General features: G+C 41.6%; 4 protein-coding genes across 12 annotated transcripts; 3 read left to right on the top strand and 1 right to left on the bottom strand.

The window, feature by feature from the left end:
* Positions 1-1298: 1298 nt before the first annotated feature.
* Positions 1299-80964, bottom strand: OSBPL1A (oxysterol binding protein like 1A). 6 transcript variants are annotated; one of them, XM_075706042.1, is made up of 29 exons: positions 80938-80964; positions 80025-80114; positions 75230-75352; positions 70410-70495; positions 66874-66948; positions 65630-65741; positions 64378-64463; positions 60613-60757; positions 59807-59874; positions 59675-59719; positions 58540-58613; positions 58394-58457; positions 57377-57478; positions 55765-55890; positions 54533-54614; positions 51672-51778; positions 30256-30418; positions 22831-22987; positions 17721-17796; positions 16052-16186; positions 15618-15715; positions 14718-14900; positions 14084-14191; positions 13903-13992; positions 13529-13655; positions 10136-10252; positions 9284-9407; positions 6274-6364; positions 1299-2492 (listed from the first exon to the last, which is right to left on the bottom strand). In XM_075706042.1, the coding sequence occupies exons 3-29, from the start codon at positions 75348-75350 to the stop codon at positions 2390-2392; spliced, it is 2865 nt and encodes a 954-aa protein (XP_075562157.1). In that variant the 5' UTR covers positions 75351-75352; positions 80025-80114; positions 80938-80964; the 3' UTR covers positions 1299-2389. The 6 variants fall into 6 exon arrangements, with proteins under 6 accessions (XP_075562157.1, XP_075562158.1, XP_075562159.1 ...); XM_075706043.1 differs by lacking the exon at positions 80938-80964 and having other exon boundaries at positions 80025-80164; XM_075706044.1 differs by lacking the exons at positions 80025-80114; positions 80938-80964 and adding an exon at positions 73046-73196 and having other exon boundaries at positions 75230-75256.
* A 10197-nt stretch (positions 80965-91161) lies between these two features.
* IMPACT (impact RWD domain protein) lies at positions 91162-111514 on the top strand. 4 transcript variants are annotated; one of them, XM_075704827.1, is made up of 11 exons: positions 91162-91212; positions 91921-92049; positions 92825-92877; positions 93875-93937; positions 97029-97114; positions 98798-98926; positions 99214-99311; positions 104535-104608; positions 106126-106216; positions 109417-109551; positions 111338-111514. In XM_075704827.1, the coding sequence occupies exons 1-11, from the start codon at positions 91177-91179 to the stop codon at positions 111407-111409; spliced, it is 966 nt and encodes a 321-aa protein (XP_075560942.1). In that variant the 5' UTR covers positions 91162-91176; the 3' UTR covers positions 111410-111514. The 4 variants fall into 4 exon arrangements, with proteins under 4 accessions (XP_075560942.1, XP_075560939.1, XP_075560940.1 ...); XM_075704824.1 differs by having other exon boundaries at positions 91163-91212; positions 99217-99311; XM_075704825.1 differs by lacking the exon at positions 111338-111514 and having other exon boundaries at positions 91163-91212; positions 106126-106190; positions 109417-109535.
* A 9274-nt stretch (positions 111515-120788) lies between these two features.
* LOC104025067 (histamine H3 receptor) lies at positions 120789-127718 on the top strand. Its single transcript, XM_075705533.1, has 3 exons — positions 120789-121077; positions 124404-124570; positions 126924-127718. Exons 1-3 carry the CDS (start codon positions 120789-120791, stop codon positions 127716-127718), a joined length of 1251 nt encoding a protein of 416 aa, XP_075561648.1.
* A 5724-nt stretch (positions 127719-133442) lies between these two features.
* On the top strand, positions 133443-141169 carry LOC104025817 (histamine H3 receptor). The gene is made up of 3 exons (XM_009481618.2): positions 133443-133722; positions 136372-136538; positions 140384-141169. The coding sequence occupies exons 1-3, from the start codon at positions 133476-133478 to the stop codon at positions 141167-141169; spliced, it is 1200 nt and encodes a 399-aa protein (XP_009479893.2). The 5' UTR covers positions 133443-133475.
* The last annotated feature ends 147189 nt before the right edge of the window (positions 141170-288358 follow it).

A 288358-nucleotide genomic window follows, 5' to 3' on the forward strand; every position in this document is an offset into this window, starting at 1 on the left:
ATACTTTCTACTGAGTTCATGTTGTTTTTTAAACAGGTTGAGAAGAGACTGTTTGAACTTCAGGAAGAGTTCAGAAGGAATGGAGTTTACAGTGTAATAAATCAAGTACTGCTAATGCTCCAAAAAAGCCAGCAATTCAAACTGCATTCCTGTGCATTTTATGATTTCCTAGCACAGCACAACATCCTGAGTGTTAACTGTGTGAATTATGACCACTGAAACACATCTGCTGCAGCTGTTTCACTACAGAGTGGCCCAGCTTCTTCACTGTGCTAACAAGGTGTATCCATAAGCCCCAGCAATACTGACAGATGACACAGAGAGCTAAAGTTAATTGTGTAACCAGGTGCAGTCTATACTGCTGGGCTTATACTCTAGGAAGGAACTGTACACAAGTGTCAGGAGCAAGAGGACAGTCTCAATACAACTAGAGGAAGGAATTATTCTCACACATGGTCAAGTTATTCAGACTACAGGTTTAGCAAGGAGGATAGCTGAGGTTATGCTTCAAGGAAAGGGTTAAGAAAAAGTACCTTTGTTTTGCTTTAGAGGTTTCACAAGTGTAGCTGTGGTCACTTAAATATGCTAGACTCTTCAAGTATGAATAGGTCTAGAGAGAAAAAAAAAAAAAAAAAAGAAATCTGTTCTTACGAAACAGAAGTTGCCCAAAACAAAAGAAGGAAAGTTGATGTGGAGAGGTTTCTCCCCCTTGAACCTGGGTGGGCTGGCAGGAACAAAATGCTTTGTTTTTCCTAGCACTAAGTGTTCAGTGCTGTGTGACCTGCTGAAGCACCACCCCAACAGCTAGACTGGTTCTACATATCTCAGACTCCCACTTGAAGTTGCACAGGAAGGAAATGCTGGCCAGAGTAGAGGCTTGAGTGCAGAGCTGAGGCTTCCAAGAGACAGTGCAGGTGTTCTGCATCTACAGGTCACTGTGAGAACTGGGCCCTCACATGAGACTGCCAAAGAAAAGGCTTTCCCTTATCTATGCAAATATGTCTCAGCATCACTACCTGGGTAATTCTAGTAGTGCACAGAACAAAAATAGAAAGCATCTCATTGCCTTATTCCCAGTTTCAGTAGTCCACCCTCAAGGCTAGAGCTGCACTCTCACTGCATATTCAAGGAGAAAGCTCTCAGCTCCCCAGCCATCCCCACCCCCATAAGCAAAGTGTTCCTGCTTAGGGGAAAAGCTGCACATGGAAGCACACTACACAACTTCATTGCAGCAGCTTTTGGAGTAGGCTTCCTCAGAAAGGGTCAGCGCTGTTAAACACCACTCTCTTCAGACTAGATGCAAGAAGTTTTGAAGCCTTTATTTAGTAGCAATTAAATTATTCAATTAACACTAACCTCCAGACAGCAGTTAAAATATTGTACAAAGAGCAGCTTGCTCTCTAGAAGCTCTGTACACAGTTCAATATAAACTTACAGTCTAAGATTGAATGCACCCCACGGAAAAGGGGTAAAGCAGCTATGCACAGGATGCCTCACTGAGGTGCTGTACTACCCTTGAAATGCACAAGACTTCCTCTCAGGGAGTCTGCACAGTACAGACCACAGGTCCTGTCCCCCACCACCGTGTTCCACTGGGTCCTGGACTGATTCTGTTCTTGCCTTTTTGCAGTGGTGCTGGGCGCCAGAACTTCTAGTGCATGAAACAGATTCTTTTAAAACCTGTTATTAGTGTGCAGTTCAAATCAAATCCATAGATATATAAATGGCTCTTAATTCCTTAAACCATAAGGTCAGTAGCAAAAAACAGGAGAGCAAAATTCAAAACACACTGCACAAAACATTGACTAAATACCTCTGAGTAATGTTACCAGCTTAAACAACTGCATTAATGCTCCAGAGACAGGAATGCTTCTGGAATCTCTCACCAGAGCTCAGGCTTTAAGGGAGTTACTTCAGTAAAAGAAAAGTCACTTTCTGAAAAATTACATCTTTACAAAAGTGACACACCCTTCTTCATTTAAGAACAGAATATTGCAATTACTGTGTGTGCTTTTAAACATTTCTGTGTCACAATAAATAAAACCAGTTTTACTTGTGCCAACATTATCTACAAAGGAAAGTATTCACAGAACAGCCAAAGGTGTTCTATTCCTCATACACCACAACCTAATATAGGTGTATTCAGCAAACAGGGCAGCTCAAAACCATAGTGACTTACTTTGTCCACACAGGACCCACCATCAGCCAGAAAAATTATTCCCCTCCCTATGGGACTGCAGATCATGTACCACCAGATTTCCTGTGGAGATGCTTAATATTCTGTCTGATAGCACGTCAGTTTTCTCAGGAGATAAGTAAAACAATGGAAAACATTAAAACAGATTAAGACTTCCTTTTATCAGTCTTGTATCAGGCTCCTTATTGCATTTTAATAAATATCAGGCAAGTTAAAGTAGTTTCTGTCCCAGTAGTTGCCAGAATAAAGCCAGTCCTGTGTACCAGTATAGGGATTGGGGCCTTGATGGAACCATCTGCAAGGAAACATACAGCATGTTAGTGAAGCTATTAACACACACTTTTATGGAAGTTCAGAACTGCTTTGCTGCGTCTTCAGCAGTTTACTGTTCAAAGTCGTTATCGTGATTGCAGGAGCCCTCTTGGTTTTAAATTCCTAAGTGAATTTAAAGTCATCTTCAGTGGCTGGATCTCCCCATTTGCTACACCGCTTAAATGTCTGCTAGGTGAAATTACTGACGCCAGTACTTTGTCATGTGAAGCAGTCAAAACTGTCACAAAAAAAGGACAGGTACAGTTTTATTTCAAAGCAGTTGTGAACAATCGTTTTGGCATGCATAAGCAGTAACAGTTTTTGCAAGGCATGTAAACACCACAAGCACTGCAGTCCTGAAAACAGAAAAACATCATTTCCCCAGGATCTAGATTTCCCCTTGGTTTTTAAAAGCCTTGTTTTGCAATGCACTTAACTCAGAACAAGTGTGCCAGCCACCCTCAGTGTAGATGAAGTATCACCCACAGGCTGCAGGAAAAGTCCTGGCTTATTACAACTGAACTGTGTTGCATCATACTGTTAGCACTGGGGGGGCTAATCTGAATGGCCAGAAAGTTGATTCCATCTGCATGATGTTACTTGCAAGCTTTTGCTAAGCTGGTTGTTGCTAGGATCACTGAAGTTTAGCACCTCCTTTCTTTCCTTCCTTCTCCTCCCCTCTGACCTAATCTGGGGACACCGTGTATAGACACACACACATTACCTATGCATGTGTACATAACCTTGGGGGGGGGTGTGGCTATCTTTCTGTAAAATAACATGCACTTACAAGGCCATGCTACTGGCAAGTATCTGCCAGTGGCAAGTACAACCCTGTCAAGCCACCATGGCACAGAAATTTGTCCTTCCTCCTCTCCCACAGCCGTTTCTGCCAAACCGCACAGCCCGTTACTGAACACTGCTTTCTGTTTGGGCCTCATTACTCAATATTCTGTCTCAAAAGCCACACACTGCACAGTACCAGACCTCCAGCATTTTAACTTCTTGCTGTATTTTGCCAAGCCATGTTTGCAGCACAAGTCAGCTTGCTAGAAGCTGTTTCTGTGGTTAATATGCTCCACAGCTTCCTTTCACCTCCCCACTGGCCACAAAAGCCAGTTCTTCCTTTATATGCCTCACTGCAGCACACACACACTTAAATAAATCATGTGTGTGCAAGGCAGCCTATTTTAACTCTGCTCTTCCCTTCTAGGGTACCACAAAGGTTTCAGAAGAGAAATTAAAGCACATTCAGACCAAATGTGACTTGATCTCTTTAAAAGCAAAAGCATAAAGGACACCAGTATTGCAGTGTCGTGTTATAAAAGCAGGGCAGCTAATAGGTAAGTCTTGCTTGGCTCAAAAGATTTGAGATGTGTATTAGAAGAAATGCCTTGTACCATCTTCACAGTGGTAAACTGAAGAGTTGAGCACTTCAGTGGCTCTCCTGCCATCCTGGTTAAGTGAACTGAAGTCAACAGAAGATAAAAGTCATTCAACCCTTGTACAGCACATGGTTCACTAACTGCATCGCCTCCGCACAGGATGCGCCAGCTATTCCAAAGTAACTGGTGCGTGCGTGTGCACATGCGTCTAGTTGACCTCCTAGTTCACAGGTAATAGCAGCTCACTCCAGAGCACAAAGAGTTTGCTGAGAGGCAGGGCTATAAGCACAGTCACCTCATCTCTCACGTTAAGGAATTCTACCACCCAATACCTCACTACGGTGTCTTCAACGCTTGTACAGGTCAGGAGAATGTGCCCCTCCTCCAGTGACCACCTGCTTCAATAGGAAGGGGAAAGGCAATGGAAAGAACTAAGTTTGAGGGACACAGGAAACCCAAAGCAATCAGATAATCTAGCCAGGCAAGTGATGGGGGAAGGAAGGGACTGATTTTCATCAAAAGCAACAGACTACTGCTGTGTTTCAGAACTGAACTAGTCTTTTACTCAAGACTTAAGACTACTGGTCAGTCTCCAAAACATTGAGTGTTCAAACATGAATCACTTCTTCAGAAACACCAAGACCCCACTTCTAAAGTGGATTCAAAATAATTAAAAAAAATACTTAAAAAAAGAGACTAGGCACTTTGGAGAATTGTCTTACAAGGGAGAAACACTACTAGAAAAAGGAAGAAGCCTGCTTTTCTGTGGAAAGGAAATTGCAGTAGTTTACATCAGAGTTTATATTACACTGCAGATGAAGACCTACAGTTGACCTTCTGGGAACAGGTAGGAGAGTTTCCCTTCACAGTATGCATTTTTTTTTTTCCCCCAAAGCACCACTCTCCCTCCACACTTTACATTCATCCTTTGGAGACAGTCACACTTGGCATTCCTACTAAAGAGATCAGACACAAGGAGCTTTCTGCCAAAGCTTTAGAGACATCCTGGAAAACAAAGAGTTCTTAAAGGATATCCCAGGCAAGTGCTGAGCAGGTCCACAGTACCTGCACAACAGCAACCGAAGAACCTTGTGAATGGTGCCTGCACTAATTATACACCCCAAAAAGCATTGCTCCGAGTTGCCCCCTTGGAATTTCCCAATTTCCAATACCAACTTCAGGTGCTTTGAGCTGTACCTTAAGCTACTTCAGGCACCTGGAAGAACACAGTATAACTATCCCTTGCTTTGAAAACACTTGGTGAGAGCTAGAACCACTCTGAATTCAGGAAAGAGGGAGGTGCAAGGCTGTCTGGCACTTAACACATTTACTTGGAAGCATTACAAAGATGTTATTTTCCACCAGTCTCAGGGCAAACAAACCCAAACACTTCAGGAGAAGCAGGCACAGGAAAAAGACAAGACAGACATGTCCAAACCTGGGACTCTGGGATGATGGGTGACTTCATTTGAAAAAAAGAAAAGTGATTTATAGTTACAAACAGACATTGTAAAGATATTTAATCCACAGTGTCTGGGTGTTAGTTAATAGCTAGTTAATAGGGAAGAGATGAAGCTTGCTTACTTTTAGAAAGTTTAGCCCTACCATTTTTTTTTTTTCTGTGAAGAGAATGCCAATTTGTTACTATACTTTTAAATAGACCTTCTCTGGTCAAACTAGATTCATTTGGTCATGTTTTCATGCTTTCTACTTAGCTTGTGTGTAAGAGCTCCCATCTGACCCCTCTCATAGTTTAAAAAAAACCAAAAAAGCATCCTGGCAGATCCCTTGTAAGCTTCTTTTTCCCTTAGCTCTTCTAACTTTTGTAGTTCGTAACCCTCTCAGAAAGGAGACAATGACTTGGATTTCTGGGTGATAAAGTCATTTCACCAACTTTGAGAATAACTGTATGCAGTGGGAATACAGTATTGCCAGCAACTGATCTGAGAAGTCATGGGCAATAAGCTATCAAGTTCACCAGAGGAAGCATTTTCTCCTCTCTTTGGCCAGCCATGCAAATTTGAGGCAATTATAAATTAATCAGCAACAACAGTCCTTACAAGCAGCTATCAGTGGCAACATCTTTTTCGTGCCAGAACGAAGAGGTGCTCAGAAAAGACAACACCATTTGTATTTGAATAAGGGTGTGCAAGCAGCGAGAGGGAAGGAACCAAGACCAAGCCTGATGCTTCTCTCCGGAAGCACTACAGCCTGCAGGGACCAAGTCTGCAAATACAACAGTGGCACTACCAAACCTGAGGATGTCAGCTCTTCATGCTGACACAACACTGCACATCACCGGTGCGGACTGGCCGTTAACCAGAATGTTCAAAACCTTTATGTAACCACAGACACACAGAGAGGGGCAAGCACACTAACCTCGTCTTCCAGTCTTCCTCTGACTTTGAACGATTTTTGCGGGCAGTCCTTTGTTTTTCTTCTAGCCTCTTCTTTTCTTCACTAGCTAGATCTTGAAGGAATAAAAATACACCGATAAAAATACAGAAGACATTGAAGTGTAATATAAGACAGGGACATCACTCCATCTGACCCAGTGAATAAATCATAGAATGCTTTGGGTTGGAAGGGACCTTCAGAGGTCATCTAGCCCAACCCCCCTGCAGTGAGCAGGGACAGCTTTAACCAGATCAGGTTGCTCAGAGCCCCATCCAACCTGACCTTGAATGTTGCCAGGGATGGGGCCTCTACCACCTCTCTGGGCAACCTGTTCCAGTACTTCACCACCCTCATTGTAAAAAACTTCTTTATAATGTCTAGTCTAAATCTATTCTTCTTTAGTTTAAATCTGTTATTCCTTGTCCTGTCACAACAGGCCTTATTAAAAAAAGATTGCCCCCATCTTTCCTGTAGGCCCCCTTTAAGTATTGGAAGGTCGCAATAGGGTCTCCTCGCAGCCTTCTCTTCTCCAGGCTGAACAACCCCAACTCCCTCAGCCTGGCCTCGTAGGAGAGGTGTTCCAGCCCTCAGATCATTTTGGTGGCCTGCTTCTGGACCCGCTCCAACAGGTCCATGTCCTTTTTGTGCTGAGGGCCCCCAAATAAGGGAAGTAGTAGAAGTTGTCCATTTAAAAAGCCTCCTACATAACACAGAAGAGCTTCTGGTTTAATCTAAGAGCAAAGCCAGGCCAGCTGTGGCACAAGATCAGCCAGTGGAATTCCAGTCTTTAAGACTGCTATATACATGTTTATCCATGGCCTGAGGACCCTGAAAACGTGTTTACATGACAGCAAATGTGAGCTAGGGGAGGTGGCATATCTGGAATTTATTTCAGTAGGAAAACTGACTAAGATATGCCAGATTGATTTCAGAAGTCGGGCCATCTGCTTCTTGTTAAGGTTTGGGGTAAGTTGTTACTAGTGCCTAGTTCCTGATCAACAGTGGTTTGGAATATTCATTTCCAAACCACAAAGAATTGTCTCTCTGCAGTGTCTCTTCATTTTTCTGTTAACATGCTAGGGGAGCACGGGTCATGGTCGTGAACAAGCAGAACAGTTGCTTCTGTTTGGCAGAAAGGATGGTCTGAATGTCTGAGGAGGACATCAGACTAAGAAGCAAATTAGCTGAAGGGCGACCTCCTTCATACCCGAATCCTCAAAAACAATTTCATAAACATCTTAGAAGGACATAGTTGAGAGAATCATTTTTGGAAGACTATCAGCCATTCCCAGTTACCCTGCCAGCTACTAACACACTGCGTATTATCTGCTAGACAAACTTTATGCTGTCAGTACAGTTAAGGAATACGGTCCATTGCTTACAGCATAGTTATTTGCACTTCAAGTTTAGACAGATTACTGGGGATGCTCTGAACCAAGTATGTCCATCCTACTGGCCACAAAAGAATCATACAGGCAGGAGAGACTGGTTGTGGAAATTCACTGGTGTACTTTTTTAAAAGCCTCAAAGAAGTGGTTGTCAGCTTCTGAGAAAAAAACACACAAGTACAACTGCACTGCATTATGCCCGTGTCACTGTTTTTCAAACTCACATCTCACTATTTATCAGAAGTAATCAGTCATTGCCCTACTACATAGGTGAAACTGAATCAGGGGTTTCATGACTTCGCAATCCAGAGAAAGCAAGAGCCCACATGCTTTTAGTCTACAAAGCTGGCCATCCTGCTTTAATATGCAAAATGCCAAAGAAAAAGGAGCATAAGAGGGCCAGGGGAAGGCTGTTCCACACCATATCGAATCATTTAACACCAAGTCACACGTCAGAAGACTAAAAGACACTTTTCACTCTATGACATCTAAAGTAACAATCTATGTGGTTTCTAAAAAACACACTATTTCTACTCATTGAAAGTCTCATAATGTATTTCTAATTCACTATTCTAGGACAACAGAAGTGTTCAACTCTCAGTGAAGAATAATTTTGCATCAAGTGTATTTTCTGGCATTGCAGTTTCACTTAAATAGTTTAGACTGCATTTCTCAGAACTGGCACATCAAAATACTCCTTTTGCATCGGGCTGATGGAAACAGAAAACTGAGAACTTCACAAGTACTTCCTTTCAATGCTCAGATATTGTCTCAGACTAGTTTCCAGTTATAGGGCTTGACTATGGAGCACAGCAGAGGGCCTAAAGTTAAATAAAAAGCATAGCATCATGAGGTTTAAGATTCTTTAAGGAATCTAAGGAAAAACATAAGCAAGTAGGTGGTGTGGTGGGTTCCTGGCCAGCAACTAAGTGCCCACAAGCCAGTTGTTCACTCCCATCAACCCCAGCGGGTTAAGGGAGAGAATCGAAGAGCAAAAGTAAAAAACCCTCATGGGTCAAGGTAAAGACAGTTTAATAAGTGAAGGGAAAGAAAAAAAAGGAGGAAAAAAGTGATGCAAAGGCAATCACTACTTTCCACCAGCAGACATGTATCCAGCCAGTCTCCAAGCAACAGCTACCTCCCCCCGATACACAAAATTTGTTGCTGAGCACGATGTTATATGGTATGGAATATTGCTTTGGTCAGTTTGGGTCAGCTGTCCCAGCTGTGTCCCCTCCCAGCTTCTTGCCAACCCCAGAAACAGAGAAGGCCTTAACACTGTGCAGATGTTGTTCAGCAACAGCTAAAACATTGATGTGTTTTCAACACTGCTTTGGTCACCAATCTAAACCACGGCACCATATATGGGCTGCTATGAAGAAAATTAACTCCGTCCCAACCAGCCTCAGTACAGGTGGGCGACATACCTTTCACTAAAAGCATACCGCAACCTGCAGAAGGCTATGAAGAGTTACTGTCTTGCAGCATGGGGGAATATATCTTTATGGGCAGCTACTTACTCTAACAGTTCATCTAACAACTTGAATGTGGAATTTACTTTTTTCCCAGTCCCTCAGTTTTAAGAAAAAAATAACCAAAGTTACCTATTTCTCCATTTTCCATGGCTCTGATATCTGGTCGTAGCCGGCAGTCAGTTTTGGGAATGACACTCTCCATTTCTTTGTCCAACTCATTCAAAGCCATAGCAAAGCTAGTAAAATTATACATCTGAAATTCAAAGATAAAAGGTGACTTAATGATGTCTCTAGCTGTCTAGTCCTAATATACAAGAAAGCTGCTGTCTAAAAAAACAAACAGCCAAGTGCTTTTTTCTTTATTTAATCACTCAAGATAGGAATACTCAAGATACCAGCAAAACTGCACTGTCAGGCAAAGTGTAGGTGATCCGTGGTGTTTCTGTTTAAGCAGGCCAGCATCTAATTACTTAGTGCACTATTTCTCTCTTATCTTCTTTTTCCAGTCCTACTGGCATTTTCCCTATCTCTGCAGAGAGATTTCCCCCTTGATTAACCCACTGAGGGCACCTTTTCTTGTTCCCATTGTCTTTCCAGTTGCACACACACCAACTTGTGCTACGCAGGCTTTGCAAGCGACTCCTAGGAAGTGTCTTCCCTCTAATAAAGCCCTTCAGATGAGATTTTTCACAAGGTAGGTGCCTCGGGGAGCAGGGTGGAGAGAAAAAGTGGTGAAAGCCCCCATATTGGTAGCTACACGAAGCATCTCATTTTCCAGTTAAATTCTGGTACTTCTAGAGTCATGCCTGTGGCAGTTATCCCCGCAACCCCGCACTGTAGAGCTACAATTGTAGTAGGAAAGTTTGTTGCAATAAACAGGCAAATCAAGACTTGTTTATAAAAAAAACAAATGGATTTGCTTTGTGTTAAACATACATAACAGGATAGCACACACTTTCTAGAAGCAGAAGCATAGCTGACCTGCGCTGAATTTGGAGGTCTTGGAGTTATCTTCCATAGCAAAATACTTCCAGGAATAACATACACACTCTCAGAATCTGGCAGTGGCATCTCATCTGGTTCCTCAGTATTGCCCACCTAAAGGCAGCACACAAAGAAAAGAGGAGTTCTTTGGAGTCATAAACTATTTACACCCATTCATTCCAACACTGGAACTTAGATAAAATTATTTCCTTGAACCAAAAGTAAACAGTTTCAGTAACAAAGAAACTTTTATAGATGCTTGTCAGAAGGATAACAGCATTAACATAGCATACATACTCCTCATTCCCTCCCAATGGAAGACTACCAACAGTTTCCCGCATCAACACCTTCATAGATACAATCTGGATGTTTAAGCATTAAGAAATGTCAATTTTTCCACCACAAAGACATCCCATTTCCTCAAACCCAAGCATTTCCATGCCTGATATTTAACTCCGTTACAGCTTCATTAAAGTTGAAGAATAGAAGTCACATTCCTCATCCTTCCACACCAAAGAAACACCAGCACATACTGCAAATGCCGTCTTCAGTTTATGCACAACAAAGCCCTATGCTACTGCTTTTTGCTCAGAGGAACCTTCCTTTCCATTGAGCACTATACTACTGAAACAGCAAACTGCAAATGTTAGATGAATATCCTAGATTAGCTACTTCTTCTGGGAAGGGTATCCTATGAAGGCTGACATACATAGCCAGGAGGCAGCTGCAGCCACAGTACTGTGAAATGGTTTTCCCAGAAAGGGAAAAACTCCACCCAGGGCAGTAGGGAAAAACTGGTGGTCACAGTGTAGATGTGACCTGAACTAGTTCTAAACCATCACCCTTTTTATGCACAGCAGCTGGGCTCCAATGCTGCTGATGTTAATTCCGCCACACAAACATATGTTACAATACTGAACTGAAGCCAGCTAGACAATGAATACACTCTCCCAAGAAAACTTGGTGTCACTATCACAGGTAAAAACAGCAGCACATTTCAGAGACCACTGGAGAACAAAGCTGAACTTAAAGACAACTAATGCTTTAAATACTTTAGCTACATGCCAACAGCTTTAATCCTGCTGCTAAAAAGCTTTGCTCTCCGATGGTTGCATCAGATAATACAGACTGATGTTTTAGTGCAAAAAAAATCCAGTATCCAAACCGGACTCAGTTGTCCTCTTGAGATGATTCATGTGTTAAGCCTCCAAGAAAATTAGGAAGTATTAAGGATTCTGTTTCACTGTAGAGCACTTGGGTACACTGCTTTTAATAATGAACAGGTCACAAAGTAACCAGAACAACATGCAGACCACATTCAGTCCCTCAGCTACTAGGAAGATAAACAGGGCTTTTAGTTGACTACATCTGAACTGTGCTGGCAACCTGCCATTCTGTCCTTTAAATGACACTGATCAATCTTTCAGAAATCGGGAATCTGAAGCAGAATGGATCAGAAAGATATCCTTATATCAAAACAAAGACTCTTCAATACCAGACTGTCAAACTCCAAACCAACTTTTATAGAAAGGCTACAATACACACTGCAATTTCTGCCTTGTTGGATACATAATCTTAAAATTGTCGTAAGAATTACAGAGAACTAGGTAAAAAGTGGATCTTCATGTGCTCTTGCCACAACAATCCATATTTTACACTCAGTGCTACTCAACCTCTCAGTATATTGGCTAGGAGGGTAGTAACAGACTTTGCCAAAGCAAGACCTCTGGTCTCTGTAAATGAGGCACATGTGAGGGCAGTTGTTGTTGCCTTACATTACGTTCTTCCACATATTTGCACTGAAAATTCTGCATGAAATGCTTCACGTTGATTAAAAAAAGGCTCTAGTTCACTCAGGGCAGAATCATCCTGGTCTAACCCCAGGTCTACTATAATTCTTCTTATGTTGGTAAAATATCACCTTTGCATACATGAAGGGTTGTCTAGCTCCCTGCAAAATTATTTTTCCTTAAGTTTTATCCCTATAAAAATCAAAGAGATTCAGGGGAAAATCTAGGGCAATTTGCAAAAGGACTCACATCCAAGCAGGTCCCCTGAAGGGAAACAGAAGTGATTCTTGATTAGTAGCAATGCAGCACGAAGGGAACAGCTGGAAAACAACTAAATAAATATGAAAATTCTAATTAGGAGAAGCTTGAAAGGCCATGTACTTTCATGCCTGAATGAATCCTTCACTACCATGAAGGGACAAACCACATCCAGACATTATGCATGAGACTTGGCTCACCTAGATGTTCAAAAACTATAAACAGTATCAACTCCTCAAACACAAGGGGGCAGTGGGAATACATAGTTAAAGACTACCCAATTCATAGTGTGCATTACAAAGCTTTCAGTTTTCTACACAGAAATAGTTCTGTCAAATGAGTAGAAAAAGCATGCTTTTCTGAGTCAGAGCAACATTGCAGCTTGAGCTTTATGCAATAGGATGCTTCAGTTTGAAGTGAAAAGCAAGGATCATCTTAAGCATTGTTGGAAAATGCAAAGTGGTAGCTGAACAAAGACACAGGGTATGTTTTGCTTTGCTCCTTCTCCCTAGAGCTCACAGGGCCAGATTCAAAGACAAACAGTAATCCCCAGTGCTCTGGCACTCCCTTGATGACAAGCACTGGAGCAATCTCAGATACAGCAACAATCTGAACCTGCACAGGATCTTCCATAGTTCTCTGTCTCTTTTTTCTTAAGGATAAAAAACTACCAACAGCCAAACCAACAAAAAAAATCTGGCTTCAGTCACCAAAGGGGAACAATCCCTGTTTTAAGCTACTATGTGAGTGGTTGTTGTTCATCAAGCTGTATGTTGTCACCATTAACCTTAAACCAAAAGCATAGTGCTGACCAGAAATCTGGAAGAATTAAGAATGTTTTTTTCCAGAAGGAAAAAAAAAAAATTGTAACTGAGGGGGGACGGATGACAAGAATTTCTATAGTTGTGAAAAATTAATAGAAAGCAATACAAAAATTCTTTGTAAAAGCTGGAAAATATGATCTTTTATCAAAATCAGAAACTAGTCTCCTGCCTCTAGGAGTGCAAATCCTCCTATCAGAATATAAATGTTATCATATATGATCAGAATCATGATCCAACTAATGGATATGCTATTTCTTCCATGTGACTTGGGAGGAAGACTCAGATAATGAACCAGCCAGTATTTAGATCACTCCAAGTTTTGGGAAGTTCAAATACAAATCCTTGGGAGAGAAAGCATTTTATCCCTTAATGCTGGTACTCACCCAATCTGTTCTGTGTCCTACTAGGAAAGACAGAATAAGCAAAAAGAAATTTTAATGCTCTTAAATGCTACTAAAATATTTAGCTGAGCTGTCTTATCATGCTTTTGAGATACCACCTCTTTACATGATTAATACCTGTTTACTGCTTTTCTTCTCTTCTGTATTTTTCTTGTCATTTTTTTTGTAAGCTTCAAACGTAGCTGGGTCAACACTGTACAAACACTCAGTCCACTTCCCATATAGCGCACAAAGTTTCTTTTTGCTGTCAAAAAAAGACTAAGTTTACAGAGGAGCTTAAAGAGATTTATTTCATCATTTCAGACAAAAATATTTGAAAGAAGAACTTTTGAGAGCAACTCTTAAACCTCCATTATTGGCGCTGCACAATTCATAATCTTGCTGTTGCAGGTTCATGCCCTTGACAGGCTATGTTAAAGGCATTCAGTTCTACAGCTCTGATCAGAAACAGGGGGCAGCCATTTGTTTCCTGTTAGGAATGAAGCTGTTACCTTTTGTCCTGAATGTAGCCTTCAACTTTGTGCAACTCCTTCCCAAAGAGGCCACAGGGCTTGAAGCTTAGTACACATTTCTCACCAGTTCTAAAGGGAGAACAAGACGGCACTAATTACTTCCAAATGCTTTTCCTCCTCAAACTTGCAACAAGTGAAAGCACTCACACTCTTAACTTACTTATGGTTAGTTATTTCCACATTTCCATACTGCTCAATCCAAAGTTTGCCCACAATAATGTTATGCACACAGCAGGTAGGATTTGTCCATGTATAGGCTTCATTGTGTCTAAGGAAGGGGAATAAAAATTAAAATACTGTATCTTAGTACTGGATGTCACTCCTGCAACAAGCCATCATCTATAAATCGCACCAAGTATTGAAATGGACATGGCAATAAGTCAGGAAACCCAAGAAGTTTATTAACCTATTGCTACTGATTTTATCAATTTCTTAAAACAGCGACTTCAGTGCAGTCACTGGTAGCACTGAATGACATGAGGAAAGCCAACACCACTCAAGTGTGCTAGTCTTAGTAGGACTGACATCCTACTAAGGATGTCATTCCAGGCACCTACAGAACATACAGACACAAGCCCCAGCTACTGCTACTATTAGTATGCAGTATATTACAAGAAATGATGACAGTTCCTTTCATCCTCTCATCCCCTCCTCCCCACAAAGTGATCTGCCAAACATTAGGATGCGTGTTAGACACATTAGACATATCCATTCCTAAGCCATGAGACTCTAATGCACACTAGTCATCATGGACGTGGCTGCTGTGCCTATGCAGTTCTTACTTATCAACTTACTCAAGAAGCTCCAAAGTCATAGTGCCTTTTGGTTCTGCTTCCACACTCTTGCCCCAGAATTTGAGTTTAGGATAAATTGATCCGTGAAACACAAAATCATTATTTAAACCTTCAGCATAGAAAGCACTGATTGGTGGATGATGGCTAACTTGCTCTGAGAGAAGTCTAAATCCAAGATCATCTCTGAAAAAAAAAAAAACCCAAAAAACCAAAAGCATGTATCTACATATCAAGTGTAGTGAAGTTGCAGTTCTTTTCCCCAAGGTGAAACAGATAGTTGGACCCATGCATAGTTGCTGTACTCAGTGCAAGAGTTAGTTAAAATCCTAGGATAAAACAAAAAGACAGATCAACTAATACACAGAACATCCTCATTCTAAATAACTGAGGACATAATGTAAAAAGGTAACAAGAACTACCAAAACTGATCAGCCAATATATTTACTTTTGATAGTGATGTCTGTCTTAAACTTTCATATAAACATAGGCCAAAACTTCACCTGAGAGAAAAATGTGCCCTAAGTGCAGCTGCACACCAGTAGACTATCACTGCCTATTTATTCTGGACACTCATATAATGAATATTCCAATTCTAACACCTCTTTTTTACCATCTTTTCATTCAGAAGGTTTCAGAGAAAAAAGCAATTTTAAGTAAGTGCTTTTAAACCTGGCAAATTTCATTTGCCTGCTGCGAGTTGAAAAGTTAAGTCGTTTCCCTTCACTGGAAGGTGTATTGCTGAGCACCAACATGCATTACAAGCACCTCCAGCAGCTGCTAAGAGAATGGGTAGAATCCTACAAGCCAAAGAGCGGTCTGCAAGCCACCTGACAAGTCTAATGAAACATCAGTTACACAGAGTACCATTCTCTGCTCTTCAGTGCGTCTTCTGTTCATTACCTGATCAATTCGTATGTCTCTCCAAGCAATGGGTTGAATGGCTTCCCTGTACGTTCCCACTGTGATGCTACAGCAGACACAGCAAATGCAGCAACACACTATTCAAAAGAATAGGAGTACACAGTTAATTTCCTGGATTTTAGCCTTTATCAAGTATCAGCAGCAGTCATAGTATTACAGAATGATTCTTTTGAAATAGCTTAGCAAAGTTTTGTTTGCAAAGCAGGGAAATAAGCAGTTTTCATCAAAAGGCTAAAAAAGCAAGCCTTAGGAAAAGCAAACCAGTTTCCTAGATAAGCAAAACTGGTTAATGTATAAGAGAATCCAACATGCAGCAAATTACAGGAGTTCCTCCTACAATGAGATTATCTATGAAGAAAAAAAATCCCAATGCATTCATCAAGAGCTAGCACAAATTACCACACCCAAAGTACCTGCATTCGCTCAGTTGTGCTGGAAAGCGAGCTGGCTTTGTGGATGAGGTATGTATGCTCCATATACTCTGTAAGTCGCTGTAGAAAGCTCAGTGGCTCATTGAATATAACTGGCATTGTGATCTTCGACAACTCCTGATGCACAAATGAAATTTGTATTAAAATCCAAATGATTAGATACACTGACCTGCAGTAACCCAAGTGTAATTGGCTTATTACAAAAATAAATTATGCTCTTAGTGCTAATGCAATGTGCTTGACCTGTTTCCACTAATGCTGAAAGGAAAAATCCCCTGTACATCCCTTATGAGCTTGATAAGCCTATCTATGTTGATGTTAAGGCTACTTTTAAAACAAAAAGAATACCAAACATCAAACAAACAAAGTTCCTATCAACAAATGCATTAAGAAGGTGAGATGAAACAATGGAATGAAGTATTAAGGACCCTTTTAAGGACTAAGTTATCTATTACTCTTAAAATAGATATAGGCCATCTAATTACTTAAACATCTTTTCTGGAGGCAGATGGACAGGCAGGGGGGAAGAGGAAGATGAGAAAGGACAGGGAAACAGTGGCACAGGAGTAAAACCAGGGATTCTGTATTCTGAAGAAAAAAGGAATTTTTGTAACCAGAATAAAAATGTAAGAGAACTCTACAGTTTTGATGCTGTTTATTCTCTTTCCCATTTTTTAAAAAGCATGCCCTCTGAATGCATAACATAGCAATGTTTTAAACTGCCTGCAGTAGCAAATTAAAAGCATATAGTATGACCACTGGCAATGTGCACAGTAAACAGCACTGTTCTTAACCGTAATTGCAGCATCTGGCACTAACAGCTTTGGCAAACACCTTGGTACAATCCACTCCAAGTTCCACCTCACCCTCCCCCCAAATGCAACTTCTGTGCTGCAATTTCTGCAAAGCAGAATTAAGCCCTTTATGGAATTTTTTTTTCCTGCACACACCTTATGCAAGCCAGGCTTTCAATCTGCTCTTTGTATTTTAAGGTTATAACACTTTTCCACTGAAGCCATTGTAAGAAGCCTCAGATGCTTCACAACAACTCAGGAGACTTGGGAGCTGCTGATACAGGCATTCTCCTGCATTTCCACATGTCACTGCTTGGTGCTCTTTCTAATGACAGCAAGGGGAGGAGGAGAAAACAACAGCGACCAAACACACACGTTCCCTTCTGTAGGCTACTGTTACAGGCTGACAGAGGTTTATCAACAGTTAAGTACTTTCAGCCTATTGCAGGATCTAAGGAAGAGAAGAGCTCTCCTAGATTCACCCTTAGAAGCAGATTATGTGCCAACCAGCTACCCTCTGACGTGGGCACCGTCTGCCCAGTAACACCACCGGGGGGAAGACTGAGATACTAAGGGGAAAGGCAAAGACCAAAATTAAAGTAGTTGGGTTTTTTGTTTTTTCACAAAGTAACAATTTTTTGCTACCACAAAGTAGGGGTTTGTTAGGGGTTAAAATCAAAAGAAATGCTTTTACTGAACAAATATTGCTCTGACCAAGTCTTACCTTCTCGAGCTGCGAAAGCAAATAAAGCATAAGCAGCAAAATAAAAAAAATCCCTCTCCCCAACAAATTTTCATTTGGGCCTCAAATGAAACAATCACTTCACATCTTTTATGATAGCTTTCTGTTTACCTACCATTCCAATGCATTTTCTTAAGATACTCCAGATACTGAAGTCATTTCTGGAAAACATTGGAGATGGCAAGCTTGTTCTATGGAAAGGAAGAGGGAAGAAAGCAGAAGTAAGAAAAGGTTTCCATTACTAATGATGACTAAGAAACCCAAGTACTCTTTCTTGAAAGTAACAGTTTTCCAACTTTTAAATTAAACCCTAAAGGGGAACAACAGTGCTACTTTGAAGCACTTAAACTGTTCTACCTGCACAGAAACCAGAATTTCTCCAAAACCAGAACCATTGCCTTCATTTTACGTAAGAGCAGTGGAAGACAATTTCTACATCAGTTATCAGAACAGTGTTTTCACAATGGTACCGTTAAGATATTTAGTTGTGTCCTTGTAAGGAAAATTAAGTTCTTTCTAAGTAGGTACATAGGCATGTTCACTATGTCTGAACAGATTCAAGGCTTAAACAGTGGGTGGTTTGGTTTTTTTTTCCCACTAGTCATCTGTATACTGACAAGGAAGGACCATGACATTTATTACCTATATTAAAATCAGTCCTCAGGAACAGAAAAAGCAGCATTGTTGAAGAACAGAAAACACAGCAGCCTGTTCTATAGGGGGCTGACATATCCTGAAGCAAGTCTTAAACATATTCTCAAGACCAACATTTAGGCTGTGTAATACATCCTGTATTTCTCAGCTTTACAAGAAATCAGGCACAGATTTTGTTCAATTTTCTTACTGCTACTGACCGGCTCAACTATTAATTCCATTTACACATAGAAAGGCATAAATATAGGTCAAAGCCCTTTGTCCACAACAACACTAAAATTTGTGTTTGGATCATGAAGCTATTACCAATGAGAAAAATTCTCAACACATAAGAATTACCTACAGCTCACTCAAACTGCATGAACTATCCGAGTTTCAAAGTTTAGTTAACTCTGTCTAAATGACTGCATTGCCCTCCTAACCAAGGTCTTGTCTCCCCTCAAAGTAGCTAAAGCAATATCTTTTTTAGAGAGTGTGAACAGGCTGTAGCTGCCTCCTCCATCCCACTCTTCTGATAAATAGAAACATTGCCAAGAGAAAAAAAAAAAAATCTGTATTTAAAAAAAAAACCCAACTCTTCAGGCTAAGTTGTTAGTTTCAGTAGCCCTACTTGCGGTGTTACCTCCCATACTGATCTGCTACTGAAACACCTTTACCAGGGCTGATGATTCAGTTTTCAGAAAGAACAGAACCAAAAAATGCTCCTTAAAATACAAGCCCCATCCAATCAAAAACCTAGTCATGTGCCTGAACTCCTCACAGTACCAAACTATGTTTTCTTATCAAGCAGCTAACAGCCTAACACTGACTTGCTTTACTCAGCTCCCATGCAGGGGATGAGTGGGTAGGAGGATTTATTTTAATTGACCAACATGATACCACTCACTCCCTATTCTGATTTTCCACCGATACAAAAATATTTCATGAAAAACAAGATCATCTTGAATAATACAAAGTATAAAATACTTCTGTGGGTGCTTCGATACAAGTGTGCTTTTGATACAAGGTGCTTTGATACAAGTGTCCAGGAGAGGACAGTGTCCACCAAGTATTCAGTCTTATCTTCATTTGTAGGGTTTACTTATTTTCTCTGGGTATTCTTTAATGAAGGCAGTTAGCAGAGCAGGTATTTGTGTTTAAGTAAGCCCTTCTGCATATAAAATACACTCATGTGCCTCTAGTTTGCTTAAGTATACACAGGGATTGCTTTCCTTACATATTAAAACTTACAGTTTCATTAAAGTTAACCTCCATTCAATTTGTTTAATTACTTGAAAGCTGGCATTCAGTTTCAGCCGTTCATCCATATTTCTCACATATATCGGCCAAACCTGATACAGGAGTCAGTTCTTTTCTCCATATAACACACACATACTGAAGAAACAAAGCAGTTTTAACCCACCAAGAAAGATCCCACATACAAGTAAGGACATGTGGAAAAATGACAGGCAGCCAAGATGTGAGGCCTACTAACCTTGACACACTCCCTGTGATTAAGGGAAAGGTTTATGAATGCAAAAATTTCCTTCCAGATGTCAGTTTTAGAAACAACTCAGGAAGCTGATTTTAGCTTTAAGTGAACAAAAACATCTGCTAGAATTTTCATGTAGAACAGATAAGATGCATCTTAAGATCATTCACTTAAACAAAAACACTTGTCTGAAGCATTATCTATAGCAGATCAGCTACTACAGGAATCTTGTAGGGAAGAATATATATGCTGTGAAAAGGCATGTGTAGCTTGTTTTTCATGTAAACCTGATCAAATAACCTCCTGGCTCCCAAAAAGCCAAAACCACAAATACATTTGCATTCTGAAAGGCCCCCAAAGGTAAAGCTGACTACAAAACCTCAGCAATAAGAGAGAAACAGCAGTGATAAATGGATGTCAAATGTTGGCAGATAGTACAGAACATTTTTATGCAAGGGTTGGGAGGGTGGGGTTGGTTATTGGTTTGGTGGGTTTGTTTTTGGTTGGTTTTATTTTATTTTTTTTTTAAAGTTTGGCTCAGATTAAATATTTCCCTCTTAAAAGGAAGTGATTTGAATGCTTCCAGATATAATGTACTGTTTTCTTATCTCTCAATTTTTGAAAACTTTTTGGGAGAGGATTTAAGTCCACTCTCAAATCAACCTGAACTACAAGAAGTCATGTCACCCACAGTCTTTCAAACACTCTATGAACAATCGGTAGGATGCAAACTACATTTAAAAAAAAAATCAGAACAAGACAGCAGATTATACGTGGCACTGGCTTCACCTATCTATATATGTACATCCCAACTCTTAATTCCTTGGAACCAACAGATTTATTCCTACATCTCCAAAACCAAAACACACACACTCCCCATCAAAAACCAACCTCCATGTCTCTGTGCAAAACCCTCACCACTCAAGAGGCAGATTAGAACTCAGGTTTTCTAGATGAAGGTAGAAAATGGTCTTATTTATACTCACTGCTAAACAGTGTTAGGCACCCTCAACCCAAATGCAGCTGCAGATCCTCTATTCACCTGAGGAACTACAGGAAGGTATCAAGATTTTATATAAAAGAAATTAATCTGGTCTAAGTGACTTGTTTCCACGTGGTTAACACAAACAGAAGTTAAAACAAAAAAGTTATAGCAAACCAAAAGCTGTAAGGATGCAATTAAGTACTGTCAAAATGTTCTGACCCCCTCACTTTGCACAGCATCAAGAAGTTAAGGTTTCTGCTCCAGAAAGTACACAGGTGGCATCACAGATGATGCATATTTGACCACATGTCCTCTAACGAGCCCCAAAACCAGAAGAGGCACAAACTGAAGCCAGTAGCTCCAGGTAGGTAACACAGTTCTGAAGTCAACTGCAATCAGACACAGCAAACAGATCCTGTACCAGGCCAAACATCGCTGCCGCCAAGAGCCTCAGAAACAAGGCTAGAAACATCACCCAACTCCCATCCCCTGGGAAGGTTCTCCTGGAGGTAAGATTTAAATTGGCTGAGCTCTGTGGAGAAACAGTTTGCCTCAATGTATTCGTGGACAAATCCCAACATGTCACCAAGGTGCCATGTGAAAAAGCTTGACATTGCAGCTCAACCTAGAATGTGCTCTATAGCCATTTAGTCTCATAAAATAGGACCATACATTCTTAGCCATATACAAAACAGATGTTTCCACTTTTCTTTAGCAGTAAATTATTAGCCAGTTAATTCATGCACTCATTTTTACTCCAACATCCTATACTCTTTACTACTAAAAGACACGCAACTCGTAGAAACAACTTACACAGAGGTACTTGTTTATTACTCTTCATTTCTCCTTATAAAACCAGCAGATCTTAAATGCTCCCCACAGTTCTGACAACATCGTGCAGCATTATGGAAACTTGTCAAGTTATTTCTTTCTTACAGTAAACAGAAGATCAATTCCTGTTCAAAATCTTCAAGACAATGCATGTCAACATGCATCATCATTTTCACATTGCTCATGAATTGCCTCCTTTCTCCTCACTGTTTCCAAGGCAATGAATGCAATTCAGATGTCCACCTTCACCTAGTGCTTCCCCTCACCCCTGAACTTCCTGCTCTAATTAGGCAAGGCACTTAGCCAAGGCCATAAATACCACCCTTGCTAACAGCACAAGAGCACAGAGCAACACACTTAGTCAGCTGCTTTATGTTACCTTCCCAAACCACCCCGTTAATCCACCCAAGTCCTCATTTGCCTTAGTCTTTGTCTAGTATGGGAGGGATATACATGCAGAGGTTGAACCTTGAAACATCAGGTGTCTGACATCCACATACTTCAACAGTCACTGCAATTCAACTATTTAAGATACCAATTAAAGCATATCTTGCTCCTGTAAAATGAAATACGAATTTCCTGTTTTTACAGAAATCTGGTGTCCCCATCATCATTCTGCACATTCAAAACACTTCCAAATTAGTCTTTTTGAAACACACCAAAGTCTGACTTGATCTGTAGCACAAACATTATATTGCCCCTTCACTGAAACTGGAGAATAGTGGTGTCTATTACATCTCATTAACTCCAGACCTATTGTCCTCCTTTATCAGCAAGGAAACAAACAAAAATGGATCATTTGACAACACAAAATAAGCACATAAAACATAGATGAGACTTTCAGAATAAGACTCCCTTTGTTCACATTTGAGTTTCTGATGCCAGGCTAGCAATATTTTTCATTCATTCCTGATACCAATAGAAGGATCAAATGACTGGAAATTAAAGAGGCAATAGGAGGCATAGGTCATTAAAGATACATGAAGGAATTAAAATCCACATAGATTTCAATAAGATCTGTTAAAAAACAAGTGTGTCCATTTTTACATAGCACATTATATTTTATTTTTACTTATTCAGATTTGATCACCAAAAAGCAAGATGCAAAGGAGCACACTAGCCTTGGAAAAACAGTCTTTATAAAATCATATCACAACCAACTACTTGTCAATCATCCCTAACAAAGCTTTAAAAGTTTTCATAGTTAACTTCTCAGAGATTCCTGTGGTCTTTTACTCACCAGTAATGCATATTCTAATACCTTAAGAACAGGAAACATCCTACCTGTGTTTTTTGATTCCGTTGGACAGCAAGTCCCCACTGCCACAAACCTTTTCTTCAGACATGCTTGAAGTTATTGTATCTTTTGAATCCATGCTGTCCTCTAATGAGTAGGCTGCTGTTGTTTCAAACCCACTTAATGATTTTTCAGATTCTGAATCTGCAAAAGAGCAGGTGCATGTTAATGAATCTACAGCCTGTGCTAGACTTCAGTCACGAACAGATCTCCCCTCTTTGCACAAAATTGAAACCTAAGTAGGCTACTGTGTCCTGATGACAGCACCCACTTGGTAAGTAACTAGTGCTGCCACAGACCGCTGCAGCTCTGTACCTAGATATTCACTAAAGAGATTGCAAGATAAGCATGAACACAGTAGATTAAAAACCCTCTATCAAACAAAGCCGAAATCTGACATTTTTATTAAACTGAAGCTACTATAACTTGCTTAGGACAAGTGCCAGTGTCATGTAGATGCCAGTACCTTACCTAACTAAATACTACGTCACCTCAACATTTAAGTATTGACTCCTCCTATGTAAGATTTCAGTTTGGTCTAAGTTCTTGGACGCTTGGTGCTGTTCAGCAACCTCCACTTCCCAACTTACTGAACAAGCATCAAAGAACAGAAGCAGGTGTCATACACAGTGGATTACATTAGCCACGTTAAGTCCCAGTAAAGTCTAAATGATAAGCTCACCAATCAATAAGATAAACTTTGTACTCTGGAAGGTAGGTTAATAGTACAGTCCACATCACACCTAAAACTAAAAACATCATCAACACCACCACCTTATTTCCAGCTGGTGTGTTGGTCAGCTAGTGCTTAACCAGCTCTGGAGAAAGGACAGTCTTGCCCCAAATCACAAAGTAAAAGTTTCCCAGCAAAAGGTTGTATTTTTGTTTCATGTTTTTCTTTCAAACTTGATAAGATTGTCAAAAGATTATCCAATTGCAAGTTCCAAGAAGCAAGGAGACAGGTCAAGACAAGTAAAGATGCACCAATTTCTGTCCCATTTGGGAAATCCTTTAGCAGAAACAACACTGAATGGTAAACAGCTTAATGCAAGCCTCACCACTTCTGAAAAAAGCAAAACTGTAGCAGACATCATTCCTGCTATGTACTTCTTTCAGCACATACTACTGCTCTTGCCTGCAAATACCCAGAGAAATACTTGCAAGATTAGTTATTCCCTCACACACTGATTCTAATTCAAAACTAGTAACCAAAACCTGCTGAAGTAGTAGTCCACCCAAAAGAAATATCTCAGTCATAGCTGTCCATTGCCAGGTGCTTTCCTGTTTTCTCTTAAAAAATAATGCCAGTAGCCTCTCCAGAACATGTAAGTTATATGTTGCTTTGGTGGAAGGAGACAGTGACAAGAGGACTTTTACTACATGCAGATTACAGAAGGGTCAAGAACAGGATGAAATCCTGATGAATGGATGGGCTATGCCACAATGTCACCATCCTCTCTAGAGTGAGATCTAGAAGCATAAAGGAGATCTTTTCTTTCATTAAAAACATCTATCCCTACCCTTGTCAAGACAGTACTGAAATTATGCCAGTTGCTAGGGAATGAAAAGAACTGCCAGCTGGTGCTAAGGATATGTTAAAAAAAGTGGACTGGCACTCCAGAGAATCTTCTCACAAGTTTCCCCAAATTTGTCAGTCTAGTTCTGTGCCAAATTATGATATAACACATCAAAGCATTAGCTTGGTGGGTACTGTATATAACAAGTAGGATAAGGAGAAGCATTTCTACTTGTGGACAAGTATGTTACATAAAATACAGATTTCTCCAGAGACCATAAGCCCAGGTAGTCAGGAAAACACTGTTGTGTATCCAAGTACCACATAGGAAGGGCACTCTAGCAGTGTAACACAACTTGGGCCTCAGCATCCTGACCACATGACAAGCTGTAACTCCCTTCAAGGTAAGTATTCCACCTCTCTATTGAAGGAGCTGCTCAACTGTGCCAACAGTTATTGTGACAAGAAAAGCATGAAGCAAACCCTGTAACATAAAGCAAAGAGTCTGCCTCCTGTAAGGCTACTCTCTTCCTCTGTACCATCCAGAACAGTCTTGTTTTCAGAGAAAAGCCATGACACACAAGTCCCTCAATTTGAGTTTCCTGCAACAGACCTAGGACTCCAGAGGCAGAAAAGGAAGAATAGGTAAGCTTCACCAGAACTGCTGACCACTCTCTGATACACTTCTCAGTATAACAAGGATTTTTAAACACTACACATGATCACAATTCTCCTAATGCTAGCCTTACAGTGCTGAAAGACAATTATGCTGGACTGACGTCAGCACCTGCAAACCTCTCTAGAGCTGTAGACACTGACCAGCCAGCCTTCTCCAGGGCATGTGCCTTACTTAATACAACAAGAGTATGCTATACAGTAAAGAACAGTACAAGAATAAAACCAGACACTGTTATAAGAAATTGCTCTCTAGAGACATCTCTCCCATTTTCCTGAAAAATGGCTCTCATTGAGAAAGTATGTCCACAACAGCTCCTGCCATCAAAGATATCAATCTTCAGTCCCTAAACCTCAGCTACCTCCTTTGGCCCAAGGAGCTTAACAAGCCTTGAGGGTTTGTTTAGGTGTCATAGAGTGAACAAGCCAAGTATTGTATTGTGAGCACAAATCAACAGGCAACTCAAACTGAGCTTTTCCCTGTGTACTTGCAGCTAACTCTTTTCTGAATTAAGATTTGCATACTCCCCCGTCACTGCAAAAAAAGATTTATATTCACAAGTTCCTACAGAGCAGCTGTCAAGCAGATGACTAGGAGAAAATCATATTTTTTTTTTTTCTATTGAACTTAAGGGGGTGTGGGCTGAGAAGGGGGGGAGAAGGAATAAGAGTCAGAAGTTCAAAAGCCAAAATGTTCAGAAAAAATGTTCAGAAAAAGTGTTCAAAATGTTCAGAAGCCAAAATTTTTTAAGTGATCTTTGAGACAAGACCAGGCTGACTAGGAAGCACTCCAGCTCATGAAACCTGAAGTGTCAAGAGCAACAGTAAAAGCCAGCTACATTTTGCAAGAGTGGGAGAGTAATAGGAAACAGCAGAAGCAATGACAGAAACTTAACTCAAGGGAAGTTCATCTCCTACTGCAACAATTGGTAAGTCTTCAGTTTCAGATAGAAAAGTTTGGCCATTGTATTTGCTTAATAAATACACCTGAGAAAGGTAGTGTTTAACCACTGGCAAGGTTGGGTTTGAATTCTGACCAGGTGTTTCCCATCCCTCTCAGATACTTGAATTCATTCTTTAACTATATTCAAGGCAAGAAGTCCACAGGCAGCAGTGTTCTCACAGAGGTTTTGGAGTATTTTTGGTACATGTTCAAGAATAGCCACTTGACAAACTAGCCTAAACATGGAAGGAAGGGCAGTTAAGTTTCTATGCTTTCATACAATTTTTACATTGAGCTGATAATTGGAGATGAACTAGGAAGTGAGCAAAAGCAACAGAACTACTCTACTACTACTTCTACCATTCAGGAGCATTATTTATAAACACAGCACCCATTAGTGGTACGTAATAGTTGAAGCTGTACTATGACAGATTAGCTTTAGTATAATCTAAATATTCCTGTAGCTAACTAACTGTTTTTATAGTAAGATTGCATCTATGTAAAACCATCAATACCCCCTTCGACACACACAAAAGCTGCGTTTGCAGAAAAACCCACCTCTCATAAAACCCTAAAAGAGAAAAATCAGGACAGTTCTAAGCTTTTCCCAAACTGGGTGTGCAATTTGCATACAACCAGGGAATCTTTTCTGCAAGGCAAAAATCAAGTACCTTCACCCTTTAATTCTTGACCCGCTTAGCCATTTTTCAGCATTGTGGGTGGACTCTGCATTTGTATTCCATTTCCATATGCTTCCTGAGGTCTGCATACTTAATCAAAGCTAATAGCTTTTCCGGCTCTCTAGGAAATGCCATTGGTCTTACCAAATTTTGCTACTTGTTTAGTGCTTCTTCCCTTCCCCAGTTCAGCCCTCCTCCACCTCACCCTGCTTTAAACATAGAAGAGTTTGACACATGTTAAGCACTCAATCCTGAAACCAAGAGCTCTAGCGCTCCATGTGCTACTGAGTTTAATTACACATTTCCACCACTCCCATGATCAGAGGATCAGCACACCAGGAAGTGCTGTTAACTGACCTGTTGCTATCAGAGTACAGAATAACAACACCCTTAACTTCATTTTTCTTAACACTGGATACCATGCTTTGGTAACAAATAACTGCCATTTCCTGCAGGTTCTTCCTTTCATGTTCAGCGTCTACTGCTCTCCCATTGCAGGGATTCCAGGGTTACCACACCAGTCAGAAAGCGTATCACTTAAAAAGAGGAGATACCTCAGCAAATAAACTGCTACTTCAGTAAGCAATCTTACCACATCTTACCTCACCCCAGTTTTGGAAAAGAAAGAGGGTATTTCTGTAATTGTGCCCATGATTTCTACAAACAGGACTACACCACACAGATTTATCAGTGACCAGTTTAGTCTATGCCAACATCAGCAGGTAGCATGGCTCAGCTGGAGCAGATTTACAAGCCAGATAGATGGTGCTGAGGACTTGACACTTGAACTAGATACATTTCTAGTGGTGTCCCCCTCAGATTAGCTCTACTCTCCTACCATGGACTGAGTGTCCAATAGCAACCGGACTGTATCTTCTGATTCAGCTTCATTCAGGAGCCTGGTTCCTGCAATCAGATTGCTCTACAGTATGAATCAGAGCATGGTAAATGAGGACAAGCAGCTGCTGCTGTGAATATATTCTGATACACTTGTTCAAAAACCTGTTTGAAAAGTATTGCATTGCTCTGAATTGTCACAGCTGGTGATAATTCTGTTGAGAGTAAGCAAGCAGAAGTGTCTAATATGCAGACAACATTCTTTCAAAAAAAAAAACAAAACCCTGAACAAAAAGCAGCCGTGGCTGCTTCTTTCAACCTGTCAAGTCAAAGCTAACAATTCTTCAGCTCAAAGTGCAAGCCTAGTTATGCAATACTCTCACTTCTAAACTCAGTCCTACAGTGGAGATTTAAAAATTCAGAGAACTGTAACTAGAAAGAGATGGTATCCTAATAGAAAAGATACCCTCGAAGTAGTGGCATTTTTCCACTGACAGAAATTATAACTTGTCACATCACCATGTTAAAAAACATGGGTGTTTGCTCAATCTCCTATACAGCCTAGTAAGATAATTCATGAATATGTCTATTTATCCAAAATCAATATCATTTAACTTAATAAAATACTATCAGATTGCAAATCAGTTTTATCAAAAGCTTGGAAGACAAAATCCTAGTAGTTTAGGTTTCTGGAGATATAAATTTTTAGCTTTGACAATTAGGCCTAGTCACTACTCTCTGTTATAAAAATATTTACGACCATATTCCCTGTCCCATTAGCCCAAGAAAGAAGACCAACATTCCCAAACTCTGAGCCAGTGTCATACATGCCAGACTCCTCTGCTCTCACTATGTTCTTGTCATACAGACACAAGAAGCTTTCTAGTTGAGATTCCACAGACATGGCAGAAAAGCAAGTGGGTTAGAAAGTATTACCATGATCCCAGTGATTAGTGAAAAAACTCCACCCTAAACCACACCCACAAAAAACTAATGCCTTTTGTGCTTACAGTGGAAGTCATCACATGCATCCAGCAGCCAGGAAAATGTCACATTTCCCTTTCTCTAGCCCCCAAAAAGTCAGAGTGCCCTTCCCCAAACACGTGCCTTCAGAGACAGCAAGGACCCTAATCACTGCAAAGCACTGAATGTGAACAACCTGGAGAAGAGACTCTAACACAAGTCTGATAAAGTTGACAGACAGTCAAGAAAGCAAGTCTGTCCTGGAAAATTACTTAAATTGCAATCGAGATGAATTATGTCAAGTAACTTCTCCTGAAGGAGAGAGAATTGACATACATGTTTTTATGTGGGGGTGTGTATATATATATATACACACACGTGGGTGTGTATATATATCTATCTATATATATGCTCAACAAGTTTCACAGTTACACAAATCCACTCAATGTGATTTGTTTGCAAGCGACAAAAACACTACCTCTCCCAGCTAGAGAGGAGGCTTTGGCCACTTTCATTCAAGAAGATTTAGAGACTGGGTCAGCTAGGAGATGTATAGACTAACAGCTCTTTAAAGCTGAGTATTCTCTCACATACACAAAGCAAGCCTGGCTGGAGAGACTACATTCCAACAGCACCAGATAAACAACTATTCTCTGCTTTGTTACGACAAGCAGAAGAGCCTGAGGCCTTTCAGCAGAATTGTTCTTTAGCTTCTGGTTGAAGAACCTGCTTCTAGTGTTCCTCAATCTCTTCTCCTCCTTGAAGGCTTGATAAATTTGTTACTGTGCCAAGCAGCGAAGTCTGCTGTTGATTTGCTGCGCTCCTGTGCTGGTGCTATACTTGAGCACAGACTCCGCTCTGCCTGTTTTTATTCTCTGCTTAAATTGTGCACTGCAGAACAGCTATCAATGAGTCTGCGAACACTGCTCTTCTCATCTGTCAGAAGCATCAGATACTTTTTCAGCGAGCTGAACTAACCCCATACTTGCTTGTGAAGTATGCCATCACAACCTAATTATCTGCTACAGTTGGACTATATTCACCCTCAAGCTTTTCCAGATCCTTCATAGTTGTAGACAGCTGTGTGCCAGCAGGATCTCTCAGAGCTATTATTGAGCTGCACTATGTACAGCCTCTCTATACAAATCCATGTTGTAATCATCTTGCGCAGCTCAGTTTTCCAAAAATCACTATTTGCATTTTCTGCACATGAAAATATGAAAGATACTAAATTGAAGAGCAGACAGGGAAAGAAAAGATATTTCAGAAACGGACACAGGATTTTGATTCATCCTTTTGTTCCACCTGTGACACTTAAGGTATATAAAAGTGAAATAGAACAAGCCTTTCTTAACCTTATTATCCCTCAAAACTAGGGATTTTTATGGACAGATCTTAACAACAAAATAAAAGAAAAAACATACACCACCATGAAGAAAGCAAGTCAGACGGCTACAAGATACAGTTACATGTCCTAAAATAGGCACCTTAAGTTTTGCTATTTAAAAAAAGGGCGTAGACACCCAAGCAATCAGACCTTTCACGATTGCCCTCTGTTTTTTTAACTTTTTGTCATGCTAGGGTAAACCAACACAATTCTACAGGTGAATTCAGGCAAATTTTTAGAGGCCCACTCATAAAGCACGTGAAGCATTCTCCTAAAATTAGTTCCATGTTAGAAAGGCAGAGATTTCACTTATAGTGAGACTGTTCCCACCCCTTCATTCCCCTCCTGCCCCCAACGCATTCACCACATACGTGCTGGCTACACACTCACATTCTGGACATCATTACTTACCTGAAACAGCATCATAGAACTGCTCTTCGCTGATGATGCTGAGAGGCGGAGACCCCTTAACCAGAGACTGCTCTAGTTCATGGTGTTCGGTAGCTAGCGTCTCTAATGCTTCTGACAAGATCTTGTTTTTCTCCTGCTCATGCTCCAGTTTCAAATTCCTCACCTATAAGTAGATACATGTATGAATAAAATCTCATGTCTCTGAAGAATGTGTAGCTGGAAGCTATTCAGAAAATAGACTCTAATAAATAACTAACTGGCAAACAGCTGGAACCAAAACCACATGGATTAATGAGAATATTACAGTATTTTTGCGATGACAACATTGTTACTCAGCATTTTCAGGAGTTGAGAAATCTGACAAATAAGATCTGACAGTATAAATCACAATTCCACAAGTGAATTCAAGCCACTGAGGGGAAATATTTACAACTCTACTTGGATGACCTTAACTATGGAGTTAGTGATCGGTTTCTACACGCAACAGGCTCCTTGTACAAGTCTGCTCTAATATGGGCCAATCAGCATCATCTAAATTAAATTACAGAGCAAATGTGAATGCCAGCTACAAATAACTGCAACTGAACTACGAGCTGAAAACATTTAACACTGAGGATTACAGAAGGAAGTTAAAGATTCCTCTACCAACTGTTTTAACATCAATATAAACAGCCCTCCCTCCCCATTCCCAAAACAGCTTACAGAGGAGCCAGAATCTGACAAAAAAAAAAAAAGAAAAAAAAAGAAGCAGCCCAGCCACCAGATGGTAGACTTTTTTTTAAGCCCACACATGCAATTGGCTCCAGAGAGGATGATGTTATCTGCATTTTGAGTCCAGGACTAGTAACGGGAGAGCAACATGTCCTTCCTACTTCCTCCTCATTTTTTTTGCTGGTGCTTTCCCACCTCTTCTTTCTGCCAGGGGAGGGGAGAGGGCTGTAACTGAAGGCTCAGGAAAGGGCCTCTACTCCCAGCCCAGCAAGGCTCCAATGTGCTGCTGCTTCTTCAGTCCCTAAACCATGGACTCTTTTCCTTTCTCCCTTCCAGTCCCTTTTTAAAAAGCATCCCCAGCCTCTGCCTTGTCCTCTAGTTTACTCTCAAGGGTCAGTTTACAATGCTAACTCCCCCTACACTAAGAACATGCAAGGACATGACAATTAATCTCTTGGAACAGTTACAGGGACAACTTCCACACTTTCCTAAGCAACTTACACATATACCAACACTACCTCTTTGAGTCTAATTTAAGAACTGTTCATATGTCCTATCTGGTTACATTTTACATTAAAGCTTTACTTTGGAGGCTTCAGCCCCCTCAGTTATAACAACCACTGAAATAGTGGATTCAGGGTCAGGCACAAATGAGGGGGTGCAAATTTAGAGGCCAGAAAGGAGATATTAAAGCAGATTTGCCACTTTCAGAGAAGAGTTTCTATGCTGGCAGGAACATATCCTCTGGAGAAACGTTTATGGAAGAAATTTTCACCCCCTCAGTTGTGCCAAATACTAAATCAGCTGGTTTGACTGCCAGGCTCTGAGTGTAAAGGGGCAATCCAATTAAATGATAATTAAAAGAGTATAAAATTGGGTTGCTAATTGAAAGCAATAAAACCAGCAAGTCACTTACTGTCTAATAGTTTTACCCCGAACAAAATGAAAAAAGTCTGGACTAGTTACTGTCACTTTCATTTAAAGTTCGCTCTGACAGTACCAACGAAGCCAATTACGGCAATGTTTCATACAAATCAGACATGCCACTGCAAAAGATCTGTTACTAAGCAGTTTCTGTGGGGGTTACATTTTGTATGCTATCAAATAGTTAAGGAACTGCCCATTTAGAGAAACGGCATCAGTATTTCACTCTCCTGAGAGAGAGAGGGTGGAGGGCTGAAAATAAAATGGTACTTTTCTTTCTTATTAAACAGCAAAGGGAAACCAGCTATCAAAATGGTATTTTCAATTTTTTTGCAGTATTGAACTAAATGCCTTTATGCTCTAACATTTTGTTTTGATAAATTGAGTGATTTAAATCTTTACCCAAAACCTAACTTTCAGTGTTATTTAACAGCAAATTGAAAGAAAAATCAAAATATATCTAACAAAACCCAGATGAACCTTTTTTTGCATCCTCTAAAAGCACAGTAGTGTGACTAAACAAGCAACAACAGATATAGGCTTAAGACACCATGCCTTGTCCAAATAAGTCTTTTATTGACTTTAAGGTTCCTCTGCCCTATCATAATGTAGAGCTATTCAGAACTACAGAAGGTGTACTAGAAATAAATTCTGGTCTTGGAAAATAAATAGCCAGCTTTACAGTAAGGTTCACTTTTCTGTGTGCTTCCAGGCTTCCTAGCTGCCAAACACTTACTAGGATAACAATTACACACTACTAGTAGGCAATAAAAAAAAAAGCTTTTCATATGTTATATAAGCAGCACACCACTAGCCAGAAGCTAAGGAAAAAATGAAACATGTTTAAGTTTGTTGCTTGTAACCTTTAGAATGTTCATTCACATCTGAATGAACTGGTTTTAAAGCAACCTTAATTCAGTACTTGGGGGCTGGAGATGAAAATCCAATATAAAACTTTTGTCAACAGTACGGAGCTTGTGGGATGGACACACACATTCAGAGCGCCAAGAGGGGGCTCTACAAACCTCTACAGCCTAGTATTTAGTGAAGGGTAAGAGTTTACACTAGCAGCTCTTTGAAGGTAGTGGTCTGGAAATGCTGTCTGTAACTATACTACGTCCTTAAGCACCAAAACATTTCTACAGTGTCAATGTGAGAACTAAAAAGATGGTTCTACTACCATTAGTTGACTGGTTTCACCTGTAGAAAAGCAATGCTTGCAGAGACAAAGCTAATATAACCTTCATGTACTCTACTTAAAAATACAGGTATCACTGGAGAAATAACCTTGTTTGAAATAAGCATACTGTTTATTTAAACACAAAGCAGCAATACCACCATTTTGTCACCCTGTCTTTTATTACTGACAAGATAAATCTCCTAAAACCTTCTTACAGTAATTCGGCTGTAAAGGCAGGATGCTTCAGGTTTCTTTCCCAGAACCACACACTCCATTCTTCCAAGCTTAACAAGAAATATGCGGGCAGATTGGCACTATTTTCAAAGCAGAAGTTTATTGACCAACATAATTGACCATCTGAGTGATAGGTTTTCCCAAAATGTAAGAAGTAGATTGCTGTTGTGCATGATTTTGCCACACATTATTTTTCATTCACGAGACTTGACCAATGATTAAGTTCTGAGGTGAATTATTCCATCTTCCTGGCTATACCACCATCATTTTTGGATATGACACTCCAGCTTTATCCCTTTTCCCAAACTTTTTTCTTCCCCATCCTGTCTTTCTTTAGTATCCCAACACAAAAACAACTGCAAGATTACAGAAGGGAAGGAACCTCCAGACTAGTTTTAAAAATGCTTATTAACACAAAATCTTTAGGATTTATGTATAAAGCAGAAAGATGAGCATAAAGTGGCAAAGAAAACACCCGCTTTCAGAAGCATATGCATTTCAGTCTATTAAACCGGATGCAGACAGACCAACATTTTTCAGTGAAATATCATCTGATTTCATGAAGATGCATTAGCCAAGTACCAGACCATTTTACACAGGGATGCAAATATTTATATAAGGTAGTAAATACCACACCAAAATGATGCAGGTATCGGTGTATACACAGCTCTGGAAATCCAGTCTGAGCATACCCAGGAAAATATCAGAAGGGACATTTTATTGACAGCCTGCATAAGGCACAGCCATGATTTCTGTACCTTTAGTAGTGGTGCCTGAGCTGAGAAAGAGACAGATGGCAGTTCACATCATACTGGGTTCAGCTCCTCATCCTCCAGCTATGGAACGGCTGTCATCTTTTTGATCCCTGTCGCTGGTCCCCGCAATCCAGTGCCACCATCAGCGTTATAAGCTTTCCACTAAGCTTCACAGGGACAGCATCACAGAACACTCTAGCAAGCCTGGAATGAGGCCGGCTGAGCTCCCGATGTTCAACTGGTCAGGCCTCCTACTTTACCCTTCTCAGGAGCTATTCTGCCCAAGAGCAATTACAGTTATCAATAAAGATGGGCTTGTGCTTGCACTGTTAGACAGTTGACAGTTAAGATCAGTCTTGTTTTCATCTCTAAAGAAGAGTATTATTATAGTGAAACTTCAGATTTGTAATTGCTGATGGAAACCAAGCTACTCAATCCTTACAGCTAAAGACACAGCTATGACCTAATACACTGACACAAAACCATCAAGACTTCAGTATCTAGGCCAGCGCAACAATTTTTTTAAAAAAATACTTCTCCAGCTGAAGAGGTTTGCTATCCAAGTTCTGGTAGCTGGTTTCACTTCTGGTTTAACTGAATGAGAATCTGCTTCCAACAGCTTCCCATAAATATTTGAGTCCTTCAGGCTGTAAGCACTGAATCGTGAGTTTAAACAGTAGAATTGAGTTATTTTAGCAGTCAGACCTCTATTTTTTTTTTTTTTTAAAGGAAAGCAACAGGCTATTTGCAGACACTTCTATTGTCTTCCCATGTTATTAGAAATCCTGCTAAGCACAAGAGAATGGTTTAAAAGTTAACTCATTCACTGCATATTACTAGCAGAAATTTCACGTGCCTATTCCAAAATATCAAAAAGCTTATCCGTGTCTAACAAACACTAATCCCATTCCTTTCTATACCCTCAGCATCCATGAGGTAGGTGGGAGACTAGTAACATGCACCAAACCACTAGTTTTCTTTTCCCCCTTCTTTAAAGCCTGAAGCCTCGACTATATTGGCACAGCCTGTAACCAAGGCTTCTCCATCATCCTGAACACATCTCAGTACAATACACAAAATACTTGCTTTGTTTGGTGCTGGATTCTTTTAATTTGAATTAAAGCCCAACAACAGTGGCACTTTTGTGGGGTAGGAAAGGGTCACACCACTGTATGCCCAGCTAATAAATGATCATCTCAGCAATATGCTATTGCAGCTGCAAGTAAATCCTAAAACCAACACACAGCAAGCAAGGCACAGAACAAACACAGACACCTCAACAATATATAGGGCTACCTACCTTTAACATTACAATAGTGAACTGAAAGACATATACCTTAGCTTTAGGTTCTCCTGGACTGAGGGAGAGAAAAAAGACAGACTTCAAAACACTGCAGTGTGATTTAGTTGAATTCTACTTTCACAAGCACTCAACTTCAGTGTTAGGAATAAGAATGTCCAAAATATGCAGACTTTCGAGTGGTGTAGGAAGGAAGAACTACCTCTTTCACATAGCAACCATCAGGGGATCTGAAGCCAGACTCTGCAGGAACGTCAGTACGCTGTGTACGAATTCCACTCTGCAGTAAGCCGAGTGCAGGAAAGCAGCCTATGCCACTGCCTCACCAATGCCTCTGACTACTCAGTCACATTTTGGTTTTCAAAACGAATGGCTTTGTCCAACTGCCACAGAAATTCCACCCTCTCAAAAACTTAACTGCTTATGGGACATTTGCCATGAAGCACAGACACAAGGTACAAGTTTTCAGTAGCAAGCTAAGGGCTAGTCTAATACTTGGCTGGAAATCATAGAATCATTTAGGCTGGAAAAGACCTTGATGATCTTAAAGCCCAACCACTAACCTAACACTACCAAGTCCACCACTAAACCAATTAAGGGTAGAGTAATGATTAATTTCATGTTTCCTGGCTTGGTGGCTGGATTATTTTTAAATGAAAGTAAAAACTAGGAATCATTAAGGTTGGAAAGGACCTCTAAGATCATCAGTCCAACCATCAACCCAACACCACCATGCCCCAAAGTGCCACATCTACCTGGTTTTTGAATGCCTCCAGGGATGGTGATTCCACCATCTCTCTGGGCAGCCTGTTCCAATGCTTGACCACTCTTTCCATGAAGAAATTTTTCCTAAATTAACATATAACCAAGGAATTAGAAAAATGCTGCTATAGTAGAACTGACAGTTTTCTGTGGACATCTCCTGACATTTAGAAATGTAATCCTGCTTTCTGTAACAAAGTAATTGCCAATCAAACCTGCCATTTATTTCACACTACATCTGTTTATATGAAACTGTTAGTTTCCAGGATCAGCTAATCCAACAGGACATACTATCCTGAAAGACAGAACCTACAAAGTTCTATGTTGTAACACATTACACCATGGAAAACTACTCACAGGAAGCACTGGGAATCCAAAGCGAGGATTCTTTCCCTTTTTCTGTGATCTTCACACCAAACAAAAACCCCTACCAAAAAATTGAGGCTGACAGTGCAAATCACAACCTCAGTGCAGACAGTTTGATATGTACACTGTTTGTCTATTCTAACAGACAAGCTCACATAGTTGCAATTTTGCTGTTAGTACAATACAGTCCCTATTGCTAGCACCTCCTTGTATAAGCCAGTTCTTTGTGATGACCAGTTTAAACTAGTGCTGAGTAAATCTGCTATTCTTTTACATTTAATGTAGAATGAGAACTACTTAGTTTTGAGAAGAGACAGGTCTGCCTCCATGTCTTGAACAAAACCAGCCTTTTCATTTCATCATGGAAGAAGTGTCAAGACTTTGAGTATCTTCCCTGAAGCGTATCTGTTTAGTAACGGAACAGTTCTATATATTTTGTTAGCTAACTTTGAACCATGCTACTGCAGCACCAGTTCTACAAATATAGAATCATAGAATTGTTTAGGTTGGAAAAGACCTTTAAGATCACCCAGTCTGCTACCTAGAATAGGATTAAACTGTTGCTTAAACTGCTACTGAAATGAAAACTGAAACCAGTTGCTCTCATGTGGAGTTCTCACAGTTTTGACCACGTTTGAGCTTCAACAGAGGAAGTTTTCCGGAAAGAAAAGAAATGAAAAAAGGCTTGATTTTTACCTCTACTCATGGGACTTAACTCCCACTAAGCACACATTAGTATATGATATGAATATGTATAATCCTGCTTTTCTCCTAACCCTCCCTGCCTCCACCCCGCAAAAAACGGGAATAGTTTTATTTTATGTTTCTTTGCAAGCACACCTCAGGTATTTGAAGTACTAGAGAAAGGGACGAGTGCCTTATGAATACTCCTATGATACATCATAAAACTGCAAGTGTGACAGCTCACATTAAAGCAAAACCAAAGTGTTCCCAAACAGATGCAATCGGTTTCATGAACATATCACTAGATTCCTAAAGGCCTAAAGCATGTAAATATTTTATACAAAACTTTCAGAGTTCTTACCTGTTTACACATAGGCCTTTCCACACAGAGTCCCCCTGCTGACTCACCACTCCCCATCACCATCAACCACAAGGAACTTGTGACAAACATCTGCTATCTTAACATATGTTAAGGCCTTGTATCATAACTCTTCTTTGCTGGAGCAAACTAGCTCTTGTAAACTTCATCATAGTCTTGGTTCACCCCAGGGTACAGAGGACTAATCCAAAAGAGTCATACTTTACTTCAACCACTGTTTCTTGCTTAGGTTTTCTCTCTCTCTGTGCTATAAGCTTAGTATTTACTCGACTTCAAAGATCTATCAGCTCTCTAGTCAAAAATAGAATAGTTACATAGCATTTGCCAGTGACTTGAACTACTGCTAGCGCAACTACTGAAATGCAAAACAAGATGTGATCAGTTAATCAAGGAGGTAAGCTGAGCTCACCGATGATAAGTAAAGTGTTACTTACTGTATCACAAGACAGCATCAGTCTTCATCTCAGAGGTCTGGCCAGCTGACTCTACAGCTACAGCATCAGAGTACTATATCTTACAGAGATCATCAAATTCAAAAGATTAAAAAAAAACCTCAGCAGGCTAACATAACACTTTGCTTTCTGTCAGACCCATATACAGGAAACATCACTAATAAAGTTCCTTTTTGTACAAAGGCTGAAAGACCCCCATACACACAAGCAAATCCCATACATACCAATTTGAAGTCCTAGTAATCTATTCACTTACATCCTAACTCAATGCCTATAAAAGAAACCAAAGACTTTGTAAATCAAGTCATAAGACTCTGCCTCAATCATTCCCCAGATGAACACAAGGATTCATTGTTAGTCAACTACAAACGTTCACCTCAAAAGTTCAAGAGGAGGAGTTTAACAGGGCTGATTTGGAAAGGCTACATTTCATTCTTCTGAGTACAGAGTTATACTATTTCCCTATATTTGATAATAAAGTTCTGCTAATGAAGGAAAGGACCCGATGGGATCATTAAACTTAGAAAGAGATGATGGAACCACCACTAGAAGTAAGAGCCAAGCTATTGTCCACACAGAAGAAACTCAGACTTTGGCAGAATCATGTCAACACAGACAGACATCAAGGCAGTAAGAGAACTGTTATTCAAGAGAAGAGACGGAGATAGTGAGAGCAGTCGGCACTCTTCTTCCAACATACAAGTCTATTATAAAAATTTGCAATCCAAGACTGTCTGGATTAACAGTTTAGGAACTATCTACATGCTAGGGACAAAGACTGTTTGCCTCCCACCTTTCCTCCTAAGACACTAACATTTCCTCCTCATCATGGAGCTCACTGCCTTCCTTCCCCTCTCCTGTTTCCACATTTGGCTATGTCAAAGTTTGTTTATTCAGAGGCTGATGAAGCACTGCAGTTTTAACCAGCAGAGAATGTCGCAGTTCTGAGCCAAGAACCCATCTAGGGGTGCAAGAACAAACTGCAAAGACTTCATTTCTGATTGCAGATTAGAAGGATAGTTTTGGCTTAAAAGCTTGGGTTTAAGCTTTTCTATCAGGGAAACTGCTTTCTTCAGAGTGATTCTGCACTGGTCAAGACTTAACAGAGCTTTTTCTGGTTTGTTTCTAAAGTGAGACTTAATGGCAATTCCAAGTCTTCCTCTCAGAAGTGTTTGGTTTTTATATTTTACTTAGACAACTTAACTGTGAACTGATAAATCTCATGAAGTTTACTTAGATTTGAGAGCTGCAGAAGTAGCCAGTTTCCAGAGTGCATTCTGTCCCTACTCATGTTCCACTATTGTAATAATGATTAGTCAAGTATCAGGAGTTCAAACAAAAGGCTTTCTGATTTTGTCATTTTCTGTTAAGCATTGTTTCTATTCTGAGAAAAGCTGAAATTAAATACGGCTGCTATTCACATTTGCCAATAGCTTATGCCAAAATAAGCTGGGACTGAATGACATCAGCAGCAACGTACATGTTTGGGAAGCTCATTTCAAGCTGCAGAGCTACAAGATTACCAGAAAAAAACCACACCCCAAAAATATTTTGCTGCCCTAGGGAGACTAAGCATCTCTTTCCTCAGAGGCATATGCCACAAGCAGCCTTACCCAAACTAGGGTCTCATTCAAGCAGATATATTATAGGGATGCCAACAGGACTAGAACAGTATATTGCTACATGTTTTCAGATCTGGCAGGGACTTTTTTGGCGTCTTTTCCCTTTGAGAGACTCTGGGCATCTTTGAAGTTTGCTAGTCTCACAAACAGAGAGACCAGACTTTAAGATGCAAGGGTTCTTAAGAACTCACACAGGAAACATTTCCTTTTTATTCTTAAGGACTACTTTGAAAATAGATCTTAAGGCAGTTTTGATCTAGCTACTTCCCTTAAGTATTTCTCTGTATACACCACTGATTACTTTGATCAATCCCTTTGTATCCCCTCCCCCACACTTCTTCCCAGTTGGATCACAGCAATAATGCATGTATTAATGTTTTCTCTTTTGAAGCAACTATCATGTTTTTGCCATGTTTTTGTTGGCTCTTACTGGCTTACTAGTGCTGCTATACAACTGGACATGTTGTTGACTCAGAGTGAAACCAGCTTCCTATTAAGAAATTAACATTTCTGAAGCCGGTTGTCTGTTCTACAAGGTCTGCACTGGGAATCGTGTTAATTATTTATGAAGAATAACTGACAGGTTTTTTTTATGAAAGCAACTCAAAACCAAACATGCATGCTGTACAGTTGTTCTGCATTTATGAAAAACTGAGATGTCTTATTTGTGTGTTTTTATTTTGGATGCTAACTGAACTAGTTAAAAATGAAAAAAGTTGAACTTCTACATAGGCCAGAATTTGGCAGTGAGTTTCACAATACAATGCTGGAGTTCTGATCTCCAAACCAAATCCACCTTGGAAAGCATTCTCATTTACTATAACCCAGAACAGGCTCTTCCCAACTTTCCAATATTAAAGAATCAGACTTCACAGACAGACACAAATGCAGAAATCCCACTTCTACTTCAGATTTTAGAAGGACTTGCAGCATTAAGAAGTTTGGCTCTTAGGGATGATTTTCCCCTGAGACAGTTTTGACCTTACCCGTAAGCAGGCAACAGCCGGCAGACATCAGCTAGGTCCTGGGTAGGCTAATAAGACATTTCCTGAAATTAGAGTGCAATGTACCGAAGTTCATCCTGCAGTTAGGGCAGACAGATAACTATGCTGTGGGCTATGGAAATCCAAATTGAAAGTTCACAACCTTAGATCAAATTAGCAAAAAGATATCTGCATATTGAGAATGAAATCTGAAATACTGCCTACGGTTTTTATTTTTGTCAGAAATAATTGCTAGAGTCTAAAACCACTACAATTATCCCAAAATATGATACCTACTGATATATTACAAGGAGACATTACAGAACACCATCACTGCCATGCAGAACAGCTAAATAATCCAAATATTCTCACTCAGTGGAACAGATCTTCTCTCCTTACGAATGATCTCAAACATTTTTACCTTTATCTGGCGGGTGGGGTTTTTTTTTGTTGTCTTTTTTTTTACTTTGTTGCAAGAATTCAGCTGTTACCCATTGCTACTCAGATCCTTCTTGTGCAAAAACTAACTAAAGATGAAATTAGTAGATAAAACAAGCCTGCTTCTCCCTGAGATACGTACTTAATACTGTAACAAAGCTACTTACTGATAAATCTTCTCTTATATTACTTCCCAAGATGCAATCCAGTAGCATCTACAATTCAGAGGAAGAAGTGGTCCCAGTTTAAACTTCTAGTAAGCTCTTTTATGAACTTCTCCAATAAAAACCACTGGCTGCTAGAATAAGACTAGAAGGTAGATTTGACAAAAGTCTAAGTCTAAAGGAACACCCAGAGTTCTCCCCACCTCAACCTGAAGAAGGATCTGACAGCCTGGAGTGACATGTCATTTTTTAGATTCAATAAATTATGTGGGAACAAAGACAATAGTAAACACTGACTATATGCTATCAGCTGATCTGTGACACATGGTTCCCTGAAATTGTCTAAGGCTCCTATACTGGACTGCCTCTTAAGTACTGTGTGGATGTCTGAGGGCTGTTCAGGCTAGAAGAGATGTCTCGGGGCCGGATCTCATCAATCTACATAAATACCTGAAAGGAAGGTGCAAAGGCAACAGAACCAGGCTCTTCTCAGTGGTGCCCACTGACAGGACAAGAGGTAATGGGCACAAGCTGAAACACAGGAGATCCCCTCTGAACATCAAGAAAAACTTGTTTACTGTGAGGGTGACTGAGCACTGGCACAAGTAGCCCAGAGATGTTGAGGAGTGTCCATCCTTCGAGGTACTCAAAAGTGGTCTGGACACAGTCCTGGGCAACCAGCTCTAGGTGGCTCTGCATGAGCAAGGGGGTTGGACCAGAGGACCTCCAGAGGTCCCTTCCAAACTCAATCATTTTGTTGTTCTGTGAGATTAGAGTTTAACCCTTAGCCTGAAATGCTGCTTCAGAGCTGGAGGAGGTACAGGTCAGACAAAACTAGATTTCTGCTATCCATAGGCACACATGCAACCATCTAAGGTTTCAAGCTGTCTTAAAGGCTCAGCCAGCTCATCTTCACCTCAATTTGATTTGTCTGACCTTGCAGCAAGGTGTTTCACTGGAACAACAGACAATCCAATCTGCATGCAGAGCACAGAATATTTCCATAATTGATAGTCTTGTTGGCATTTCTAGAAAGGCATAAACTACTGACATATATGGATTACCACATTACCTAGAGGAGCTGTACCATTATCTTGACAACTTAAGATTATTCCCCACAACAATAAAATCCTCATGTATGACTCTGCTCCATTAGTTCATGTCTTTCAGTTCAAACCCTCCAAGTTCCTGCAGATGCTCTTCTGCTACGGTAGACCTGCGCAAGGCCTAGAGGTTGATGCTCTGGCCAATTAAGCAACATTTCCAGACAGGGCAAGAGTTGTTTTGTTCTCCCTACCCTTTCTCCCACCATAGCTCTCGACTCAAAAAAAGAGACCTGCAATAGCGACACTATTAAATTTCAAGATTAATAGGAAGCTGTAATTCTATTCAAGGGTCAAACAACACATCTAAACGAGCTTATGTCATGGAAGCAGTGTAGCTTTGGCAGCACAAAACTCTCCGAAGCAAATGAAAAAGTTTATAGTCTGCTTCTGTGACTAAACCGTTCTACTCCTATGCTAAGTACCCCTACATTATGATGCACACTGCAGACTTCCTTCAAACAGGCACGCTTTAAAGCCATTCTCAAAGTCTCCTAGTGTACCTATGGATCCAAGAGTTATTGTATTGATGTCTAAGTTTTAACACTAATAATATAGCAGTGACAAGTACGAGAGGAGGGAAAACATTCCTATTCAAAACCACTGAGTCCACCTTACAAGCAGCTTAACACAAAGCTATGCAAGCAAAGTTAAGCACATTGCAGGTGTCACTCCCAAATGCATTCTATAAAGAAGAGATATTCAGATGAGGACTATCCTTACATCAAAACTGGCCATCCTTCACGATATTCACAACAAATGGATACACTTTATTTGTAAGAGGCCCTCTATCTTACCACTCTTTTGCAGCAACATTCAGCTCAGCTATTTACTATAAATGGAGCATCATTTGCTTTGTGTGTGCTTATCAGCTATCTTTATAGGATAGCATAGGCCTGCACTTCCCATTTGTACATAACACTGAACACATTTATTGTTAAAGTATGTTACTGACGTGTTTAAAAAGGGGTGATGTCAAGAACAATACAAGCACTCTGGAGAAAGAGGTTACTAACATTCCTTGATGACCAGGCCTGGCATGTACCTTCAAGGAAAACTAATACCAGTGATTTATTTTCAGTACATAAACACTTTCTAAACACAGCCCATTTACCAGTTCTAGTGATAACCTCAGTGACTCAGCATTATATAAACGCATTTCTTCACCCGACAGCACAGCAAGCAGAGATAACACACTTCTGTATATTAATATTAAAACCAAAAAAGCTTTTAAAGTCACTGGCAGTCTGGGGGAGAGAGAGGCCAACAAGTACATGTTTGGTTCATGAGATTAAAAATCAGACAAGAGGTCAAATTCCACAATGGCTTACCTCTATTATAAAAATGGTATCAGCTGTGAGGAGTCATTGAATAAAAAAAGTGAAAAAAGCCATTTTGGTTGAAAAGCCATGATTGTGGCCATGTGAAGTAAAAAAAAAAAAAGACAACACACTCTCCCCCATACACTAGTACTGCCTAAATGGGAGATCATCCATTTTACTCTTCATAGCTAGAAGACCCCTCTATTTCATGGAACCAGAAGTGACTAAAATACACCAACTAAAAACACAAAGAACAGCAGAAAAGTTTAGACTCAGTGAACCTCCTTTATTCAAGGAACAGCTAAACAATTGCACATGGACAGCCTACTAGGTCATAAGGCAAGAGATCTGACATCACTGACATTGAAGGAGGTCAAATAAAACATACCAAAAATCCCATCACATGGTAAACTTAAGATGATTTGACAACAGTTAAGTGACACAAAGTCTTAAGTTACTTATGCTACTCAGAGACAGTGTCTTTAAAACAACTTCACACAAACCATATGAGTAATAGAAAGTTAAATATCATAACTCCCTCAAAAGCACGTATTAATAACCAGTACTGGACAGGCTACATGAAATTTGTTTTTCCTATATGTAGAAATAATTTTTTTATTATTATTCTAACAAACTAGCTTTTATCAGCTTTACAAGGAAAAGGCACTATAAAAAAAACCCCTGAGTTTCAAGAAAGAAAGGCCAAGAAGGAGAATACATCTCCAGAGAATTAGTAAATGCACGTGACTGCAGTTACCCAGTTCAGCATTCTGATATTTTATGCATCTGAGAGACAAAACCATACCACTCAGCCAGACTGTCACTGCAGTCAAGTATCTCACACACCCGCATCCAAAATCCCAGCAAAGCTGACAAGTATGGTGCTATGCACAGAGGTTCAGCCTTAAATCCTGGTTTTTGCTGCTTCATTTTTTTCCTGATATGCTACCAGTGCTTAGCTGACAATACATTGGCTGTCTGGGAGCTAGCAAGTTTTAGAACTCTGTTCATTCATTCTTCCAAAACACAGATACACATTAAGCCAGAACAGTGGAAACAAGCTGATCAGCTTTACATACCATTATGAAATCACAATGACACTAGAAGGATAAAAGTGTGCACACTTCTTACTCCAGTTTGTTTTCCAAGCATGACAGAGAGGAAAACAAACAATATCCTTATAGTAGTAAGTAGCAAGAACACAAAAAGAAAATTTCATTGTTATGTATTTCTTTTTTGTTCCTCTCTATCAGCTTACACAGACAAGAGCACCATTTTTCAAATACATTCACAGAAAACAGAATTGCTAATTCCTATTTTAGAAGCTTACTATATGAAATGCTATTTCATTAAACTTGATTGCTGCTTGATCCTTCCTCCCTGCAGCCTCAGCTAAGCCCCTTTTCTCCATGTTTTTACAGTAAAAAAATAAAATCCATAAACAAGTCAAAGACAAGACCTCAGAAGTAAACCTCAGAGCAAGAGCTGCAGAAGCCCAGTAAGAAGGGGTCTCATTTCACACCAGTACGTTTTTACACTGTGTTTCCCCAGAGGCCCACAGACGATTCCAAGTTAGTTTACACAAGGCTGCTTAACAACTGCCAAGAAAAAACAAACAAAAAAACCCAACCCCCCCAAAAAAACCCCTGAAACAGAACTATAAGCCAAGCTTTGAAAAAGCACTAATCCACTCTGGAAAGTGCAAGAACAGGTTAGTAGTGTGCTTTGAGCTGGGCAATGCAGTACCCAGTGGAGAACACCTTCAGACAAGTTGTGTGACCGGCTTTCACACAGGCTCGTAGAGCTACAAGTCAGCAATAGTTTCCCTGTCACTAGAAATTAGCATCTGACTTTGCCAACAGATTATATTTGAACTTATCACCAGCTACAAGGAAAAAGGTTAACTTTTGAAGTGCACACTCTTAAGGGAAGAAAAAAAAGTTGGGACCCTGCTATACTGCAAATACCAGTAGCCCTATAGCAACACCCAGGTGTCCTCCTGTCAGCCAGGACTGTCTGCTACCCAGAAGCTTTATGTATATACAGCACTCAACCAAGGATCTTATCAACTGCTTCAAAATGTAAGCACTCTGTCAACAGATAATACCCTTTTATAAAAGAAAAGCAGTAACATTTACTTATCTTTTCCCTGAATGGAGTCCCAGTATTTGTTATTTTAACAAGCTTCCCTCTGGACTGCTGCTTAGCTTCTCTGCCTACTTTGGTGACCTATTCAGTCTTGGCTGCTCTCGGAAAGTCTCTTTACCTCCCACACCTCCTAGATACTTTGGACTCACTAAACTGGTTTACACAATACTGGTAAGATCATTGTCTTCATAGACCTGTAGTTAGCTTTCTATCTGCAAGGCTACAGTACAGTCACAGAAAAGGAAATGTTTCCAGATGAAGAACACTACTATCCGCAAACATTTCACTATCAAGTTTCTCTGATTTGAGTACCTCATCTTTAGAGCTTTAGCACAGGTGAAAGACATATGCACGTACAGCACCCAGAAATTAGTACAGCAAGAATCATCAAGGCATGACTAGAACTGCTGATGTTCTGGCAGGAGAAACAACCTGCCAAATGACTTCCCTGTCAGTAGCTTTGTTCTTTTATATGCTATGCCTATATATCATTCCACAACATGTTATATCCCATGCTCTTCTACGTAAGGGAAAAATCTCAGTCTTTACCTGGGCACCTGTTTGAGCAGAGAGAACCTTCCAATTAGTTTGTTACTTTCAAACAAGATTTAAGCTGCACTAGGTATTTCTACTCATTTGCAGGAAAGGGGAAGAAATAGGGTCCAGTCAGTTAGAGACTCATACAGCCAGTAAAGGTTCTCTTGATGCAGACACACCTCGAGTCTCTCAACACCAAACACCTCTTGCTGTGCCCAGTGCATTTATCAACTGCCTGAAAACCGCTCTCCTCCTTTCCCCAAGTTTACCAGCTGAACAGCATTTCATTTGTTTGGGACATTGCCTACAGGCCTTGACACACTGAGCTCCTGCCTTGATTTCCACTACTTTCAGCAAGAGCCACAGAATAGAACAGACAACAGAATTGCTCTGTTGTGCTCCAGTGATTGAAAGAATGCAAAAAAACCAAAACAAAACAGGGCTGTCACCTGTTTCTAAGCACAAGGGGAAAAGAGCAGAGAACACAGGCACTGGTTTCATGACTTGAGGGGCTAAGGACTTCATGATTTTACATCTAATATAGCAGCCAGTCAAGACAGGATCTCCTCCCTAGCCCTAACTCAGAAATCATGGAATTAACCTCTTCCTTAGCTTCCCCAATTTTAGTGGACTCCCTCACCCCCACTTCATCTCTCCCTCCCCCACACCAAAGGCTCCCAACACCTGACAGATTAATGTAGCTGTCTATATTGCAAGGTGGCAGAAAAGGACTGCTGATGGACTCAGACGACTCCTCTAGACAGATTTGCTCAGGATGCCCATATCAATAGTTCTCCCTTGACTGCAGAGTGTCATCACTGCTCCCCTCACCTCCACCCCCAGAAGAAAATGGAAAATAAACAGTCTCATTAAGGAGTCACCTGGACATAGCTCACAGGCAGCTTTCTTCATTCATAGTCCAGTAAAGTAGTAGGTCTAAGTGGTAAGTCATGCTCATACATGTCTCCCAGACCACAAAACACACATGTTAAAGACAACTATTCGTATCCCAAAGAGCACGCATGCATTCATTTGCAAGAATGCACACAGACACATCTAACCCTTGGACATTCAATTACATTTCCAAGAAATATGAAAAACTAAGGCAGTAAACTGAACTGCTAGAGATTAATATTTGCTAGTTGAACTGCGTGCACATTTTTTATTTACAGTACATCAGTTATACATACAAGAGATATCATGTTACACCATGGTAAAGATAACTAAATCCAAGGACTATGTCCCACAGTATTTTGACCTTAAAGTTTCTGTAAAAGTAACAAGCTTAATTTGTTATGACAAATTCTACCTAGCTGAGTATACAACTCATGTAAACAAAGAAGTGAGGAAACCTTTTCTGAATCCCTTATCTCATCAGCTAGTTCTTCCATCAGCTTGTAAACAAATCTCCTTTTCAAAAAAAAAAAACCACCTAAGAAACTATAAAGAATGACACACCTACAAACAAAGGAAGATCAAAGCCACAAACAGACTATAAATGAAGTCAGTTTACAACTATTTGTTCTAAACTCATAGAATATAAGCTCTTAATTTACTGTTAACTATAACCTTTTATGGTAAAAGTGAAACTTAGGAGAGTCAAGATACTCATCAGCATGCTTTATCCAGTACTGGTTAATGAAGAAGCAAGCCAAAAAAAGAAAAAGGTGATTTTTTTAAAGAATACCTTTCCTATCAGTTTCATACAGCTCCAGTGCATGCAGCTCAAGTATTGGAGATAAATTTTAAACTCACCCAGAAGATCTAGCAGAGCTAATAGCGTGCAAAGAACCTGAAGTGAAACCTCTCTTACAACTACATAAAACCACATTAGAATCTAAAAATACAGAATCGAACTGCTTTTGGAATACAGGTTCCAATATCTGTTGGAAGCAGTACAAGGGAAGTCCTGCTTTGAAACAATACTTACTAACCTTGTGCCAAAGTCACTGCAGAAAACGGTTCAAGTCACGCTAGCTCCGACACTGACGCCTCAAGAAATACTCAGATTAAAGCAACCAGATTACCCTCGGGTTTCCCCTCACAGGTTTTAATTGTTCGGCAAAAAGCGTCTGTGCTCATCTCTACCTTCTCCGCTTGACACTGAAGGGCTCATCCCAATGTCAAGAAGGAGAGAAGAAAAAAAAAAAAACCCAGCCCACCAAAACCCAACGCATCACGCAACACTACATACCGCGGAACCGATTTCGGGAAGGCGGCCGCTCCGAGACCTCGCCCCGCGCGGCTGGGAAAGCCGCCCCGGGTTGCGGCGGCGGGAGCAGCCCGGGCCGGGCCGTGCCGTGCCGGGCTGTGCCGTGCCGTGCCGGGCTGTGCCGTGCCGTGCCGTGCAGCGCAGCGGGCGGCCCCTTCACCCCGCTGCACGCCGCCGAGGCGGGCGGACGCCCCGGCGCAGCGCGCCGCGGTGCAGGGCAGGGCGGGGGAGCGGAGCCCCCCCCGCCCCGGTGGCGCGCACCGCCAGGGCCAGCGGGTCCCGCCGAGCGCGGGTGGGGGGGCGGAGGGGGGGTGCGGGTAGTGGGATGGAGAGGGGGGAGCGGAGGAACCAACCCGAAATAGCGGGGCGGCAGCCGCAGCCCGGGCCAGCTAAAAATGGCCTGCCGGGCCGAGCGCTCCCGCCCCTGCCCCGCCCCGCCGCCGGGCCGGGGCGCCTGCCCGCCGCTCACGGGCAGCGGGCGGAGCGGGGCAGCGGCTCCCGGGGCGGGGCGGCCCCGCCGGAGCCGCAGGGTCCCCGGGTCCGCCGCGCACGCAGCCCCGCCGCAGTGGGTTATTTTTGGAAGCTCCGCCGCTCCCCTCTATGGCGTCACGGCGGCTCCCGCCGTGCGGGGCGGTGAGATGACGCCTCCGCCGGGCCGGGTGGCGGGCGGCAGGGTGCTGCGGGGCTCCCTCCTCCCGGAGCCGGCCCCGCAGCGGCCGCACCGCCCCGGGACCCGCCGCGCTCCCCCCGCAGCCCCTCGGAAGCGGCACCGGCAGCGGGGGAGACGCTGCACTCGCGGCAAGGGGAAGCTGCGGACAGATGGAGCGTTTGGGTGTCACACTCATGCACCATTTCTAACGCAAGTGGAAAAAAAAAAAAAAAAAAAAAAGAGTTGAACCTTTCTTTTTTTTTTTGGTGTTGTATTAGCAGTTGCATGTGGATATTGCACTTATGCTACAATTCACACAGCACAGCAATGGGCAATACCAAGCTAAAAGTCTTCTATAAAAGGCAAAAAGTGTGTTCGCTGTGGTTATCCTTAAGTTAGCAGCCTCTCCTCATTAGTCAAGCAGTGGCTTCTGGTATGCTGACAATTTAAGTTGGAGGGGAAAAGAATTCTCCTTAAAGAGACAAGATAAAAAGGTACCGAGCTCAAGAACTCGGTTCGTTCTCGAGAGAACCGGATTTCATGTCACACGCACAGTACGGCTGAAAGGTACTGCGGGGCAAGTAATTCCTCTCTACTCAGAGGAAGTTCTACCAGGGAGTCCCTGTAAGACAAGCTGCAGCCAGTCCCACTGACAATGAAAAGAGGCCTGGAGACAACAGGACAGGTAGGAAAGCTTTTAAACAACAGGACAGGTAGGAAAGCTTTTAAACAACAGCTGTAGAGTTCTCCTTCCCGAAGGTAGCTTGGCAGTTTTAACAGTAGCCAATCACTGCCAGAGCAGAACATTTACAACACCTAAGCCTTAACTTCATTACTGAGATCATGATCAGAAGAGAAACAAACACTGAAGATGATCTTTAAGAGTATTTTAGACAAGTGTTTTTACATTAGAGTTTGATACTTTAGAGTTATGCCCTACTATTCAATATACTTGGAAAGCATAGTAAAGCATTTAATTGGGGTCCTATCACCTGCTAATGCAGAACACAATATATTGCTTTTGCAATGCCATCAGAACTACCATCTAGAAATCAACACTAAATGGCAAAAAACAGGGCCCTGTCTTATAAAAGACAACAAAACCAAATGCTGTGGGTTTAAGAACAGTAATGCTCATGGAACATAACTTTTTGGAAAGGTTCAAGTCTTAGGAAGAGATTGCTGCTATAATTTCCCTTATGAGCTTATGGCATCTTGAAAAGCTTGCATTATATTCTGGAATTGCAATAGCTTGAAGTTTAAAAATACTGAGACACAAAACTCTCCAGGATCACATCTTCTCCCTGTCATGACCAACTGATTTCACTAGCTATGGTGGAAATTCAAGTTCACACCTCAGCCCATCCTCTGTGCCCAAATCTATGTGCTTCCAGATTAAAATAGGGCCTCTGTAACACCTACTGAGACTGTTCAAGTTCAAGTAAGGTAAAATTACAATTTCACCATATGTTTTGCCATACTCCACTCTGGAAAGCTATTTTAATCTGGCTTGAAGCAAGATGCTAACACAATTAAGGAATACCAACTAACACTATACACCCACTGTTGTAACAATTCCCCCCTCATCCACAAATGGAACTGGCAACTTTAATATTAGATTTTCTTAAAGAAAAAACTCAATGTAAAAAAGCAATGCTTGTTCCACTCTGCTAGAGCTTGACTCAAGTTTAAGTCTAGAAGACTTGTGACTGCAAACAAAAAGGCTTGGAAAGCAATGGGGAAAAAAAATCTTAAACCAAACCTAGACAATGGAGCCAGTGTTTGCAGCTCACTGTTAAATAACTGGAAGACTAACAGCACCAACACAAACCTCATTTTGAAACACAGCTTACTGATGACAAGAGCCTAACTGAGGGATTACTGTTACCACAGTACAGGAAAACAAATGTATTCCATGGTACTAGGGTATCTTCTATAGGGGAGAAAAATACCAGATCTTCTACCCCAGGAATTAGTAAGTTCAGCATATATTCCCAAATTGAAGCATTTGCATTATGTTTAACACCATACAAGATATTTGTCACTGGGAAGGCCAGAAGTTCAATAGATAGCATTCACACACCCACTAAGCACATGGTCTGAAAAACAAATACAGAAACAATACTGTTCAACACTTCATTTAGCCAACAGAAAAAACACAAATGAATTTTCTCAATGTTTTAACCTTCAAATCAGCAAAGCAACTGCTTTATTGAATTTAAGCATTCAGTTTGAACATTACAAGCAGTAGTCTGTAAGCAAAATCTGTGTCTCTTCGAACACTCAAATACTAAGATACACTTCTGTAGAGGAACGTAGCTACTCTTTCTCTAGAGGATGAGTTTTCATCAGCCATTCAGCATGCAAAAGGACAGCTTACCAACAACATGAAGTTCTAGGGGGTGTGTGTGTCTTAAGAGGTAAGCAGGGAACTAGCAAAATACACTAAGCTATTCAGACCCTTTATAGACCCACACAGCACAATACATACCCCTTCTTGCTTTGCGAATAAGTTGAGGCAGTCAGCCAGGGTCTCGCATGTTTCCTGGGATACTTCAGAGACCACATCAACTTTTTGCAGGAGGGGAGAAGATATTCCTGAAAGTACAAAAGATTAGTAGCATTAGGGGGACATTGTAAACTACAGGACTCTTTCATTTTTTCCTCCAATTAATACAGACATAACATTCATATTCTACAGGAAGGCTGGTGCACTGTAAGATCTGTGTGAGGAAAGGGCAAGCAAAAGTAGCACTGAGGAAACCCAAGTTTGTTCTTTTGTATCCTTTCCCTAGTACTGGTATATATGGCACATGAATGGATCGAGTTTCTCTTTCAGCATGGCTTAGAAAGCAGAGGTTGTAAGCTATTGCAGCAAGACACTGGAAGAGTGACTAGCAAGTCTCCTTTTTACCACTTTCTAGACTGAAAAGCTTCAGAGTTGCCAGGTGACAGAATTCAAATACAAAGGATACTGCACTGGTTTAATATAAGTTAAGGTGAGAAATGTAGCTTTTTTTGCCTTCTGCCATGGTATTATATAGAAGAGAAAAAGCTTACCACAGTGCAGCTGGAGATTTAGGTTTGAAAAATAGATGGGGAGTTCCAAGGACACTGATCAATAAAAGGGGAAGGAGATCTTATTTTTATGGACTCATCTTCTGGATTAGTACAGCTTGCAGAGCAATGCCACCCCACATCCTGACTTCTATGACCATTTATAGAAGGGGCTACATAGCTAGAACCAGCAGGAAACCATGACAACCCAATCAACTGGTAGAAATTGTTTAAGTTCATCTGTGAAGTTTTGTGATATGCAGCAATTCCTCAGAAGTCAGGCAAGCCATTCTCTCAGAAAGCATTCTTGTTGCAATTAAAATAAGTGTTCATTTAGTTGCCACAGACTCCAGGATCAGTTGACACCATTTAGTAACACAGGTGCTTCAAGTTGATGTCACACCAATAAGATTAAGAGGTCCAGCAGTGACAGTTCTTGAATTTATTTTGCAATGTATACTGCTTGTACAGGACAAGATACAGTACATATCCACCCACTAATTGTTGTCTTTGACACCAAAACTCACTACTGAATGGAATTAGAAGTCTCTACTTACAGCAGCTATCAAGGACAGCTAGAAGGAAGGGCAGCACACTAAGTGCAGGAGCCATCTTTATTTATAACACATAATATGCATAAATCTCAAAGATACCTGGATTTGGAATAGCATGTTGAGACAGTTAGGGACAGAATTTTAAATATCGGGTCCCAAGGTAGCCATTTTTATATTACTCAAAAGCTTTTAGGAGAAGTTCCACATGGAAGGACTTTTAACTCAGAAATTTGCATTCTTCTGAAGCCAGAGAACTTGAATATGTTAAAGATACCACATCAACCCAAAGTGAGAACTGCAGCAGTTTTCTCTCTTGAGACCTACAGAGGTTACACATGAACCTGGAAACAGTTCACCAACCCATCAAGTTACAAACATCCACTGGCAGGAAAACAGGAACTTAGTACTGCTATTGGCCAAGACTAGCAGTTTCTAGGAAAAAGATAGTATCTGGTTTTGCTTTACTATGGGTTTTGGTTACTCAAGTTGTGTATTTTAAAAAAAAAAAAGTGCATGTCCTCACTCGTTCTTCAGGTCAGCAATATGGGGTCAGAGAAACTGCCCCTACATCTACCAAAGGGAATTTATCCACCTCATACTAATTTTCAAACTGCTTTTTGTTAAGAATTCAGTTTTATTGTATTGTTAATTACAAAGGCTTCCCAATAAAACACTCATATGTATTATGAAACCTTACCTTTCTTTGTGAAATTAAAAAAAAAAATCAGTAAAAATTCATTTAGTGCAAGATAGGTTAACATCACACAGTAACTTACCCCAGTAGCATATGGAGAAAAAGCTCTCTTTTAGAGTCTTTTTGGGAAGGCACAGGGATGGAAGAGGAAGAACTTTTTTCCTGCCAAAACTGCTGTTCTATTACAGACTACAGATTTGTACAGATAAACAACTTGCTCTCTAGTTTGAGCTTCATAAATTTTAGTCACGATATGTAAATAGGACTCCAGTTCAAAGGAGTAAGTTACATGTTTTTACAAAACTCCTTTGTGCATTTAATACTCAAGCAACTTCTGTACATGTTTAAGGCATTAAATGAAACAAGTTCTAATCTCCAGCAGCTTGATGCCTGTGCTAGTTTTTGGCAGTCATGCTGCAAAAAAATCCAGGTACATGCTAATTTGAGAGTTATTATTTAAAATGAAGCCCGAGAAGTTCAAATCTGGCATAAAACTCATGGCAGAAGTCTGTGGAATATATCCCATCACACCATGCCTCCAGTTCCCTGTATAGTTTTGTGATTTCACTTCACATCCTGTTTATCATGCCACAGCTTTCACTGTGTTTCTACTCACTGCAAGACAAGTTTTTTTTGAGAGGAAAGCTAGAGTAAGACAGCTAGCTCTTTGTACCTGTCAGGGGACACTTATGCTCTGCAATAAGCTACCAACTACAGATTTTTTTAAAACCTTGAAAGTGAACCCCTATGTTACAGTCCGATGATACTGCTCAGTAAGCACTATATCTAAAGACAGTTTCACTACATTTACACCTACTAATAAAATTTCTTTCAGTCAATGTACTTAGTTGTTTCTCCAAATCTGAAATCTTAGTTCTCAGCAATTATAATAATGTTAATTTATTTGAAACTTTTTCAATGAGAAAAAGTAGTCTTATATTTTCAAGCTCCTGAAAATTTAATTTCAGTGAAATTAAAGCATGTGCTGCTTAAAAGAAAAAATTAGTTGCCTGGTATCAAACTGCATTTTAGAAGGATAAGTTTTACCTTTTGTAGCATCCAAAGATTTAACCATTGCAAGAAAGTCTGAAATCTCTTTACTGAGTCTTTGTTGGCATGCTTGTGCTTTCTGAAAAAGACAGCAAGGATAGCTAGTTCAGAAGTGCTTTGTTGTAAGGAAAGTGTATGCTTATTCTCTTAACTATACTGAAATTTTTAAATTTGGAGAACATTAAATCTTAACAAAGACTCCCAGTGACAGAGACTGGTATGTTAAAACTGAAAGAAATTACTTGAAGTCCCTTCAAAGACACACAAGCAAAATTTATGCACATTATATTGCTGACTGGCTTTTGTTTAAATTAGCATAGCAAACCAAACCCCAAAGCTATGTTGTATGTACCACTTTTGCATTTTTCCCCCTTTTTTATTAAAAAGTTTGAAAACCCAGGAAGAGCCACTGCTTGTTCTTTGACAAACCTAAGGACAAAATAAGCAAATGCATAGGTTAACTGATGTATGGCAAGTACAGCGACATGCAGGAACCCACCCCAAGATCATATTCCAAGCCTGCATTTGAACTTGGAGACAGCTATCTATTAGATACCATCTTCTGCTGTAGGCTGCTAGGAACTGCCAGCAACAGTTATCCTCCCATCCCTGTTCTGCCATGAGCTACTTGTACCAAAAGGTACAAGCCACCTGGAGTTCAGTCACATGAAGATTTTTGCATTGCAGTGTCAAATTTCCCTTAAAGTAAAAGGTTTTAGAAGTACATGTATGGCAAAAAGCAAGAATCACAGGCTAAATGCTAGAATTATCAAGGAAGACTCATTTCCATTGCAGGTCTGAACAATCACTGTACAATGCATCTAACGTGACCTTAGGTGTTAAAGGATCATTTCTAAGCCATTTCATTGCCCATTTTATAGAGGTAGAGCTCGCTGAAGGTTAGCTTTGTTATCCTCCAGTCTTGGTGTCACCAAGTACAGTACACAAGGCTCCCTCTCCTGGCTGAAAGTCTCAAGCAACTTTCTATCTTGCAGTAGTGCTGGTAAAACTGAAAAACATAACCCTGTAGCTATGATAAACATGCCATTTTACGTATGCAGTCCAAACAGGAATACATGACAGTAAGCACTGCAAATACAAGTAGCATTTATGCATCCATGGAAAGAATCATTACTTTTAGCTAAAAGTACACTAAAGTATTTCCATACAAAATAGTACTAATCTGCAACTGCCTAGATGCATGAGCCAAGTACATACTTAGTACATACTTTCAGAGTATCCTGTAGGTCTGTAACAGATACCGTATCATCTTCCTCATCATCACTACTCAACTGTTCCTGTGTGCAGTAATGAGTGCTATAGGCAGAGTGGTCTTCTATTGCTTCCAGCCAACTCTGAATGGAAAAACAACCCCAGAGTTAATACACATTTCAAAGGTCATCCCCAGAAGGCAACAGCATACATGCAAAAGAACAAATTAAAATTTTCTACCGATGTGAATAAGATACTCATTAGTAAAATGAGACACCTTAATGAGAAGAAAATAGAGTGTTTTGTAATGTTTACTCAAGATGAGATACTCTGTAGTCAGAGTGCTATCTAGGACTTAAATGATCAAACTTTAAGCACAAATGCCACCCACCTCTCAGTCTATCCAAGGCTACATAAAAACATTGCATCGATTAAAAGACTCTGGGGAATGTATTTTGCATCTTTAGGTTTCTGTTCAGACAGCAAGGTCTCTGTGACAAAGTCTGCCTTCTTATGCATGACAAACTCTGTGTACAAAACCTCAAGCACTATCATAATTAAGAGGTAGATTCTTTTCCTGTTCATAGAATCACAGAGTGGCTGAGGTTGGAAGGGATCTCTGGAAGTCCTCTGGTTCAACCCCCTCTGCTCAAGCAGGGCCACGTAGCACTAGCTGCCCAGGGACCATATCTCGATGGCTTTTGATTATCTCCAAGGATGGAGACTTCACAACGCCTCTGGGCAACCTGAGCCAGTGCTTGGTCACCCTCACATTTTTTTTTTTTTCTCCTTATATTCAGAGGGAACCTCCTGTGTTTCAGTTTGTACCCATTGCCTCTGAACCTGTCACCAGGCACCACAGAAAAGAGCCTGGCTCCATCCTCTTTGCACCCTCCTTTCAGGTATTTTCCATATATTGACAAGATCCCCCTAAGCCTTCTCTTCTCCAGGCTGAGCAGTCCCAGCTCTCTCAGCCTTTCCTAACATTAGAGATGCTGTGGTCCCTTTAATCATCTTAGTGGCCCTTTGTTGGGCTCTCTTCAGCATGTCTGTGTCCTCTCTTGTCCTGGGGAGCCCAGAACTGGACACAGTACACCAATTGCCTCCACCCCTGCTTCACCTCTAGTTAGTACACCTATAGAAGTACAATAGTAGCTACACTACAAATAGCCCTAAAAAAAAGCTATTCTTTCATTTCAGATCCACCTTTTAAGAAAATAGAGTTTATTAGGTCATCTCTGAGAATGGCTAAGAGTAGAACGTACCATTAAATGTTCTTTTGTTCAGGATAATGAACTATGAAAGAAAGTGCAACAGAAGGAAGTTCCAATATAAATTTACCACATGGAGAAGTTAAAATAAAAAGAGGAAGTTAGACCGCAGGGCGTAATACAGGCACAGAGCTGGAAAACAAGGTGGCACTAATTTTAAAGAAGAGAATGGCAATCTGTCCATTTTTGCTATTTAGTCTATAGTTGTGCTAAAAGATTCAATATATCATTTATGTTACCAAGTCCTGATAATCAAGATACTGAACTCACTACTAATGTATCCATAGCAAGCGGAATGTAAATTATTAATTACAGAAGTTACTAGATTTTGCAGCCTTTGATAAAGAATCATTATTACCTCTCTAGTTTGAGAAGGAAGGCTATTTTTAGGAATCTTGAAACGGTGAACAGTGTCATCAAAACATCTGACAGAAAAGAAGCAACTGTCTGTAGATTTTACCTAAAGCAACATGGAGAAAAGACAAAATTAGTACACTGAATCAGTAAGAAAAGACAAAACTGTTAAGAGTAAGCAAGGTAGAAAATTACTCAACTCAGAAGTTTTTGCCTCAGTTTTGATGCGCAACAACTATAGTTTACAAAAAGCTTGGTCAGAACAGTTTTGCAAAGTGTGCTCTCTGGCACTTTACATCATGAATGATAACATAGAGGTTCTTTATATTTGCATATATTTGCACCACTTGATTCAGACAAAAACTCAGCAATAGTGCAAGACGACCAATATTAAGGAATTTGTAGACTCAGAAAAGCAAGAGTCACTTTTCATATAGTACTGCAGTTTAACAGAATTTGTGCCTCCAATCTATAGAACTAGGACAGGTTAGTTACAGAAGAAAAAGTACTGATGTGATCCTAAATGCATTCTCCTTAAACACTTCATCTTCCTGTGTATTATACATGACACCTGGCTTGCCTTTCCTCTGTCCTCTGCTCATCCCTTCCAATTAAGGAAGTTTTCTAAAAGTCACCTTCAGAATTGATAAGTTGATCTCAGTTGGAGAACTGAAGTTACACAATCAGTCACACATAGCCAGTGACAGCTACAGGAAGAACTACAGCTTTGCTATTCTGTACTACATGTTCCAAACAGTTGTTTTGCACAACATGAGGCATGTTTTTAGGAAGCCTTATGTCTAAGTCTTCATGAGTTTGGAAAGAAGCGAAGGAACTTTATGGCCACTTTACATATAAGAATGCTTGACAAAAACAAGTGTTTCTTGCAGAGTAACAACACAAGCTTTTTCCCATTTTTATAACAAAGGCACACTTACCAACCTAGCTGAAATTTTCATTGTCTAGGTATGGAACACCATCACATAAAAACCCAGTAGTTACAATTCATTTCACTTCCTACCGTGCAGACAGCTTGTGTTAGATGCTTGCATCCCTGACGATGATCATTATTTGCTGCATCAGCTCTTTGAAAGAAAGAGAGATTTAATACATTCAAGATAAGAATTATTTAAAATTGCTTATCAGAAATTCAAACACTGAACTTACTGTCTCCGATACCAGGAAAGGACTCCATGTTCTAGAACTATCCAGTAGAGTTTCCAACCAAAAAATCGTGAGCTCTAAAAAAATTAAAACAAAAGCAAAACAAAAAAGGCCCAGTAAGGTTAACAGCTGAAGAGTTACTATTTCCAGTAAGTTTGATAGCTTGAAGGCTATTACATAAAACTGGCAGTTATTAGGAAAACATTTTAGGTTTTAGATATCTTGGTGACCACAGCAACCTGAGAATACTTTACAATTACAGTGCTATTTTCCTTTTTGGAAACACCTGGAGACAAAAGATTTGTTGAGCCTGCTATTCAGTAAGAAGTGAAATATTAAAATGCTGCATTTTTTAACATTACAGGAGTCATTGATCACCACATAATTCTATTTTATAAAATCAAATGAGAAACAAAACACATTGAGTTATCTCAAACTACAACATTTTACCTTTCACAAGCTTTAGTACATAGTTCTGGTCTAAAAAAAGTTCCTTATATTACAATTGTGAGTGAATACATACAAAAATTTACACTGAAGAAAACTTCAAAGATTCTTTGAAGATTTCATTAAGGACCACAAAAATTAAGCATTTATGTAGAAGACAGAAAACTTGTTTAAACAAGGAGAAAAAAAGAAGATTCCCTTGACTTGAGCAAAACAAGCATTAGACAAGCATTTGACTGACATCTTCCCTTTAAGTTTTAAAGTTTCCAGAAGATTGTGAACTTGTGGCAAAATAATAGTTATAGATTATTAGAGTAAGACATCTATTCAGGAAATAAAATAAAAAAAACCCAAACAAACCACAAACACCCCCCCCCCCAAAAAAACCCCACAACATTTTGCCCACCACACAGACAAGGCACAAAACCTTACTACAGTGAAGCTTTGCCACAGAAATTACCAAGAAATTAAGAGAGATTTTGGGGACCAACGTTAAGATCAGAGTTCCATAAATCTAGTAACTGCTCCATTCAGCCAGCCCCTCTATAATCCATCCAATATACTACATTAAAGTCAAGTCATTTAACAAATGTATTATTGAAAAGCTCCCTCATTCATCAACTCACTAAGTACAGAAAGTGACATACTTTGAGATCTTGTAAGCTATTTTAGAACAGGAAATAAGACATACCTTCCATAGGAGACCTTCGTATCGTCTCAGGGGTTTGTTGATAACCTGCATAGAAATTAAAGCTTATGCAGGAATAGCTTCAACCAGACAGCCTTGGCAAGTGGCATTTTAAATGGGTACAAAAGTTCCTACCTTTCCAGTTTTACCTCCCAGTATCAGTTTCATTTCTGCACCTTGGGCTAGATCAAGGGGTGTCTGATCTGTTTAGTAATCAAGACGAGGCATAAGAATTTGATGCATATAAACCTAGACGACATACTTAAAAATAATCACTCTGACACTGTGTTTACCCATTCGAGTATGGTCCCACAAGCATCTAAGTTTACTTGGAACTGGGGAACATAAGCTCCTCAGGGCCAGAAGACCAAAAAAAGGCTCTGAACTTTAGTGCACTGAACTGCCCTTCAGAGTTCTACTGGCCACAGAGGAGGCCTTTGCTCTTACTTAAGTTTGGTTTTGCACTTCAGCTGTATAGAACAGTTCATAACATTCACAAATATCAAGACAGAGGCATCTTTAAACAGATGACAAGTACACAGTCTGCATAACATCTGCATAAAATTTTCCTGGATTTGCTCCCATTAGAAGCCTTCTTCTGAACAGTCACTTTGTCTGGGCCACAACTTCAATCTTATCACTTTCTTTGTTACCTGTGTTCAGTGTTTAGCATGAAGAAAACAAAATCCAGGCACATTTCATGGTTAAGACAGACAACAGTTCCATTCTTCTAGAAATGGGTAAGTTTGGAAATAAAAGCATGTATGGTAAGTATTTTGCTACAGTTCTTAAGTCTCTTGCAACTTAGTGTTGGGCTTCCTTTATTAGTGATACAAAGCTTGTAAAGCACAGCAAGACTTTGTTGATTGGTAACAAGCTCATAGAAGCTGTTAAATTTCTGTCTCTTCTTAACACTTTATGTACTTTCAATTGGTACTCACCATTTTTGTTTCTTATTTTAGGATCTGCTCCGTTTTTTAGAAGTTTCAATGCACAGTGCTTATGGGCACGGTACGCTGCACAATGCAATGGTGTGTTCCCCATCTGATCTGTACAGTTGATATCAGGTGGTTTGGGCTTGTTCAACTGGAAAAAACAAAGTTTTTCTTACTTATCAGTTTTCCTCCGCCTTCAGATGCCACATTCATTCTTTTGAAAGTTAGCTGTTCCTAACTGTGATGCTTCAGTGTAGATCTGGCAACAAAGAGGGCATGTAGCAAGTGTTATGAGAAGGGCAAGGACTACAACAATCAAGGAAGATGTTCAGCTAGAGTAAGGGACTTCTCAGTTTTTTGCTTGCTATACCCTTTCCACATCTACTGCACAACAGGGAAACATTTATCCTGCTCAATTCCACGGTGCCAGAGAGAGTTCCCTAGCATTGCAGTTCAGTCATTTATACTGCTGGAATGGGCCTGTCTGATTCTACTGCCAAAATGTACTGTTCTCTGTATAAGACTCCCAGGCACAGTCTGAAAATTCACACAGGCCAGTGCTAAATCCAGAACAAGTTTGTGTGACCACCCTGTTTCAGAGAGTAAGAACTTTGTACAGAAGGGTGGCAGGCCTGCCAGTCTCAGTGACAGAGCTATCCTAGGCCATCTAGAAACTCCCAGTAGAGGCAGTCTGTTATACAAACAGTTTTGCTGTATTCTGAGGTCTAACTATTGGAGGAACTTAAAATTAGAGCAGCTACGTAACTGAGAAGAAAACCCCTGAGTTTTCCTTGGACATAATATAAATGTTTTGAGAAGCTGACCCCAAAGAGAACAGTCATGAAGCATAACACTAATAACTGCCCTAAAACACCACTCCACTTCTACTCAAATATGTGGCTGTTGGATATGTATATGGGGGTTGGACTAGATGATCTTTAAAGGTCCCTTCCAACCCAAACCATTCTATGCAATATCAGCCATTATAGTTAAGCTTCCAAGCCAAATGGAACTGCCTTAATAGAAAGGGTAAGTTACTGTTAAGCTGTCTTAGGAGACTAGAGTCACAAGTGCATGACAATTTTAGAGAAACTCAGTTAATGCCTTCTGCATTAGCTATATGTATCTTAGAGAAATTACTCCATAATAACAGAATTCCCATGGCAGCAATTTAAGCTAGTGTCAACCATAACCACCTTAAATGTGCTTCAGAAATAGACCTATAAAGGATAAACTGCTACTGCTATAAAACTGTTACTTACAGTTCAACTGAAAAGAGAACACAAGTCAAAAAAGACAGCTTGTGGAAGTATAACCTCATTAATAACTGCGGTCTTAAATACCCAAGTTCCTGAGGATTCCCAGGTTTTAGCTCCTTCCGACCAGCTGTTTTACATCTGCCTTATCTCCGCCTCTCCTGACTCCTTGCCTCCACACCTCTTAAGCTGCATGCCTGTGCTTTCAGCAGCTCACACCTTGTTACAAGGCAGTATTTTGAAGAAAGTTTCATGCATAGACTCGAGATAAAAAGCTCTCCGGTTATTTCAGTAAGGCTACAGTACATTTTTGAGAACTCACAGGAAGAATGCACCAGTTTTGCCTTAAGTAGACTAAAAAGCTCAGGTTAAGACTCAGCTACTGAAGGTCTAGGTTTTAGTAGCAAAACATGCTGTCATCTAGCGAGAATCCTGACAGAAGAGAAGCACACAAAAGCCACCATTACCATTTGACTTCAAGAAACTTCAACAGAAGGAGCAGTTATAAAGTTAAAGTGCATGCAGGAAAAGGAGAAAGAATGGTCTAAAGTCAAATCAGAAGGTTTAGACAAACTTCACCATCAAATTATCTCTTCCAGACAATTGTGTTGGAACACGCAATACAGTCTTTTTCAGTAAAAATAATCTAGATAAAGGGGAATTACCAATAAAAGGGTATCTTTCAAGTAAGTGGCACTCTGTTCCAAAAGGAGGGCAGTAGAGAACAAATTCTGGTGTGTTAGTTCTCACAATAAAAGTAGATTTAAGCAACTAAAGAAGTTTCATAAGCATAATAGTCTGCTAATTAAAAAAGATACAGTAGGAGCAGAAAGGTCTGAACATCAATAGGCAATGTGTAAGGAATTCTTAAGATAAAGGGCAGTTCAGAAGAGCTACACAAATTCTCCACAGAGGTATTAACCTAAGAGTAGGAAAGTCAAGGAAGTTTACAGCACAGAACTGTAAGTGGAGAAAGTTCTTTGGACTTCCCTAGAGTCAGCAGGACTTTTAAAATTGTAATTCAACAGCCAGAGGTCCAAGTACTCACCAAAGGACTCCAGGAAAAACCTGTATGACTTGACTTAAAAACTGCCTCAGGGTCAAAAAAGTGATAAGTACTTTGAAAAGTTTTAGATGTCAACATATAGCTGTCCTCACATATACAGAGCTCAATTATACTAAATATAAAAAACCCACTTAGAAATGGAAAATGTTACATGTGCATGCATGGTTACATGCCACATGAGAGAAAACACAAAGTTCTTTAATGACAGATTTCTATGATGAGTCACATTTTTCTGATTTTTTCTGCATCAATTTAAGGCTTAGTCAGCAGGCACGCAACATCAAATGCAACAAGTGTTAGGAATTACCAGAATCAAGAACAGATCACTTATGACAGTGTATTAATTATAATTAATACAATCATGCCGATGTATTAATGCACTATACTTCCACATCTTAAGTACTGTGTACAGCTCTGGTTTTCTCTCCATTTCGAAGAGGACAGTGCAAAGAGTACAAATAAAAATCACAAGGATGACCAAAGATTTAAAAGCAGTTTCCATGCAAGAGGGAGTTAGAAAGACAAGGGTTCTTCAGACTAGAAAAGATAAATTTAGAGAAGGGAAAGATAACAATTTTGAACAGGTGTTCACTCTGGCTTCTAGGCAGAAAAGGAAAGAATGTCAGATTTCAACATACAAATCTCATTTATGAATTTTCCATTAGAAGTGAGCAGAAGCATTCAGACTGCTTTGATGCCTTAAAAGGTATTACCTAAAGGTGCTAGCCAGTTCCACACTGCACATCTTGCTTCCAAGGAAACTCTTCAGGACTCTCAAAAGCTTGAGTTCAAGCACTGAGACCCTGCTTCAGAATCCAACTGGATATGGTCCTGGGCAACCTGGTCTAGTTGACTCTGCACTGCAGCAGGAGTTGGACTAGATCATCTCCAGAGGCACCCTTCAGTCTCAATTATTCTGTGATTTTCTTCTCCTATAACCTTACCAAGGTATTGTTCAGCTTGAATTACTACTACAAGAGCACGTGTGCGCATACAGTTTTCAAGTCCCGCTCAGTGTGAAATTGTGTTCTGCAGATGACAGTCCATTTAAAAACTACACAGACTTCAGCTGCAATGCTGATGACAAAAGCTTACTTTCAAGATTTAAAATAGGCCATACTGTGGTGAAAACCTAAGCACCCATAACATTAAGGTATCCACAAAAACCTAACAAGCTTATATCAGTAGACCAAGAACCATTACACTGCTATTTACAACTAACCAAAGAGTATTTAGAAAGAAGCTGAAAACCATTGTTTTGCAGCCTCCAACAAGGAGTCTGGAAAATCCTTGAGGGTTCAGCACCTTACCAACATAACATGGTGCACAACACTAATATTCTGAAGTCACAGCACTTTGAAATGCAAGGCCTAACGTCACATGCTGTTACATTACCATTATGCCTTGAACCACTTGACACAAAAGTATCACAAGCACTTGAATTCTTACCAAGGCAGTCAGTTTCCCTGTTTCACCCTCTCTTGCTGCTCCTAAGAGTTCTTCTTCCAGTTTCCTTTCTTGTGTCCTTTCCACTGCTATTTAAAAACACACACATATTTAAGGTCAGTCTCAGTGAAGTAGCAAGCACATATAAAGTACAGCATTCAAAAAACTGTATCAAAACAAGCCTAGGGAAACAAGAGTTTCGAGTATTATTTATTTGGGACAGGTATAAATGGAGTATTTATTCAGAAGAGTGTGTCAGAGCAAAAAAAATATTCAACACCATGTAATATTTGACAAGATGCGTAAGTGCGTATACACATGCACAAACATATATATCTTTGGCTTTTTTTTTCTTTCAAACACTTAAACAACCCCACTCCCTAGTAAAAAGGAAAACAGGGGAACTACGTGACACCCCCATCAGATCTTCCCTGTGTTCTTTTCAATTTCTCTTCTACTCTTCCTATCACCCTACCGAAATCTTATTCTTCTCTAATGATCCAGCAGGTGAGCAGCAGAAAGGACTATTAGCTGTGCACTTGGATGTAGAATCAGAAGATAGATCACTTTTCACACACACAGTCTGTGGTATTGGACATGGAGCTTCAGCAGTATTTAGGGGTATCACATAATAATACCATGAAGCAACACAGTTCTTGAAGCCTCCAAAACTATAAGCAGTGAGCCTGTGTAAGTATTTGGACACTATCTCCCTCACTTTCAATGCCTGTGAGGCAATGGAGGAAATGAAGGGAATTGTTTTTACTTTTTTGTCCTTTTGACATAACCTCCGAGATTGCAATAGCAAGTCCTAAAGTTGATCCAGAACTGGGTCACCTTTGCAAACTCTTCAGAATTTTGCCCTTTCATTATTTTTGTTAACACAAAGTCACTTACTACTCTTGACTTGAAGAGTCTTTCCTCTTCCAGTGAGCTAAGGCTTTGACTGCCATGTACCATTCAGAGCTGTAGCAAGGATTACCCCAACAGGATTGAAATAGTTGCTTAAATAATGCTATTGGCATTCATGATACTTAACTCTGCAAGTCACTTGCAGACATATTGTGAAAAAATACCCCACAACTGTCCGTAGCACAGACAGGAACCAAAAACTGTAACTTTTTTCCTTCTAATGACCAAGCTTAAAGAGAAAATTCCATTAAGCTTCTGTAACTTTCAAGAAAAAAAAGTCAGCTTTTAGAACGTACAAGTGTTGAAAAAAAAAACCCCACAGGCTATGACCTCTTAAAGTTACCTTCCAACATATTCCTTATGTCTTTATCATGAGTAACTTCTTTTGCAGTTTCTCCACTCCCATTAACAATAGAAGTATCAGCATTACGCTGCAAGAGTAACATCACCACCTCCTGGAAAACAATTTGAAAAATACTGCTTATCTATCTCTGTTATGGCAAGGCCACAATCAGGCTTTCCAGCTACTGACATCCTGCAAGATGAGCTACATATCGCCTTCTCACCACTACTGACTTACGAAAACAGGAAGGGATGTTTCAGAGAGATTGAAGAGTGGGACTAACTGCAACCTCCTCACGTCAGCCAGGCTGAAGGAACTAACAGGAGATTAGTTACGGCTGAACAGACCCGCTCCTATTTAAAAGCTGGTGTACCTGGTGCAAATGCTGAATTTGACAGATAAAAATAGTACGATTGGCTCTTTTGATAAGAGACTAAGTAGTCACTCCTTCAGAAGGGCCAAGAGGTTATCCATAGAGGTAGTACTAGTTTGGGAATGATGGTGGCATGTGGGGAACAAACTAGTCTCACATTACAGGCCTATAAAAAGCTCTTTAGTTCTCATTTTCTATGCGGAAACAACACTTCAAGACACCAAATGGACCAGTATGTCCTAATTTATAGTTTTTTCCCCTGCAGAAGCCACTAAGATTAAAACATGGTTTCTCTCTATGTAAATAGACAGTTAGTTAGGAGGAACAATCCCTATTCTTTTTACCATGTCAAACACACCAGGCACAAACACAAATTAATCTGTTGTACTTTAGCAGTAGATGGGAGATCTTTACACTGGTTTCCACATGGTAATTAGCACCTGCAGCTAGAGGTAGTGCTATGCTTCAGCATTTTCTCTGACAGACAGCAGAAGCAACATCACTTACACAACTGATGCAGTGCTACGGTGGAAAACAACTACTATTTTTTTCTGTCTGCCAGAAAAATCTTCCCCAATAAACAGCTAAGAAGAGATATGACAGAGTATACCAAGGACTTCATCTGGTATAGACCAGAAGACTAGTCCATGTCTGGACCATGGACCAGTCTTCTCTGTCTTCAAGAAGAGGTATTTGTAACATGTTTTTGTTTTGGCAATAGGCCTGCTTCTTGCAAACGCACTATACCAAAACAGACAGTAAGTCATTTTTAGACATGGTAAAAATATCTTTTTGAAATTATCTTGCCACTAGCATTTCCTTAATAATTCTGTGACTGAGGCTTTAAAAAAAAAAAGTGAACATACTTTACCTTACGTCCTGTGAAAGCTGCACGATGGAGTGGAGTGTCCCCCATATCATTCAGCACATTCACATCTGCGCCAGCCTGAACAGCAAGACCAAAAGACATCTGAATGTCCTTCCAACAAGAACTACATAGCTATTCCCTTTGACTGGGGGAAGGGGAAGGACAGGACACTCATGTAGGACCCATGGCAAATCGGATCAGAACTGTAAGACAGCTATCCTGGAAATGAAGTACCTACGTGAGATTCATAACCAGCATTCTGTAAACCACTTAAAAAAAGGAAAAGCCTCCTGCATTTTTTTCCAGCCATCTCTCTCACTTTTGAGAAGAGGGTATATAGAAAGTAAGTTTCACAGAGGGGGTGCAGGTGTTGTTGGTTTTGTGTTTGGGTTTTTTTCAGGGGTGGGACAGTAGGTGTTGGAAAAAAAACAACACAAAAAACCAAACAACTTACTGAAAGAACTGCAATGATACTGGATAACACACACATACATATTACTGCAGATGTACACACAGTAGCACCAGCCTCCAGGTGCTCCTGACTTGACATGTGGCACTCTCTCTGGGCACCTATTGCTGCTCTTTTACTTGAAGTGAAAACTTCTATGTCAGCATTAAGATGGCACCATCTGAAGCTTAACCCTTCTCCTCCCTTTTCTCTTCTACAATCTTTGTTTTGAATCTCCCTTCCTCTTGTCACACGCTTTCTCCATCCCATACCTTTCAGAGAAAAGGAAGGCTGCTTGCACAGGCATTGTTCCAGGATACCAAGAAATCCAACCCTTCTTTTCTTTAAGCATTTCTTCTACACCACTTTATCTAACCTCTCAAAAAGTCAGAAAGAGGGCAGGACATATATAACTATGGCACATGTTTAAATCATATAATTTAGCCAGATCACTGCTGCCTGCCTAAACTTAATTGATGAACCTGACTCTAGTTTCAGAGCTCTCTGATAATACCTCACTCACTCTTTGAGCACAAAATCTAGGCACAAGTACGCAGACACCCCTACATATGCCTAGCTTTCAGAGGTGCACAGCCCCCTTTATTATTCCACTCATTCTTGAAATAATACTCTTTCAAGAGCCCTATCAGCAAAGGAGAAATCACAAAGTTACACATACTCTTCCAACTCTGGAAGTGTTGATAAATGCACTAAGTGACAAAACTTTTACCTTTTGCTTTAAGCAGCCCTCTTGGATTGAGAACGGCATTATCTACTGAGCAGGTGTATAGGCTAGAGAAGAACTTCTCAAGGAAATCACAACTTGGTGTCCTGCTTTAGTCACGATTATGGCTGGTAGCCTTTATTCTGAATGAAATTCAAGTTTAGGTTAGCTACCTTTATATTTGAGGCTGTTTAGCATGTTCCTGCCATCTACAGCAAAACCTTTCAAATGGGAATAGGGTATAATACAGTTAAGGTTGGGCTGAAGCTACCCTGAGAGCTGAGGGTAAAAAAAATAAACTCAGCCAGGAACAACTACAAATGCAGTGCAGATGTGGCTATGAAGATACAAATAGGTCAGCTTTGACCGCAGAGGTTCATCATTTCAAAGTTCATCATACAGTTCATTATCTCAAAGATGTTAGAAAGAAATAATGAGTCAAACTATGTTAGCCTGTGCCTGGAAACATATACCAGTTACTTGGCACAGAATTCTGGACATATTTCTATGCACAATGTCCAATTAGATCATAGAATCGTTTAAGTTGGAAAAGACCTTTAAGATCATCCAGTCCAACCATTAACCTAACACTACCAAGTCCACCACTAAACCAATTAAGGGTAGAGCAGCGATTTCATGTTTCCTGGCTTGGTGGGTGGATTATTTTTAAATGAAAGTAAAAACTAGGAATCATTAAGGTTGGAAAGGACCTCTAAGATCATCAGTCCAACCATCAACCCAACACCACCATGCCTACCAAACCATGTCCCAAAGTGCCACATCTACCCATTTTTTGAACGCCTCCAGGGATGGTGACTCCACCACCTCTCTGGGCAGCCTGTTCCAATGCTTGACCACTCCTTCTGTGAAGAAATTTTTCCTAATATCCAATCTAAACCTCCCCTGGCGCAGCTTGAGCCCATTTGCTCTCGTCCTATCACTAACTACATGGGAGAAGAGACCAACACCCACCTCACTACAATCTCCTTTCAGGGAGTTGTAGAGAGCAATAAGGTCTCCCCTCAGCCTCCTCCAGACTAAACAACCCCAGTTCCCTCAGCCACTCCTCATAAGGCCTGTGCTCCAGACCCTTCACCAGCTTCACTGCCCTTCTCTGGACACACTCCAGCACCTCAATGTCTGTCTTGTAGTGAGGGGCCCAAAACTGGACACAGTATTCCAGGTGTGGCTTCACCAGCGCCGAGTACAGGGGGACAATCACCTCCCTGCTCCTGCTGGCCACACTATTCCTGATACAAGCCAGGATGCTGCTGGCCTTCTTGGTCACCTGGGCACACTGCTGGCTCATGTTCAGCTGGCTGTCAACCAGCACCACCAGGTCCTTTTTGGCCAGGCAGCTTTCCAGCCACTCTTCCCCAAGCCTGTAGCGTTGCATGGGGTTGTTGTGACCGAAGTGCAGGACCTGGCACTTGGTCTTCTTAAACTTCATACAGTTGGCCTCGGCCCATCGATCCAGCCTGTCCAGGTCCCTCTGGAGGGCCTTCCTACCCTCCAGCAGATCAACACTCCCACACAGTTTGGTGTCATCTGCAAACTTACTGAGGGCACACTCAATCCCCTCATCCAGATTGTTGATAAAGATATGAAACAAGACTGGCCCCAAAACTGAGCCCTGAGGAATGCCGCTTGTGACTGGCTGCCAACTGGATTGAACTCCGTTCACCACTACCCTCTGGGCTTGACCACCCAGCCAGTTGTTTACCCAGCAAAGAGTACAGCTGCCTAGGCCATGAGCTGCCAGCTTCCTTAGCAAAATGCTGTGGGAGTGGATAACTCAGACTTTTTGCATCTGAAATGCTATAGCCTTTCCTGCAACTCAGTAAGTGAGATTACCTAAATTACACACTTTATGTATCACAGCAAGCTAGATCAGGCCCTTGAAACATTTGCATTACTAGTATCAGATGCTGGCTTACTATATGCAGATATCCACTGAGCCTGAAAATAGCTGAAGCTTTCACAAGTGCATACCTATATACTATACATCTTTACTTCCTATATTCAGATGATTACACAGACAAACACACATACTTCATGAGAAAGTTACCAAAGTACTGATACCTGTAAACATTTCTCAGTAACAGCTGTATGCTATGGTATAGACTTCCAGTGTCACTATTTGGGTCCTTGTAAACTGTGCTGATCTCAATACCACAACTATTTCATTCCTTAGTTTTAATAACCAGCTTAGTTATCTCTACATTACATGCAGATAAACTGTAGGAGTGGCTCTGCCTCTCTACAAAGCCACCCTTCTTCTATCACAAAAACCTGAATAAATCCTAACTGCTTCTAGCAATAAGAAAGAATTTTCTGCCTTACACACAGAGGCAAATAGAAATATACCTTCAGCAGATCCTCCACTACAACAGCATGTCCGAAATAGCATGCAAGGTGAAGAGGTGTCCAACCCATATTAGATTTACTTCTGCCTAGAAGACAAAACAGGTAAATTAAGTTTTGGTCACACAGTACAAAAAAAAGATCTTGGCATGTGCTTGGAGGTTGGCATGGATGATCTTTCTTCACAGTAAGAGGAGCAAGGAGGCTGGAAGCATCAATGCTATTCACATCATCTGAATTACTAAATTGGGATGCAGTCTAAGAACGTTAGATTCCAACCTACAAAATCCTTCTGAAAGGAGAAAGTCATGTAGTCTGATGGAGAACAAAACGTTTGTTTTAAGGTAATACCTTGTTCTTCAACAGTAGCAAGAAACTTCAATTACTTTCATTCACTATGAACATAGCACATGCAAGTACACATTTCTCTTGTTTATAAAAAAAAACCAGTTTGGTTTATCTGATTTTATATCCTGCACACAAATGAAAGGTAGGACAACCCATCTTTCTAAACAGATGACAAACCCAAACAGGTGGGATGGCCTCTAATATTAGGGTTTTTTATTGTCTTGTGCTTGCAATCCATTTTAATAAAGACAGCCTTACTAAGTACCATGATTTGAAATCTTTGTGCACTGCAGAACTCATGTACCATCTACAGCTGCAAGCCTGTGCAGGAACAAGCAGCATAAGTAGGAAGCAGGCACAGAACCCATCGTGCAAAGGAAACTATCATTTATGCTTTAAAGAGCATCTAAAGCATGTCCTGGAAGACTGGCTGTATGGATTAAATTCAAGAACTGTCCTACAATCACTTCTTTAAAAGCAAGATATTAAAAGCATTAGAGATTACTAATTTAACAACTCATGTTAGTTTCCAATTGCAACACTCAACTGTACTAAGCAAAGCTGATTTGTGCTTTGTCTTTACTAAGCAACAGACCCACAGCATTCCAAGTGCCACTTAAAAGCTATCATTTTGTATTTGGAAGCAAAATGAAAATGAGGCATTAGAAACAGTTTTGAAGTTATTGCCACCGTTAAGTTTTCTCTTTTCATGTATCCTCAAGCAGTGAAGTCTGGAACATGCACAACATTAAGCTTGCCCTGAGGGGACAAGCCACTAGCACAAAAAAAAAAAAAATAAAAGGACTGCTGGTCTTGCAAGTTCATCATTCTTTCTGCCCTTGTATTACAAGTTAACATTAGAATGTGGTTCACAGCCAAAGTATTTTCCCATTTCTTATAATTCTTTCCAGCTAACATTTCTGCCCTCTGTTGGCTATTTCTTTTGTTATTTGGTCCTCTTTCTTATCAACTCCTGCTGTTCTTCCAATACCAGATTTAGTATCTTCCCCTCATCCCTGCCTGCCCTACAACAGAACTCCTGCCCTATGTGACTGATGGGCTGAAGTAGCACAGAAAATAAATACAGTGTGGTTGACTAATTCTGGGGCTAGGTATGCTGGACAACCTACTGAACAGACATAATTCATCCCTCAGTCTAATAGGGAAGAAGGGTCTTTCAAAGAACACAAAAAGAGGTCCGAGTTGTACTGAATTCATGCAATTAGCCCAAGACAGTCATTAGTTACAGCACTGACAAGACAGTCCTGCTGCTAAGGAATTCAGTCTTTAAAAAGAAAAAAACAAAACAACCCCCCCCAAACACAAAAAAAACCCAGTAACCTGGCCAGATTTGTAGTTCTTACTGAATAAAGTCCCAGAGGCCCTTGTTCTGCATCCACTCTGAATGTCTGCATTTCTGATATTAGCTGACCAGTCACTTCTCAAGCTCTTGAGGTGTTTGTTACTTCTCATCAAGTGACCACAAGTGTTTGCATTTTTTTTATTATTATTATTATTTTAAACCAGGACATCATTACACCAAGGAGGATGCAAGGATAGGAAAGTAGGATAAACACAACAAAAAAAGTGATTCCCCTAGCCCTCCCACCCAGTTATTTGCTTTGATGCCAGTTAGCTATAAGTCTCAAGTGCTACCATTTGTTTCAAGAACAGAGACAACCTAGGCGGTAATCTCCTGGTTGGGGTCTGCCAGGCTACTGTGCAGTCATTCAAATGTATACTTTGGCATAACACACTGTTGACCATTGACCTTATTTTACAGTTTTCTTACTTTGCAAAGTCCTAGATATTCTATTTCCTTGTATTTGAGGAGAATAAGCTAACATAGCCTTAGCAAAACATGATCATTTTGGCTGAAAACCAGGTTTAGTGCTGTTTTAAAGTGGATACCTTCTTTTGAAGCCAGTGAACTGAGAAAACTGGAAATGGAAGTTCTCACTATTTGGCTGGATTCTCATCAAGCAAGTCTTGCTTATCTGCAAGTGTTGACTGGCATCCAGTCACAATAGAAAAAGTAGGAGAAGCCTGGATTTATTTTCTCTTCCTTCATTTTGGCTGAAATCAGGATGTTTGGGCTCACTCTTGTCAGACTCCACACTTGTGGATCTAGAGCACAGCCTCAGATATAAGCTCACCCTTTGAAAGACAAGACAGGTTTTACAAGATGTTGAAGGTAGGCTTTGACACCAAGGCACATTAATGTGTCGGACGTATGTCTGCCAAGGCATGCTCTGGGGGAAGCTTACACTACCTCCAGTACAGTCTCCCACCTGCTCCCAAAGTACTTTATTCCAAGCCAAGTGTCATTGCCACATCAGATGCAAGTCATGAAGGAACTGCTGCAGCATTGAAGACTTTCCCATACCCTGACTTTCTAGGGATATCTGATTATCCAGAAGGTAATGGCAGAAGGACAAGAGGCTGTAGGGAAGAAAAGGAAGATTGAGGGTTGTAAAAAGTCAGTTACTGTCTACAGCCTATATTTTAGTTAATCATCATGTGGTTGAGCAACTACTATCTGGTAGTACCTAACAGATCACTATTTGTAGCAAGACATAGTGATTTTGCTAGTGAGGAGGCAGAATGGCAGGAGTAGTTATACTGATGGGCTGAATTTGTCTTAGGCTATTTCCAGTGGGGTACTCCACAGGTGCAAAATGATTGAAACAATCAGTCTCTGAAGAGTGACTGTAGAAGAACAGAGATTTAACTCTGAAGTTTCACACAACCAGAATGCTGTAGTTACATTTCTGTGTCCTCTAAAATTTATAAGAACCAGAACTTAGAGAACAGAGGTTTCACTGTGTATAGATCCCATATTAAGAATTATTTTGTTTAACCTGAACTATCACCAGCATGTTCCCTTCTAGTTTCCTAGACCTCCTATTAGCAAGCATGCATTAGCTGGCTGGCCATGTATTGCTGAATTGGAAGATTAACAGCTAAGCACCATCCCTCTTTCCCTTCATTAGCTGTGTCTCTTCTACCTAGCCGCAAGCTTTCATAACACTAACACTTAACTTTGAGCAGGAATGCTGACTGGAGACCAGTTTGCTTGATATAATACAGGACTGCGGATTATACCATTTCATTATGCTTTCTTGACTTCAGATTATGTTTAAGAACACATCTGAGAAGCTCTGGAATCTCTTTGAAGCACAGGAGACTTCAGCAACTCATTTATTGGTACTGTTGCATGAATCTTAAGGTATTTTTATTCCAGCTGTTTAGGCACTACACACAATGTCATGAATATTTGCAAAGGACATAGTTGTGAGGTGAAAGACTCTAGCTCCATCAAGCTCTGCCTAGTTCCCCTTTAAATTATGAACTAGCTCCCTGAAGATGAAGTATCAAGGGTTTGGGTTTTACAACTTGTTTTTCCAGAGGTGAGCACATTCTGGGAACACACAGACATGGCTGAGTAGTCAAACAAAAGGGATGAATAAACTGATGATTAAGAACTAGAGTTAGGAAAGGGATAGAGCTTGTTCAGATAACAGGCTTCCCTGCTCTTTAGGGCAAGGTGTTCCCTCTGTCACAGCTGAGAGGAAGCTAGTTGCTCCCTCCCAGCACTATCTTCTCAGGGCCACTTAACAGTTAAATGCTGAACAAAGAAATACCAGCCCATGTAGAAAGAGTGGGATACACATCCACTTTTTTGAAGCAACCAGAAACACATTCATGTAAATAAAAAGAAATAGAAAGCTACTAAATGAATAAAGAAATAGGGCAGTCTGTGACTGCTAACAAGGTTGCAAATCCAGCCCCAGTTTGAAGTTTTAATGCTCAGCAAGTTGCTCAGCCGTAACTATGTTAGCTATGCATGTGCAAAACTTTAACGTTGGCCAAAGACCCAGACACAGATGACTGCCAATTTTACTTTCTTTTCCTGAGTAACCTAGTACACTGCTAATAGTAAAAAGTATACATTTGTTCCAACCATTCCTGCAAGTGGCAAGAGATGTAGCTGCTCCTACTACATGATAACGAAACATGGACCTAAAAAAAAAACAACCCAAAAAACAAAAGCCCATCACACCTAGCAGAGCATAAACAAACTACTGAATCTTCTCTGCTGCCTTGTTGGAGACTCTTTACCACCTTGAACCATCCCCTAGCACCATGGTCTGTTTTATTTAATATTATGAAGCTCCAAAGTTGACATAAGAAGGAACACAGGCAGAAAGAAGTACTGATTCTTTGCCTTGTTGACATTTCTAGCTTCTATAAATTACTTGGAGATTTTCTGTACATTACAATTATCTGTAGTCTGCCTTTATGATCTCTCCCCTATGTAAATATGGCCTTAGGAGTCACAGTGTAAAAGCAGTTGTGTGGTTTTTATTACTCCATTGAGCACTCCAAAGAGAGCAAGGTTATACTATCAGCAACAGTTTCACTACCTGTGGCTTCAACAGTGAAATTACAAACATTTGAGGAAGGCTACTAACCTTTACAGTTGATATCAAAGCTTATTTCTCCTTTGTTCATGGTATCGAGCAGCTGTTTAACTTCTTCAGCATTTCCATTTCTAGCATCATGGAGAAGCTGCTGTTCTGCTTCAGTACTCATCTCTAATAAAGATATGAAAGAACCAGTTTTGCAATATCTTATAAGAAAGTTGTGGCTTAATATTATGTCACTTCTCTCCCTTATTTAACATTAACACTGGTACGAGAAAGATAATTATTTCCTATGTGGAACACATTTAATGTGCAAGTTGTTTTCAACTGTCCAGCACCCAGACATGCCACTAAGAGTCATTAAAATTCCTCATACAAACAAAGCCGTTAAATAACAAAATACCCATGTTCTCTTGCTTCTCTGTTTTCTAGGTTCTAAGTGTGGCTTGACAGTTGGAACTGTATGCCACAAATAAGGCAAGCTTAGCTACAAGCATAACCAGTAAACATTTACTTTTTCCTCGTAAGGTTTTCATCTTTACCCCTTCAGGTTTCCAGAGGCAATACGAAAAAAAAAAAGAAAGAAAAAAGATATATGCCTTTTAGCCCAAGTATTTCTTCAGAATTAACTGAAATTATTTTGACTGCCAACCCTGGGGAACAGAATCCATCTTCACATGGAGGTCCCCAGATACCCAGTGACTGGTATGATCAGCTCTTGAACTCAGATACCTGACCTCCTCCAACCTTGACTTGAAGAGGAATCAGATATTTTAACAACTTTGTAGATTTGACCTTATCTTTAAGCACAACAGTACAATATAAAGAAGTTCACATGCGACTGTAAAATATAACTAGCTAGTTCTCATCTTACCATTGCTTTTGAACTACAAAAAAAAGATGTATTTACATCTTTCCAAGAATGGAGAAAACAAAACCTGTTATCATAGCTATTTTTAGGGCTCTCTACTATGCAGAGAGCCCGAGACCTCTGGGCAAGTGATACTGCTACTTATCAGGTCTCTCACTGAATACAGTTATTAAGTGATGTCTTGACCAATCTTTTCACACTGGTGGAATCATAATCTGAAGTTGTTTTGCCTTTTTTTTTCTTTTAAATGCTATTACAACAACTAGACCCAGATGCAGCACAGGCAAAATCCAACTTTAATATCCCATTTAAATATTCTGCTTTTAAGAGGTGTCAAGAAGTGATTTTAAAAGCAGACTCAAAAGACTGTAATGTAATACACAATTTACTGCTGCTAAAAACAACAGTAAAAGAGGCTGCCCAAGATCAGCATCTCCAGTTTAGCATCTTCACCTGACATACCACGTTTACCAGATCCTGCAGAATCTAGATTTCTACAGTCAGTTAATGATTGCAAAGAACATTACTGGCCTCACATAGTTAGCTTTCCTATACTAGCAGAGGTTTTGATTGGTCTGACAAACCGTTTGCACTCTGCTGCCTTGGACAGGCAGCTTGATTGCACCGCACGCACTCATAGCTAGAATAGATGCAGGGAGCTCTTTGACTACTGTAAGAAGAGAAGCCACTCGGGGAAAAAAGAGACAGCAAGAACACTGGGTAAGCAACAAAGCCTGTAATGGTGACAGATCTTGTAGTATTCAAGACTGAGACAGAAGCCTAGAACAGGACAGACTGCCAAAGCATTAACAATACAGAGAATAGAGTTTTCCCCTACCTTTTGATCAATCAGCAAAGGGAAAGAGGGAATCCATTTCCAAAGAATTTGAGAGAGAGACTAAGCAAGCCCTTTCTAGCACTGGATCAGGCACCTGTCATCTACCACAGACACAGGATATAAATACCTTCCCCAGCAGCAGCTGGACAATATTCTCATTTGTGCCTGCTTTTCATTTCTACTAGAAAAAAACCAAAACAAACAAAACAGTACTAGTCCTTCTAGTAATCCTTCAAGCCCTGAAGCTACCTTCTCCTTTAAACAGGAGTCTATCCACTTGCCTGAGGCAACATACCTGCTCCAGTTTGTTGTTACTGGAGCAGGTATAATTTTTCTCAGTGAATCAGTTCTAACAGTGTCTAGAGAAAGATCAAAATCAAATATGTCAATGTATTATCAGTCTGTAATATTTTCTCTGAAGCTGAGTGATACTGTTTCAGGGGGACACAGAATGCAGCACTGAGAATTGTACAGACAAAAGCTAACAGGATAGTTAGAGCGCATTTTGCTGGCCTACCCATCACGGATAGGAAAAAAACAAAACAAAACAGCAAAGCCCATCCTTCATTTTCACCCCCTCCCACACAATATTTCTTTAGCTATCTCTCAAATATCTCAGATGAGAGAAACACACTCCTATCATTACCCCATATCATTTGTCAACATCCCATCTACACAGCAGGTATGAATAGCAATGCACTTCCAATACATGAAGAACCTGCAGCTTCCATTTGCTATTGAGGAGAAGGAAGAAAAGACTGCTTGGGAAGGGAACCAAGAAGCTGATCCAAATGCACAACTCTTGTATACAGCAAGGCCAGTTATGCACATGACCAGAATCTTAAACAGCTTAAGATACACAGAAAGCTGAATCACTGTGTAAAATTACTTGCATTATTTCTCTTCCCCCCAAATAGTCATTAGGTTAAAATCAACGATTTTTTTATACTCTTACAGCAAATATTAGCAGTAGAGTGACATGCATAGTAACACGGCTAAGAAAGGTCTGTCTGCTTCACTGGTTTAGCTCCCAAAGACTTTGCTGTTCAGGCCAAGCCTCCAATTTCAAATACACTTTATAAGCTTGAAGCATGCAATGATGCAGAAAAGTGACCGTCTGGCTATTAGTCACAGTTAGAAGGATCATTCGCATGAAAATGTTCCTACAATTGGGGCTGGAAAGTGAATCTGTGTGCAGTTACTCATCAGACAAGTGATACGGAACCTAAAGTTTCATCTAACAAGCTAAATGAAGCATCTAAATGAAGTTGGCAGCAAAAGAGGCTCTTAACAGAACTTAGCATAATCTTGGAAATACCATTTTAAGCAACAGGATTTGGTGTATAATGAAGATGAGCAACCACCCACAGAAGTTTGAGTGGCAAGTTTAGAGTATGGAAAGAAATCAATACACATGCACTCAAACGCTATGTGCTTACAACTGTACTTCATACGCCTGCACTCCCCTGCAGACAGGGGTTTATTTGGTCACATGACCCACCACCAAGAGATCTCCAGAATCCCCACCCACCAGTTTTGGGGTACCAACCCAGACCATCAGCACTGAGGGAGAAACTTAACAGTTTAGTCTGGATTTATTAGCCATAAGATACTACTAACAGATTAGTTTATATGAATTGTGCTGCCTATATGCAAAGCTACTAGCCACTGAAGAGAGCAGACATCTCTTCAGTCAATGGTGTTGCCACCATTACCTTATTCCGTTAATCAGCTGATACAGGTTAAACTGCCTTTCACAGCTCATCTTTATACCTTGTGCTGTTGAAGGGCTTGTATGGGAGTCTCTACAAGTCACTGGTATACCATGAGAGAATAGCACAAGAACAATATTTAGTACCTCTGATACAGCTGAGACATGACTGCAAGACACTTCTGTTGAACTCATTAGGACTACCAGAGCAGTACTTGACTGCTAATTGAATCTTATCTTTTAAGAAGGTATGAAGAAGAACATTGAGATGCTCCACTTCTATCTTCTTCTATGAGACCTATGCCAGAGTGATCTTCTCATGCTATCACTGCATCTGTCTTCACACAGGGTTTGTTTCCAACACAAAGTAGAGAGCCTAGGTTACCATCCTGCCTGCACACCTGCTTAAGGGAGTTTTGCAGAATACTTAACCATGAAAGGCCACCTAACTACCAATATACAGACTACCAACTTTACCCAACTGCTAGGAAGAGTGTCCACGGAAAAAAATCTGCTTTTCTCAAAGCCATCTATGAAGACCTAAAGCGCCATCTCTGACCACAGGGCAGCACTACTGATAAGACCACTTGCTTTTGCCTTGATTTCTTCTCCTGCTGAAGCCTCCTGCCATGCAGGCAGCCCAGAACAGTGACAATACACGCTAACCAGAACATAGCTGTTTTTCACTCTGCTGCAGCTTGACAAGCAGCTGAAGCAGTAGTTGCACTGCCCAATTTAATGTTAAAGCTCTGAGTCAGCAGCTACTGGTGGCATAGAAAGCTTCCTATTCATGACAAACAGTAAGGTTGGTAATAAGCACAGCACTGACTAGTATTTCAAGAGATCTCCCTCTAGCAATGAAAACCTATATTCCTGTAGGAACGGACAACACTTGCTTAGGAATATTTCCTACATGTCCCAGCAAGCACACATTATGAAGCAATGCTCGTAAAGAAGGAGGACAAAATACACCAAACCGCACAAACAGACAGAACCTGTCTACAAACCCACACAACACACTGCACAGACAGGAGCTGCTCCAAGAAGAAAGAGTTGCAGTACTAGAAGCACCAGTGATGCTATCTAAAAGTAGTTATTTTAATCTTCAGTTAAAGGGTTCTAGAAGTTAGAAGTCAAATGTGCTTCTATGACACAGCCTCATTGTGCTTCATGTGAAAGCACCACCTATCTAAAAGTTACAGTTAATTGAAAGCACCACCTATCTAAAATAAAGTTACAGTTAATTGCTCAGTAGCAATTAATACGGATGCAATAACACAGTATCTGTTCAATACTATTACCAAGGCGACAGCTATTTAAACTAATCCTCGTTCTTAAACATCTCCTGGCTGGCTTTTGCACGTGGTTTAGTTCTGTTACATCAAAGACTTTCTTTCATCCCAGGAGCTCTGAATAAGCTTACCACAGCCGGTGCGAGACCTCGCCGGATCAGCAGGCAAACACAGCTCCAAGCAAGAACTTCAGCAGAACCAGCGGAGTTCTCTACGTGCGCCTGAAATCGAGCAGGTCGTTTCAGTACCGGTAATTAAATATTTTTTTTTTTTTTTTTTTAAAGGCGACAGGCTCACGCGTCACAGCAACGGCACCGCTTCCCTCTGGGAAAGGCGCGTTCGGACCCACCACGTCTGGGGGCACCGGCCACCCCCCCCTCCCCGCTTCGCCGTGGCTACGGGGCAGATGCAGAGAGGAGGAGGAGGAGGAGGAGGAGGAAGGGCCACCGCAGACCACAGCCGCCTCCCCAAGGCCAGAGCCCCCCGCCCGGCTACCAAGGCTGCCGCTCCTTCGGCTCCTCAGCACCGAGCCGCGCCTTGCTGCGGGCCGCCCCCACCGCCTCGCCGGGTCACGCCGTGAGAGGCTCTGGGGGGGGGTGGGAAGCAGCGACACCCCCATCCCACCCCCCAAACACGCTCCCGGCGGCCGCGGGAGAGAGGCGGCGCCGGAGGCGGCCAGCGAAGCGGGGTCCTCCGGGGCGGGCGGCCCGCAGCCCCTCAGGCAGCGCCAGCCCCGCAGGCCTCCCCGGCCCGCCCCGGCAACGCCGCCGCGCCCCTCGCAGCCGGCCCCGGCTGAACTTGGCACCCCCTCCCCTCCCCTCCCCTCCCCTCCCTCCCGGCGGGCAGCGCCGGCTGAGGAGCAGCCCGGCCAGAAGGAACGGCGAGAGATGCAGCGACAAAGCAAACGCCGCGGCGGGAGAAGGGCGCGTCTCCTCCCGTTCACCCCGTCCCCCCTGCGCGCCGCGAAAAAGAAGAAGAAAGAAGAAAACACGCCCGGGGCGGGCGGACCCGCCGCCAGCCTAGCCTAGCCTTGCCTCGCCTCGCCTCGCCTCGCCGCTCCGCGCAGCTCCCGCCGCCGCTGTCCTCCCCCCCCCGCCCCCCCGCCGCGTTATACGCACCGGGGCCGCACGTGACCGGCGGCGGCGCCTCGGCAGCGCGCACCGCTCCGGCGCGAGCTCCCGGCGGGGCGCAGCTCCGCCCCCTCCCCCCCGCCCCGCCCTTCCCGGGGAGGGACGGGGATGGCGGCGGGGTCCTGCGGGCCCGGAGCTGTCCGGGGGCCGCTGCCCTCCTCTCTTCTCCCTCTCCTCTCGTTCGGGTTCGCCTGGCGGCGCAGCCCGAGCTGCCGGGTGCGCGGTTTTGGCTCCCCTCTGCCCCGGGGGCACCCCCCGCCCCTGCCCCCCGCTGAGGGGAGCTGCGACAGGGCGGCGGCACAGGCGGCGGGACCGCGAGGGCGCGGGCAGAGGTGCGGGGGGCTCCCAAGCCCGTCAGCGGCCTCCAAAGAGGGCTGTAAGGGTAGCGGCATGCTGCATCACCGCGGGGGGAACAGGGGCGTCCTTGGCAATGGCTTCGGTCTCGGGTACAAATGCGGTGGAGTAAGAGGAAGTTGCAAATACAGGCACCGCTCCTAAGAACGGCATGCCGAAAGCAACCTAAGAGGGCGAGAGTTTCGGTACTATGGCCAAAAAGCAAAACACTCCCTTGTTTCGAGGCCCTTTGGTCCACCACTCCTTCCCATCTGTTCCTCCTGCCCTTATTTATTCTCCACTATGCCTTTCACCTGAAGCTGGCACCTTGCTTTTCTGCCTTTAGCACCCGAGAGGGGTTTTGCATTTTGAGAGCTCCCACAGCGCCTTTGAAATCTTGCAGGAATTTATTGAGGAAGTAGGGAAGCTTTGTGGCGTTGAGGTATGGCTGAGTCTGTGCCATATGCAAGAGGAGCGCTGAAAAGTCAGGGCAGGAGCCACAGGTACCATGAGAAACTATCTCAAAAAAAAAAACCTAGGATGAAACTTCTGTTCTGAAAGTGGGCAAGTTTAAACCTGAGCAATTCTTGTGAAACTCTAGAGACATAAACAATGAGGCACGCTTGTCGTGGTTTAGCCCCAACCAGCAACTCAGCACCACGCAGCCGCTCGCTCACTCCCCCTGCCCCGATGGGATGGGGGAGAGAATCGGAGGAGTAAGAGTGAGAAACACTCCTGGGTTGAGATAAGAACAGTTTCATAATTGAAATAAACTAAAATAGTAATGATAATAATATAATAATGATTATAATAATAATAATAATATACAAAGCAAATGATGCACAGTGCAATTGCTCACCACCCGACGACCGATACCCAGACAGTTCCTGAGCAGCGATCACTGCTCCCCGGCCAACCCCCCCCCCCCCAGTTTATATACTGAGCACAATGTCGTATGGTATGGAATAGCCCTTTGGTCAGTTTGGATCAACTGTTCTGGCTGTGCCCCCTCCCAGTTTCTTGTGCACCTGGCAGAGCATGGGAAGCTGAAAAGTCCTTGACTAGCGTAAGGAGTACTCAGCAACAACTAAAAACATCAGCGTGTTATCAGTATTCTTCTCCTACTAAATCCAAAACACAGCACTATGCCTGCTACTAGGAAGAAAATTAACTCTATCCCAGCTGAAACCAGGACAACGCTTCATTTTGCTATATTGTCTATAGCTACATATATTTTTAATGTTTTAAGAATGAAGTACCGAAAGAAGAAAAGGAATAGTTCCACACCTGCAGAGATAACACAGATTTCCTGTGTTTGGACTTCTCCTGCTTTTCATTACTTTAAATTAGTTTATCTTAGTTAAGAGGCCTGCTTCCAGGGATGCTTCAGCCAGTAAGTATATGACATCTAAGAGGCTTCAGTGCAGGATCACATTGACTTTCTTTCCTTAGGAGCAGGTCTTCAAGTTGCTGTCCTCACTTCAAGAGCACTAGCTGTTTCATGCCCACATTCCTGTCTTTTCTTATGCTCTTGGCTGCTGCTGTCAGTCTGTCTGAGCTTCTTTCCCTTTATGTCTTTCTCTTGCTTCCAGCTTTGAGGCATCTTTCACAACGCCATAACTGCTCCAAGCAACCTCACAATAAAATCAAGCATCCCTCCCTTTTCCTGTTTCGTATTATATTTTACATACACAAATACTATACATAAATGTTTATATTATTTCCTCATTTTTATTATAATTGTTGTAATACAATGAAAGTATCAGCATCCCCCTACTCTGTAACCCATTACAATGCAGCACAGAGCTTTCCCTTCAGCCAGCTAGTTGTATCATAGCTCCCTGTTCTGCGCCAGGGAGCAGGGGCAATGAATTGAGAGCGACGGTGCAGGGTTATTCTCTGAATCTCAGTAAGAAAGGCCTGACAACAAATGGCTTAAGAAAATTACTGTTTTAAAAAGACAGAGTAGAGAAGAGTAATACAGACAGCGAGTAAATCTTACGTCCCTTTAGGTGCTGTGAACCTCACGTTCCTGCAGCATTGGACTGACATTTCTAGTGACACAGCATTGGATTTAGTGGTGAACTTGGTTGTGTTAGGTTAATGGTTGGACATGATGATCTTAAAGGTCTTTCCAACCTAAACGATTCTATGATTCTATGACCCAGGATGGACTTCTCCCATGGCACGCTGCACAGATCCCATCTGTGGAGGGAAGCTCCTCCTTGGTCATTCAAGCTATTTTAGTTTTCTTAGAAGAAAACAGCTATTCGTAAAGGACGTTGGCATGAGAACTTCTTGCTGCACTTTTAGATAAAGGCAAGGCCACGCACGTGGTGTAATTGCCTGCACCAAGCAGGAGCTGCCCACAGGCTCCTCTGTGACAAGGCGCTGGTGGAGTTTATCCTGCAGCCAAGCGATTTGGGCACCGCGTCACAGGCCTGAAGGCAGCACAGCACAGACCTGCGCCGGCTCAGGTTGACTGTACTGTGGATCACTGGCTCCTGGATGTACAGTGGTCTCCTGGTCAGGATCACTATGCTCCCCCTGCTTCCAGCATCTTCAAGGACTGTCTATTTTTCATCAATGTTTTGCTTCCTTGCACATCCCAGAGTGCTTTTTGAAGTGTGGAAATAAGAAAAACAGTGCTGCTGATATCAAGGGTTCTTTCTGTTTTGAGCATGTCTTTTATCTTTTTTTCCATGTCTTTCCTTTTTCAGATAACCTGTTAAAATTAGTGATGCAGAAAGCATGAAATGCTTCCCCTCTTAGGGCCGAATGCACTGGCAAACAGCCTTGCACAGAACTTGCTGAACTGTTTTATCACTGATTTTCACAATATACTGTATTTTACATCGTCTCGTATTCTGGGATGGGGCGATGGGGCAACGGGGCAACCTGACTGCAGAATTCGAAGCTGTTAAGGCCATAGTGCTTCCTGAGGAGAAACTTAACTTAGGGAGGGAGCTTCTGCTGGGTGTAGCGCATAATCAACTAGTTGAATGCATTGCTGCAGGCAACCAAACCCTATCACTAGAAGTATTTCAGCTAGAAGTTTTGAAATAATACCACTCTTCATTGCCATTACATGAAAAAAAAAACCCATGCTGTTGTGTTTGGTATCATCGATAGCAACCATACAAGCCAAGATGCTGATCATTTCTCATTTTGCAAGGTACAATTAGCAGCTGAGAGAAGACAGGCAGCACCTCCCTACACCCCCTTCTGACTCAGCACAGTTGAGCTAGGTTGCTAGTGGTTTATCCAGGGCTGAACTAAAGAAGAACTTTTGAAAAACATTTCAGACTTGGAAAGGGACAAGAATTCTGGGCGTTTTTATTACTACCCACCATAAAACATCACAATTTTATTTATGATACAACAATTTTTTACGGCACTGACACTTTTTGTTTTCTTCCTCTTCAGACTAGAGCATACAGGCCAAATTTGAGATACACCACTTAGCAAGGGGGTGTACACATGGAAATGCTTAGTGAAGTAATAAATGATACATGACAGGTTGCATGTTTATTTTCACGCAATAAAATGTTTAATGACTGAATGTTCCTTAATTTGCCAACAGTCCTTGGATGGAAGTTAAAAGTTTGTTTCCTAATAGTTTGCACATAGCCCTGGTGCACTTCTTGAGAAAGTTACTCCTCAACTCTGTCTGGAAAGTAGTACAGCAAGCACAGGGCCTTGCCATATTTCCATACTGATTTTACTTACTAGGCTGGCAGAATACAGGCACAGGAGAATTAATGTGCTGACACTCTCAGACGTGATTCCTGTGGATCTTCTCCCTGGATTACCAAGAGCAATTTCCAGTGACTGACGAAAGCAAATTTTCATGTTGTTCTGAACTGCCCGCAATAGGAATTTTTACAGATGCCAGTCTGTTGCTGATCCTTATTTCATACTTTGCAGGAAATAACAGTGTAATGTGTTTAATTTGTAGATGGTGTGAGCCGGATTAACTGCTGAGATTAGGCATGCTTTTTGCAGCTTAAAGCAGTGTTGAAGCAAGCTCAGGCAGTTTCTGGAGGTACCTTCCAGCAGAAAAAAAAAAAAAAAAAAATCATGTAATACAGAAGAGTTCATTTTAACATGCCCTTTTTATCTGAATGCAGGTATGGCAGGAGATAATGTAAGAATTCACATCCTCTTTTGCCAGGAGGCTCCTAAAACCTGCTAGCAGTTATTTGTAGAAAAGCTTTCAGGTTTCTCTAGCTCTGCAGAAGACAACTGTACACTGCTATAGCCAGCACACAACCAGGCTGTGGCTAAAAGAGAAGAAACATTCTTAACCAAGGTGTAAGTCACCTGTACATATTATTCTCCTTAGTCTTACCAGACATGTAGTCCTAGACCAAGATTTAGGCTTGTTTAATGCACTTTTTTTTGTTCTTGTGATTGTATCAGTTTGGTTTGGTTTGGTTTGGTTTTAGTTCCAAAATGATAAATTAGCTGCATGTGGAGAGATAATAACTATGAACCTGATAGCTAATTTGTGTCAGTTTAGATTGCAATCTAGCAAAACACATCATTGTGAAACTGAAATCTGAATTACTGAATTACTGAATTACTTTGTGCTTAAATGTATATATGCTCCTTATTGGATGGCCCAGATTGAGATTTATATTGGATATAGAGTGGGATTGGAACATTAGAGAAAATGTTGTGTTTTGTTGGTAAGTTACTATAGCAAAATGCTCTCATCGAGCTATTTTTAAAAGAAAGCGACAGTACTGGCAGAGCCTTAGTAGAAGAAAGTCCTGCTCAAAAAACAGAATACAGAACTGAGGGCATGAATTGGTAGGACATGACATGACATGACATTATCCTTATTTGTCCTTAATCTTCCTCTTTTTTTATAAAAGAGAAGTTGCAAATACACCATGCTGCTTGAACTGTTGTATGCAAAATCAAGCAGGGTTACTGATATTTTATTGCAGTGGTTTAGTTCTTATATATTTCTTAGTTCTATATTTTTCACTTACTTGTGATTCAATCCCGATTTATCCTTCTATGTTAACATACTGTGGCCCCATCAGCTCTAGTGAAGTTAGGATTTCATGATGTATGCTTTACATGTGATTCTTACTCACAGATCAGAATTCTTCACTCATATCAATTGTGGCATTTTATTCCTGATCAGCATCTACTTTGTGCTGTCAAACTTGATACTGTCTTCCTGACGTCTTTTATGGAACACCTTGGTGTATTATGCAAATTTAAAGTTTATAAGGTTTGGATCGTGCAGTTAAAAACTGACCAGTGAACATAAAAGACTTTGCAACAAATATAGCTCACGTGAGCTGAAGTTATACACACAGGGAGAACGACTACTTTTCGGCTAGTTCCCTTTTCTTTATAGCAACATAAAAATATGGATATTTACCTCCCCGCTCTGGACAGACTTGGTAGTACAATGTAAGCAGTATGATGAGATAAAAAAGGATTTCTGAATCTTTTATAATATTTTTCTTTCAAAACTGTTGATAGCTTTTGCATGCAATTTAAATAACATTCTTCTTATTTATGCTTTCTGTGTAAATATTACTTCCTTAACTATGTGACTATTATTTGTATCTGGTTTAAGCCTTTTGTGCTCTAGGATTAGATTCTGGTTCCAGAAAGGCATCAGCAATTACCCAGTCTATTATCTTGCCCTGACAAGACAGAACAAAGAATGTGAATTCCCTGTAGTAATTTGGGCCACTTCCTGACCTTCAGGGTCTTCTTTTGCTTAATTGATTTGATTTGAGCTTTAAATGTTTTCATTTGCTATCTATAGTTCACAAAGACAGAACTGATGGACCAAAGGTTAGATTTAGTAACCACTTTAAATATCAAAGTTCATGCATTGCTGTGAAGAGTGTCAGTTTGGGAGACGCCTCACTGTAAAGAACAGTGAGGTTCAGTTATGTACTAAAAGATGACCCCAAATATTTCAGTAAATTCTACTGTGCTATTATCCCTAGTTTGAAAGCTGTGGCTATGTATTTCATAACCTGCTTTAACAGAATGTTTCTTTCAGACAGACAAAGAAAGTACTAACTGTTAAATGCTCCTGTGCACCGTATCAATTCAGCTACTCTATTATTAATTTAATATACATAAATATGTTGGAGATTCATTAACCACACTTGTCTCCATTTCAGTATAATAAGATTTATCACAAATATAACTGACAATGAAAGGAAATGACAGAGTCATGTAGAGGTGTCTACAGTCCATACAGGTTTTGTCATTTATTCTTTGTGTCTTTTTATCTGGTACAGTTTCTTCCTGGTCCAATGGTAGGTTGCTAAACTCCTTCATATCAATGCTTTTATATGGACTATAGACAACAACAGTAATAAAAAATTTCAGTAACAACTTTAAGTTATTTAATAACAAATAATGTGTATAGTCATGTAAATGCATTTGTTCAGCTAAGTCTAAACTGGCAACTTATAAAGCACAAGCACTATACAGAGATTGCTATCAGAAAGTTAAAAAATTTCTTGTAGTGTCATAGTCCTCTCTTTAAATTTATAGGGCAATTAGTGTTAGGACAAACAGATGCAGTACCGCCTTTTCTAGGTCCTTGTAGATTAAAGCTTTCTGTTATGTTTTGGTCAGAAGACAATTGTTTAAAAAAGCCCTTTCTCTCTCTCTCTCTTTTAAAATTAAGTGGAATATGTGACTTCGCCTGATAAAATGTGCGTTTTGTCATATTCTGAGACTGGGTATATTCTTTTTATTACTGTTTCAAAAATAGTTAAACCAGCTCTGTCCATGATACTGAAGACAAAGAAGCCTCACTGATCTTGGAAAAAGTTACCTTTCCATTTATCAAATATGGAACAATCTTTAGTATTTATAATGTCACAACTGAAGAGTTATATTTAGCTATATTGGTACTCAAACAACATCAGGATAGAGCTCCATTTTTTTTTTTTTTCAATTACTATAGATTGGCTAAACTAGGAAAAAAGTTTTTTCCAAACTTCTGAATGTGGGATTTAAGATTTTGGGCTCAGATAGCATCAATAGCATTGTTCATTAAGTTCTGATATGCATATAAAAATATGCATGTTCTTAGATACTGCCAAATTACCATTAAAATTTAGGAGCCAAACCAGAAGTATGAAAACTAAGTATTTTCTTGAACCTAGGTCTAAATGTAGAAGCAAATTTTGCCACCTTTATCATCTCTGTCATCTTTTTTCCCTCAAGTTAGGACTGTAGTTAATAGTCACAGTCTAATTTCCAGTAGAACTACAAGCCCAAGAATACGTTCCCATAAGCATCCTAGGAATTACTGCTTTCACAGCAATCTAGCCCATTTTCCTGCCCCAAGACAAGATTAATTTTGTCCAGGCCTAACGTCTCTTAGAGCTTCCAGTGATGATGGCTCAATCAACTCCTCAGTGCTTAGCTTTTCCTCATAATTATCTGGATCTTCCTTCCTGCAATACAAGGTAACATGCTGCTTCATCAGCACGTAGTACTATGCCCATCTTTGCAACAGCCAGTGTATAAATAAGGACGATTATCACACCACCGTGCCTCTTCCCTGAGGATGACTTAATTCACTGCTGACAAATTCTCTGTAGCATCTGATTTGAATCTCTCAAACATCAAAATGAAATCTTTCTACTTCACATCTTTCCTTCATCTGAGAGGGAGAAAAACATAATCTCTTCTCTGCAGCAATCCATAGCATATTAACGATGCCTACCTCTCTCAGACTTCTTAATCTAACAAACTCCTTCTCTCCAGTCTTTTCAGATGTCAGGGTTTCTAGATTTGTGATTGATTTCATTGATTTCATCCAGACTTAAGTTAGTGTACATCCTTCTTGAAGTGTCTAAAATTGGACACTGGGGCTTTCGTGGTTCTGTACAAAGCAGGATTACCTCATGTGTCTTACATTACCTCACACGTGTTTGGACATCCCAGCATGATGGTTCTCCTTTAAGCAAAAGCACGGCACTGTTGGTGAATGCTTAGCTTGGGATTTGCTGTAACTCCCAAATAATTTCTGTGGAACTGCTGGGTAACCAGTAGTTCTGCACCCTGAGTGTATGCAGTTGATAATACAGTGCTGGGTTTGTCTCTACTCAGTTGCATCCTGTTTTTTCTGGTTCTGTTTTTTGTTTTTAGAATGTGTCCCCTGTTTGTCAAAATCATTCTGAACTCTAATCCTGTTCTCCAGGGCAGATGCAGATTCTCCCAGCTTTTGAGAAAGGGGAAAACAAAGCTTGCCTTGAATTCTTCACAAAGAAGTAATTATAAAAACACATTGGAAGAAAGCATACGAACTGTAAACTGCAAAAAAGGTGACACCCATACTTTGCACTCAAGCAAAAAGAGATCTTTATTGATCAGTGCTGCCTTTAAAAGAAATACACAGAACTTGTCAATGTTAAACAAATGAACTGCATTTCTATAACTGTAATGAAAACTGCATGGAACACTTCATGATTTTTCTTCAATCCTTTTAGAGGAAATGATGTAATTATAAGGATGCCAAATGCTCATTTTGAGTGACAATAAATGCAAGGTAAAAATTACTGTATCTGTAAAATCCTCACTGAAATATAACTGCTTATACACTTTTAAAATTGGACATCATGAACAAGGCAAAAATACCACCCGACAAGCGTAACCTTGATTCTGTGGCAACGCATGATGGAAGTAGATTTCGTACCGATTTATTAATGCTACATCTTGACCTAGTTGTTTCTGGTACTTACTGTATGACTACGTTGTTTCCTTTACTTGGGGCAGCAATTAATCCTAACCTGGAAACAACGAGATCACTCAAGATCATTCTTTCAGACAGATGCAGGAATGGGTCAGGGGAACAGTGCTGCAGCGCACCGGATAAAAAGAGCAGAAAGAGGGAACTGCTCAAATAGTTAACTGGGAGCGAAGCTCGGATGTAGCAATGTTTTGGTGCCTGAAGGTCTGTCCGGGCCCTGGGATAGCCCTGCTCGGAGGTACACTGCTGCTACGTAAGAGGTACACTGCTGCTACGTAAGACACAGGGGCCACAGAATCATAGAATCATAGAATTGTTTAGGTTGGAAAAGACCTTCAAGATCATCCAGTCCAACCATTAACCCACACTACCAAGTCTACTCTAAGCCAATCAAGGGTAGACTAGACTAAACCATGTCCCGAAGTGCCACATCTACCCGTTTTTTAAACACTTCCAGGGATGGGGACTCCACCACCTCTCTGGGCAGCCTGTTCTCTGGGCAGAAGGGAAGGCAGCGGGTGCTGCGGCGAGCAGGGTAAGCACAGCCCGCCCTGAGAGAACCGGAGCCAAGCGGCAGGGCAGCGAGACCTAGGGCCGCGCCTCCCAGAGCAGAAATAGCTGATACACGGACGCTTCGCCAATTCGCCTTGGGCCGGCCGTTACCGGGCCGGGCCCGCCCCGCAGGAGGGGTCCCGGCCCTGCCCTGAAGGCGGGCGAGCAGAGCCCGGCCCTCCCGTTAGGAGTCTGTGAGCCCCCCGCTGCAGCCGCCTCTTCGATTCTCTCGCCAGCTGGGATCCGGGCTCCAGGACGCAACAGCAACCGCAGGGGCAGGGCGGCCGGGGAGGGCCGGGACGCGGCGACCCCCACAGACACCGGCCCGCGGCCCGCTCAGAGGCGCTGCGCATGCGCCCGCCCACCCGCTGGGGGTGTGTGTGCTGGCAGGAGGAAGGGCAGGCGGCTTCACTGTCACCCCTGCGCAAGCTCCGCCGTCGGCGCATGCGCACAGGGCCCGGCGCCCTGCAGCCGCCTGCGCTTTCCCTCCTCCCCGCCTCCCCTCAGGTACCGATGGCGGCGAGCGACGCGGAAACGGCCCAGCAACAAGTGAGCGGCGGCGGCGGGGAGCAGGGCGCAGGGCTGCGGGGAGCTGCGCGGCTGCGCTCGGGGTGTCACGGCCCCGCTGGGCCGGGACCTCGGGCGTCGCGTCCTCGGGCAGGCAGTACGGGCGCCCCGTGGGAAGCGGTGGCTTCTGGTGGCTTCTGGTGAATCCCGGCCTCGTGAGGAGCGCCGTGCCCGCGGCGCTGTCCAAGTGGCAGCGCGATTGCCTTTGTTCAGGCACCGACGGGGGACTGCACGTTTGCAGTGAAGAGCCATTTCGGGTGTCTGCTTTCTAGGTGGCAGGTGGCTGTCCGTTTTTTACGGGAATTTACTGGATAAATTTATCCGGTCTTAGTAAGCACTAGTGCTAAGGCCTTGGGGTTTTTCTCCTGCTGAGGGATGACCGGCGCTGGTTGGGAGCTGCGGGGATGTGTTGTAGCTGCTCTATGTCACTTTACTCACCTTGTCACTGCTGAGAATTACAGGATTATCCATAGAAATACCAAAGCTGGTGTGTGTTTACAGAAGAACAGAGCAAAGCTTACTTAGGCTGTGAATCGGGACTGGATCCCCAATATTTATGGCCTTCCAGTGTACTGAGTCTCGTCATGGTTGTAAATCAGCTGTAGAAGAGCAAGACTTAAAACTGTGATTGGCACTCCAGGTTGTGGGCTTTTGGGGGCGTTATTTATTTTTGCATAATGCTTCTTCTAGATTGATGAAATTGAAGCCCTTTCATCCATATATGGTGAAGATTGGTGTGTTGTTGATGAAGATGAAAAAATCTATTGCATTAAGATTAATGATTGTCTGGATCAACCAAAATGGACCCTCTGTCTGCAGGTATAGTGGTGTTAAGGAGTTTGGCATAGAACTTGCAGTTGGACTGATGCAGGCAAAATCTTGTGCCTGCACAAAACCCTTTTAAATAGGATTTGTTCTCTACTCAGATGGATTAAGGAGCTTTTGGATTGGAATCTGTAATAGACTTTTCAGTGATTGTTCCTGTAACACATCAATGTGCTTGCGACATTTTCAGTAGTTACATGTCCTAATTCCATACCTGACAAAAACTAATTTCATGTTGTTATCCAAAGACTGATTTTTAAAATATTTTTTACATTGTCTTTGTGTAGGACACCTCAGTGAATCTGCTGCAATTGCTTTTAGATTTACTTTCTGGAAAGTGTGGAGACAAAATGAATTTTGGATCAACTTAACTGAGTAACATGCTGCTTTAAGTTTACAAAACTCAAAACAGTAAGTTTACTTAGTGGAAGAAACACTGAAGTGTCTACTTACAGAAGGGCAGTGCCACTTAAATTAAGTCCAGTAACCATGTATGCAGCTCCTTTTGAATTTCTTCTGCACTTTATTTTGCATAACACTTCATCCACAAAAATTGCACCATGTAATATAATGTTTGTATGCATTACCATTATTGGAATCCTAAATACAGATATTCAGGTTTTCTTGTAATTCTGTGACAACATAGCCAACTATTTTCTTTATTTGTAACACTGCTTGTAGTCCTAGTGCTTGACATCAGAGTCCATCAGTAAAGCTCAGCTAGCTGAGAGGAGTAGTCCAGTGAATACTTACTGTGAATTTCTTTCAGGTGATTTTGCCACCAGGATATCCAACTACAGAGCCACCTATTTATCAACTAAAGTAAGTGAAATTTTCTTTCAAACATTTGTATTTCTTTTCTGAATTACCGCTGTTAATTGTTTACAGTGTAAGTTGAAGTTTAGTTAAGATGACTCCTTGAATTAAACTACATAAACTATATACTGGGGGGTATGTTTCCAGCAAGAATATTCTATTCTTTCTCCCGAGTTAGCCTCATGGAGCTCCCTATGACAGTTTGCTCTCTTCCCTTGACTCTAATTCTTGCAGCATTATTTTGTGGCAAGGCAGCAGTTAAGACTGTGGAGCTGTGGTAGCTGCTTGTCTGTTGTGTTGGACAGTGATGTCTCATTGCTTCCTTGGCTGTACCCTTCTTGTCTGGATCCTTGTTTCAGATTGAAAGGCATGCTTTGCATCTGAGCACTGACTCTTGTTGGGATGGAGCCATGGCATGTGCCATCTTCCTGTTTTCCTTCGCTGCTCTCCCCTTGTCTCCTGACATGTAAATGAGATGGGAATAGAGCTGCGTAAGCCAGGTCCCTGATTTGGATGATAAAGGGACCTGCAGGGCATGACACACAACATATCTGCTGAGTTTTGGTCAGCAGTATTGACAAGGCAATACAAAATAGTCCTGCTAACTTGAGGCAAAGTTTATAGTTGTAACATGAGACCAGGAAGATACAGGTACAGAACTGAAGGGTTATTCTATGTATAATAGGTACTATGGTGCTGAAGGAGTTGGAAAGGTAAACTAATAATATGTAAGGTGACTCTGGAGTGGCAATGACCTACCATGAAGAAGAATCCAGCTTTCTTACCTGGTGTAAGAAAAGGCAGCCCAGGTAAGGAGTCTTGAAGGAGAATTGGGTGATCATGTTTTTACCAAGATGTTTACAACTGGAATCTTGTTAAGTGGGAATGATTGACAATATTTTATTTTCAAGGTGTTTATCACATTTATTTTCAAATTAATGTTTGTTGAGATGTTGGAATCACCGTATGGGCACAATTTCCATTGTATTTCTTTTCATTCTAGTGCCCCTTGGCTTCGAGGACAAGATTATATGGAACTAGCAAATAGCTTGGAAGAAATATACGTGTAAGTTAGAGGCTGTGGAATATAGTAAAAGGAGACAATGTATTTTCAGTTTCATGCCCTGCTCAATGTATGCTTTTGAAGTACCTGCATGAACTAGTACTTGTGAAGTGATTACTGCAATAGCCATAAAAGTGCAAGTTTCTTTTATAAATCTAACAGTTAAAGGTGCCATATATTTACTAAGCATTTTGCAAGAACAAATTGTATTAAACTCTAACAAATTTCTTCTATAGAAGACCTGGTGTTCTATAAGGATAGAAGTCTTCATTTTGACTCCCTTTAGCATCTATGAGATTGCTTATGAATTGGTACTATGAAGTATGAGATTTCTGCATCTGTTCTGCAATTGAATGTTAAACCGCAGGATGTGAAAACATTTGTTTGTGTCTTAGAGCGTAAGTGGCAAAACAGTTTTTCTTAAAGGATAGCTAAGGGACAAGTAGGTTTTAAAACAAATTAAACATGGGTAGAATCTATTAACTAGAATCTGTAACATAGCAGACCGTTTATTATCACAGTGTGCAGCTAACAACGCATAATGAATAAACAGAACATTTAGAAATACTCAAATTACATGTTTTTGAATTGCTGTGAAATTGCGGTAGTAAATGTAGTCATTTTATATGGTTTATTTAATTCTTTCAGATCCCAAAGATAATATAAACTACATGAAATGAAAATATGTCATAAGGAAGCACAGTCATGCCCAAAATACTAAAATCTGAACATCTTGCATAAGAAATGTTTTTTAATGCTGTAAAATAAGGAAGAGAGCGCTTAGCTTGCATGAGGGTTTTTTATCTAATTACTCAGTTACTTTGATTAACTGGGTTTCTTATCTAATTAAGCAACAGATAATTTAAGCAAGTAATATTGAATTTGAAGTGTTAAAAATGCACAAGGATTTTAAGCAAGGAGTTCTATGGGATCATATTAACCACAGTTGTTCAGTGGAGCAAAAGGACAGAGATTGTCCTTAACTCTGTCCAGATGCATAGGATTTGCTGGAATCTCTACCAGAAGTAGAGCTGCTGTAGGTAGTTCTTCAAATGTCCTGAGCATCTGGTGCAAATTGCCATGTGAGGACTGTGAGGAGAAATAGCATAGTTGTGAAGCAATTTTTTTTTTTTTTCCCCTTTTTCTCTTTTCTTTCCCCATGCAGTCTTGTAGGCTGTTAAATTGCGCTAGTTAGATCAGTCCCCTGCAGCTCTGTTCTGTCCATATCAGGTGCTGTTCAGAGCCCTTTCTGGTCTGCTCTCATTTTTGTTTGTTCAGCAGGAAATGAATGCATTTGTACTTTAGGCCATATACATCATTTTAGACTGTTTAAAAACCTTCTGGAGTAGTCACTAATGTGCATCGTGTTTGTGAAAGCCTTTTATCTATCCAATGTCTAAATAGTTGTCAGGTAAACAGAGGTACTCTGCATTGTTTATAACGTGTTTTACCAGGTTTCAAGTCCCTAGTGATCTAAATTGCTTAGTTCTGCAATCTAAAACAATATGAACTATACCGTCCATCACTGTCTTCTCAAGGAGGTGGAAAAAGCAGATAATTAGAGATCACAAGTCTGTTTTGGGAGACCCAAAGTTCTTAGAAGTTAAAAATGTAGCAAATATGTGGATTTTTCTTTTTCTCCAGATATTCTTCCAGTAAGACTTATTCAATATAAAGCTTTGTTTCATGACTTAGACACAAGTGACCAGAAAAATAGCAACATATAAAGGTAGCCTTTGAGACTAAGTGTAATTTGTGAATAGGCAGAAACTGAAATTGGGTTATAGCTGAAGAGATTGTTATTTACTTGCACGCAACAGAGTGATCTTATTCATTGTCTAATCTCTCATTCCATCATTAAAACACATAATAGTTCTTCATGTATTAGAGTAGTGCTTCTGTATGATAAGAAGGAGCATGAAATCAGGGCGTTGAATTGTTCTGGAGTCTGTCCAGATTTTGAAGACAGAGCTACAAGGTTATAAATTCTGTATTGTTCCTTGAATATTTTTCTTAAAATATGTATATTTGTTTGAATTTCTGATTGCATTCAGGAATAGTGCTGTATACGTTAAGAAAAGTAAGAGTTTAAAAATGTAATTCTGTCACTGATAATGTACTTACGTGGTGCCCCAGATGGTGGCAGTAAGAATAAAATTAATGAGAAACCATGAGTTACCTACAGCTGTAAATGTTTAGTTTTGTTTTTGAGACAAACATGCATAGTTCATAAACATATTCAAATATAATTACAAAAGCAACTTTTCAGGACACCATTTTAAATATATTTTGGGTTGTTTGGATCCTGGTGCACATTAAGGCAGCGTTTCTTAACTCTGAATATGCACATAAAAAACACGTTCATCCCATCCTCCCCCAGTACCTTAATATACACCTGTGCCCCCTGACTAAGGACTCCTAGACCTAAATCCTTACCTCCCTGTCCTATAGGACTGCTTGTTACCCAAACTCTAGCATATAAGTCCAATGCTCCACTGTGTCTACTGCCATTGACCTACTATCACAGTCTGCCAAGATCAACCTCTGCTGTGTGTGCACTGACTGCTTGAGGGGGAAGAGAAGTGGCATTGTTCCAAGGAAGAGCCCCCCTCCCAAACATGAAGGGCAAAAGTCCCCTACAGCCACAGAGCGGCTGAAGGAGCTCGCTGCTGGCAATATGGTACGTCTTGTAGGCAAAACTGATCCAGAGCAAGCTCTCTAAGGCTAGACATCCTGGCTTAGTATTCTTTGGAAAATACTGAGGACTGTCCAACTTACTCTTCTCACAGTTGCTTTCCCTTTCTTTAGTGGCCAGAAAGTTTCCATCAGTTGCCTGTTTTCCTCCAGCATTAGTGCTTTTAATGTTAAAAAAAAAAGAAAAAGCAAACCACAAAGAGAGTATATAATGATGCAGATATCACATGTTTCACCCAGTGAACTACCGAGACAGAGCTTTCCACAAGCCTGTCTAAGCTCTTTATCTCGCTAGATTATAATGTTCTATTTCTGCATGTCTGAAATCTGTTATTTGGTCTACTTTCCAAGGGAAATTGGCAAAAATGATTCTTCATTCACTGTGAGTTTTAACTTCCAGACAGAACCTTGGTGAAAGTATACTTTATTTATGGGTGGAGAAGATACGAGAAGTTCTGATAGAAAAGGCACAGTCATCAGAGCCAGGTACTTCAGAAAATACACGGGTTTTTCAGTTTACTTCTTGTTCAGCTGCAAAGTGAGATTTCATTACAAGTTAAAGCTTTATGCCCAGTTTTGTATTGGATCTAAAAAACAGAAAATAACAGTCTCCAGTGTCATGGCTTATTGTTTTACAGTGATAGCTTCCCTTTTTAAAAAGCAGTAGGGAAAAAAAGGAAGGAGCTGGCCTCTGTGAAATAGAACAAGGTTCTCAGTTCTCTCGGGAATTAAATTACTTGCATGAAAGCAGAGCACTGCACACAGGTACATTATGCATTGTCCTCTGTTCTGCGAAGGAGTCATTCATAGCAGTAATTAATTTCTGGTGTTGAGTGCACTCTTGAAGGATTGGAATTAGCCTCAAGAGAAGATAAACTTCAGCAGAATATGCAGACAAATGACCAAGTATTCCATCTTAATTGCATTTTACTATATTGGGATGAGAAGTACATCATCACTAGAGTTGCAGTGATTCTTCTGCTGTTACTTTTATAGTGACAGAGTTTGTGTAAATTCACAGTTGTTCTTTCAAAAAGTGGTGAGGTTTTTTTGTGGGTTTTTATGTGCATCAAAATGCTAAACTGCTATGAAATGCATGAGTGACATGCATGCATGCACTTGTGCCAAAAGGAAATAGAACTATTTTTCTATGTCATGGATGTTAGCTTAGTCCTGTGAGGAACAAAAGACTGAAGAGGAAAAAGAAATGTATATTTTCAGTGCTTCTTCATGATAAGGTCTAGTTTTAATTTTTCAATAAACTGTGCATTTTGTTGCTACATCACAGATATTTAAAAAGTCATTTTTCGTTGACATGACTAAAGGAGTGGATACTGAGAAGTGAAATTTTACTGATGATATTGGAAGTTTGTTGGGTATTTTGACAGCAACCTTGTGGCTTCTACTTAATACATCTAATGATTTTTCTAGGCCTTTTGAACATGCTCTATCACCCCTCCTCTTTTTTAATTGAAAATACCTGTTATAAAAACTGTATCATCACCACATTGTAAGCCCTCTAAATAGGAAATTAGATTGTGATATATTAACTTGCCTTTATGGTAGATTCCCTCTAAATCCAGTTGCCAGAGCACTGTGTGTGATATTTATTCTTTTGCTAGTGACTATTATTTCTTTGTGTGTCCTATGTGTGAAGGAAAATAGGATTTTTGGAATCCCAGAGTGCTTGAAACATGTCCAGAGAGGTGTTTTAAATATAATGATTTTATAACCTCATGAAGTAGCATTGAACAACAGCTCTATGTTTTTCCCCAAATGACCAATAAATGACCCGAGTTCTTGTAAAACATCAGATTATTTTGGGCTCTAAATTCAGATTAAATTAACGGTAGCATTGTAAATGTGTAATGGAAATGGTAAACATTGTTCTTTTCTTCTTAGAAATACTGTTAATTAGTATTGAAACAGAAGATACTATGCGAGGATCCCATAGCATAAGTATTGTGTTCCTAAGTCTAAGCAAGATTTTAGTTGATAGTGGACTAATTACAACAAAACCCAGAAATTCTTAATGTTACTATTCTGCATTTCATAATTCTTAATGGTGAACTGAAAAGCCAGAGATTTTTGAGAAAAAGAATTTGAAATTTTGTCTTAGTTGTCTCCCCAAAAAATCTATAATAAATTCTACTACTTGTATCTTAATAGAACCAGATATTAAGAAAACCAGTGAAGAAGTTGATGAAGATGACAGAGATGATTTTCTCCTAGACTATCAGCCCATTCAGGAAGATCCAATTAAAATGTTAAATTACATTACATCTGAAAGTCAAGAAGGTAAAAAAAATATGCCCTTGTTAATTCTGATGAAATAATTTAGAAGAGAGAGACCTTAAGACTCTTGTTTTCTACTCAGCTTTTGAGTAAAATTAGTAACATTAAAATTATAATAAAGATTAATAACAATTGTAAAAAACCCCAACATATTTTTGGTAGTTCTGTATGTCATCTTGTGTACTTTAACAAATCCCTTTTTTAAAGTTGAGACATTCTTTACTTAAGTAGCCATATACATTGTTTCAGTACCCTTAAAAGAAAACAAACACTTCCTTGTTTGTGATCAGTAGATGAAGAACTGCCATCCATACATCATGGAAGCCCAATCACAGATCGAAGGAGTACTTTCCAGGCACATTTGGCTCCTGTGGTGACACCCGGACAAGTTAGTAAAGATCAATTCTACTCTTTTTGTCTGCACTTTGAGCTTGACAAAATACTGCTGAAATAACTGGGATTAGCCGAATATGTCTGTCTGTCTTTGCATCTTTGTGTGCTAATATTGCCTTGAGTAGTCATCAGTTTCTCGCTTTCACTATCAGCTAAATAGCTCTAACTATCAGCTCTGCAGTGCTTCCTGCTATTCTTTACCATTAAGTGCATTAGATGTAAGAGAATAGGAACATTGAAATTTCACTTTTGGATGTTGGCAGGTTTACCGTATGATATTGGGAAGCTACTGAGTCTGCCATGTGTTACTTGGAAGATGAACCAAAATGAGTTTATAAAATGTCTTCCCTCCTTCAGAAAGGAATTCTATTGAAAAATACACTTGGATAATGCATGAGTGAATCTTTATCTAGACCTAAGTAAGAGGAGTAAGCATGCTTCTAAAGTTGTATTTGCCTACAACTAGAAAAAAATGTCTGCACTAGGTCCTGTCTCTTACTGGAATCAGTGGTGAATGTAGACCTCGACAGAGTGCTAGAAAAGGGCAGCTACATTTTGCTTCCTACCTTGCTTCCCCTCTTTCAGCATTTTAACACAAGGTAAAGAAAGTATGCTTGTGTGTAATATTACTGTTTGGGTTTGGTTTTTTTTTTAGCCTCTCTGGCATTTGTCCAGTTGCTTCTTGCACCAGAATTAACTTTCAGAATCAACAACATTGTATGAAAATAAGCCTTCCTGTGTTCGCTGTGAATCAGTCATTCGTAACTTTGTTTGTTGCACCTCAATGGTTTCTCTATGCAGTTTGGATCTTTATAGACATCTGTCATATTTTGTAGCCCTTAGTTTTACGTTTTCCAGGCTGAAAACCCCCAGACTGTTTTGGTGCTTTGTAGATGTGGGCTGTTCTGTACATGTAATGTATGGTCTAACCTCTTTGTTGTGGTTTAACCTGGCAGGCAGCTAAACACCACACAGCTGTTTGCTCACTCTCCCCCACCCCAGTGGGATGGGGGAGAGAATTCGGGGGGAAAAACAAAAAAAGTAAAATTTAGTTGGTTGAGATAAAGACAGTTTAATAGGACAGAAAAGGAAGGGAAAATAATAATATACAAAATAAGTGATGCACAATGCAATTACTCACCACCTGCTGATCGATGCCCAGCCAGTTCCCAAGCAGTGATTGAAGTCTCCTGGCCAACTCCCCCCCATTTTATATACTGAGCATGATGTCATATGGTATGGAATATCCCTTTGGTCAGTTTGGATCAGCTGTCTTGGCTGTGCCCCCTCCCAGTTCCTTGTGCACCTGGTAGAGTATGGGAAGCTGAAAAAGTCCTTGACTAGTGTCAGTGCTACTTAGCAACTAAAACATCAGTGTCTTATCAACATTATTCTCATACTAAATCCAAAACAGCACTATGCCAACTACTAGGAAGAAAATTAACTCTATCCCAGCCGAAACCAGGTCACTTTCAGATGCAGACTAGAACTATACACAACATTGAAGATGCAGTCACTCCAAGGATTTGTAGAGTGGTGTAAAGAGTTTTTCTGTCTTCCATGTTCTTTTCCTAGTAATACCTTTCAGTTTACTTTTCTGACCTCTACTGAGGTCATAGAAATGTCTGTTACAACCCCAAGATCTCTTTTTGCAAATACTAATAACTAGTTTGGAGTCACTTTGTACATCACTTTGCATCTATTAACATCAATCTCCATTGAAGATCCCTGTTTAGTGTGGAAACTACTGATCTACTTGTCTTTTCTTGTCATCCACTGAGAGTTAAACCTTGAGAAGATTTTCCTCTTTCCTTTTATCCAATTCTAGCTTATATTTTAAGAATTTTTGGTGAGGGATCTTGTAAAATTCTTCTTGAAATTCCAGGTAAGCTAGATCAACTAGCTCAGTGATTCTGAAAGAATGTTGACAGATTGGCAGAGTTTTGAGGCGTATTTCTCTGTACAAAAGATGTAACATTTTAAGCTTGTCTGTTTTTTTGGTTTTATTTCACCTCATTAGTTTGCCTAGTATGGACATAAGTCTTCTTGGTCTTTAGTTCCCTACATCCTTCCTGGAGTACTTTTGAGATGTTGGTATTGCATCAGTCACCACCTACTGCAGAAACAGTTTTAACTGGTAGGTTAGATATCTTAGCTACAGTTCAACAGCTTCATACTCCAATCCCTTTAAACTTTTAAATAAACATGATCTGGTTTTGCTGATTTGTTTCTGTTGATTTTATCAGCTTGCTCAACCTTATTCTGTGGTTAGGCTCCACTATATCATCCTTGCCTGACCTTTTAAGTTCATAAATACTGTACATTCATTTAGGTTTTTGTGCTACAGCTGTATCTTCTTTAAGTGATTCTTTTATATATATATTATGTTTATCTGTTGGCAGTGCAGATCTCTGGTAAGCCTCAGCTTCTTATGTGTTTGAGAAAAAAATTAATTTTATTTTTAGACCTTCAAAAATGTGGTGTGCTTTTCACATCTGTCTTGTCGTCTATCTTATTTCTCTCTATCTGGATACAACTTGAGCTTTTTTGAACACACTTTCAGCTTTTTTGAGCTGTTCTTTTACTGCTTGCAAAGTGAAAGTAATTTTATTCATTAGGTTAATGTGGAATAAGTCAGTGTTTTAAAATACTCAGTACATTACCATTTTCATTGAAGTAGCACTGCACTTCAGGGGCTTTTTTAACTGTGCTCAGTCCGTATGAACTGTGTTACTTTAGAAAGGGAAGAAATTGGAATCATTGGCTTAATGTCCTTTTCTCATTTTAAAAAAATCTTGCTTTTTGATCATGATTTATGAGCAACATTGTTCCTACTTCTGAGGAAGTCTGTACCCACAGACATGGGTTTTCGAAAGGGCAGGTCTGTGTCAAGAAATAGTACTCACTTAAAGCAGGTTAGTAATTTCCCTTTTGCATGCAAAGACATTCTTAGTTTCTTCTTTTGTGACTTTTTTTTAAAGACAACATATGCTCAATGAATGAGTATAATATAAAATATGTAATATATTGTATAATAAAAAATGAATGTAGGAATCTCCAGTCAAGACTTACTCATATGTGGTTACTATAAAGATAGAACAATTCCCCAAGTGTCCAGTCCATCTTGTTTCACAGAGTCTTGCTGTACAGTGTGAGGTGATTGGTCTTCAGACTGCAGGGAAGCTTTACAGTGATTGGACTAATTTTTCTTGAAGAAGGCCAAAGGAGGTGAGGAATGGGGTAAACATTGCACCTGTAGTGAAAGCTAGCTTCTTTACCAGCTGAAGAGATTAGTGTGTACCCATACTACTTTATCTGCATAATATGTTTGTGTTCAAAAAACGGGTAGATGTGGCACTTCGGGACATGGTTTAGTCTAGTCTACCCTTGATTGGCTTAGAGTAGACTTGGTAGTGTAGGTTAATGGTTGGACTGGATGATCTTAAAGGTCTTTTCCAACCTAAACGATTCTATGATTCTATGATTCTATATATGCTGCAATGATATTCATCAGTATTTTAGGAGAGTACACATATTGCTGTGTAAATTCCTTTATTGAGTGTTTTTAATAGTGGAACTTAACTTCTAATGTAGTTTTCAATGATGATAGCCAGAGTAATACTGTAGTTACTTACATAACAGAACATGTTACCATAAACCTTATGAGGCAAAGAAAGTGATAGGCATATTTCAGGTAGCAGGCTATATTTAGTACCATTGCTTTTCCTTGTCTCAATGTGGCTTATTCTGACATTTAAAATATATGGGGTTCTTGGACTTGACATTGATTTAGTAAGGTGGGACTAAGAACTGATCTGTTGTTTAAGCATCTTGTGTCTTTTATGAGCAGATGCCTCCTTGACATGTAGAGAATTACATCCCTTAATTCCCTAAAGCAGGAATAATAGAGAGGGGAACAAGAGAAAAAAAAGGCTCAAGGAGCTACAACAGGAAAAAGGATAAAGTATTCTCAGCTGTAAGATGTCTGTCTTGGAGGTTTATTGCTAATACAGACACATAATGAATCTTTAAGGTATGTTTTAGGAGCCTGGTAGCTGACAAATAACTAATGTCAAAGGTGATGATCATTTCATATGCTTTGTATCCTAAGTCTGTGTATTGAAATGTATTTATGAAAGTGTATTAAGTAACAGAAGTTGTCTTTCTTCAATATTCCCCTTTAGGGAGGAAAAAAAGGGAGAAAAAGGTGTCTGAAGCATTAATAATAGGAGCTTTTTCATTGAGGTATCTTATTTTTGAGGTGACTTTTGTAAGCTGAATTTCTTCCAGAAGAATTGGAAATAGCACGCTATAGCTAAGACAGATATTAAATATTGATTACTCCTCAGACACACTTTTCTTTGGCGTGGAAGGCAATTTACTTGCTAAGCATGTTTTCCCAAGCTTTTTCAACTTCAGTAATGTTTTGCTCAAAGTAATACTAATTTTGTATTATGTACTAAAGCAGTGTCTTGATCAAAGCTCTCCTTTTTGCTAGACCAAACTGGAAAGTGTTGAACAGCTACTAGCTTGTTTAATTAGAAACAGAAAATGAACTGATATTGATAAACATTTTGAACTCGGTGCTTCTTAAGAGCAGATGGAAATGGTGGGAGTATGTGTTTTCTGGGAAATGCTGACACTTTCAGACCCACAATAGGACATTTTTTTAATTATTATTCTTTCTGTGAAATGGAAACTCTGAAAAAAAGTATGTTTGAGGAAAAAGGAAAAACTGAAAATGAAGTGTAGTAGAGCTTTCTAAACATCACATGTTTTTGTGAAACAGGTAAAAGCAGTGTGTAATGGGAAAACATGTCAAGTTGTGTTATATGCTTAATGTTATAGTTTAAAAAAGTAAGCAGGTGTAATTAATACTTCACACTGATTAAAAATGTTTTCTAGATCTTACTGTCTCTCTTGTTTAGTAAAGCAATTTGACACTTCTACATCTTCAGCAATAATGTGAATATACATAATGTACAAATTCAAGGAACAGCTGTTTTCAGTATCCCAGAAAAAATTATTTGAAACTAGCATGAGGGTACTGAAAAGCTGCTTCTTGAGTTATCGCACTGCATGTTTAATTCATTTTATGTCAAAGTGTAAAACTGTTTCATTATAGTATTAAGAAGGAGATGTTTGTTTAGCAGCAATATTGAGATGGTGTGTATGAAATCCCCATTATAAAAGGAAGCTTATTTCTGTTTTTTTAAAGGTAAAGAGAGTTCTTGAAAAATTGTATGAGAATAAGAAAATTGCAAGTGCTACCCACAACATATATGCATACAGGTGAGAGATGAGTAGTGACTTCCCCCCCCCAGTGTTGTTTGACAAATGAGTGCAGGACATGAGAAAAGTAAAATCGATCAAAGAAATTCCTTGCTATTAAGTCTTTATGGGAGTAGGTTTCTTGTTTGTATGGTAAAGGATTTAGGCTTCATTTTCAACTTGAGGTCAAGGAAGTAGAACGTATAGTAGGAAATATATTAAGACAGTAAAGCAAAATTAGAAATAAAAAAAAGACTAAAAGTGGATTTGAACATGTGTTGTTATACTCTGTGTAGTATGTGTTTGAGCATGGACATGCTACATCATCCTGAACTAAATGTGTTTTTACTTGGGCAAAGTAACTTTTTTTTTCCCCCCAACTTTATATTTAGAAATAGCTGAAAATTTTTAGTTTAAATAAGAGCTGAAACAGAAAGCCTGATGCAGACATCTGGCATATGAAATTACAGCTGAAATATGAGAAACTTCAGGGAAAATGAGAAACGGGTAAAAAGGAGTTTATTAATGGTCTGTTTCTGGCAACTTTTGTGAACATAGCTTATGTGAAATGAATTGGGCTCGGTCCAGATAGCGATGTAGATTTTCTGAGCAATATAAGTGATAGTAAAAGGAGCTCCTTTCATTACTGGAAGGAACTGGTTACCTGAAAAAGCATGTATGGACACTGATCCGTTCATGTACATCCTGGTGTGATCCTAATGAAACATAAAATGAGAGCAAATGAAAGCTTACTTTACCAAAAAGTCTACCTAAGTAAAAGGTTTCGGTAAAGAGGGGATTTCTGTTGTTGCTGATGATGATCTGGCTTCTTTCATTCATATGATCTAAATACACTTCAAAAAAGCAACAGAAACGTACCTATTGCTTCATATTTGTCTTCTAGTACCACGAGGCTCTTTGTCATTATGTCACGTGTGTATTAACTAAGTTCAGAAGTTATGAAATCAATTGGTAACAAACAGTAGACCTCTGAGCATTACTTCTGGAAAATTAGACCTTTGTAAGAAACAATACACCCCAAAGTTTCCTGGAGTGCCCCCTGAGGAAGGAGATGGCATGGAGAATCTGAAGGTGGATTTCAGTTAATAGTTTCACACTGCTGCTGAAATATAGACCTAACTAATTATTCATAATATTTTTGTCTGACTTCTTCCAACTTGTGGGTGTGTATCATAATTTGAACTGATAGACTTGGTTTCAGCTAGGCATAATTATTAGGCTAAAAGCTATGGATTTTTCTTATTAAGGACTTTATACTGGTAATGAGTCTGGAGTTAACCTGAAGTAGCTAAAGTCTACATAAAAGCTTCTCAAAACTTGTTCTACTGTACAGATAAATATTTGTGGTTTACCCTAAGCCTCATCCTGTTTTCATGTAAATGTCTTTAGTAGAAAGGTAGAATTGATACACGTGTATGAAAGATCCCTGAGACTTCGTTAATCATGTCAAAAAGTTAGTTGATTGACATTTTTTTAATCTAGTTTATGTTAATTTTTTTCATTTTTTTCTTTTTAAGAATATACTGTGAAGATAAACAGACATTCTTACAGGATTGTGAAGATGATGGGGAGACAGCAGCAGGTGGACGTCTTCTTCATCTTATGCAGGTTATAGAAATTAATCTTTGACTTCTGGAAGTCTTGAACAGATTTTAAAAATCACTGCAATGTAAATCAACTTGTAGAAGATGATTCTAATTCTTGCTCTGCTCTTAGCCAAATAGATGATTACTTTCTTAAAGGTAAAAGAAAAAACACAAACTGTTGCATGCATGTACTAAATTGGGATTTCCAAGTCTTGGATCATAGAAACAAGTAGTGTTTCATAGATGGTAGTAGTAGTTTGAACGGTTTAAAAGAGAAATAAGTTTTGATTCCTCTGCTTACTGTGTGGTGTAAGGTATACAGAAAATGAAGACTGGAAGAAGCTGATTGACAGAATGTAACAGCTGACCTATGCTCAGCCTTTCATTCAGTTTCCTCAAATATTCATAATAAAAAGACACTTATATTTGAACTTGCAGAGTAGAGCTTCAAATGCGAAAGGTAGTGGGAGCAAAGGAGTTAAATTGTTTTGATCATTTAATCTGTTTCTTTGTGCTGTTTCCAGTTCCGGGTCCTTAGCCCTCATACTTAAATATATTTTAGTTTTCAAGTGTTGAAATAATATTCCCTCGGCAAAGTTGCCACTAAATGTGAATTGAGATTGATAAATTTTGATTCACTGGCGTGATGCAAGCCCTCGTAAAACCATAAATAAAATATCATAACTACAGGGAACAGCTGGGTACATCTTCTGCCGTGCTTCAAGTCACTTAGCTGTATCAGCACACTAATTACTGTTTTTAATTGTGACTTTTAGATTGATAGCCCGTTCACAACAAGGGTTTTCTTTTCCTGTCCTTTGCTCACTTGCATACTCTGTTGCTTAATGTGTTATACTCTCATTCCTGGAGACTGTTTTGAAGCCTTTTTTTTTTTTTTTTTTAAATTTCAAAGCTTTCTTTTTTTTCTGAAAAAATATAAAATTTTAGAATATTTTGACATTTTTCATTTAGAACTTTCTGAAACTTCCTAAGTAACTCAAACCTGACTTGGGAAGGAAAACTTACTTTATGTAATGTATGCAAGTATATGTGGTAAGTGTGAAAACATTACTGTAATAAAAATAGTGTAAAGAAACAACTTTGCAATTAGTGTACCTCAGTTTGTTCTGAGCTTATCTGCTTTTTCTCAGCACGTTAATGTATACTTTTGAAAGTTGTCAGACTTACAGTGTCTAGCCGCTTAACATTCCTTAAGAATCCAGTTTAGAAAGTGATATGAAGTTTCCCCTTCCAAATGTGAGTGTGTCTAAATTATGTGGAACATCTCTCTCCATCTGTCGTCCTAGTTACTGGAAATATTTTTGTTTTGGAAGAGCACTGCTGTAGGGATCAGAAAAAAGTGCATTTTTCACCCATAGGAAAAGATTAAAAGTTTATGGGCTGCTTTCTAGATGTTCATAGGTCTTGTAGTTTTTCTGTTATAAGCACTTATGTCGTATTATATGACCATGGAAATTAGGTGGTTTAAAACACTTATTGTTGTTGTACTTATAGTTCTTTTGCAATAGGAATCTTATCTCAATTCAGATAAACCTAGCACTTCAGCCAAGATAGCACTTTCCGGTTACAAGAAACTGTATTTTAGATTAACTCTTTTGAACTTAGAGTTAAAAAATTTCCCAACTGTGTTTGGCATCCTGTTTACTGTGAACAGTTGCTATACATAGACTTTATGGCCGATATGTAAATGTAGACATGTAGAGTAGAAAATGCCTGTCACAAAACCTGCCCCAGTCCTTATTTCTTTTTTTTTTTTTTACATTATCCTTTTCATCTTAAAATTCTAAGAATATTTCTGTTTTCACAAACAATGATAGAATCTTCTAATAGTATTATTCAAATTAGTCAAAGATACATGCTTTTCCTCCTTAATGGAGATGATGAGTGGTTGTTAACGTGTTTTATTGATAGCCAGCTCTTAAGGGATTTTTCTCGCCTCCACCAAACCACCCCGGTACCTTGTAGGCCACAGTGTTTTCACTCAGTCTTGTGCAAATAAAGCTGTGTTTGCTCTGTCTGGCTCCAAGCCATCGGTATGCATTAGGGTAGTACTGCACAGGACTTGAGAGAAAGCTGTTTATAAGTTAAGACCTTCCACAGAGATTTCAGATGCCTTAGTTTGAGGGACAAATTCAGGATCATGGTCACTAATCATGCAAGAGTAACTTGAACAAAAATGCTAACTGGTGATTGTCACCACACGTTTCCATGCAGTAATGTCTATCTTACATTTTGAGAAGATGTGTGTTTCTTTCTGATACTTAGTCAATTGGCATTGCCTGTGTTACTAGTGTTTTCTGATGATGGGGAGATCTTGAGCACAGAATTGCTGTAAGGCAGAATAAATGCTAGTTTTCAAGTCTAGTCAAGTCACATTTAGATTTTGTGAAAAGTAAAGCTGTTGAAGGCCTTCCATGTTTCTTGCCTTTAATTGCAGTAAAAGAAACCGTCACTTCTGTTTAACTCTCTACTTGATTTTGTTACTTACAGTCTTAAAAAAGCTATATAAAGGTTGTTTAGTTCCTTTCAATCCTAATTGCTAATACAATTATTTCATATTGTGTGAACTTTATATATGCCTTTTTGAATTTAGAAAGCAACTGCTTGGTTGTAAGGGACTAAGACTGAAGCCTGGAAGATGCAGAGGTTTTTATGTATTATCCAGGTGCTGTTGCTAAGTCCTGCCCATGGCAACAGTGCTAGCTTATGGCATTTTAGGTATTCATATGTATGCCTGTCCCCTGTCTGTTATTAGCCTCATCCACCAACACTTCCAAAAATGTAGATAGACAATCTGCTTAATGACAGATGTTCTCTGGAAATAATAATTCATCATATCAAAGAATAATAAATGTAACTCAGTAATTTTCCCTTTAAGTAATGCTTAAAGCCTTTGACACATGAATGAGCAACTGTAGTGCACATGAGATAGCTTTGTGCCCTTTCTGAGGGATATATTGACTCATTTTACTTTGAATTTACCTTTGGGTAGGAGCTTGCAGAGGGAAACTTACCACAACTGCTGACTTCTTATTATTTGTTACCCTCTGATAACAACGTATGTGTGACACAGACCTGACTGTAAGTTCTTAAAAATGCAAGATAGTAGGCTTTTTCTGTGTTTAAAATAGGTGTCAACAGTAAAACTAGTTCAAGTAAAACATAACTTTCTTTCTTTCTTTTTTCTTTTTTTTTAAACAGATTTTGAATGTCCACAATGTGTTAGTCGTGGTATCCCGCTGGTATGGAGGTATTCTCTTAGGACCAGATCGTTTTAAACATATAAACAATTGTGCAAGAAATGTACTTGTGGAATACAACTATGTACATTCAGTGGTAAGTTTCTGCCACTTAGAATGAAGGCATTTGTATGTGAACTTGTGTAAATTGTCACTGTTAGATGATGCCAGAAGAAAAGTTATATTAGCTGTGTCATCCTCTGATTGCTTTGATGCACTGATAGTATGCATAGGATCAGCGCAAAGACTCCTGAAGAACTTACAAACCAGGTCACTAACTTCTTTGGAAGTGTGAGGTATGCAATAGAAGGGTGGCAGCTGTTGATCCAGAACACAAATTTGAGGGCTGGGGGAGGATGGGAAGGGGAAATGCCTCTTTCTGTGTGTTCAGAAAACTAGAAGCTGCTGCTTCTCATGCTTACCTGTGCTACCAGTTCCAGTGTGTGGCAGACTGAGCTTGGAAATCACCGTATCTAGTAGGCATTTTAAAAATTGAAAGCTTTATTAGACCCAAAGAAATTTTCAGAATTCTAGATGATAGACACCATTTAAAAAAAATCTGGACTAGAAGAATTCAAAGTAACATTAACTGTTACAGAAAAGATTAAGGGAAAATGTTTCAAGGGAGCTTAAATAACTCAGGAGACAAAGTTCCAGATGTCTTTAAATGGCATTTTACTTCTGAAGGGTCTTCGGTCATTGAATCATCTCATATTCTTGGTTTTCAACATTTCTTTTCTTCGTCCTTAGAACAGCGTATTAGATATGTCTATGTACATTATAGTATGTAATTGCTAACAATAGAAAGTTTAAGACAGTAGGAAATAATTACTAATGGACACTTGAAAAAATATGCAACTGTCAGTTTGCCTTTATGTACAAAAGTATCTAAGATTGCTGTGGCTGAAAGCTGAGCATTCTTCCCCCTGCACTTTTCAGTTATTTGCTTTTTGCATTTTAGAGGTGCTTTTATATACTTACTGATTTACCTTCTTGGCAGTTTATCAGTGTTCTCTTATTTGAAAGCATTGCTTGTAAAATAAAAGGAAACTAACAAGGCTTTAAAGCATTAACCCTCAAGAGAAGGTTTAGTACCAGAAATGACTTCTTTTTTTTTTTTTTCTATTTTTAACAACTTACATCAGACTGTATTTCTTTATTGTGTATTAACAAACATATTTTGTTACCAGTGTCCATCAGAAAAATAACAGATGGAATTTATGGTAATTATTATTCTAGTACCATAGATGTAACTCTTGGAAAAAAGTATTCTTTTAGCTAACTCTCTTCAGAATAGCAGAATTCAAACATCCTCTTAGGGTCTGTTTCTGTCCCATGTGCAAGAGGTAGAAGGGAGAAGATTAAAGTGTCCCAGGTTCCATCAGATATAGTGGCAGATTCCTTCATTGTTTGGGGAGTGCTTGCGATGAATGCCTACTGAAGAAAAATCTTGTGTTTCAGAATTGGCAGAGTAAGCTGTACATTACAATGTTGATCCAGCAAGACTGGCAAAATTTTGTTTTTCCCAGTGTAGGTTTCTTTCACTTAGGGAAGTGGTTTTAATGTACTGGTGTACAGTATATCTCTTGATAAGGCCACATCCACACTAGAAGCAGTTTTGCAGTATAGTGTAGATGTATTCCTATGCTGGGAACCTCTTCCCTGAGTGGAAATGGCTTAGATTATTTTCACTTTATATACTTCTGTTGGCATGAGCAGACAAATTAATGAATCTGAGTGGTTAAATGTTATATAACTCAAAAATTCCAGTGAACTATGAACACTGTTCATATTAAAAATAATTCTCATGGGTGACCTTGGGAGAATGCTCACAGTACATAAGAATGTTGAATAAATTTTGAAATGCTTGTTTTTCATTTCAGGAAGAATCATCTAAACAAGCAGGGAAGAGCAAAAAGATAAGGAAGGACAACAAGAAAAGAACAGAACACTAATTTATTTTTTAAACTATAAAAGATTATTTTGCACTTATTTATACAAAGAAAACATGGACACTGTTGCCTTATCCAGTACAACAGACATTTTGTATTCAAAAGAGAATTCAGTAAAGCTATAGATATATTTTCATCTTGTTCTGTGATTTCTTCTGCTGTTGTGAAGTAGAGCTTAAACACAAATTTTCGGTATTCTTACACATTTCAGCTCCTTGCGTTGAGGACATTGTAACATCTGGAACCATTTCCCCATCCCACCCCCTCCCACCCAACGATGACTGACTAATTTAAAACGTGGATTACTTATCTTCTCCATTCCTGGGTTTGAACTCGAACACCTGTCTTGTATTTGTAATTGAATTCCCTAGTTTGTTGTATTGAGGGTAAGACTGGAGTCATTTGTAGACAGGGTCACTTACAAAGTTTTAGATTCTTTTTTATACCTAAAAAAAAGCGTGTGGCCCAGTGATACATGGCCTTGGAGAGCCTGGTCCTGCCTATGCAGTTGTTGGTCATGCTAGATAGGGCCTGCCTGGTGACATAAGAAAGACTGAACGTGGGCGATGAACTAAAAAATGTAAAGAAATTACTTCAAAATTTCTTTGAGGATTGTACGGTGAGTGTCGGGACTCTAGGAGCCTGTTGAAAAGCTGAGGGTTAAGTGTTGTGTTGTATAATTAAAGGAAACAATTATTTCAACAAAGAATATGGGGGTTTTGAAATCGGACTGTTACAACTAGTATTGAATATTAGTAAACATTCTGAAGTGACTTCTCTTGGTGTAGAGTGGGAAAAAACAAGTGTTAAAGATATGATTACAAACAATTTTCTACTCTTTTATTAATACCTTCCAGATATTTCTCTAATGCATTACAAAAAAATTAACAGAACATTTTGTCAGTTAATTGTCATATTGCTATTTAGATGAGATTTAAGTAATTTTTACATTCCCTTGGTATCTTCCACTTGGGGAGGATGATGATGTTGGGTTTTTTCTTTTTTTTTTCCTCAAGTTAATTTCTAAACTTTGTGATTCATTCATTACTAGCTGAGTCACAGGTGCTTTCTTAGGTCAGGTAGACCTTATATAGTTTGCTCATACAGTAATGTCAGGGCTGTGAGTATGTTTAATGACATTTCTCTAGTGTCACTTACATAGTTTAAAGGTGATTTATAAGATGAGCTTATTTGACCAGCAGTTCAGTATACATCTTTTTGCTGATATATTCTTACGCTGAACTGTTTATTATAGCTGTCCAGTAGAGGTACCCCAGAAAACCTTTCCTAAGGCAAACTTCACCTAATCAAAGTAACTACTGCAGAGTTTGATATGGCAACAGAGATATTCCTTAGGAATTTCAGTAACGAAAAGCACCACTAAAATACGTGATTTTAAAAAAAAAAAAATTGCCACTAATTCTCTGGCAGATAGAACCTGCATTGATTTATTGAAACAATTTTATGCAGTTACATTCCCTTGTCTGCAGAGTAAAGCTCTTTTGGGTTCAGTCTTAGCATCTGTACTTCTAATAATAAAATGGCATTCATCACAGGGAAGGAGATCCATATATTACAGTATGTGTTAGTCTTGCAATTTTTGGATCATACAAGTATTTCTTGTTCATAGTTTGTCTATCTCATTGATGAATTCTTTTATTTTGCTTGAATGCTCAGAATCAACAAGTGATTCTGAAAGTCTTAACTTCCGGGTGTTCAGTCTGAGGTATGTGAAAGCCAGGTGTCCTTCCCCCCCCGCCCTTACTGGTTTTTTTCAGAAAGTATTGATCCTTGTCCCCAAGAATCTCATGTTTCAGTGTTGCGTTAGCAAAAACTAAAACCCCAAAATGGAAGAAACAAGTTGTTGATTACCACTTTCTGCATAAATGAAATAGACCATATAGGTCATCCAATCAGTGAGAAAAATGAATCCCCTATCACTTAGAACAGCTGGAAACAGACCATCACAGTGGAAATAAGTTTGTATTTTCACCCTATTTCTTTCAGAGAGAATGTGAAGCGCTGGCTAGCTGTCTTATGGACACTTTTGGTTAGAGAAGTTGCATTGTCTTCCTGTTTTTGTTATAAGCGTTTCCTAAGTTTAAACTTCCCTTATTCTAAGAACAAGTTTTCATGTGGCTTTCCTGAAGAGTTTTGCAATGTGGGAGTTTGTCCTTTCCTTCGAGAGCGGTGCGTCAGCATACCTCATGGCCTAAAGAACCTTGCTCTTTGATTGTTAGCTGTGCTTCAAGGAAGCTGATTCCCATCACTTCATTGAATACAATTGTTTCTGCTTTGTAATTCAGAGAACATTAGAGCAGCAGTGATCGTTACGTGTCAGGAGCAAAAATTTAGCACTGATGCAGCAATTGAAGTCCTTGAGGTGTTGAGAGTGTTTTCACACTGGGACTGGTAACCAAAGGACACAAATAACCTATCCCACATGTAGAGCAGAGTAGCAGCAGACACATGGAATATATTTTGATCCTCACATTTTTGTCATTGCCTATAATGCATTTGGCTTGTTAACAAAGAAATCGAGAACCTAAATTCTTTAGAAACTGGGCTATAAAACATTTTGTTTCTCTTAGTGGAGAGCAGAGGTCCCCCAGAATCTGAGAAAGAAAACAAGTCCGCCTACTCTTACAAGCAGCTGGTGTGCTTCGTAAGTCACTTGAGCTCTGAGGCCATAAGCCATTGCTCAGAAAAAAAAAAAAAGCAGATATATTAAAAAAAAAAAGGGGGGGGGGAAGTAAAATTATACTTCATGATATTTGTGGAAGTTGCAGGTTCCTGTACTCTAACCTTGGATAGACTGGTATGTCTGATGAAGTTTGAGAGTGCTGAAGTACGTGCCTTTGAAGTATGTTATTCTGAAGCCAGTGTATTGCTCTTGGATGGACTGGAAGTGCTGACATCTTTTGTCTCTGAGCTATGGTAATTTTAGATTGGTATTCCTTTATTAATTAAAAAATGTGAAGAGAACAAAATAGACAACTCCTTGTGATCATTACAACTCTGTCATTCTGATAACTAACAACCATTTAGTTTTTATGTTGCTGACATGAGTTGTCATTCCTTATTTTGGGGTAAGGTTTTACCATGGTTTACAAATACCGGGAAGTTACAGCCTCCAGTATGTGCCTATGCAGAAAAGAGAAAGGTTTGCCTTTTCTGTTAGGTATGTGTCACCATTTTTGCAGGTTTCAGTGGTGAAATGAAGTTAAGCAGAATCAACAAAAGTACCCCTGATGGCAGGAAAGAGGAGAGTGCATTTTTGCACCCTGTTGTCTGAAGTGTGCTGATGGAAGATCTGCTTTATATTTGGCACAGCTTCCTCCCCTGCCAGCTAACGAGGGTGGGATCAACCTTTGTTTTTGTGTTAAGTTGGGGATGCAATCTCCACACTTCTGTTATTATTATACATTATTATAAATACCGATATTCTAAACTCCTACTGCTAAACAATGTAATAATCTTGTTTATCAATGTAAACTATGATGGTTTAATATTTTCCTGCAAGTTAAAGGTTTATAAATAAGGATCTAGAGGAATGTATTGAAAATCAGCTAAATCAGAACGGAGCACCAATGTTCTTCAGTCAGAACTTGACAGTGCAACCTGATGAGAAATCAGATTGTGTTAAATAATGTGTGTGTGAACTAGCAAGGGATCCAGTGAGGGAAAAAGATTACAAAAACCGCTTGCAACAACTTTAACTTTTAAAATAATGTCCTGATAGAATGTATAATATTAAACTGAAGCAGCAGTTTTAACAGTGAGGTTTTGTGGTCAAATATTGTAAATTTGTTTAAGACAATATAAGCTGTATACGTATTCCCTACTTGTGGAAGAATTACAAACTTAGTTATCTGGAAAAAAAAAAAAAAAGAAGAAAAAGATTATAGCATTAATCCATATGTAAAGTACAGTTGCCTGTCATAAAAATATGTCTGTGAAGAATCAAACACTAGCAGAAAAAGGTGGATTGCAACTCCTGTTTAATCTGTTTTGCCACTCTGTTGTCTTTTCTCTTTCTTTGACTGTTTTTGCTTTGCTTTTCTGGAAATAAATCAGGAGTATGGCTGAAACCAGATTAACCATTATGGGACCTCAGTCTCCTACAAGGTAGTATCAGAATGATTTATTTTAATTTGTTGCTCAAACTTAGGTGACTGGACCAAGAGCTGGAGTTTATATCTCATCTCTAATCAGGGTATTTTGTTAGCAAAGTACCTTCTGAAGAACTGCCAGGTGGTTTCTCTGTAAAACAGAGACTTCAAATAATAAATTCAAGACGGTTGAGCAATGGAAAAGAACTGCCATTCTTACAAGCTGCTCTTCAAGAAATGGTGATGAGACAAAACATTTCATCTAAATGTCCTAGCATATATCTGGAAATCTTCCATGCCGAAATATGGAAAGGTCAGTTGTTTTTAAAATCTACTGCCCTTACCTTTTAAAAGTGAAGATAAATTAATTGCACAGTAGCAATTCTGGACTGTTTGTAATTTCTTGATATTGTGAAGTCTGAACACTTTAATAAGCAGGTAATTCAGGGTGGTTCTTTTACTGTTTAGTATGTGTTCTTGTTTAATGCCTGGGGAAGAAGGAAGGGAAGAGAAAGCTGGAACATTTACTTGTGGATCCTTTTGATGTATTAATCTGTGCTATGCATTTATTGTCTAGCATGTCTATTTGAATAAAAAAATCCATAAACCCTTTTTATAGGTTTATCACTGAACAGTTCATATGCTGCCCTGACAACCAGTAGAAAATCAGCAGTTTATTATCTACTTCAGATATTTTTCTAGCTAGACATGTTCTAGACTGGTTTAATCATAGCCACACGCAAAAAAAAATCTGCTAAAAGCTTATGTAATAGATCTTCTATTAAACTTCACTTAAACTGCTGATGCTTCAAAAAAACTTGCCGACTGGTGTAGATTATCTTCTGAATGCGAACAGATTAGTTACATGGCATCATGACTCGTGCAAAATAGGTCTGTGATGTCAGAGGTACGTTCACAAGGTGCATGAGTGCAGCACCCGTAATTTCAGATGCCCTGCTGCACACAGACTTTCCAAGCATGGTGTGGAAGAGTTAGATATCTAAGATTTTGAGAAACCAAGTTAGATCTAAGTTAGCTTCAAGAAGAAACGTTGAAGGAGGGAGATGGAAAGGAATTAGGTAGCTATATACTCCTAGAAAGCACCCTACGATTTAAGCCATTTAGCAAGGTCAGCTATTTCTCATGAAAAACACTGAAGCTCTTGAGTCTCCTCTTGAGACTGAAGAGTATATGGGTAGAGTGCTCAGCTAGGATGAATCCTGTCTTCAGCTTGATTTTTGGAGGCTGTGAAATCTGGCTTCCTTGCTTCCCAAATAAGTTATCTTAACTAATAGACTAAAGGTACTTTGGAGAGTGTATCTTTCACTCTCTTCCACTGACATACTTAATTAATGCAGAATTTCCCTCAGATTTTGAGAAGCTTGCTAAGCATTACCTTCCTCTTAGAGTTGAGGAAACTGAAGCAAAGAGATCAAGTAACAGACTGAAAAGTTACAAGGGAGGGTCCACTTGGACCAGAGGTGGAACCCAGAATTTCCAGGTTCTCAGGGGACTATATGACTGCTAAACTTTATTACACTTAAGCTGATGTCTTAATTCTTGCAGCAATAAATAAAAATGTCAAAAGAAAGCAGGGAATTCAAAGTGATACCATATTTCTTAGCATAATTTTTTTAGATTCTTCTCTGTATCTTAGCTTAAGGTATAGTGTAGCTGTTTATATATATGTGTACTAAAACTATGATAATTTGTTGCGTGCTACAAAAGCAAGGATGTGGTCATCATATCTTGGAAGCCGTTATGTGGGCAACCTCCTTGTTTAATATTCATACTACTCTTCTAATTCAGTTCCTCAGCACTGAAGATTTTGGGTTAAGATACGATGAGAACCTTTCTGTTTATACGTTGTAAAGCAGTTTGAGAGAGAAGAAAAGGGTCCAAAACATTGTACTTGCTTTTGCAAAGAGCTGTTAATTGCACCATTCTAAGGCACGGTAGTTGCAAATTACATCAGTAACGTAACTACCACTGTAGCTTTAATTATTTTAGCATAGATTCTCACTGAAGAAAAAAAATGCGTAAAACTTGAGTAAGGGCCTTGCTATTAAGAGGATCCACTTTTAACTGCAATTGCTACAAACAGTAGCTTTCAGTCTCATGGCTTGTCTATTTGTGTGTTTTTTACAAAATGATATTCTTTCGGAACACAGTTTGGCTCTTTGATTTTTCTGCTTATATAAGATTTTTGCAGCCTTTTGGTCCTCGTGGGGCTTTCAGGAGATTGTAACAAATTCTCTTCTTCTGAGACTGGTGGCTGTGCATTGATTCATCATAGTCTGTAGAGAGCCTGCCAGCTCAAGCTGGCATTTCTAGCCATTCGGGGACAAGTTAGGAATCAAAAGTACATCTGAAAGTTCCCAGTAGAAAAGAATACCTAAGAGCTTGGGTCTTCTCCCCTCTTCTGCAGCTGAAGAGGGGGAGTGTTACTGGGATGGGGAAACCTGTTCCAGGACCCATCCTGACTGAGAGCAAGCAGCCCCATGTCTAAAAGAAGAAAAGCTTTTACGTACTTTCCTCTAGGATGCGTGACTCACTGCAGTTTCTGAGCACCCACTAAGGAAGGTTTGCAGCAGGTATATTGTGTGCATATGAGCTGCCCTAGCTTCAGTGATTCTTACGATGGGATTGCCACTTCGAATGTGCAGGAATGAGCCGTTGCTCCCATGATAAGGTGAGACCAGTCAAAAAGGACTGGTTGCATTAGGTATGAGGAAAGAAAAAGTATAATTGGGACATGGTAACAGTTTATGTAGGATCCATGATTTGGCACTACCTATGACAATTTTCCTGCTGTTACCCGGATTTGAATGCAGGGAAGCAATCACAGAAGGACTGTTACCCTCCTTAGAGGCCCGTGGAAGCCCTGTGATGTTGTTTATTATCAATAAAATGCAGAAGCTGAAATTCTTGGGTTAAGAAGGTGGCTGTTGAGAAGATGAAGTGAAAATAAAATGATTGAATGTCACTTCTGGTACCATATTAGCAACTTGAGCTGCAAATCACTGGAGGCATGGGGAGCACACCAGCAGTGTATTTTGCCATGTTCTTACACTCTTTCTTAGGCTACGGGCAGCTGAGACAGACAGGATACAGACTTGGCTGATCCCTTAAGTTGACCTCATGTTTGTTCACCACTTAATTTTCTTTTCAACCACGTAATAGCTTGGACCTCAAAAAAGTCATGTAGATCAGCTTCAGCATTGCTGGCAGAAGAAAGGTAAGCAGTATTACTTAGTAGTCATTGCCAAAGTGTGTTTTCTACACTTCCAACATTACATGGAAACAAAATAAAGCTTAAAGCAGTAATGGACATGCATGCTGTGAAGATATTTGTATGGATAATAAAGTTTTGCATTTCTTGTACTGCTGCCATTCAAACATTTAGTAAAGGCACTTGGCAAAGGCTAATGAATTTGTTCCCACAACAGAAGCACAGACATGACAGCCAACATTTTTCAAATTTAAGTATCTAAAATTAGACACCAAAGTGTTTTTAGAACACATAATAAAAATGATTGAATTTTTACAACTGTGGAATACTCACAGCTCTCTGCAAGTGGCTTCATTACTCATACAAAATATAAGCACTTGTGAAAGACAGCATTTCTCCCATCAGTGTGGAAAGAAAAGCCTCATCCTATTAAAGCTAATTCACATTCAGGGAGTCGGTATTTCCTGGACAAGCTGGAGAGGTGGGCCTCTGTGAACCTCATGAGGTTCAACAAGGCCAAGTGCAAGGTCCTGCATCTGGGATGGGGCAACCCCCGCTATCAATACAGGCTGGGGGATGAAGAGATTGAGAGCAGCTCTGTGGAGAAGGACTTGAGGGTACTGGTAGATGAAAAGCTGGACATGAGCCGGCAATGTGCGCTCGCAGCCCAGAAAGCCAAGCACATCCTGGGCTGCACCAAAAGAAGCGTGGCCAGAAGGTCGAGGGAGGGGATTCTGCCCCTCTACTCTGCTCTGGTGAGACCTCATCTGGAGTACTGTGTCCAGCTCTGGGGCCCTCAGCACAAGAAGGACATGGACCTGCCGGAGCAGGTCCAGAGGAGGGCCACCAAAATGATCCGAGGGCTGGAGCACCTCTCCTACAAGGCCAGGCTGAGAGAGTTGGGGTTGTTCAGCCTGGAGAAGAGAAGGCTGTGAGGAGACCTTATTGCGGCCTTCCAGTACTTAAAGGGGGCCTATAGGAAGGATGGGGGCAATCTTTTTAGCAAGGCCTGTTGTGACAGGACAAGGAATAATGGATTTAAACTAAAGAAGAATAGATTTAGACTAGACATAAGGAAGAAATTTTTTACAGTGAGGGTGGTGAAGCACTGGAACAGGTTGCCCAGAGATGTGGTAGAGGCCCCATCCCTGGCAACATTGAAGGTCAGGTTGGCTGGGGCTCTGAGCAACCTGATCTGGTTAAAGCTGTCCCTGCTCACTGCAGGGGGGTTGGGCTAGATGAACTCTAAAGGTCCCTTCCAACCCAAAGCATCCTATGATATTTCATTCCTTGGTTCTGGGATGGCAGCAGCCGATGATATGTCACTGAGGCTGCTAAGAGTTTTGAAATGGATTTCAGTGGGAGCTTTGCAACTGATCTCTGAAGGTTGGACTATTACTGGTTAAATGCTCTGGTAACTAATTGTATACATGCTTACTTACAGCATATCCGTTTTCAGCCCTAGGGTCCACGGAAAGAGGAACAACAACAGCAACAACAAAGTTGACCATGCCTTTGGTCACAAAAATATATAACACAATAGAGAGGGACCACAGGCTTGCCGAAATACAATGATGCTAGATAAACAAGGATGAAATTAGAAAGTAGTTTACATTCTCATAAGGAAAGGTACCCAAGATTAAGGAACAATTTCCAGAAGTTGATGTCCATAACGCTAACAAGCAAAACACTTCTGCAAGGGAAGGAACGAGGAAGGGAGGAAAGCAAGAGATATTCTCAGATCAGCCCTCCTGACCTCCACAGATAAGGATCGGCTTGCATAAAGAAGAACTTGTATTTTAAAATAGGAGCTTGGAAAAACTACATATTTCTTCCTGGTAACTTCTAGGGGTATACATGGTTTCAGATGCATTGGTATTTATTAAAATTACAAAATCTTAGAAAAACTAGATTTATCTAGCATCAGAACATTTTAATTTTTGCTCTCCTGGGTCAATTTTTTTGGATGTTTATTGGATTTTTGGCCCATCTTGTTTATGGTCCTTATGAATCTCAACCTTTAGAATAACTCTGCCAGATGCAAATTTCTTCCCAGACTGAACTGACCTGGATACGCAACATGCAGAACAGCACAGCCGAAGCTCCACATACGGCTGGAACGTGTAATGAGACTTTGTCCACATCATCACCGAGCTCCGAGTTTCCACCGGGCATGTTGGTGCTGCTGGCTTTCCTCATGGTGTTGCTAGCTCTGGTCACCGTCCTTGGAAATGCCCTGGTGATCCTTGCTTTCATCATGGACAGGAACCTCAGGCATCGGAGTAACTATTACTTTCTCAATCTTGCTATTTCTGACTTTGCAGTAGGTAAGTCATAACTGTGGAGGCATGTACTACGTGTTTCTTAGGAATCTTAGGAGAAGCAAGGGGGCTTCTTTTGCTGGGTGGTTTCTTCTAAGAGAACTATTTCCCAGCTGTGTGTCTAGTGGAAGGGTAAGGAATGGTGGAAGCTGCATTAAGTGTTTTAGCAGGCTACTGTTTTTCAGGAATACGTTATCGTAAGAAGTGGATCCTTTGCCACGTAAACAGGTAATGTTTAATGTTATTGCTTCAGGAAAAAGTACTGTGGTGAGTCGTAGAATAACAAAGAATGGGAGTTGTTTGTGAAGAGTCTTGACTAAAGTCTGGATGGTCAAATTGAATACAGCATATATTATCTGGCAGATCTTGCATACATGGTTGATATGTTCTATTTCAATCTACTCTCATACAATACAGATAATCACCTGACATTTGCAACTAAATAGTGATGCATAGTATTTTTAAGCATCTTGCTATACATGCTCTATCTAGAGTCATGCGTTAGGAATATGTGTTTATATAGGTAAATAAAAATAGTATCAAACATTTTCTAAGAAGTTTGATGTTATACACATGTATTTATACATAGGGATGCTTTTTTTTTTTGAAAGTTGTACTGAAAAAAGTGCAATTAAAACACTAGTGTGATGTGCGACTGGAGATTGATGTATTGCAATATTCTGTGAAGTGTTGAGTGTCTCTGGTAAAAGTCTTGGTTAAATTATTGAGTAGGCAGAAGGGTGGTTTTAAACAGATGTGGCTATTTCATGAAATCTCTATTCTGACTCATCACATCACAACATGATCTTTTGAAACTGTTTTTATTCTACTAGTTCTACCTACACATTTAAAAAGGATACTGAAGGAACTGAAGAAACTGTCTTTGTTCTTAAAATTCATTGCCAGTGTCAGAAACTCTGTTACAGGGCACAGCTCTAATAGTCTGGTCCTTGTGATGTCCAGATCTCTTTGTATAATGTTTTGATCCCTTCCCCCATACAGATGATGTGTTCTTCCAGCTTATAACTGCCTTGTTGTGCCACAGAGCTCTTGCTGTGTGCTGTCTGGCTACTGTACACACAGAAAAACCCATGGCGGTGACAGAAAACCAGTGGTCAGAGTGGTGTTCTGTTATCTTGCTCACAGTCTAGAACCATATTGAACAAATATTGGCGTTTAGCTGAGAAGTGCAAAGTAAATAATGTCCTCTATCAAAGAAGGAAGTAGAGCTTACTTGGCATTACCTAACTTCCATAAATTTTTGTTTCATGATATTATGTTTACCTGAATGTCTAGTTTTTCATTCTACATTTGGTCAAAAGTTTTGCATACTTTGAAGTTAAACTGATTTATAATTCTGTAGCTACATTATTTAGGTTCAGGATTGTTGTGGTTTAACCTCAGTTGGCAACTAAGCACCACGCAGCCACTCGCTCACCCTCCCCGCTCTGGTGGGATGGGGGAGAGAATCAGAAGGGTGAAAGTAAGAAAACTCATGGGTTGAGATAAAGACAGTTTAATAATTGAAATATAATAATAATAATAATAAAAATAAAATAATAGTAGTAATAATAATAACTTTTAAAAATGGTGAAAAGGAAAACAACAAGAAGAGGAGCAAAACCCAGGCAAAACAAGTGATGCAACTGCTCACTGACTGACGCCCAGCCAGTCCCCAAGTAGCGATTGCTGCCCTCCGGCCAACTCGCCCCAGTTTATATGCTGAGCATGATGTCATATGGTATGGAATACCCCTGTGGCCAGTTGGATCAACTGTCCTGGCTGTGCCCCCTCCCAGTTCCTTGTGCACCTGGCAGAGCATGGGAAGCTGAAAAGTCCTTGACTAGTGTCAGTGCTACTTAGCAACAACTAAAAAGTCAATGTGTTATCAGCATTATTCTCATACTAAATGCAAAACACAGTGCTATGCCAACTACTAGGAAGAAAATTAACTCTATCCCAGCTGAAACCAGGATGGTTATACTTCGTTTATCCTTAATTTCTACTTCATCCTAATTGCTAAAAGCACACACTTCCATGCTTACAGAACCCTTTGCTTATTCTTTTGATATATTCAGTCTGTCTGATTTTGACCTTCAACAACTTTTGCTTTATCTCTGTATATCTGGATTTGAACAGCGATCCCGTGATTCTTAGTAGAGGGAGACTAACAGGAATTGTAAGATTTTTAGGGAAATGGAAACTCTCAGGATACTCTTTGGTACCTGTTGCAGGAGTACATACTATCATGAACTAAATCTAAAGTTGAAATAATACCCTTCCTCCCTGCCCCATGAATGTCGAAATGTATAATATAACCTTTTGCTGGAAGGAGCAAGTGTTAGGGGCTCTGTAGATGCAGTGATTCTGTTTCATTGCAGCATCGATGCTGTTCACTGCATTTCTGCATCACAGCAAACTACATCGTTAGCTCTTCAGCCTCGCAGGGCTGTGTTGTGACCATGTGTAGTGTAATCACCTAGAAATCCATTAAAATGAGATCATATTGGCACTTTCACAGCATTTGGATTTAACAGCTTAAATTTAGATAGCCATAGGTGCACGTCACTCATGTATGTTCCCACTGCTTGGTGTGTTCCCATAGATAATACCCTATCAGCCTACCACTGAAAAGTGGTTATGATCAAGAATTATGATGAGAAGAAATGTTAGACTGGATGTACTTAATTAACTGTGCAGTTTTTGTCAACCTTCTGATTAGATAGTTTTAAAGATTAGTCTGAAATTCATATTGTATTTCTATAAAAGTTACTTCTGGAACACTTTTGGGCACCATATCATAGAATCATAGAATCATTTAGGTTGGAAAAGACCTTCAATATCATCCAGTCCACCCATTAACCATTAACCTAACATTACCAAGTCATGCTTCTCAGAGGATAGAAACATGGCAATTAGATTGTTTATTGTAGAAAACACTTAGTAAATTACATTGAGGGGAGGAAGGGGAAGATTGTTTGTTTGTTTGTATTAATTTCAGTTTGTTTTAATTTCAGTAGCTAAATACAGAATAGTGTTTACTTCAGCAGGTAAAAAAGTCTGCTGCTCCTTCCTTTAGCAGGTGATATAAACAGGAGAAGTAATAATGAGACACAATAAACATGATACACCTTTGAGAAAAGTGTTCATTATAAGAATGTTACTGGTGCCTAGTTTGTGGTCAAATGTTCATTGGGTGCACAAGAATACAAAGCCTTCCACATGGCAATTCCAGTATTGTGCTTTTATCAGATACCACAGAAATGTTTCTTTGCTTTCATGTGCACTGCCTGCAGTGCTGACTGACATATGCATTTGGTTTATTTCCACAGGTGTGTTCTGTATGCCTTTGTACATCCCTTATGCCCTGACAGGGACGTGGCACTTGGGAAGAGGCCTGTGCAAGCTCTGGCTAGTTGCGGACTATCTCCTGTGCACAACTTCAGTGTTCAGCATCGTCCTTATCAGCTACGACCGTTTCCTGTCAGTTACAAAAGCTGTAAGAAGAACATTTCTAATTATTTCTTTATATATTTCGAGATGTCTATAAAACTCAGGGTGTTCACAATAACACTAGAGGCTAAATAGTCCTTCATTATTGTACCATTTTTTTCTGCAGAAACTTTGATGCTTCAGTGTTGCGCTGGGACTTAGAGATAGGACAATGCCTTGCCTATGATTTCAATGTTTCCCTCCTGCCACCTGGATCATAAACTATTTAATTACACTCCAGAGGAGGTGGGAAGCTCAAGGTAGAAAAGGAGCAGCAGGAGTGTGGAGAACTCGGGCTTTGGTCATTAGAAGAGTGGTAATGAAACTAGGTTGAGTCAGGGATGTGTTTAGACTTGGGATAAAGTTTAAAAGGAGAAGGAGGGTATGGAGAGAGATGTGGGATGGACTGACTGAAGATCAAATTAGGATCTGCATTACTGCAGGGGGTGATTGACATGTGCTGCCAACAAGCAGTTGGGTGCAAATTAATCCCTAGAAGCAAAAAGAAGAATGAATCAAAATATGCAGAGAGGTAAGAGGTGTTTCTTGAGTATTATCATTCTTCTACTTCAGAAGATACCTGCGGAATCCAGTGGTAATTATCATTCACCATTTCTAAGCTCTACCTGGTGTTTGGTCCAGACAGAAGATGATCAACATCCTTTGCTTTTGATGAGTCTGCTAGCTTGAGTGACATGGGCTGTGTTAGATTGGGAGGTTCTCGTTTGGGAAGTGCTGATACAATGCCTAATCTCTTTCTCTTCTTCCCCAGTGTTGTGGTTTTGGGGTTGGTTGTTGCTGCTTTTTTTTAGAAACTGAACAATGAAGTATGAAACCCCCTGTATTTAAGAAATAGTAATATTGAAAAATACTAATGAAGTAGCAGATCTCAGAATGTGAGAAATGTAAATTAAAAAGGCCTCTGCAACCCAACTGAGTGTTGATGGTCTTCATTTATGTGATCGCATTCTGTTTTTCTCCTCTAGGTCATTAGGATAGCGTGAGTCCAGGAGTGTGTTACATAGGGCTGATATCCAAAAGAAAAAGATATCATGCTTCCTCATGGACTTGGGATCCACCTCTGCCTCTGCTGCAATCCTAGCTTGTTGCCAGGGGTCAGTCATTTCAGACTTAGCCTTTTGTGAAGCTGTGCTGAGCTTCCTGTTTTCTGCTTACTAAATTGAGATTCTTGTGGTCTTGCAAAGGGCTGCAAATTGATTATTGGGAACTGGAGCCGTGCTCTGAGCTGATATGTTACTTTAAGATGTAAAGGAGCGTGAATCTTCAGGCTACAGATATTTAAATCAGAGAATCTAAAATAATGTGTGTAACACTGCATCACTACTCTGTTACTCACTGGTAAAATAGGGACAATACCCCTCATGTCATATGTGGTTGTGAAGATACAATTCATTAATATTTGTCTAGCATGCAGGTGCTATGTTAATGAACAGCATAGGAAGCTGATGAGGAAGGTAGTAGTTCTGGGTCCAGGTGAAGCCTGGGATGACAAATGTTGAACAGTAATGGAGGAAATACAATTGTCCAGCTTCTCATTAACTGACCGTCTTGTGCTCTGAAAGATAGAGGGGACCAAGAGCTAGAAGTATGTATTGTACATACTGGCTGGGCTATTACAAGGGAGGTTTTAACTCTTGTATTTCCTAACTTTGGGTGACATGATTTTAATTCTTAATATTTTTTTCAAAGATAGGTATTTATGGCTAAAGAGGAAAATAAATCAGTGCAGTCTGGATAGACATAAAAATATCAAGATTGGCAGTAATGCAGTGAGCTGTTTACAAGGTAAAGTGAGTGTTAAACCAGAATGTTTCAATAAAGTAAGGGATGTTAAAGCATATGCGTGGGATAGATTTTTCTGCTATGTCAAGAGGAAGTAGTATTAAAAATTACGTTGTCTAGTGTTTGCAGTCTCACATGGCAACGTGTCGACTATAGAAGGCTTCTACTTTTGCCTGTGCAGCAAGGAAGTCCCACAGCTGCTTTCACTCTCCTCTGAGCCGAGGCATTTCATGAATCATAAACTGATTCCTTATTGCTACCTTACTGTGGTGGTGATGAAAACAAGCCATGTCCTTTCACACCTGGAAGCCAAACAGTAGTTTAACCATCATAATTTCTGCTCCTCTCCAATCCCAAGTATTAAAATCAATCACAGAGCTACAGTATTCGATGAGCAAGACTAACAGAGTTTTTCAGGACCTTACATAAGTGAAGATGTTCTAGGTGTCTGGTGAATTACAGAACGCATATTATATTTGCCATGCTTGCTTATGTTTTTTTGAGACAGTCGTTCCAAAATGTTATCTGAGTACATGACATGTCCTTTTCCTTCACAGGTATCTTACAGAGCCCAGCAGGGAATAACGTCCAACCCTGTCGTCAAGATGGTGGCCATCTGGGTCTTTGCTTTACTCCTCTACGGCCCAGCAATCCTCTTCTGGGAGCACGTGGCTGGATGCAGCGTGGTAGCAGCGGGTCAGTGCTACGCCGAGTTCTTCAGCAACTGGTACTTCCTCCTGTGTGCATCCACCTTGGAGTTCTTTGTGCCGCTGCTCTCGGTGACCTACTTCAATGTGCACATCTTCCACAACATCCAGAAGCACCAGCGGCATGGCAGCACGCAGGACTGTGAGCCTCCAAGGAGAAGCAGCCTGTCCTGGATGTTTTGCCTCTTGCCAAGGCCGGGATCATCTTCTCCTCCATTGGAAGCAGAGGACAGCGTTTCATCATTAATGAGGTCATGGAGACCAGCAGCGACGCCTAACTGTCCATCTCCAACACAAACCAGCTCCATGGCCCTCAAAAAGGACTTTTCTGTTTCTTTCCGTTCAAGGACTGGGTCAAAATTGCAGCGGGACAAGAGAAGAGCGAAGTCACTTGCCATAATTGTGTGTGTCTTTGGCATTTGCTGGGCCCCATATACTTTACTAATGATTATTCGTGGAGCCTGCCAAGGAAAGTGCATCCATTACTCCTTGTATGAAATAACCTTTTGGCTTTTGTGGCTCAATTCCTCTCTGAATCCATTTCTCTACCCTCTCTGTCATGTTAAGTTTCGAATGGCTTTCATGAAAATATTATGTCCCAAAAAGTTTGCAACATTGAGATCACGTAACACATCTTCTTTTTAGAGAGTTAAAATAAATGATAAGAGGTTCCTCTCTTATTTAGTGCTATTTTTTCATATGTATCTTCTACCGAAATAGAGAAAAAATTTTGGTTACTAATGGCATTTGTTAAGAGTGCAGCAGAGGCATGTATTTACCCTGATTTTGCTAGGTTTTGGGATTTTCTTCTTGTTTTTGCTAATATAGAACCAAGTTAAACACCATCTAGTGCAATGAAAAGAATAACAAGTTTTGCTCAATGTCCTTCCTGGTTTGTGGGTTTGAGGTACTTTTTTTTTCTTTCTTTTATATAGAGCTGGTACTATGAAAGAACTCTTCTATAGGTATCTCCATAAAGGTTCATTGGAGGGAGATACCTGTTTATGTATGTTTAAGTATGAATTAAAATTTATGTCCTATTTGTGAACCTAAAGCTATCAGTGAAGAAGCAGTTCTGCTACATTTTTGACAGGTTGTATAAATACTCACAGGAGCAGTATAATTTAATTTTAAAAACTATTTTGAAGACAAGATAGTGCCCTGTAGTTGTTGTAATTCCCACAGTGAGCAATATGCAAGTGAATGGACTGTCTAATCCAGCGTATCTGTCCTTTTCTAATTTTAATATAGTCCATACCTGGTGTGGCAGGACACAGTACATGTAAGTTACTAATTCTGGATGTTTTTCAGAGAATGAAAGTTTCTGTGGTAGTGGAATTTTGAGATTGGTTATCAAAATTGTCACACGCATAAATGGTTTTTACTGTTTTCAGCAGTACTGTCTTTTCTCCTGACAGTGGCTGCCTCTTTGGTCATGCTTAAACGATATTTAGTGCCAGATTTGTGCACTATTTGATTACCTAATTGATATGCCAGGCTTGGGCACATGATCACATCACCTACTGAATTAGCAGAGCAAGCAATACAAAGTTCATGCTGGATTTATGATTTGGGCTGGCTGTGCGAGAACAGACAATACCCTCTCAGGTGTAAAGCTTTGCAAGTGCAAAGAAATTCCATCAAAACATCCAGAACAAATTTGAACTGACAGTGATTTTTATACTAGATTGGTTCTTTGTGTCTTGTTACTGTGACATTATATAGATTTTCTCTGCCACTGAACCATTATCAAGCTGGATTTTTTCTATCACTTAACAAGGGCCATATTCACTACTTGAGAATGGGATTCCTGAGGTCTATCTGAAAGCTGACACAGAGGTGTCTTAAGCAGCTATTAATAAACAATACAGAGGAACGTGCAATGCTGAAAGGAGTGGGTGAAGCCAATGGAGCTTGATTATAACCCATGCCATGTACCAAACTTTCTTGCCTTGTGTTGGGCGTTGAAACTCACCCAGAAAGCGTGCAAATGTGAGTCACTGGTTAAATTGTTTTCTCTCTTTTTATATGATTTTCTTTCCTCTCTGTATTATATATAAAAATGTATAAAATATGGAAAGAGAAATCTGATTCACAGAACAAGGAAGAGCAATAGTAAATTTAAATAGTATCTTTTGAATCTAATTTGAAATTGGCTGTAGAAGTGTTGCAAAAGCAGAGTACTCCCTTGCAAGCATAATCCAAATAAGCGTAAGCAGCTTAATCATAGCACAAAAGTTGATGGCTTTGAGGAGCTAAAATGCCATTCTGTTCAGAGGTCTGGCACTGAAGACTTCTTTTGCCAGTTTTCATGCTGGTGGAAGATTGTCTTTCACCACTCATTCTCGTTACGTGCTGTTGCCTCACATGGATAGTGTTATGGATTGTGAGCCCGATTGCTAAGAGAGATACAACTTCAGGAGGCCATTGTTTCAGAAGAACTGTTTGCTCTGTCATGAGCTAACGTGCTGGCATAGATTTTGTGGGGTTTGTTTCTCTGTGAGGCTTAAAAACCCAAACACATGCATTTAAAACATTTATAGAATAGCTGGTGTAGTAAATAAATATCTTTTAAACAGAGAAGCTGTAGGTAGGCCCAAAATGGGAAAGTATTGGAGCTGTCCACTTTTCTATCCCTATCCTTTTAATATAAAAATTCAGTTTGCATTTTGTAGTTAAAAGAATGTGTTGTTTACTTTGGAAAAATTGCCTACAAAATTATGGACTAGGTAAACTGTATCCACATTTTGCAGTACTGGAAAACTAGAGTTTGTCAGGGAGCACAGTGTGCAGCAAATTTGAAACCACATAGAGTAGTGAAGCTACTAGAGATCAATGTTTTTTGATGGTCTATATTACACATACAGTGTTCAAACTGTTTTGCCACACCACACCTGTATATTTGAAGAATTTGTTGTATTTTTCTAATTGTTGAAAATTCTGGTCAGTGCTCCCAGGCTAAGTCAAGCACTTAGTTGCTGTGCTGACAGCATTAAAGCTGTCTTGGTCAAGGTGGCATCCTAAGTCTTCTCCCTATGAGACATTTCGCAGGGCTATGGTAAGATACTTACTCAGCATTTGTTCTTGGGTGTACCTTTCATGCACTGACACAAATGGACTTTGCTTGCCAAAGTGATTTCTAAGTCAAGTCTCTCTCTCCACTCATTCATGCATTTCACTATTTCATGTCCTTGAATTTTCTTCTGTCTTTGCAGATGTCCAATAGGTCTTGTAAATACATGGTGACAGTAGGCATATGAGTCTGTGAGGTTCACTCAAACCACAACAATGTTTGTCTAACTTGACCCTCTCAGGTCTTTAAAAAACCCCAACAAACCCAAATAAAACATACATGTTGGAAGAAATTGTGTTATCGTTTGTTTGTTTGTTTATTTCTGGCATGAGTATTTAACCCTAATGATTCTCCTAATGTCCCTCTCCTTTATGTTAGGCTACAGTTCTCCTCCACAGGAAGGAAGGAAGGAGAGACCACATAGATTTCTCCCTCAGCCTCATGAAGGTCTATGATTAAAACTTCAACATTTGATTTATTCCCTAATTTTTAAAAGCAAATGCCTACTCTCCCCTTGTCCACTAATCTAGTCATTTTATCACAGAAGACAACCAAGTTGCTCAGGCATGATTTGCCCTTGGTAAACCCATGATGACTGTTCCCAATCACATTTTCCTCCCTCAAGTTTTCAGAAATGCCTTCCAAGAGGACTTGCTCCATTATTTTCACAGGCACCAAAGAGAGGCTGACCTTTTGTCCTTGTGGCATCATTTGAAGATGGTTGCAACATTTACCTTCAGGTGTTGGGAGCCTCCCTTCATCTCTGTGACATTTCAAAGAGGATAGAAAGTGGCCTTGCAAGAATGGTAGCTGGTTCTCTCAGCAGCCTTGGGTGCAGGCCATCAGGTCCCATGGACTCTTATAGGTCAAGTCCTCTCAAGTAAACCCTGCCTTATTCTTACCTGCTCCTGACAGGTCTCCTTCTTGAACTCATTCACTAAGCATAGAGGAGAGGGAGATCTAATTAGTGAAGAATGAAGCAAAGAAAGCATTGGGTACCTCAACCTTATCTGCATCTGCTGTCACTACATCACTAACCCCATTCAGCAAAGCGCCTACTTTTTTCTTATTTTACTATTGATGGGGTGGCTGCAGTTGTTCATGTTGTCCTGCGCCAGGGGAGGTTTAGACTGGAAATTAGGAAAAATTTCTTTACGGAAAGGGTGGTCAGGCATTGGAACAGGCTGCCCAGAGAGGTGGTGGAGTCACCATCCCTGGAGGCGTTTAAAAAACGGGTAGATGTGGCACTTTGGGATATGGTTTAGTCTGGTCTACCCTTGATTAGTCTAGAGTGGGCTTGGTAGTGTAGGTTAATGGTTGGACTGGATGATCTTAAAGGTCTTTTCCAACCTAGATGATTCTATGATTCTATGATTCCTTGATGTCCTTTACAAGCATCAACTCTAGGTGAGCTTTAGTTTTCCTAACATCATGCTTATATGGCCAGGCAACATTTCTAAATTCCTCCTTTGTGGCCTGTCCCTGCTTCAAACTCCTCCATGCTGTCTTTTTGCATTGTAGCTTCCCTGATTTGCCAGTCTCCTGATACGTCTACTTGTTTTCTTGAGAACTGAGATGGGTTTTTCTTGTCCATGGGGGCTGCTGTCCTTAAAGGCCTGCAGGTTCCCTGAGCTCCTCTGCACTTTGGAGCTGCCTCCCATGGGATCCCACCTACCACTTTCCTGAATAAACCAAAGTCTGCTCACTGAAGTCCATGGTCTGTACTCTGCTACTCTCCTTCCTCACCCGCTTTAGGATCTTGAACTCCACTACCTCATAGTCACTACAGCCAAGGCTGCCATTGATTACACATCCTTAGTCAGCTCCTCTTTACCAGTGAACAGCTGATCTAGCTGTGTGTCACCTCTGTTGGCCCATTCAGTACTTGTATCAGAAAGTTCTCCCTGACATCTCCAAGAATCTTGTTGACTGCTTGTACGTGCTGTGTTGCCCTTCCAGCAGATGTCATGAACATTGAAGTCCCACACAAGAAACAGGGTCTGTGATCCAGAGGCTTCTTTGATTTGCTTAAAGACTTCATCACCTCCCTCACCCCGATCAAGGTGCTCTGCAACACACTCCTGCCAGTATGTCACCCATGTCACTGGCTTCATGGCTGGTGGCTTTGTGACTGTGCAGGGAGCTCTGGTTCCTCCTGTGTGTTTCCCAGGCTGCATTTGTGCACGTGCACGCAAGGCAGGTGTCTGTTTGCCACGTTTTATCATTCCTGAGGTCTCTTCTGTTCCTGTTGCCCTACACCTTTTGCTTTAATTACTCTTTACAGTATATTTTCCTTTGTTCCCCAAGACAGGATCAGATCACCACACCTCTCCACATTTCATCTACCCTCTTTTCCCTTGTTTCTTGCCCTACATCTTCTCGAGCACCCAGCATTACGGTTGCAGTCCGAAAAGCCGGTCACAGGGTGTGCCGTGGTGCTATGGAGCTGGTGAGCTGCAGGCATGAGTCACAGCCATGGCCTGCCAACTTCTGTGTACTCTTACGAAAATAAATGAAATTGTGATGAGGAAGGGATACGCCTTCTTACACCTGCAAAGGGCTAAAAGTTTGGCGCTTTGTGGAGTGGGAGCTTACCTGGAATGACTTGGGAAGTGGAGGATTAGAGGGGCCATGCTTAAAAGGTCCTCCAAAGTCCAGGTATTTGTTTTGCTGTGCCCAGGGCTAGACTTGCTTCTGATTAGGATGAGCTGAAAAGGTATTGGTGATACTTCTGCTGTGTTTAACTGAATTTTAAATGCTCTGTAACCAGAAGCATTAAGAAATATACATCTCTGTTCTTAACTGTAAAATTTAGTAAGTGGTATAGCAGCAAGTGCAGCAGTATTGACATTTTATTGTTGGCAGAAATAGAATTGTAATAATTTAAATCCTGTTGGCCACTGGGGAAGTGAAAATGAGATCTGTTTTTAGCTTCAGCAGAATTCAATGAGTAAAAATGCTTACACAATGCTAATATGCAAACTGCTTGACTGTGAAAAGACTTGCTTTCAGACTAACTTTTCTGACCTCAGTAGATAAGGATCAGTGTTCAGGAGAGAAAGAGACAGTTTATTTTAAAGTGTGCCCTTACTGCTGCTTATGAAGTGTCTTTTTTATAGATTTTGTTTTCAGGCCAATAGGTGCATTCAGATCAAGGAATGTTAGAGACTCCAGGCCTTGCAGTCTTGTGATCCTTTATTTTGATATTGTGATTTTTTTTTGGATGTGTCAGTACTCAGCCTATACTGTTAATAGACTTGTCTCAACCTTTTGGATAACTCCGCCAGAAGCAAATTTCTTCCCAGACTGAACTGACCTGGACACAAAACATGCAGAACAGCATGGCCGAAGCTCCACATACGGCTGGAATGTGTAATGAGACTTTGTCCACATCATCACCGAGCTCCGAGTTTCCACCGGGCATGTTGGTGCTGCTGGCTTTCCTCATGGTGTTGCTAGCTCTGGTCACCATCCTTGGAAATGCCCTGGTGATCCTTGCTTTCATCATGGACAGGAACCTCAGGCATCGGAGTAACTATTACTTTCTCAATCTTGCTATTTCTGACTTTGCAGTAGGTAAGTCATAACTGTGGAGGCATGTACTACGTGTTTCTTAGGAATCTTAGGAGAAGCAAGGGGGCTTCTTTTGCTGGGTGGTTTCTTCTAAGAGAACTATTTCCCAGCTGTGTGTCTAGTGGAAGGATAAGGAATGGTGGAAGCTGCATTAAGTGTCTTAACAGCCTATTATGTCTCAAAATATGTTATAATGAGAAATGCATCCTTTTTTCATATAAGTGCTTTTAATGTTGCTTCAGGAGAAAGGAACAACTATTTTATGTGAATACCAATTGAAGGAAAGATTTATGATACAGTTTATGATTTTCCTTTGTTCCTCCTGTAAGATCACACTTCAGAACATCCTTATGTTTGACAGGGTAACTGTTTTCTTATACAGCTATCTGTGGAACATCCAGGTATATTAATTACTTCTCTACATAGTACTGATGGCTTATGAGTGTATTACACTACAACAAAACACTTACCACTGTGACTTTTTATGGGCTTCAACTCAATGTAGGCTATAGATCAGATGTCCTGCCCGATGCCAGCAACAGCCTGCTGGGATCTCCCACCTGTTTTCCTTATTAGTCCCCTCTTCCTATAGTGTCATTGCAGAAGTCCAGGAGAGCTGGCCCCTGGAGATGCCACAGATCCAGTCCTGGTGTGTGATGCCAGGCGGGGAGGTGGAGAGTGTGAATGCCTTGTGCAGCAGTCCTTCAGGGTTCAGGCCAGGGAAACAGCCTATGCAGCAGAGAAAGCCTGACAAAACCATGGTCCCGTGGAAGATGTTTCAGCAAACATCTTGACTTGAGGCTAGCAAGGAGTTATTTCTGCACACAAGTGCTCTCTCTTCAGGACAGTCACAGAGACCAGTATTCGCTAAATCATGAGGAGGGAAATAGCGCTCATTGATCTACTACACTTCTGGCAATACCGTCCCTCCTAACTGCTCTTGATTTGTCAGCGCTGTGTAGTGAAGTGTATTAGTTTAGCCTTTAAGATTTTCCTCCGTTTATGCCATTTACAACCTGTGGTGCCTAAACCTGGGGCTTGCCCCATGGGGCAGATACTGAACAATTTGTGTGCTGGAGCCTTTCTTTTCCTGCTCCAGGCAGACGATTTGCTAGAGCTGCTGTTTCATTGCTCAGGTCTTCTGCAAAAGTCTGTTTCTCCTTGTATCTTACAGTTTAGTCAAGAGATTTAAATATTTACCTTCTACATCAGTTCTTGTTTGTGGCTGGTGCCTCATGGAGTCTTAAATCAGTCAAAAGGAAATGATTGGTATCAGTATTATGTGGGCCTATAGGCCATGTAAATCTAGGACTTTGTCTCTGAGATCAGTCAGAAAATGCTTTATTTTCTAAAGCTGTTGTGATTTTTTTTTTTAATTTCTTAGAAGTCTGGAATCTTTCCAGACATGTGGCTCATGTCTTTTGCATCCTTTAATTAGTAAAAGTGAGAATAATTTCAAATATAAATGCTTAAAACCTGGTTCTTGCATCTGTATTTATATCTACAGCTAAAAGCAATCATTACTTTTTGACATGGTGCGAAACATTGATCCCGTTGAAGTTGATGAGAGCAGTAGCTGTCATCAGCAACTCTGAAAAATGAGTATTTTGTCCAAAAGTGATGCTGTTTGTATTTAAGGTATATGTTAAAACAAGCCATCAGTATTGAAAGCGTTGTGCTCCTTTGCCTGTTGATAAGTCTGTCAGCTCATTGCCCGGAGGATTATTGTTAGTGGGCCACATCAGCCTGGATATGTTCAGTGACTTCTAAGATCTGGATGGACATATTGATAAAGAATAATCTGAAGAGTTCAAAATGGATCTTGAAGCTGCATATAGTTTTATATTTGTCTCTAGTGGATCAGTGTTTTCAGGAATGTAGCATCAGATATTGCACCATACTTTTGAAAGAATATTAGTGGCAAAGTGAAGATGTTACTGGCTTAAAAATAAAACACAAACATGACTTTCTTATAAAAGTACTTCAGTGGAAGACCTTTTGGAGAAAAAACAAATGTAACAAACCAAAAAATAGTTATGGAGTTAATCTCAGCTGGACAACTAGCATGAGATTAAAACACCTCTTAAAAGTCAGAGACGGTTTCGTACTTCTTCTGTGTCTGCTCTATCTTTGGTAGAAGAGGTTTCCAGATACCACACAGAGTGTCCAATATATTGTCTCTAGCTTACAAATGCTAACCAATCTTACATTAATAACCGACATTAGCAACATCTGTAGATGTGTTTGGGGGAAAACTCTAACAAAGATAAAAGACTAGAGGATATACAGCGATGAGGTTACATGTCAGAGTGCAACCACAGTGCATATATGCTGCAGCACTGATCATATATCTTTAGAAACTATAAGCTGGTTAGACTGCAGTTTTCTTCTTCAGCAGATCCTTCGTTGCTGCTTTGCCCTGGGCTTATTTCCAACAATCAGCATACCCAAATACACTAAGATCTAATACATAGAAAGTCACCATCAGATTTCATGAGAATGTAAGAATTTCTGTATATAAATTACATATTCACCTTTATAGATTTTTTTTTTTTTTTTGCCAAACAGCAGAATAGTGTCTCTCTTGGCTTCCAGGAGTACTGTTTGCAATCTGTATGAACCATATGGTATCTCTGTGGTTGATTTCCATAGGTGCATTCTGCATGCCTCTCTACATCCCTTACAGCCTGACGGGGAAATGGCACTTGGGAAGAGGCATCTGCAAGCTCTGGCTAACTATGGACTATATCCTATGCACAGCTTCGGTATTTAACATTGTTCTTATCAGCTACGACCGTTTCCTGTCAGTTACTAAAGCGGTAAGTTCCCTGTTTATAGCTTCTATGGTATAATAGCTAGATCATTGGTGGATGTACTGACCAACCTTTGCCATGTTGCTTAGTATAAGCCCAAGTTTCATCAAGATAATAGCTCTCAAAAATGTGCTGGCATGTGGAGATTATTCGATATTTGCAGCTAGTTGCAGTGAATATTCTACATTGAGTGTGCTCTAGCCCAGAGCTGGTCAAACAGGACTTTTCTCACAATTTCTGCTGCAGGTTGCTGTTGTGCTACTGCTTGAGGGAAAGCAAACTGAGGGGTGAAAAGGATAAGGCAGGAGACTGGCAAAAATGGGGCAAGGAAAGAGGAAATTTGAAATAAACTGGAATTGGGTTTGGACCTAAAAATCAGGCATGGGAGGAAAAGGAAGTGGGGCTAGGGCAGTGAGGTGAAGGACACCGGGGAGAATGTCTAGGCCTGAGATGCAGCCCCACATGTTCCTGGAGAAGATTGGGAGCAAGAGCAAACAGGGCAAAGAGTGGGACAAAGGGCAGACTGCAGAGACTGCCTGTGGACATGCAGCAATGAACTTTTCTCGGAGCCTGGGGCAGAACCCCAAACTTCAGGTGCACTCTATGTCTCTGCTCTCTGCAGAGCATCCTAGCTACCATAAGTGTGCTTTATATCTTGGTTAATGCTAAAGATGGAGACCAGAATTTCTCATTAGTCACTCTGTCAGCTCAAGTGGCAGGGAAATGTCAGGGAGAGCTAAAGGTTCTAGCTCTTTGGTGATGTATGAGAATGTCAACATAATGTCATATGATAGAATTTCAGTTTTATTTTTGTTAATTATAATTAATTTTGCTTATTATACTTGCCTTTTTATTACAATTTTTTACGTTATTTTATTTTATTTAAAGGAAAAAATCTGGGAAATCAAACACAAACATTTTGCACATAAGAAACATTACACTGCAAAGCCAAGGCCTCAGCATTTACAAAGTGCAAAATTAAGACCACCCATGCAAATGTAATTAAGACCTATGGACATTTGTATGATAGTCTTTAGTGACATTAACTCATACTTTTTTTTTTTTTCAATTGGATATCTAAGCTCCCAGAATTACACATTCACCCTGTCATCCTGTGAAAGGGATGGAGCAGGATGTGAGCTACAAGATATCTGTCTGTTCTGCAACATGTAGTGGAAAATATGTACTGGCCCCGGAGTAGGGGGAGAAGGAAGAAAAGGGAAGATTTTGTGGTTTCATCAGCTAAAGGCTGCATTGCAGAGCTGGAATCTATTCCTACCTCCTCATGAAGTGTGCAATAAACAATTTTCTCAAAGGTGGGTGTTAAAGATATGTGCCACATTTTCTGTTGACCGCTGTGACGCATATGGCCCTCTTCAAGAAGGAAGTCTTAAGGGCGCAGGAGCGGGCTGTCCCCGTGTGTCGTAAGACCAACCGGAGGGGAAATCGACCGGCCTGGCTGAATAGGGAGCTTTTGCGGGGACTCAGGGAAAAAAGGAGAGTCTACCGCCTTTGGCAGAAGGGGCGGGCAGCTCAGGAGGAGTACAGGGATCTTGTTAGGTCCTGCAGGGAGGAAGTTAGAAAGGCAAAAGCCCAGCTAGAACTCAATCTGGCCAGTGCTGTAAAAGACAATAAAAAATGCTTTTATAAGTACATCAGCAATAAAAGGAGAGCCAAGGAGGATCTCCATTCTTTGCTGGATGTGGGGGGGAACATTGTCACCGAGGACAAGGAAAAGGCTGAAGTACTTAACGCCTTCTTTGCCTCTGTGTTCAACAGCCAGACCGGTCATCCCCAGGGTACTCAGGCCCTTGAGCAAGAGGATAGGGATAGGGACCAGAATGGAGCCCTCATAGTCCAGGAGGAAGCAGTTAATGACCTGCTATGCCACCTGGACGCTCACAAGTCTATGGGGCCGGATGGGATCCACCCAAGAGTACTGAGGGAGCTGGCAGAGGAGCTTGCCAAGCCACTTTCCATCATCTATCAACAGTCCTGGTTAACAGGGGAGGTCCCTGATGACTGGAGGCTTGCCAATGTGACGCCCATCTACAAGAAGGGCCGGAAGGAGGACCCGGGGAACTACAGGCCTGTCAGCCTGACCTCGGTGCCGGGGAAGATTATGGAGAGGTTCATCTTGAGCGAACTCCACAGGCAAGTACAGGTCAACCAGGGGATCAGGCCCAGCCAGCATGGGTTCACAAAAGGCAGGTCCTGCTTGACCAACCTGATCTCCTTCTATGACCTGGTGACCCGCCTGGTAGATGATGGAAAGGCTGTGGATGTCATCTACCTCGACTTTAGCAAAGCTTTTGACACCGTCTCGCATAATATCCTCCTCGGGAAGCTGGCAGCTCACGGCTTAGACAGGCATACTCTTCGCTGGGTAAAGAACTGGTTGGGTGGCCGAGCCCAGAGAGTAGTGATAAATGGTGTTAAGTCCAGTTGGCGGCCGGTCACGAGCGGTGTTCCCCAGGGCTCTGTTTTAGGGCCAGTCTTGTTCAATATCTTTATCAATGATCTGGATGAGGGGATCGAGTGCACCCTCAGTAAGTTTGCAGACGACACCAAATTGGGTGGGAGTGTCGATCTGCTCGAGGGTAGGATGGCCCTACAGAGGGACCTGGACAGGCTGGATCGATGGGCCGTGGCCAACTGTATGAGGTTCAACAAGGCCAAGTGCCGGGTCCTGCACTTCGGTCACAACAAGCCCATGCAACGCTACAGGCTTGGGGAGGAGTGGCTGGAAAGCTGCCTGGCCGAAAAGGACCTGGGGGTGTTAGTAGATAGCCGGCTGAACATGAGCCAGCAGTGTGCCCAGGTGGCCAAGAAGGCCAACAGCATCCTGGCTTGTATCAGGAATGCTGTGGCCAGCAGGAGCAGGGAGGTGATTGTCCCCCTGTACTCAGCGCTGGTGAGGCCGCACCTGGAATACTGTGTCCAGTTTTGGGCCCCTCACTACAAGAAAGACATTGAGGTGCTGGAGCGTGTTCAGAGGCGGGCAACGAAGCTGGTGAAGGGTCTGGAGAACAAGTCTTATGAGGAGCGGCTGAGGGAACTGGGGTTGTTTAGCCTGGAAAAGAGGAGGCTGAGGGGAGACCTTATCGCTCTCTACAACTACCTGAAAGGAGGTTGTAGTGAGGTGGATGTTGGTCTCTTCTCCCAAGTAGCTAGCGATAGGACAAGAGGAAATGGGCTTAAGCTGCGCCAGGGGAGGTTTAGACTGGAAATTAGGAAAAATTTCTTTACGGAAAGGGTGGTCAGGCATTGGAACAGGCTGCCCAGAGAGGTGGTGGAGTCCCCATCCCTGGAGGCGTTTAAAAAACGGGTAGATGTGGCACTTCGGGATATGGTTTAGTCTGGTCTACCCTTGATTAGTCTAGAGTGGGCTTGGTAGTGTAGGTTAATGGTTGGACTGGATGATCTTAAAGGTCTTTTCCAACCTAGATGATTCTATGATTCTATGATTCTATGATTTGCTTGTAAAATGCTGTAAAAAGCAGAGCAGTTGTCAGTGAATGGGAGTCATGCTCTGAACTGATAAAATGCTAATTACTCTGGCACTTCAGACCACAGATGTCTCAAACAAGGCATACCAAATTACTAAGTACTGATGGATGATCATGTTTGATCACCTAGACCAGGACACTAGCACAGTTACATTAACCTGTAGAGAGACACCTCTGTGTTAGGTCAACATCAATGAATTAAACATACTTGGGTGAGCTTCACCTGATCAGCATAGGTGCAGCTCTACATTACCAAGCAGTCTGCTAAGTTTCTCTCCTGCTACTTCTGTTATTCCAAAACGTGTCTCTACAGGTGAGACCTTTTTCTTTTTTCCCTCACAGGTATCTTACAGAGCCCAGCAGGGAATAACATCCAACCCTCTCATCAAGATGGTGGCCATCTGGGTCTTCGCTTTCCTCCTCTACGGCCCAGCAATCCTCCTCTGGGAGCACGTGGCCGGATGCAGCGTGGTAGCAGTGGGTCAGTGCTACGCCGAGTTCTTCAGCAACTGGTACTTCCTCCTGTGCGCATCTACCCTGGAGTTCTTTGTGCCGCTGCTCTCGGTGACCTACTTCAATGTGCACATCTTCCACAACATCGAGAGGCGTCAGCGGCATGGCAGCACGCAGGACTGCGAGCCTCCAAGGAGAAGCAGCCTGTCCTGGAGATTTTGCCCCTTGCTGAGGCAAGGCATGTTTTCTCCTCCATTGGAAGCAGAGGACAGTCTTTCTTCCTCCATGAAGCCAAAGAAAGAGTCTTTGGTAACTGAGAGCTCATCTCGATCCAGAGGCAATTCTGTAACCCCAGAAAATGACTTCTCTGTTTCTTTCTGTGCAGCAACCAGGTCAAAACTGCAGCAGGACAAGAAAATAGCAAAGTCACTTGCCATAATTGTGTGTGCCTTTGCTATTTGCTGGGCCCCATACACTTTACTAATGATTATTCGTGGAGCCTGCCAAGGAAAGTGCATCCATAACTCCTTGTATGAAATAACCTTTTGGCTTTTGTGGCTCAATTCTTCTCTGAATCCATTTCTCTACCCTCTCTGTCATGTTAAGTTTCGAATGGCTTTCATGAAAATATTATGTCCCAAAAAATTTGCAGCATTGAGATCAGGCTCTTTGTAGAAGGAATAAGAAAAAAAAAGGCTCAAGAGGAGTTGAACGAGGGATGTAAGTAGCCACAGTTTGAAATTAGAGTTAGTCTCTTCCAGGAGATTAGTCTAGTTAGAAAGCCTAGATAAGCCTTCCATGAAATACGTCCTCCTTCAGACAAGCATGCATGCCCAAAATTGGTGTACTTTTTCCAGCTATTTCAATTGGCCAGTTAAAGGATATTGCCTCTGTCTGACTTTCCCTATTAGTCCATCCACATTATCTTCATTTTGGTTGTTGAAGATGCTATCTTCAATTGCACTACAACTTATATTCATGTTCACAGGTGATATTAGTTAAAAATACAATGAAGGTGAGTATTTGCTGTAAGGTCAATAGTATTCTAAAGTTAGTATCTTCTCTATTCTGTTTCTTTTGAACACTTTGTACTGCATTCAGAAGCATTTTTTTCCTTATCATAAAACATCCAGTTAAGTTATGACTTTTGTTGTAAGGCACATAGCAGGATTACTTCCTTTCACTAAGGATGTTTGGACATCAGGGGAATACAGGGACTACTTTTAAAAACTCTAGCGAAGGTGTTCTCTGCAGAAGGGCATTAATCCTCGTACTTGCTCAGATGCAGCAGTAGAGAATTTAGGTGTATAAAGCATTTATGTGCATCTCCAGCTATTCAAGACACAAGCCTTCTACAGCTATAATTTTGAGAGATCATAGGAAAGAGTAGTATTTGTTCTTACTCCTTGAGACAGAAAATCTGCTGCTGCTGGCCCAGGGGAGGATTGTTTTGTGATTGCCAGTGAAGCTCTAACCAACACTGTGAAAAATGCTGGTCTTACAAGCCCTGCTCACTTCCAGATATGACATAATGCACAGGGACCAACTCAACTCCACACCTGAGCAAATCCCCATTTGGTTCAGTGTGCGAATGGGCCAGCAATTCAAATAATGGAGAAACAGGCTAAATGTGAATATTATACCTCATTTGTCCTCTTCTGTACTTCTATTCCTGTTACAAGCCATTTGTTGGAGGTTATGATAAATGGGTGAATTTCTTACACACCATGTAAGGCTGTGTTTGGTTTGCTGCATGAGCCAGGAAAATAACTGACCTTGATGACTCCCTATAGTATGTGTGGTGACTTAGCTGAGACAGCATGCAGGTAATCTTCTTTCAATATGCAGTTTCCAAGTTGTTAAGGGTTATTTAGTTGCACAATTCTGGAATTACCAGGTACTAGATTCTTTACTATATAAACAATGTAACTCTTTAAAATACAAATAATTTCTTTTCATCATACTGTCAGTAAGTATAAGGGCAGCAAATAAATGGAAGAATAAATACTAAAGAAGTGTGAGAGGTAGTGGATATTCCTTTTATCTTCTGGTTTTATTTAGTGTGTATTCATATAGTATATTAGTATTAGTATATTAGTATATTTTACTTAATACTCTTCTGAATATTCTCCTTTTGGGCTGAACTACAACTTAATCACAGTTATTTGTCTTGCTATACTGAATGGTAATCTAAACTCATCTACATACACAAATTACACATGTATTCATAAATGTAGGAAGTGTCTCAAACATGAGCTGAGAACTGTAAGAGTTGATAGAAACTACTTCAAATACCTGTTTTTTAAATAGAGCTTTGCTGAAGATGTTAATCATGGGATACAACACGATACAACATATGAAAATAACACAATGCAAAGAATATGTGAACAAAATACATAACTTTTTTTTTTTTAATGTAAAACTTTTTTTTTTTAAACTTATAATCTCAGTTTTGAAGTTTTGATATTTTAAAAGTTTTTTAAATTCTAGGAAACACTGATGGGTAGTCAACCTTTTGGGAATAAACTTGCCCAAGATTCAGGTGTGAAGTGCTGAGGAAGGATGTTGCTCTTATACCTCCAGGTGGAAACGTGAACCTGAGTTCAGTGTCAGGAGAATGATGGCCAGGGATGCAGCCCTTATTTGACTGTCTAATAATTAATAAAAAGCTGCATTATGACAAATACAGGAAGAAGATGTACTTCTGTTGACATTGTCTCCAGGCAGACCAAGTGATTACCTAGCTCAGCCTGGTCTTTTTCCACTGTCACACTCAGCTGTTGAGGTGAAAAGTTCTTTCCTTCTACAGACTCTGGCCCATTATAATTTCATTTGATTTTTTTTTTCTTTCTGTGACATTTCTTTTTGGATTAACATAGGCTAAAATGTAAACTTAAGAAGCCTATGGTGTAACTGAGATATTTACAAAAGCATATTGGCTTTTCTACCTCCTCTCAAGCATTCTCTGAATACACCTCTTATTCTTTAGGCTAGATGTAATCTTTTTAGTTGATGTTTAAACAGCACCAGGCCTTCTAGGATCTTGGCCAATGAGTTGGGTTTGTAATTACTGCTAAAAGTCAACAGATATATCCAAAGCAGATCAGAACACAAAACACAAGTGCCCACTACACCCACCTATTTTCTTTAAGTGCAGCGTGTACCAGTTTTTTACCCTGGAAAGCTTTTGTGATTCTTTTAAAATGTAACTTGTAAATTCAGTAATCTTGAACATGTGCAAACAAATCCTTTTGTGTCAGTCTTAAGAGCAAATGGCTCCTTAATGCTTTATAAGATGTGCTTTTGATAGTGTTAGCAATAGGGAGTTAAAGATCTCATTCTGGTTAGCTTATCAAAAGGCTGTTGCCTATGAAATTAAGCCATTGCCATGTGTAAATAAGGACACATACTCCTATATCTATGATTTTTTTGTTTTTGTTTTTGTTCTTCCTCTTCCTTTCTCCCATCATTTGCTTGCTTCTCATACCAGCCTGGTCTCAGCCACAACTGGTTGGTACAGGCCCCCTGAATGCTGGTATCAACAGGGACTTATTTTTAAGCAGCCTGAGGCCTCATGAAGTCTGCAGCAGTGCACTGTGCAAGGCCTAGGAAAAGCAAGTTGAAATTAGTTGACAAGAGGATACTAAGCACAAGCCTAGCTCCCCTGAGGGGCAGTGGAGTACCTAACGTTGCCTGCATTTGGGCTTACTTGACATGTTAGAAGTTGCCAGAATAATTACTCTAACCGGACAGTGCTTCTTGATGCAAACTTAGTTTTAGGGGCATGGGCAGACATTTCACTAATACCTCTGGCTTATTTCAGGCACTCTTTGCAACTGTACTGGCAAATAAGTTGGGAATCTAGTTGCTCTTGTCTTCCTCACTTTTTGTGAGCTATTGTTTGTAGGACAGAGGAGTAAGAAAGAAGCTGATGGGCAAGAAAAATGGAGTGGCTTACGTGAGGGGCTAGATTATTCTTCTCTTTATTCTTCTGTTGTAGAAGTTATTTCCAGAAGAGAAAGACACAGGATCGCTGTACATTGTACTCCTTATCCTTCAGCCAGGCAGCAGAAATATTGTGAACTGTCGGAGGGAGGGTTTAGTCCAAGAAGTTTCTGGTGGGCCATGGGTCCCCGGGGAATTCGCACAGGTAAGCTGCGTTACTGACCTAAGTGCTGATGGCATGAAATTGTCCCCACACCTGCTCTGAACTCATGGTCAGTGCAGGCCCCGCAAGCCATGGCATGGGGTCTGTGCTGATGAAAGGCATCGGTAAGGGTGCCAGTGGGAGGGAAAAGTGATACCGCTGTCAAATGCAAATTTCACTTCTCCCTTGGATTGACAGAACCTTGTGGGCCTTTTCACATATGCATTATTTGGTAAGTGAGAGTGACCAGACAACTTTCTTTCTTTCTTACACATTAAAAAAAAAAAAATCCTGTTTCAAAATACCAGAGTAAAACTTTACTTTGAAGTACATAATTTACTTGAAAATTGCTGTGGAAATGTGTGAAGAAAAAGCTCTTACAAAAAAAATTCGGATGTGTATCTAAGTGCAAAAGCTGAAGTTGAATAAAAGTGTCACGCTTTTTAGGAGGAATCTCTCTGGATTCTAGAGACATGGCTTTTTAGTTTCATTACTGAAGAACAGTGTAATCCTTCATAAAAAAATCTTCTTTGGGCTCTAACCAAAAGAACTGATGAAGGGAAGGACGTCTTGCTGAGCAAATCTTAGTCAAGAACAGTTGAATCTTATTGCTATTTGTGTGAGTGCGGTGTGGGCACCCAATAGGCCCTAACTGCCATGACCAACCTCACCTGGACCCCCACCACCAACATCAACCTCGGTCCCTGGAGCACCATGAGACTGGGGGAGTCCTGGTCTGAGCTATGGGAGTGCCTGTAGGCTGCCGTTAGCTCTGTCTTTTGCATTTTTTTGAAGTCTTGACTGGACTTCTGAGATTGGCCTTGGACCCAGCTTGTCACCTCATGTTTGTGTCATGATGTCCCCCAGCCGCACCTGAGGAACTGAAGTCTTCCACAGTGGAAGACTATCTGTGATACCGCTTGTCTCTCAGAAAGAAATCACACAAGTGATTTCCAAGCAAGTCCAGTCTGATCAGGGGCTCCCGGAGGTTCCCAGCTCTGCCTGGCAAAGGTCTCTTGCCTTTCTTCCCCCAAAACAATTCCACAGCCCACCCTTTCCTTTTATTTATTTTTATCAAGTTGTGCGTGTTGTGCAGTGCTATCCTACTACTTTATTGTTATATCAATATTCTGTTACTATTGCATCCCTCAACACCGTTTTTTTCCTTGCTACCTGTCATGGTTTACCCCAGCCAGCAGCTAAGCACCACACAGCCGCTCGCTCACTCCCCCTACCCCGATGGGATGGGGGAGAGAATCAGAGGAGTAAGAGTGAGAAACACTCCTGGGTTGAGATAAGAGCAGTTTAATAATTGAAATAAAGTAAAATAGTAATGATAATAATAACAAAATAATAATAATAATATACAAAGCAAGTGATGCACAATGCAATTGCTCACTACCCACTGACTGATACCCAGACAGTTCCCGAGCAGCGATCGCTGCTCCCCGGCCAACTCCCCCCAGTTTATATACTGAGCATGATGTCATATGGTATGGAATAGCCCTTTGGTCAGTTTGGATCAACTATTCTGGCTGTGCCCCCTCCCAGTTTCTTGTGCACCTGGCAGAGCATGGGAAGCTGAAAAGTCCTTGACTAGCATAAGCAGTACTTAGCAACAACTAAAACATCAGTGTGTTATCAGCATTCTTCTCATACTAAATCCAAAACACAGCACTATGCCTGCTACTAGGAAGAAAATTAACTCTATCCCAGCCGAAATGAGGATACTACCTCACCGCATTTCTTGTATTCCTGTAGTACCCGATTTCCCATTTTGCATCAGGTAGGTCATGTTCCTCCATATTGTTGTAGTGCCTATAGATTTGCTATGGGACATATTTCTGTGTGCCTTGCTCAACAGTTCCCCAGGCGTATTGTACAGCTTTTTCACTAAACATATCATAGATCTGATTGCTGTTCTCACTCATGTTACCGTTTTCTTTCTCATTTCCTGTACGGTAAAAATATCTTTCTTTTAAAGAGATCTACACAGAAATTTAATATTCCCTGAGTAAAACCTGTTGTTGTTAGCATGTTAGCAGTCTAACAAAACCATAAATACCTCCCCTTACCTTATACAAACTTTACCATTCATAGCCTACCTGCTGCTAGGCTGCTGTAATTTTGGGGTAGAACACAGGATTCTTGCATATCATCACTAAAATGACAGTGCTGCCTCATCTCACAAATGCCAAACTTAATGACCTCTGTTCCTAACAAATATAAATAATCATAGCTGATTCCCTTTGGTGGTGTGGAGGTTCTGGCACATTATTTTGTAAGGGTTTTGAGAACTTGGATTAAATATGATGTAAAAGGCAAAATCGTTATTTAAGACAAAACTTAAAATCACAAGATCAGAAATGAATAAATTTTAAGCAAAGAAACACAACACGTATATCCAGACCAGAAAAATTAAATTCCTCTTTGTTCTGGTTTTCTACCTGTGTGCCTCTAGTTTAAAAACTATGTTTCAACAGCGGTGCTAATGAAGCGAGTTAGAAACAGCTTTCCTAGTGTAAAGTGTTATACAGTAGACTGGCTAGATTTGTGTATGGCAAAACTAGAACAGCATCACATAATGAGAGAAGATTAAGCTCAATTTTTTACTCTGCAGAAGGGATCACTTTCTTGAACAGAGGGTAAATGAAAAAAGCAGACAGTCTCCTTCCTTACATCACCAAATCTAGGTATTGCCCTCCTAAGACTTTTCCCTTCTAGCTCTTTTTTCAGGATCTGGCTACTGTACTTCAGGCTGGATCAAACTTTCTTGCCTTTAAGTGTATGCATAGTGCTCTGATCTTCACTCATGTGCATATTCACTCATTTTCTCTTTACTAAACAACGCTGCCCAAAGGTTTTATCTTGAGTAAGCTTTTTTTTTTTTTTTTTTTTGTAGAAACTCTCCCTTATCACTATATCTTTAAAGAAGAACATTTGTTAGACTATTGGTTGCAACAAGACTCAATACAACCAATAGTGACTCTTCACTCATGTGGTCTCTCTTGAGCTGTGGAAACATTTTAAATCAGCTGCTCTCTTTCCCCCCTTCTCTGTAGGGCAAGGCGCAATGATTTGTTTTTGTCCCTTTCACACTGGTGTCTCTTGGTCACCCTACCTAGGTCTGACCGAGGAAGCAACACAACTTCCCCCTGAAGATCATGCTTTTATTTCTTACTCCGAGGAAGGAGGACAGTCACACTGCTGTGTAGGTGCTTTGTAAAACAGGAGGCCAGCAATCCCCTACCACCTGTATCGCCAATGAAATGACAAGCTCCTCCAGAACATGATTTAGAGGAGAGGTCTGACTTGACTTAACCCCTTGAGACAGCAGCTGAAAGGACCGGTTCATCCCCTGGTAGGCTTGTGAAGGCAGGTGCTGTGAATGTATCTGCTGGTTTGTCTTATGACAGATTCTCACAGAAGCCCGAGTTTTGGCATTTTCTTCTTGCTGTTCCAACCGATGTGCTCCTGCAGATGTCACTAGTGCTACACGGTATTTTTAAACCTTGCAAATCTGTAGGTTTTTCAAAACGTGCCATTTGTATCTACAATCCTGCATGATATGACACCAGCACCTTTCTGCTAGAAATGCCACCAGATCTGTTATACTATATCTAATATTTACTCTACTGCAGAAAAGAGTATGGGTAGGGCTTATCACCTTGGCAAAGAAAGGGAGACTTTACTGATACAGGTAATCAGAAGTCAGTGCAGGACTTCCTCCTAAGTTGCCCTGCACAGAAATCACCCTGTGGTCCGCATTCACAACAAAGCCTTATCTCTCCCGTGGAAAAAGAGAGTTACACCGAGCTGAGAGCAGGTCCTCAGTGTTGGCTCATTGAAAAAATATGTCCTCTCCTGATATAAAAGTCTTTGTTCTCTCCTGATTACTTTAAGGCTATTCTAATTGTGGACTGCTGCTAAAAAAAAGGTCTGTCTCTCCTACCCTTCCTGCTGTTGCTGCTGCTCCTGGCCCCGTGGTCCTGCCCCACTGCCATCCTGGTTGAGGGCTTAGGCAGCTGCGCAGGAAATTCAGTCTAGGGGTTGATCCAGGTGACAAGTAACTGTTTTTCTGTTTGGTTGGTTACCTTAGGGTGAGTACCTTATCTAGTTTATCACACAAGCACAGAAGCGCTAGCTGCTGGTGTAACAAGAGGCGAGACCTCTCCCTTTGTCAGCAGCTTACTTCTGGGTCAGCTTAAAGATGAAGCTGTAGCTTTGCATGTTGAGTGTTTGGATATGTTTCTCAGTCATTTTCTACAGATCAGAGCTTTACCTTAGCTGTCTTGGTAAACCTGCAGTGACTTTAACAAAGTTGTGCCAAACTAGAATGGAGTAGAACCTTGCCTGATCTGTACGGTGGACAACTTCAAGGGGATCTGCTCAGCTGGGCTTTTGGGGATGGGGAACTTCCCCAGTGGGACAGATCTCTGTTCTACTGCTTTCCCTGGTGTGCTAAGGGTCTTAGCAACTTTAGCTCTGTCTTGAGCCCTTTGTACAGGGAAAACTGTCTGTAACTGTTAAAATTAGTGGAGTTCCCTGCTGAGACATTTACATTCAACTGATTCTGATGCATTTGACAACTGACTGTAAGCAGAGTCAGTCCTCAAGCATATACAAAGACAGTATGTCAGTGCAAATGCCTGCATTACAGGACATGAGCCAAATTAATTTCTGGAATAATGCCATGGAAGTTAATGGGTATAGCCTCTGAAGCTTACCTGTTTGCATTATTTGTATTATATTTCGGTAATAATTTCCGGTGTACACAGATCAATCAGTTTTCAATCTGTTCTACTATTGCTATTTCAGGTCAGCTCATTGCCTGGATTCTCTGGTATTATTCTGACAGGCACACTGTTTCTTTTCTGTTCTCTATCTGTGGGTTGTTCACACTGGTTAATGTCACAATGCACTGGTTAATCTTTTCGTTATTATACATCAGGTTTCCTTTGCCATGTTCTGCCTGGGCAGTTGCCCCTTTGCACCAGACGACTGGGCTTGGTGTATCCTGATAGACAGCAAACAGCATTGGCCTCTGACTCACCTCCTTTTACAACCTTACACCTGGTATTGTACCCTTCCTCTCTACCATGTTGGAGGAACTGGAAATAGGGTCCTTTGAGGACCTGTGTGTAAATGCTTGTTATTTTTTTCTTGATGAAGAATGGCAATATTTTTTTAAATATTCCTCACATCTAGCATGCAGGTTTATGTCTTCCTTGCTACTCGAAGCAGTAGGAAGAAGGAAAGAAGAGTTTAAACCAAAACTGAGGCACAAAGGTGCTTTAATTTCCTTCAGAGATTCTTGCCATGTCCAGAGCTTAGGCTGTGATCTCTGTGCAAGTTATTTCTTGTGAAGTCACTAGATTTGTTGCTCCTTGGTATTGTGGGAGGGCACATCTGCACAGGGAGGAAAAGCAGGAGGTTAGGAGTAAACTTATTCCAGCTTTTGGGCCTTGAAAGACCGACCTGAGCTCCATTGGGGAGCCAGTGTGGAGACCAAATCACCAAGATATTAGACCTGCAAAAACATGTGATGCTGATCTGAGGAGCTGCTTTGTCATTTAAAATATAGAATAAACTCATGACCAACTTGGAGAGGGCGATGAGTTTTCAGATGGAGCTAAGGAGGTTTCTTCTGGTCCCCTGCTGACTCGGGCAGGGATTATTAGGGAAAACCTCATGTTTAATTTGATTTGGCTCACAGGCTGAAATCAGTGGTTTTACTGACACTCATACTGATGGGACTTCAGGCTTCCAGTGATGATGGGAGGTGGGAAGAGAATGACACTAGAACTGTAGCTCCATTTGAGGAGTGATTGTGCATTTTCTTCCTGTTGCACTGGGGTGCTGGATCCAGTACCATTGGTCAGCTCCAGAGGAGTTTTGCTACTCCTAATCTGGCAAAAATATTGTTTACTTTTTAAACTGTTTGACATGGAATATTGAGCAATAAAATGCATTTTACGTACCAGTGCTCCAATGAATAAAAATACATAATCTCTTTTATGGATGAATGAAAGACACATAGACTACCATACCAGACTCCTGGCATATCCAAATGTAATGTGTTGAATTGCCGTACTTCTGTTCGGACCACACAGATCTTGAAGGCAGAAAGAAAAAGCTGGAACCAAATGAGGAATGTGAGGGGGAGTAGTTAGTTGCCTATTAAAATAGCAAACAGGCAAAGAACCTCTGGTTTTGGTAAAGACCTTGAGCCATATCTGAATGTCTCTTCTTGCATAGCTGCTCATATGCTAGAAAGGACTGTCTGAAGATCAGCTGAAACAATTATCAGAGAGAGATCTAGCAGACTTCTTTGGATGTATTTTTCATGAGAAAGGGAACCAGCAGAGCAACAGGTGCTATTCAGTGCTATACTATATCCAGTTCTGGGCTGGAAAAGATCTGACAGGTTAAATAGGGTCTTTCTTTTATTTCCCCACAACTTTGCTAGGTTTGTAGCTAAGTGCTTTTTAAAAAGGACGTTAGTAACATGGGTGTAGTTTATTAGATTTCTGGGGTTAAGAAAATGATTTCTCTAATTTTTGACATATCAGCGGTGTAAAGAAATATCCAGAGAGGGAAAAGTGTGTGTTGGACCTTCGCACTGCTGCTAATATCACAGCTTTACAACCAGGTCGAGGAGAGGGGGCTACCTCACCCACAGTGGAGTAACTCAAAGTCTCTCTGTAGTGATTAGTATTCCAGAAATGAGTCTGTTTATTTCTTGCACTTGAAGTCACAAAGTGTTCATATAGGCCATCACCTCCTCTCCTTCCTCTCCCTGATCCTCCCAAAGCACAAATCACCAGTGTAAGAGCTCCCGTGGGTGCTTTTTGGCAGACCTTGCTGTTAGGATCTTTTCATCTTGGATTGTCTGTCTCTCTTGCTTCAGGCCATTAGCCTTTGCCTTGTCCCCTTTGACTGCCCTGCATAATTCCTGCCTCTCCATCGCTCTTCCCAGTTTAGATTTATTAATTGAAAGGAAAGCTGCCACCATGGCCCAGTCACCTGAATGCCTGCTGATGAGCCTGCGGTGGGGCAGCAGCCTGCAAAGAGAAGTGCTGCATTTCAGACTGCCCTGGTGGCTCTTGCTGCCAATTTAGCTTTTCTAATAGGCAAAAAGGGCTCCACGGCTATGAGGTGAATTTGAAAGCCATGCCCTGCCCCCGAGAGAGGAAGGCAGAGATGTGAGGGGGGCAAGAGGGCACCAGGCCGAGGAGGCATCTTTCAGGAGCTGGGTACCCTGTGCATGGGGACCTGGATGGCCCAGCCTGCAGGGGCTCCAATTCTAAATTAGCTTTGCATGTAGCAACAAGCATCCAGGGCAGGTTTGCCTAACTTACATTTTCCTTGGGCTTGTGAGTTCAAAACTGGGCAATGTCCTCTGATTCTTCTGGTTTTGCACTAAATCCCAGGCTTTACCACAAAAACCCCAAAAAACCCAAAATCCTTCAATTTTTGCCTGTAAACTTTTGTGTGATTCCTACTCCAATTTATAGCCAAAAGGTACTGACTCCTCTTCAATACCTCCCATTAATGCTACAACTGCTTTCTCAGGAGGTTTCCAGCCTATAATCTGTTTATTTGCCAGTCAAGTGTGAGTGTGGTTGAGGTGTTTGTTTGAAGGGTGAGGCAAAGAGATGAGGGCCAGCACGGAAGACCTTTAGCTGAGCACACACTTTGTCTGGGTTCTTAGGCTGCCCCATCACCCCTGCACTGTTGGGGGTGTATGAGGGCCTGCAGTCCTTTTTCTCTGCTGAGCCATGAATTCCCCCTCCATTGCAATGTTCAGGGTGGCTCCAGTAACAGGAGCTGCTAGTCCTTTAAAGCCTCTCTTCTTTCATCCTTTTCCTTCTCTCATCCTTAACTGCTCTGGACATCTCTTCAGTGCTGGGGAAAGCAAAATTCTCTCTCCATCTATGTGGTTTTGTTAAGGGAACAGAAAGAAGCAGCAAAGCTACCCTTTATTTACAACAGAAGATATGATAGGAAGAAGTACAAGGCTACTTAACACTGACCAGGGAAAGAGAAGTTTCTCTGGAAGATGAGGGAAGATTTGAAAAAGGAAGCAGAAGACTAGCTGCAAGCCTAGTCACAATGTTGGTGACTATTGTGCAATGTGTGGTTAAAACCCCACTGAAGGAAAACAAAGAGGCTGGTGCCGTCAGTGGAATTTTGTTTTTTTGATCATGGGGAGGTTTACATGGCACTGGGCCTGCTGGCAGCGGATGGAGATCAGCTATCTCCAAAGGGGAAAATGATTCTCGCCCATGAGTTGGCAGGACCCATTGAGAGGGCTTTAAACTAGGTTTGAAGGGGGAAGGGGATAAAACCAGGCTCGCTAGAGAAAAGCCCAGGGGTGTCATGGCAACATTGGGGGTGAAATCGATAGCCCGGTTCAAGTGCATCTACACCAATGCATGTAGCATGGGCAACAAACAGGAGGAGCTGAAAGCTTTTGTGCAGCAGGATAGCTATGACATAGTTGCTATCACAGAAACATGGTGGGACGACTCTCATGACTGGAGTGCTGCACTGGATGGCTATAAGCTCTTCAGAAGGGATAGGCAGGGAAGGAGAGGCAGTGGGGTGGCTCTGTATGTTAGAAAGTGTTTTGACTGTATAAAGCTCAACAGTGGTGATGATAAGGTCAAGTGCTTATGGGTAAGGATGAGGGGGAAGGTCAACAAGGCAGACATCCTGCTGGGAGTCTGTTATAGACCACCCAACTAGGATGAAGAGGTAGATGAAGAGTTCTATAAGCGGCTGGCAGAAGTCTTGCAATAGCTAGCCCTTGTTCTTGTGGGGGACTTCAACTTGCCAGACATCTGCTGGAAATACAACACAGCAGAGAGGCAACAGTCTAGAAGTTCCTAGAGTGTGTGGAAGATAACTCCCTGACGCAGGTGGTAAGTGAGCCTACCAGGGGAGGTGCCTCACTTGACTTGCTGTTTACAAATAGAGAAGGACTCATGGGAGATGTCGTGGTCAGAGGCCATCTTGGGCTTAGCAACCATGATATGCTAAATTTTTCAATTCTTAGTCACGTAAGGAGGAGGGGCAGCAAAACTGTTACCATAGACTTCTGGAGGGCAGACTTTGGCCTGTTCAGGACGCTGGCTGGGAAAGTCCCTTGGGAGGCAGTCCTGAAGGGCAAAGGAGTCCAGGAAGGCTGGACATTCTTCAAGAAGGAAATCCTAAAGGTGCAGGAGCAGGCTGTCCCCATGTGCCGAAAGACAAGCCGGCAGGGAAGACGACTGGCCTGGCTGAACAGGGAGCTTTTGCTGGCACTCAGGGAAAAAAGGAGAGTCTAGCACCTTTGGAAGAAGGGGCAGGCAACTTAGGAAAAGTACAGGGATCTTGTTAGGTCATGCAGGGAAGAAATTAGAAAAGCAAAAGCCCAGCTAGAACTCAGTGTGGCCACTGTTGTAAGAGATAATAAAAAATGTTTTTACAAGTACATCAACAATAAAAAGAGAGCCAAGGAGAATCTCCATCCTTTGCTGGATGTGGGGGGGAACATTGTCACCAAGGATGAGGAAAAGGCTGAGGTACTTAATGCGTTCTTTACCTCTGTCTTTAATAGCCAGACAAGTCATCCCCAGGGTACTCAGCCCACTGAGCTGGAAGACAGGGACGGGGAGCAGAATGGAGCCCTCATAGTCCAGGACAAAGCAATTAATGACCTGCTATGCCACCTGGACACTCACAAGTCTATGGGGCTGGATGGGATCCACCCAAGAGTACTGAGGGAGCTGGTAGAGGAGCTTGCCAAGCCACTTTCCATCATCTATCAGCAGTCCTGGTTAACAGGGGAGGTCCCTGATGACTGGAGGCTTGCCAATGTGACGCCTATCTACAAGAAGGGCCAGAAGGAGGACCCGGGGAACTACAGGCTTGTCAGCCTGACCTCGGTGCCAGGAAAGATTATGGAGCATTTCATATTGAGTGCGCTCAACAGGCATGTGCAGGTCAACCAGGGGATCGGGCCCAGCCAGCATGTGTTCATGAAAGGCAGGTCCTGCTTGACCAACCTGATCTCCTTTTATGACCTGGTGACCCGCCTGGTGGATGAAGGAAAGGCTGTGGACATTATCTACCTGGACTTCAGCAAAGCCTTTGAGACACAGTCTCCCATAGCATTCTCCTTAGGATGCTGGCAGCTCATGGCTTGGATGGGCATACTCTTCACTGGATAAAAAACTGGCTGGGTGCCCAAGCCCAGAGAGTTGTGGTGAATGGAGTTAAGTCCAGTTGGCAGCCGGTCATGAGCGGTGTTCCCCAGGGCTCTGTTTTGATTTTGTTTAATATCTTCATCAACGGTCTGGATGAGGGGATTGAGTGCGTCCTCAGTAAGTTTGCAGATGACACCAAACTGTGGGAGTGTTGTTCTGCTCGAGGGTAGGATGGCCCTACAGAGGGACCTGGACAGGCTGGACCGATGGGCTGAGGCCAACTGTATGAGGTTTAAGAAGACCAAGTGCCAGGTCCTGCACTTCGGTCACAACAACACCATGCAACGCTACAGGCTTGGGGAAGAGTGGCTGGAAAGCTGCCTGGCCAAAAAGGACCTGGTGGTGCTGGTTGACAGCCAGCTGAACATGAGCCAGCAGTGTGCCCAGGTGGCCAAGAAGGCCAACAGCATCCTGGCTTGTGTCAGGAATAGTGTGGCCAGCAGGAGCAGGGAGGTGATTGTCCCCCTGTACTCAGCACTGGTGAGGCCGCAGCTGGAATACTGTGTCCAGTTTTGGGCCCCTCAATACAAGACAGACATTGAGGTGCTGCAGTGTGTCCAGAGAATGGCCACGAAGCTGGTGAAGGGTCTGGAGCACAAGTCTTATGAGGAGCAGCTGAGGGAACTGGGGTTGTTTAGTCTGGAGAACAGGCTGAGGGGAGACCTTATTGCTCTCTACAACTCCCTGAAAGGAGGTTGTAGTGAAGTGGGTGTTGGTCTCTTCTCCCATGTAGTTAGTGATAGGATGAGAGCAAATGGGCTCAAGCTGTGCCAGGGGAGGTTTAGATTGGATATTAGGAAAAATTTCTTCATGGAAAGGGTAGTCAAGCATTGGAACAGGCTGCTCAGAGTGGTGGTGGAGTCCCCATCCCTGGAAGTGTTCAAAAAACAGGTAGATGTGGCACTTTGGGACATGGTTTAGTGGGCATGGTGTTGTTGGGTTGATGATTGGACTGATGTTCTTAGAGGTCCTTTCTAATCTTAATGATTCTTAGTTTTTACTTTCATTTAAAAATAATCCAGCCACCAAGCCAGGAAACATGAAATTGCTGCTCTACCCTTAATTGGTTTAGTGGTGGACTTGGTAGTGTTAGGTTAATGGTTGGACTGGATGATCTTAAAGGTCTTTTCCAACCTAAACGATTCTATGATTCTATGATTCTATGAAAATGACAGAGTGCAGTTATTCATACAAGCTTCAAATACTGTAGGATGTATTCCTTATTCATTAAAAAAAAAAAAAAATTGCTATGGTATCAGGTATATTTATTATTCCTTTTCATAGTGGTCCCCAACCTCATAAATGACAAAAAGGGGTCCTCAAACTTAAGGGATATCTGCAATACAGAGAGTAAACTGTCTCTGAAGTTTGAACCTTCACATGAATGCAGACTGCCTTTGTGAAGTCAGCTGAGAGCCACATTCAGTCACGACATTTCCAAAACCTCACAACTTTTTAGTAATATAAAGTTTATACTTTTATTTACATACTTAGTTTTAATAAATATTTATCAGATTAATGCTTGATACAGCAACACAGGGAGTTTAAGTTCTCTTATTTTAAGGTCTTAGGTGAGCTAAGAGTTTAAGGTGATTTAAGGATTTGGACCAGTAGAAAATAATAAATTGTCTTTAAACCTTTAACGCAGCTTAGCTGCAGCTTTGCACGCTATCCCTCAGATATTTTAAACATTTTAAGGCTCCTGCATGCAGCAGAGATTGCTTCAAAGCCAGCATGTTTCAAAGCTGACTCGGTTATACATTATGTCCCTCTCAAAGTGATCTATGCCACTGAAATGACTGTTGCCCAAATTTTAATTTCCCCCCTCCCAAACATTCATGAGTTTAGGGATGCTGTAAGCAGTTTTCTTATGGTTTGGTCTTGCAGTGTCACCCTTGTAGGTAAAGTGTACCTGGCCCTGAATGGAGCTCTCCTGCTTCCTGTTGTTTCCAGCCTCTGTGATAGTCATCAGCTGGGAGAAGAGGCTGAAGGGGCCAGTAGTACCACTTCATATAATTGCAGAATAATTTGGTTGGACCTGTGAAGGTCATCTAGTTCAAGAGAGAATGCTTTAAATGTGTAAACAAGTTTTACCTTTTTTTTTGTCATTTCTTTCTCTATCAGTTCTTTTGATTCTCTGAGGAAGTGAATAATAAGTGAAAGCACAGAAAGTACAGTGCTACAATTCACAATTGTTTTCCTATTTAAGATTCTTTTAAAGAAAGACAAATTTTAGATGGTGGGGAATGTTTCTGAAGCAGTGTAATGGGAATCGCTAGGCATGGGATCCACCACAGTGTGGTACTGACCTCCCCACCGCACCCTGCCCCGTCAGAGGGGGAAACGGGCTGTCATGGGTCCAGGGCACTCTGCAAGCAGCCAGCAACACCTCCTGCCACCGCACCTCCTTCCTGCTGTTGCTGACGGGTCCTATTTTGCTGAGTAGTTACTTGATAACGTAGTCAGTGTCTAGCAAAAACTGGACATCAAAGGTGGCAAGTATTAAAAGTGGTAGTGGACATAACATGAAAACAACTTTTCTCTCTGTTTCTTTCCAGGGCTTTGCCTACATTTACTATGTCAACGTCTCCCAGACTTTGTGCACCTAGAGAGCACTGTGAGCCATCACAATTTCTTTCACAACCTGGTCAGCCTTAACAAAGTTTTGGTTGAAAATGCTATGCCCTGTTACTGTGCTACAGATGGGGAAACCGAATCAAAGAGTGGGGGAGTGTTTGACTCTTGTTCAACTGATTTAACTGGAAACAGAATTGGGCTCTTTGCATCTTCTCTTACTCACATGGGAAGTCCATGTTAATGGCTAGTAACATCCAGCCTACTCCTATACCAATAACTGTGTACTACTGCTGGGCTTTATTTCCATTCCTAATTTTATTAACTTATTCACGTGATAAATTATTTTCAAGATAATATTCATTGACATTAAAATACAGGAATTTTTGAATACAAATTATGTGAAGTATTAAAATGACCCACTTATATTGGTTCTCAAGTAACCTTGCATTTAAATGCCATTTCTCAATATTAGTAGTAGTACTAGTTTTATGCTATATTTCTTAACATGATCTAAGTTGAATAATTTGATTTGAAAGTATGTTCAGAGCATGTGTTTTATGTAAAACCATAGCAATAGTCTTTGAAAAGCACTGAGTGGGAACTGAGGAAATAAAGACAATCCCTGAGTGTCTGACAGTTCCCTACTCTCAAGCTACTTTGTTGGGCCACCCCTTCTCAAATACCCACTGCTCATCCTGAGATGTAATTAGCTTTCTGGCTCACAACTCTTCTTGGAAACCTTTGCCTGAGCTGCAAAGCTTTTGCAGCTCATTTTCATTCCAGCCTAAATTTACTCTTGACCACTTTGTATGCATAGGTTCTGCGCCAGTGTTGTCTTTTATTTTAGATAGGTCTCCTTTCCCCAGGCTGCTTCTTGCAGCTGCATTCCCAGTCAGCCACCCCTCGTTAGGCTGAACAGCCAGACGTCTCACATCCATTTTCCTAACCTTCCCGCTGACCTCTCTGCGCGTCTTCCAGCTGGAAGGTATCTCCCTGAAACGTGGGTGACCAGGATTGTATGCAGTTTTCCATATGGTATCACCTGGGCCTCGTACAAAGACATGAATGCTTCCCTACTTTTACTGGAAATACCTCCCCTGTTGCCCTCATAGTTACCTTTTCAAAAAAAAGAAATTGAGTGAGTCTGGCAAGGTCTACCTTTAGTAAACCCATGTTGCATTTTATCCCATATTGCTTTTACCTCTGCATCATTAATTAGACTCCCCACAGAACACTATTTTAAAGCCTAGCAAGCTATTCAAGTGGCTCTAATAGACCTGTAAATATGGGTCAATTTTTTCACCTTCTTAATTGCAGGTCATACCCTTGCTGTTCCCCAGTCCTATGGCACTGTCCACAACTTGATTACTTTATCAAAGAGATTTACTAACAGACTTGAAAAATCATCTGACAGAGCTTTCCTAACTTAAAGCAGGATATTTCCTCATCCTTCCTATTTGAGCACGCTGGTCACCTTTGTCTTAGGGAAGTTGTACCTTTTCTTCATATTCAGTTTGGCTGACTTGCTTGCGGTTTTGTTCTTTGAAATCAATGATCTTACTTAAAAAATGTTTTTGCTGTGTTTCGCATTTAATTTAAGCTGAAACAGTTTGTAATAACTTTGTGAAAAATATTTTCTATGATCAGCTGTCTTGTATAGTGCCTTTAATACGAACCAAACCAAGTCTAGACTGTGATCATCTCATGCTTGTTGAATGAAGGTTGCTTGGGATGAAGACACTTGTTGGCCACCCTAGATAATGGTATTGTCAGACTATACTACCATTAGAAGCATTTGGTTGCTAACCTGTATCTAGTCTGTCAGTTTGCCATAATAACATTTCTGACAACACTTACTTCTCAAAGAACCTTAGTGAGCTTGTTGGGTGTAACCAAACATGGTGGTGGAATTTAGTGGCTGATCATTGGAAAATGCCTTTGTCCCCCAACAGTGATTTTTTTGGTCCTCAAGCTCTTCTTGTATATTGGTGCCATCTTTCTTTCTTATTATGGCTTCCTTCTAATATAACGGTCTTATAAAGTTGACATTATTTTTTAAATTTCATGGTGAAATTCAGTGGTCTCAAGAACAAAAAGAAAAAAAGCCCAAATATATGCATGTCAGGAATAATATTGCATGGTTTAAAATATACCCTTGCTGTGGATTTTGGAAAAGTCAGTGAGGCCAAGCATATTATATAAACTATGTTAGAAGTGTTCTCAGTTGTCAAAGCAGACTTCTTTTATTTATGGCTTTGATTAGCTGTTATTCAGTTTGGCGACACAGGGAAAATTTCGGAAGAGTGGAAGCCTGTAACAAATGGCCAGGAGAATGCATTTTTCTAAAACAAAAAAACCCCACCAAACAGACTATTCTATAAGCAAATGTGCCCAATGGAGATAGTCCAGACAACTGCACCTGGACACCACCTGGATATAATTAAGGTCCCAGAATGGAAGATGTGTTAAACTAGATACCAGAAAATTTAACACTGTCTCTCCTTTATTCACCTGCTGTAAAGGGATGGCAATTGCTCTGAGCTAGATAGTGCAGTAGCATGAACCCACAGGACTCTGAATACCTCTGAGGAAGATCTCTTTTTTTGGCTCTACCAGTGTCTCCCTCTGTCTCTCTCTCTATATATACACACACTGGTTTTCACTGCTTCTCTACCCTACAAGGGCAACCAGACACAAAGGGTATTTCTATGGCTTACACTGGCTGTGCAAGAAGGAATTCCTTTGGGTCTGCCCCATGCCCATATTCACGGGCCAGGCACAGTCCCTGTGTGTCTCCTGTTCTCCTTGAAAATGTTAATTCTTAAAACAGCACTCACCATGTCATTTCTTTCTCTCACCCATTACTGTGTTACTTATTTCTCAATGCGTCATTCAGTACTAAACTTCAGAAACACTCATTTCATGTGCTGCTTTACTATCCTGAAGTGGAGAAAACACAAGAAAGTTTGCAGATATTTAAATGTAGGCTATTCAGAGACTGACTTGGCTGAAATAAAATGTAATGCTTAGGTTGAAAAAAGTGAAGGGGAAAAATTAAGTTCAGCAATGTGGAATATAACAATCAGTTGTTTAAAAGCTAACACAGTGCCTTCATTAAATGTTGAAAATCTCTGTTGAAATAGTATTAGCACAGCAGGGTTGTGAAGAACCAGAGGTAAATAATGACTCAGAGCAAATAGGCCTCAGCAGGAAAAAAAAAAGCATGTTTCACCCTATTGTGATCGGAAACTGTCCTCATATATTTTCAAAATTACACTTAATCTCATTATCATTATATGTAATCTTGCTATGTTTCGATAATAAAAGTAAATGGGAAAAAAGCAGTACGATTAAAGACTTTCTGAATATTGTTATGTTTTAATAGTTTTGTAGAGGAACATGGGACAAGAATCTGTTGCAATAGACAATGCAAAAGGTTGACTTGGTCCCTGACTGACTTTCTGACCTGATACTCCAAAAGAGGGACAAACGGAGAGGCATGTAATCAAATCTTATAATGATTTGCGTAACTGGAGGCTGACAGACAAGCTGGACCAAGATTTGGCTCTGCTAGGTGCTTTATAATCACAGAATGATCTGGTCCTTGCCTGAAGAAGTGTTAATAACCTTGATACTCATGCAATAAAATAAAATAAAATTAGAGCATCTCAGCCATCTGTGATGCCTTCTCAACCTTCAGAGATCCCGGAAGAGGTGGGTCTTGAAGAGGGATCTAGGATGGTGGGTCAGACCTATTTTGTCTATCTGTCTGTTGTTGGGTTCCTTATTAACAAAATACATGGTCATATATAAATATGTGGTGATACATATGCAAGAGCAATAGCAATGCTGAAGTCCCTGCCAGTGCAGAGGGTCTTCTGGTACCTCCCTCTCTCCTTTGGGGTTTGAATCTCCCTGATGTGGGCTTTTCATGATTCGTCTTTGTTGGAGAAGCTGAGAACAGCTTGGGGATGCAGAGAGTGACCAGTGTGTGTTGGGGAGAGTGTGCCCTAGCAGAAAGGATCAGTGTAGAATAAGGTGTGAAAAGGAGAGAGGAGGGAGCAGTAGATTCATTTTGCTGCTTGTGACTTACAAGGGGAGTGGGGCCCTTGGGAAGAGGAGGGCAGGCAGAGGGGCTCTGCACTTTGGGAAGCTTGACCCTGGCACAGCAAAGGACTGTAAGGCAAGAGGTGAACTCAAAATGGGGATCAGCACAAGGAAAAGGGCAGACAGCTACAAAGGTGTCATGAGGTCTGTTTTTAATAGACACAAGAAGTAACGTGTATCTGGGATTTTACCTCAGAGAAAAGCTGCTGTGATCAATGCAAATGGTGATGAAGTATTCAATTATATAGATGGAGATATCTGTGTTTTAAAATAAATTTGAAGTGACTGTATCTTTGGATACAGACAACATCTACAGAGCAGAAAAGAGGACGGTACTGTTAGGATTTTCCCCATCATAGGGAACAAATTCTGAGTGTCCTCACATATAAGATGCCTGTGTAATAAAGGAATGCAGTCTTCTTTCTTCGTATGGAAGCATGGCTCTATCCCCAGCCAAACTTCCGTGATACAAGCAAAATTAGAACAAAAGAGTATCAAACTGACTAAAGAAAAAGAACACAGGCACAAATAAGTCTTGAAATATATATATTTGGGCAGAGTATGAATGTTTAAAAGACATTAATATACCCTGTGAGAGATGAGGAAAGGTTCTGCCATCTCCTATTATCTGGCTTAGTAGGCTGAATAAGTGAATAATTCAGAGAGCAAAGTTTCTCCAATGAATGAGTCACCTAGACTCCAAACTATTAGCATGCAGCCAAGGCACATTGAAAAAGGAGAGTTCATCCACACTGGTTTTAGTAGCTGCTCCACTCAGTGGGGAAATAAATCAGTTTTTCCTCAGTTAACACAAGATCTGAATAACCATCAATTCCCTCCACATATCTGCAACACAAATGGTATCACAGATGCTTGATTGTGGGTATAAATTAGCATATTATGCCCATAGGGGGAGGCTAGATGATGATGGCTTAGTAGCTGAAGCCTGCTGGCCTCTGGGAAAGTGCAAATGTAATGTCAGATGGCTCAGTCTGCCAGGTGAGCGAGAGGGGCTGTGCCTCCGCAAAACAAAAAGGTGAAAAATGAAGACATGTTGTAGAGCTGTGTCTGTGGGCATAGGTGCAGTGGGTACCTGACAACACTTACTAACATTTAGAGGGGAGGAAAAGCCCTCAGCACCTTTGAAACTTAAACTGATGAGAAGAAAGGATGCAGAAGTAACCAGGTAAAATGCCACTGCATGCTGGGTCTTTCCTCTCACTTACTGGACCCTCCTGGAGGAAGGGCTATAACAAGTACTTGGAAATTTTATAAGTTAAAAAGAGTTATAGGAGCTATCTGTGGAAATTCAGACCTCCATCTAGAAGGCAGGTATCTGTGACTGAAGATCCTGACGTAGTTTAAAAGCGAGAGAAAAAACAGGGTAGAAGTCAGCCGATTTGAAGATTTTTGCTGGCTGCAGAGACTTAGGGAGAGGACAGAGCTGCTGTAACATCACCTTGGTGCCAGACTAAGTTGAATAAGGACTTCTTTAAGAATCGCATGTTATTGCATACATAAGCAAAATAATTCAAGTTCCCCACTCAAACCCCAAGGGGATATCATGAGGAACTGCTGGGTTAAATATACCAGGAGTCAGTAGGAGCATGACAGCAAAGAGCAACAAGTGATGGACTTTACTGGTGTTTCAGTGGAATCCCATCACAGCCCCACTTCTGGTCCCCAGGGGTAATAAGCAGCATCAGTGCAGGACCAAATCAGGACGGGGGACAAAAACCAGCAAAATATTATAATTCACCACACCAGCCTGGCTGGGCCACCATCTTCTTTCCGGTAGTTTATTTCCCTTATTGTACTTCCTCACAGCAGGCTTTCCTCCCTGTCTTTTTTCTATCCCCATCCTTTTTGCTCTTGCCACCCACATTTTTTCTCTTTTACAAAGAAGAGTTTGATTCCTATAAATCTTCCAACACTCAACACCAGTCTCCTGGTGGCCTGTTGTTCATGCGGCAGCATCTGCACGGTGCCAGGTGGGATCCTTTGTCAGCGATTGACAGGAGATGCTGCTGCTGCTGCTGGTAGCTATTACGCACATGAAAAGGAAGGCAATACCGAAGCGAGGTTGTTAGAGAACCACACGGTTCTTTCCTCACGTTGGGAGGACAAGCCTGCAGATTTCTCTTTTGCTGCTGCCTGCCAGCATGGAGCTGTCAATTATCGCCTGTGCTTTGACACCCGAGCAGCAGCCTGGCCTCCCCCTCCTCCGCCATCCCTGCCTCCTCTGCTGCGCAGAGCTGCCTCTCCGGGTTAATGAGGGGCTGGCGTAATTTTGGTGCCTGCCTATTGCACTGACAGCCGTACCCTGTCTCCAGGAGTCCTGGCATGTTACCATTGCTGTTCTGACCCGGGTCCCTCGCTGGAGCTTCTGTGCACCTAGCAGCAGCTGGTTTCCCATGGGTTTTTCCCTGTTAGGCTTGGGGAGGGAAGATAGCAGCAGCAGCCAACAGTGTTAAACAAGTGACTTGGGTAAGAAGGTTATTCTTACAGGCTGGGTCAGTCCATCTTTCACTGCAGCTGCTGAGTGAGGAGTGGGAACACAGAGTCCATACTCTTCCTCCTCAGCCTCCACACATGGAGCAGTCACAGGTGCCCTGCTATGGGAGTAGTTCCGTGATGAGGACAGGGAGCATATCCCTCTGCCTGCCTGTCAGGGTAGCCAGCAATGGTAACTACGAAAGCAGCGGTGGTAAAAAGCTGTTTTATTGTCATGAGATCTGTGGGGTGTATCCTGGGAAAAGGGTTTTTTTCATGTCCTGGGTGTGCACCCACAGACGTGCCTCTAGAAGTGGTGCCTATGCAAGCTCTCCTGTGCTGTCAGTCACATGCTGGTGCCACCTCATCCAGGATAGCTCCAGCTCTGCTCAGGTGCCCACAGCATCCCCAAAATGTTCACTGCCAGTGAGGACCCCACCTCCAGGATTTCTAGAAAGCAAGTGATTCTTATGAGGTGTGAGCAGGGCCGGAGCAAGGCCAGGGCAAGGGGGACATCCCAGGCACTGTTGTGAGTGGCATACAAATGGGAGAAGCAGGCAATGATATTGCACCCTTCTGCTCTAGCAGAAGGCCCCAAGGGGACCTGTCCTCCCTCAGATCTACCATGTAGCAGGAGGAGGTGGCCACAAATAACATCCTGGCAATGTCTTCCATCAGCCCCAGGGATGGAGATCTTACAAGAACAGAGTTCTCCTTCTGTGGCTTGAGGTTGCAGGGGATAACCTGTAACAGTGAATGTTTACTTCTCAATTAGTTATTGATTTTCTTCCAATTCACTGACAGTCCTGAACATCCCTGGGACTACTGGGGAAGCTAGAAATAAAGCTACTAGTTACCTTAATCAATTATCTGTTTTTCTTTCCTCTCAGGAACCAAGAAGCCACTTCTCAACATTCATGGGTCACGGAATCCTCTCTCAGCATCCATGTAACTTATTTAAATGTTAGAGCTATGATATCTACAGTGCAGTCAAGGATGATGACATTGGGAAGTGGCTTCTCATGTAGTTACTCTGGTCCTTGATCTTTAATGAACAAGCAATGACTCAGATGCATGGAGCCCTTATCCCTCCTTTATGATGGCATTTCCCCACCTGATGAGTATTTTTACTGTTAGAGATCTTATGAGAGGAAAAATTGGTGTAAGAGATGTGGTAAATTTCCTTGAAGCCCTTGTAATCAGTACTACTGCCAGTAAATTCATATTCTTGGAAATACCCCAGGATGTTGCTGTATAAGGGATCTTACAGGCAAGGGTGATGATGAAGGGCTGCTTTGTAGCAGGAGAGCTGAGCTGGCGCAGCCACAGAGCCCTCCAGCACAGGCACAGCTCACAGGCGATGGGCTGTGGTTCAGAGGGAGGAGGGTGAGGAGGACAGGACACTGAGAGTGAGCGAGGGCTGCCCCAGGCACTGCTACTGACCGGAGACGACTGCCTGTTAACTTGCCTCCCATCACTCCTTCACAGGAGCTTTTGCTAGTACAGCTAATCCTGCTCTAGGGATTTACCAGGAATAAAAAACAGGAATAAAAATGTCATTGCTTAAACCAATGTGGTTCCACAGATAGGGGTTTCCAGTGTAGACTTAGCCTCGGGTCAGTTTTGTAAGGGTAGCTCTTGTCGTCGTTTACACTAAAGCTGGACTGTTGGGGAAAAAAAGTCAGAGAGGTTGCAGCATCACTGTCCCTTTGATTTTGCCTGTTTCCTGGTACTCACTATTTTGGAGCCAAGGTTCCAGTGATGGGCAGATATCAGGAGAATCACAGCATTTGTTTGGTTTTCTTTTTTTTTTTTTTTTTTTTTTAAAGTCCCTTGACTGTGGCTGGAAGATTTACAGCCACAGTCGTAAGGTTTGAAACAATGAGAAGGAAAAATAACACCAAGCCAATTTCGTTAATGCGGGGCTACACACAATCACTTTTTTGGTTTTGGGGTAGTGGCCAGAGGCGTGGGAGGTGACCTTCCCCTTCCAGGAATACCCTCTCCCCACTCACTGAAATATTGTGACATGCATTCTTTTTTCTGATCCCAAGTCTCCCTGGTTGAACCACCACTCTTCCTTTTCAGTTGCCTGTAGTAGCGCTCAGGTTTGCTGCTGAAAAGCGAGACCTGCGTTTCCCGCAAGGCTGCTGTCTCACCAGCCTGGCAGTACTTTGCACATCATTTTTTTTTTTTTTTTTTAACTATAACGAAGGCAAAGCATCTGTACGCTCCCGAGTAGTGCTTACAGCAGGATTTACACAGCTCGGCCGGGTGGCTGTGGCCACTGGATGTCAGTGTTGTTCCGCGGAAACCCACGGACGGGGGCGATGAGGTTGGCGACTGGGTGGCCGAGCGCAGATCTTGCCACCCTCTGCGGGGGTCTGCGGCATGAAGTGGCTCTGGGCAGGCCAGCCTCACGCAAAGGGTCCTGCGGATGCTGCGGGTGTGGGGTACGGATGCTACGGGTGCCACACCTTGCGACCTCTGAGGCTGCGCCCTGCCGGTGCCGCGTCCTGTTTTGCGAGAGAATCTTTTCCTTTTGGACGCTGGAAGGAAACTGTGATGAAATTAGCTGAGTTACAGGACAGAAGGAGCTTCTCTGGAGTAACAGGTTTGGGCTGAGGCCCGGTTCGGAGGATTCTCAGCTGCCTGGCACACATCCTGCAAAAATGCAATAGACACAAAGAGTGAAGAAATAAGGCAACACACAAATCTCTGGCCCAAACGAAGCCGCTTTTCAGCCAGTCCAGGCAAGACAGCCAGCAGGATCCCCCAGCAGCAGCTTTAGGGTGCCTCTGACATTTCCTGTGGCCGCTCACTTCATCCTTTCCCACCGCACATGGAGGACTGAGTCCGGCCAGGGTGCCCGGGCTGCAGCTCCTGAACCCGCAAGCGTGGGGGCTGAGCTGCGGGGTGCCAGGAAGGGGGCCGGGAAGAGCACGTCACCCCGTGCCAGCACGCCTGCGCTCGCTTCCCGGGGCAAGCAAGGCCTGCAAGAGGCAGCATGTGGCCAGTCTCGCCCGGGCAAGGGGCTGGGGTGCAACTGGGCTGTCCAGTTAGGGAGATGGGAAGTGCCTTTGGGTGCTCCCAGTGCAGAGGACAGTTGACAAACACCACCGGGGATGTCTGGGGAGGGTGACTGAAGCCAGTACAACATTAAACAAACCTGTGAATACTCCTGCTTTCTGTAGGAACAGGTTAGGCCCAGCAGGCTCTAGGGCAGGAGAAGCAGTGAGACAGCAGAGATGTAATTTTTCTTCTTTTTCCCTCATCCCCAATACCTGTGCCAAACACAACCTCCTCACGGATGAGGATTGGCTTCTAGATCTAAGAGTCCAACACAGAGCTGTTGTGCTTCTGTGCTTTAGGGAAGGTGTTTTGCTCCCAATTGCCAGTCTGGCTTTAGATTAACTCTGTAGAGATGTCAAGATTTGTCTTCTCATGTGAAATATTCTACTTTTCTTAAGGCAGAAAGTGGACACCTGTTGTTTTCCTACTAAATCCTCATTGTCCAGTTGATGTAAAAACTTCCAGAAATGTTTCTAGCAAAAGGAGATAGCTAAATGGTAAGAAAAAACACACCTGTACAAACTAATTACTTCAGTAAAACTTCAGGAAAGCTTAGGCTTTTCCAGTACCTGAAGAAAAAACCTTCTGGTGAACAACGTAGAACGTCTCAAAGTAACACTGCTACTTAGGAGGTATTTATTTTTTCTTTTAACACATTCCCTTTCACTGGAATCTTGACCCAATAAGATATCTAAATATGTGACTAACTTTAAGTAATTTGGATCTAACTCCCTTGGGTTTCTGCAAACAAGGGACGGTCCCATGAGTGACACCTTAAAGTGGCCTTGATTGTATGTTAATAGTAGCAGTATATAAAGGAGTGAGGAAGATGCCGTGGAAAACAAAACTAAGATAGAAAAGTGAAGCCAGCTAAAAGAAAATTAATTGCTGAAATTCCATTACTAGAAATGGATACTGAAGAAAGGCAGGGAAACATCCAGCACCCAGCAGGTGACCTAATGTATTTGGTTAAGTGGTAATCTCTGTGCCGTGCAGGCATCCCCCGGTTAGTGTTAAACCCACAGAAAAGCTCCCATGGCATAATGGAGCAGTCAGGACATCCCAGCTCAGGTCTAGAAACAAGTGAACCATTCCCTGAATGCCTCTGGAGGAACCAGGACCTTCCCGGTCCCCATGTCTCTGTACTCCATCAGAATGGGACCCTGGCTGTGGCAGGCAGAAGAGGGAGTAGAGGTGCTTAGAGGTGTGTGGCTCTCTGAGCCCATCGTGCTAGCGCCGTGCTGCTCACAAGACTTGCTGTGAATCTTGGAAATAATCAGTACTAATGTTGCTGGCCCGTGGATGGGGTCTGACTCTTTTCTAGATGACTGGGAGAAGGGAAAAGTGAGTGCACAAGGTCTCCTCTTGTCTGTGTGGATGCACCTTATGGATGCTCTCCCTCACCTGGGGGCCTCTGTCCCAGGAGAAGCACGCTTTGCCCCTTAATTTTTGTAACCCAGGAGACTGCTTGAATCATGATGGGCCACACTAATACAAGGAAATACCCAGACTAGTGACTTCTTAAGCTTTTTTCTCCTTTGATCTTTTCTTCCTGGAGGCATTTATTTGATCTTGGAAGGATCTTAGGGCTACAGTCTGCCCTAGCAAAGATATGACAGAGAGCAGAGGAAAGAGATTTTGAGTCTTTTCTTCCGACTATTCCCCTGCATAAAACAGGCAAAATATTGGCATGTTTCTCCCAGGAGCATAGGTGTAGGACATCGCAAATATGAATGGAGAGAAACTAGGTGAAATCTCTAGGATAAAAGCAATAGGAAAAGGTTAGGGCTATGAGGGGTAGGATACTCTTCTAGAAAATATGACATGGGTCTCAGGAGGCTCATATCCAGGAGACCCGACAGCCTGGTAAAGGCCACCTGATTGTTTTGTTCTTCAGCTCCCCACCCATGAAATGTCCCCTGCCCCTTCTCTATTTAGCCTTAGCAGGACTGTCACTTTTCCTGTAAATACAGTGATGGACCAAGGGGGTCTCACTTTCTGTTGGAGCCACTAGAGGGGACCAGAGTAAAATAATGAAAATAATTTCGCCATGTAGGCCAATAAAGACATGTTATCTTTACCCTTTAAATACCGGTCTCAGGAATGAACCCAAATGTTAGTTAGGTTTCCAGAGTTACCTGCCAAAAATTAAACATCTTCTCTGCTTCTTCTTTCTTCCTTTTTCGAAGTAAACTTCATCTGCATACCTGGCATTTGCATTGCCTTGTTAGAGGAACCAAATGGTGTCCATCTGCAGACACAAAAATGGAGGGGCCATTTGGGCTGCTGAAGTGCTTCCCTCCCCTCACCACACTCATTCCTGAAAGCACGGAGAGGAGTGTTAAATACCGGAGAGAGATCAGATTCAGATACAAATGGAGAAAAGCTGGGGAAAGCAAAATAAAGCATCATCTTTATGATTTCCTCCCCACCAGCTGTGGCTAGGGAAATAAAGCAAAACCAGGACTTCAAAATCCAGCCAGTGAAACGAAGGCATGAGCAAAGCAGCGGCTCGCACTCCTTCCCCCATTACTTTGCCTGTCCCAGCACTCCCTTCCCCACTGCCTAACTATTTTCCAGGGGCAATGACGGTGAGCTAGGAAGGTCAGGGACCCTTTCCCCCTGACTCTGTGGAGGGGAATGTGCTACGGGTGTAACAGCATCTCCTAAACCACATCACTGACAATCAGTCAGAAGCTGAAAGTAAACAGCTTATTTACATGCATTTTAAATACAGCTCGGTGCCCGGCAGCCTGATTATTTTGAAAAGTGGGTTAAAAAAGCCACTGTAAGGCAAGGACCTTACATACCAAGCTGCAGCCCTCGGTGCATTAATATGGCTGAGTGGAGATACTAACATAACCTTACCTGTAATGGCATGAACACACCGCTGTAATAATTCATTTAGAATGATGACACCTGAGACCTAATTTAAAACTCCTAGATGAATACTGTTCTCACATTCAAACCCCAAGGCTGCTGCAAACACACCTAAGAAATCCTAAGAACTATAGTGAGCCTAATTGAATTGGACTTAAATGGACCATTGAGGTGGCCTCACAGAGCTCTGGGGAATTTATATTGTCTATACCGTATCAGAATCACAGCTTGAACTGAATAACGGGTTACATTCAATCATGTTACTGTAGCTCATGCTTGAGGAAAGGGGGAAACCTTTTGCTATCAGCAAGGCTGTATGGAAAACAATTTCAAATCACTTTAAACCCAGTTGGCAACTACTTTGCCAATTATGGAATCCTTTGGGAAAGGTGTGTGCTAGGGCTCGGGACTAAATGATTTATGTCAAGCGCCCCAGTCCCCGGAGGCACATACAGGAGGCTGGAGAGGAGGTGCTTGTGGCTAATTATTTCTCCTAAGAATACTTTAGCAAGGTAATTTGCGCTTGCAGATGAGTCACTCTGCACACTGAATATAACACAGGGAAAGCAGAGACTTCAGTGCTACAGCACACAGACAGATAAAAGGGAGATGAACGGGATCTTCAGTCCTTAATCTCATATGCAAAACCCCAGGCCCCCCCGCCCCCCTGCCTGCTCCTCTCTCCCCCAAGGGGCCCTCACCAGCGGTGCTCAAGGGGGGCCACAGAGGCATGCCAAGCAGAGCCTCATCACAACACCTAATTGGAGCCGGGCATTTAAAAGGCTGATAAAAGTGGGCCCTCTCCCACTCTCGATGAGGGTGGTGCGAATCTGCTGGCAGATGGGCATGCAGGAGGGAAAAGCTCGGCAAGCCGAAGCAGGTAGCGGCCAAATGCCTTTCCAGCGTTTCTGCCTTTGCATCACCTTGGCACACTGGCAGTTTCTTTGCTCCTGTTGTCTAAAATCTCCTCACAGGTGCACTGTTGACACTGTGTTATAATTTATGAAGTCACAGATGCCTGGAACATGTAATTCATTTTGCAGATGGCAAGTGTAAATTCTGCTGTTCCTCACATGGCACAGACTTACCTATTAATAAAAAAGCCGACCTCACAGATCCAGGCTACTCCAAGAGAGGTGTAGCAAACCCCTTTTGGATGTGTTGCTGCCATTGGGTGAGGCATAAATAGCATTGATCTTGCAAACAATTCAAGCCTGATTTCAGGATCCCCTCCGCCCTAAAGCTCAGGGGTGTGAGGTTTGGGACTGACTCAAAGCAGGGTGAATTATGGTCCAAAGTTTGGAGTTGATTTGCAGCTGAAGCACATGTTAGATGGTCATGCACTTTCTGAACACTGCCTCCCAGATTTTCAGCTGAATTTAACCCATATCATATAATTGAAATTGATTCAGCCCTTCTCATTCATGCTGGCTGAGGTGCTGGCTGGAGGATTTCAGGACCAGTGAAAACATGGATTTGTGACAAATGCAGAGATGTTTTTCTTGATCAGGAGTTAATAGAGATATAGACGCACTCTTCTTTTGAAAAACGCATTTGTGGTTATCTGCTGCTTTGAAGCAGCTGAGAAGACAAAAGAGTGCTAAAAGTCCCGATGGAAATGCCACTCAAATCTTCTGAGCCCAGATGGGTGCACAGATGAGCCCTGAGCCCCCAGCTGAGCCCAGGGCTCTGCATAGCAGATGCACTGGTTGCACTGGTGCCTGCTAGCATGTCGGTAGGTAGTGAGCCATGGGGGATGCAACTTGCAGCTGCAGGGCTGTCGATGGATCAATCTGCAGTAATAACCTGGGAAAGTTGTAAAGCACCTTTCTTTTTTTCCTGCAGTGACATAGGCAATAACACAGCTGTCATAGATGGAGAGGGGCCAATGGATTTGCTAACCCATAGAAAACAGATGAGTTGTGAAATACTGAGTAGCTAAACTGATGGCTTCAAAACAGCAATCTGACCAAACGTGGCTCCTGGGTAAGTCTAGTTTGTGCAAAGGATTGTGGACTTCCAGTCTGCTCATGCGACAGCCTTTCTTTGGGAGTGAGAAGCAAAATCCATTGTTGTTGACCCGATTAAGGCTTGGCTGCAAGGAACAGCCACTGCTGAAAGACTCCTCTCTCAAGCACCAGCCGCAGGGGAAAGCCAGTTTAACACCGGCTGCCAGGGCAGTGAACGTGCAGCATTAGCAGGCATCGTAAACCCGTGGCTGGCAATAAAAGGGTCTGTAGTTTGTAGCATTCTGGGCTATATATGCTGAAGCGAGCAAGCTCCAGAAAAGTCTTCAGCTGGGATTTGCTTGGTTTTTGCTTTTCTTTGGCCATATTTGAGCCCGGGTTCAAAACATTCACATTGTGCTGAAGAAGACCCTGACTCATGGTATCTGTTGGAGAGGAGAGGAGAGGAGGGGAGAGGAGAGGAGAGGAGAGGAGAGGAGAGGAGAGGAGAGGAGAGGAGAGGAGAGGAGAGGAGAGGAGAGGCGAGGCGAGGCGAGGCAAAACACACAACCCCATTTTCCCTGCCCCTGCTTGCCCTGTCTCCCCTGCCTGCCGTATCTCTCCAGAGTGCAGGAAGATGACCTTAGGTTAGGTTAGTCTCATAAAGGCGGCAGGGCATGACTGCTCTTCCCTTGTGAATTTAAGCCACAGTGAAGCTTGTGTTGGAAGCTGTCACCCAGCACACTGGCAGGGTGCTGTCCTCTGCCTGATTGCTCCATCCCCCTGGTTTCTTGGGCGCTAACCTGTACCAAAAGCCTGCCTGCAAGAGAGCAGCCAGAGCACATTCAGCAGAGAGCATGCATGAAATGGGACACTGGTTCATCAGAAAGTCTTTCACTGGCTCTTTTTGTTCTTTTTGATCCACTTCCCTTGAGTCTTTTCAGGTGTGCTCACCATCAGCCACACAAATCCCTGCCACAATAGCTTAAGAGTGATTCCTTCTGTCCCAGCTGATGAGAAAAAATATTATTCTGCAATATGGTCAAGATCTTTCAGGTCTTTTATTACCCAAAAAAGGATCACAGAAAAACTACTCACAACTTTTCCTCTTTCAGTACAGGGAGTTTACAGCTGTGTTATGCAGATCTTTTATGCATTTCTTTGTATTTTATTTTTTTATTCTTCCCAGTCTCTTTTAAGCTTCTTCCCCTTTGCACATCTGAGCTTTGCTGATCACAGAGGTCAAACAGATTGAAAACATGTGTGCAAGTAAAGTGGCTTCACCTTTGACCTCAAGCTATTCCTCCTTGGGAACATTTAATTTGCTCTAACCAAATGTATTTTTATTTTAATGGAATGCTCTTTGCCTGAGGCAAACTGTGTGGAAGTCCATCAGATGTGTTTTCATTTTACCACTTTGTAGAAAAGTGTATTAATCCATTTTGCTTTACATCTGGAATTTTTTTAACACAGCCCTGGGATTTTCCCCTCTATCTGCAAGCACTACTCATGGCTCCTGTGCAAAAAAAACCCCAGAGCAATATGAAATAAAATGGACCAAAGAGGTGTGTTAAGAACAAAAGTTCATCCTGATTGCAAAGGGCAATTTTTTTCAGCATCCTGGGTCTGTATACTTCTATTTCTGGTAGGTCATACATTTTCCAAGGATGATGCTATGCGCTATGCCAGAGTGCAAAGGAGGTGAAAATTTGGCTTATAATGCTATCCTGGATCCTTCTGGTGCAGTGAGGTAAACTTTACATTAGGATCAAGCTGTGGCTACAGCTCCTCACTTTCAGATTGCGTCTCTGTGATTTAATTCAAGGCTCACAGCAGTTTGAGGCAGAACACAATGCAGAAGATGCAACCATTTCAGATTCTGTTAGGGTTTTGATTGCTCTGAAAGTCTTACACATTAGTTTCTCCTCAGCAGCTCCCCTAAGCCATTTGGAGCAGTTTTCAAGCTGCTATCCAATGCATTCGTGCATAGCTCGTGCATATCTGCCCAGCCTACCTGTTATTAGTATAATAACCAGGAGATATAGCTAGCTTTACTTTTATTTTTTTGCTTTGTAAGAGGTCATTTCCAGCTCATGTAATCTTTGTTGTTAGCTGTCTCACCATTCTGATCCTGCCACCTCTCATTTCTAGGTTGAGTACTGAATTCGACACAACATGACAACCCAACATGAGAAAGCCAGAGTAAATGTCATTCCCTGACAGACCTGAATGATAGAGCGGGTCTGTGCCGGGCATCTCTATTAATTTTCATAGTCCCTGCATCCTACCTGGGCAACTTGCTACTGGAAGAAACATCCCCCCCGCCCGGAAGCCCGAAATGGTGAATGAGCCCCTGCATGGCTGCAACGTTGTCCTACTTTTTCACTGTGCCTCCACTTAACAGTCTGCCATCAGAGGAAATTATTTCAGTGCTACTACTGTCTAGGAAACTACAAAAGGCCATACTAGCAACAAAAAGAAGGATGGTGTGTAGATATATAAAGCTATATTTCTCCCTCTTGTAGATCCAAGGGAGGATTTCCATAGTTGCAGGAAAGCAGAGACTACTGAGATTATTCACTATGAGTAAATTCAGTAAATTGGGGGGATGTGGTGGGGGTAATTTTTTTTTTCCTTTTCTTCTGTGTGAGCATCAGTTATTCCTCAACAAGATCCACTTTCTGTCAATGGGAATATTATTCGTAAGTATTTGTTAAACAGCTTGGACAAAGCATTTTCAGTCCAGTGAGAGGTTCACTTTGGCTATTCACTATTCATTATTCACGGTGTGTGAATGTTCACATAAGTCATATGGTATTGTCTCTGCTCCTTACTTGAATAACTCTAGTTAAACAGGAGACTAATGAATGTTGGAGCACACATGGTGAATAGCTAATAACAAGGAACATGTTCTCTCACTTGCACCTGTACTCAGCAATAACCAGGGCTGTCTTACAGCATGGGGTGATGGGGCCTGTAATCTGGGCCTCCCAACTCCAAAGGCATCTTTTCCTCCTGCTGTGGCACTGTGTTTGCTGTGCATATGCCATACAGGTCACTCTGGGTGTGTAGCATGTTGCTGTGTCCCATGAGACAGCACTGTTTTTATGGCTGGACTTGGGGCCTCAGGAACACATACGAGGGCTCTACCAGTAGACACTGGTATGTAAACCAGCTAACTTATGAATATAGGGCGAAGGAAATGGGAATCTGGCTATTTAAATGTTAGGAGACAGGAAAGTAACATGGGACAAGACCATGGTGAATCCAGCCCGTTACTCTTTACTCTAGCAGGAAAGCCAGCTCCCTCATATTGAGGTTCTGATGCAGAGGAACCAAGTGGTGCCATGGATGTACCTTCTCAGCAAACTGAAGGTGTGATTTTAGCACGAGCAAAGGAATCAGTGCCAGGTGCCAGTTAACCAGCATGATTATCAGTACCCCTGAAGGTGCACTGCACAGGCTTCAACACCCGCTGGCAGTCAGGGACTCGGGTATGTGCTTGGAGGTTGGACAGCTGCAGCCAGACTAGAGAGGTTGTGCAGTCGTATGGCTGTGAACACCACCTTTCATGTGGAAGGCAAAAGCATCCCTGATGATGCACCTTTCTCCTTCTTACCACCCTTAGCCATCCTTTTTAGGCATGTCCTCTTGTGTCTTCCATGATCTTACACTTGCCACTACTAGGTTAAAGCTGGAGTGCTCATGATATCACCTCCCCCAGTTTGCTTTGCAGCCATGTCCACTGCTGCTGAAACCCAAAGGTACCTCTGAAAAGATGGTAAGTATACTTCATGTACACCACCACAACCACTGATGAAGGAGAGTGGAGGAAAACATTCTCTTTTCAAAAGCATCTATCCTTATTTTTCTGTATTGACACTTTCAGTTCATGCCCTGGATATGCTCACCCTCCTCATATGCTGTGTGAAGCCCTCTCTCCACAGGGACTGAAGGCATGTGTTAAAGCTGCTAGGGCTCATAAAGTCTGTGATTTAGATGAAAATGTGGGTGCTGGAGTCGCTGTCTGCTAAGCAACTCCTTCTCCATGCCCCACTGTCTGATGCTGGTCAGAGTACTTCTGAGGAATGGATACCTTTATGAATTTAACCCTTTGGCCCAGAAAACTTTCAGAATTCAGGGGGAGTTTACTGAAGTAGCATTTGTGGCCATCCAAATATATCAGGTGACTTATTGTTCACAAGAAATAGCAAATTGAATATATTACTATGGATATGCTGAAAATATCTGAAAAATAGCTTGTACTTATCAGCTAGCACATATCTCTGAAATCTTCAAAGAGACAATAGGTTTGAGGGAAAGGCTAAACATTTTCATCTGCTGTTTTTGAGAAGCAGAGGTGGACCTGCCATTGTGGCTATCACTAGGGAAAAGGAGAAGGTTTGGCTGTGGCCCCAGGTGATGGTTAGACCTTGGGTTTATTTGATCTCTTCTGACAGTTCGTTCCATCACCAGATGCTTTCAGCCAACAGTGGTGGTTTTGCCATCACAATTGCCTTCATATTTTTCGGGGTTGCGTAGCCGTAAAAGAGGGTTTTATGCCTCCTCCTTGTTACTTAGAAAGCTGGTAGGGCAGGACTACATTGCTATGTTGCTTTTGTCTCTTCATAGTCTCGTGCTGTCCCATCTGCTGGCAGCTTCTGCCTTTTTCATTTCTTATCGGGGAGACTACAAGGTCTCTTGGTGCTGGGATCATTTTTCCTCATGGGTTTGCAGTGTCTAGCACAACAGGGCCCTGATCTCTGCTCTTGGATACTAGGCACTCAAGAAATACAAACAATAAATAATACTCATTCCTGTTGCATTGGTCTACCTGTGCTATAGATCAGATGGGAGAAGGTGGCTCTTAATCTTCTTACTGTCAGGATTATACAGGTATATTTCTGATAGAGAACTTTTAAACTACCATACAGTGAAAAGTTGGAAGGTCTCTTGTAAATCATACTTACTCACATACAAACATAACTTAAATCAAGCTGATGAGCAACACCCTCAACAGGATAAATGTCTAATACTGGATTTATTTCAGATCTGTTTACACAAAAGATTGATGACGATCGATATCTGCCCTCGGGATGAGCGAGGAAATAAAAATGCTAGCGATCAGCTAAGCTAGACCACTTGATGTCACTATTGCTTGACAGTGTGCACATGCAACAGCAAGAGTATAAATGGGGTTAGTTCAAAAGAAGAGAGGGACGGGGGTTTAAAGAAGGCCTCTGGGCCATCTATTTAAAAAGAATGAGAAAGATACACTATTTAGGAATGCGCATAAATTCTGCTTCTGTGCATTTAACAGCGTTAGTGGAGAACTCCCTTTCTGTACACACAGCTGAAAGTGCTCTGTCTTGGGTTTTAAGCAGAAGGATTTGTACACTTTTCGCTTGTTCACTGTAGGAACAAGACACTTTCCTCATCTCTCTGACACCTCTGTGTGAAAAACATTGTGGTACTGGGCAGACAGTCCCCCTGATCCAGTAGTTCAGCCTTATATTGATAAACCTCCAAATTTACCATATGCCAGGTAAGACCGAGTCCATAATGATAACTATGAAGCAGAATACTTTCGTCCACTGCCATGAAGCTTTCTGGCTACCTGGCTGATTTTTACAAAATGCAGCCTGGATTTCTTTTGATGAGTTTGGGACCTCACCTGTGCAGTCGACAGAGGAAACATTTCTATTTGCTTACTGCAGAGTTTTCACCATTCAGCGATCTTGTTAGTCACAGTTGAACCGGTAAATTATTTATCAAAGTCCATGGTGAATAAATATCTAATACTCCTACCCACACAACTTCATCTAAGTCCCATGGAACCGGGCAATGAGTTTCTTCTCCTTTTGAAAGGCCTGAGGTTACTAAATAATTCAGAAGCTTCTCTCCTGGCTGTGATAGGATGTGCAGCTTTAAACTACCTCAAAGTGGTTTTTGTTAGGAATTAAGCTATACCGGTCACTCCTTTTTCTTGTCTTCTGGTAATCCAGGTGTTTACTCAGATGAAAAGTGGGTGAAAGCCTTTGTACATGAAACTCTGACACCAATTAGAAAACAAATTCTTTGTTCTTGAAAGGACTAAAACCATAGGCAGTTTGAGTATCTCTTTCTTGGATCATCCCCCTTTATGGAGAGCTCTTGGAATTGCCCTGTTTGGGAGGAGCTGCAAGTGTGCTGTGTTTCCTTTGAATATATGTATGTTATCTGCTGGGAACTTTTAACTTTTTCTTTTTTTTTTTAAATTATCAATAATCAAATCACTTTTTCACTGCTGTTGGCTCTCTCCATTGAGCAGTAGTGTTAGTTATAGCTTCTTACATGGCTCTGATTACAGGTGAGGAACAGAGACGGGCAATGTCTAAATTATGTGCACACACAGGATGCCCGTAGGTGGGATTTAACCCACATCTCCCAAGCCATGAGCCAAGTGCCTTTACCATGGGACAAGCTTTCCTTGCTGTTGGGAAAGTAAAGCTTGAATCTCACCAGGTGTCCAGCAGGTCACATTTCTTTCTGAAAGAAGTTCAGCATCACAAGCAATGGCTGTAGGAACCTGGCTTTATTTCTTTATTTTCCCTACAGAAACCCTGTATGGATGACCATAGTAACAGGTGCTGTCTCTCTCCTTCCCAGGGAAAATGGAGATGAACCCTTGCAAGGGGGGTGACCTTCTATCACTTCAGCAGCTTGAGGACTCCCATTCCGGGAACTTGAGGAACTGGCTCAGGTGTCTCTTGGCCATTCTTAATGAAAGACCAAGATACAACATTGAGTAAGTTTGAAAGCTGAGGAAATATGTAACAGTTCCACTGACATATCATTGGATGGTCAATAAAAGCAGACAATTAAAAATAATGGTGCACTGAATCAAAAATCTGCTGTTTTGTTTACAAATCTTTCAGTCCAGCCATCACACTTTGTATGAGCTGGAGAACAGAGGTGAGATCCCAGCTGGCAGCTCAAACAGAAATGTTGAGGACATGCCCTTGTGGCATGGTCTGCTCTTCCTTGCTGTTAGTCTGGCTGACAGCAGTGGAACTGCTCATGCTAGTGCAAGCATGATTTAATCATATTAATAGTGCTGAGAAATTGAGAAGCATGGCAGAAAAGACAAAAATGCATGAAAAATACCCTTTCTGCCAAGCATTGTATTTTTTGTACAAAATACTGCAGCCTCTTGAGAATTTTAAACCACCCTAAAGAATTTCATGTTGGGGCAACTGTTCTTTACCAAGTTCTGTAGCTTTTTTAAAAAATATCTGTAGAAAGGCTTTTTTTTCTCTATTAAACTACATATGTTTTAAGAGTAATTTCTGTGGACTCCTTATTAATTTCTATAGCTCCCTGTTTAATTTTCTTTTTTTCATAAAGAAGATTGTAAAATTCTAACTAATGTGATTGGTGACCAAGTTTCAGGGATGTGTCATGGCATCTTTAAATGAGTTGGCCTTCATTTCATTCAGTCCATTCTCTGGCAATCTCCAACCAACTGTACAAGAACAGAAGAAAGATCTGAGCATTTAAGCTGGATTGTGAGTGGAAAGGAATTGGAATAGTCTTTAATGAGCTGTAGCAGTTTGGTTTTACTTCTCCGACAGTCATGTATACTTTAAGTAAAAGACCAAATTGAGCATTTTAAGACATCTTAGAGTCACCCTATCATTTCAGCATTACCTGGGCGTTCTGATGTGCTCTCCTATTACAAGACCATTCTGGAATTGAATGGTCAGTGATGATAAACAGTGATAATAGATTACCAAGTAGGGGGAAGGTAGGAGATATTAATAAGGTAAGATTTTTAATTAATTTTTCAAGTTAATTAAAATGTCCAAAAGCACAATAAAACTGCAGAAAATCTGGCAAGGGAATGGCAGCCTGTCTGATTAATGCAAGTCAACTGTCTTCTGAGGGTAATAGTAATAATGATGAGATTATGGATATGGAAGAACCTGCTAAAGAGATATGAGATGCATGTGGAATACAAACTGTGTCCTAGTTACTATTTTATGGTGCACAATGGATCTTATTAAGGAGGAATAGCAGTAAGAATTACCACTGAATTGCTCAATAAAAGTATTGTGTAATTAACAGTGCTGCACCATCAGCTTGAGTGCTACCTCCTATTGATACTCCATATCCTCCATTTACTTTTGGTTTTTAACTAAAGTATGGGAGTTTCAATGGCAGTTGCAGACAGCTTGAAAAACCTGTTCCCTTGTACATGACGATGCTTGGAGAAAGGGAGGCAAGTGCTGAAGTGCTGGAGTGGAATATGGTATTCAGAAGAGACTTGGAAAGTCTTCCACAAGTGAGAGTTTGATACTCCATTCCGTCGGTGAAAATAACACTGAAACAAAATAATAACAATAACCATGACAGAGAAAGTAAAACCACTTCCTTTCTGGCATCCTTAGTCTAACAAGTTTCCAGTTTTGCAAGCGTGTGCTCCCAATTCAAGCAGAAAAGAAGCCCCTCTAAGGTCAGTGCAAAAGTGATGAATAGGATTCACTGATGTCTATTTTTTGAGAGCATTAAGTTTCTTATTAGATATAAGTACTATGTGCCTGCTGTAGTGGTGCTCTGACCTTGGTTGGGTGTTCTAGGCAGTGCCCAATAGAAATATTGTAATATATTAATTGGAGACATTGGTATCATACAGGAGAGGATACTTGTATAGTTCCGTCCTGATGGAAAAGGAGTCAATATCATCAGAAAAATTGTGGTGTTTCTAACCCAGTTTTGCAGATCTAAGTGCTCACAGTAGTTCACTGGACTCTCAAAGAAATATCCTTGCCATTGAAGGATAAATGTAAACCAAAGCTCATACCCTTTGAGCTTTACCCATCATTGCTTTTTATGGAAAAACACAAGCTGCTAGCAGCAAAGCCAAACTCTTCAAAATTAATATCGAAAGACCAGTTTGACCACAGATTTGGCCAGACCAGCAGTGAGATCTGAACTGCCCATGTGTTTCAGGGTGTTTGGAACCTCCTGAGTTATGATAGAGAAAGCCTGTGCTCATAATGAATTTCCAGCCTTTTTTTTTTTTTTTTTTTTTTTTTTTGCTAGCTATTTTTTTTCTGATTCCTGGCTAGGTTATGCTATGTCCCATGTTCATTTTATTCAAGCTTCTTTCTGTCAAGAGCAAAATTCTTAATTCCATCTTCAATGTTTACCCAGGCTGCTCTTAAAAATAAAAATAGTATCTTGAGGATTTTAGTCTTGGTGAAATAATAAAGTAAAGTAAAGTAAAAGCCTCCTGTCTTGAATTCTGAGTAGGCTGCATCAGCACATGCAAGAGAAATTGTTGCTATAGATTGCCTCGTTATTAAAAGGGGAGGGTGGGGAATGGCAAGGAAGGTTTGAAGCCTGTTGATGTAAAACAGAACCAGTTTATAGGGAGCTGGCTGAGGACTGAAGTTTTATAAGGTGCACTTTAAACAACCATGCAGTGTACTAAAAATATCATAAAAACTATAGCTTCTAGCCACAAGTTTCAGAAAATGCTTAGTGGCAAAAAGAGAAAAAGCTGCGAGATATAGGGCATAAAGAAAATCTGATACACAGAATGGAGAAACATTTAGGTCTGGGCTTTTGCTTCAGGCTCCAGTTTGATGCAAGCACAAGAAACCACTGCTAATACTGCCATAATGTTCAGTAGGACAGTATACATCTCCTTAGTGGCAAAAGTATATAAATGCCACAGGACGGGAGTCACAAAACCTTCAGCATTAGACCAGTTTAGAACTTTCTCTCCACCCTCTGCAGAAACCCGTTGACACCCACAGAGATGCTGCCACCCATTCTGCTATTTTTCTCCTGAGACCTTACAGGATTCATCGAAGCAGCTGAACTGCTCAATGCGTGTCAAAACCCATTGCTCCTTCACTCCCGTTTCATCAGAAAAACACTGCCTGCAGAGGCTGGGGTGAGCGGTTCCCTCCATAAGACCTCTGGCCAGCCACTGGTCCTGGAATGGGCCGTCCTGCTGCTGGAATAGCAATGGCCAAAGAGATGGTCTGCCATGTCACAGGCTTGGAAACCAGTCCTCAAAAGCATTATCAGAAACCAGCCACTGGTGGTGTTCGCACCGGGGCTTTCTTAAGACTTTTCTTTGTGGCCGTTTTTCCCCGGCGCCTACTGAAAGGAGAGGCAAGTGCTGGGCAAGTTTGTTTGCGTCTCATGTTTACGTATGAATTGGCTTCTGGAATTGACTGGTCTTGGAAAAAAGAGGAGAGAGAGACTGGAAAGGGCAGGAAGGTTGAAATGAAACAGAAAAACTTGCAGGGATGTCATGCACATTTGCTGTACTTACCGGGGCATTTAAATGCTTCTTTAGAACTGCATGGCATGGCCCTGTCAATCACAGGATTTTAAGGGGCCCATCAGAGACATCTCTCTGAGGCAGAGTACCTGCCTCACCCCCCTCCTGGCTACACGCCGTGTCAGAAAGGTATTAACTCACCACTGATCTATGACAGGAGCAAACTAAAACATCCCAGTGCCAGCTCAGCTGCGTTGCCTGGCACAGATGGGATCAAACGAGGGCTCCTTCCCTTCCACCCCCCTTTCAGAGTCAGCTGCTCCATCTGATTTAAGGAGAGGGAATGATACCTTGGTCTGCAGTTTCAGTAGCAAATCCCATACAGTGGTTGCAAGGCAAGAGGGAGAAAATACTCGTTCTGAAAACCACCACAAGTATTTTTTTTACGGGATGTTAAAACCCAGCTTTTTAAACACTCCTCTCCCAGTCCTCACTTGCAATAACAGGAGTTGGGGTCAGGCATCCTTTCTTGCAGTGATTAATACCTTGCTACAAGAGGACTGCCATTAAAGGGAATAATACAGCCTGCCAAGCAAGGCTTTTCTCGCGGGAGAAAGAGTAGCTCTGTGTCTGCAAACCGTGGCAGGCACTGAACGTCTTGGTTTTCTCTGCAGCTCAGGCAGTCAGATCTCCAACTGCCATCTCTCGCATCCTCGGTTTATGGCAAACATAAAACAGGAGGCCATTTAAAAAAATAAGATAAATCAGACCCTAAATTTAAATTGTGCTGATATAAATCATTCATGCAACAGATTGCATTTATTTATTGCCTTTGTTTGCAGTGCAAGAAATCTGTTAGATGCACCTCATAGAATTCATAGATTAAAAAATAAAAATCTTTAAGAGATACAGGCTTTGTGCCCAAAATGCAGCACTTTCCTATTAAAACCTTTAGTCACCTTCAGGGGGAACATTCTGGCACCGTTTCCCCCATCATCTTCTTCCTTCTTCTCACCTCAGAATTTCCCTCTCAGTCACAGGGATGCATTTTGTGCTCCAGCTCTGGCAGCCCATGGCCATTCCGACCTCAGCTCCAGCCCCCAGCTCTCGCAGCCCATGGCCCTTCCGACCCCAGCTCCAGCCCATCTCCTGCCCAGAGGAGACCCAGCAGCAGCCTCATGGGCAGCGGAGCACTGGGGAGGAGAAAGTGACCTCGTACCTACTCTTGGGACCAGAGAGGACAAAAGTTCATTTCAAAAAAACCTAAGTGGGGCAGTCCTTCAAAGACCGAGAGTCACCTCTCAATAGTGGGACATCTGGTGACATTAGCTGAAGTTTCATAAAAGCTCCCTATGGCCTTTTCAGAAATAAAGCAAATTTCAAAATGAAAGAAAGAAAGAAAATACAGAGCCCTATGTATTGGTGTTGATTTATTTCCATCTTCTGTCATAAGGTACTGCTAAATCCAGCAAAGGATCTTAACTTGATTTTCTTCTTCTCTGTAACAGGAGAGATGGCTAGTCATGAATGTATGTTATTTACAAAGATGTGGTTTTGTCCTGCTTTCTTTCTTTATTTCATTATTTATTGAGTAAGATAATAGCTTATGGTACTTACACAGAGCCAGCTGTTTGCAGGATGCCAAGAGCAGGTGGTCTGGGAGGCCTCTGATGAATTGCAAAAGACACTTACCAGCTGCTATCGCTGTGTGAAATGAGCAAACCTGCAAAATCTTTATTTTCAATTGGATTGTACTTTTAAGTAAGCAAGGGAGACAGCCAGTATAACTACAGACCATGACCAACAACCCACATAAAGTGTGTGCAAACACAAGTGATTAATGTACCAGGATTTCAAAACATCTAAAACGAACGAGTCAGGTTTAATAGGGTGCATGAGAGGGAAGAAGAGCAGGAAAGGAAGGGTGGGAGCCAGGGTATGCATGGGCGGGTTGCAGGGCAAGGGGCTGCTTACATGGAAAGAGGAATAGGAAGGAACTATTTGATGAGTCTTAACAGTCTATGCTGGGTTCTTAGCAACTCCCATACCTTTATTCTGTGTTGTAAACAATGATGTTGGACTTGAAAGTTTTTATGGCGTTTTTCCTTCTTTCTCTCATTGCCCCCACCCCTTCTTTTTTTTTTTTCCAATTATGTAGGGCACTCTTGTGTGCTGCCTCACCAGGGCACAATCCTTTGGTGGTAACCACATCCTCAAATGGTCACTGAAGAGATGCAGGGATAATGGGTTACAAAGACAGACATTAATAAGGTAAGATAAGAGAGGGGAGGTTTATTAATTTTTCAAGTAAAGTTAGGATGCCCAAGGGCACAGTAAAACTGTAAAGAATCTAGTGAGGGATGAGAGGCCTAGCTGATTAATGCAAGTCAGCTGTCCTCAGAGGGTGATTGCAATAATGATGAGATTATGGAAGAACCTGCTGAAGACAAATGAGATGCATGTGGAATAAAAACTAAGTGTCCTAGTTACTCTTTTGGAGTGCACGATGGATTTTATTAAGGAGGAACAGCAATATAAATTACTGCTGACTGAGATGCCAAAGCGAGGAGCTGGGCTTGCTTTGCTGGAGTTTCTTTGCCTGAGAAGTAGCATGCAACCCAGGGTGCCTTGCTTGAAAACAATCCAAAGAAAAAATGGAAAAGTTAAATCGGGGCTTCCTCCCCTACTGCAAAAGAAGATGATATTTCTGCTTGGTCTTTTTGATGTGCCTTTCCCTCTGCTCCCCCACCTCCCTCTTCAGCTCCATTACCTCACTGCTTCCCTATGCTGGGGCGGATAATTCAGGGCTTCCCAGTTTGTCCCAGGGGCCCTTACCCCGTCCAGAAGCGGCTCTTCTCCAGGCAGAACCACGCAGTGCATGAATAAGGCAATGTTTGTGAGGGCAGCAGTTTTTCCAGCCTGTCTTCCTTCCTTTTCTGACCTACCTTTCTCATCTTCTCATTCCTTGCCTTTTCCCCCCATTCTCTTGCCGCCTCTACCACCTTGTCCTTGATGTCCCCATCTTCTCCTACCACCTGCTCTGGCTTTTCCCCTCTCCCCCGGGTGTGGTGGTGCCTGCCAGTCCCCAGGATGGACCCTCTCACCAGCCCCGCAACCACCACCATGACCTCCTGGCACCTCACATCTATACAGTAACACAGGGACCAGAGGCACGATGATTACCGCTTTCATGGGTGTTTGGGAGTTGATCAGCACGTAGAAGACCCGGTGGGGTAGTGTGTCCTCTGCAGTGCCTAAAAGGCATAGGATTAACTGCCCGAAGCGGGAGGGCAGGGGATGGCTTCCAGATGCAGGGGGCTGGCGAGCCTGCGCCAAGTCGCACAGTGGGAACTGATGTGTAATTAACAGCATGGTAACAAATGGCACGACGCGGTCTCTTGTATAAATTTTCCAGGACCTCTGTTTCTTTTCAGTGTATTAACTGTCCACGGTAACAGGAAATAAGAAATTATAATATTGACTGCTTGTGTTACAGTGCAAAGTCAGCATTTCCATTAGAAAATCTGTTTCTAATGGGTTTGAGTAATACAATCACGAACTTTCACTTCAGGATTAATCCTGGAATTTAGAGGTCCCAGCCAGACTATATTTTTTCCCCCTACAAAATTCAGCAGATCAGTCTGGGCATTATAAGGCTTTACCACCTCCCCATGGCCCAGAGTTCGCTTTGTCCTGCACACTCTCATCTTCCCTTTATTGTCCTTGTAAAGTCACGGTATGGTCTTCTCATCTCTTTTGCTTTGATGATTTTTTTTTTTTTAATGGATGTGAGTAACTACTGGATGTCAAAACAGCCTTTTCTCCCACAGTCTAAATATGTACTTACCTGATAGATGGGCATTTCTGTATTATTAAGATGGTCTAAATACACATTTATAAAGCAGACAGTAATGACTTCAGTTTAGCAGCTCCCTACATATATATTTACACGACAGACCATAATGTTCTGCAGTGTCAACCCCCATAAACCTCTTTAGCGACACCCTGAAATGTGCTGCGTTTTGCGCCCGTTGCTGCAGATGCGTAACATGACTTTACGTGGGGATCCCCTCTCACTGGGGGAGGGAGCGGTCAATGCCGGACAAACAGAAAATGACGTTACATAAATAAAATGTATTTTCCAAAGGAAAGGAAAAAACAAAATAGCAAACATACAAAAATAACAGCCCTAAAAGATCATGTAAGTATCGTGCCTCTGATTCCCAGTAGCAGATGTTTCGGGTGTTGAAACTCCCACCAGAACAGCTGCAGGAATGTAGAATCACATCTGGGCTTGCGACGGGGCTGCATCATTACCCACCGACAGCAAAACAGCCAGATGCTTCCAATTCATTTTAGGGACAGAGCTTAAAGTTTGAGCCCATGAACATCCCTGCTTTACAAATGCTACTTATCGCTGGCCGTGGCCATTCCTGGATGTGCTGCTGAGGTGGTGGCACAAGCCGGCGTGTGGACAAGCTGCTGAGCGGCACTAGGGTGGGGCGGCTCACCAGCAGCTCCCCCACGAGAAGCTGGGAGGGGGAACAGCCAAGACAGCAGATCCCAACTGATCAAAGGGATATTCCATACCATGTAACGTCATGCTCAGTATATAAACTGGGGGGAGTTGGCCAAGGGGCAGCAATTGCTGTTTGGGGACTGGCTGGGCATTGGTCAGCGGGTGGTGAGCAATTGTATTGTGCATCACTTATTTGTTTGGGGTTTTTTTTCTTTTTTTTTTTTTTCCCTTCCTTTCCTGTCCTATTAAACTGTCTTTATCTCAACCTACAAATTTTCAAATTTTACTTTTTTTTTCTGATTCTCTCTCCCATCCCACTGGGGAGGGGAGGGAATGACTGAACAGCTGTGTGGCGTTTAGCTGCCTACCAGCTTAAACCACAACAAGCTGCTTGGAAGGAAGAAGTTTTGCTTTTGCTCTGGCTCCTTGCATGAGTCCAGACCAGGACTCCAGCTCCCATTGCACAAGTAGGTCAGCTGAAGACGTTTCCTCCAGGTGACGGTTACTTGGTCTGCCGAGTACCTAAAGTATGACTGACTTGGTTGCTCTCTTGCAGTGTTTTTCCATCTCTCTAATGGGACTTCAAACTCAGTGGTGACAGCTGGATTGTGCTACTTCATTGTTTTACGGAGGGTTGCTCTTATTTACCCGCCGTACCACATTTCAGCACTGGCTGACGCCTGGCAGTGGTGAGCCTTGCTGTTAGGATGAAAGAACAGCCTTGTCTCCCTCGCTTCTAACTTTTCTCAGTGGGAGTGCAGGCATAGGCACAGATAACCACTTTCTCAAGCCTGATATTCAAGAGAGAAATACTCTTAAGGCGTAAATATATGGTTCTGGTGTCAATATCTAGATTCTGTACAAAATCTTGAGTCTGAACCTGATCAGAGGTGGGTACTGACCCCTGGGCCACTGGGACAACTCAGATAGTAGTGTCCTCATCACACCATAGTTATTAATATGATAATTTATTATTTTGCATGTAAACATATGTAAATAACTGAAGATGATTAGTTACATTATTTGCAATAAAATGACTGATTTAATCAAAGGCTGTTACTGCACAACCAAAGGTTGTACAGTATCTTTAAAAAAAAAAAAGAACTGGTAGAAAAAAGAAAATGACAGTAAAAATATTTACCACAACATGCTTGTCCACCTCGTTGTCACCTGCCCAGTAGCCATGGACTACAGGAGAGGCAGCAGAAGGTTTTAATATAGCTTCTAAAATGCTTACAAGAATTGCCCACAGGCTCCAGTTGACTAATGGTGCCAAGGTTGTTTAGCTAAGCTTACCAGTGTCAAATGGTTTAAAGGACAGACATACAAGCAGATGGATTTTTCCTTCCAGGGCATAGAATTAATTGTCAGTGAGGCGAATGGCATCCATGCTCTTGCATGAGGCAGAGACAATTCTCTACTTGCATGTTGTCAAGCCAGATCATTTTTAGAGGAATTGATGACAATCTTTGGCTTTTAAAAAAATATTTCTAATCTACAAATCAGAACATCCCTCTCCCCAGGGAGGGGATGTTGTGTGTTTCATATTGTTTTGATTATTTCTGATGAATGTATGTTATGACAGTAGTAATGAGGTTCGATAGGGTTAGATAAACATCAGGTACTGCTGAGAATATGAATTGCTCTCTCAAATTGATCCTTTAACTAAGATATTCCCCCCTCACCACCACCACGTGAGGATCAGGAGGAGGAGGAGGAGGAACAGAACAGCGCTTGAAACAGATGGGAGGAGGATGCAGTGAAACCCTTCCTGGTGCAGGGAGCCCCATTTTCCGTGTCTGTGGTCCCCAGGAGTGTGGGTTGCCATACTGGAGAGCTGCTCTTGGAGAAGCCCCATGGGGAAGAGTCTCCAGCCCATGCCATCTGTGCCCCTCTGTTGCCTTGGATTTCCATAGCCCTCATCTCACCCCTTTCTTTTTTGGGTTTTCATAAGCCTCTGCCCTCTTAGCTTTATTGAAGGGGAGGAAATGGTTGGAAGGAGGTTCCTCCCTCTGAATGCTGTGAAGCCCCAATAGTGGGGCGAGCGCAGGGTGCCCCCGAGCCTGGGGAGGGCTGTACTCACCCTCCAACATGCAGGCGCTGCTCTTCAGCTCCTGAAGGAGAACTGGATAAATAGCAGGAAGCACAAAAATCCAAAAGGGTTCACAAGCACCTCTGAAATAAATTACAGAGTGTAAACTCCCCACGGCCCAAGGCTGTTATTGAGGTGGCAAAGACAGCCAAAGCAGACCTTGCTTAAAAATACCTACAAGGTTTCTTACGAGTTCACCTATGAGTGCAAATCCTTTTGCTGCCTGCAAGGTTCATTAATGTCATCATTGCATTGTGTGGAAGCAAAATGGCAATATAGAGCAACTAATGAAAACAAAGGTTAAGTACAATTTCCCTGCTTCCCAAGGGAACAGGTTTTTTTCAGGAAAAAGAATTCTGTCTAAGCGTGAGAAATTATGTAGCTTTCTTTTTTTCCTTTACATAAAATTTTATAAAAACTTGATCATAAAGAGGAGGAACATATTAAAAGAGTGTCTATTTGGAACAGAACATGGTATTATAGACTAGAGTACATGAGAGAAATCAATAGCTTTGTATAAGCATGAAGTCCGTAATCACTCTACAGATGTACCTTAGAGAATATATGCATTTTAACTGTCTTTGTATAAAACCTTCCAGGGAACTGAATGTAATAATAATTAATCATGTAATTAATACTTAATTTATAAAGGGCACACTATGCCCCACTCTCCTGCAGAGGCACTTTGGGTGATAAGCAACAGAAAAATAGAATTCAAATAAAAATAGCTCATTAAAATGAAAACAAGAAAGATGATAAATAAAGTGCATACGGAAACAGTAGAAGGGGAGGAAAGATGTGCCTCTGCAAATGCATAGGCAAAACAGAAAAAACTTAAAAGCTCCCGGCCTTGTCCTGCTCCTAACAAGACTACCTTTTGCTTCGGTGGAGTGGAGACAGGGATATCACTTGAGAGCCTTGGGAAATCATCATGTGCCGCCTTATGAAACCAGAAAAGACATCCATCTTCCATCAACTGAAAGCCTAGTGGGTTTGTGAGCCAGAAGTTTCATCATGCTTGGTAGCCACGAATAAACTCTACTAAGTGAACTGAATGCCACTTACTGGTGTGCTCACTGACTTCTTCAAAATAGATTCAAGAGCACTAATAGGTGTTGACTTTCCCCCAGATTTATTTATTCCTGCGTCTGCCACTTCCACTCTTTATTGCAGCTTTGAGCATTTTCCTGGTGCAGAAGTCAGGTTTACTGGTCTGTAGTTCCCAGAATCACCCCTGCAAGGCTTTTCTAAAAACTAGTGTCATAGCTGCCATTTTTCAGTCCTGTGTTATGAAACAGGACTGTTGGATAAACTATTGTTCAAACCAAAATTAGTGGTGATCAACTTAATATTTGAGTTCTTTTGGAGCTTTTAGGTAAAAAAAAAAAAAATCCTACCTCCTGATATTTTATGATTTGAATTATTAAATTCTCTGAAACATCTTCGCTGACACTTTTTTTGCAATACATCTTTCAAGCTCATTCCCCATGTAGGGTTACTTTGACGGGAAAACTTTCTGGCTTCTGATGTGCATGCTAATACAAATAAGTTGGTTAGCTTTTTGTGATGTGCTCGTCTTTGATGATTTTTGATCCCACTAACTTTCTTGTAGTCTTTCTGCTTGCTATAGAGGTAAATGCTGCTTAGTCTTTCTTGTCTTGCATTTGTGTGTTTTATATTTTAGCATGCATATACATATTTTTAGATGCATATTTTATATTTGAAAGTTCATATTCTTGTCTATTTCCTCACCTATGCATGAATTTCCCTTTTTTGACAAATGCCTTTTTACTCATAATAGTCTCCTTTATTCTCACTTTTATACATACTGGCATGTTTGGATCTTTTGGAGTAATACATCTTTAACCTGAGCTTCTGATGTGGAGTCTTTAGACAGCCTCCACAACTGCAAAAAGCATTTTATCTATTTCAGCAGCTCCCTTTATTTTGCTTTAAATTATTTCCTCATTTTTATGTAGCTCTATTTTTAAAAATCAAATGTTGCATAGTGTGGTTTGTTTAAAATTTTTCTCTGAAAGGAAAAGACACTGAATTTGAATGCATTATAGTCACTACTACAGGGTCATGTTTGCATCTGGGACCTTTTTTTAAGTCCTACTTAAAATCAGGTAAAGCTACAATTTACTCCTCTTCTTGTGAATGTTCAGACTAGCTGCTCTGAGAAGGAGTTGTTTCCCATGCCTGAAAATTAGCCCTTGTGTTACAACTGCCTCAGAGATGTAGGATGTTTATGTGGGAGCATCTGATCATTGTATGCCTTCACAGATTTGTTAATCTCCCTTCCTCAGCAGGTGGTGGAAGACTATAACCCTGCACTCCTAACATGCGTGGAATTCCAAGCCATGTCCCAAGTTATTTCTAAGATGATTATTTAATCTTATATTCCCCAATACTTTAAAAAATGAATCAGCTTGTTGACTGAGTCTTTTTTGTATCATAGCATTACAATGTCTCGCTGGTTGTCTTTATGCCCCTAAATCATAGGTGCAAATATAGGGATACTTTCATTTTAAGCTAGACATTTCAGCTCATCCATCCTAGTTTTTAGACTCCTCATATTTGTTTACAGTCAATGATACATTTACAGACCACTATGTCTGTAGTGATCTAGTCAGTCTCACATTAATTAGTTAGGCCGCGCTTCACTCTGGATTTTTCTTTTATTGTTGTTCTAAAGTGTGGAGGTCTTGTGACTCAGTCACTACAAAACATCTCTCCCCAGTCTGTGCCCACCCACCTCATGGTTTTTTCCTGTATTGGCTTTTTTTTGGAAATCTTATATTTGGGATTTCTCTTATACAGCCCTCCCCAGGTCTTTTTTCTTAGTGCTTGATCGGACAGAGAGACCTCCTGTGCACAATGGCCAACATAAAACCCACAAAATGCCAAATGAGCTCCATCTCCCACTGGAGCTTGCCTCAGGTAACTCAGCACCACTTCTCTTCCAGTAGCAGGTCATGGTCTTGGGAGGTGTCAGCACCTACCAGCCCAGCTGAAATCCCAGAACTTACAGGATATATTGGACAACTGTGGTTTGATGCTTTACATCATCCTTTGGAAAGCTACAAAGTAGTGCATACCAAGTGATGAAATCACGTGGACTTTTTTTTTTAATGGGTTGTTTTCCCTCATATTTCTGTAGTTCCTCCATAAGCAAATAATGCTCTAGTGGGGCATGAGAATGAAGTCAGAATTTGTGACTGTGGCAGAGAAACTATTAAAAGTCTATAAATAAATATTTTTATTGCAACAATGCTGCACGAGCCAGTACTTTCTGAAAACCATATTCACATCAAGATGGGCTAGGGGACTATGTTCATTTACCGATGATGGTTACTTGGAAGTGTTTGACTGGGAGATGTATGCAGCCTTCTCAATATTCTTATTCAGTTGTGTAATTCCAAGCCCTGCAGTGTTGTTATCCCTTAAGAAAACTGCTTTCTATCTCAAAAGCACCAACTCGGAATGTTAAATTGAAAGGAGATGAAAGAATCACAGTGGTAAAAGCTGCACAATTCTACCCTCTTCATTATACAAGCTGATTCGGTATTTGCTTCTTTACATTTTTATGCAGATATAAAAGGCTACTTTGGGAAATCTGTAACACTATTATTAAATGTCACTGAGCAGAGCTGAGTATAGTGATGACTCATCCTCAAAAGATTTGACTTAGTGTGCATTGGCTTCCCAAGTGTTGAGTTCTCATTTTGGGCTATATCAACCACAGTGCCCAGATCTAATGTAAGGACCATTCACATCATTGGGAGTCCTTCAGTGATCTTTGGATCAACATCTTAGTGAGAAGGGATGCTCTAGAGATTTTAATATTGTTTTAATATTGTTAATCATGAGTAACAGTTATCCATAATTCATAATGGCCAACTGAAAAATCAGGCCTTGTTGTGCTATACTGCACAGACAGTGGAATATAGTCTGTGCCATAAATCTATAAAAACAATCCAGATACAATATTGGGAAGGGATGGGTCCACCATGAAGATATATGTCATGGCAGTAGTAAATGTCATGTTAGTTCAATTTCTTCTTTAATAGGTTAAGACAGACAGGAAAAAGGAAAGGAGAGAGAATTTTGAAGGAAAATAGGATGAAAGAAAGGACTAGGAGAAGACAGACTGATAATTTAGAAGTGAAATGAAGGTAGAGAGGCTAAAGAATGGGAAGGTGAGTGTTGAAGCCATCAGCACAGAGTCAGGACTGGTATATGACTAATCAGAATATTCCTACCAATCAGTTGGCTAAGAGTCCTTAATCCAGAATGGCCTGAAAAGCCTCATGTATCAATGGACGTGCTTCAAGTATGATAGATAACTCTCTCTGCACCCTTGATGCAATGGCTCCCCAGTCATTAGGTATTAGCACCTAAGTAGTCACCAGACTTAGGGAGTTATATGAGAAAAAGTCCACTTTTAATCAATAATGTGGCCACATTTGAACTTCTTGGAACTTTGGGGCAGTTTGGGTTTGGATCTAGAGTTTAAGGCATCCTGTGGTCCTAGGAAGGGAAGATGGATTTGTTTTGATGTTCCAGTATTATTTAAATATCATGGACTTACACTGGGGAAGTTTAGCTATGAAACTCCAGTACAAGGCTAGTGAAATGGGGGGAAATGTATGTAACAGCCTTATCTCCCTCCCTGTTTCAGGTAAGCATAAAAGGTCTGCATGAGTGGCTAAAACATTGCTCAGTAAGGAAAGGTATTTTCCATCTTACCCTTTTAGAATTGAACATCAACGTTTACTCCCACTTTCACAAGCTGCTTAAACAGTTATTTCTATTAAGAAAATGGACTTGAGACTCTGTTACTTTTGGGAACCTTTGTATTAGCTTGCTTAGGTTAAGGGGCTTTGGGGGCAGTGGATCTTCACAGTAGGATGTAGCTGTTGCACTCAGGGATTCCCCGCTTTTGGTGGATATGCAGCATTGTGACTTCTATCTCCCTTGTAAAGTCCAAGAGACATCAGGAAAAGAAAAACGGAGAAGAAATGGGACAATGCTGGAGAGCTGCTCCCTTGGAGGCAGTGGGAAGCACAGAATAAATTAGAACAGCTCTGAGTTTCTGTAATTTTCACAGCAGGTTGGACATGCAGAGTTGCTGAGAATTAACACCTGTGTTTCTGCAGAAGCAAATCCTCAGGAGAAGTGTCACAGACTTTGATAGAGATGGAAGCAGCAGGGTTCTACAGAAACCAAAAGGCATCCCCTGGAAATGTTTTCAATGCCTCAGGGATTTAAGCAGAATGATATTCTCCCTGCAACAAACATTAATTTTAGGTATCATGGATGCATGGAGATGCTACGACACTAGCATATAAATATGGAGACATGTATTTATGCCTATAAACTCCTCAAGAAAAGTTTAAAAACCTTAAAATGTGTTTAATTTTGCAGTTATTTTCTGAGAAGGAATCTCTGTAAAATAGAATGGAATTAAAGGTGACAGAAAGACACCATCCATCGGCCAACTCCGTACAGATCAGTGAAGGTTTAAATCTGTGGGTAAATTCCTCAAGTTCAGAGTATGTCACAGAAAAGGTTATTTCAATGTCTAACAAGAAGATGGATATAAACAAAAACTGGCCAGTGTCCTGAAAATCCCCAGGGGTTTTGAGACATGTGATAGTGTCGAGAGCAGCTTTCTGCCTTTCCCACCCCAGCATGCTGCTTGACTACCAAGGAGCCCTCACGCTATGAAAACCACCACCTAACTGGACAACATGGTACTTGAACCTTGTGTCTGCTCCCTTGAACAGAGGTTGTTACCTGCTTGCAGATTTTCTTCCATTTTCTATTGTGCAGTAAAGACATTTAGAGATTTTGTCCTGTAGTTCACTTTCGTGATGCCCAGAGCTGTGCTACTGTGTGAGGATTGGGCAAGGTACTGGTGGTGAAGAGTTGAAGGACAGGACAACTTGCCAGAAAAAGTCTGCTTGGGATGAACAAGAGGTGGGAGTTGATGAGCAGTGTTTTGAGAGAAGTGGGAAAAGACAGGAAGGAGACAAAAAAGCATTTATGAGATGAGTTATAAATACTATATATAATGGCAGTAGAGGCCATAGGAGTGGAGGTGGAACTTCCAAGAGAAAACAAAGGGACAGAACCAGATGTGAGAAAAGACAAGAAAACAGTGAAAGCATGCCACACATCAGGCCTTAAAATGTTATCTTTCTCCCTTCATCACTGAATCCTTTTCAGTGCATTTAATAATATAATGGTTGAATTATAATACACTAATTGCACTCACTCTAAGACCTTGTAGAAAGACTACTAGATTCCCCTGGTTTTGAGCAATTCAGTTACATCATACCAAATGTGGGCAGAAAGGAAAAAAACCCCACTTCTCCTGTGCAGCATTAGTGATATATAAAGCAAAGGAGAATCAATTTAATACATCACCACTGCAATGTGAATTTCTAGAACCATTGAGCTGAAAAGTACAATCCCACCAGTCTGGTACCATGAAAATGAAAGTTGATGTCTGCCTGGATCAATTTTATCATGAAAATAATGTCATCACTCTGGGCACAAGATTTAAAGCCTTCAAGGCTTTGGGGAAGACACACTCAGTAACCTACATACGGAAGCAGATTGATTGAGAGTGGCTGAAACACACATAAAGCTGACATTTTTACCCATCTGGGCCTTTATCAAGACTGATAGGCTGAAACATTGTCTTCCTGAATGTTCCCGCTGCTTTCATATGTAAGCTCCTGGGTTTGCATTACTCTTGAGGCTTTCACAAGGGGGGTGTGTGGTATGTCTGATATACCACTGGATTTGTCTTGACGGTGCAAAGAAAATGAGCTAAATTCATCCTTCACCTAGATGCCTCAGAAGGGAGATATTATTTTCACTTTTTAATCTCCTTTTCATAAACACAGTAGTCTAGACATCAACAGGTGAATGTTCTGAGAACAACCAACCTTTTGTGCAGATATAATCTTTGGACAGCCTTGATTATACAGGACATCTTACCTGCTGCTGGGTGCCTGACCCTGGCAAGTGATACACCTAGCTTATAACCTGCAAATCTCTGGCCCCTCTAGCTTCGCAGGGAGGTGATACCATTCAGCAGTCATTTGCCCTTGTTTAAAATAAAGCAACTCATTAGTAATTACAAGTGTGAAGAAAAGTTAAGAAAGTGTGGCAGCAAACTAAAATGAACTGGGGTTCATTTTAGGAAGTAAACAAAGGCTAATGAAAATGCTCATAAAGAAGAAGAAAACTTAATATGCTGTATGAAAACATATAGTAATTATGAACATTAACAGCATCAGAGGCTGGTGCAAAGAGAGTTGTTTCGTATTTCCCTGAAGATAAAAAGCCATCTGTGTGCATCAGGAATCATCAGTTTTTGGTTCTCCAGGGTAGAGAATGATATGCAGTTGCTAAGCCTCCACTTACTGTATACAAACGTTACCCTGTGCGACAGTGGCTGGCAAAATGCGTTCCACACCTAATGGCAAAAAGCAAATGCCTAATAAGATAGATTCACAAGTTACCACTTAGGTGAACAAATCCAAGGAAGGCAAAAGATTTCAAGTAAATTAAGTTAATTCTGTGGAATAAGCTACTTTTCAGCACAACTCTGTCCTACTTCACTCCAAAATGTCATCAAGTTTCTACAGTATTTGAAGAAGGAAGAAGGAGATGCAACTCGCATCACTGAGATCTTTGATTCCTAGTGATCAAGTCCTGCTTTGGTAGTCAGGAACAGCTGTGGTCAGATGGCTTTGGTGCTGGAGAGGAGAGCTCTGAAGACCTTGTTTCTGATCTAGTTTTTGCCATTGTCTTCTGAATTACTGGCTCTTTCTTGGAGTTGCAAGATACCAATGCCAATTTTTGGCCCAATGTGCCCAAAATTATTTACTCATGAAAAACCACAATCTAAAATAACAAAATGTTTGGTAGAAAATAATAGAAATGTCCAGTCTGCATATTTTTAGAAAAAAAAGGACTTGTTACTGACTGAAAAGGGGAAACTGTGGCTTATGCCAGATCCTAATATTTTAATATTTGGGTTTGTGTTCCAGCGAAGGAGAAAAAATTAATTGTCATGAAGTGAAGAACTCAGAAATGCCAGCATTTTCTATCAAGAATGCAAACATTCCCAAATGGACATATTTTGATTAATAAGGCTGGCTTTGTGCATAGGTTTGCTCTAATGCTTTTTCATTATATAGAGTGTAACTTTATTCTACCTCTCTTCTGTTCATGTATTGCTATTTGCTCTGTCTTTCTAGGTTATATACATTGCTTTAGCTTTTGAAAGCTCCAGCCTGAGATCATTTACAATATACAATACAATGAAAGAGCATATGGGTATACATTAATGTTTTAGCTCAGAGCAGAAGTGCAGTTTTCAAGCAAGTCTCCTGACCACCTCTACTACCACAGTCTGCTTTGCATCAATGAATGGTTTTGGAGAAAGCAAACTGGCTTGCTTTTGAACAAAACTGAACAAGAAACGTAGGTGGTCTGGCTGCTAATGGAATTTTGGTGCTTTGAATCAGACTAGAGCAAAATGCATAGAACAAAATGTGCTACATAAAACCAGAAATGAATAAGGTGGCTCTTGGGTCCCCAGTTCTGGCAGTTTTGCTCTACGGTTACATACCTGTTGTGCCAAATTACTTGCTAATGTAGTTTGCTATGCCGCAATCACCTTAAAATCCAAGGAGACAAGGCAAGAAGAAAATATACATACACACACAAAACCAACTGAGGGGTAAAAGAATCATTATTCATGTCGTAGTGTGCTGGTTTTGGCTGAGATAGAGTTAATTTTCTTCAGAGTAGCTAGTATGGGGCTACATTTTGGATTTGTGCTGAAAACAGTGTTGATAATACGGTTCTTGCTGAGCAGTGCTTACACAGAGTCAAGGCCTTTTCTGCTCCTCACCCCACCCCACCAGCGAGCAGGCTGGGGGTGCACGAGAAGTAGGGAGGGGACACAGCTGGGACAGCTGACCCCAACTGACCAAAGGGATATTCCATACCATATGACATCATGCTCAGCATGTAAATCTGGGGGAAGAAGAAGGAAGAGGGGGATGTTCAGAGCGATGACATTTGTCTTCCCAAGTAACTGTTACATGTGATGGAGCCCTGCTTTCCTGGAGATGGCTGAACGCCTGCCTGCCGATGGGAAGCAGTGGATGAATTCCTTGTTTTGCTTTGCTTGTGTGTGCAGCTTTTGCTTTACTTATTAAACTGTCTTTATCTCAACCCATGAGTTTCCACACTTTCACTCTTCTGATTCTTTCCCCCATCCCACCGCAGGGGGAGCAAGTGAGCATCTGTGAGGGGCTTAGTTGCTGGCTGGGGTTAAACCACAACATGTAGGCTAGCAAGCAAGCTAGGAATAGTTTGTCTTCTGGTTCCCTGCTTAGAGACCACCCACTAGATGGCTGGTGTTTCTTTTATCAGTTGTAAGTTATTACTACATTTGAGATGGTGTCGGTGTGGGACTACTGACGCAGGGAAGGTCTTAATTTGCCATGAAGGCTAATTAACATTATCCTGAAAAATATGGACATAATTAATAGTTTTCCATGTTCAGCACACCTGTTGAACAAACACACAGTCGAATACATATGTTGACAGATAAGCCTAAGTGATCATTTCAGAAGACTAGAATGGAGAGTCATTTTTTCACATATTAAATTAAAAAGAGATCAAGGGAATGTAACCATGAGTTTAGAACTGTCACCAAATAGATTCGTTCTCCAAAAATGAACCCAGATATCCTCTTTTCAATGAGTAATTAGCCTAACCAAATGCAAAGGCTCAGAAGTGAGGGTGTTATAATTGTTTATTCACCAATGGTCTTGCCATATATTCTTGCGTGTGTTTTTTTAGTGCAAGAGGTGCATCAGCAGACTGAGGAGCTGATTCTGCCTTCCAGTCACACACCTCCTGCTCCAGGGAGGAAACACTCTGCGAGAGACTCAGCCTACTTCTCCACCTCAGCATCATTTTTTGGAGCAGTAGTGAAGTGAGAGTTGTAGATCAAACAGTAAATGATGATACTACTATAATAATAGTAACAGTGGAGCTGTTTTATACATTTATAGACATCATTAAGCCAAACGGCAAAGAAAAATGAGTCTCAAACCCAGCTGGTCAGAGTAAGCTCTTCCAGGTAGGAGCTATCTTCTCCATTCCACTGTGCCTAAAATGGGTCTCTTCTTGGCTGGGCCTGGCACAGTGTCATACAAAACTTACAAAAGTCTGTATTGACACCACCAGGACTTATTTTCAGACTGCCTTCCAAATTTCTATGGGCAATCTTGTGCCATTCCCCTTCTCCCTTTTGAACAAATAAGCAAATACTTGTTGCTGAAATAAAATTTTAAAATAGGTCCAATTCACTGTTTCAGCCGACTTCTGTGCACAATCACATTTAGAGGCATTTTGAAATCTACATTTATCACGTTTCTCACAGGCAATCTTCTGACCCCCCAGAAAAGCTTTTTATTGCTTTATATATTCCCTCTGGATATTCAGCTGTATCAGTCACTGTTGATGGAGTTGTCTGAGTTCCCTTCAAACTGTGGTTTTTGTCAGGGAAATCTTGCATTCTAGATCTGTATGCGATTTATCTGAGATGCTGTCAAATCAATAAAATTTCACTTCAGCTGCCAGAAAAAATCTACATATTGGTTATCCCCATGAGGATTTAACTACTCATTGTGTAGATGGCAATAAGTGAATAGAAAAGGGGGCAAAATGGATCTCACAAAACATGGCTTTTAACTTCATCCTTTCTTCCAAGCTGGCCTGGGCCATGGACCGTGGCCTCTTCATTTCAGCTTTGTTCGGTTAAGGGTTTCTCTTCTCTTTCATGTCCAGGGAAAAAAATCCCCACACCATAGGTCCATGTATCAGGCTGGTCACCTTTGTAGCAATTACATTTTAATGCCATTCTGGTACCAAAGCCAAGCTCTGCTGGGTGCTGTCACAGCAAGCTCTAGTACCAAAAGGGGAAAGGCAGCTTTTCCAACCGATTCAGTATTTCTCTGCCACTTTATAATGTCTCACACTCTCTTAGTCTTTCCTCAGGCAATGGGACTGTGAACTTCAGAAATATGCAAGTTTAATTCAGCTACTAATACTGAATTTAGCTGCTTCTGAGATTATTTATTTATGTATTTGAAAATGAGTGCATGTGAAAAGTTCCTGATTAAACGTCCTGACTGTAAATCCTTCATCCACAGAGTAATTATTGCATGCCTGGGATGAAGCCTGTGTAATCCATTACTGGGTCACATTAAAAAACAAGAAGGAAAACTTGACAAATGAAAATGAACAAAATTTTTTCCCCTAAAGAATGGGAAAAGCTTTACAAAAATGATTTTATTTCATTTAAATTTCGTACTTTTGTCATGTATAAAAATGTGAAAAAATGCCAGCTACTTTTCCTCAGTAGCCCTAGATATTTGATGCAATTTAGTCTGTGGACTATTGGTGTACCTGAATTAAATCTATGACAACTCAGGGGCTGCCTAAGCACTAAATGCCAAGTCTGAAACTCATTTTTCTCTTGTCTCCAGTGAGTTGAGAAGGAAGAAAAGTGGTTCAGTCGTTCCAGCTTGAGGCTCAGAACAAACCCCCAGCTCCACCGCAGACTTTCTGCGTGCCCAGGACATGGGAAGCTCCTTGGGACCCAGATACACAGCTCTTGGCCCAAATACGAATTTTCAGACCCTGTGATGGTAGCTCTTTGTAGCATCCAAATATCTGCCAGCGAAGGTCCAAAGCGGCCTGCTGGGAGGGCACAGAAGGGCTCACGCTCTGACAGCACACTTTTCCTTAGACCCCTGGTCCTTAGGTCTGAGCTATGTCTGCAGCCCTGGGTTTGGTGACCCGTGCTTCCCCTGCAGCAAACACAGGGTCTTGGCACACCGCGGGCAGAACAGGGTCCGCAATGGCCCAGCAGAGCTGGCCTCTGTTCAAGAGATGTCTGGGCAGCGTCCAACCTGCTCCAGGATGTAGGCATGGTACTTCATGCTACAAAGAATTTTTTCACTCACTTACAAGCCCAAATCCTCCGCTGTCCCCTGCAATGAAGCACTGGAGACTCTCTGAAGACCAGTGAGAATCTGACCCCTCTTGTGCAGCACAGATGCTGTCCTGCTCAGGTACCGGGGGTGATCTCTGTGCCATTTCCTTGGCTGCCTGAGACGATACGAATGGCGACTTTTACCACCAAGTGCAGTGCCCTGTGCATGGGGGTGTGCACATCTTCTCCCTCTCTATCCTGCTGTGGATATTCCCTTCTGCACGGGATGCACCTTTGCCATACACTCAACTAGCAAGGTGTTTGCTGGAAGACAGACCTGCATTCGAGGCCATCCATCCTTGAGGGATGCTCCTTAAAATTAGGATTTTCTCTGAGACCTGTTTCATACATAATTACTCCACACTAAGTGGGACCACTTCCCCAGGAGTGCTCCTCTCCCCCTTCCCTCTGCCATCACCTGGTTGTCTCAAGACTGCTTCCAAGTTTTCTCTGTCAGAGGAAGGCATAACTCCTCCACCTCCCCCTGACAGCTAACACCTTGAAAAAGCAGCACAAGGAATGGTGGCCTCACCACCCCCACTGCTCTTTGAGTGGCCTTTATGTAGCGTCCAACTTGTTAGCTGGCACTCAGAGCATTTTTTGTGTTGAGTCATGCAAAGCGGAGAGGTGTGGAGAAATGTCTGTTCCATGAGCTATAGCTGGGCTGATGCATGAAGTTGGTGCCAACCAGTTCAGCTCTGTCAAGAGTAAAGTGCTCGAGGGCAGCCCTTCAAGGTTCTTAATGAAATTAAAACTGAAGATGTAGACACTTCTGTACAGAAGACTCCTAAAGGGTTTGAGACAGCAGCTGAGAGGTGGTGACTGGATGATCTGAATGTGGGATTTTGTCACTGATAGGGGCAGCTCTAAAACCTGGCATGATTTTTTTAATGGATTTAGTTTACAAATCTTGCTCTAATCAATAGGGGCGAGGTACTTGCACATGCTTAGGGACCTTCACTTTAGGGCATCACCTCCTCACCTGTAATACGGGAAAGTATATAACAAGGTGCTGTATGGAATAGCACTTCCACAGTGTGGTGGGAACAGAAAGTGAGGAAAGCATGCGAGATGGTCAAAACTAGGGAGAAGGAGACAAGCAGGGAATGTGAGGGCGAAAGGAACCACTTAAGGCAGAAGACGAGAGTGCTGAAACCAGAGCTACCTTAACAGCAGATTTTCAACTTCATTTGGCCCATGAGTAAATCTCACCCAGACTGCACCAAGACAGGAGATGTCTCTTACAGTCCTGCAGAGATCCTATCTTTTCTAGCATCCTCTCAGTCTCCTGGAGAACAGCTGCTGGTCTCTATCAGAGTTACCAGCCCTGAAGTCAACATATAGCAGCTGCTGCAGTGCTTCCTGCAGAGAACTCCTCAGCAAATTACCCAGTAGACCTCAACAGAAATTAATTAAATAGCCATGGCTTAGCCTGTAATGTAATCAATAGTCACATCACTGTGTTATGTGGATGTAACTGTCTGGTTGCAGAAAGATTATCCAGCACAATGTGGTTTGGGTTTATATGTCATTATTTAATGATCATTAGCCCCCCAAGGATCAAAAGCTACCTTAAAAATCAGCTGCCAGTGATGCGGCAATGTTTGCCCTTCATACTAATGAACAACTAGTGAAAGTTTCTACATCTAAGAATCAGCTTAAAAATCATTTACTTTCAAGTGTTCATGTTACAGGAAAGTATTTTGTACAAAATTTTTTTTTTATGAAACTCACCTGCTGGTGATGGAGCTAACAGCTGGCTGCATGTGAAGAGTTTAACAGAGTGCTAATTAAAATCAATTACATGTTGATTGACCTACCTTACCAATAAAACATCCTGGCCCACTTTGAATGCCTCATAGTTCTCAGCTGGGGCTTGTCTGCAGTGGTGGTTTGCTTTTGCCCCACTGTAGCTATCAGTAATCCAAACCATTATTGATTGCACACCGTCTTTTGCAATTTACTCTGGCAGGAGGATGTTCTTGTGCAGTCCTGCTGGCATACCAACACTGGGGTGAAAGATCACCCGAGGAAGGGAGACTGGCCTTCTGTTTTAACAAGGTGGAAATTTTTGTTGACGTGGGTTCTTTCAGAGAGTTCCTGATGGCATGATCAATGGCATGTAATGAGCACAAGGGTGCAGCTCTCCACGCTGCGCTGCATGATACTGCCTGCTACTTATCAGGGTTTGTGTAAGCACTGGGATTTAGGCCTTGCTGACCCTTCTACATTATTTTGGATGAAATAAGGTACAAATTTAAAGAACAGCTTCTACTCCTAAGGACCTCCTTAGGCAAATAAGTCCTTAACCACAGCTGCCTCTGCAGCCACTGCCACGGTCAAGGGCAAAGGTTTCCTTTGAAATGGCATTTTCTTTTCAGACTTTGTTAATAAGGGATGTGATGTCAAATGGGAACTATGGCCTACACATTTAGTGCAGAGAAGCAAATAAATGTGAAATACAGATGTCATTTGTGTACGCCTGTTTCTGCAACATCTATTTTCTCTCTGTCAAGTCTTAACACTTTTTAACAGATATATTCAAGTTCATTCTAGCTATAAAGTTCAGATTCAGATCAGGAGCTGGACTCTCTGAATCATCCTCTTTTGGATCGTACTAGGGATTTACATTGATATTATCTTGATACAATGAGACTAATTGCAGGGTATGTAGAAGATACTTCCTTTTACCAGCCTTTCAGAATAATTCAATGTACTCTATGATAACTGTGAGCATCTCATTTTCCTTTATAACATACTACTCTAAGTACAGCAGCTTGCCTGTTCCTATTCATCTCCTCTCTGTGCTAAACTGTCCCATTCTCTTTGGTTCCTTTCATACAGAAACCACATCAGGCTCCTATTCGTCTTGTTTCCTGCCTCTGCCGTATCCTTTCAAAAACTGGGTTTACAGAATGCTGTAGCTGCAGCATGAGCATGATCAATGCTTATTGTGGGACTGTGTAATCTCTACTTTCTTTTCCTCTCTTTAAAAATCAGGATGGTGTTCAACTATTTTTCTTTTAAAGGCAATTAAATTCCGAGCAGAACTTTTCATTAAATGATCAACAGTGCTGCTTGGGGATTTCTCCTTAAACATCAGCGTAACTGCATTCTTCATGTGCCAGTACAAAATGCCTGAGATCATGCTACACAGTCCTCCATTTTCTTGTGTCAGATACTAGCACTTAAAGTTTAACAACTGATGAGCACATTTTGCAATTGGCTGCATTTCTCCATTTTATTCTCTTCTGGGATTTTGATATCCCTGGCAGGGGATGTAGGAAATGAAGGAGACAGTCCTTCAGACTGTGAATTATCCAGGAGTAGCAATAAGGCCTGTAATGTCTGTGCATCAGAGGCAGAGGAGACAGAGAACAACGAGGGATCCTTTTTAGTCTATCCGGGTGAGCAACTCTGCTGCCCCCATGTCAGCAGAGCCAGTTCCATCTGGCTCCAAGATAGACCCACTGCTGCCCAAAGCTGAGCCTGTCCGTGATGCTGGTGGCTCCTCTGTGATAATGTATTGAATAAAGGGTGAAAAAAGTTGCACAGAAGCTGTGAGAGTGAGGAGTGAAAAAACATGAGAGAAACAGCCCTGCAGACACCAGGTTCATGAGGAAGGAGGGCAGGAGGTGCTCCAGGTGCTGGAGCAGAGATTCCCCTGCAGCCCGTGGAGTAGACCATGATGAAACAGGCTGTCTCCCTGCAGCCCATGGAGGACCATGGTGCAGCAGGTATCCACCCTGCAGCCCATGGAGGATCCCATGGTGGAGCAGGCAGATATGCCCTAATGCAGGCTGCAGCCCATGGAAAGGCCAAGCTGGAGCAGGGTCTTGGCAGGAGCTGTGGCCTGCACAGAGGAGCCCACACAAGAACAAGTTTTCTGGCAGGGACTGCAGCCCACGGCGGACTCACACTGGAGCAGTTCTTGAAGAATGCAGCCTGTGGGAAGGACCCATGTTGCAGCAGTTCATAAAGGACTGTATTCTGAGGGAGGGACCCTGAACTGAAACTGGGCAAGAACGTGAGGAGGAAGGAGTGGCAGAGATGAAGTGTTATGCACTGACCACAACCCCCATTCCCCTGCACTGCTTGGAGGAGAAGAGGAAGTAGAAGAGTCAGGAGTGAAGCTGAGCCTGGGAAGAAGGTTGTGGGGGGGAAGAAGGTGGTTTTAGTTTTGTTTTTTATTTCTCACTATCCTATTCTGTTATTAATTTGCAAAAAATTAAATTAATGTTCCCCAAGTTGAGTCTGTTTTGCCCATGACACTAATTGTTGAGCAATCTCCCTGTCCCTATTCTCAACCCACGAGCTTGTCATCTTATTTTCTTCCCCTGTCCTGCTTGAGGAGGGGGAGTGAGAGAGTGGCTGGGTGGGCACCTGGATGCCAGCCAAGGTCAGCCCACCACAGTAGGTAATGCACAAATACCTTATCATTTATCAGTAATATTCAATCATAATTGCCTTCCTATAGATGAATATAGAAGGACATGCCATGCACTTCTGGTCAGCTTCCTTTCTACCTGAACTTGACTGAATGACCAAGCACAAGTTTCAGTCAGAGGCGACCTTCCTTATTATATTTCTCTTCTTTTCATTCAGACCACATCGTATGAACTCATGGTACATGAACCAAGCAAGAAAAGTACAGTAGTCAGAACTCTGAAGGGTTTTAGTATTGCATTAGTGAGCTTCGCTCCCCTTGGTATAGTATAAAAATGGCAAAGATGGTATGGAATGAGCGTGTTTAATAACTCTCCTAAGTGTTCTATTAACTGCCGTGTATCATACAAATGAGATGCAGAAACTAGGGAAGCATTTTCAGTTGCTGAGTAAAAACAATTTAGGGTGTAAATGTACTTCCAGATCTGCTCATAGGAATCCTGCTAATTAGGCTTCTGTTAATTTTTATTATTTTTTTTAAAAGTTTTAGGAGAGAAATTCGTGACACAACAGCTCTAGAAATATCCTTGTATCTAGTCAGTGTGCTTTCAAGGCTAAGAATAGCCTGCAATCTGTGCCACACTGTAATGGCTGATGGTCACCTCCCTGCATTGGACAGAAGTCAGGGCTCATGCTGGCTCTCCGAGATGTCTACTGTCCCAGGTTTTCACCTGAATAACTTCAACCTCAGTATCTGAGACCTGTCAACTGCCTTGGAGAGCCTTGGTCTTCAGACACATCTGCAGTCCCTAACAGGGGCTGATGGAATTGGCTTGGAGTGGAATTGCTGGGAAGATTTTATATATATATATATATATATATATATGTGAGTACAAAATGCTTATGCGGCTAATTAGAGGTAGCTGCGACATTTTGTGGCATGTTGATATAACGTCATTAAAGTGAAAGGTTTGTCAAACACCTGCTGCTCTCTGCGACCTCCTATCTGGCAGCAGTGCAAGGACAGAGATTAGAGGCATGCACAGCAGAAAAGCTGCTGTGTGGCATGCTTTGATTTCAAGCAGTGTATGCCACACACAGCACAAAATACTGCAATCTTTATTGTCTTCATTCTCCTTTAAAGTCCTTGGCGATTGTATTTCTCTTTGTCGGTACATAGATACTATTGTTAAGAGGGATGATACTTCTTAATAATGTATTTCTCTCCCTTTCCCTCTCTCTTTTCTTATTTGTATTGGGAAAAATGGATCAAAGAAGTGCATTTTGCTAAGGAGGCACAAAAATTCATGACTATCCTGGTCTTTTTCAGGAAGGCTCAGAGGAAGACTTATGCATTGATCCACTATTGATTATCTCTTTCAAAAATGTTATGCAGAAAAACCTCTTTGTAAAGAAAAAGGCTTTCTTTACAGAATCTGACCTTTAGTAAAAGGCTAATCATGCTCTAGAAAAGCTGTTTTAAATGAGAAATATCCTAATTTTAGGTACTAGTGTAAGCAGGAAAACCACTGTTTTGACCAATGTGAATGACTGTTCTGAATTTGAAATAATGACAAGAGTGTAACTGCAGATACCAGCATTATGTAGGTTATACTGCTTGGATACATCCTAAGGATCACTAAAACCTCCACCAGATCTGAACTGGGACAGTGGGAAAATGCATTTCTGACAAGGAGGAATTTTTATGGGTTGCATTTCCCTTCTCACATGCTATGATCCACTGGGCAAGTATCTTCTTGACAGTAGAAATATACACAATGAGATTTCTTGAGATGGATCATTGGTCATCGTATAAAATGTCTTGATGTAATTGGTAAATGGAAAGGATAAGGATAGGCTACCATCTAGTGGATACATTGTAAAATCATTACATTTGTATTTAACCTGTTTTGTGACTTGAATGGGTAAATCAAAGAAAATCAATTCAACTCTTACATGCTGAAGTGCCACCTGAAAGCACACTGACCATGTATGCATTCAGACTGATTATAAAAAAAATCTTGCTGTGCTTTCTTCTGATACCTCAAAGCAGCTCTGCTAGTCCCAAAGCTAAAAGAGACAAGGCAGACAATACCATATTTGACAGGTATCCTTATTCCTCATTGACCTCTAGTATCAGGATACAAGCATACAACCATACATTAGTATCTGTAAGGCAATTTTAAGGTGTAAAGCACAGAGAGAGGTCTAATACAGACAAAATAGAGGAAATAAGACATTCAACTCAAATATCATGGCACGTGTCTAAAGGCACAATATAAAATACCCAGTGTAGTAGTTAAGACTCAGCAATTGCTAAGAAAGGAGTACTAGTCCAATTTTGTTTATATCTCTGCTATACCCAACTGGCTTCAGTGCAGCAATTTCTAACCTGAACTGCCATGCTTGCCTCTCGAGGAGTAAGGTCTCAGAAGCATCTTGATATACTGATGTACCTCTATGTACACTATGCTCTTTGTGTGATGTGAGTAAGAATAACAAGTGTAAGTCATGCAAGTTATGACTCCTGAGTCTAATCTAAATTGGTGGAATCATCACTGCAACTGGACAGACAGAAAGAGAAAGGAGTTGCTGGATGCATCCACATGTCTTTGTTGCTCTGAGAGCTGTGGCTCAGCTATAAATGGCATGTTATTAAATGCAAAACTTACGGATAAAGAGCTGGGGACCACGTTCCTTAAATGAAGATTATTTTTGTTACAGAAAGTACTTGCATAAGAGAATGAGAGGTAAACACAAAAATAGAGCAGCCTGGTCTACCAGGCTTGTGGATTACACTGATGATGCTCTCTTCCGATCAGATGATGTAACTCCCTGTGATAGAATCATTTGTCATTGTCTAACGACAATGAGATATGATGTAGATCTACCTTATTAACTGAACCACAGGTATGTCTAAAAATCAATTTCTTAAACAATGGAAATAGGAGCTGGCCTGGGTGCCCAACCTCTTTGTGCTGCCTGCTGACCTTCCTTGACCTCCCATATCTGCACAGAGGATAAAGGGTGTGTGCTGTGGGATGAGCACATGGTATGTGCCTCCCTGCATGGATGTGCCATGAGCTGAAGGAAGTGTTGGGAAGGGGGCTCTGGTGGCTGGAGCCTCTCCTCTCAGTACTGAACTGGTACTGGGGCAGGGGGGACAGAAACTGCTATTTGTATGGACCTGTAGTAGATAGCTGCCACTCTGGAGCAAAGAAGAGGTAGGCTGAGGACATGACAAGCCAGATCATGAGATATATTCCAGCTATCGTTAACCTAGCTGTCTCCAGTGGTGTTAGCAATACAGCCATGGGAGCACACAATTCAGTATAGGTATTTACCAGCTATTTTTTCACCCAGCTTTTTGGGCAAGCTATGCCACTTACACTGTTTCAGTGTAACTGAAACTGGCCCAGGCAGCCAGCTCTATGTTACAAATCCGTTCCTAGACTGATGGTAACCATAATAACACGAAAAATACAGGGTTCATATCTACCTCATTAAATGTGCCAACAGCTGCTTTCTTTAACTCATTACTGTGTATCTTTGGACCAGCCTGGCTCAAGGTTTCTCAACCTACTGTAGCTGTTTGTGCTGGTTTTGGCTAGGGTAGAGTTAATTTTCTTCACAGTAGCTAGTATGGGGCTACATTTTGGATTTGTGCTGAAAACAGTGTTGATAATACAGAGATGTTTTCATTCTTGCTGAGCAGTGCTTACACAGAGTCAAGGCCTTTTCTGCTCCTCACCCCACCCCACCAGCGAGCAGGCTGGGGGTGCACGAGAAGTAGGGAGGGGACACAGCTGGGACAGCTGACCCCAACTGACCAAAGGGATATTCCATACCATATGACGTCATGTTGAGCATATAAAGCTGGGGGAAGAAGAAGGAAGAGGGGGATGTTCAGAGCAATGACGTTTGTCTTCCCAAGTAACTGTTACGTGTGGTGGAGCCCTGCTTTCCTGGAGATGGCTGAACACCTGCCTGCCGATGGGAAGCAGTGGATGAATTCCTTGTTTTGCTTTGTGTGTGCAGCTTTTGCTTTACTTATTAAACTGTCTTTATCTCAACCCATGAGTTTCCACACTTTCACTCTTCTGATTCTCTCCCCCATCCCACCGCAGGGGGAGCAAGTGAGCAGCTGTGAGGGGCTTAGTTGCTGGCTGGGGTTAAACCACAGCACTGTAGCTATTTTGATACTCAATTGCTGTGCCTAAGCAGACATCCAAAGCAACAGAAAGAGAGGAGGTTGAAAAGAAAGCTTGCTCACAGTCAAATTCAGGTGGACAGTTGTAATTCTGCCAGGCTGGAGCAGCAGTGTTCCTCCCTAGAGGTAGCAGCCTCCTCTCTGGTCCATTGGTTTCTGGCTGGAAGGTGGAATTGGAAGGGAAGTTTTCCAGATGCACGATGTTTCTTTTTATCTCTTGGTGTCAGGAGAAAGCACAAAAAGCATTAGATAAACAGGCAAAGTCCAAATCAAGAGTCCTTCAAGTTAAACAGTGAGATGTGGCAAATGCCAAGGCCTCAGGTTTGTTGTTCAAGCCCATGGGACTTGGTGACAGGGCATTGAGACTACAGAAAAAGGCAATCACAAAATAAGAGTTGTGGAAACTCTCCATGTCTGATAATGTAGGAAGTCTCCACTTTTACAGATTTTTGTATTTCTGCTCCACAGAAACCATAGAAGTCCTCTTCTAGATTTTTCTAATAGCCTTTGTCCAACTGATCTTAGCCCACCTAGGTCAAACCAGTGAACTTCGGTTCCCAAAATAACGTTCCTAACTTTCATAAAGTCTTCCCAGGTAGGATATTTTTAGATAGGTCTGCCTGAATTGATCTTCTGTAGAAGTCTCTTTTCCACATGAATCACCTGCTGCCTGTTACCCACCACAGCACCAGCACTGTCGAATAGGCATTCCTGAACCAATACTGAGAAAAGCAGTTTTATACATGAATAGGATATGATTACCTCTGGTGTTTTGGCTACCTTGTTATCCAATGGCTAAAAATTATGCCCAGTGCTACCAAAAAAGTTCTCAAATTGTAACAGAAGCCTCAGTCCATCACCCAAGTTTTGCAAAAAAGAAGCACAAATTAAGAACATAATAGTTTTTGTACATATGTGGGTTTTTTTTCTGAGTTGCCCGTAATATCTGAAACCTTATAATGCTTTTCCAGAAAAAAATGTTGGTAACAATAACAACAAACCCCTTGAATTCAATATGAGGTGTAAACATGGAATAAGTTCTCAGAATTCAGCAAATCAAGGATAATATATAACCAGAGGACACATTTTAGTGAATTGGGATGTTTTGTGGGCAAGATGTGAATAGTAAAATTTACTGGCATGGAAGGGCACTGGAGATTCCCTAAGACATCAGAGTTGAGGCACAGCAGCTCATACATCTCAGGAAACACGGAGGAAAGGACAAGGTGCTGAAGAGGCAAGAGGCAGAGGGGACCAAGAGTCCTTATGTTGACTTGTTGGTAGTCAGCTTCCCAGGATGGGGAAGTTTTCTTTTGACAGTTTTACTTAGCCTGGTTTCCATCTGCACTTACGAAGATTTACTTCTCCTGAATGGACATTTCTATCTGCGCTGCATTTGAATTTTCACCACATGGTTGCACCAGCTTGCAGTCATGTGCTTATCTCTGTTTTGGAGAATGGAAACATTTTAAAAAGCCGGTCTGTGTGACCTTGCATTGAGCAGAGCTAGGCAAACATTCAGAACAAAATCCAAAAGTGAACCTGAAACCTGCCTTTGGGTTTTGTTATGAACTTGAAACTGAATTTTACCATAAGTTTTACGAGCCTAGACTGAGTTGGAGGGGACCTGGGCTGATTTAAGGTTTTACAGGGAACCATTTGATACTCAGAGGCTTAATGTGATTTTGGCTTGAAACAAAGCAATCCTTGGCTGACTTTGGTTGTTTGAATCCCATATCCAAGGTGAAATGCAAGGGCTGTGTAAACTTAGGGCAAATTGAAGCTAGCGTGTGCACATACTTGCGGAGACAAGTTGTGTCTTAATGCACATTGCCAAATTTTACACAGGATTATGGCTCTGCTGAGGAGCACCAGGACGTGTCTCCTGAAGTACTACACCAGAGCTGAGCACGCTGGCAAAATAGGAGTTGCAGGCAATTGAAGATCAGACCCTGCCCTTCTATAAACAAACACCTCACTCTCCGTATGTTTGTGGAGTAATAGTGACATCCTGTGGCCAGTCCCGATTAGTCCCCAGCACGGACAGGCCGTTTATTCCTCCCAGTGCTAGACATGAGGACCTGCTGAGAGAAAGGATGAAGGCAGAGCCAGAGAGGGAAAAATTCCGTTCTTCCTTAATCTAGATGTTAAATTTCAAAGGAGAGGAAAGAGTTACCACACACTTGCTCTTTAGTCATATTCCAAACATTACGGCCCTTAGCTAATTTAAATGTAAAGTGATTTTAAACATGCTTTCTGAAGCTGAGCATAGAAATGAATACCCGTGGGAGCCGCTGGGCATAGCAACTGGAAGGGGGAATAGGGAGACTGAGCTCGGAGCCTAGCACAAGGAGAGGCCACTGGTGAGGTGGGAGGCAGGGATATTTGAGACCATCCTCCAGAGCCTTCTGAGATGATCCAAATAAGCCAAGTATAAAGGTACAAGCAGGAGGTAGCACTGAAATGGAAGAGCAGTTTCATTTCCCCAGCATGCTGTATTTTGATGTTAACAGGCACGACTGTGGCACTGTGGCAGGTTCAGTGAGGGACGGCTCTTTTTTTTTTTTTTTTTCCCTTGCATTTGACATGTTCTTGCTCAAGTACAGAGGAAATATACTGCCAGGTGACTCAAGTATAAGGCTTGCCCAGTAAAGAGAAAATTTAAGAGGGGAAAAAAAATAGGTGTAGGGCAGCCAATAAATTGTCAATGAAGAGAGAAAGCAGGCAAAGAGAGCAGCTGGCTAGGGCCCAGCAGAAGAAACTCAGTGCCTGGGAGACCAGCTTTCTGTGCTACATTATTTCAAAAGCCAAGGAGCCATTGGAGTTCAAGGAGAGAAGAAGCTGGACAGCCAAGGTGACTTTTCTTACTGGTACTCTCATTTTTATTGCCTAAATTATGGTAACGCCTGTGATGCGGCAGAGATACTGTTCCTGCCCTGAGGTGTCCCACCGGTATTGTTTGATGCCTTGGACAGTGTGATCCAAGGCCAGCCAGACTCAAGGAAGCCAGCTAGACTCAAGAAACACATTGTGCTGTGGGATTATGGCTGAGCTGAGTGGCAGAAGGGAAATATAAATAGGGATAGAGTGTCAGAGAGAGAAAATGCTTTCCCATTGTACAGAGAAAAGGAGTAGAGAAGAGGTGAAGTTGTGATGTTTTCTAGCTGCCATGGCTTCCTTGTAGAATTTGATTGTCCCAAGATATTTCCTGAGTTGCACAGGCTTGGTATATGGGATAGAGCTCATGTTGTATCTGGTCTTTCAGAGAGAACATTTGGTCTTGCAAATATTTGATTTGCATTTGGAGCCTACCAGGTAGTGGTGGATATAAAGTCATCCCTTGACACTGGCTTGAGGTTCAAGTACAAGTTTTCTACTGGGGTAAGAAACCTGTTTCATTGGACAGCTGGCAGAAACAAATGATTTAGTGAAGATGCAGAATTTTAGACTACTCTCACAAGATGGACTGAATTTCAGTTGATGGGACTAGTCTTCCACTTTCTTTTCAGATAGCTGTAGAAAGCTGCAAGTGTCCTTTTGTGATATCAGGGATCTGAAGGGAAGGACCATTCTTCAGAACAAAAAAATAAGCAAAATTTGCACAAAGATACATTAGCTAAAACCCAATCAATGTCCCTGGTGGCTGGTACAGCAAACTGTGGGCTGATGCACTGGGCTGTAGTTCAGTGTCTCTGAGAAAGAGCAGAAAGACCAGAGCAACTAAGGGAAGAGTCAGTGAGGTAAAACAAGACAGATGCAAGAGCACTACTAATGTGGCCCTGAAAGAAAACAGCTACCTGGAGAGAGAGTTTGGGGACTGACTGCTGACTAAAAGAAGCCAGGAGCCATAAAAAGTGAAACAGGCTCCTGTTGTCTGGTTCTCTGCCCATGCTCTGGGAAGCAAGGCTTCATGAATTTCTGTAAAATAAAAGGAACTATATCCAAAACAGTACATTGTCATGATTTTCTCATCCTAAAGGGAACAACCCACACAGTCTTGGATTTGCGCTAGCTGCTTGGGCAACAGCAGCTTTGGTCTGATAGATCAGCAGAATCTCTGTAGGGAGTTTGTCATCGCTGCTGATTCAGTGCCCTCCAAATACCTGCCTCGCATCACCGTAGTGCACAATTCCTGAATTAGGTTGTGGTGCCAGGTATCGTACTCTCCCACTTGCTATGCTCTGATTAAGTTTGTAGGCCTTACTAACACAGAGGTAATGCTATTAGTTTTCAAGAGTGGGGTTCTTCAATCTGATCATTAACTTTCTCCATTGCTCCTTGTCCCCTTTGCTGTAACTCTTTCCTGCTGCATCCACAAACTGCTGTTTCTGCTGGATTGGTAAGAGACAGGAGTCTCTTAACCAGCCACTTGCTCTCCCTCCACCTTCCCAAAGCCTGAGGTTTACAAAAGCAACTTTCACGATCTTTCATGCTAGAAGAAAGTAACATGTTAAGGTTTAGCTCTCTTCTTGCTGTGATTTTGCTTTTGTTTGACTGTGGATGTAGTACCTCCCGGACTTAAAATCAAACATTTGCTTACAAGCGACTGGTGTATGCAACTGAACAATGCCTGATTATAAATCTGGCCTGTGATAACAATTGTTGCTAAACAGATCACATCACAATAAAATTCTACGGATCTTTTCAAAATATATAAGCGCAGCTGGCCACTAACATGTCAAAGATGTTTAGGAGGGGACGAGAGTTAAGAAGTCCTAGAGAATCAGCTCTTCCATCCCTTGAGATCCTCACACTGGTGAAACTGATGGAAGACCCTTGTTTTTTAGTTTTGATTTTTTCCCTCGTTTCTGTCTCTCCCTCTCTTTCCCTCTGTTCCCAGATTTCAAGATCCTTTATTCTGTTGTGAAAAAGAATGGGGCAGTTACTGCCTCTGTAAGCATATAAGCAAGGGAGAAAATCTCATATTTCATGAAGTCTGGTACAGTTTGGAGATTTGCTACAAGACGACTGGCATTTCACCTGTTTGCCTTGTTCTGCAGCTCCTTTTCACTCTGGCCTTGAGTTCCCAGCATACAACTGTCTCCCTGCTAATAACTTTCCCTTCTGGAGCAATACCTTCAGTGCATGTGTGACTTATTGGTCCATGTGTGCCATGACCCACCCTGCACGTGGTCCGTGCTCGACCTGAACAATTTACAGCCTAGCTCTGTGCCTCAGGCTGCAAAGGTACATCTCTGATGGGCCACACTGAAATCCTTGGAAGTCCAAAACTGAGTCCTCTGCTGTGGAAGAACCCTTTTCCTCAAAGTGCCTCTTCTCTTTTACCCCACTCAATGCTCCCAAACTGTTCTGTGCCCCTTGTAGACAAAGAGATTATGAGGTCTAGGACCCTCACTGTTTTGGAGCAATGGGTGGAGAGAGCCCCAGGGAGACTGGGCATGGACAGTCAGGCTGGCAGTGCCCTCAGGGCCCTGAGAATAAATGTCAAATGAACACGTAAGTGCCCATTAAATTTAATAAGCAATTAATTCAAGAGGTCATAAGCTTAAGCCAGTACTTTATTCAACTAACTAATTACCAGCATGCCCCCAAATTGGCTTTACTAATACGAGGTGCTAGTGTCTCCACCTAGTTTTCCTCTGGAAGCTGGTGGAGCTATGCGAGAAGGAGCTTGTTCCCAGGCACAGTACATTTCTGGACTCCACGAAAGGCAGAGGAAGAACGGCAAGAGCAGCCTGGTGCGTGTCTTCATTAGCGAAGTTTCACAAGACACAGACATGGTGCCAGTAACACACATCCGCCATCGCTTTCTGCTTCAGTCGATTCATTGCCTCCTGTACGACAACCGGAGCACTGGAAAAGTACATATTAGAGCAAGATGTGAAATCTAGCAATTCTGTTAAGGTTACAAAGATTCTGGCTGAGCTGCAGCAAGAAAACAGGTTGTTAAATGCCAGCTGAGGCAGAAGGTTTCGTCTCATTGGAACTCTACTTATTCCATGCCTGAACAGTTCTTGCAGCAGCAGGAACCTGAATAAACCTATGTATAGAAAAGACAGGCTTAGTAGATATTAAGCTGGCATTCATGTATTGGAATTCATGTTGGCTACTTTTCCTATTTCTCTCCAGGAAGCCTTGTTGGTGGCAGGTGGGAGTTAAGATAGCTGTATTTCTCATACCTGCATTACTTACCTATAATCTAATCTGAAAAATTAAAACGGGCACTTATTCACTAGCACTGAAAAAGATGATTTTTTTTTTTTAAGAAATTTGGGCTCCTTTTTATTATTATTATTTTTATACCCTGAAATAATGCTGTGTTTGATTCCTATTTCACAGAGGAAAATGAAACCCTGGGATGAATATATTGGTCCCTGGAAGGCAATTCCTGTAAACAAATTAATACAACTCAGACCTGCCTCCTCTACATTTTGTTCCTTTTCTTGTGCAGCCTATTGATTGATTTACCTCAGGGAAGAGATTCCTCTGACTCAGATACTAAGCAAGTTCTTAAGGAAAATATCAGCTTTAAAAAGAGAGCAGAAGAAAGAGCAGCAGTTGCAAAAATTGCTAATCTTTCATTTGCAGGAGCCACTGAACATCTGGATAGTATGAAGCTCCTTTAACCCCCTGAGTGCAGAAAGAATTAGCACCAAAGGGCAGCCCATGCTAATTCAGTGCCATTAAACTTGTATAAGCTAGAAGAATGTGATGTTATACTTCCATAGGGCCATATGGATACCACTTTGCACTTTGTATCCATCAGAGGGACTAGCAAAACTAGTTCAGTACTATACAGTATGGCTTTTAGAAAGATAAAATAGCCCCTGTGCAATATTACACAATATTACACACGTCTGTCATATCACATCTTGGAACCAACCTACCATTTTAATTATAGGTGGAGAGCTTGTCTGCTGACACATAACTTCCAAGCTTCCATGTTCAGAAGAGCAAAAGACTAAATATTGTAATAAAAGCAGAGGCTTGATTTTTTTTTTTTTTTTTTTTTTTTTTTTGGTGATTGGGAACTCTTATTTTTTTAAGGAACCTGGCATTTTATTCATCCGGCTGACTAGAGACTTTGTTTTCAGACGAGTCTTTATCTTATGTCTCCAGCATTAAAATACGACTTCCTGCTAATCTTGCTGCTCCCTTCATTCACCTTTGTCTGTAACAGAGGGGAAAGCATAGGAATTCCCTTGGAGCCCCCTTCATAGCTTTCATGTTACCTTCAGTTAAGTCCTATTTTAGTTCTCTCTCAGTATCATCTTTCTGAATGGTGAAAAGCAAATAGGGTTTGCTTTCAAAGTCAACATTATCTACGCTCAATAGTAACAATATAATTCACATTTTGTAGTGACTTTTATATGTAGATGTGAAACTGCTTTAACAAAGACACAGAAATTATTTTTAGGCCATTAGCACAAAGGGCGGACATGGACAGGAGTTAAGGGTGAGATTTTCAAACTTAGCTCCCCCCATGAGGGCCTGACAACCAAGACACACAACCCCGAGTAGCTCCTTTGCTATGAGTTAGTATCAATGTCTTCTGCTGGACTTATTTTGCCCTTACATAGGTGTAACTTAGATATGAATAATTCATAGTACCTTACCTTTAAATGAGTCAGCATACACATACATCCTCCGATGTATGCTTTCATGCATTAGGAAAATTAAAAAGGATTATAAACCAGAACTGTACGTTAAACACAATAAACCAGAAGGGGAACACTCTGCTTACAGAAAACCCTCCTTCAAACTACATGTAATTATGCAAAATCCCAGTAATCCTTATCTTCCTCTATTGCTATAGGAAGCCTCCTCACTGAAACTCTGACTGCATGGGAAGAAGTCTCTGGATAACTCTTTAGAGACTCAAGGATTGCCAAACCCCAGCTTTTGGAGTTCCCTGGGGCTGGGGGTTTAGGTAAGGACTCCACACTTGGATGGAGCCTCAGGATGTGCTTGTTTTCTCTCCTACAGTGGTGAGTCAGATCAGATCCGATTCGCAGGCTCAGCCTCCCGCTGGGCAGTAAAAACACCGCTCTCCTTTTGGGTATAGCTTCCAGCTCCAAAATAAACACTGAGACCAGCCAAACTATGGTCAAAAAACATCTAGAATGAGCACACTGGGTTGCAAGGGGGATGTCAGGAGGCTGTCGCTTCAGACAGTGCACCCTGCCGAAACTTCTCACATGACCTTCAGCATACAGACAGGTCTCTGCTCCTGTCAAACCCAGGAGAAATGTTTGTACATTCCAGTTAATTGCGAAGCTTGGCAGCGGAGCAGCAGAAAACAACTGCAAAGCACAAAAATATCACAGAGCTGTAGAGTGGTCTGCAAACTGCACAAGCTTAGAGGGTCTGAATTCAACACATCCAGGCCCAGTTCAGAAGAAACTCCCCAAATTATACCAACCCCACCCCCTGAATTATACCCCCAAAAAACCCAGAATGGGATGCTAATGCTATTTTTTTTAGGGGAAATGATCCTAAAGAATACAGCCTTATTTCTTCCTCTGGATTATTTGTGTGCGTTGTCAGACTTGCCATACAGCCCTGCCCTCTGAAACTGTTTTAAAATAACACACCTTATTGCCATAGCATGGAAGGTAATTCACAAATCCCAGGGGAAAGACATGTGACTCTTTTGGCAGAGAGGCTCTCAAAAATCATCTGTCACTTTGGAACTTCTGGGCTACGACTCCCATCCTGGAAGGCTCCTAGAGCAGGCTATGCTGTGTTAATGACAATATCAAGGTGATTGCATTGCAAAGGCCAAACATCTTGTTCTGAGCTATGTTTCTCTGAGCTGAGTATCCAGCTGAGATACTCAGTCCCACAAGACTTCATTCCCAGCGCAGCTTACAGGCTTCACTGGAAGTGCAGCCTTTGGTCCTGGTAGGCAGAGCAGATGCTTTTTTGTGTCCACAGACCACAGAGAACTTAGTGATATCTTTAACAGTGAAGGAGAGTTGACATGTAAACCACAATGGGCTGCTTTTTTCGAGTGAATGCTCCGTGGACTTAATCAGATTCTGGGTTTGTCCATAACAAGTTCAATAGTTGCTATTTGCTCTTAGATCCTCAGCTTCATTAACTGTAAAAGTTTCAGCTTTTGCCAGCAGTTAGTTGCATCTAGATCTATAAAGGCTGTTCTGTCTCTCTAAGATGAGACATAAAACGGAGGTCTCGACCATCTGTGGTCATTAAGGATCCCATGGCATGCTTCAAAAGGTGAATGAAGGTGGTAGCTTTCGTCTCAGGACCAAATTCTAGTCTGAGTAACTCATTCTTTCCACCCTAAAATTCACTCTGAGCTTTTAATATGAGATACAGTGTTTTTCTTCAGTGTTCATAATGTAGTGGTGGACTGCTAGCTGGTTGCCACATTCTATCCCAGAAATTATAGCATTATAGCAGTGGATTAAATGAAGTGTGCAAGTACACATGCTCATCCTGTTGGTCACAACATGATACAGACCGAGCCTGTCTCAGCACAATAAGGTACACACAGAGAGACACACGAAAGCGTGTAGCCCACTCAGAATTCCAAGGTTTTAATTTTTACTTACTTATGAAATTATAAATCTGGTATCTTACAAATCCTAAGCCTTTGCTGGTCAGTAGAGAGGCAAATCCCACTGGAAAAGAGATAACGTTGGCTGCAAAGGGAGAGCCATTTCTTCTATGTCTGGAAGCTAAAAACAGTATGTAAGAGCAGAATAAATTATCTACCATTACCTCAGTGAAGTGTTTTTAATTTACTGCCCTGCTGGATGCAGAACATATACATGACAAAAGTAAGGAGGACTGTGTTTGTCTTGAGTGTACTTTGTGTCCCATAATGCAATACACTGCATGTTTAACATCCTGCCATAATATTTTGGTTGACTTTTTTGGAATTCTGCTGAAAAGGGAATACATTTAACCCCAAGATACCTGCTATTCCAAATCAGTGAACCCATCTGTCTGGTTTGTGTGCCACTGCTGAGGTCCTGTTCTGAGCAGAGCCTGTTTATTTCAGTACATGTTGCAAGTACTCAGGCCATCTCTACCAGTTCTTAATCTATAGAGAACTGCAGGCATTTTAGCTCTGCATATCATTCATCTGTGCATGGACCAAATCCCTGAAATAGAAAGGAAGCCCATGGAAAACTGTCTAGCAAAATAGACACCATAGATTGCAAAGTACTTGGAGAGTCCACTTGATTAAATATGATGCAATTATTTGCAGTTACATTTCTTTTTAACTCTGAAAGATAGAATGGAAGATGGACTACTTGTAGCAGAGCATGGAAGAAATCTGGACATTGCCTAGAGTACAGACCTCTCAGTAAAACCTACTGAAGCCGAGAGGTCAGTGCCTGCTTTTCCGTCTGCTTTTGTGGAGAGTGGAACCGTAGGTCTAACCATTGGAAACAATTTTTCTATAAACTTCAGTTATTCGTAATGCAATAATTCTTCATATGGGCTATAAACTTTTGGTTCCCCCCTTTTCCAAGTTGCAAGATTGAAGTGAAACTTGGCAATATACTGTTTGTTGAAATGAAAGGCCCTAGGTCAGATTCTGATCTCCCATTGGCCTTACACCTGTGAACTGACTTTGATGGAGTAATTTTTTACTTACTCCAGCATAAGCAATAACAGAATCAGACCCTGCATATGCTTTTTATCTAAAGCTGTGTTCCAGATGTGTTTATGTAAGCTGTTTTTAATAAAACGTGTGCATTTTAAAATGTAAATGGATTTTTCTTTAATTATAACCATATGGAATGTTATTAAATTTTCATTTTAAAAAGTGCAGATATAGCTAGCCCAGCCATACCGAAGCATCACAACGGGTTCACTTGACCAGTGCAGCACGCACACAGCACCCAGGCAAAGTCAAGACTCTTAAAGCTAGGAAAGACAGGGAAAAACATGAGATGGCATCCTCAGGCTTCGAAGTGTGTCAGTCCATCCCTTGGAAAACCGTGCTTTCTTGATTTTCCTGACATTAGAGTGCCTCATCCCATTGAGGTATTTGCCTCACCCCTTTTCAAGAGGAGGCAAAATTAAGGGCAAAGGGGGGTCAGCATATTCCTGCAAGCTGGGTGATCACTACTACTGGATCCTTTTTCTTCTGTCTTTGCTACAAGTTAGCAGCAGCAGCTCTCAGCACTCAGCTTCGTTACAGATTCAGCCTGTGGCTGGATGCCTTGAACCAAATAAGCCCTCAAAATCAGAGAGTTACATGGTTGGATTGGTCTGTTAGGAGAATCTGTGCATATTCGGGGGCAGGTCTGAAACAAACATATCCCTCCCCCCTCTTTCTGCCTCTACGCTGTGGTACCACATGCTGAGGCTCCGGGAAGGAAAGGTCAGCCTGCTGCTGCCCCCAAACCAGCAAACGGCTTTGTGCACAATATCAGCAGCGGTGCCTGAGGGGACGAGACCTCCCTGACTCTCCTGCCTGATGGTGCCCGTTTCTGGGGGTCCCAGTACCCCACACAGCCTTTTGTGCATCTCTGCACCGAGGGGCTGGTTCCCAGCCCAGACTGGGGGACTGATTTTTTCAATGACGGAAACGTAGGGGCAAGTAAAAAAGTTTTGATTGATGGATTTTCCATTAGAAAAAGAAGACAGATTTGTTAATGAATAAATGTTTAAGAGAGAGATGTCAGTTTTGATGGAGTTTTTCATGCCATCTTTCTGAAATGAAGCATTTCAGCAAGGTAAAAGAAAATTCACTCACATGACTTCTTTTAATTTCATATCCACAGCTCCATGAAAGATGCGCCTGGTATAATCAACACTATGCTTATGTTTTTGCTTAGCATATTTTATTGTTACAAAATGGAAGGTTTTGCACAACTGTTCCATGAGTATTCTTTTTTTTTTTTTTTTAATTATCTTTATATGTGTGTTTTGTTTGCCTGTTTGGAACAACTATTTCCAAGTGTAGAGATATCCTCTGAAAGTGAATTTTATCAGCCATAACTTTGATAACAATTCAAAGTTCAGTCATGCTTCTGTGCTCTAAGTATGCTTTCCTCCTTGGACAACTGGAGAACACAGACTGTGCTTCTCTCATGTTATCATTATTATTTTCTCACCCCTTCATTTCCATGTTCTGGGCAAGTTGGATATTTATGTTTGACCCATGTCTCCTTCAGAATACAGCTGCCAAGCAGTGGGGAAGTTCAGTCATCTTGGACAACTTAAGAATGTTTTTTCTCCTGGACTCAGCTATTGAGGGCTCCTGAGTCATATTTAGCTGTGTCCCAGTAATGTATGTCAAAGGAAGGATGCTCACACAGAACAACCATGCTGGCCAGAGAGCTCCTGTGCTCTGTTGAGAAGGGAAGAGTGTGATAAATGGAGAAAATGTCTATTCCTGGCAGTGGAGAATGGCCTCCTTCACCGTGAGGCTCAGGCTTTCCCCAGACCTTTCCAGGGCTGCAGTCATGAACACTTGGTTTGGCTGCATTGTGGTATGTTATGAAGATGTGAAAAGTGAGCTAGATGGCTGAGCTGCCCCATCTGCATTTTTTTGTTTGTTTGTTTCAAAATTTAATAAAACCCCATGTGGTTACAATTGAAAAAAAATTCCATTAATGTTCCCAAAATGATTCATATCTAAACTAAAATGTATACTGACCTCCCATCCCCCATCTCTAGTGAACAATAAGATATATTTTTCCATTGAATCAGTGAAAATCATTAAATAACTTATTACATCATCAACCCAAACCATGTACTTTTACTTATTTTTCTAATGACTAGCAAATTAAGTTTACATATCAATGTCTTTATATGCACCAGGGAAGAAAGGGTGGGGCATGTGAATGAGGACTCTAAACAGGGATTCTTTCATATTTTTATGTATTTTAAATAGAGGTAGGTGTTTCTGTCTGGAGACCATATGTTTGGTTATGTTTTTAGCAATCTGTATGTATGTAAAAAAAAAAATTATCAGTGGTATGGACTGCTACAGTGTGGGCTCCTCTGGCATTCTGGTGAGGTGATGTAGATATGAAGAGATGTCCAGAGGAAACATTCCTTTCCTCCAGGAACATGTTCCATTATTTTGATCTTATCCAAACAGAACCAGTTCCACAAAGTCCTGGATGTGCTTTTTGGGGAGCAGCAGCAGAGTGGAATTACCATCAAAGGGCTTAGCAGCATCAGTCCAGCTGGTGGTATGGGGTGAAAGGCTCGTGGGCAACTTAATGGCACAAGTGCTCTGCATGCGGAGACACTGAAGCTTCGAAGCAGTGGACAGGATCTGTCCTTCAGCCCAGAAACTCAAGGGCTGAGTGCAGGAGGGTTCTCTGCACCTGCTGCACTACCAGGGTTTAATGCATACAGCAGGGCAGTTTTAATTTCATCCAGTCTAGACAGCGATCAGTTTGCCACAGATACAATATCCCTAGAACAAAATGGCACTCCCAGCTGCAGAAAAAAATGAGCCAGCCACATTTGAAGCCATCCTCAAGCCTGCCCTATTAAACAGCCTGTCTGGAGACACAGTACATCATCAAGTTCATCTTCCACCCCTCGGGGAGTTGTGTGTCATCACCTCTGCAGTGTGCCTAAACCCCAGCGAGGGCTCCTGAGTCTGTGTGTGCCATGTTGCAATGTGCAGTGCTGCTGCCAAAACACAAGACCAGCTGGTTTATTCATTTTACACAGTGCAAAAATGTTATTAAACTGCACCATACAGATAAGTACTAGAAAAATTGCTAGGTTATTTTTTTTTCACATAAAATTAGCCAATTTGCTGGTGTATGTAATTGTAAAGAATGCAAAGCATCCCATTCAAGTGATTAACCTCTTAGTTAATAAAAGCAACAATTGCATGTGTATAAATAATATAATAAAAGGAACATTCATATCAAAGTAATATAGCTCATACTATCCTGTTTCTCTCCTTAATTAGTAAATAATTCATCAAATTCTGCAATGGATTGTGCTCCCACCCACATTTCTTCATCCAATTATCATGAAATAGGAAAGCAGGAGTCTTCCTTCTTTGAAAAGGATGTGATAATGAAATTGTTCAATAGCTCTTCTCAGCCTTCTGCTAGTCTAAATTAGTACTTCCTTGGGCATACCGTTTCTTTTGTTCATTTCTTCCCTGATTCATTACTTTGTTTTTAATTGAAGATATCTTCTATGTTAAATGTCATTTTACACTGGCACACTTTAAAAGAAGTATGTTCATCATGGTTTGTTTTCAGCAGACACAAATGAAATTAATTCTACAGTACCGATGAATGGCAGTGCTTGATTGCCAAAGTGATCCTTCATGCTTTAGATTGTATCACACAAACAAAATTAAAAGAATGTTATAAAATACAAGATACAAAAGAAGATGCATAAGCAAGCATTCATAAGACCTCAAATCCAGAATTCAGGCTGTCCTTGAATCAATATCATGTTTAAATAAGATTCTTCATTAGCTGATCAAATTCTGTTTCTTCCATGGGATCTTTGATGGACTCAGTACCTGAAACAACAAACTATCCAGTGTTGTCTTTTAGCTATTTGGTGTGTGGCTGCATGTTTTATGTACCTCACAACATTCAAATCCTGCTCAGAAGATGGAATTCCTCATCTCCTTGTGGACATGTTTATGGTACTCCTCACTGCAGTACTGGATGGCCTCACACAGTAAGGAACTTATTTTCACAACACTGACATAAAATAAGGAAAGACCATTGTCTGTGTTTTATGAATGGTGAACAAAGGCACACAGAAATGAAGATCCGAAGTATTCAAGAATTTCAAGTCCTGAATTTGAGGTATTAAGAGTTTTTTGAGCAACCAGTGTGTCTTTGTGTATATGAATACATAAGCCCCTTCTATATACAGTGCGTGCATATGTGAATATGTACACATATATTATACAAAGCACTGCATCTATTCAAAGGACTGCTGTTATTAGGGTCCTCAACAGCTCTGAGTGCTCTGATATTCCCAATGGGACAGGAAACTGAAGGTTCCATGAGAACAACTGTCGCTGAGCTAGGCTGCCAGCACATTTCTGGGAGTCCACCATGAACAAGGGAGGAAAGAGCTCCTGGGAGCTTGCATTGAGCCTTTACCCAGCCCCAACCCATCTGTGCCAGCAATTTGCAAACTTTGAGAAAATCCTGGTTGATCTTTGGCTGGACCATGCCTAGTGGCAACCAGATCTTGAGACATGAAGCTGCTAAAATCTAACACTTCAGAAGCTTGGTGCTTCACCATGTTTTGAAGGGTTTGCATGGTAAATCACCTCCCATTGAAAAGGTCACACCCTGCCAAATATCAGAAACCTGTTTTGAAGCATAAGGCCTTCGAAGCTCTCAAAGATAAGAGTACCAGAATTTTAAATTTGGGAAGAACAATACCCTCATTGTTTTTCTAATGTAGTTTAGAAAATAGCTGAAAAAAATTGGCAAAGGCTTTTAAAACCAGTCAGCTTGGGTAGACACCTGGTATTAAGAACTTTAGCAAAAATGGCTGGGTATGGTAAGTTAATAAGCAGGCCCCCTTTTTTTTTTAATAGAACTATATAACACGTGAGGCCACCAGCTTTGCTTATTGTAAGGTCATTATGGAAACTATATTTAGGGAGCTATATTACTATTTGCTTTATTTTTCCATGTGGGGAGGTAAATTTCACTGTAGAAATAAAACAATGAAAAAGTGTTAGCTAGCGTGTGTTGTTGTCGATGTTGCTTTTTTGCCTTTATGTGTGAGCACTCTAATACTTAATGCATTGTAAGTAATACTTAGTGCATTGTAAACCAGTTTTTTCTTCAAAATCTATTTCGATTTACCTAGTAGTGATATACTCACTAGTGAATATTGATACTCACATCTGTTCTTGAAGATTCTGAGTCCACCATGTTGCACTATTTGAAATCAAAAGCCCCCACAAGGATTAGAAAAGACAGATTGTCCTCCTCACTCTCTGTGGAGTGCCAGCTTTATTTTCCCTTGTTTTAAAAAGAAGTCTCTTAGTGTTATGATAGCAAAGAAATCTGAAAAATATGACCCCCAAGTGTCAGTGGTGTCCACCTGAAAAAATAGCCGTATACTGTGAACTTCCACACTCAGGCTGCTGAGTTCAAAGGCTGCTAAATCAGATGCCGGTTGTGTGTTTTTTTTAATGAAGTTTTTATTGTTCCTTAAAGCAAAGGTCTCCTCTTACAAAGATCTATGCTATCTACTTCGATTGACTATTCTTTTGGATAATCTTTTATCATAGCACAGAGGTGCTGAAGTGAGGAATTAAATAGTCAGACATCCATGGCTGATGACATGAGTCCAGAAGCAGGCACTCCGAGAAGGACACACAAGTGCACTTTGAGAAAACCAAAGGTGTGGTCAAAACTGAGGACTCCTTGTGAAGAAAACCAGGCATAGTTTTCCTCTGTAACTATGGTGGTGTGGAGCTCTGTTTTGAAGGCATCAGCTTGTAATCCATTGTTTTTGTAAATGCTGTGAGTAGCTTTTCCAGTATGGGAGGCTGGGTCTTCAATTCTTCAGCAATTCTGGTGACACAAGCTGTGGTAGATGGTACAGGATTTTATCCTGGTTTGTTTTTTTTTTTTTTCTGTAGGCTTCAGGCAAAGATCATTTTCATCAAAGTGGTGCTCTGTCTCCTGGGACAAAGGCAATGCCAGTTTTCGTAGTTCTGTGTATTTCTTGTAAGCAGAATCAGGCTTGGAGTGAAGGTGTAGTCCTCTGAACCATCCACTCTTTGACAAAATTAGTTATCCCTGTTTCCCCACATAAAGTGAAATGGCACCATTAAAATTAAAGCACAGATAAAATGGCAGCTTTTAAAATACCAAACGACATAATGGAAGACTGCTACATTGCCTTACTATGAGAGGACAGAATATTAAAGATTATTTTTTAATGAACATATGACTCCTCTCCCCAAAGAGCTGGATCTAAAGCCTGATAAATCAAAGTATTACTCACCAGACAACGAAAAGCTTTAGTCAAAGGAATTTAAAGATGTGTTAATTAGTCAAAAGAGAGAGTCCATACAGTCTTGTAAACATTATAGGAGAAACGTATTAAAACCGGTGAACAGATATTAATTGAGAACGTTGTATAAGAGCTACAGAGTTCACACAAAGTGCATCTCACTTGATATTAAAGCCCGTGTATATGCAAATGCGGTAGCTAGCAGATTAGCTTGCACTCTGTTTCGATGCCTAGCTGTGAATAACTGAAAAACATCCTCACACGTTGGCTGAATATCTACTAGCAAAGCTGTTATATGCTTCATGTGTATGAAGTGTAAAATAACAGGTGAGGGGCTGCTGGGCTTCAGTGGCAACGTAGAGATGCTCCACTAAACACCAAATCTCTTCTGAGAAGGATTTCCTTTCCTCCATCTTCCTTGGGAGAGAGGCTGTGTCGAGATGCTGAGGTCTTGTGCCAGAATTTGGCTCCTTTCTAGAGTTAGGTTCACACAGTCCCAGATTTCTTTCCTGTGGGAGATGGAGCATGAGGGATCCTGTGGGCTCAGCCAGGGCGAGAACCCAGCTGTGGGAGCTCAGGAGCACTCCTGGCTGCTCCTCAGCGTAGATGTAGGCGGCTACAAAGGGAAAGCATGCTTGTTTCACAAATGGCATCCCTGGGGAGCTGAAGGTAATCCCTCAGGCTTCTTTCCCCCATCCACAAAGCATCCACCTGCTTTGGTTTTGTTTTGAATGACAGATTCAGAACAGCATCTGCCAGTTAAGGGAGAGGAATAAACAAATAGTCAATCCCAACCATTAATCCTAAATCTGCATCTGGTCCACCCTGTGGCCCTGTGCATTCCTTGCCTCCGCTCTCTTGCCCCTAAACAGCAGGTACTACCCCTTGCTTGTCCTTAAAGGGACTCCTAGGGGGTTGTCAGACAGCAGGCAGCTCCCAGAGAGACGAGCACTAGCAATACACAGGGAGATGTCCGGGTGCCTTTCTGAAGCGTAAATTCACTGAGTTTATTTCCTAATAGTCCCTTGTTGCCCTGCAGTAACTTGTTAGCGTGTCTGAGCCCAAAGGCCTGGATTCGCCCAGACTGCAATGCCTGAGTCGCCAGCGTGGCCCCTGCGGGGTCTCCACGGACCCAGAGCAGGGAGGCAAGCCCCAGACGGCCATTCACATCTCAGTGGGCCTGAAACGGCTCCTGGAGGGGCCACTCTCTCCCTCTTATTTCTTGGCTGTAGGAAGCCCAAGATGCCTACACTCCTAGCCTCATATTAGCTTGGCTTAATTACAACTGCTCCTCCTCCCCATTCAGCCCAGCCCTCCAGCAGCAGCTCTCTCAGCTCAGGAATGACCAAATATTAGTTTCCCTATCTTTTTATAGCAGCAATAGTAGTACTAATTCATAGGTTTTTTTTAAACCTCCCGCTCTTTCTACAAAGGCAGAGGCTCCTGCTCCGTGGTGTGCCCTCCTGCATGTGTCTCTGCAGCGCAAGATTTGTTGGTGGCTGGAAACACTCACATGGCTCTGGTTATGGCAATGGCCATGCTGCAATCATCACATCTGCATACACATGCACGTTTCTGGAAGCACTTTGGAAGCTCCTTGCTTATCAGGCTAAACCAAGTGGGTGAAGAGGGAGGGTGACGTCGCAGCTTTTCCACTCCAGTGACTTCAGTATTAAGTTGTATTTCCTCCCGTGTTGAGATACACATACCAGGTCTCTAGACAAATCAAATGCTTGAATGGCAGTTAAAATCCTAGCTTTGCTGCTGGTGCAGAGTCAAATTTCCCCATCTGTACTGGCCAGCCAGTGAGTATGGATGTGTCTCATGAGCCAGGAGAATCAGGGAGTCTGTGTCTCGGCTGTGCTCTGCACTGATCCTGGCCTGGATTGGAGTCAACATAATCTCTGATGTAAATTATAGCAATCCCAAACCAGACTGCAGCTGCTCAAATGCCAGGTTCCTGTGGAGTCACAACCAACCAAAGTCCAGGTTGTCCACCCATGTACGATCTTACCTCCTAAGCCTCTGGAAAGGTCTGCCTAGGTTGTTATATAGGACTTACTCCATCCATGGTTGTACCCACTAAGGGTGTAAGTAGGGAGGCACTCCATTTTGATGATGCCAGATGGTAAGTAAGTTCTTCCATGGCCTAGAAGGAAGGCAATAGCATTTCTAATTCAGGACCAACCTGAGATACCCTCTCCAGCTTGTGGTGCCTTTCGTACTATGCAGAGCTTCAGTGCAAGCTCTGCGTGGTTTGGAGGAAGCTCATGTCTGAGCTAGAAAGCAGGTTACAGAAGCAGTGCTCTGCAGCTCCAGATTGCTTCCTTGTCATCAGCCTTAAACCGGGCCTTGCCCTTCACAGGGCACTGATAATAGTACTTTCTAAAACCACAAACATTGTTATATGACATCTCTTTCCTCCTCCAAGGATTCTCTTTTGGGAACACATCCTTGCCAGCCTGCTTTGAACATCAGCCCTTTGCTCCCCATCAGACATGCTGCAGGTGCAAGTATATGACCAAGTATTTGATGTATTTCTTTCAAATTTCCAAAGTCCAGAACAGGGAATACTCAGGCAGCTGAATCCAGGGAGCGTTGAGAGCACAACTTAGTTATCCTGGAACAGATTCAAACCTCTGGAGATGTACTGCACTGGGTTACCTCAGATCCAGAGCTGGTTTGGCGATCACTGTCCTCCATACTCTATTCGTCCATCAGAAAATAGAAGGTGTTACAGTTCAGTACAGTCATAAACACACCATTACCAATGGAAAATTATGTTGGCGATTTCTTTTACACCCAGCCAAATTTAGACAAATGGAAAGGTCAGCTATGCAGGCACTGGTTTTACATATGTGCATTAATTACAACACAGTTGCATTTTGCTATTCATTTCATCTGCTAAATATATAGGAAATTGAATGAGAAGGAAGAAGAACCATAGAAAGACAAACAGAAAAGGGAAACCAGGGCAAACTACAAATGGGACTGGTCCTCCCTTTCTGGACCACACACTGGAAAAGTCTCAAAACTAGCCAATTGCAGGGAATGGGAGAAGTAAAGAGAAACATATCCCATGTCAGCTACATCTTTTTCTATAAAGCTTTCAAAGGAGAGCAGGTCCTAGAATTGTTTAGTGGGCTCAGCTCCTTGGAGAATCTCTGCACTGGAGTTTTCCCCAAGTAAGGTCTGTGGCTTTAGGCACTCTGGTATATTAGCTTCTTCCTAACTATACAGCCATGCTCTTGAGCCAAACTCAAATTTTAATTAGTCCAACAAATTTTTTATTAAGCACCATGACTTCCACCCCTGCCCCCCCACCCCCCACCCCCGCCCTTATTTGGGATAGCTGGCCCCAATTAACACTAGAAACTGGGACAAAAAGAATCCTGAACAATGGATCATCAAGAATTTCAGAACATGAATTTGGATTTCTGTTTGAATTGGAACACTTTTGGATATGACAGTGTCTGAAAATCGGACAACATAAAATAAGTTGTGGTTAAGAGACTGAATACAACTTTCATTATTATAGCCTGCACACTATTATTCTCACAGCTATATTGTAACTGTGTACTTATCTGACAACGTAGTGCCCAGATACCCTAGGCAATAGGACTTCCACTGTAAGATGTGCACCACAAAAGTTGTCAAAACCTGTCCATTCTCTTCGCAGGACAAGGAAGATGAATGCTGTGAAAGAATCACAGAAAAGGACACGACTTCCCCAGGGAACACAAGGTAATGAGCATGTGCATTTCACCCAGACTCACCAAGACTGAGTTACTGAAGCCTCCCAGCTATGCCAACTTACTTCTTCAGCTTCATGTAGTACCTCATGGCCTTAGGTTGTGGGAGTCCCCATTGCATCTGTCTAGCTAAACTCCTTTGGTCACAGGAACCTTGTCCAAGTAGGGAGAGCTTTCTGATATGCTATGGCTCCCCAAAACTCCTGAGCCAGGGACCTCTGGGATTAAAAAAAACACAGTACTGCTTAAAAGAAAAAGGTTGTGATTTATAATTATAACATAAAAACTTACATCCTCAAATGATTAATGCAAAGAGACCTCTCCAGAGTTTACAAAATATATTTCGTTATATACATATGAAAAATATGTCACATAGAATAAGCTATGTAGCCAGGAGGATACTGGAAGTTTTAATGTAATTAACTTGACTGCCTTCTCTTAACTTCTAGTCCAGGTTATGTGTGGAAACAATAATACAGATACTCTCACCTCCTCTGCACTTCCCCTTTCTGGTCTTTTAGCATGGATTACCCAACCATATGGCTTTACTAACTGCTTAGGTAGTCCTTTTATAGGAAGGCTCAATCATTTGCTATGTATTGGATACTGGTATTGACTTCCAGGGAATACAGAAGAAAAATGGCAATGAACTAGAGGCTCTTTGGCAGGTAGATAGTTCAACAGACCTTCTTCCTGAAACTGTTCTTCTCTCTTTCAAGCCATCCTACAAGAATCCCAGATAAAACATCAAGTCCACAGCGAATACAAATTGAGCTGTGTATTTGTAGCAGTCTAGTCCAGATCAAATTAGCATGGATTTTCTCTAATCCATCCATCTACTTTGCCATGTGTGGGAGTGGGCATTTACCTCAAGAAAGGTGGAGTATCATATTAACGCTTTCTCTGTGCTCTGCATGGGTGCAGTAGCTTTAATTCCTTGCAGAGCCCCACAAGAGCTACACTGATAAAAGACTAACAGGAGGCACTTAGTCAGTGAGCTACAATTTAGAGTTTCCTGATGGTGTGACTCCTGCAGCGCCAAGAATAATACACACTGTTTGTACATAAGCAATAACATGATGCCTCTACCCTGTTCTCTGCAGGTTGCAATTATCTATATGCTCTGCATCTTGCTAGTCTTCTTTTAGTTAGTGTATTTAGTGTGTTTGTAAGGGATGGGCTGAATCCTGATGAGATATTTCTTTCTGTATTATCACAAGCAGGTGTGGGGGGCTTGCAGGAGAGGTAGTTAAGAGTTTCTTGGAGTAGCTGATTACTAATTTGATGCAAAGCTAAGTAACCATACAATAAACTACTGACCAGCTACAAAAGCATGACTTATTAACAAGCAAAGATTTGGACCTTGCATGCCTCCCTTACCTGCCGCTAACACACTGATGTGAGTCAAAAGCAGGTAGCAGCTCTGTGATGCCAGTGCATCTTTTTACGCTGTTCACATTCCATTGCAACATGTCACATTTGATATGGCATAATGCAATGTGACTAATTTAATCAGATGTGAAGTGCACTACAGCAACACATCAAGGCTGAAAATTTAAAAAAAAAAAAAAAAAAGAAGTTGGGGGAAAATAAAGCTTTTGCCAATCCATGGTTGGATTATTTTTCTCAGCTGGAGGGCTTCATTTTCTGAGCTTGGTCTTTTCTATTCTGACCTTCCAGCCAAGGGCATGTGTCAGGAGGCTTTTATTTCCCAAAGGCAGTGACACAGTCTATTAGGTCATATGAGCTGGATCATCAAGCCTTCGCCCACCTCAACTTCTGGGCCACCATTCGTTGCCCACCCCCGCCTCCCCCAGCAGTAATTCATGATATGATGCCCTTGCCTTTGACAGATCAGGAGGGAAAGAAGCATTTTATTGCTGAACACGTACATAGCAGAGCCCAGAAACTAAGCGAGCTTACTCTGGTCTGGTGCTAGTCATTTAGTAAGTCTGCATTTAATTATCTACTTATGAAATATGACAAGGAGAAAACACAAGATTTACCAGTGCAGTTGTATTTCTAACCCAGGGCTTAACATTGTTTTTTTTTAAGGTGATGATTATAATCATAAATATCAAAACAGCCCATGTCTGCAAGAAGTTCATCAAGCTTTCAGTACTTTTAGAAAGTGTACCCACATGCATACACTTCAGAATATCTCTTAGTTTGTGGGTCTGCAGACAGACAGGCTGCCATTCACAGACATTAGCAATTTTGCTCTTTCAAACACAAAGTGACATTAAAAAAATCAGATGAGCCTTTCTTTGGTTTAGTCCTTTCTTTCAGAGCTGCCTTTTCTTTTTGTACAGCACCTAGGACATGTGCAAAAAATCATTTGCCTCCTCTTCACTGTAGGCCTGGGGGTTTTTTTGGTTATGTGTTGTGGTCCTCAAAGAATCGTGAAAGAGTCTCAGAGGAATTTACAAAGTGCTAGAAGAAGCTTAAGAAACACTTAAGCTAGTGAAAATCTACGAGCTAGCTGGACCTAAGGGAGGCTGTACAAGGGTCAGATAGTCCATAAGGAAGACTGTATTTTCACAAGATCTGGGAAATAATGCTATTAGGAAGAGAGGAAAAAGTGCCTACTCCAGTTACTGCAGCAGACACACAGGATAAGACTAAAAGAAAACAGTATGATAAAATATGCTTATATATTACAAAGTAAAAACTATTTATTCTGCCCTTCTCTTGTCCCTGTGCTGAGCACATCTCAGCTAAGGGAAAGATTCACTCCTCCTTTGCCTCTTTGAGGACCAAAGAAACTTTGCCATGCTGTACTCCTTTAAGACCCAAACATCGTGCACAGCTTTTGTGGGCTCTCTTCTCATTTCATTAGGCCTGGAAAGGCTTTGCTGATTACAAACGAGAAGATGCTGTGTTAGCTCTTCCTCCAGTGGTTCATTTACTTATAGTCCTAGTCCCCTCTGCCTCCCCATATTAGTGGAGTTGCCTTTGTGTTCCTACCTAGGAATAAGGAAAGAAGGCTCTTTCACAAGGAGGTCAGGGTTAAAATATAAGGTAAGTTCTTATCATGCCTGGGAAGGGTTATTGGTGTTGACTTAGTACTGTGGCTTTCCTTTTACTCTGTGAGGTAAATCTAACTTTTATAGCTCTTAGAATGTTTCCCATTGTCCTGTGAGACCAGTAACTTCCTGACTGGTCCTCTGTTCATTAACCTTTACTCTTTGCTTTAGGTGGACCCTACTAAAATGGTTCATCGGAACAACCCAAGACCTTGCTGTTCCCATGGGGAAGAGGATGTTGCAGCAGGCAGCCAAAACCAGCAGCATGCTAGACCACGGCTAGCTAGATCTCGGAGAAGGTGTAGACAGACAACTTCAGAGTGGCAAGGAAGAGACCAAGCCAGGGCCTTGCAAGGTAATCAGCAAGAAGGGGGTAGTAGTATTGGGTCAGGAAGAGGGTGAGTTTAACCTGACTTCAGTTGCAGATGGGTGCTACCGACACTGAATTTCTTGTGTGTCTTGTCTATGTGCACATATGCAACTCCCTTGACATTAACGGCTCAAAGGTAAAAGAACTCTAGCTGATGCCCCTATGGCTGTCCTGTTACTTCATTTTCAGAGCTGCCATTCTCTGACCTGCACAAAATGTTGTCTTGTGTCGTTGCACTGCTTGCTCTGGCTTTTCTCCCCAAGGTCTAAAACTTCCTCCTTAGGAAGCAAACAGAAAAATATGATCTTAGAGTACTTGTTCTAGAATTCCTTCTTTTCTGTGAAATATGTCTGGCTTTGAAACTTAAGTCAAGGCACTCTTCATATAACATCAGTGCTTGGAGTTAAGGTTGGTTCCATATGCTCTGAGTGGAGTTACTTCCCAACCTCAGGAATGTTACCCTCCCACTGTGCAGATCAGCTCTGCCACTCACCAAGAACAAATGGCATGCAGGATCTATTGGGTTTGCACCTACCCGATATAACTTGGAGTTATAGAAGAAGCAGCACAGTAGTTTCCTACTGACCTGATGTTTCTTGCCCTGAGGAACCCAAAGACTTCTCTGCAACAGAACTGCAAGGCAAAGATGCTGCAAGATGCCTTTGTTATAACTGGCAGGCAGCTAGTTTCCAGACCCTACAGCCAATTTACATGTGCAGGAAGTCTTCTTTCAAAGTGCAGAAGTGTTCTATAAGCATGGAGTTCCTCTCACAAGATGGCAATCATCCTGGCCAACTCATGGAGGACTCCGACCACCCTTCTGTGCTTGTTGTCCAGGGTGGTGGGGCCTTCCATAGTCTTGAAGCAGGCTTCATTGTGTAACACAAACCCCTTTCAAAGAGCACAGCTGGACATTTGATAAGGGGTATGTAAAGATTGGGAATATTTCAAGGTCAAAACTAGGGAAAGGGAGTACTTCTGCAAAGAGAGAAAGACCATAAAGAAATAGAAACCAAGAATTGTTATATTGGGGGGGGGGGGGGGGGGGCTGAGGGGATAAAAAGGGTTGGGAGTAAATCAAATGAGTTGCACTCTTGAATGGAAGGCAAAATAAAGTACTGAGGCTCAAGAAAGATTTGTAGGTGGGTTTTACTTTCCTCCAAGATTTTTTTTTTTTTATGGCTCTAGTCTTCTGTTTTCAGACCCAGTTACAGTTGGCAAGATAAGTGGATTGCAGGACTGTTGCAGTGGTTTGGATGGAGTCAGGAGAACATTGAAATCCTAAGAGCATTATGACCAAGCTCCCTGCATTTAGTTCCAGGCCTAGCTTCCCAGAACATGTGATTTCTCTGTCCTTATTAGAAAGACAGGAGGGGTTATTTTCACAACAGTAGAGGCCACTGAAATGGAGTGCAATATAACATTTAGTTCCTTAAGATTTGGCTTTATGACCTTGGACAAATGACATTAGCCTTGTGATAACAAATTTACCTCCTCAAAGGCTTATAGTGAGGTAGGGAGAGAAAGGGTATGGGAGACCTATAAAGTATTTAGTGATTAGGTGTTGTAGAAGAGAGTTAGATGCAAGTTTTTTCTTGGCTTTGGATCTTTAATTGGTTTGTTCTGTTTGGTCTGTTTTTGTGGCTTTCTTCTGCAGTCTACAGATTTAGGAGTCGTGCCCCATCTACCAGTGTGCACTGCAATGGTGAAGGCTCTCTGGGGCTCTCTAGGATTCCTGCACTGACAGAGGATGGAAAGATTGTGGAAATGCTGGCTAGATCTGCCAGCTATTGGGTGCAGCAAGAGCCTGCTCGATGTTGGGTCAGAGACTGTACTGGGGTGGCTTGCTCAGCAGCAGGTCGTCCTTCTAGGAGGCATCTGTTGCAACATCATCTCCTAGGTGAGGAAGGCAGCTTGACCTCCCTGATAAAAGAGGAATTAATCTCAATGGATGAAGGCAATGAAGGCAGCATCGGGGACACTGGGACAGCCAGCTCCCAGGCAGATGTTACAAGTGATGATGCTCCCAACAGTTTTGCGGAGGAGTATTCATTGGCTCCCTTAAATACACAAAAGAAATATTCTGCTCAGGGTTTTGACCAGCAAGTAGAAAACTATTTTAAATGGCTCTGAACTTCAGCACATCTGTTTGGAATTTGGGAGCCAAATCTTTTGGAGACGCAAATATCAGTCTTCATGGGCACAGTACACAATACAGGCTGAAGCCTGCAGCAAAGCCATGAAGGTTCAAACAGGGTAAAGCCTGTATATTGCTCTTAGATTGACAGACAGCTAGAAAGACAAAACTGGAATGCAAATAGCTGCTTCATATGAGTTGCTGCCTTCTTTGGAAGTTTAAAAACCTGTAATAATCATAAGGCATTAAAAATGAAAAAATGACTTTGAGTCTAAGCTAATGTAATGACTGTTTCTTTTGCAATTGTAAGGGATATACCAAGAAATATGGTTGTATTTTGTCTCTTTCTCAGCAGTAGAGTCTCTTTTTAATAACTTCTTGAATGATATTTGAAATTCAAAGCCCTTGTATATGTCAGTATTTCCTTTCACTAAGTGCTTTAATTTACTCTATAGAGGCCTAGAGGGTTTACTATTTTTTGTGTGGTTTTTTTCTTGATTTGCATCTAAAAATTCTACTCCATTGCATATATTTGATTATTCATATATAAACAGCTATGTATGGTAATGTGAGACAGCTAGAGCACATCCTGCTTTAAAAAAAGGAAGAAAATCCACACCCTCTAGCTGTGGTTAACTTGTTATACGAATTAAAAAATAAAAACAAAAAATTTTTGTTCTGAGGACCTTATCAAATTTTTGTGTTCTTCTTGTGAGACAGTGCGTGGCTGAAAATCACAATCTGCATTTCCCACTTTAGAAATCAGATGAGAAATTTCAGCTTAGAAATTTTTACTTTATTTAGTCAATGGCTAGACTTCAGAAATATAGCTTAGCCTAACAGTAAAACTGCAGTGCATGGTTACTGGAAAACAGGTATACTTCAGGAACCTGATCTTTCATGTTATTTGGAAATGCATCCTAGTGACAAGGCTTGGCTACGTCCCAAAGGTGACGCTCTTTACAAATGAATAGACTTGAAATGTTGGATATAATAAAAAAAAAAAGACTTATGAAGCAAGATTTTGGTAGCAGATTTTCTTTCTGTATGTTGATATGTAAAGAATCATATAAGTTCTCTTTATTATTGCTCATTTGGTTTCTGTAGCTTCTGCTATAACCCTTTTTAATGATGTCATATTTGCAGTGTATTGCTTTTTGCATGGTTAAACTTCTGCAAGCAAAAAGTGAGTCTTCTGTTTTGGATAATAGGAGCAGAAACAAAAGGGTGGTGGCTGTCTCTATTCTGTCCATCACACATAGGAGCTGTGTTATTGCAGGAAAATACAGTTGATGTCGTGAAGATACTGCAAACGCTTGCATCCTAATCAAACATACCAATAAATTATATGCTTAACCTTTAAAGAAGGCTTGTTGACTTCGCTTAACCTGCCTATGAGCTTAATTTTAAGCATATAGAATCGTTCAGGTTGGAAAAGACCTTTAAGATCATCAAGTCCAACCAGTAACCTAACACTACCAAGTCCAGCACTAAACCAGTTAAGAGTAGAGTAGTAATTTCATGTTTCCTGGCTTGGTGGCTGCATTATTTATAATGAAAGTAAAAACTAGGAATCATTAAGGTTGGAAAGGACCTCTAAGATCATCAGTCCAACCACCAACCCAACACCACCATGCCCACTAAACCATGTCCCAAAGTGCCACATCTACCTGTTTTTTGAGCACTTCCAGGGATGGTGACTCCATCTCTCTGGGCAGCCTGTTCCAATGCTTGACTACCCTTTCAAGAAGAAATTTCTCCTAATATCCAGTCTAAATCTCCCCTGGTACAGCTTGAGCCTATTTCCTCTCATCCTATCACTAACTACATGGGAGAAGAGAGCAACACCCACCTCACTACAACCTCCTTTCAGGTAGCTGTAGAGAGCAATAAGGTCTCCCCTGAGCCTCCTTTTCTCCAGACTAAACAACCCCAGTTCCCTCAGCTGCTCCTCATAAGACTTGTTCAACAGACCCTTCACCAGCTTCGTTGCCCTTCTCTGGACACACTGCAGCACCTCAATGTCTGTCTTGTATTGAGGGGCCCAAAACTGGACACAGTATTCCAGGTGCAGCCTCACCAGTGCTGTGTGCAGGGGGACAATCACCTCCCTGCTCCTGCTGGCCACAGCATTCCTGATACAAGCCAGGATGCTGTTGGCCTTCTTGGCCACCTGGGCACACTGCTGGCTCATGTTCAGCCAGCTGTCAACCAGCACCCCCAGGTCCTTTTCAGCCAGGCAGCTTTCCAGCCACTCTTCCCCAAGCCTGTAGCATTGCATGGGGTTGTGACCGAAGTGCAGGACCCGGCACTTGGTGTTCTTAAACCTCATACAGTTGGCCATGGCCCATCGATCCAGCCTGTCCAGGTCCCTCTGCAGGGCCATCCTACCCTCGAGCAGATCGACACTCCCACCCAACTTGGTGTCATTTGCAAACTTACTGAGGGTGCACTCAATCCCCTCATCCAGATCATTGATAAAGATATTAAACAAGACTGGCCCCAAAACTGAGCCCTGGGGAACACTGCTTGTGACCGGCCACCAACTGGACTTAACTCCATTCACTCTCTAGGCTTGGCTACCCAACCAGTTTTTTACCCAGCAAAGAGTACACCCGTCCAAGCCATGAGCTGCCAGCTTCCTAAGGAGAATGCTATGGGAGACTGTGTCTCAAAGGCTTTGCTGAAGTCCAGGTAGATGACGTCCACAGCCTTTCCATCATCTACCAGGCGGGTCACCAGGTCATAAAAGGAGATCAGGTTGGTCAAGCAGGACCTGCCTTTCATGAACACATGCTGGCTGGGCCCGATCCCCTGGTTGACCTGCACATGCCTGTTGAGCACACTCAATATGAAACGCTCCATAATCTTTCCTGGCACTGAGGTCAGGCTGACAGGCTGTAGTTCCCCGGGTCCTCCTTCTGGCCCTTCTTGAAGATGGGCATCACATTGGCAAGCCTCCAGTCATCAGGGACCTCCCCTGTTAACCAGGACTGCTGATAGATGATGGAGACTGGCTTGGTGAGCTCCTCTACCAGCTCCCTCAGTACTCTTGGGTGGATCCTATCTGGCCCCATAGACTTGTGAGCATCCAGGTGGCATAGCAGGTCATTAACTGCTTCCTCCTGGACTATGAGGGCTCCATTCTGCTCCCCGTCCCTGTCTTCCAGCTCAGGGGGCCGAGTACCCTGGGGATGACTGGTCTGGCTATTAAAGACAGAGGCAAAGAAGGTGTTAAGTACCTCAGCCTTTTCCTCATTCTTAGTGACAATGTTCCCCCCCACATCCAGCAAAGGATGGAGATTCTCCTTGGCTCGCCTTTTATTGTTGATGTATTTATAATGTATATATATGCTTAATCTTATCTGCTGGGTCAGTCTCCTCCTTGTACAACAGAGGCCCTATATAGGAGGTAAACTTTACATGCCCTGTAAAGTTATACTGGAGTGATTCAGGCAAGTTCTGCTTTAATTTAAGCAAGTGTCCAAGTTGGGAATGGGCTGCTGTTTTAGTCGGATCTTACAGAGTCTGCAAATTAAAAGTTTTTTGCTTGTTTTGGTTTTTTTTTTTTGTTTTTGTTTTTTTTTTTCCTAGAGACCTGTCAAAATACTCAAAGATGAATGTTAATTCTACGTATTTGTTCCTGGGAATGGTGAATGTAAATTGCTCTTTCTTCCCTGAGCCCCAAATTGTCTCATTCCTTTGAGTGATAGCTGCTCAGCTTTCTAGAGCATTCACATAAAATTTCAAGTTTTATGAGCATTTTCTGTGTGGCGGGCTTTTTTTTAAAGACTATTCATTGAACTGGAGTGAGATTTTGTCTGTACCTGTCAATAAGGCATTTGGCAAAAAAATTTGGGATTACCCGTCATAGCACTAGTAAGGGATTTGGCAAAAAAAATGGGGACTACTGGGTGTAGCAGTAGTTGCTTACTCCTTCCTGATATGTGTGGTATTTGGTAATTAGGGGTTTCCAGCAATTCTTGGAGTTTCTGCACTCAAATCCCTTAAGGGCTATGAGTCTAGACCAAAAAACAGAAGCTTTTTTTCAGCTGAAGATAATACTGTCTTCTATTTCATCTATGTTACATCAAAACAGTATTGTAAGCATGCATAGCTCAATTCACCTGACAAGCTTGCTCTGTGAAGGTACTACAGGGTATGATGTGGAATTAACACTGTCATCTGGTTGTTATAGCTGGAACACTGTAAGGCATCTACAGATACCTCTCAAATTATGCCCTTGATTATATACATTTCAGAAAGTGATGTGCTCATGAACGTCAGCCTTGCAATGCTTCATGTAGTCTTCCAAGAGCTTTTGTTTCCAGAGAAAGGCTTGTGAAACATCTTTTTTTCTTCTTCTTTTTTTCTCTTTTTTTTTTTTTTTTTGGTGGTGTTTTTTTAAGTAAAACAAAACCCCCCAGAAATGTCACCAGTAGGTAGTAAGATACCAAGCACTGTAGAGGTGTCAGCTTTTTGACAGCATGATTCAGTATTGCGTATTTTCAGCTTGACAGCTATACAATTTTTCCTTGTGAATCCAAGATCCTGTAAGCATTTTTGTGCATGCTTGTCTCTTTCACAAATGGTCCTACAACCGGGATTTTTATCACATGTTGAGTTAAACACAGGTATAAAGGTCTGAAACATCAAGACCTCTGAGGAAAAAATCCTCTCAGAGTAACTTCCTAGGAAAGAAAAGCATGCAAGGCATTAACTTGAAAAATCTTCTAAGAAAAATAGATCAAGCAAAGCTGAGGAACAATTTGGAAAAAGAAACCTTAGCTATCTCTTGAAGAAAGTGGATCAAAGGAGATAATATTTTTTTCTTCGAGAATGTGAATTCCTGCGTTCCTTTCCAGTTTGACTCACAGTTATGTGTCTGTTTGTATATATGAGCGAAGTCAAGGACTCCAGGGCCAAAGTCTAGTGCTGCAATAGCAGCTCCCTTGAGTCTAGAATTTCTCATGTTGCTGAGCTTTAAACCAACAGTTTCTTCCAGTGTGGGGGTTATAATGTCTCCTGAACTCATTGCATGTGCACAGCAATAAAATGGCAAGATTGTTGTATCTATTAATCTAGCTAGGGCAAATAACGAGAAAAGTCAAAGTAGCACAAAGCAGGCTAGCCCTTGGTATATGAATGCATTGGGGTCCTATGTATGTGCTCTTGCTACTCGTACATGCTAACTTTTACCTCGCTGCATCTTCACTGCTGCTAGCACCCTTCCTTGGTCCAGCCAAGAGGTTTTGAGTGTCTGGATACCAAAGAGGGCTGCTGACTCTCTGCAAGGATTTTATTTTTCTTTCCTCCATGTAGGTTTACCGGGCTTCCCTTTCTTGGTCTGATGGAGGGTCCATGAGAGCCGATGTCCCCATGGTGCTTCTTTACTCCTTGCCTATGTCTGCAGAAGTATTTGTGTATTTTCTTCAAGTAAGAGTCTGCACGAATAAGAAGGTTTGAGAGAGCAGAACGAAGTCAGTGAGCTTAGAGACCAGACTAAGACCTCCTGAGCACAGGAGATGTCTTTGTTCTGCCTTTTCGCCATAATTAATACCATGGGGCTCTGATCCATGACTAGGGCTCTAATATAATATACATCATCATTAATTATTTCATTACAGTAGCCTCCTTTCCCTTCCCCACGTCCAGCTACTGTGTAGAAAGACACTTCACAATATTCAAAACCAGTGCTGTTTTTCTGGGCCCAGCTCTAAAGTCAATAGACTATTTTTGCTGCTCTGAGAAAAGATTCAAGGCAAACTTCAGTAAAGGATCAGGAGTTGTGGGTGTGTGGTTTGTTTTTTTTTTATTTAAACCAGTCTGCCCATGCTTACTTAGAAAGATCCAAAGAACCTGTGTCAAAGTGTTAGCTGAAGTGCTACAAATAGCATTTTATTCCTTTCTCCCCACCTCCTCCCCCAAATAACTCTATTGTTCTTATAAATCCACAGCATTCCAGCTGTGACTTGACAAGAGCCCTGACAGTCACAAAAGCTGAATTGCACGAGCAGTGTTCTTGTTCCCTGAATTATTTTACACAGCTAAATTTAATACTTTCCCCCCACTTCCCCACCTTTCACTTTGGCAGATATTTAAGCTGCAAATTAGAGATGTACTGAATTAGCCTTCAAACCTCGCAAATGCTGTCAAAAAGCTGACTCTGTAATGATGTGACTTTGATATCAAACAGATTATTGCTTATGTATAGCGGCACTTACAAACATGTGCATACTTGTAACTCCTGGCCTTTGTGCTGCTAGGCAGCCAGCAGGTCATTAATGTACAGCACAAACAGGACGGAGCCCCGCGGACCTTGAAATCGGCGTGCCGGAGAGGAAGAGTCAGAGTTTCCAACAACCACTTTCAGTTGGCAGAATTGTGATTGGAACCATGTGACAGTTTGAGGCAATGTACCACAGGCAGCCAATTTATTACATATGGCAATATGATTAATGGTATCAAATGTTTTTATAAAAAAAAAAAAGTCCAAGAATATTACGGCAGCCAATTGCACAGAGTCCAAGGCAGTACGAATCTGTTCCATGAATTTAAAGTCAGGCAGATGAGGTTAAATGAGAGGGCCAGAGCCAAGATAATGATTACAAAGTAAGTTGTTTCAAAAAAGCAAAGTGTTTAGAATGTGTTCATGAGCAACCGCCCCTTTTCTCTCCTGTCTTACGGCCTTAATGGATACAGTCTGGAACAGGTCTCTGAAACTAACTGCCTTCTGCTCTTAGCCTCTCTTCTTGTAATCCAAAGACTCATTAATGGTATCAAACAAAGCACACAGTCCCAAGGCAAACAGCAGCAGGTTAAGAGGCAGAATGGACTATCATTTTGGCGAAGACTGTTTGTTTGCTTATGATGGTGATTTTAAAAAAAAAAAAATTTAATCAAATGTTATGGTTTAACAAACGTGGTTGGTTGTAGTGTCTGCCAAAACAAACCAACAAACAAAAGTGGTACTAAAGGTACTATTATTGAGGAAGAAATTTCAGGAAATGCAAGTATTGAGGGGAGGCTTGCACAGCACAGGATCTTCCCAGGACTCTTATTGTCTACCCTGCTGAGTCAGAAAGGTCTGGCACGGTTTTGGCGTATGTCAGGTTCCCGAACAGTAGCTGGGCATAGTATAGGAGTTGGCACAGTGTAGAGGCAGTTCCTCGGAGTCAGTTTGCAGAAGGCCATGTTGCTCTGGAGGTTGAGAACAGATGCAGGCTTGTGCTGGTGCGCCTCCATGCCACAGAGCGGTCCTAAGCACGTTTCAGTTACTAGTGGTGACAGAGCTGAAAACTACAACAGTAACAGTAAATTAGTCTGAATATCTTGTGGTTTGTTTGTGCAAAGACCAATATGGCACTTAAATGAAAAAAACCCCAGAAGTATGAGTTATGCCCATCTAAAAAGTCTCATGCATGCCACCTTACATACGCTTCTCTGGCCAGCCTCTCACGCACCTGGGGCTTCATGTTTGTAGGGCTATGTCCCCATCCAATCTTCTTTTATGTGCTGAATGCAACTGGGCATCCTATGTGTGATAGGTACCTTACCTGGGTTGTGGAGCAAGTGGGACACAGAGTAGCTCAGCTGCAGCTAGAGGTAGAAGGTGGGAGCTGCTGCCCCCTCAGCAAGAGTTCTTATCCACTAGAGCACTGCTGGAAGACACTGTCCCACCGTCTCTTGTCATCTCACATAACTGGGGCTGTGCTTGTCCCATATTAGTTTAATTTGCACACGGACTGCCTGACCACCCCTTGCAGTGTCTTCTTCACTTCCACAGAATTGCATGATGACTATGTGTGCTGAGACTTGTGTGTGGGGATGCTGGGCGGTCGATGCGATTGCTGTTAAAGACTGCGCATGTGTTCAGACTTAAATCTCAGAGTCGCATGGAACAGAAACCCTATGCCCCAATACCTTTTGCCTAATAACTGCAGCAATTGCAAACTGCTGGCTTCCCCAGGGTAGCTTTGAAGGTACAGAGGTGCTAGTCCTGAGTGAGCACAACTACAAATATTTGGCATCCAAGTATGATTTCCTTTGTCTACTACTTTTCCTCTTTTCTCACTCTGCTGCTATTATCAACAGTAGCACAACCCTTTTGTTAATACCCAAGACTCCTTTGCCAGAGTGCTGTAATACACCGCATGAAGAGTGAGGTATTTATACCTCTCCTGCCTCAATACAGAGCATACAGCAGGAGGTCCGATATGGCCTGCTGCTTCATTTCATATGGCTTGTGACCACATGGTCTCTCTCTTGTGTGTGTGTTCGTTATTGTTGGATAATGCTACACTTTGTAGTAATGTGGCCGGCCAAGGGCATTTTTGAAAGGCTTATTTGGTCTTCAGTCAAGGAAAAGATTTCCTATGCTTTGTCTGCGCTAAAGCAATAGTTGCCTTGCCTAACTTTAGGCCTCTAATGTAGATGCTGTGCATTGCCCTTCAGAGATGCCCATCTCTCTCTGCTGACTGCAGAGGGAGCTGACAGCCCTGACCGCAGGAGCTCAGAGCTGCACCCACCCTAAATTCCGAAAGTGGGTGATGTGAATTCCCCCTTCCCACAGATGCACCTGTCTGCACCTTGTGGCCCTCCGAGCTCCTGCTTATGAATGAGAGCCTGGCTGTACGTGCGTTAGCATTTCAACAAGACATGGAAACCTTTGAACAAATTGCCAGAAAACTTTTAGCAGGGCGAGCGCGCGTGAGCGCTGCCTGCACCAAGTGACCCTCTTACCGCCAGAGAGGGAGAGACAAAGTGTGGCACAAAGAACGAGCAAATGAAAGAGCTGGCTTGCAACTCTGATCCTTATGGACTTTTCTTGAGCTCTAGCAACAAAAAGTGTAACTCTTGTGATGAATACAGTCCTACTGTTGTATTCCTACCTTCCAACAATAATTTCAATTGAACCCTACAGCATGTGGAGTCCCTTTGCTTTTTAGGTCATAAAGCAATGTGTGGAGTAGAGACTTAAAAAATGGACTTTTAAAAGACTCCAATGCCTCAATCTCTCCAAGAACTCGACTGATAAATCTCCTGTGTAAAATGATCACATTTTATAGAGAAGAATCTTTGTTAGACATTCATTAGCAATAACATGTGAGCCAATTTAGGGAATGAAACCTTTCTTCTATATAAAACCCACTGTGGTCACTAAAACTAATGACTTTTTCGGCCTACCACCCTTTAATTCAGTAGCAAAGCACGTGAATTTCCTGTATTGCTTAGTTCTCCAACAATTTGTTTATCTTTGAAGATCAGGTCCCTGACTGTGTGAACTCAGGCACATCCAAAAGGTTAAGCAATAATAAAAAAGTAGATCAGGGCCACAAATGTGGTATTTAAAATCGTGACAAAGTTCTGACTGTTTTGAGGAGGTCTGGAAGAAGAACAGTTAATGGGCTTACTTCTATTTCAGCTCATCTCCACATGAGAAGCAGCCTGGACAGGAGAGAATTGAAAATACAATATGAATTTAAATGCTCGGAGGCTGATCTGAACCCATGAAAGTTAGTGCAAAAAAAATCCACTGACTTCAGTAGCTTTTGGAGCAGTTGATGCCTGTTCTCCTAATTACCAAAAAAAAAAAAAAAAAAAAAAAAAAAAGAAAATTAGTTTGTTAGCTGCCATGCATTAAATGGAGATAGGAAGAAGGAACACTTCAGGTTCAGACTTCTTGTGTGTGTTTTTCTTTAGATATGAATTTTTTTAACAATGAGATATACAGGTGGTGGAATTAACAAAGAACAGAATAGGCTGAAAAAATGGAAAGGTATTTTTCATATTTTTAAAACATAGCTGGCAATGGGAAGATTTACTTTTAGGTTCAAGTAAGATAAGTTGTAAAGAGGAGAAAGATGTAATTTGCCTAATTGTAAACAAATTCTGTCCTGCCTTTGCCAAAGCTGTATCTATGCTTCTGAGGGGATGTTAGCTGTAATGTGCCTTGCCTGGACAGCTGACTGGAGTGTTCCGGGGCTCCCTTTTGCCCTGAGTGCCAGGCTTTCCCTACCATTAAAAGGGAGAGAGCCTGTGTGCATCTTGTCCAGATGTGGAGCCAAGGCATGCACTGGTGTGCACTGGTCCAGTCTTGGAAAAAGATACTGAGTTTCTTAGGTCAATTCTAAAAAGACTCATGGATTTATTTTTCCTAGAGGAATACAGAATTTGAAGCCTGTTTTGTTTTTACATAGTCTCCATAAGAACGTAAACATCTCTATAAGGCACAATTCCTTAGTGTTTAATTTGCTTCTATTATATTCCAGGCAAATTAAGAACAAAACCATGGGGGAATGCATAGAAAAGTGTCAAAGTGACTGAGAGTCAATTTCCTGGGACTTTAGCTGAAATTTTAGTTCCCAAGTTGCTTTTAAAACATGAATTAGGTTCCTGAGTCACCCAGGAACTAATGAAAATGTTCCTGTGAAATGTGATGGGGAGCTCAGACAGAGCAGAGTGACACACAGTCCTTGGGGCAGGATTGCCCAGAGACAGTGATGGTAAAGTGCATTTCATGTTAGCTGTAACATTTTTAATGCAACTTATTAAAAAATAAAATTAGCAGCATTGTGCAAGGAAGCGATAGACCTGCCTGGATGAAGAGGTTTTAAGGGTGCTAAAGAGGGCATGCAGAACATTTAGTGCTTGGAAATGGTGAGACCTCGGAAATGCTGGTGTGCACTTTGGTCCCTTAGAAAGGACTGGCCCAACCTCTTCAGAGTGGTTGCATGTTGTGAGGAAAGCAGTGGATGTAAGCGCTGACACTGGTAGGATGCTCTCCAAGTTGTCCTGGTATGAGTTGCCTCTTTTGTTGATTTCCCCAGGCTTGGAAAGCTTGTGTTGAGTTTCATGATCCCTTGATGCTAACACACTTACCCGTGGGCTCCCAGCAAAAGTTGTCGTCTTGGCTGCATGTTCCTGTGGCCTTCCTTGTGCCGACAGGAGATGGGTGAAGGAACCAGCTGGCTGCAAGCTAATCCAAAAGAAGGAGGCCAGGGGTGAAAACTGATTTTCAACCAGATCAGTTTCTTGATCTGGCTCACGCCATGGCTGGGTGGGGCTAATGCTGGCGTGAAGGAAGGAGCCAACCTTTTCGCGGGGAACCTGCACCTCCACCAGCTTAAATCTGTTGTGAAACTGCAGTGTAACTAAAACCCAGCAGATGATTTTTGGATTTTTTTTTCTCTCTGTTACAGCAGAAAGACTTTTAATTTACCCACATATTATGACTTCATCATTAATAAGGAGGAAAGTAAGTAATGAGACAATGTGTACAAAATGAACAATTTCGTACCATAGCAAGTTGTCTGGCGAATTCTTTCATGAATGCTCTCTGTGTGATATTTCTATAGTATAATAGATTCTGGCTGTTCACTCTAATAATTCTGAGCTTCAGGGTAAGATTTTATTTCTCTTTTGAAAGTAATATAATCAGTGGTGCTAGCACAAAATTCCCTGTGTGTTTTTGTGCATCCTTAACACTTCTTGGGATGAAAGTGAAACTTATATTATTTAGAGCAGTTCAAAGAACTAAGTTCCTTCTATAATGGTGGTTCCTGCTAGAATTCCTTATGAAAAAACATTAACCAAGCTAACAGTACTACAAAGCATAGTAGGTATTCTATGTTTGCAGAAGGAATGGGTCCAAAAAGCTTTAGAAAATGTTAGTTTCTTTACACAAAAGGCATATTTTAAAAGTCACCCGAGGACAATGTGGATATTTGTCTATCCAGGAATTTTATTTATACGTTATCTGTGTGAACAAAGCTCCTGGAGATGAGGGTAAAGGCGTTTTGGCAAAGCATGAGGTAGCTTAGGACAATAATGATGCAGGCACCAGCACGTGTTTTGCCTGAATTTTGTCTTTGCTTGTTAGTTTAGATTCACTGCTCTGTCAAGAGGATCACAGAGCTTTCCTGCCCTCCCTTTGTTTCCTCCACTTGCCGGGGGGAGAGGACCACTCCTGCTGCATCCATTCAATTCCCAAGCTCCTGGACCTTTTCTTGATTTCCTGTGAAGCTCCCCATTTTTTTCACAGGAAAGGTTATCACGTCCTCTCCCTGCAGAGCTAGAGCTGTGTCTGTGGCAAGCCAGACTGCACAGTTGGAGAACGTGCTAAGGCAGTTCTTCTTCCCAAGGCACAGGGAGGAACGAGTTTCTCATCTGCTGGCACAAGTGTCTAGCTACTAAGTGGTTCTCAATATTATAGGGTCTGAGTTTTCCCCTCAAATTGCACAAAGTTTCTCATGCAAGAAGAATAACTTCAAAACCAGAATGTGGTCATCTGTGCCAGAAACATCCTTCCCAACTGTCTTCCCACAGTTGTTTCAATCTCTCTAGTGGCAACTATCCTACTTGCTTCAAGACTGAGAAGAGCTTTCCTGCTGCCTCCTGGGCAGCAAGGACCTTTCCTTACGCTTGAACAGGCAGATCTCCTTCCCTCTTCTCCTCACTACTGTGCTAAGCTATTCGTGCACGCGTCCCCAAGGCCTTCACAGGACTTTGTTGGGGAAAACTAAGGTCAGCCTGGAATGACTGTTGTGTTTTAGCATGTGGTTGCTGTCCTATGAACTGGATTTCTTTGTAAGACTATTCACAAACCAGAGTAACTTCTGTGCTTATTTTTTTTTGTTCTAACCAACTTTATTAAGGTCTTAAGTCATTATTAGCTGGTTCACAGGACTGTGAGTTCATTAATATGTAGTAACTCATAACCTTATGATTTTTATCCATTAATACAAACTTGGTTTTACCTGTCTGCAGCAATTAAATTAGACCTTAGTATGTCTGAAAAAAATTGAGCATCAAGCCCTGCTATTATGAGGACTCATTAATACAAAAAGCAATCTTGGTGAAAAATCATGTCAGGGATTTTAAGGAAAAGATGATTACCTGCTTCAACAGCAATAAAACTACCAGTAGAAATTTTCCCATCACCTACACAGACACACATGATCCCCTAAAAGAACCATATGTAAGTACTTAACAGATGGACAAATGAATCTAGGCATGAATGTATTAGAAAAACAGAGCAATCACTGTGTTTTTCGGCAGAAATTATATTAACATCTAAGGACCAGGTTAGAAATATCTTGATTAGCTGGAAGCATAAGATCAGTTTGTAGCAAAATCAGTTTAGGTCTTCATCCCTGTTACACAGATAATATACAATTTGTGTCATCTGGTGTGAGATTTTTAGATGGCATGGATCTGTTGTTGGATAAAATGTTTGCTTTGTCTTAAACCAGTAGCAGCCTTGCTCTCATTTTTTTCATCCTCTGTGCACACTGAGGTCCTACAGTAGTTTGAGAGCTGAGGTTGCCCTGATGCCCTTGAGGAGTACTTTTTGCTACTCAGCTGTGCAAAATGCCATGTGTTGCTTCTCATCACTGCTCTGCAGAGATGACTGCATTGCAGTGGACTCCCATCAGTTCACTATGAAGCCTGTTGTAAGTGTCCTTTTGATGGTCTGAAAGAGTCCATAGAACATTGTTAAAAGCTGAAGAGACCTACAATGAAACCTAAATTAATGACCAAAACAGACCTCAAATCTAACTAAGTATTTCTGATGAGGGACTTTGTTTTTGGAGGCTGCCTTAACAAATTTTGTATTGTACTCTGGGATGAATTGCGTTACAGAAAAATGAGATGTGACTGATAGCCACTATTTCACCTCTCTGGTTTAGCTTGTCCTTGGATCTCTGCCTTTGAGTTATTCTCCTGTGAAGAAGTGCACTGAGATCCTTGTCATCAGTCTATTGTGCAGTGGTATAAATGACATAAAGGAACAGCAACTGAGAGATGAAAACTTCATTGGAGGACCGAGTCATGAGTCAGGGTCTTTGCATTACCAAGACTCTGTTGAACTTCCACCAGGATGAAAAGTGCTCTGCTCATCCTGTTCCCACCCTCTCAGTGGATTGGGGTAGTTTTCCAGTTTGCTGTTTTTACCATTGCAGTCAAGGGATAATGGCAGGCACCATGGTTTGTGAGGGGTTGCTGTGGTGGGTTTTTTCCATCTCAGTGTATTTCCCCATTTTAATTGGGCTAAGAAACTTCTGAAGCTGGTAACTGTTAATTTTACCTGTCAGAGAAAGCAGATTCAGATTCCCAAAAGTCAGTCTGTGACAGTAAGGTTTCCTGCCTAATTTTTAAGGAACGAGATGGTCTGATAAGGTTTATCTTCTGGTCTACAGTTCAGGTTTTTCCCTTCAAATAACTAAGGCAAACAAACATTATGAGGTTTGAGAAGTTTCTCTGCCAAATCCACCCATAAGTTAGACAGTTATTTGGGGTTTGTTTGGCAGTAGACTCCTCTTTAACTAACTGATAAATAGCCTGAACTGGATATCAGTTACTATCTGAAAACTATTTTTATGTTTATGGGAACCTTTTAGTTTTCTGTGACTTAGATTTTACTTGTGAGGTAATTTTATGATATTGAAATACAGGTTGTTATTATTATGACTATCCTTTAGTCTAGACTGGGATGAATGGGGGTTGGATAAGCTCTCCCAGTTTTACATTGGTTTACAATTCTGTGACTGAAATAATGATTTTCTAGCATTAATCAAGTTCTGTAAATTTGATTCAGAGGCCATTAAGGTCAAGGGTAAGACCATCTGTGCCAACTTCAGAGTCCTCTGGGAAGTCTCCTGTGCCTTAATGGACTGCAGCAATATCACAGTCACAAGGTGAGGCTATGAATGGTGCTCTACAGTGCTGGGAAGCTCTTTGCTGCTTTTCCAGAAGATCAGGTTTCCTCACATTGATGCCCTGGCATGGACCTTTGGAGGTCACCTTGCTATAATATTTTGATTACATTTCCAGATCATTCCCTTTCCAAAAGGCTTTTGTTCCCTGGAAGGTGCCACCTGAATAAAATAATATTAAAAGACAAGAAAAGCCACCAGCAATGAAAATTATTCTCTGCAGATTTAGTAACTGCTACAGCATCTTCTTTCCTCTCTATTCTATTTCATTGACATTGGCAATAAAAAATAATCACTTAGAGACAATGTCCTTGCAGGCTGGCAGTAAGTCTAAATGGCAACAGCTAAAAAGACCCAGAGAAGAACATTTAAGATACATCTATTATTCCTTTGGCTTTTCAAAAAATGTCAAAAAGAAAGTCTCTTTTGCTCAGCATTTGTGTTTGCTTGGTGGGGATGGGAGGAGACAGAAGATACTAGGATATTCTTTCTCCTATTTTCATTAGCTGTTAGGTGGGGTGATGACTGTATATAGAAGGCAGCAGACACTGAGTTTGTGCTTAGAACAAAAGAAAGATCTAAAACCAGACAAAGCTTTATTTTGGCACAACCGCAGCACTTTTGGTAAAGACCTCACTGTGCCCTTCCCAAAGATAATGCTCTATCTCCATCCTGAAAGCTGAAGAGGGCTATTGAGGGGTCAGGAAATCACCTCCCACCACATTTTCTCCTCTCTGTCCAAAAATTGTTTTCATATTTTTCTTTCCTTCATGTTTCCTAGTGCTGTTCTTTATGAACAGAAACATTGCACAATAAATAGTCTATCTGTTGAGACGACACATTGTGGCAGATCCCTTAGGAAAGCTGCAGCTGGGTTGACATTTATGTCTCATCACTGCTCTGAAGAATGGTTTTGCTTGTGGATGCTGAGAATGACTCACATAATGACCGAATATAAGTGCATTTCATAAACATAATAGGTTAACAGCAACAGCATGGTTGGCCCATGTTCCTCTGCCTGCCCATGTTTGTGTAGACTTAATGATAGATGTTCTTCTCTATGGAAGGATAAAAGAACTCTGGCAAAATCTGGACATTAGGATGGTTCAGCCAGTCAGACTTACCAGCTGAGTGTCTTTTTGTTTATAGTGAAAATATGTATACAGCAGATTCCGATTCTGGCATCTGCAGTGTGACTCTAACACCTAGCTGGAGCGTGTGAGGACCGCAGGTTTCTAGGACGGTTGGAGCTGCTGTATGGTGGGAAGGGGGTGACTGGGTCTTCCCTGGACTGCTGCTCTCACCTGCCCAACTCTGCCAGACATAATTCCTCCCACACACATACGTGTGAGTATATTGTATAGCTACAACCCCCTTCCAAATTACCTATCTGAAAATAATGAGGGATGAACTTGTCCTGTGTCCCTCCCTCCATCTACAAGACACTCTTCTTCCATCTTCTGTGCTAGAAATACAGAATACTGAATTCAGTTTAGAGCTCTGCGTATCTGACTTTCAACACTGCTTGGAAAACCCTAAGGCCAGGACTGAAATAAGAGCTGAAATCCAAACAATGTGTGACTGAACACAAAACAAATCATGGCTTTGCAGGAATATGTTGTGACAGCTCTGCCTTCTCCCATAACTGCTAGTCGATTTTCCCCCTTACATTTAAATAACATAGTATACATATTGAACCAATAATCAGGTACAATGGAAAATGCATAGTGAAGCTAAAAAATGCTGAGATGTAAAATCTTCTAAAACCCTTCTGCAGGGGCCGGGGGATATTCTCCCTTTCTTTTTCTCTCTCTCCCTCCCCCCCCCCCCCCCCCCCCCCCCCAACTTTCTTTCTCTCTCTTAAAAATCAAGGGTGGGATAGGGTTTGCTTCTAAAAAGATAACAGGTAACAAAGGCCAATTCAAATCATATAAAGCCCATCCCACAGGATGAAGAAAAGAAAGGGAGGAATTAGTTGTAAACTGAAGAATGCCCGTCGTAACTGGGCAGCATCTGCATGTATGTGAGGTGAAAACTCTGACCTGCCACGGAGCCTTGGCAATAATGTTAACATTCAGCCCTCCTCACGCACTGAAAATGTCTAATAAAACAGCACGTTCCCGCAATATCCTCCCCTCTCCTCCTCTGCTGCACTCCCCAACCTCTGCTTGTGGAGACCACCCCAAGGTGGCGAAGACCAGAGTCCAGCCTGGTCGCTCACCTGTTCCTAAAGGAGATGGTGCTCAGAGGACTCAGCTGTGTTAGCTGCAGGTGGCCAGGCACTCGCCTGAGCCTGCCTCTCCGCTAAACCGGGGTCTTCAGGGAGCAACCACTGGCGTTAGGAGAGTGGGTTGAGCCCTTGCTCTCGCCCGTGCTTCTGCTGCATTTCCACGGCCCGTCAGGGAATGGGGAGGCTTGACTGGAGGTGGCCCATGAGCATTTGGGTGCAGCTCTCAGGTCCTGATGAGGGCAATGTTGGTTAAGCAGCTCCCATGTTCAGCAGGGTTTTGACTAAAGACTTCAAATATCTTACACAATGCAAGGGCAAATGAGGCCTTTCCCATTTCAACCATTTCTCCTTGCTCACAGCAATCTGCTGACAGAGAACCTTCCTTCCTGGGGGTCCCTGTGGGGCTTTTTTGGGGTCAGGAGTCAGTGCCGGACACCATGAGCTGCCGGACATACGCCACTCCATGGGAGCACCAGAGTTATTAGATTCCTCTGTAGGCAGCTAAAGAAGAGCCACATGAGGAAAGCGCACAAAGAAGAGGTAGTGGGCAGCTCCAACTCACCTTACTTTTCCCCTTGAAAACATTCTTTCTTTTCCAATTTTGAGTGGTTTTTAGGGTACTCATTAATCTGGAAAACAAGAACAACTTCCAGACCATTAGTGCCACAGTGAATTGAAACACTAGCCAGGCTGGGCTAATAGTGCCAGGGTCATACAAACTACCAATCGGCGCAGGCTATTAAGTGCCAGGGTGATTTGAGAGAACAGCTTGTCCAAGACACGAATGCCAAAGTAATTGGAAATACCTCCTCACAAGTCGATGTATAAATCAGCAAACTGTTTTAATTTAACAAAGTATGTGTGATTATCTTTGGCCAGGCGAAGGAGCAGTGGAGGCACTGAGCAGGGAACTGCTTGCAGTTTTAGTGTCTCTGAGTGCTATATTTCCTTATTCTTATGGCATTATGGGTAAAATTTCATTACAAGAGATCACAAAAGCGAGGTTGCCAATCCCTGAAAGCTGCATACTGTGTGCTCTGATATCCTTTGAAGAGTGGGGAATTCCTGCAGATTCCAGAGACCTGTCAGTATGGGAAGTGGAAACATAATTTAGCGCTTATGTCCTACAGATGATTTTGGCTTGAAGAGTATTATTCAGCACTCTCCCCTGGAGCTCTATAAAGACCATGCTAGCTTCCCTAAGCATCTTATTGTCCAGCCACCGTTCTGGCCTGTCACCTGGCTCTGGAGTGTCACCCTGTCTGAAAAATCAATTTATGTAACTCTACGCTAATGGCAGATGGGATTCAGGGTAGACTTCCAGCTCAGAAAACACGACATCCCCCCCTGCACACTCAGAAAATTTCTACTTTGCTAAAGGAAGCTGTGTTAGGCTCCACAGCTTCTGCACTGTACCGTCCAGACATGCCAGCTAGATCAACAGTGGTGAGCGGTCAGAGTATTGTGCTTGGTAATAAAATGGTGGGAAAGGTGACCGAGTATGGAGAAATAGAGTTACTGGATGGGACTGTGTTTGTTAGATAACATAAGAATGAATCTGAACCTTTCTTTGAAATGTCAATCACACATTCCTTTAGTTAAATTGGAGAATATAAGGTTAATTTTCTTACTTCTAAAGCTCCTGTGAGCTTTCTAGTTCTATAACAAATAGCCATGAGAGTTACAAAACTCAAAAAGGGGGTGTTGTTTTTTTCCTGTGAGGCTTGCTCAAAGAAAACAACACAACTGTGCTAAGATTTGTCCTCTTTGGATTTCAGGCTTGATTTTTGCAGGTTGAAAGAATATAGGGAATGTTTGGCTACAAGTAATCTAAACTTCTGACACATCTGAGGTTAGGTTATCGTAATCTTTGAAACATCCCAGCAGGTCATAAGAGTTCTTAATGCTGCCTGAAAGAGTCAGAACACTTAAAATGGGAAATATGGAAGCACAGACACATCACAAATGGGATGGAAATGGGATCAGTAATTGGTGAGGATGTGACTGGGATGGATGGATCATGAAATACGCTTTCAGCAGTAGAGATGATGATAAATTCTCTCTTGCACAGCAGATTGAAATCTATTAGAAGTGTTCATAACTTGGTCATGTAACTAACTCTGATGCTAAGCTATATAAATCTTTCGTGGTTTAACCCCAGCTGGCACCTAAGTCCCACACAGCTACTCGCTCACTCCCCACCCGCAGTGGTATGGGGGAGAGAATCAGAAGAGTGAAAGTGAGAAAACTCATGGGTTGAGATAAGACAGTTTAATAAGTAAAGCAAAAGCTGCGCATGCAAACAGCAAAACAAGGAGCTCATCCACTACTTCCCACTGGCAGGCAGGTGTTCAGCCATCTCCAGGAAAGCAGGGCTCCATCACATGTAACAGTTACTTGGGAAGACAAACGTCATCGCTCTGAACATCCCCCTCTTCCTTCTTCCCCCAGATTTACATGCTGAGCATGATGTCATATGGTATGGAATATCCCTTTGGTCAGTTGGGGTCAGCTGTCCCTGCTGTGTCCCCTCCCAACTTCTTGTGCACCCCCAGCCTGCTCGCTGGTGAGGTGGGGTGAGAAGCAGAAAAGCAGAAAAGCTTGACTCTGTGTAAGCACTGCTCAGCAATATGAAAACATCCCTGTATTATGAACACTGTTTTCATCATAAATCCAAAACATAGCCTCATACTAGCTACTGTGAAGAAAATTAACTCTACCCTAGACAAAACCAGCACAAAATGCCCTCACACGAACATAACAGGCAGCTTCCTCACATTAAAGGAAGCCACACCAATCAACAGCTGAGTAACCTGTGTGTCCTGTGCAACAGAAACTTAACCTCTCCTCAGTTATCATCAGCGGTACAGTGCTAGATAGAGTTGCTGGACAGCTTTGGGAGACTACGGATTCATTGTTTGCAGAAGAGATCCCACAGTATTTCAGTGATTTATACTGAACTACAATTATCTTACTGAAATGTGTATGCTATATTTTGCAGGACATTATTCTTGCTAGTGTGTTGGTACCCCAATTTGCAACGGTCATTTATGTTTGACGGTCCTTCCCTTTATTACCATGGGGCTCTGCATGCGAAAAACCTTCTTTCCACCACCTCAACATAATAAACAGAGATTCCCCAAAATCTAAACTCCCCACTGCAAAAAATAACAGTGGAGTAGTGCCTTTCAGGAAAAAATAAGCCCCAAATCCCATGCATCTGCTCAGAAAACACAAAATGTGCACCCTAAAGAAGAAATGACATCCCCACGCTAGCACAAACATTCACACACGATCACTTTTAGCTCTCTACAACTACCTGAAAGGAGGTTGTAGTGAGGTGGGTGTTGGTCTCTTCTCCCATGTGGTTAGCGATAGGACAAGAGGAAATGGGCTCAAGCTGCACCAGGGGAGGTTTAGGTTGGATATTAGGAGAAATTTCTTCTTGGAAAGGGTAGTCAAGCATTGGAACAGGCTGCCCAGAGAGGTGGTGGAGTCACCATCCCTGGAAGTGTTCAAAAAATGGGTAGATGTGTCACTTTGGGACATGGTTTAGTCTAATCTACCCTTGATTGGTTTAGAGTGGACTTGGTAGTGTAGGTTAATGGTTGGACTGGATGATCTTAAAGGTCTCTTCCAACCTAAACGATTCTATGATTCTATGACATATGTGCAAAACTAATGTCTACTTCCTCTCAGAAATACACTGGGGAAGTTCAGCATTTTCTGGTTCTTTCATGGTTGCAAACCTTCCTGACAGGCTGAACATGCACAGTCTATAACCCATAGAGCTGAGACCTAATTCAAGATGAGGCAGAGGTAAGTACTAAGAATCATAGATTATGAACAAATTAAGATCCTCTTCCAGTATCTTTTGCAGTACACAAACCAGGGGTTTTCCAAGTATCATCTTGCATGAAGCTCTGAGAAGCTAGTACATTTCTTTTAGGATTCTGGGGAATTTTCTGGGACTACAAGGGCCAGTTACTAACAGGAGATTGAATGAAGAAGGAAGAATGAAATCATTAGAAAACAAAATAATAGTGTTTCTGTTTTCTGTTTCATGCAGCTAATTTTTCTGAGGCTTTTTGGGGAAATAAAATTAGTTGCATTTAGCATTATTTAGGATAAAGAAGAGAGATCTTGCCCAGGTTGAAGCTTTATAGGGGCTTACAAATGTTAACAAACCTGGGTTGTATTTTTACATCTCCTGAGACACTTCTCATCCTATAGTTAGATATCTACCAATTGTTGACACAAGTGAAAACAGCACAGAGTATTCTGTCTACTGGAAAAAAAAAAAAAAAAAATCAATAGACAGTATTTTAGTCTACAGTACTGAAAATAAAATATATATTTCAAGGAATAAATTCCACACATGTATCGAAGGGCAGAATCTGGCCCTTAGATTGAAGAGAATTTCAGACCTAACTAAGACAAATCCCTGCAGCAAAGAACAGAATAGCAAGTAGGGTCTGTAGAAAAAGGGTGGAGACACTTTTCCTTACCTTTCTATGCATAGAATTGGCTTCTTACAACTTCTTCGGAATTATAACTCCTATCCACAAAGGACCAAAATTTCTGCAGACCTCAACTGTGTCTTTCTTCAGGACTCATTACACAACACCTACCAAAGCTTCTTGAAAGTGCGGGTTAAATCATGTCTGAAGGATTTGTCTCTCTGTAAGCAAGCTCGTCTTGTTAAGAACATAATGGATTTGGAGAGAACATTAGTTTCAGAAGTGTATGTGTCTTATTGTCTGATTTATTTTTTGAGTGAGAAAAGCAGATACTGCTTTTGCAAAACCCTTTAATTTCATATGGGAAGCCACCTTTAAGACTCATCATTTGGCAACATGCTCTACCATTCCCCTGGCTCTTTTTTCACATCCATTGCTAGTGGCTTGGTGTGTTCTTTATCCCTTGGGCCAGCTCATTAGCTGGATGCATGGCTGCTCATGTCTATCATCAGAGCCTGCTAACAAATCCTGTAGGACTACTCCAGGCCCAATAAGGGACATATTTGTTTTGTGGTTTGCGTTTTGCAGAAAACACTATGTACTTCTCAAAGCCTAAAGTGTAGGTTTTTTTTTTAAAAAAAGAAGCGGCAATTTTCATACAGTGCTAAATAAAATAAATTACAGGCCCCAAATGATCTAATAATTCCTAAGGCAGAGTTCAGATGCAGTAATTAATTATCCCAACATGGAATTCATAATGATCAACTATTAATATGTGCATGGGGGACTGGATGTCTCAGGATTTGGTAATGGGATACGGAGACTTTCACCTCTAGGTTGCTGATTTGAATCTGACCCAGATCTCTAGTGACTTCTGAAAGCTGCAAGCATGTGCTGTTTGTTCTGTAGTGTATATAAAATGAAATGATCTAAGCTGCTTCCTAGCAGTCCTGTGTCCATACCAGTGGTGCCGGAGTACAAATAACCTTCCATTTGATTGCTTTAGTTGGGAGATCAGGGGCTCCACAGGTAACAATAATACCACAGTCTGTCCTCAGGGGTGGCTTCCAGATAATATTCTCATCAGGGCACGCCTCTGTAGAAAGAATCCCCCACGTATGCTATGGAGAAGGTAAAGCATGGAAGCCTGTGCCTCGACTGCTTTCAGCTACATGTGCCCTTAGCTGCAGCTGGTGCTGTGGAGATCATGGCGAAGCCCCATGTGCTCCCCAGCTGCAAGGGGCAGCTTCCCTCCCTTCCCACATGCCTCAGATGGGAAAGAGCATCAGTCTCTCTCTGGGGCTGCCAGTCTGGGACTTATCTCAAGTCGTAAATCCAAAGAGACACAGAATAAGCATGTGTCCCAGAAAAAGGGAAGCAGAAGAAGGGCTGAGATTTGGGTTTGTAGCGTTTAGTGAAACCACATCTCTTTGGTTCAAAACTACCAAACTTTGGCCAAGTCTGGCTGAATCAAATTTGCCCAGAACGTTATCAGGTTTGCTCAACTCCCAGTAGTTGAAACATCTGAAAGATTGAGTAGCTGTTGTATAAGAGGCAGGGCAAATCTCCTCAGGCACAGGTAATACTAGGGCACAACATGGGAGCTGTTGTGCTTGGGAAAGGGGCCAATGCTGCCAGGACAAGGTAAGGTCTTTTCCATCTCCACCTTATTTGATTTTATGAATTATATTCTGTGGTACCTATTTCTGTTTTGGCAAAGAGAGGGATCCTGGTAGCTGCCAAAGAGTCTAATATTTTCTTCCATTTCCTTGAATGCTTGTAAATAGGTTGAGGTACTGAGTGACAGAAAGTAGGAACTCTGCAGAAAAACATTGCTGCAATCTGCAGAACATGTAAAAATGTGCGCCCTCCTGAAACCAACATATCAAAGAACATCTGTCTTGAAAACAAACATTCAAAAAGTATTTAAAACAATTTAAGCAGAAAGTTTAATCCAAGTTCCATGCTTGGAAGAAACCACCTAATTTCTGAGAAATAGCAGCTCTGGGCCAGTTCAATAATGGATATTGGTCTTTTCCAGATTTTAGCAGAGTTTGTAACTGCCATTAAGTCCATCTGAGCACTGTACTGAGAATTTAGCTCCTCTTTGTGAATCTTGCTGAATGTTTCTGAAATGAAAATATACACCATCTCTTTCTGTGCAACGATATTAGCCATAGTTTAGCACTTTGTATGTTAGTGGGGTATTCTTTCTGAATGATACTTCCAAGTTTGATGCAAGCATTCTTAGAGAAGAAAATAAGAGTGTGTGGTAGGTGGTAGCTTATAGAAAAAAAATTACAGCAAATAGTAAAATTGGGCAAAACTACAACTATTTCCCATGATTTCTCAAAACATCCTGGATCACAAAATGCCTATGTTAAAAATTATGCAGAAAAAAATGCAAGTATGTTAAGAACAGAAGATATTTTAAATTTAATTTTCCTTTAAATTGTAAATAAAATTAGCTGGGCAGTGATTACTGCTAATTAGGTCTTTCTGTCGAATCATGGGAGAGAAAAACCTTTTTTGAAATCCACATGATTTTTCCATTTCTACCAATGCAAATGAATATCAGGGGATACGTTGCTCTGTGCCCTAATACAGGCTTCTGGATTCCTGCTGAGGTAATTTGGATTCATCTTCCCTGTACCAGTGCACTAATACGCACGTGTTACTTGTCAGTTTTTAGAGTTCCTTTGCCTTTTTCCAGCAATATTTTGAGCAGATGGTAGTAAAAACCGTCCCTTGTATAGCCCTTCTCATTGCTAAGGAGCTCAGATGCAGTACACTTTTCTAATGCAGCCACGTCTTTGGTGCAACAGGACAGATTTTTAGTTCAATGTCACGCTGTCTGGTGACTGAAAGTGAAGGGGGGGATATGAAAGTGGAAGAATAGTTTTGGAAAGAATTTGAATAATCAGAATGTAATTTACTCAGCTGGAACGAGAAGTGGGGCCGATACCTTGTCCTTGTGGAAAAGATAATGGGATCCTTAACGGCTACATATTTTCAGCAGGGTCTTGTACTCAAGCGGAAACCTCTTTCTTTAGGACCTTTTAAAAAAGCAATCGTGCTGATGTAGCACGTGGCAGATATGTCGAAGGAATCACTGATAGTGGGGTTAGACAAGACAACAGAATAGCTCTTACCTTCTTCTAATTTCTGTGACTTGGGAGTCTGGCTTTTTCTCTGAAAGATCTCACCCACAACAGTGTGGTACCTCTACTGGTTTTATGTTGGTCATGAAGATTTCCACTTCTGGAAGCAGTTGCTTGGCTTGGCAGGCTGCAGCAGGGATCAGACAAGACCTGGCTTGCTTTTTAAGCCCTAATAAGGTCATACACCTACAGACAATAAGAATTGAGTTCGGTGCCACTATGTCAGATTACATCTCAAGATTTCTTAGGCTTTGCTTGGTGCTCTCACCGTCTATTTCTTTCCCCTTTTGTGTAAAGAAAGCACATTACTTCCTCCACATCTTTCTCTTGTGTTGCTATAATGAATTCCTTTCTATTCCCTCAGGGGGCTGACTCACACTCTTGCATTTGAAGTGAAGTAAACTGGAATTTGTATCTTTGTGAAGGTCAGCCGCAGTGCATATGAACAGGAAAGAGGGGTCAGAATGGTAATGCAGATCAGAGATACGATGGCAGTACAAATGCAAATGCTGACCATCAGAATATTTCAAGGCTGTCAGCATGCCGCAGCATTTGTTGGGCTGGGCAGTGTGATGCTAGCTGATGCCCATTTAAAGGTTCCAATCAGCCAGCAGAAGCTTGCCCGTGCAGCAGAAAACTCCTCACATCTCTCAGAGAAGGAAGGAGATAGCTATTAAAAAAACCCCAACCAACCAACCAAAACCCCTTTGCTTGCCATTTCCTAGAAAATGCCTTCTTAACTCTCAAGATTCATAACCCACAGGTGAAACAGGTGGTGTTTACAGTGGCCCTAGAGTTAGAGAAGTGAGAGAAGAGCACAGTGTTGCAGTCACTTTTGTCTTGTGTGTGGCCAGTGCAGGATTACTTTCCGCAAATGCTTTCCCCAGGTTGGCTTGGGTGTGTTCACACACAGAAAGTTGCTGCCCCTTCTTCTTTTTTGGCTCATCAAGTTCTGAACAATCTGGTGATCCTGGCCCTATTGTCGAGCTTCATTCTGGATGTCAGCAAAAGGTGTGGAGAGATGAGGAGTTGGTGACAGGTTCCAGTTTCAATAATTAATTTGTGAGCCATGGAAAATGGCTTAGTGCCTAATTGAATAGTCTGGCCTTGTGTTTTGAGTAGCTGTGAAAGATCAAATCTTTAAAATAATCATCTAAGTACCATCTCTCTTTCCTCTCTGCTTGAGTTCTCAGTGTCGTTAAGCAAGTGGTCTTTGAAACAGGAGTTGTAGAAAACAATGCTTTTTACACTGCAAAACAATATCCTCTGTTGTAGCATTTCAGCAGCTAAAAGAAAAAATTGGAAGGAAAAAGAGAGAGTCAGATAATGATCAAAGTGAACATGTAGCAGCTCTTCAGAATTAGTTGGCCAATACAAAGTATTTGAAGCTCAAGATAAAATAGTGAAAAGAAATGAAAGCAAAACCAACAAAATATAGCCAAAAAACAAAAAGATGAGCAGCAAGAGACAGGAGGAGAAGGCAAAAAAGCCCCCCTGACCTTCACTAACTTCAGGTTGATTTTTCTTCTGTTTGTTTTTCTTTGCTCCAGTGTCCCAGCTGCACCATTGCACCTCACTAAATAATTCCTTCCCCATTGACATCAATTTTGGGTAAATTTGGGTCGATGTCACTTACTCTGTTTACTCATGAACACCTCTTTTATTTCTTCAATTTTTGGTAAAGAGATATTTTAACACACCATATACAGCAACTTAGCTAGTTTTCTTTAACCCTTCCTTTATAACTTACAGGTGAAAAAATGATACGCTGGCACTTACCGAGCAGTAAGGCCAGACCCTAGCAAATGCAAAGCTGTCCTGCTTTTTCTTGGCTCACTGAGCTCACTAAAGAAAACAATATCTTCAGATCTTTGTGGCAAGCAGGTGTAAAGACCAATCCTGCAGCCCTAACTACTCCCACGAGAGGAGCTACGTACAGCGTGGGTGCCTGAGCCTCTGAGGAGCAGCGCACAGCTTCTGCAGCCTCTGGTTGCACCTGAAATTAGTTAATGCTGCAAGATTTAAAGTGATTCTCCACCTGCTGTCCTGCACAGGGCCAATGTGAGTTGGTGTAGTGAGGCCAGGAGTGTTACCTTCTGGATGTTTTTTACACTATCTGAATAATGAATTTCTTCAAAACACTATTTTAACCAGAGAGAAAACCACGTTACCTGGGTCCTAACTTCTTTCAGAGCATAAAAATTTCAATGTGTCCAGAGGTTGCCCATCTTCTGTTGTCTTTCCTTGATGACTGTGCTTCTTCACTTGCTCAGACATCTAAAACTGAAGGAGAATTATTCCACTCATGAAAAAAGCAAGAGAAGTATAAACAGACCACTACATGTTATATAAAACTATGGGAAGAAAAGAGCGTCTTAGGTAAATACCAAGCTACTTATTTTATGATTTTTAAATGTCATTCTTTTGTCCAATATTGACTTTTTTTATATGGAAGTTGAATTATAGATCTTACAGCACTTGGGAGCCTATGGTGTCCTTGCTTTGACATAGCTGGTCAAGTTCAGAATTGAAGTCCCTGTAATTAGTTACGAGTTTCTCTGCACTGGGGAGCCAGGCCAGGATGAGAAAGCTTCATGAGGTTACTCCTCCCTCCAGGTAAAGCCAAAGCTACTGGGAGAGAGCCAGACTGTCCTCTGAAGTGCACTACGGCATCCACATCTTGTTGCTGCAAATAGATATTTCTTCGGGCAGTGAATCTGTAGACAGAAATGCAATGTGGAGCCTTTTGCCTCTGTGACTTTTCTCTCCGACAACTTGTTTTGGAGCATCTGTATGCATAATGGAAATCGGAGAGTGTGATGAGAACTGAAAGTAGAGCCTGAACCTAAACTTCAGAAATTGTTTGCTGAGGCAGAACCCCCAGGCTGATGCAGAGGAACAATGATTGGGGAAATTAGAGACAAAAAGCAGGTGACAAAGGAGAATTTACTGCAGAAATTTGGACAAAGGAAATGAAAAAGGGAACGAAGGAAGGAAGGAAGGAAAGAGGGAGAAAGGAGGAAGGGAGGAAAGAGGGAGGGAGGCAGGCAGGCAGGCAGGTAAGACGACTGGCTATTTGGGAAACCAATTTCATGCTGGACATGCAGATCTGTAGCAGTGTAATGACCTGATTGCTCTGAGAACCTGGAATTTTCCTATCTGTACCCAGGGTGGCAATTCCTGGGACACACATGTCTGTAGTCTTCTTCTTTAAATGCCTTTAATTGCAGTTTTAATATTATCCTGTAATTGGAAGCAGGAAATCAACATTTTACAAATGATTAAAACAGACAGTGTAGTCTCTCTGAACACTGGACAGAAACTCAGAAGATCAGGGATTTCAGAGCCATCGCTGTCGTAGACAAATCCTTCTCTCTTTCTGTGTCACCAGGGGGTCATTAGGAGCTCTCACAACACAAATAAATCATGGAAAAACAATACATTATGCTACCCATGGAAGGGAAGGGTCTGAAATCCGGATCTTCTGCTTCTTGGTTTAGTATTCTTAACTCAGAACTACACTGGCTGTTTTATTTTAATTAACCTTTAACAATGAATGAAGGTTCATTTCTGACAGGTTCGAAGAGACACCCAGACTTTAGCTTGTTTTTCAGATATAATCTGCAATATTTATGTGTTGTGGGCATACAACACCAGGCAGGAATTCTTGTGATGAATTCATTGTTTCTACTGTTTTTTAACCATCAAATACTGTTCAAACACTGAATTTTGGTCAGGTTTTAAAATATTTTTTAAAAAGTGGGAACTAATTTATCCCTATTTGTAATTTAAATAAATAAGGGAAAAAGCAAGGTAATTATTTCATAAGCTTCCCTTTTGTTTTCACATGCAATTGAAATACTGTCTCTCTTTCTCATAACATCCACATAAAGGATCAGAAAGCTGAGCAAAAAGACTGGTGATATTTCTAAACCGTTGTTAATATTAATGATATTTTCCATTAAAAAGTCAAAAAATGAAATTATTGATATCCTTTGAAAAGATTTGGGTAACTGTTTATATGAGTTTATTTTTATGAGTTTGTTTTCAAAATGAAAATGTTTTCCCATTTGACTTTTTTTAGTTCTTGGTTGTTTTCTTTTTTTTTTATTTTTAATTTTCGGTTTCCTATTCTTTCCATTTTACCTCTTTTTTGTTTTCTGTCTTACTATGGAGGAGAAACGGAAGGGAAAGATAGAGCAAAAAACCCCAAACCATAAAAAACGGTTAGATGTTCATTTTCTTATTTCTGAAAAGAACAAAGATACATATTATGGAAAATTTTAGCAAACTAATAAACCATTTCAAGAAAACTGACAATTTTGTGACTGGTCACTTTTCAGAATTACTGTTACTCTGTTTTATGAGATTCAAAGATGTATCATGATGAATGGAAAATATTTTAAGCATGATTTTTTACTAGACTGTCCTTTTAATTAACCAGAGCTAGCAGTTTAATTGGAAGTTAAATATTCTTTGCAGATTTAAGATTTCCAAAGGCACTGACCTAATAATTCCAACTGGTGTCAATGGAAGAAGTGAATGTTCTGCAAATCTGTGCTGTATGGTTTTCATAAAAAAGGAATTAGCCATACACTGCTTATGAATTTTGAGTGTATTTTATTTTCATCTCCAAACTTCAATGTTTTTCTTTGGTAATAAATGAATACTTTAGGAGCAGTATTTTTTTTTTAATTATTATTTGAGATTCTTACTTAGCCATGCATATACAGAGAAAGTTCTTCCTGTACCTAAAGTAAGACAGCTATGGCATGTAAAATGTTACCCTTGAAAACTGCAACTTCTCATAATGACAGAGGCCCAGCAGGTGACAGAAGAAAAAGCCACTGGCCCATGAACTAGGAGCCCAGAGCATCATCAAACTTCACTGCTAATCCCAAGGAAATAAAAAGAAAAGGGTGAAGAGTGAACCTAGAGGACCCAGAATGCCACTTTGCTGGACGACAGATTTGTTTTGTCCTTTCTCTTTGCTGCTTTGCCAGTCGCCTGTCGAAGGGCAACTGTTAGAGGCTGGAAATGAATGCTTCTTAAGAGCGCAGGAAGGGACACTATTTCTCTGCTATTTTTTTCTATGAGGGACTGTTCTGTTGTGGGGATTTTGTTTTGTTTTGCTTTGGGAGAAAAAAGGAGCAATGAAAAGAGCAAAGCCTGCAGCCGCTCTGATGTGTGTTTTCACACGTAAACCAGACCGCCGAGGTGTGCACGCTTCAGTTGCTGTGTCAGCATGAGGACTGGCTCACTTCAATTTCAAAATCAGAGAAGACACATTAAGTGTCTCTCTGCTTGTATGGAACAGATACCGTGTGAGGTGTGTAGAGGCCTGGGTTACCTGCTCAGATGACATACTCTATTCAATTAAAGCATGCTTTTTGCAAAACTAGTTGGATCCCATGGTGTATCTGAGATTGGAGATACCTTGTGGTTTAGATTAGTTTGAAAGGACTTAATTGTTTTTTATGTGCTTATCCTCTTAACTGGATGACACACAGAGGCATCAGCCACATCCACTGAGGCAGTTCAGGGTCCTGCAGCACCCTTAAGATTTTATCAAAACCATGTCTTACCTTCCAGAAAGCTTCTCCTGAACAGCATGACATTCCCACCTTGTCACTGTCTGGAGTATTGTGGATTTTCTCTTTTGTATGGCTATACTACTCATTGCTCTTGTAGCAATGTGCATTGAGATGTCTAAACAGATCTGACAACGCTGAAAGGAACAGAAGTAGCTGATCCAACCTAACATCTGCCTGCCATATTACACTTGTGCTCCACAGTGGATCTGCATATGTACCACATGGTTGAGGCATCCCATGTGCAACAGATTTATTCTCCGTAATAAGGGCAGCTCCCAGCATACACTGTTATGTGTCACAGCCAATTGTCCTGGGAGGGATGAAGTCCGGCTGAAGTCTCACTGTGGCTCTTGCCAAGCACTTGGGTGATTTCACTGGAGTGATGTGTGCCACTGGTGTCAATATGAACCCATCAAGGAAGCTACACTGGAAACAGGAACCCTGAAGACAGGGCTTCTGCTCTGTATTTGCCACGGGAGTGTGAATGTAAATAATATTGCTGTTCTTCTCATTCCCTGCTGCCAGTGTCCACGTTGTTCTCCTGCATTTGTCATTGCATTTTGTATTTTTTTACATTACAGGCCTCACATCCCACCTATTATACTCTTGTTATAACTCCGGCTCAGGAGTATAATAAAGGCCAACCTCTGCCGTGTTTTTTTACTGAATGCAAAACTGCTACAAGCTAAAAATCTTCACTCATTCATTAATGGATTTATTCCCAGAAACTGAGGGTGTGGTGCTGCTCTTGAGTTGGATACAAGTGTTTAAATGAGCTAGGAAAGGTTTCTAATCATATCCCTGTTATTTCTTCATTTGTGGAGTCAACACAGGACATGAGATTCTTTTTCCTTTCTATTATTAGACACATTTATCAAAGCTGCCAATGTAAGACCTATTCTACTGCGTAAATCCACAAGTACATTTATCATTTCAATTTTTTACTAATTACAAAGTAGGTACCAAATGTTCTGGGAAATCCCCTTTGCTGACGCTCACAACCATTGGCTTAATTGAATGGAATGCAGAGCACGTCCCAGATTTAGTGTAGGGTAATTTTTGATCAAACCTTCATCCAGAAAGGAGCCTGTCTATGCAACAGTCTATGCAGGGTGCCTTGAAAGTCAACACACTCTTGTGCTGATAAAATGAGCAAGTTCAGTGGTTATAATACCTTTTCATCAGGGTTTCAGCTTGCCTATTTGTGATCTCAACTTTTGAGATAGCATCTTAAAGATAGACACTGTATGTAGCTGTCAAAAACATGGAGACAGTGGTTTTCAGCCCATCATCCAAAGACCCTCAGGGGCTACATCTAATGGGTTCTTCAAACAGAAGCAAGGAAAGCAACCTGTTATCAGGACTCCACACCTCTAACCAGAACATTTTTAGGAATACTGCAGTCAAATGAGATCAGGCATCAGTAGATAAAAATAAACTACTTGAAATTAACTTAAAAGCATGTAGAATGCCAATGCAAGAGAGAAAAGATGTTGTATGTTTGACATGGTTACCTTCACTAAATACAAAAAAGACCATTATCTGCATTAGCTAAAGTCTCTGGGAAGCTTCCAAGCACAGTGTGTCACTGAGATACTCAAAACTGAAGACTTAAGCATTTATCTTGAGAGCCAGTAGTGACACAGTTATCTTTTGACAGATTTGTGGGGGGTGCATGGCCTTGTTTTTGAAAATCTGTATGTTGCTATTACTTTGGTGCCAGCTGTTATTGGTACGGCTATGTGTGGAATACCTCCAGAACCACCCTGACGCATAAGGAGATTTTTTCATTTGTGAGGATTACTAAGTGACAGTCTGTACTATATTTGTCCAGGCTGGCCTGATAACATCTCCATAACTCATTAAGTCTGGATGAAAAACCTTGTTTGTTGAAACAAAATAATGACAAAACCCGCAGTACTTTAGAAGTACAGCTCACTTTTGGCTGATGCAGAATTGGCTACCCAGTGACTGGTAAGTTACCATGGCTTATCTAGCTACCCCATATCAGCTGTGCCTTGCCAATTGTCTATGTTAGCTACCTGCTAAAGTGAAATACTTTAGGAATAATATTGAAAATGTGAAGAGGTATCATCAGAACAAAATCTTTGGGAATGATGAAAAACACAGAATGCACTGTTTATAGTGAAAAAATGAAGATGCTCAAGCCTTTTGGGTTATCAAAGAAGAGAGGAAGCAGAAAGTTTATCACAGACTGCTAATACTTTTTTAAGGATCAGAAACACAATAATAGATGGTTCTGCAGTCTGGCAGATAAAGAAATAACAGGAATGTAAGTCTAGAAAATAGACAAAATCAAGTTGGAAATAAGGTGAACCTTTCAAACTGCAACAGTAATTGGTCATTAAAACAGTTTACTATTATTTCAGTGGAATTCCCATTGCTGGATGTTTTCAAATCTAGACCAAATTTTTAAAAAGCAATATAATTCAAATCAGGAGCATCTGTTGATCTCAAAGTAGAAATTAATACCTGTGAGTCTTTTGGCCAAAGTAATGCAGAATGTCAGATGATCAAAGTGGTCTTTTTCCAGCCTTAACATGTGTATGTCTAGCACAATACACAATATGTTCCAATTCAGAGAAGAAACTTAAAACAAAACCCTTCAAACTCTACACTGTTCAAAAAGTGAATTTGCATCCAGTTTCTGAATATTTGGGTCAGTATTAGCTTCTAAAGACAGAGAAGTGACAATCCCATTCAGCCTCCTTGTTTCTGTTAATGGCTCTATTCTTACCAGGTTTAGTAATGGTTTTCTGCTCTTGTTATGCCTTTGTCTAGTGGACTGAAAATTTATTATCAGCTCTGTGTTCCTCCACGAAACAAAAATAGCATTTGATCAAGTTACCTCTTAACCTTCTCTTTGATAAGCTAAGTCGCTGAAGCTTCCTAGGTCTTCTGACTTGGAGGCATGGGGTGGGGGGGGGGGGAGGCCAGAAGGGGTGAATTTGCTTAGGTAATGTAAGCCTAAAGCCTGTTTTCTTAGGAGTGTTTTATGAAATGGACTTAATTGATGTTAATAATAATTAGAACCGGCCAAAAATATTCTAATCAATTTTTATCTGTGCTTCAGAACATATTTTGATTGTTTCATCTAGCTGCTTCCTTTCACTCTTAGGTAATGGTTAAGGAACAATGACTTCCAACAAATGTCTGGGTTTTCATGTATGAATGCAAGTCTCTTCTTTGCCCTACTCTTTCAATAGCGGGATCTTTTTGCCTCTGCATTTAGATGTGCAAAGAAGATGCTCTGTGTGGAGTAAAAGCAGAACAATCAAAATCCACCCAGAGGAATCCCAAAGCAATGATTTGGAAGGGAAACGGAGAGCTCCTTTTCAAATGGTCCAGCCCCACCCCCTTGTCATCAGGATTAGGACAGTAAGGGTGCGGGTTGCATATTTGCAAGTGAATCAGCTGCTTTCCAAAAGACTGTTATTTTTCAGTAAAAGAAATAGAATTTAATTGTTAACTTACTATTTAATGGAAAAGAATGTTTTGAGGAGGTGTATTTCTGAGAAGTAACTAAATGGATTTTTCCATGTACTGAAATATCACAATTTTTGTTTTGGCTTGAGTTATAAGGATTGTGCTTTAATTGTTTATCAATATATACAAGTGTAGAGAAGTCACCAAATTAAAGGAAAAATAATAATTCCCCACTGCCTTTATAGCCTCCTTCTTCCCACACACATAGCTCTCCCAGCATATATGAATCTAAATGGACAAGTGGGTTTGGGTGCATCCATTTTACTCTTCACACCTTCAGAAGATGAGGGTTCAGTGGTATAAAAAAAACAGGTCCCTGAAAGATTTGTAAAGGTGGATGAGTGTGCAGTAAGATTTCCCAAATCACAGTCCTCCTGTGTTTGTATCTTCTGATAAGTGTAATAGTCTCCTTTCCCAATGACTCTTCTTCCCCTACGTGCAAAATTATACTTTACAGCCGTTAAGTATTATGTATCTTAATTTTAGAAAAAAATACTTTTCTTATCTGCCAAAATTTGAAAATCTGAAAGCAGTTGCTTCCATATTCCTTTATAAAATTTCCTGGACAGAAACAAGTGCCTAAGGGCTACATGGTGAATTTGTAGCATCTAGGACTCATCAGACTTACCGTCTATGCGCTGTATGATTGATCAGTGCTTACACAGCAAGTTCAGTGAGTTACTAGATTTACTGGGTGCATGCACAGTGGTGCAGGGGTGCAGCACTGCAGGCTGTGGTGTCCCACGTGTGTGGGATTTGGTGTGCAAGCTGTACAGAGCAAGCCTGTGCACACGCCCTGGTCATCTGTGCAGGATCTCTGCAAGTCCAGCAGTCCATGCAGAGCTCCAGTAACCTGAAACACTGTCTGCTTCAAAACAAAACAAGGAAAAAAAGAAAAAAGAAATAAACCCTACTCTTGTACAAATATAAAAACTTCTTCCCTAAGAGACCCTGCCCAGATGACCAGAGTGCAGCAGGGCAGTAGGTGGTGGATAAAAGTGGTGGAAGTGGCAGGTATCTTTGAAGGATTTATTGAGTTTAACGTGTCATTTTTCCCTCATCACAGTGGCAATTTTCGGTGGCAGTAGCAACACCAGCGCTGATGTATGGACCAGCAGATGTCAGTGTAGTTCTGTTCATTCATCTTCCCTTTTGATGGAATCCCAGTTATTTTCCTTGGTCCCTGTCGTTCAGCTTTCTTATTTAACCATTGTCTTTTCACAGCTTAATGCATCATAATATTTGTAATCCACATCTTCTGTCAATGCATTCAGAAATGGACATACATCTTAACAAAGTCCAACCCGAGGACCAATGCTGAAATACCGGCACTACCAGGCGGACCACAAGACAGCAGGCGAGAGAGCAGGGAGAGCTGGGGTGCTGAGTGGGGCATTGCTGTGAGAGACACCAGAGTCCTTGTCGGGACCCAGCCTTCCCCAGAGGTCAACTGTGTTGCAATGCAGAACCACCCCCAGTTCTTACGGCCCCTTTGCCTGCATTTTTAAGAAGAAGAAAATGCAACATGGACAAGAGAAGAATGTGGTCCCATGTCCCACTCTCTGAAATTGTTTCTTCCTCTCTTGATAGTGCCAGCCAGAGTACTCTTTCCAGCCTGGCTGAATCTCCAGTGAAAGCTCACTGAGTTACAGAGTGGTGACAGAGCTACATGGTTTCTACACCAGGTAATAACCTTTGAGACCTGAGCAAAAGAAGGGAGTATTGGTTTAACCACCTAGTTCCAAGACTTTCTGCAGGAGCTGAAGGCATGTGATAAAAAGAAGAAATTCCTGAAAAGTTCATTAAGAATAGTTTTCAGTTGTAGTCATAAGGGTGAAGGGAAAAAACTATGTTCTAATGCCAAAGATGATAACCACAAAAAAAGAGCTGTATTTTCATGTGTGGTGATACTATATTTTTTGGATGCCCTAACATCTTGACTACATGAGAAGTCTGTCCTCCTTCATCTTGGACTGACTGCTCTTGGATGCAAAAGCAGCTGCTTTTTCAGTAAAGCTAAATAAGATTCGTTGGCAGAATGAGCGGTGGTGCTTGTTGTAGTGGGATATCCTACTCAAGCCTCCAACCATGAGCAGTCCAGACCCTGAATTTAAAACCTTCTCCCATCCTTTAAAGGACTATAACCAGTAGCGTGCAGACATGCAGAACTTGCATTATAGCTCATTTTTGGCAGACCTATGGGTGGGAGCATCAGTCAGACTCACCACAAGGGCTGGGGCTGCTTTCACACTGCCAGCCACTGGAGGCAAAGACCCAACCCAAGAGAGCGCTGCACATCCCTTACCTGCAGCTAACGGACGGCAGATCAGTGCTAGCAGCTTCACATTGCTGAGCTCCTGGAAACAAAGACAGGGCCCCATTTTGACAAGTTTTGGAGCTGGATGGATATGATCCCAAAATAGATAGGCTTCTGATCCAGGATTTTGGCACAGCCTGTTACAGAGTAATTGGCTTTGCAAAGAGTTGGACTGGGAGCCAAATCTCAGAGGTTGGGATTGTTTGGGGGTTTGTTTCACGTCCATTTTTAGTGTAAGAGAAATTACATGATATGCTATGCTAAACTTGTGACATGGCATCATTATCAAGTTATAACATGATGCTATTAATTCATCACACTCTCTGCAAGTTGCTGTGACCACAACCCTAATTGTTTCTTGAAGCTCACAGTAATGTGGCCTCTGGCTCATAATAAAATTACATGCAGAATCTCATGAGATGCAGAAGGAAAAGAAAAAGGAATGAAAAATCTCTCTGTGGACCTGAGTTGTGCAAGTCATGGCTTTTAACAGGGAGAAATATTCCAATAACAGAGATTGGCAAATAGTAGAAAGTTTGGCTATAGATACTTGGAAGTTTCTCAGAAGCTTTTCCAAACCTCATCTTAAGATTATTCAAGACACTATGCAGATCTGTTGGGTTACAATTTCTGGACTTTGCTGACTCCAAGCACAGACTTATGTGAAAATTGAAATATAAAATAAACAACTACCTACCCCAGGAAAGCAAATCTCTCCCCCTTCTTAGATCTTGCCTGACTAAATCTTTTGAGCTTCAGAAAAGTGTATGCATATGTTCACTTGGATAGAAGATTTGGGTCATATCCTAATATTTAGCTGAACCAATTTGAACAGCCATTCTGATCCAATAATTTGCTTTTAATGAATACGACATGAAGAGCCAGGCTCTTTATTGCATTTAGCCTTCCCTGAGTAACCTAGTCCCTATTATTCCTCCTGTATATCCCTCCAGCTGATCCCACAACAGCAACGTACCACTCTGATCTATGCCAAGTGACAACGGCTCTTAGGTGGGCAGTGCAGGACCACGTTGTGCCCCGGCTTCATATGTTTCCACATCACTGCCCCGGTAGCAGATGACCCGCATGGTGCCTATCAGCAGATCTACCCACCAGGGGAACCTGCCGGAGTGGGTCTCCATGCAGTCACCACTCCCTTCCCATGTCTCTCCCGGTGTTTCCACCCTGATGTTATCCAATAAGAATATAAGCCATCGGGGTGCCTTCAGGATTGCAACCTCCCCTTAAGCGTGTTTCCCACAGCCGGAGCAGAAGTGTCGCCAGTCCCTGTGCTAAACCCCTTACATGAAATGGTGCTTGCTTCTTGGGAAGAGAGTGGCAGGAAATGGATTTGGTGTGCGGATCAGAGGCACAAAAAACTGGTTTGGATAGTCTCATAAGCATCTCCAGGTGTTCGACACATTAAAATAGCTGTAAAATAAAATGGAGGGAGAGGCTGTCAGTCATCTTAAACAACATTGTGGGCACTTCTGACAGTCAATGCTATCTCATACAGAGAGAGCTCATTTTACTTTGTGCTCCCAAAAAAGGTTTTGTTGGGTCTATTAGTCTTTGGGTAACTCAGAGAAGGGATGTGACAGGAATTTAATGTGCCCCTTCTTAAATCCTCACTGTTCTGATAATCACAAAGAGTTAAAGTAACACAGCAGAAGGTTTCTGTGGGCCTCTAGGAGGTTCAGCAGATTACTAATACACTACAGGCAGTTTTAATGACAGAGCTTCCAGCTCAAATCTGGCCTTTTTATTATGATGAAGGGCCTGGCCCCAAGTGGTACAGAACACCTGCAGCTCTCATTGAATACAATGGGATCTGATGCTGATGAAAGGGACCATTTTCAAACTTCCTTAGAAGTAGGCGCTCCCCAGATGTTATGCAAAAAGCCCTGCAGAACAGGCATCAAGTGCTGTGATACTAGGCAGGCCAGCCACTATTTTCCTCAGCAGGATAAACCCAGGAGTTTGTGCAAGTGGTTTATATGATCGGATCTCCTATCCAGAAGCAAGCAAATTAAGGTCAGTGCTGACCGAATTAATGTAAGTATTAGCCATTCCTTGAGAAGAGCTGGACATTCAAACAAAGAGGATTTTCTCTCGCTGGGAAGGTGCCTAATGACATCTGAGTTTTGTCACTGACAATAGTCATAGCAGGACTTTGAATATAATCCAGAAGAAAACTTGTGAGAAGCTGGGAAGCATGTGTATAAGGAAAGACAAAGGGATGCACACAACTTCTTATGTGTAATTTCAAGTTGTGTGGCAGAGCTTTGAGAGAGACTTATTTTATCTAAACTAGTTCATGTCTCTAAATTTCACTGTTTACCCACTGTCAAGAGAAAACAATACTTTATACTCTATGCTATCACGCTTTTGCAATTCCCCTTCTTTGCAATTCCCCATTAACCCCTTGGTTAATGCAGGTGGGGACCTTCAGCCCTGGGTGGTACTGATGCCTCGGGAAGAGATCACTGCTGTAGGCATGGGTGGGATTGGTGCTGGCAATTATGGGTGAAGTACTGTAAAATTGTTGGTGAAGTGCAAGGCTACACCATCCTGTTGGGTTCTTTATTGGATTTTATTTTGTCTCATTCTCTATGCCTTTTAGCCATTGCTCCCTCCCTTCCACATTTTATATATCTACTTATTATATAGAGAGCTGGTTCTAATTAAAGTCAATCAAAAATAAAACAATACACAAAAATCAGAATATATTGTATACTTGATTAGCCATGGCTGGGCAATAATATACAAGGAAAAATCTACATTCCTACTCCTCTCAGCTGGGGATAAGATCCAGAGTCATATTACCAATATAAACAGCATAAAGCAGTCTGCTTTATTAATACCTAATATATCAGGTATCACACATTCATTGCAAAAGGCAAAAGAATAAAAGCATGCCTGCATTCTGACATTGACACAGATATTAAATAACCCATGTCCTGTTCTGGATTTGCCTTTCTTTGTTACAGGGTGGCAGGGGAAGAAAGGAATAAATACAATAATAGTAAAAAAATAAGTTCTGTGACAGTTATGTGGTGATGGCAACATTGGCCCATTGTATGCAGTGAGTCAACATAAAAATGCAACCCCCCCCCCCCACCAAATAATATCCATGCATCGGGCCAAATCCCAGCCATCACCAGCTGTCCAAGCGCTGTGGATTTGCTGTGGCGGTGCTGCATAGCTGGGAGGAGGGAGGCAATACGTGAGGACTTGGGCAAGTGATTTGTACAGCTCAGGAATGTCACAGAAGTGCTGGGTGTTGTCAGTTTATTTTTCTGCTCTTGGGTCCTCATAGGGGCCAGTTTATCCTTTTCACAGGACTGTTGTAGCTTGCATCCCCGGTGCTGAGGGACTACTGTCAGGCAGAGAAAAGCTGAAGACTTAGCATTCCCCGGTGATGTTTCCTTTCTGGTCTTTTCCCTCTATTCCCTAATCCCTTCCTCCACCATCATCCTGGGGGTGGAGGAGGAGGGGAGGTCCTGAAAAGGGAATGCAGAGGCAGTGCTAGATAAATGCTGCCAGATAAACCCCTCTCTGTCAAAGTTATTTCCCTGGACAGTTTCTTTGTGTCTGTGTAGCTGGCATAAAGTGGCCAAAGCATACGACTGCCTCTCATCACGGTGATTGTGTGTACAGTGAGTGTATGTGAGTATAGAAATTAATAAGGTTGGAATCCGTATCTCTTACTGGGATTTAGGTTTCCTCCAAATAGAAAACCCAGTAGCTGTCTTCCACTGGATGGAAATAAAACCATGAACTTTAAAAAGCAGTGAAGTAAAACTTCCACAGTGGCTTTGATATGGCTGGTTCTTTTTTAAGCCTCTTGGACTTGGCATTGCTTCCTGACATCCTGCCAGCCTGGGATGCTGTTGTTTTTATCCATGCTGGAGAATCAGACAGCTTGCAGTGTATGGTGCTTGTATGGGTTACCTGGCATCATCCTGAACTCAAGGAAATTGCAGTTCTCATCCTTTCACATGCGCACGGGCAGCAGCAGAACAAGGCTGAGCCGATGCGCAGGCATGTGAAAGCCTCTATTCCCTTTCTACTGAAGGTAATAGTCCCTCAGACTGGGGTTATAGTATTACCTCCTTCATCCTCTTCCCACCATTGCTCTCCAAAGCCAGTGACCTAGGGCCATACTGCACCTATTCCTCTCACCCCACAGCTGTTTCAACCTTATACCTTAGCCATCTACCCCTGCCCCTCACGCACCTGCCTTGACTCTTTAGCCATTCACCCCTGACATACAGCAAGACTCTGGGAGCTGACAAAGTTACTACCAGTCAACTGATTACCTGCTAATCTGCTGCTTGGCAGCAGCTGGTTGTGTGAAAGCTCTTATCCTGCAGCTCAACTTTTTCACAGAGGGAGGTACGGCTGAACACGAACTCCTGTACAGAGGCAATTACACAAGCTACAGGGTTACTGCCTTGACATAGGCAGCTGAAGCCTGCCTCCTCCAAGTATCATTTGAAGTATTTCACACACCAGCAGTGGTGCACATATCTCAGCCTGGTTTGGTGGACTGGGCATTCGTAAGCCTGTCAGGTTGGCTGAGGTCTGTTCTGCGCTGATGTGTGTGTGTGTGTGTGTGTGTGTGTGTGTGTGTATGGTCAAATTGTTTTGCTTCCTGTTTGCAAGCTTGTTGAGGGAGAGATTGTCTCTTGCAGCATTTATAGGGGTCTTGCATAATGGGATGCTTGCCTTGGTGGAGCTTTGAGGTGCTACCAATACTGGCAGTCCATTGCATGCATTCAAAGAAAATCAAGACATTTCCTTGATTGCATTTGCTTGACTGATGCTTTGGAGTGTGGCACATGGCATTGGATTTGTTGATTAAGTATTATGGTGAGCCAGAAAGTGATTCGCCATGACATAATCAGATGTGACTGATGTATCCTGATGTGATACAAACTGAAGTGTTGCAGAAAGATGCACAGTCAGACCCACATGGGGGTAAAACCTAAAGCACTTTTTCTAACACCCGGTTGTCAGATATTTGACTTGGACAATTACAGATTTGCCACCAACGCTCTGCTGTCCTCAGTCACCACACTAAATCTTCCTAATTGGCAAATACATTAGTGAGAACTGACATCACCATGTTAGTCACTGTGCAAACATGGAGGTTGGCGGAGAGGTACAATCGTTCAGAGTTGTCCATAATTAATCACAGACAGGTAGTTCAGAAAGGCTATGGGAACAGTCTCCACATTCACTTACTAACACTTTATGATCCAAAACAGAATCCAGAAGTTATTCCAAGACAGGCGGTCATAAAATCTTGAAAACTAGTACTGAGAGTTGCTTTTGTTGTGCCCTACATAAATCTGTCCGATTTTGGCTAAATTATATACTGTTTAAAGTCAGCACTTAAAGGAAAAACAACCTGTGTTGTGTTTAGAAGAACCTTTGCTGCTGAAACCTCTGTGTATTTGCAGTATGCTGTGTGCTGCAGAAGATTAAACCTTGGAGGAGCTGAGCTTCCCCTATGAGGAAGTCCAGGTGGGGCATTGCAGAAGGCTTTATGGCTATATGTAGCCATCTGGGGTCAAACAACAAACACCACAAAAGCCTTATCAGCAAGGGTATGTCCACCCTGTGCCTGAGCTAAATGGAAAGCACTGAAACAGCTCTGCTCCGTATAACCTACCTTGTGTCTCATGAAGTGCCTGTTTCACAGCTGCGGACTGTGTGGTATGGGCAGACACGGAGTGGCCACTCAATGCCATACAGCACCAGGAGTCAAAAGCAACAAGGAAAATAACCTTTGTGCAAAAAAAAAGGAGCAGCGGCAAGTCCTGTAAGAGTTAAAATGCTTTGGGAATATGGAGTAAAATTGGAGAAGGTTTGAAGAGTGCTTCTTTCTGTGTCTGCAAGTGATGGGGGCAATCACAAGGCAGCCTTATTTCTAGCAGTAACGTGTGTCTGTCAGACTGCTGTTAAGTTAGAGAGCAAAGGCTGATTGTGAAGCTGTATTTTAGAAATTTGAGGAGTTGCTGTACTCCATGTAAGAATGAAACACAGGAGAGGAATGTTATTAAACAAAATGAAAAGGAAAGAAGAAATCACTGGGGTGTTTGTTGCTGGGCTCAGGCTGAAGACTAGGTCTTACAGTTCTGGAGGCTACCTGAGACCTGATAAGACTGGGACTGTGATCAAAACAACCTGGGGGTGATTACTGGCAGATTTCAAATTAATCCTTTAAGAAAAACATTAGAATTCATCACAGCACAGCTTATAGAGGATGGACTCTCCTATGGCAAACTAGACAGGATACAAAGAAACTAAAAATTACTATAAAACTGAAACTGGAGGTCAGAAAAGTCCAGCAAAACAGCACAGGATGTTGCCTATGCTGGGCTAACACCACATGCCCAACTAAGGGCCAGCAGGTGGGAGAAGGTGCAAGAAATCCCTTGAAATTATGTCAGCTTGCCAGCTTTGCAGGGACCAGGACAATATGTGCAGTACAGAGGCAGACGCAGATAGTGACTTAGTCAGTCGAATAAACATCTCGTAGGAGCAGGAGACAGTATTGCACTAGACCATTGGACTATTGGTTGGAAAGCAAATGTGTCTTCAACTTTATATGAGCTGAAGAACATTAAGTCCACATTACCACAAAGAGGTTTCTTCACACTGCAGGAAAAGCTAAGGCACTGGAGGAAAGGCAGCTAAGACCTCAAAACCTTCATGGTCAACTTACCCTGGGTGTTTGTGGAAAAGATCACACTCTCATTGCTACTAGAGAAAAGGCACTACTGACAGGTTGGTCTCCTGAAAGAACCTCTCCTTGGTTGAGAGAAACCTGCCCTGCCTTGACTTCCTGAGCTCCTTTGGCATGAGTCTGTGTACCTGTCCCATGTTTTGGGCACATTTTGTTTCTACAGTTTCCCTGAGTCTTTACTACCCAGAGATATTTCTTTAGGTCCATTAGATGGACATACTTATCTCAATGATCTCTTCCTTATTATCCCTTTTTTAAATAGCATTAAAAGTGTCCATCTTGGGGCAGAGATTGTAGGTATCTGTTTCCTTTTCTCCTTCTTCTCCCATCTCATTCAGCATTGGGTCATTCGTTCCAGTGTTTCTGCTGTTATTTTCCGTAACATCCCTCTTCTCAATGTTTTTCCACAGTAGGGCAGTAAGGCAGCGTTACCTCCCCATTCTCACATTTACACCCCACAGTCATCCTTGTGTACAGCTCCAGTTCTGGCTCTGCCTATCTGCTCTCCTATGGTTTCTTTGCATGGGAATTCAGGCCTCCCAGTGTCTTGATTCCCACTGCGGAGCATCATAGCTGTTTCTTGGTGCTATTTTGTGTTCCTTGCTCTCCCTGCCTTGCAGCAGGGCTTACTTGACCGGACACTGTAGCGGGTCTCCAGAAGTACCTCCCAGGCAATAACAGCCATGGATCCTGCGCCTATGCACTTTCACTTCTAGTTGAGTATTTACAGAGGAAAGAAACTAATGAAGAGAGTGGTTTCTGAAGAAAGGCAGGGAAAGGGAAGAAACATGAACTGCTAGAGAAAGAGCAAATGCTTTTTACGGGCATTGTGGGTAACAAGAACCACATGTGGATGGAGCTGGATGGAAGGAATCTAAGTTGGTGTGTTTTCCCAGTTTTAAAGGAGAAACCTGGCTACTTGGAGGTGGGAGGCAACAGATATGGCAGGAGAATTGTCTTGTGGCTGTCACTGTGGCTGGGGGCAGAAACAGTAAGACTTCAACATTCTTGGAACTGTTAAAAAAGATCAAATCTGAAATAAGAGAGCTTGCTTTTTCTGTCCCCTCAAATTCCCTGTTTTACTTTCTAGTGCAAATTCTCATGAGCACTGGATGAAGACAAACTTAATTCTTTCAATTCCTGATTCTTCAGTGCTTGCTTTGCAACCGTAATGTTCTTTTAATGGATGTTTTTGGATGCGTCATAATTATATATAACATAAGCTACAGTTAAACGTCGATCAGTGGCATTTATTGTACCCCTTCACTCTTTCATCCACATGTCCACTAATTCATATCACCCTGGGCCACACGTAACAGCTTCAAACAACTCTTCTAAAAAATCAAGGCAAAATGCCTACGTCTTGCTCTTTTTGCACATGTGTTTGCATGTATAAAATGCAGTAGCAACTGCCTCTGAGAACAAAAGGAGTGAGATAGCGAGTGGGGGGTGGAGGAAGAGTTCCCAAAAGTCAGGACGTGGTATTTCCTCAACTGTTATATAATATTTATATTACAGTAGTGCCAAGAGGCTCCAGTCAAGATCAGAGCTATCTGATTATATGAACTTCACAGAAACATACCAAGACACAACCCCTGCCCCAAGGAGAAGATAATCTACAGGGGAAAAAATACAGAATACACTATTATGAGGCGAGGTGCATGTGTGAGTGGAGCTGATGAGAGGGAGGGACAGCCATCTTAGAGCTGAAGCTGCATTTCTCTCGCAGTTATAAAGGGCTGGCTATCCACAAAGCATCTAAGGCAAGGTCCCTTCTGTAAGCACAGTGATTAGCCCCACAGGGAATTCCCATGGTAAGTGGTTATTCATGAAGAAAGGTGCCTGAAGAGAGGGGATGAATGCTTATCGATTTCATCAAAAATGTCTTTGGAAAAAGACTAATAGATTTGAAGATTGACCCTGGATTTTGATGGTAAAGAAGGGAATTTTTATCCATTTATTTTCTCCTGGATCATGTATTGGAGCTAAAAGCTGAGAAGTCACTATGGACACTGGTAGAGTTAACAGAAGGAAATTAGTGAGCTCTGTCCTAAGTCAAGAAGATACTCTGTTTCATGAAACTGGCTGATTTCCCTGCTGCCTTACCACCCTGGCTTAGTCAAGTCTTCACACCAGCTCTTATTCTCTGAATTTAGTGACAGTCCTTTCTGGCTGGACTGACTGCCTATCATCTCAGCTTCATGAAGACCATGCCAGAAAACTGCCAGGCACATCACACAGGACTATCTGAGCAGAAGATGCATGGGTTGCCTCTACAGCAGCCCTGAGTGAGGGGGAAATCTGCCCATTCCCCAGTGCCAGGATTATTGCTTGAGCCCTCTGACTCAGGGGCATTTCCATGGAGCTCGCAGCTTTTCTGTAGAGGAAAGGTTGCTAGAACAGTGACCTCCCCTACTCCACTGGTGGGATCGGAGGAAAAATTGGAGGCATGGGTGGCAAAAATTCTGATAAAAGTGGGAATAATTGTATAGGGGACATTGTATCTGTTTGCACTGAAGAGCTCTGTGGCAGGGAGGGAGACTGCTGTTCCTGGGAAAAGCCTCTCTGCCAAGAAGCAGGGCTGACCCATGCCCCAGTCCTTCTACTGCTGCTGACAGCAGCAGCAACAAGCCTCATTTTCCAATTTGGTTTGCTCTGGCAAAGCAGGCAGAAGATAATATCTACAGTCTTGCCCTCCTTTGTCCCCTATCTTGCCAGCAAGTCTGCTGACCTAGACACCTCCCACTCTGTCCTATGCCTAAAATCAAATGTGTGGTTCTGTTCTTTAGTGCATTGAAGTGTATTTTGATAGTCCCTAAAGGCAACACTCACGATGCAAGGCTATAGTAGTCCAGACACTGGTTAAATCTGTAATAAAAGTATATATTTTATGCTGAGGAGTTGTATGTACAGCAAGTTTCAAGTCCCAACTGGCCTTCAAGAAAAGTTGTGTAAAAAGCTGAAGATATCCATGGAGCAGCTGAACATAAGCTTGGTCCTCCAGTGGCAAATGCAGCCATGATGCATTTGGCAAGTGCTGTCCAGTGGTGCAAGGTCTCCCTGTCAGGGTTTGCAGAGGAATGTGACACAGTACACAGTGCTAGTGGGCAGGCTTTAGCCCTCTGAGCCCTCCAAAAAACCTGTCTGTGAAAATCTCCCACTGAAAGCAACACGGTGAAACAAAAGCGCAGAGAAGGCTGTGGCATGGGGGCATTAGGCTGAACTGAAAGCACTTACCAGGTTAATTTACCCAAAATACCTGTTGATAAAATGAAAAAGTATGCAGGCAGGTGGTTTCCTAGCTATGGAAATGAAAGACTGGACAGATGAATTTGGTGGGAGCTGGGCTAGAGAGCTTGTAGCTGCCCCTCGCTTATTTTGAAGAGATCTCCAAACTACCATGTACTCTAAGGTGGGAACCTGTGAAGAAATGGGCCTGAGGAGGCTTGATTTTGTTGAAATCTGCATACTTATCCAGTTGGTGGCATTTAGGGGCCATGGCTACAATTGCAGCCTGTGTTGACAAGGATGATACACTGCAGAGACTAAAAAGAAACCTTTTGAACCTCGGTTGGTGGCTATTTGCCACACACTTCATCTGTAATTGTCTCTAATCCTGGCTACCTTCCCTGTTTGTTGGTGAAACACATTGACATCCATCCTAAACAAGTAGAAATGTGAAAGCAGATCTGGTGTTGCAAGCACAAGTAAAGTGCTGCACAAGTAAAGAACAGAAATTACAACCAAGCAATAACAAGGCATCAGAAATTGTGTGTGTTGATTACTTTTGAAATAAAGAATGACAAAATAAATTAATTCAAGGTAGGAGTCATGGCAATTAATAAGCTGTCAATTCATGTAATGAATGCAGCAGAATAAAAAGGTTATCTCTATAATCAGTGCTGTAACCCTGACGTCCTAGGGCACAATGGATTAGAAAGAATTTTTTTTCCCAAATGTTATAACCATTCAGAAATAAAGGTATGGTCAGAACGTACAATTTTACAGTACTGAAAGAACATATAACTGATTATTAATACTAAGGTAGGATAACATTTTATTCCTAAAGCTATTTTATAATTGTGTGGTGTCTCTTATTTTATGGCATAACCATGGTGTATAATAACTAGCTCTGATTCAGTACTTTAATCACTTGATCGTACGAAGCATTTGATTTCATGAAGTAATCACAGGTGGAATTTCCTTGTGCTTGTCACTCCATTGTCTGAATAATCTAATGCAAGGCATGATATGGCCAAACTTGCTAACTTTAGACAGTTTGGGCTACTCATGTAAAATAAGTTTGCAGGGTTGAAGACTGAAATGTAACCAAACAGCAATCTCATTGGAAGAAACAAGGGAACTTTTGGGGCAAAGGGCACATATTCTATGAGGCTGGACTCCAGAGTGTGTTTACGCTGCATGATGTGCTCATCTGTAGATAGGAACATGCACTATATCTCACAGCATCTCAGAGGCACCAACCTGTAGCAATTTCTGTGACATTTCCTGAAGGAGAGGGACAAGCTGTCTCACTGTAATTGTGCTTCAAAGTCCACACAACTGTTGCCATCCTGACCCTTCATCTTTCTCCTCCTCAAGCATCCAGCTTTTCTATGTATTTTGTGATCTTAATTAAAGGAAAAAGAAAATGATGAAAGACTATGCTTTTTCCCTCTCTATTTACAAGTATCATTGAACATCACAATTATATCAGCTCCATAAAAACTATGTCATTCAAAATATGACACATATTGCAAATATCACACATACTTCCACCTATTACATCATTAAATCAATTACTCTTAAGTGTATAAATACATATCTGACCAAAATAAATAAATAATCACAATGAGGACTTACAGCAGAGTTGTCTAAAACTCATAAGAAAAAATACACTGTACCAAGTTAAATCCCAAGAAAAGTTTAAAGGCCAAGTTTTTTTTCCACTAAGTAGCTCAGTAAATATCTATAAAGTCACATAAGGGAGAATATCGAGAAAACCAAGAATCTGTATATTCTGCATAAAGCAGCCAGCAGCTCTACATTGGGTGAACTTTTGCTTTGGTTGCAGATGAACAAGAACCTACAGAACCATCCTGGACATGTTTCCACAGCCTGCTGTCCCTGCTCAGTACTAACGTCAATGGGAGCTAGATGCATGCAGCATCCACCAAACCACAGTGCAGGGAATTTCTTAGCTGTTCTGGGACTATTCCCACTGAAAATTCAAAATTAAATGCTAAAAATGAACTCACAGAGCAAAATTAAAAGTGAAATTACAGTGGAGCATGTGCCCAGCAGCTCCAAGCAGGTAGTCACTGGTTGCTTAGTCCTGGAGACCTTGTATTATCTTTTTGTCCTGGTGACAATTCATTTTGTCTATCCATCGCCTCATACACTGGAAATGGAAGAATACAGGGGCTTTGGCTCAGGTCCTAGAAAACTCTCATTTTTCTCTGCTGCCTATCCAAGGCAGAGCCAAAGTATTAGTGGGTTTGATTTTAGATGAAAGAAACTTGGAATACTTTACACTTTGTCGAGTTGTTTTGCGTCTCTTCTTCTTTGAATAAGTGTTGTCTGATTTCTAAGATAGAAAGTTTGTGAGAAGCATTATAAATTGATATGCCTAACAGGACTGACCAGCTACACATTCTCCAGTATTAACAAACATGGAAGCTTGCACCAAGTATCCTCCTACTGTCAAAGCACACCTGTGAAAGAAACCAATAGACAAAAACGTCAATTCATGCTACAAATGAAATGTCACTACAACCAAAATACACGTGAAAGAAAAAAATTCTGCAAAGAGCTTGCCTCTGATTTATCTGTGTTGCAGTCTGTATCTGCTTATGTCTCACCTTGTGTCAGCTTTTTCCTCACCGAGCAGCAGTGCTTACCCGTGTGCCAGTCTGTCGGGTATAACGGCTCTCTGGGGGCATGGATGGATTTCTGCTCAGTGTTGTCAGTCACCTGAATTTCTCTGTTCCCAAGTGTGCCAGCTTGTGACTCCTGACATCACTAGAAAAAACAGCACTGGAAAAAGACACAGCTGATGCTCTTCAGTTGCATTAAGGTCCTGGATCTCTCCAGAGGTTAAGTATCATTAGGAATAATGCCAATGGTGCTATGCATTTGTAAACCAGGTGAGAGAAGAGAATCAAGGCCTCCAAATATAATCCCCCCTCTTGCTCCCCCAAAATGAACTGGGTGAAAGAAAGCTTGATTCAAAACAAAATGCAAATGGTCTCATGAAGGCAAAATAAAGCTCATTCTAGCTGGGGGGAGCTGGTGGCTGCCAAAGGCTGGGGGGGGGGAAGTGTAAGTGAGACAGACAGGCTTGCAATGAAGAGTATTGTGATTCCTCTTTTTCATGTGCCTGATTAATGGAACTACAACAATAGAAACAAAAGATGGCTTGGATGGGCAGCAAGGTAGCAGAGACAGGCTGACACACCTTGATACCAGACTTGCACAGCTGCACATATGCCACCGCTGATCCATCAGCTCAGCATGCTGCTCACAGTGACTGATCAATCTACACTTGCCATTGCTTGATGTTAGCAGCAGCAGATAATAAGGGAAAGAAATATTCATAATATACTGGAGGGTAGGTTTTTGTTTCTCTTTTAATGTTTTTCTTTTCTCCTCATAGAGAGCCCTATGGTTTATAACAGTGCAAATATACCTCCACTGCCTCCAGAGACCATGTCTTTTACTTAAGTAAAATTGTCATGGACCCAAAACCTGGGACATTTGTGTCCTCTCCACTCTGCTAAATGCTATGTTTTTCAGTGAGATGTTGAGGAAACAGATGAGGAAGGAAAGGCAAAGTGAGAACTGGTGCAGATACTGGCTGTTATGATCGGGAGTTCTTCAAATGAAAAAGAATGGCCAAAGGTTGATGCAGAGGAGCTGCTGCAAAAGGGTGAGGTAGTCTGACCTGCCTACCTTCCAAAAAGAGTTTTGAGCAAATGATTTGTATTGAAAAAATATTCTTCAAAATAATTTGTAGAGTCTAGACAATAACTGTCACATGGGAGAGACTGAAATTTTCAGATCAATAGAAGAGTTTGCAGCAACCCTTCTTCTTATTATTTATATTAATTACTGCTGGAGTCCATAGATTCAGCACTCATTCAGTAAAGACCTTCCTCAAATCAGCATTAGACTCTTGGCCCATTTCTTCTCTACTCTAAATGTACTATTGGTGTCAAGCAAAGCAAATGTCTGTAAGACCAAACAATCAAAGTAGAAAATGCTTAAAAGCTTTGCATTGTGGTTAGTGCTTGCTGATTACTTGGATGTAGCTTTGTACTGAGAATCCAGTAGTATTCTTAATATTCAAATATCTTAGAAGAATAGCCTAAAATTTGACACAAAGGAAAAATAAGGAAAAACCTGACACTCTAAAATGAACCAACTGCCCATTCATAGAAATGGGAATTTTGTGCCGGCTGCAAGGATAACCTATGCCTGTTATAAATCTGCAAGTTTTATTTCATTTTGCACATGTATTTAATCCATCTGTAAATTGTTCATTGGATAGCACAGGACGATGCTCTCTCGGGAACTGTAAGGTATGTGTATTCAACAGTGGAGAATAAACACAAGATTTTATTACAAAATGCCACTGCTGCTCCTGGCATGAGTAATTTGTGCACCTGCATTTTTAAAATGTTTCAAAGTTTTTCCCCTTTGTGAATTCAGCGGCAACACACATTATCTTCCAGGCTGCCACAACACAGTATTTGCAGACTGGGTCACGTCAGCCCTTGTTATCCAGAAGCCATTGTTTTCTGAGCAAATAGCAACTGAAAATGACAATGGTTCGCTCCAGACAAGGGAGAATAAGAGAGTGTTTCCTCATGGCCTAGTAACACGTGTCTGCAAGATGAGCAGTAGACATATGTGGGGCTCAAATCCAAATTCAGAGTGGAGTCTCAGAGAGGACAGAGGCACGAGGAAACATGGAAGGGACCGAATGCGCCAGGATGGCACTTCCTCCAACAGTTTGTCCCACATTCGAGCATATTCCTCCTTGCAACATGCCTGGGTCTGCAAGCTTGGGGAATGAGAGACTGGGTCTGGAGATTGAAATACACTCTCTGGCATAGCACTGCACAGCCAAAGTGCTGGGCCAGCCATAGATATCATTAAATGTAGAGTCCTGAATAATTACTACTGTGCTTTAAATACACTGTCACCTTCCAGAAGGCTGGCTACCCATGGGACCTTGACTGGCTGATCAAGGTTTGGAGCAGGTAGGGGAATTAGGACATTTTAGTTAGTTTAGGCTTAGTAATTTAATTTTTAATAGTTATTCTGCAGGTGTCTAAAGTCGGCTCTGTATATACAATTTTTAAGTAAAAATTTCCCTTGTGTTCCCTGTAATCTCTCTGAAATGTTCCTTGATTCTCTCAGAACTCTCTCATTCAAATATGTAAAGTGTATAATTCCAAGCAATCTTACATATTTGTACATCTTAAAGTCATATTATCATCTTAAAGTCCTATATCACACAATTCCCCCATTTGCAATGGATCTTAGGCAAAAAGGGATTGAGATCTCATGTTGTACCAGTTTGATCATCAGAGACTATCTCCAAAGGCAGCCACAAGCAGGTGAGTTTGCAGCATGTTTATTTAACTGATATTGCAAATGCTGATGGAGAGATGGTGCAGATGAAATTGCCTTGGATGAAGTTTTATTTTCTTAATTTGTCAAGGGTTGGAGAGGCAAAACAGCACAACTATCTTGCAGTTTCTAAGATCTCCATGGTATATACATATTTAGAGAATGAGATTTGAATAGTTGCGCGCAAGAGCCTCCAGCCCCATGGAGATGCACCTGACACTTCAAATGGTGTAAATCTGTGGAGCTGGGAATGCCAAGTTCTGCATGCAAGAGGGCAAACACGGCAGGAAAGCAGACCTCTTTGCCATCAGAGCTAAGTGTCTGCCTCCCACCCTTCATCTGTACCTGACCGTGAGGTGCACAAAACATGTTCGGGTCCATATTTACCACCAGTCCCCAGTCCTTCTTCTTCAAGCCTTATTGCAGCTTAGGATGATAAAAGCAGAGCCTAATTCTTTCCCCTTTTTTGTCATGAAGAGCTGGAATGAACATTATCAAGGCATGAGGTTGGAGGGGAATCAGAGAAATGGGAAATCACTCAGCAAAGCTTCAATACCATTACCACAGAGCTCCTCTGCTCCTTTCAGGTACCAGCCCAAAGCTGATCAACAGTCCTACAAGAGGAACCTTTCTTGGGCATTTTTCCGCTAATTGACACCTTTTACATGTGTGTGTGCGTGTGCGTATCACATAGAGCAGAAAAGAGACTGAGCAAGGGGGTGGTGACCTACAGGGATGGCATGGGTACAGTAGAGGTAGGAATGCAACCAAACCCTTGCTGAAGATGGCATGAGCGCTCAGTCATGCAGCAATTCTGCAGGTCCATATTCAGATTTCCACTTAGACATCAGTCACCTCCTCCGCTAGGTACTAAACCCATTAATAAAAAAAAAGATAGTTAGGTGTATATAGAGAGAATAAAAGACTTCTGGAGAAGGGAGCAAACAGGCAGGACTGCAGGAAAAAGAGATAGACTGGGGTGTGGTGGAAAACCCAAGAGTGAGCAGTGATGTGTCTTCTGTTTGTTGGCAGAGGGAAACTGAAAGCAGAGAGACAGTAGAAAAGGAAATGGGGTGAGGAGGGAGGCTGCATTTCTTGCAGCGTTCATACAGCAGTCCCAGCTGGTGGGGCAGCAATATTTTCAAACACACTCCAGGGTGCAAAGGTCATGCAGGACATACCAAGCTGGTTGGGCCA

The sequence above is a fragment of the Pelecanus crispus genome, chromosome 2 (assembly GCF_030463565.1).
Source record: "Pelecanus crispus isolate bPelCri1 chromosome 2, bPelCri1.pri, whole genome shotgun sequence".
In the NCBI taxonomy this organism is placed as follows: domain Eukaryota; kingdom Metazoa; phylum Chordata; class Aves; order Pelecaniformes; family Pelecanidae; genus Pelecanus; species Pelecanus crispus.

Bases quoted from the DNA above. Each gene is read 5' to 3' on its own strand.
- OSBPL1A (XM_075706042.1), bottom strand. From the start codon at position 75,350: ATGAGTACTGAAGCAGAACAGCAGCTTCTCCATGATGCTAGAAATGGA. The intron at 54,615-55,764 runs GTATGTACTAAG...TGTCTTTTTCAG, and splicing joins ACCTACAGGATACTCTGAAA to AAAGCACAAGCATGCCAACA. The intron at 13,656-13,902 runs GTAACAGCTTCA...TTTTTTTGACAG, and splicing joins GGCTACATTCAGGACAAAAG to CAAAAAGAAACTTTGTGCGC.
- IMPACT (XM_075704827.1), top strand. From the start codon at position 91,177: ATGGCGGCGAGCGACGCGGAAACGGCCCAGCAACAA. The intron at 93,938-97,028 runs GTAAGTTAGAGG...TTTAACTTCCAG, and splicing joins AGCTTGGAAGAAATATACGT to ACAGAACCTTGGTGAAAGTA. The intron at 104,609-106,125 runs GTGAGAGATGAG...TTTCTTTTTAAG, and splicing joins CACAACATATATGCATACAG to AATATACTGTGAAGATAAAC.
- LOC104025067 (XM_075705533.1), top strand. From the start codon at position 120,789: ATGCAAATTTCTTCCCAGACTGAACTGACCTGGATACGCAACATGCAG. The intron at 121,078-124,403 runs GTAAGTCATAAC...TTATTTCCACAG, and splicing joins TATTTCTGACTTTGCAGTAG to GTGTGTTCTGTATGCCTTTG. The intron at 124,571-126,923 runs GTAAGAAGAACA...TTTCCTTCACAG, and splicing joins TCCTGTCAGTTACAAAAGCT to GTATCTTACAGAGCCCAGCA.
- LOC104025817 (XM_009481618.2), top strand. From the start codon at position 133,476: ATGCAGAACAGCATGGCCGAAGCTCCACATACGGCTGGAATGTGTAAT. The intron at 133,723-136,371 runs GTAAGTCATAAC...TGATTTCCATAG, and splicing joins TATTTCTGACTTTGCAGTAG to GTGCATTCTGCATGCCTCTC. The intron at 136,539-140,383 runs GTAAGTTCCCTG...TTTCCCTCACAG, and splicing joins TCCTGTCAGTTACTAAAGCG to GTATCTTACAGAGCCCAGCA.